Source organism: Homo sapiens, chromosome 2, assembly GCF_000001405.40.
Source record: "Homo sapiens chromosome 2, GRCh38.p14 Primary Assembly".
Classification (NCBI taxonomy): Eukaryota; Metazoa; Chordata; class Mammalia; order Primates; family Hominidae; genus Homo; species Homo sapiens.
In genome coordinates, this window is record NC_000002.12 from 163,578,758 (window position 1) to 163,867,115 (window position 288,358).

At 36.2% G+C, this 288,358-nt stretch overlaps 1 protein-coding gene and 1 long non-coding RNA gene across 4 annotated transcripts, besides 8 other annotated features; both read right to left on the minus strand.

Moving 5' to 3' along the window:
• Nucleotides 14,877-16,491: an enhancer, noted in NCBI's record as "VISTA enhancer hs170". NCBI's record gives its function as "enhancer in: forebrain[5/6]" and the evidence as "EXISTENCE:transgenic organism evidence [ECO:0001131][PMID:17130149]".
• Nucleotides 23,854-157,251, minus strand: FIGN (fidgetin, microtubule severing factor). Of its 3 annotated transcripts, none has more exons than NM_018086.4 (3): nucleotides 157,081-157,251; nucleotides 156,146-156,315; nucleotides 23,854-33,049 (listed from the first exon to the last, which is right to left on the minus strand). In NM_018086.4, exons 2-3 carry the CDS (start codon nucleotides 156,168-156,170, stop codon nucleotides 30,795-30,797), a joined length of 2,280 nt encoding a protein of 759 aa, NP_060556.2. In that variant the 5' UTR covers nucleotides 156,171-156,315; nucleotides 157,081-157,251; the 3' UTR covers nucleotides 23,854-30,794. The 3 variants fall into 3 exon arrangements, with proteins under 3 accessions (NP_060556.2, XP_047300819.1, NP_001308754.1); XM_047444863.1 differs by lacking the exon at nucleotides 157,081-157,251 and adding an exon at nucleotides 33,572-33,827 and having other exon boundaries at nucleotides 156,146-156,275; NM_001321825.2 differs by lacking the exon at nucleotides 156,146-156,315.
• Nucleotides 42,767-43,268: an enhancer, noted in NCBI's record as "NANOG hESC enhancer chr2:164478034-164478535 (GRCh37/hg19 assembly coordinates)". NCBI's record gives its function as "activates a minimal SCP1, AML or CMV promoter by ChIP-STARR-seq in primed H9 embryonic stem cells {active_cell/tissue: H9 hESC(primed)}" and the evidence as "EXISTENCE:reporter gene assay evidence [ECO:0000049][PMID:30033119]".
• Nucleotides 88,922-89,216: a silencer, noted in NCBI's record as "tiled region #10417; K562 Repressive non-DNase unmatched - State 24:Quies". NCBI's record gives its function as "represses a minimal TATA promoter and a strong SV40 promoter by Sharpr-MPRA in K562 cells {active_cell/tissue: K562}" and the evidence as "EXISTENCE:reporter gene assay evidence [ECO:0000049][PMID:27701403]".
• Nucleotides 88,922-89,216: an enhancer, noted in NCBI's record as "tiled region #10417; HepG2 Activating DNase matched - State 5:Enh". NCBI's record gives its function as "activates a minimal TATA promoter and a strong SV40 promoter by Sharpr-MPRA in HepG2 cells {active_cell/tissue: HepG2}" and the evidence as "EXISTENCE:reporter gene assay evidence [ECO:0000049][PMID:27701403]".
• On the minus strand, nucleotides 89,191-155,184 carry LOC107985957 (uncharacterized). The gene is made up of 2 exons (XR_001739759.2): nucleotides 126,546-155,184; nucleotides 89,191-123,824 (listed from the first exon to the last, which is right to left on the minus strand). It is a non-coding gene; the product is annotated as an uncharacterized LOC107985957 (long non-coding RNA).
• Nucleotides 138,740-140,191: an enhancer, noted in NCBI's record as "VISTA enhancer hs640". NCBI's record gives its function as "enhancer in: hindbrain (rhombencephalon)[5/6]" and the evidence as "EXISTENCE:transgenic organism evidence [ECO:0001131][PMID:17130149]".
• Nucleotides 157,858-158,374: an enhancer, noted in NCBI's record as "H3K27ac hESC enhancer chr2:164593125-164593641 (GRCh37/hg19 assembly coordinates)". NCBI's record gives its function as "activates a minimal SCP1, AML or CMV promoter by ChIP-STARR-seq in primed H9 embryonic stem cells {active_cell/tissue: H9 hESC(primed)}" and the evidence as "EXISTENCE:reporter gene assay evidence [ECO:0000049][PMID:30033119]".
• Nucleotides 158,375-158,890: an enhancer, noted in NCBI's record as "H3K27ac hESC enhancer chr2:164593642-164594157 (GRCh37/hg19 assembly coordinates)". NCBI's record gives its function as "activates a minimal SCP1, AML or CMV promoter by ChIP-STARR-seq in primed H9 embryonic stem cells {active_cell/tissue: H9 hESC(primed)}" and the evidence as "EXISTENCE:reporter gene assay evidence [ECO:0000049][PMID:30033119]".
• Nucleotides 192,369-193,568: an enhancer, noted in NCBI's record as "MED14-independent group 3 enhancer chr2:164627636-164628835 (GRCh37/hg19 assembly coordinates)". NCBI's record gives its function as "activates an origin of replication core promoter dependent on BRD2, BRD4, P300/CBP and CDK7 cofactors, and independent of MED14, by STARR-seq in HCT116 cells {active_cell/tissue: HCT116}" and the evidence as "EXISTENCE:reporter gene assay evidence [ECO:0000049][PMID:35650434]".

Consider the following 288,358-nt stretch of genomic DNA (forward strand, 5'->3'; position numbering starts at 1 on the left):
ACTCTGCAATAAAGTAAAATCAGATCTAATACGGTTGACTACTGGGGCCTGAACTCTGGGACTCCATACCGGCAAGCTACCTAGGCTTATCTTGGTCCTTTCCTTATCCTTGCACTAAGTCTTCATTTTATGAGATTGGGCTTTTTGTGTGTTACTTATAGAATTATAATGTGTTTGATATTTATCAAGCATCTATTATGTGTTGGACACGTATAGGCACTAGGGATGGAGAAATGAACAAGATAACACAGTCTATCTTTATGGAAGTTAATATTCTAGTGGGGGAAATAGAAAATAAACACAGTAATAAGTAATATAATTTCAGATAGTAAAGAAAAAGCAATATGATAAAAAATGGTAGGAGTGTCTTACTTCAGATGTGGTTGTCAGAGAACCTTTGATGATATGACATGACATGACATGATAGAATTGAAGGACATAAAAGAATCAGTTGAAGATCTGGGGCATAAACGATCTAAGCAGCAGGAATAAAAAAAACCAAATATTCTAATACAGTAATAAATTTAGAGTGGGCCGGGCGCAGTGGCACACTCCTGTAATCCCAGCACTTTGGGAAGCCGAAGTGGGTGGATCACCTGGAGGTCAGGAGTTCAAGACAAGCCTGGCCAATGTGGTGAAACCCTGTCTCTAATAAAAATACAAAAATTAGCCAGGCATGGTGGCGTGCCTCTGTAATCCCAGCTACTCAGGAGGCTGAGGCAGGAGAATTGCTTGAACCCGGGAGGCGGAAGTTGCAGTGAGCTGAGACCATGCCACTGCACTTCAGCATGGGGGACAGAGCCAGACTCCGTCTTAAAAAAAAAAAAAAAATGTAGAGTGTTTTCTAAAAACAATGAGAAAGCCAGTGAGGGGGTTGGAGTAGCAGCACATTAGGAAATGAGTCTGGAGAGTTAAATAGAATGCCCAAGCAGATATATAGAATGCCAATACAGGGCATTCTAGGGCATAATAAGGTGTTTAGATTTTGCTATTAAGTTTAATGGGATGCTTTTGTGCAGATGGTAATCATGATATGATTTAAATTTTTAGGAGTATTCCTTGGTTCCTTGGTGGTTGATAGAGTATAACAGGCCAAGTGTAGAATCATGGAGTCAAGTTGAGAGGTTACTATAATAGTTTAGGTGAGTTTTAATGACTACTTGGAATGGGTGGAAGTGGTTGAGATAATAGGAAATGGTCTGATTTAGGGCATATTTTAGACTCAAAAGTGACATAACTTGATGATGGGTTGGGTGTGAGGAAAAGAAAAATCAAGAATAATCCTTACATTTTTGGATTGAGCATCTGGGGGCATTGTGATGACATGTATTAAGATGGAGAAGATGAAAGAGGGAGAGGTGTAGGTGAGGAGAGGAATGCAAAACCAAGATTTCTCTTTCAAATATGCTAAAGTTGAGATGTTTAAGTGAACATCCAAGAGGAATGTTGAACAGGCAGTTGCATATAAAAGTCTGACCCTCATGAGCGACATTGGAGCTAGAGACATTGAGTTGGGAGTAATCAATATTATGCTGGCTAGCTTCTGTTTCTTCTCTAGTTCCCCTTTATCTATTCACATGAGTCAACTATGAATTCTCTTACCCTCTGGATTTTTATCAGTTTCTGCCAAAGGGAAGTTCTTGCAGTGGAAAGGAAGGAAGAAGATGATGTATTTATTCCTCTCTATGGTATTTTCATGGGCTGTCTGGTTCCCTCAACCAAATGTCATAGCTCCTACCAAATGGCCCTTTCTGTCCAGCTTTCCCTACTTGCAGTGTACACCCCTCTCCTTATCCTTTCTGCCCTAGGAGTGGTAGCAGATCCCTGATATTTCTTATTCTAGGTATTTCATTATCTCTTATGATTTCCCTACCCCCTGCTCACCCTTTGTAAAAATCTCTTTATTAAACACTCCTTTATTATCCTAATTTTAGTATGCCATCTGTTCCCTGCTGAGAGAGAAAATAAAACTGTGTTTTCCTGGTTCCCTCCCTATAGTCTAATAAGAATAATACAGTGATTGCTATTGGAAGTGGCCCCAGGAACTGACTCTCAAATGAGATTCTGGGATTATTTTCCACATGTTTGAAAAGTAAATTGATAACCCTCTTGCTAGGGAAGTGGAGGGGATGAGGCATGGGCAATGCATGGCATACAGCAGCATTATGCTTACCCAAATTATCACCAGTGGATGGGGCAAGGTATTGAGCAATCAAGTAGCTATGGTACTTATCACTGTGGCAACAATGGTGATTGTAAACATGGTGGCATCAGCTGGCTTATTTTGGTGGCCCTAAAGAATGTATAAAGGAAAAATTAAATATCAAACTGCAATTATACATAGAAAAATCAAGTCACTGGCAGCAATGAAGGAGTCCTTCATCTCCCGAAGTTGGGAAGATATGACTGAGAATCAAGCCCATGGCTGGAATGTAAGAGCTGAAAATTTGATAGCCAATTAAACCTACTAGATCTTTTATACCAAGGCAAAGGAGCTGGTAGAAAGGTGAAAAGAAAAATCTCGTGTGTTGAAATATGTACATTTGGGTAGACAAAAATGAGGCTGAGAACTTCAAATGGGTATATCCCTTGTCCTTGCCTTTCCAGCAGAGGCAGCCTCCCCCCAGTATGTTTTATTTTTTATTTTTATTTTTTATTTTACTTTTTTTTTTTGAGTCAGAGTCTCGCTCTTTCGCCCAGGCTGGAGTGCAGTGGCACAATCTCGGCTCACTGCAACCTCTGCCTCCTGGATTCAAGCAATTCTCCTGCCTCAGCCTCCCGAGTAGCTGGGACTACAGGCACCGCCACCATGCCCGGCTAATTTTTTGTATTTTTAATAGAGATGGGGTTTCACCGTGTTAGTCAGGATGGTCTTGATCTCTTGGCCTCGTGATCCACCCACCTCGGCCTCCCAAAGTGCTGGGATTACAGGCGTGAGCCACCGCGCCCGGCCTCCCCCCAGTATTTAAGGGAACCAGTGTTTTAATGGCTGGGTCTAGGTAGTTGCCTCTCAGACTGGTGCTTGTCCTTTCCTAGGATTAATTTCTACCACCCTTAATAATGGGTATTAGACTCTGATATAATCTAAAAGAGGAGTACAAGGCTGGAAGGAAGAAATCCTATACCATGAAAGACTTGTAGAACCTCATTGATTTCTATTGACAGGAATCTGGAGAGCACACAAGGAAGTAAATTATATGGCTGTTTGACCAAGGAAGAAAACATATGAGGCTGGATTAGGTTGAATTTATTGATAAGGGTTTATTCACTCAGGATTTTGGCTCAAATGTGTTGTCTGGAGCACCTAGGAGTTAAGTCTATTAAGTTGGTTATCTAAAATGTGGACTCTGTCAATAGTGGGGTAAATTCAATGAGTTTGAATAATGTAACTTCCCTGGCACAATATAGAAAAATCAAGTCTTAGGAAAATGGGAATGCTGGAATTGATTTATTATATGCTACTGGTCAGCCAGTCTTTATTTATATCACCCAAAAGGGCCCTGAGGCCACGCCCTTTACCAACACTTTTTAAAATGAATCTGTTGGTAAGGAGGGATACCATTATCCTTGAAAACCAAAGTAATGTTCTATGGTGGCTGTTCTCCAGAGGTGATGGTAGAGCATGGTACAATGGAGTTAGATTTCTTGATGACAATGGAAATAATAGGATGCCAGAGACTCAGAAGTCAAGTAGGGGTGCTTACTCGTTATAGATCAAGTGGGCACAATTACCATAATAAGCCACAACGATGGTTCCCTCCCTATAGTCATCAGGAAGTTTGACCTTCAGAGATCTTTGGCATCAGCTATTCAATCACAAGGTCCTTAAAACAAAATAAAAGGACTGTCCAACAAGGAGCTGTTTGGTCTATATAAGGAGAAAAATCCTAGGAGGTTTGGTGGGCTAAATAGTAACTTGATTTATGGTAGTGGAGATTCACTTATTCTTACTTTGTTCTCAGACCAAAGCCAATTTATAAGAGACCTTAGTTTGAGAAGGCCAGATCTATAAGGAATGACCTGGCAATCAGATCAAAGATACATAGCATGAGCCTTCCTCTACACCTGACTTAGGGTTACGTGTTACTACTTAATAATTATGCACTGGAGCAGTGGGTTTTAAACTTAAGTGTGCATCAGAATCACGCAGATGGCTTTTAGAACACAGATTTCTGGGTCTCACTGATTCAGTAAGTTTGGAGTGGAGACCCCAGAATTGATATTCCTAATAAGTCCTCAGGTGACACTGAAGCTGATGGTTTAGGGACCATAATTTGAGAATCCCTGCACTGGAGAACTACACACTTTATGGGATTATTGGATACAGTCTCTTAAATGATACTAATCCCTGGAGACCTAAAACACCACATAGGTCCAATGGTCAGAGTTGAGACTTACAGATATAAGTAAAATCTTAGTCCAAGTTTATTTCATAAGGTGTTCTGAGGGACTTCAGATCCATTTGTTTATAGGCCAAGAATGTATAGTGAGAATAAAAAAACTTAATAAAGAATTTCCTGATGCAGAGTGGGTTTTATTGCATAATAAGGTCCAAACTACATTTTGGACCCTTTTATTGCCTGCCTTTGCTAAGATACTAAGCTAAAAGTCCAGCAGGATGTGCTACCCCAAATGCTTAAACAATTACAGAGGTGGTATGAATTCCCCGTTTTATTCATTTGCATAGTGGCCTATGCAAAAGTCAGATGGGTCTTTAATAATGAGGATATATTATCAGAAACTTAATCAAGCAATGATATCAATCACATCTGACATTCTCAATATAGTATCTTTAGTGGAGGAAATCAGTATGGTCCCTGACCCCTGTGACTTAACAAACACATTTTCCCTTCCCTCCATTAGTAAAGATGAAAAGAAGCTCTTTCCTTCACATAGCAGGAATATCAATATGCCTTTACTCTCTTGACTTAACCTACCTCAGCTCATCTCCTGTTCATCTTAATATGATCTGGAGAGAACTTTATTGCCTTGATACATCACAGAACATGATGATGGGGCATCTTAAATCAGAAGACAACATCTTAAATGTAAGAGACAAGTGTCCCAAAGGGTTGTAAATAAACCCCATGAAAATGCAGGAACCTGTCACTGGTGAAGTTGCTAGGGGTATAGTGGTCTGGGCCATGTCAGCAGATCCTCCTTAAAGTAAGAGTTGATTTGCTGCACTTTCCAACGCAATGAAAGATGCACAATGTTTGATGTACACGTTTGGATTTTGGAGAAAACATATAACACATTTGGGCATGCTACTTTCATGAACTTAGTGGATAAGCTTAACATTACAAGATTTGAGTGGGTCCCAGAACAAGAAAAAGCTCTATAACTTGGCCTTATGACCTAAAAAAACCAATATTACTGGGTTTTAGAAGTGTCAATGGCAGACTGATACATCCACTCCATTTTCCACTTTGATCTGTAACCCAGAAGGCTAAACTATGCTAACTGATCAACAAGTTCTTTTGCTATTTACATGAAGTTTCTGGAAATTTCCAATAGGAGAATCAGTGTGGACCTATAGAAATTTTGAGTAAAATGCCCTCTTTCACTAACAAACTAGTCTCTGCAGAAAAAGCAACTATTTACTTGCTACCATACCCAGTAGAGAACAAATACCTAACCGTAAATACCCACGGTACTTACTATCCATCCCACTTGCTCATTTTTAACTGATGTTATATAATTTGTGGAACTAGCTGGGTACAGTTGCTCACATCTGTAATACTAATGCTTTTGGAGGCTGAGGCTGGAGGATCACTTAAACCCAGGAGTTTGAAACCCTGGGTTCAATTTTTTTTTAACATTTTAAAAAATTAGCCAGGCATGCTGGTACATGCCTGTAGTCCTAACTACTAAGGAGGCTGGGACAGGAGGATTGCTTGAACCTAGGAGTTCGAGCTATTATCATACTCCTGCACTCCAGCTTGTATGACAGATTGAGACTCTGTGTCTAAAAAATAGTAATAATTATAATTCTGGAACCATAAAATTAGAAGTCTGTAGAACATTTCTGTATAAAATGGAAATGATACCATGCAAGTCTAGAAGACATAAGTAAATTGCAGAAGGAGAGGGCTTAGATTCCTGTTGTAGTGGACTGAACTGCTCTACCACCTTTCCCTCTACTCACACCTATGATGTCATGGGCAGTTCCTTATGACATGTTCCAGCAGGGATCTCAGGTCTAGCTACAGAAGTACAAATGTAGTGACTATGTTTTATGTTATTTAACTCTATCCTCTTATTCCCCTGCTACTTTATATGAACAACACTGGTAATCGCTAATGTTTCAGATTCCATGTGAGAGTATGACCAAGCTGAGCGTATGACCAAATTGAGAACATGCAGTATAATAAATTCCTTAGAGTGGATTGATTTTCAGCAGCTGACAGTATAGCATCTGATGGAACTTCGTGTGCTGTTTTAGTTTCCTCTGCCTGCTGTAACAAATTACCACAAACTGCATGGTTTAAAAACAACTGAAATGGCCCTGTGTGGTGGCTCATGCCTATAATCCCAGCACTTTGGGAGGCTGAAGCAAGTGGATTGCTTGAGCTCAGGAGTTTCAGACCAGCCTGGGAAACATAGTGAAACCTTGTCTCTCCTAACTGGGCGTGGTGAGCCAGGCGTGTTTAAGGTTTAAAGAGTGAGGAGATGTGAAATAGCTTTTACTGGGTTTTTATTTTGTTTTATTTGATTTAGGGAAAAAAAATTGAACAAAAAAATTTAGTAGGATTCTGAGAAAAATATAGGGAGAATAAAACTTCTGCATGCTCAGGGCCTTGCCCAGTACTTGGCACATATTAGGAGATTCATTAATTTATTTGCAAATATTTACCATTCGACTACTGTATGTTGAGCACTATTATAGGCATCACAGACATAGCAAAAAATATTAAAACATAAAAATTAAATCCTTGCCTGCTCTTTGATATGTTAGATCAGGTTTTGGCAGATTTTGTTAAGGGGCGTATAGTACATATATATTGAAGCTTTGTGAGCAAGGTGTTTTTTGTTGTAACTACTCGACTCTGTCATTGCAACACAAAACTAGCCATAGACAATACATTAAAAAATAGCCTAGGCTGTGTTCCAATAAAACCTTACAAAAATAAGTGGCAAGTTGGATTTAGCCCATGGGCCATCGTTTGCCAAACTTTACGTTAGAGGGTCACTGGTGCAATGAAGACAAAAGAGGCACAGAAGAAGATGAGGAGTACTTGAGGGGAGGGCATCATTTTTAAAAGTGATGAACAGGTGAAGTTATGCCAAGAAGGTATCATTTATGCAAAGGCTGGGAGGAGGTGAAGGATCAAGCCATGTAGGTGAGTGTTCCCAGAGGAGAATGCCAGTATAAAGGTTCTTAAATAGGACAGCATCTTGTATGTTTGTAGAATAGCAAGGCAGTTGAGCAGAAGGAGTAAAGGGGGAGTAACAGTAGATGAGATCGGGAATTTAAAAGGGAGGAGGATAATATAAGACCTTGTAGATTACTGTTATGATGCACAGTAAAATGGAGTGTCGTTAGAGGGTTTTGACTAGGGGACTGCCATGATTTGACTTGTTTTAACAGGCTTAATTTGGCTGATGTGTTGAGGGGGACAAGGCTGAATCTTAAAAAGTAATTTTTAAACAAATGGATGAACAAACAACAGATTAATAAGAATGTATGTCACTCAGTTGAATATTTGAGATTGGAAATATAAGTTGGGGAGTCACTAGGAGAGAATGTAGATGCTGGAACAGAATGAAAGGAAAATTTTCACTAGAACCTGAGAGAATAACCAAATGAGGGGTTGAGAGAGAAGGAGGAGCTAGTGAAAAAATGGAAAAGGAGTAATTAGATCTATGTTTTGTAGTTACTGTTTTTCATGTCCTCAGAGGTTCAGTGGATGATGGGATGATTGTATTAATGTTTTTCTACATCTTGCTTCATATGGGTAAACCAACTGAATAATTTAATTAGGAGCACAATGTCTACTTTAGCAGTTCATTCATTCATTAATGTTTATTAGCCATTGACTATTTGCTAGACACTGTGAAAGGCACTGATCTCTTCATTACAATCCAACACATTCTACTGGAAATCAGTCATGACATTGACACATAATATTATTCACCCATCTAAGAGGGATTTTGGAAGATTCTAAGGAAATTAAGAAGTTAATATATTTATGTAACTAGTCAAAATAAAAGGTTAAATAAAATACCACTGGCTTTTTGCATTTCTAAAGTACTTCCTCTGAGTACCATAATCTTTCCAAATATATATATAAATTTTTTTCTTTTGAGACAGAGTCTCGCTCTGTCGCCCAGGCTGGAGTGCAATGGCACAGTCTCGGCTCACTACAACCTCCGCCTCCCAGGTTCACGCCATTCTCCTGCCTCAGCCTCCCAAGTAGCTGGGACTACAGGTGCCCGCCACCACGCCCGGCTAATTTTTTGTATTTTTAGTAGAGATGGGGTTTCACCATGTTAGCCAGGATGGTCTCGATCTCCTGACCTTGTGATCCGCCCACCTTGGCCTCCCAAAGTGCTGGGATTACAGGCGTGAGCCACCGCGCCCGGCCATTCTTTCCAAATATTAACCAAGGAGTTTGTAAGTAAAAGAAACAGTATGACAAAGTCAAAAAGTCAAGAGCAGAGATGAAACAAAAAGTTATACAAGAACTGTTATTAGAGTAGAAGAAATGGAATTCAGGTCACATAATATCTCAGTTTTATTTACCTATTATTCACATTTTCTAGGAAGTATCTTATAGATACACATATAAAAACATATTTTTTGATAAGACATTAAACATGTTTTAGTGCTCCTTGACTTTAAACTTCTAAATATAGCTTTCTTCACTTATTAGCTGTCTAGAAATATGCTGGCCCATGCGACCTTTTACTCTCATTTACTTATACTCTTAAAAAGTCGGTAGTCCCAGGTTTCAAATTTTCTTTTGTAATACACAGTTAAATCTTTGAACTCGAATATTGAATAAACTCTTGAATGACTTTGAGCTCTGGATGCTGAGCTTGGTAACCTTGAACCTCCCATAAATTGGGGAAAACCTCTAAAGCAGCCAAAACAAAGCTCTTGACTTTCTAAATATAACATTTGTTTGACTCCTTGACTTAATTGTGAACTCTTGTTTTTCCTTGACTGGTTTGCCACTATCATTTGAAGTTAACCTTTTCTCTACTTAGTTGAAAATTGTGCTTCAATGGATTAAAAGACAAAATTGCATTCCTTCTAATTAAATCTAAGAAAATCTCTAAGATGTGCCTTGAAAAAACAAAAACACATGTGAATGTTAATTTTCCTAACTTATAATCAAGGATAATGAATCCTCCCTTTAACTATTTGTCCTCCTTTTCAGTCTGACAATAAATTCAGTATGTTATTTAAGTTCTAACTTCAGTTCTTTAGTTTTTATCTCATCAATCTTCATCTTTATTTTTTAGTCTTTAAAACCTATTTTTCATTTTGTGGCATTTAAAACTGAGAAAGTTACACATGCTTTTTGTAACAAAACCAATCAATATAGGATTGTGTAAAACAAAAAATAAAAGCTGGGTGCAGTGGTTCACGCCTATAATCCCAACACTTTGGAAGATTGAAGTGGGAGGATCATTTGAGTCCAGGAGTTTAAAACCAGCCTGGGCAACATAGTGAGACCACGTCTCTATAAAAAATTTGAAAAATTAGCCGGGTGTTGTGGCTTGGGCTTGTGGTCCCAGCTACTCAAGAGGCTGAGGTGGGAGGATTGCTTGGGTCGCAGGAGGTCGAGGCTGCAGCGAGCTGTGATCATGCCACTGCACTCCAGCCTGCAAGACCTGAGAGACAGAGTGAGACTGTCTCAAAAAAGAAAAAAAAAAAGAGAAAAGAAAGCTCTTTTGCACTTCTCTTAATCCCAAATCACTTTATAGAGGTAATTATTATACAATTTGGTAATGGAATGGTTTTCATGTTCTATACAGTTTACTCCATATGCAAACATACACATACTTACATATACTCTTACAAGTTGTGTTTTAAAATTACTATATTATATGCAGCAAAAATAAACACTATTAATAAGTGAATGATGAATTGTTAATGAATGCTAGATAAACATCATATTATATGTCTCATGAGGTACTTGAATATTTTTAAATTATGGCTACAGGCCGGGCACCATGGCTCACGCCTGTAATCCCAGCACTTTGGGAGGCAAGGCCAGCAAATCACAAGGTCAGGAGTTCAAGACCAGCCTGGCCAATATGGTGAAACCCCAACTCTACTACAAATACAAAAATTAGCTGGGCGTGGTGGCGGGCTCCTGTAATCCCAGCTACTTGGGAGGCTGAGGCAGGAGAATCGATTGAACTCAGGAGGTGGAGGTTGCAGTGAGCTGAGGTTGCGCCATTGCACTCCAGCCTGGGCGACAGAGCGAGACTCAGTCTCAAAAAATAAATAAATAAATAAATAAATAAATAAAGGCTACAGTATTGGAAAAAACTTGTTTCCTTCTCCTTTTTGTATTATAGTGCGTAAGTAAAATATCTTTTTAAACTTTTACAAAAATATTTAATAGTCACATAAAAATTTGTTCAGACAAACAGTAACAACTGATAATTTGTATTACTTTTCTTTTTCAAAAAGATTGCTATTAGGTATTTTGTACTTAATAGTTATAAACTATTCAAGTGGGCCGAAAATGTAAATGAAAAAAATACAGCAGTAATAAGAGGAGTACAAATGAAAATTTCCTCAAATCGTGTTAGCATTTTTAACATGTTATTTATTGATTCTCTTTCTAAATAGACCATTCTGACATTACATAATTTTAAGTACAGATCCAGTACATTCTACTGCACCACTTTCTATAAAAGAACATAGAAATAATGTGGGCTCTGTGTTTTTGCCAGCTATGAACGAATTACATCCATTTGGTTTATACCCTACATGTAGTATCTCTTTAGGACTTATTCTATGTATATCAAAACACTAATTTTGAAGCAGTAACCCTGTAAGTGCTGTGGGTTCATAACATACTGGGTGTCTTGAAACCAAATATATATTCAGTTCTCAGCATTATTGGTGTTTCCAATTTCAATAACTATAATATGATCACCTTTGGACATCTATGGCATCTTTCATCCGTGGATCTTAAAGGGCTTTACAAACATTAATTCACACAACATTCTCATGAGGTACAGAAATATCATTAACCCCATATTACAGATGAGGAAACAAGCGCAGAAAGGTTAATAATATGTGCACCACCTTCTACTTGTACAGTGCCTTTGATTCAGGAATTTCTAAGTACACTGGAAGCTTTATGATGCTGGTATAAGAGAATAGAATTAATACAACTTATAGATTAATTCATAGCATACTTTTATCATATAGCATGCAGTTTGTAGAAATTGCCTCCATATTATAGATTGATAATATTCATCTTATATTCAAATAGTTTTCCATTATAATTAGGAATCATGAATGCGAACTTACCCTTAATTTTATATCTAGTTTGAAGATGTGTGTGGATGATTATACTACATATGCAACAGACTATATAAAATTGTGTCTTGTGTTAAAAAAAAAGAAACCTCAAAATTAATCTAACACACGATGACATGGTTCCCAAGTTTGTTGCTCTATGCTTTTTAGGCATCAGTGGTGAGTCATTTATATTAAAAACAGTAAATAAATAATTTAATTTTTACCATGTATTTTTATAGTTTTCATCTTCTTTTTTAATCTTTTCATGTATAAACTAGTTTTAACCCTACAATGTAGAGTTCAGACCTCAAAACTCACAAGTTGCACTACGATTCACTATGGTTACAAAAACAAGGGACTTAGATGTGAGTTACCCAAAGCCAGAGTTTTCTTTATCACTGATTTTTCTTCCTAAAATCATTAGAGCTCAGGTTTTCAGTGCATCTTCATATATCTTTCCCTTTCTCATTCTTTTCACTGTTGGAATTTACTAAGAAATCCTTTAGTATTTCCCTGCTTTTGCTTGCCACCACCTTCTTAGAAAGATTGTTTATGGCTTCTGTGTCCTAAAGAGCTCAAGGTACTGTGCTGTGCACTGGGAATACAGGGGTATACAAGACAGATTGACTTAAAGCAGCTTAGAGTCTGGTGGAGATAGACATTGGACAAGAAATTATAATCGCATTAATTACATGACCATGCAAAATCTCTGTGAAACAAATCTATAAATGGTTAACCCGGAGGCTGACAGCACAATTGTCACTTAAGAGGGAAGAAATGAACTTGTGAGTCTATTATAGTTCCAGTTCAAGGGAAAATAAAATACCTTGATTACTTGATTATTGTTGATAGATTCTGAAACATGGATTGCTGGAGTACAGACCAGCTGGGATGGGGACTTGTACTTATTCATACAGGAAAGGCTTTATGTCTGAGACATAAAGTATCCTGACATACCTCAGAAGTGCCTAAAATTTGCTTTTAAAAAAGCTGGGTGGGATGCTTGCATAAAAATACAGGTAACTGATATATCAGAAAGAAAGCTCATATAAGAGAAAAAAATATTTTTGCTTTTCTTTTCCCTTCACTATGCATGCATACTCATATATATCTCTCCCTGCCAATACCGTTACTTCTGCCGCTGCACACTCTCTTCCTTCATCAGAGCTTTCTGGAAATCTCTGTAAATCTTTATTTCATCTCTTCCTTCTTTAACCTGATCTAGCAATGAGGAACTGGTGCTGAATGTTCTTGGACTTTTTTTTTTTTTTCTTTAAATAATTGGCTTACCTTCATGCCTGAGCAGGGAAAAACTACTAAAGAAGAAAAGAAGTTTCCAAAAATGTGATTGTGAGCACCAATGCAATTTTGCCTCAGGCCAGCACACTTTACCTCAATGGTAAACAAGCATACTTGGGGTGACATGTACGTACACGTATGTTGAACAGAATACTGCTCACAATATATTTTGTTGAGAGGTGGCAAGAATATCACCATTTATGTACCTGAGATTTTTACAGATGGGTACACAGATTTTACATGTTATGCTTAATCTCAACAAATTAAGTCAAAAGCCGTATTTTTTTTTAAAGGATAGCTCCTCAGTATTGGCCTGATATCATCTGTAGGCTGAGCTGTTTCTAATGTGATAGAAGTTAAGCCTTGCGCTCCCTTATGGGATTTTACAAACATGTTAAGTAGGCAAAAGAAAGAAAGATTGATGAATAGGACTAAAGTCATACAGCCAGAGAGAGATGGAAACAGAAACAGATTTAGTTTGCATTGCTATTCTCTATATAAATGGAACTCAATCCCAAAACGTGGTTCAACATGCAGACTTTAAAATCAGACCTGAATTCAAACCCTATTGTAGCTACTCAAACATATTCATCCTAGTGCAATTTATGTCAACTCTGAGCTTCCATTTCTTCATCTTTAAAATAGAGTTAAAATTACTTTATATAGGATCTCAGAAGCTTAAAGTATAAGTGCATGTGATAAATAACCCCCAAGGAAGTTATCTTTACCATTTCCCACTTATATGAAACCAAATAGCAGGTATATAGAAATACCAATCTTATTCCTCTGGTTATACAAGGGGTCTCAAAATGAATAGGATAAATTCCAATTTATAATTCCTAATCCAACTCACCAGAATAAAATGAATGACTGGGTCCTAAATAATCCTTTGTCACCATATTTATTATCAATACATTAGTATATGGGATATTTGTAACTGATTTATATTATTGATTTATTTTATTTTATTTATTTTTTTTGAGATGGAGTCTTGGTCTGTTACCCAGGCTGGAGTGCAGTGGTGCAATCTCGGCTCACTGCAACCTCTGCCTCCCAGGTTCAAGCCATTCTCCTGCCTCAGCCTTCTGAGTAGCTGGAACTACAGGCACGCACCACCACGTCCGGCCAATTTTTGTATTTTTAGTAGAAATGGAGTTTCATCATGTTGGCCAGGCTGGTCTTGAACCCCTGACTTTAGGTGATCCGCCTGCCTCGGCCTCCCAAAGTGTTGGGATTACAGGCATGAGCTACCGTGCCTGGCCTAGATTTATATTATTTATTGATCCAACCTAATGAATCCTGATATTCCATATTTGAATCATCTTATAATATATTTTCATTTTTAGGAAATGTAAATTACTTACCCAAGGTCACACAGCTTGTCCATGGTAAAATGCAGAAAAGTTTAAGTCTTATGACTTCTAATCTAGGGCCTTACCTACCAGATCACACAGCTTTTGAACACACTTAACAGGTTTATCATTCTCTAAGCTTAAGAAAAACCTCACTAATATCATTAGAACATTCCAGGTCTTCTTTTCCATATTCATTTATGTACACGGATCAGCTCATTCTTTTCAAATGCCAGGGATGTATTGCTCACTGGAGGAACTCCGGTACCCAGCGGTCTTTAATGTAAAAGGCAAACCTTTCCACTAATGAGCAGTTTGTCTAGTGTTCTTAACCTTATCAGCAGCTCCTCAAGTGATAAAGGCTTAACTATTATGCACCGAAAGGTGTTTATAATTCTCAATCTTCATGCAGAAAATGGCTCTTTTGTCACTTCTTATAGTCTACTGTTAAACTTAGCATACTGCTTACAAATTACCTTTCCTGTTCGGCAAAGCAGTCAGCTGGAAGTATTGGTGGGCCGGCAGCAGGTGGAGCCTCCTCCTGTCAGGACAAGAATGATACCTGCTGCTTAATAGAAAAAGAACCATCTGCAGTTTAATGATGTAGACCTGTCCCAGGAAATAGACTGGGTTTAAAGACAAGGTAGAGGGAAGAACATTTTTTTCAAAATAAGAAAAATGAGGTTGACTATTAAAGACTGTACAAATAGAACTGAAGGCTAGAGGTTTTACCAACGGAAACATTAGTGCATAGTGACTAAAATGATTTTATTCCTTTGCTACTGGAATTCCCTAAAGTACAGTGGGGCCTATAGAGCCAGCCCACAGCTCATAGGGCCTTTCCTCCATCAGCTTCTGGAATGAAGAATGCAGGAAAACATTGTCTCCATGTTGCTGCAAGAGAAACAATAAAAGCTTGATCAGCTGAATGCTTAAATATGGCTGAATGTTTGATGAGATGAAGATGTAATTTTGTCTATGTTCCCTAAGGATCTGGATTAAATATGACTACAGGGCCTAATCAAATAGCTAGTCACTGAACAACGGTCCCAACTGCATTTTTCATTCTAGGCATGCCTTTCTTTCCCCCCCTCCTCCAAGTACATTACTTATTCACTGGTTTGTCAGCAGTGTGCATTATTAGCGCTTGAGAGATAAAACTTTAAGTGTTGCTCCCAATTAGCACAACAGTGACCACGCACCATGCTCTGTGCTTAATGCCTGCTCTCAGAGAGGAGCTGGTTTTGAAGGTCTGAGGTGGAGGAGAAAAAAAATGAAACAGCTTAAGCATTCATTTTGAGTGGAGAGACAGCTCCTATTAACATTTAACAGCATTTGTGCAACTTGGTGCGGAGGTTATGATGCAAATGAGGAGGAATTAAAAGTGGCCAGGGGTTTGTCATTGATGGATTGCAGTCTGGCGGTGTTCACACTTCTGCCGTGTCCATCAGAAGCGATTACTGTGTAATTAAACCTTATTTCTCTACTCTTCAGTGCATAATTACTTTGTGAATGTAACCATCATCTAAAAAAGCTACCAAAATGCTTTAGCATTTAGTCTAGCAGTCATTTCCCTAGCTTGTGTCAGATATAACCATCAGACAGTGCAAAAGAACTGTCACTTTTAATAAGAGGCAAAAAATTAAATGAAACAGTATGCTTATTACAGGAAAATTAGGCGTTCAAGTGGTAGAGTCCTTTTCTGCTATTTGCATAATTTATTCTTTTTTGTCCCTCACACCAGCAGCTTCAGGCAATTTTCTTCACATTTAAATAGATCGCACATTTAAGGCTACTTAAGGAAAATTATCACTTTGCATATTTTAATTGTTGTAAAGAAAGTGAATAGAAGAGGTCTGCAGCTTGGACTCTTGAGTCGGTCAGATGCTCAACTGTCTGATTCTGGAGCTCCCCACTGCTGCACTAGAGATAACCCTATAGTTCACAGCTATCCACTTGCATTTCATCAGCATGCAAATGCAGCTCCAAGCACTACAATAAATGGATCTTTGATATTTACAAACTAGCCATTAATAACTAAAACATAATTTGTTTGACATAACTTTAGATTCTCTTATCACTGTGCCTTCTTTTTTTTTCTTTTTCAGAGAAAAACCTAAGTCTTTAACGTTTAGAAAAACTGAGACAGTCCACTCAAACTGAGTCATGTTCTACAGGTTCCAGAAATATGATTTGCTACAAAATTATGTCAGTTCCATTATGTTGGCAAGGCAGCCAACATTTCAAGTTCTTTTGTTTAATTTGGACTCACTTTTATTCAAATAAAAAATTCAACAAAAAACTCTTTCCCCCATAAGAATTATAGCAAGCCAATGGTGTTTCAAATGAATGATTCAGTTACCAAGGGAAGCATGTAACATTTCAGTATGCTTGTGTTGTAATTCAAAAAGATGAGAGCAACAGCACAGGGCATTGCAGAGCAACCGCTGTAAATAGGCTAATGCCTGTACAAACTGTTAATTATGAAACTGGTGAAAAGTTAAAAGGAGATTCCAGTGAAAACTTTGATCAAAACATACTCGGCTTATTTATTGTACTTAAGTGGGTTAAAGAATCTCAGTGGTATAATTTGCTTAGTTTTCATTACCAATTAAAAAAAATTCCAAAGAGACAGAAAACTGAAGTCTTCATTTTGACAAGACAGAAATGCTTTAAAGTATATTCAAATGTGAATCCGATTAACTCAGCAACAGTTTTAATTACAAACAATTATATGTTCCCTTTGGCTACTGGTCATTTTCATTTATAATGCCATTGTCCTCCTTAAGTGCAAACTCTAAACACTAATGAATGTCTGAGGGACTACAGTTAGCACACATTTGTAGACACTAAGCAAACATTTGTCTTTAAAAGTAAGTGAAGTAGGACTTAGTTTACAGAAACTATCAGTGTGGGGCAAAGCAACATAAAATAGCACGTTATAGGGACTGACAAAAAGTGAGTATAAGATATGAATTTGTAACTTAGAAAGGAATCTACTCATTTTGACATATTTATTCTTTAAGCTGTGAAATGTAGTACAGCATTATTTAGAAAGGCAGTACAAGGTTTTTCTTCCATCAGAACAATATTTTCTAAATGTATATTTTTGCTTATTATTTTTTACTTAAAATACTTAATGGAAAAAATTGTGTAAATTCTGAAAAAGATAAAAAAAATTGAAAAGATCTTTACAATTTCCCAGAAGCAACATACAGCTGAAGTCATATTTGATTCTAGCATAGTACGTAGAAAGGAAACAAATTATTTCTGGTAGCATTTTTTGCATCACTGACTACTTGGTTAAATCAATTGACTTAAAATTTTCCATTTGGGTTTTCTTCTTTTCCTCTTTTTTGGAGGTGAGTTTTAACTGTGCTGCCTTAACACACACTTAAAAGAGGAATCACACATACCTTTTGACTCTGCTGACCCTTCATGCTCCCTCCAACTCCCATCATTTCTAAAATGAAAACAACCACAACAACTGATCTCTCAAGTTAGCTGAATATATCAGAGAATCAAAGGCAGTAATGCAGATTTCTCAACATAATATCCTGTTTACCTTTACTATGGAATTGCTTTTTTGTTAAGTTGCTTCCTTCTAGGAAATGGAGATAATAATGTACCTAACTCAAGAGGAACATGGTGGGGAATAATTGCAAGTAAAGTTGGCACACGGCTCTGCAGAATATACCTAATACATGTAGACTGTTTTCACTACAGAAAAAGAAAAAAAAAATCAAACAACTATAAAAATTTGACTAAGAGTATCAGTCTGATAGGTCAAACCTGAAGTCCAAAAAATTCTGCCAGCCCATACAGTATATTATGTCGCTCTCGTCTTTTAAAGACAACTATCATAGATTCTGAAAAGTGCCTAACAGTAGTCTCCATGTTTAGTCTCTGTGACACATATATTTGGTCAACTGAGACTTTAGGCAAATGTGGTATCATGGTAAAAAAAAAATACAGCATTTTGAGTCAGTAGAACTGAGTTAAAATTCTTACTTCATTTACTGTCTTTTCCATTTTAGATACATTGCTAAGCTTCAGTTTTCTCCTCTGCAAAATGAACATTTACTTGACAGGGTTGTCGAAAAGATTCATTGAAATAAAGCGCTTAGCACTGTGCCAAGTCCCTAATAAATGTCTGGAAATATTAACTGTTGTTCTTATTACTATAAATATGGCATCGTATATTCACCTTTTTATATATCACATACCTGTGATGATTTAAAATTGACATTTTGCTTCAACATCTTTCCTTAATAAGAATACTTTGAGTTGTGAAAGTTACATGTTTTTAAGTAATGTAAGCTAAAATTCATTACTTCATGGTGTGTGTGTGTGTGTGTGTGTGTGTGTTTAGTTACAGTAGGAAGATCCATATTTACTAATGTATTCTTATAGTATAATCCATATTTTCAAGCATGGAATAGATTTCAAGCATTTATTAGATTCTATTTTTTAATGTTAGTATCATCATAAGACATTGTAGTAATAAGAATATTACCTATTTTTTTTTCTTTTGAGACAGAGTTTCACTCTAGTCACTCAAGTTGGAGTGCAGCAGTGTGATAACTGCTCACTGCAGTCTTGCCTTGCCGGGCTCAGGTGATCTTTTCACCTCAGCCTCCTAAGTAGCTGGGACTACAGGCATGCGCCACCACACCTAGCTAATTTTTGTATGTTTTTGTAGACATGGTATTTCGCCTTGTTGCCCAGGCTGATCTCAAACTCCTTGGCTCAAGGGATCCACTCGCCTCAGTCACCCAAAGTGTTGGGATTACAGGCATGAGCCACAGCACCTTGCCTCCTATGTATTTTTCTTTTCACTGGTTTGTTAATTTTTATTTGACTTTCTGACATCAAAATAATTAGACTTTCATTTACTGAGACTGGATATCTATAAATAATAAAACTTAGCCTTAAAATTTTGGATCCCCAACCGAACACATTTGTTTACTGGATTTACCATTTCAAATACCTTAAAATTTTGTTCAAATATCACTGACATATAACTAAACTCTTTGAAACTCTTTGGAATTCTGTAGGTAGGAGAGAATAGCTTGGAAGATCCCCATCAGAATTGCACTTACCAAAGCATTTGAAAAGGGCATTTAACTTCAGCTACTACTCCTCTTTTACCTGCCCCCACATTGTTGATTGTCACAATAAGCAGTCTCGTCGCATTGGTATTCTGAAGCTATTACACATTTTTATGAGTTTGACTTTAGAGAAAATAAAAATATTGGACCAATTACATAATAAAAATAAAACACCATTTACTCAATGATGAAGTCCATTTAGTTCTGTTTTCTCTGACCTTCCTCACTCTGCCTCCCCCATTTCTTTCAACCTTCTTTAAAGTTCAAAACCGACTAGAACACCAGGAAGAGTAAGTAAAATATAAAATGTCAGGAATGTGATGAATCCACCTCCCAGAATTGGTATCATTGACATATATGTTGGGTCATTTGAGATTTTAGACAGTATAGGGTTGACTCATCCAACATTTTCAAGAATATTCCAACCTAATTGTATGCATTCTATCTTTTAGGAGGCCATTACCTGATCATTTAGTCTTATTTATTAGAGGGGAATTATGTTTTCTAAAAATAAATGAAATGGTACAGATTTAGATTCACCAACTTTACAAACCACAGTAGTAGAGAACAGGTAATTGAAACTGTTCAGCATTGGTCAGGAAAGTAACCAGCACTGGGTGATAATGTAAATCTTACTGTCAAGAAGAGTTTAACCATTCAATTTCAATGGTTAGGAAAGAAAAGTTTGTCATTTTGGCTGTTGACTTGAATATTCCCTACTTAAAATAAAAACTATTCTAGTAAGGTATTGTTTCATTTATAATTCATAATCAGGCTTAATTTTAAGTCAGTTAACTAGCATTCACCAGAATCCTTGCAGACAGAGTAAAAATATGTTAGCTTGTAACAGTTGGTAAAAACGATTTTCTAAGGCTCATGATAACCCCTATGAATGATGTCTTTATTATTTCCTATTTATAGAACTGTGTAGATAAAATGCATTAAATTGAACTAAGAGGATATTTAGTTGCCGAATACGACTTGTATATAGATGAAGTCTTAAAACTTCCTCTTGGCATAATTAGAATTATTTGGCTAGGTATCATGTGAAATGATTATATAATAGTATTTTACTATAATATGAATATACCTATTATTGTAACTTTATTAGCTGTGCTATAGCTTCATAACTATTTTTACTTGCAAATGTTTTGCTAACAATGGACTGAACTTGACAAAAGGGTGAGGGGGAAAAAGAGGCTTTAAAATACGTAGGCATCATCTTTTTAGCACATTGTTGGCTTTTATTCACTTTTATGACACTTAGCAACATTTAGTGAAGATCTTTGTTTCAAATTGAGTTGCACAGCATTCAGAGGCAAACTCAATTGGAAATCCAAAACTTTCTGCTTACTTAAATTGTCTAGGGCTAAGAAGGTATTTCTAACAATGATTTAGAATGATTTAATTAAAATGATGTTTATAGCACTGCTTCCCTTTACTTTCAAGTTTTAGGTGATATTATAGCTAAGTCACTTTTAGCTCACTGAGAGAAGGACCAAGGTGACACAGCCCCAGATATTTTCTTAAATTTCCCACGGAATTGGAGATCTGTTGGAACAAAAACTTTTCCACCCCTCTGCCAGTGGTCCTTAAACCAACAGCTTTGGCTTCATCTGTGAATGTGAGAGAAATGTAAACATATGAATCCTACTCTATCTATTGAATCAAGATCTCTGGGGGTGAGGCCCAGGAAACTTTGTTTTAACAAGCTCTCTAGGTAATTTTTATGCATTGTTGAAAGTTTGAGAACCACTGCCCTAGGCCAAGGAAATAAAAAGGAAACAGACATAAAGTAGGCTAACATCGAATGAGGCTGGAGAGTGAGCATTGTGTAGCTATCTTCTACTATCTCCAGTTATAGCAAACAGCCGTTTGCTTCGTATCCTATAGTGTTCTTAGAGTGTTCTGTAGCATCTCAGTGATGGTTTAAAACTACATAAAGTGTGTTATGTGCATGTTGCGGAGGTCAGGAATTGTAATAAGCAGGTATGCAAAGAGACTAAAAAAAGTCTTTTAAATACGTTTGAAAAAATAGAGTACGAACATTTAATTCTTGGATAATTTCCAATTACTACAATTTAATAGCACTCAATTGAAAATAATATGGTCTTACGATCAGTAAAAATCTATGTTGTAAAACCATATTAATAGGGTGAGACAGAAATGATGAGACTTTTACGCTGCTTGTTTCTGAGAGTATTTGATAAAATAGCAAGCATTATGATAAACACATGTACCATTTTTTCAATATGTTCAAATGATATAAAATATTTAGTTTTATTTGTGCAGAAACTAATAACAGTCATTGTGTAACATGAGGAAGCACTTACTCTGTTCATGTTTTAAACAAGGCAAAGCAGACAATTAGAATACAGAGAGCAAAAAAATAGAAACTGCACTCCATTTAAGACACTACCACTGCAGGCTTAGCAAATTATGTCATTGCTGCTAAATCCAAAATTGTTCCTTTGCCACTGCCTAAACTTCAGAAGTTATTCATAATTAGAAATCAAGATTTCCCTGTGCTCTTACACTTGATTTGGCCTCATCCCACTCAATAATTTTGTGATTTAATTCCTCACTATTAACGTCTAAAACGGTTTTCTTAGAACTAAAGATTACTTTTGTAGTCTTTGTATTACCTTTAAAAGAGCTAATGCATTTGTCCTATTTCTGATTTAAAGTACAAAATGCCTGTGCACCACTTTTCAGATGCAATGTAAACTAAATTCCTAGTTGTCAGATTCCATGTCTCTGAAATGTGGTAGACAGAGACGGAATCATAAAATCTGCTTATATAAACAATATGTTGGGGTTTTAATTTTTATTTTAAAGCATAACATTGTGAATAAGTAAATTCCATAAAATCCTAGTAGAGCAAAAACACCAGTGAAGATCGCAAATGGAGAAGAGGTTAAACCGTATTTCCTCTCCCTGTAAATATTTGAAAGCAGTTAATTTTATAAGTTCGGAATAGTTGCCCTATATCCACAATAAAAACATGTCAGTATTTTATGTGAATTCCTTAGAGTTAAATATACAGGCTGTGCTCATGGCCTGGGGGGCCAGGAATTCCAAACACTGAGGATGCTAGTCATTTTTACCTTTAGCTTGGGGTTTCAGAGAAGGAAGTCTTGAAGTCCCCTCAAAGTAAATAGGAAAAATGGAGATTTCCTTAACAAGGTAACTCCACAAAAGAAATCACACACACACACACACACACACACACACACACACACACACACACACACGAACTAAATCTTTAATTCCTAGATATATGTTTTTACATTTTTGTAAAAATCTAAATAAAATTGCCTTTCTGAATGCAGGAATTTATCAGTCTGTTATGTCGAGTTAAAATTTAAGGCTATTTTAAAAACAATCATCGTGAGCCCAATGTTACTATTATGACCGTCTGAGGCACTTTTAAATTGTAGGTGTCACTCACATTCATACTGAAAACATGGTCTACACCCCTACCAGCATCTTTCCTATGCAAATGACTGCAGATTGAAACACTCATCAATAGGTGCTATAGTCTGCAAATAGTTTCCTTGTCGGCTTGGCAACTGTGTGACTCATGCTGTCCGACAAGTGAAAAGAAAACCGCAGTCAGCAGCTATTCAGCAGCAAATCATTAATTAATTACATTTTAATGAACCTTAAGCGGCTACTGCGGGAGCCTTCAGAAGTTTATCAAAAATGAAGAATTGCCTTGTGTAAATCTTGAGCTGACTGAAAAAATTCAGAGGGCCTGAGGGTAACAGTTCTATGTGATTTCCATATATCTACTAAAACTTCATAGCTTTAGTAATGTTAGTATATTAGCGTTTTATCCTAGGAACAATCCATCCTTGTAATTTCAACACCTGTTTGCCACCTTTCTATCTTTTCCTTCTTTGCCTTATTTTTTGTATTTAATAAATGAAATAACATCTCTCTAAAAAATTACCATTGAAAAAACATCCAGAACTTGAATCTCAGGAGTATAGACTGTACGTAATTTAGTAAATAATGATAGAACTGGTTACCTAGAAATATGCATGTTTTTCTTCCATGGTAATGAGTTTGTCCTCTAAAAGGTATGTCTTAATATTGGTGTTTCTCCACTCATTAGGTTTACGGTTAGCTATCAATAGATTCAGTTTCTGAACTGAGAAAATATTTATGGAGGCCTCTCTATTTTGAGTCTGACCTTCAATTATTCTGCCACCTCATTTTATAAAGCAGTGCTTCTTCACATGGGAGGACAATAGCATCTTCACGAGGGGGAAATCTTAACAGTCCCATGCCAGAGGATTCAGTCATTTGTGAGTTGAGTGTAACTCAGCCTCTAAATCAATGGCAGCTTTGCCAAGTGTTCTACCTTTTCCTTTGGGAACACTGCAAATCAAGTGACAGCTCACACTTCAGCACCGTCTAAAACTGGACCCAGTCAACAGTGCCAAGTTTTCACCAATATCCTAGGGACTGTGTGTTTATTATTTTGCCTTTATAATCCAAAACAAAGATTTAGCTTCTCATTTCTGACACTATTGCTAAGGGTAGGGGAAAAATGAGATAACTCGGGTTCATGATAAAAATCAAACTGCAATTTTTTTAACTCAGAATTTTTTTTTATTTGAGGTATGCTTGTTCTTTTCTTATTCCATGATAGTAGCATAGCCATATACAACAAATTTTACAATAGAGAAAACTTTTCATAAAAATATCTGCCTTGAACCACATTTTTAATTCTTCAATGGTTACTACTGAAACTAGTTATTCTATATGAAAACTTAATTTCCCTGTGGTAGCAAGTATTTATGAAAAGGAATATTCAGTAGGGACAGTTGTTACAATACTGAGCACTGAATTTTTTTTTAATATATTACAGTGCCAACACCCAAGAAAATGAGATGCAATGGATTACAATTGAAACTGCAACAATGAGGACAAAAAGCATTTTCAGATCTCCAAGTTAATTGTACAGCAGCTTCCTACACACATATGATCAACCATATAATGATCCCATCAAAATAAAAAAAATCTAAGCAGAAATGTCTCATTTACATTAATAATGTTCACAAATTATATGAATTCATTTTGCAAGTGATGGATAATTTAAGCTTTCATCATCTAAAGCTTGTCATTTTTTTCCAAGAGAAATGGATTGTTTCATTTTTAATGAGTGCAATAATAACACATTTAGTTTCAGCAGATGTAAAATAATGCACACAAAAAAATGATTTGAAATTTGCAGAACAAATAAGGAAACAGTACTAGAATAACCCAAAGAAACATGTACTATATAGGGCTTTTCTTCTTTCAAGGGGTCAAAATCTGGTCAAATCCAGCGTATTGTTTCAATTTAAGCAAATAAAATCAATATGGTCAGGGAAGCAAAGTGCACAGAAATTTTAATTAGTTAGGTTTCTTTTTCTTTTTTTAAATTTCTGTCTCAGACAAGTACTGTTGGCTGACAAGAAATATGGCATTCCTCACCTAATACAGTAAACAAATAAAACAAAACAAAAACCCTCTCTTAATCACTACTAGACAGCCTCTAGACAATACATTCCTGCAAGGAATTGTAAGTGAAAGGATTGGATGCCACTTTGTTAATGAAACTTAAAGAATAGATTGTCAGGCATACCGGAGTTTCAGATGCATTTCTGAATTCACATCTGTGGGAGTTGTGGATTGTCACAGTTCATTTGCTTTTGTAAAATATCCACAATTTGCTGACAAGCAACTTCAAAAGTCCATTCATCGATTGGGTGGGTGGTGAACCCCTTTCAGCATTTTTTAAAACTAAGTGTTCTTTTGCTACTGTAATATAGAGCTGGTGAAGAAAAAGAACGAATGCTAAAATAAATAGTATAATATAAAACACTTCATACAAAGTAATTCAATGTGCCATTAGTTGTACAATTGCTTCAATAAACAAATACATGTTATAAAGGGAAATCAGAAACAAAATGCTTTCAGTTATGGAACTTGCAAGCACCATGACTCCACGTTTGTTAATTCCTTTGGGAAGTGCCATTTTTAATTTTTGGTTTATTTTCAGTGTTGTGCAGGCCCTTGCAACTGCATTGTTTTTCTTAATTTATATCAGGAGTCACAGAATTAAAATGAAGGCATTTTCAATCACTGAAGACTATAGTTGAAAATAGTTAAGTACCATTATTTCTCTTAAATTTAGGAGCTGAGGGTGTCAGTCAAAATATAAAAATGTTGTTTGAATTTGTTTGTCTTAAGTAGCCAGATTGCCAGTGTAAAATACTTGGGAATGCTAACACATTTCTCAGAGATGGGCACATAGGAATAAAGCTCTATTCTGTATATAATGTCCCAAATGGGACCTCGATGAAGACCTACACAGTGCATAATTTCTTTTAAGTTCTTTTAAGCAGTCTTGTGTTATGAATACAATTAAAAGTCCATCAGTATCCCAAGTACTCGTGCATTATCTACCCTGCCACACTTCACTAATGCGTCTTATCATTTAGGTTGCTAATACTGTTCAGTGTAAAGACAGTCTTTCTGAGGTAGACTGTTCAAGTTCAAGGACAAGTCTTTTTCTTACGAAATGCATGACATTCAAAAAAAGACAACAAATAAATACTACATGTACAATATGTAGCAATGAGGTAGAAATGGTTATAAAGAACAATGTTTGAATATACATCAGATGAAAAAAGAAAAAAAAGAAATGAATATTCTCTAGCAAGTGTATATAATCCACAGTGGAAACTCATACACACACACACCCACATACAAGAGAGAGCGAGAGTTAGAGACAGAGAGAGAGAGAGAGAGAGAGAAGAGAGAGGAAGAGGAGAGGAGAGGGATGGAGAGAAGAATGGTTGGGGAATGGGGGTAAAAGAGAGAGAGATATTAGAGGGAGAGTTTTAAGCCCAGAAATAAACTTTTGCTTTTTTTTTTTTTTTTTTTGTATCATAAGACAACAAGAAGGAATGAATGTGCTCCCAACCTTGGTGTACTACAGAACCATTTTATAAATATTTAACATTCTATAGGACTGATTCATATATTCTCACACAACTCTGTGGCAAGGCTGACCCATGCTGCCGACATTCTACATATCACTGAGACAGGGAGGTGAAATTTTCCTGCTTCCAGTCTAATTGTCTTTGACAATTGCAGTGCCTAGTGCTACACTGCTTGTGTTGTATTTAAAAACAGGGGAAAGAGGAGAGACTTGTTCATTAAAGATGCAGTATCCCTGGTTCACACAAATGCATCTGGCAGGTTCAAAATCGAATGTCAACCAAAGGTCTTAGCAAAGTGTGAGCTTCAGTTCATGTGTTGGTTAGTCACAAGTACAGCTGGTTGTGAATTCTGAAATACTAATAGCTCCAGGTTTGCTAATGTGCTTCATATAAAAATCGGCAGATGATTCAACAACTGAAGGCTTTACGTTTCAAAAGAAAAAAAAACACATTAAAACACTTCAAATTGTAACATGATCATGTGTATCTCTGCACATATGAAGAAAGGAAGTAACAAGTTGCTTCTGAATAATGAAAAGTAGACGTCTGTTTTAAAGTTCAACTAGGTGGTGATGAAAGAACACACACACATACACACATACAAACACACACACTAATTTTATATTTATATATATATATTAGAACTTTACTTTAGTGGCCTCAATAGTTCAACAAGCTGCGTCCCTTTCACTTTGCAAAATACAGATTCAATGATCATGCTACCCAATTCTAAGAAACATGAGAATGTGAGTACAGAAGTCTCTTTCTGCTTGGAGTTGGATACATTTTTAGAGAAAGAAATTCTAAATGTCTCTAAAAACGTATTTTCCAACCCACAAATATATTTAAATTTACAAAGACCTATTATAGGAACTAATTTGGATTTTTTTTTTTTTTGGATGTGTTCTTTTGAAAACTGCATAGCCAAGTACTATGCAACCCATGTAAATTGACCTTGCTATTTTACATAGCATAGCCTCTGGATAGCTTTTATCACTTTCCCAGATGGTGTTTGGCCTATGTATTTTAGTGGAATGGTTTATTTTCTCCTTGATAGGTTTCAAATGCACAAGAAAACATTATACCCGTCTATCTGCATTTGAGTAGAATACAAACTGACTAATAGATAAACATTCTGTGTGAAAGTAAATAGCCTTAAAGTATACTGCCTTCACATTCCATTGATCAGCTCAGTCAGCAAAGTTTTTCATATTGTCACTAATGTTCTAAATATTTGGGAGAGAAGCATGCCAGAAGTGTAGAGTATTTCCATTTGTGTCACATATAAGGTCATTATGAACTACCTCTTGAATTTCTATTGATCCCAATACTGAAGTGGTTTCCTTCACTTCCTTTTTGTCCCTGTTGGAAATGTTGCTGCAGTTGGGAAGAAGGGAATTAGGGGCTGTAAAGTGGAATGGCTCAATCTCTTAGCCAGACAGTGAGGGATTTGGACTGGCTCATTACCTTACCTTCATTAATAGCCTTCTCCAAATTCTTAGCAGTCAAAAAGAGGCCAAGGGTATGAAGCCCCATTACTCAGTTGTACTATCACCGACTGTACACATTCACTTCTGAGGATGTGGTACCCCACCCCCACTCCAAGTTCCAGAATAGATGGTCAGAATAGAGCTCATTATTAAGCTAGTTTATAGAAGAGCTCATAATGCTGCCATGCAGAATCAAAGAATCACAGGAGAGCACTATCTACTCAAAGGTCAGCCATATCTCCTCCAACAGATCTTCATTTCTTCAACATGCCCAATTTCCTAAGAGATCAAATCTTGGATTTTGTGAGGCTAAATGAAAATCACATACGACTTCAGCTTCTGTCTAAATACATGGATTTTTGACCACTTGCATCTCAAATTAATTTTTAAGTCACTCAGAGTTCTAATTTTTAAGTCACTTAAAGCTAAAAGCCAAGATGTATGACTTCAATTTATTTTCAGTTTTATAAATGAGTGTAAAACACAATAGTGCAGTCATATATTTGGCATTAAATCTTACTAGCCACAAAAAAATGTGGGTCAATATTGGATTTTCCAAAGTTGTCTAAATAAGACTGGGTTTGTCAAAACTTGCCAGACGCTTTCAAGTGAACACAGCATGTTGGCGGAAATGAAATATAATGTCTAAAAGTCAGAAAATAGGTCAGCACTGTGCAAAAGTAAACTTGTCAGTGAGATCAATATGAACCTACAAGTTAATGTGGATATTAGAATTTCCTTACAAGGGATGCACAGGGTAGACCCAGAACACGATTGTAGCATTTATTCACTTGCGAAAAGCAGAGGGCGTATTTAAGTATTATTTTTTGTATCCTTAATGAAAGGCACTGCTTTTTAATATGGAATATTTATATTTAAGCACAGCTTTAATTGACAGAATGTCACAGTAAATTAAATTCTGGTTCAATTGCTCAGTTTTTAGCAACATAAAAAATAAAAAAAGGGGAGTAAAGATCAAGCATCATAAAATTTCAGAGATAAGAAATCCCTCATGAGCTTTCTCTATGTTAAGTGTTTCAGAGAATTGGATATTGTGGATAAGATCGGTAAAAATTTTTGTAAGAAAAAAAAAACAGAAAGGCCTTTCTTGGGGCTTCTCATTGCATTTATTTAAATTTTTTTAAAAATGTACATCACTTATTTATTGAATACATAAAATGCCAGTGCTTTGCAACAGTTTTGTTACTGCATCTCTAAACTAAAAAAAGAAAAGGGGAAAAAACCCAGGAAAATACATTCAAAAGGCCAGGCTGTTCTGCTTATGCATGGGCAGTGGCTGTGGAAAGCTACAGCCTGCTCTGTGACAGTTCAGAAGCATTGCCAAACATCAGCCCACTATCAATGAAAGGTTGCACATAAAGCATTAAAGGATACAAAGAACAACTTGACAGAGAGCAGGAGAAAAATAGGAAATTAAGAAAAATGCCACTTATGCCATGGGTAGGGGTGGGGCTGGTAGACTGAGGTGGAAGTAAGCACAAATGCTGATGTCTTTGGAAACTAGATTTACGGTGAAAGATGGAAGAAAACAAAGTAACATGTTTGGCAAGCTACATTGCAGTGTGTGTGTCCACTTCCAATTTTCTACTTTACTTTCCAAGAGAAATGTAACAAAACTGAGGTAGAAATAAAGCAGGAGCACTACAGCCCAGATTTCAAAATGAGAAGCAAAATTGCACTGACAAGAGTGGAGTCAAAAAGAAGGGGAGGAGATGGAGAGGTTCTTTGTGGATATATATATGTGTATGTAAGTTGGTTTGTTGGTTGGTTTTTGTTTTTATTTATTTGTGTATTTGTTTTGGTTGCTATCCTCTGCATTCTATCAAACAGCACGGCAAGTCTATAAGCTAGATTAGTGAATAGAATGACACCATTCCCAGCAGTTTTAAGAGATAACTTGCAAACTACCACCACCATCACCACCACTACCACCTATGCAATAAAAAGGCAGTCATAGTTTTTAGGTACTGTGACTTTCAGGGTCCTAAACAGGTCTTGTGGCTGACAGGTCTAGACACTAACACAAACTGAATAAGTAGCTTTCAATTAACCAGTGTACCTTTTAAGAACATTTTCACTTAATTATCAAGGAGCAATGTACTAAGAACTCTTGCAGTTATTGACATAAAGAATTATTCTGCTCTGGTTAATTCCCCATAATTAGTAAAAGAACTTAAAAAAATCCTTCCATTTCTACTTTAAACTGTAAATATTCAGTTGTATCACACTTCAGTATTTTTCTGGATACATTCAAAGTAATTTTCCTTGCTATTTTCCAATTGTTGAGGTAAACATACATTTTAATATAAAGTAACATTGAAGCCTATCCTATTACTCTCAGCAGTACATAGTGCTTTCAACACATTCCTTTGAGGTACTGTACAAATCACAATCACTTTCCTGAGTTTTTGCAGACAAGAACATTAAAAGAAATGAACTGCAGAAATTAAGGTCCAGATTACCGTTACCCTGTTTTACCTGTTCTTAGCTTAATACTGCAGAACAGACAGGATTGAGGAATACTGTTGCTCTTAAAATGGCAAAAATCTGGTTTTCTGTCATAACACAACTGTTCATCTCTTTAGTCCAATAATGTTTGAAGTTAAAGCTCTTTATATTAGCACATGCCACCAATGTAATTGTGAGGCAAACAAAAAATAAAGCACCACTCCAGGCACTTGACAGCAACTAAATCTCGAGAACAGCAGAATGGAATCAACACACGAGGTTCATGTCCTTCTGAAATCAACACACTTGCACCTTGCTCCTTGGTGAGTGTTGTCTAGCTTGAACAGAACTGAGCATCCACATATGCTTTCTGTCATCTGGGGCTTTCAAATCAGAAGCTCTCATTTGATGCACTTTTCCTCCAAATCTACCCTGACTCTAAAGATGCAACTTAATCGTCATCTTCCCCAGTACCCTTTGCAATTTAAACTCTACTGGAAAGGGGCTCTATTCCCTATGTAGCAGGTTTTATGTGTGTGTGCCAACATTCATTACATTTTTTTTTTCTAAAGAAGTTATCACTGACTGCAACCAAACATTTTGTTCCATTCAACATACATATCAAGCTCCTTTTGAGATATGCTAGGCTGAATCTTGCAGAAAGCATTTTCAAAGTCTTGATATGTAACGGGCCTCAACTGGCTGGGCATAATGGCTGAAAGGTCTGTGGCTGGCATGGCATGGAGGGGGCCCACCACTGCTTCCTGACACAAATGAGCCACATCTAGTCCAGAAAAGCCTTCTGTGCGCTGGACGAGCAGTGCAAACTCCTTGTCATTGAGACAGTAATTGTGCTGTGAGAGCAGTTGTACTATTATCTGGTGCCTCGCTGTGCTGTCAGGAAGTGGGATTAAAAGTCGTTTCATGAAGTACCTCCGAAGGGATTCATCTATTTCTTCTGGTTTACTGGTGGCACAAATTACTACGATTTGGTCCTCAGCCGAAGTTAGTACAGTGTCCAGTTGCATCAGAAATTCGGTTCTCATCCGACTGACTGGACTATGTTCCTCATTCACTTGAGAGGAGAGAAGCATGTCAATGTCACTAACAAAAATCACCGAGGGCTGGCGACACCTGGCCACAAGAAAAGAGGCATGGATAATTTTCTCTGCTTCTCCTAACCACTTGGCGACTAGTCCAGAACCGGCAATTTTGAAAAATGTGGCCCCCAGCTGACTAGCGATGCATCTGCCCAATAATGTTTTGCCTGTCCCCCGAGGTCCAAATAAAAGGATGCTCCGAGGTAAGGCCGTCAGTCCACTGAACGCGTCTGACCTCAACACTGGCCATAAAACCTCCTCTTTAATGACAGCCTTCACCAGGTCGAGACCAGCAATGTCATTCCAGTCCACTGGAGGTCCTTGGGTGATAATCTCATTGGTTACCAGGTCGATGAGGTGCGTGTCAGTATTCTTCAGTTGCTCGTCCACAGAGTGGTTGGATGAGGTAGCTGCACGGAGTCCAGGGCCTTGCATTGGGTGAGAGAGGAGCTGCCTGTGCTCGTCCCCATGCTCACTCATTACTGGCGATGTGTACTTCCCAAAGGATTCACTGGATCTTGATCCCAATGAATTTTTAGCAGTACTGTAGGAAGGAGGGGTCAGAGCCCTACTGGACTGGCTGCTGAATTTCCTTTGCTGTTCAGAGGACATTAGCTGCTTCGTTGGCTTAAATGCTAAGGATGATGTTTCAGCACTTCTGTCAAAGCCATTCCCCCGATTTGTGTTTGAAATGCTGTTGTCGGGCATTCTGTACATAGGACTCTGTGTAGATCTCTGTTGGCCATAGCTGTAATTTCCATAACTGGAGTCCATATCTCCTTGCCCTGCCATGTAGAAAGCTTTCCTTTTGAGAGAACTTGCTGAACTGTTTGTCAGAGCCGACGGTGCAATAGGTGTCAAACCATGGCCCTGGTAGGTGTAGCCAGGAACAGTGGTGGGGGGTAGGGGGGTGGGAGCAGGAATTCCTGAAGGCAGGTACGCTGAAGGCGGAGGCGGTGCCCCCCCAGGGCTGTACCCAGACCCCACAGCAGTCTGAGGAGGATAGCTAGCAGACGGATAGCTGTAACTGGAGAGGTTAGAAGTCCCATTGTAGCCTGGGACCAAGGCTGGTGGCGGAGGAGGTGGTGGTGGGGGCTGTAGTAGCCCAGAGCTATGCAAAGGAGACGGATGAGGTGAAGGAAGTGCAGGTGCTGGCTGGCTACTATAAGTAGAATGCAAATATGATCCGTTGTATCCTGGGGCATATTCCTGAGATGGGAGCCCTGCATGAAGACTGGGTACAGTGTGGCTTCCACAGGTACTACTTGAATAACTAGGTTCTGTCAGGTTGCTGGCTACCCCAGGAGAGCTTCCTATACTCGCAGAGACATCTGCTGGAGGGAGGGCTGAACTGACTCCAGCTTTGCTGGCAGTGATAACATCCGGAACACAGTTCATGGGATAAACAGCTTCTGAATTCAAGGAAGGCTGCCAGGGTTCACTTTCATTTTTCCGACCGTTCACTAGTCCTGATGGTGTGTCCGAATAGTTGCTGAGTACGGGTCGGTCCACAGGACCTTCCAAAATGCCGGAATACTTCTCTGCATATTTTTTTAGTAGGTTGGATGCAGTCAGAGCAGATATGTCATCATTCGCCCAGGCGTACTGATAGGTGCGCTGCAGATGACCTCTGTAGGCTTCAACTTTGTGGGCAGGAGACCGAGTGGTTGAGGTGATGTCAAAGTGCTGTTCTGGCCACTGGGCATGCTCTGGCGTCCACTGCATCTTCAAGCCTAAGAATTTTGGGGGGAAAAGAGTTAATTTACTTAAATAGGCATCAGAACTCTTAAAGCTTTTCCCCCAATTTCTTTTGTTACCTATTATTTTCCATTAATGATATGCATACTTTAAAAGATCTACACTGTTTATAATACCTATTATGATCCCTATAATAAGTACTCTTTAAAATGGACTAAACTTCAGCCCTGTTTAAAAAGCACACTGAGTTTAAAATATAACTCTGTAGTTACCTATATTTTTTGCATTTGTAAGGAATAAGTAAATCTATTTCTGTCAAGCCCATCAGCTTACCTACTATACGCACATACACAATCACATATATATGTACACACACATTCCTGTCAAATTAGAATTCAATCATAGGTTCTTAAAATAAGCAGACATTTTAAATATCTTGCACATGGCAGTATTAACATGTACAATATCTAGCTATTCTGTCTGTTCACATCACAGTTTGTTTTACATTTTAAGCAATATAAAAATGAGACACAGCTGACAGATCACATCTAGGATACCTCTCTTATTTGGTACTGAACACCTAGTTAGCACAGTATAATGCTCCCTGCGCAGAACAATATGACACAGACATAGCAGGTCATTCCATAATCCAACTCTCATCTAAAGTGGTCCACGACAGTTTCAAATCTGCTTCGTGGAGTGCAGCAAAGCAATCTCCCAGGCAGCGCTCCATCGCTTTCATCGCACAAAGCCTACAACTCGGTATGAATTACAACTGGCTCCTTTCTGCCTCTCAGTTCTGTTGTTGAGTCTCTGAAAAAAAAAACAAGCATCACTTGTCTGTCGGTCTTCTAGCGTTCTCCCTCCTTCTCTTATAATCCCTCCTCCCCTTACAGCCTGCAAGGTACTAAGAGGGGAGAATGTGTGTGTGTGTGTGTGTGTGTGTGTATTTATACACATCCTGTCTTATACATCTTCATATATATATATATATATATTATATATGAGAGAGAAAGAGAGAGAGAGAGAGAGAAAGGAAACTGAGGGGAAAGGGAAGATAAGAATGGAGAGAGATTCTGGATTCTAACTCTTTCAATTTCTATAGGAAACCACGTAGGGCATACGCTAGAGGAGTACAAGTAGATAATGAGATGGTCTGGGTAATTCTATCATCTGCTGGGTTACTAAGTGAAGCAAAGTTGACTATGTAGCAAACTACAAAATGAGCATTTTCTCATTTAAGAAAAAAATACTAAGCAGTCAGAATAATTTGAATTTTAAATTGTAAAGAGACTTTAGAAATTACTTTATTTCACAGATTAGGAAACCAGGGCCCAAAGCGATTTATAATGTACCCTCGAGGTCTCACATACAGTTAGTTACAGAAGAGGACTGGTACCCTGTTCTCCTTTTTCCCATTGCTGGCTCATCTCAGTCTAATCTCTGCTTGGTTTAACACTTCCTATTCTGGTACAGCTATATTAAGCATCTCTCCTTCATCTTTTTTGTATTACCCAAAGTGAATTTTGCAAACTGTCTTGTGCCCTCTGGCAGAGATGCCTTGATAAGGAGGAGGCCTGGTCTACATGAAGCATCTGTGGCATCAACCCCCTTCTGAATTACTACAGTCTATTTTGTCAGTTTCTACCCCCTTCTGTGCTCTTCCTCCAAGCTCTGTGGCTCTTCATTGCCTGACTCTGGCTTCTGACATGGCCGGCTCTGACTTACTGCGATAAACTGAACATAACACACAGTTTGGTAACAGAATGGCATGTTGATTCCCTTCTGACTCCCTCTTCCTTGTTTGCAAAACCACTGCACCAGACACTGGAAGTTAATTAGCAGGATGATGCTGTGCTAATTGTGTTAATTTACAAGGTTTTAGTCAAAGAGAATCATGCCAGGGCTGGCACTGCTGTCATGCTTCCGACTTAATGATTAAGAAATACTGAAAACAAGGTGGGAAGGATTGCAGTAATTACACAATAAATGAATAAAGCAACAGGATTCATTTGCAAATATATTTTACTGCAATTGTACTCATTTGCATTTTGATTTTTAAAAAGGATCCATGTAGATATTCATTTGCAAATCACAACTCAGTTAAATTAAGTCTGAATGCTGCACAGTGTAACTTAATCAACCTAAATATATGTATATACATATTAGTAAAAATTCTAAAGACCTCAGTTCTCTTGTACATGCAACAGATTCTTTCTTCAATTTCCCTCAACTACCCCCAAAATTCATATTTATGTTTTAAAACTTTATATATTATTAAATAATCTCATTGAATGGGAAAATAGTATTATAAAATCCTGATGAAATGCAGCTTGCATCATTTCACTCAGAGAAACTCTGAGGATGAGTTCCAGGGAGAACTAAAGTGGTATTCTTAATTATTTCTGCTTTCTCAATCATTACTTTTTAAGGGGGAGGAAAACACACCGCAAAATGGGTGAAATGACCGAAACCACACTTAAAGGGGAAAAGCTGCAATTTTAATGAAGCAGCATTTCAGGAATCATACTTTCATTAAATTCAACTGGAAATTATTAAGAGCAAATCACCAGGAACCAATCGCAAGTAATCAGTATCTAAATGCTTCTAGTGTCGTGGGATTTACTTCAAGCCTTATAAAAAGGAGAGAATATTAATGTGACTGTAATGTAGAACTGTCTAAGAGACCTACAAATTCATTAGTCCTGTAAATTATTTCTAGGGAATTTCTATTATGGTTCTTTTCTTTAAAATATTATCAAAATACAGAGTAGAGAAAATAAGAACACACATATGCTGTGAGTATAAATGTGATTAGTTTGATACAGAAAAACGTGAAAAAAAAAGTCTTAAAGGGCTCAACAAATAATTTAGAAGTACAGGCAATGGAATTTAGCACAACACACACACATACGTACGCACACATAAGTTAAAGGACGGCTTCCTTTCAGTTTGCTGAGCTAAGCCATTGTTAGCATAAGTTAATAAACATACATAACAAATATTATAAAGAAATATACTTTTTAACTCAAATGAAACTGCTTATTTTTTTAAAAAAACACAGGAGGTGGGAACCCCCCACCTGTATTAGCTTAAGTAATGTTTTCTTGTAAATATATTATTCATACAAGAGATGAAAAAATGATTTTAATAAGTTATAATCACTGTAAAAGACAGTAGTATACAGTTTAAATAGAGTGTCCATTTCATAGGGTATTTTTGCATGGTTTAAGTCTAGCAAAACTAAATTTCGTAAGATTTCTTTTTTACCTGAAATTAAGCAAAGATCATATTTATCAAAATTATCTATTTGGAACAATTACTGGATACACCATTGCCTTTTGATTGTCATGCTATTTTTGGATGTGCTTACAAGATAATTGAAAGATTATTTATTGATGCATAGTAAATAACAATAACCTTTGCAGAGCTGCAAAAGGCAAAATTGTATTTTGTTTAAATACAAGGCAATGGACTTGTTCATATCCCCTGAAACGAGAATTTATCCAGTGCTTTAAAATCATTAATGTTATTTAAAAGCATAAGCTAATCTAACCACAAACTAATTCTTGATATTAGCAGGAGCTGAGGAAATCAGTGTTCAGGAGATTGTCTTGGCCTTCGAAGTACAGAGCCTTTTGGTTGGTTCCTTGAATTTTAACACTAACTGGAAATTGGTAACCAAATTTATTTTTTTGTTGTTATTGTTATTGTGTTTATTGGTGGTGCTATTTCTGATATGAAATGGAACAAAACCACAGAGCCAAATGTTTTCTGAACAACAAAAACATCCTGCTTTGTTTGACTGTATTGCAATTATGTGTGAGTCAGAAGCAATACACCTGTGTCACTTAACTTGGCACTCAAATAATGGGTTGAGTTTTAAAAACAGCTTTTATATGGTTTCTCTTCAGAACATGGAGATGGATCTCAGAAACAATACTATTTTAACATTATTAGAAGCATGACTTTAGAACAATAACTCCTACTGTTGTTTGGAAATAGTTTAAATAGGTACAGTAAAAATTCAGAAAACAGTGGAAAGTAAGAAAAATAGTTTTTAAAGATAATTGAAGAATTGTTGCAAAACATCAATTTTTACTTTTGAAAGGATCAGAAAAATCTTAATACAGCTGGCAAATTTCATCATGCAACGTGTTTTTTGAAAATACACAATCTAATAGAAAATTGCTTTTAAGATAATTTAAGTGTTACATAGGAATGACAGGTACTAGAGTAAAACATCTGAGCATTGTTCTTATTTTATTGTTATGGGATGACTCCATGTATATATAAATGAACAAATCCATATTTCCTATATAACTGGATAGTACGGATAACATTTGCCATTCTTACCATTACTGACCATTTGATAACTTAGGTTTAATTACTAACCAGTTACTGCCTTGTTGCTTTACTTTTTCCATTTTGCTCTTTAACTAGTTTCGAAACAAAACAACTATAGCATCCTCTGAAGTTCTGCCACAGCTATAAAATTTTAAACAGTAATATAGAAAAATGAAGGGTATAAAAGCAACTTTCAAAATGAGAGGAAAATTGGAAATAAAAGGTTAGGTCTTCTAGAATCTGTTTTTAGCATATATTCATAGAAATATCAATGTGAGGCACTCACTACCCAACCCACTCCTTATATACGTGTACTATTCAACAGTTCATCAGGTCTAAAATAGTTACTCCCTTTTACAATGTTCCCATAGGGTAATTTTGGCTGCTAGGGGCTCTGCCTTCATTTGTAGGTTTTCTCAGACTTCCTAAGGGCAGGGACCTGAGGCAAACACCTGCAGGCATGGCAGGTTTGCCTGCTCTAAAACAGATGCATAGCACTCACACAGGCCTGCATGACAACATTACTACACCTATTACATTTCTTTGAGCTATTGCACCTCTGAACCTTTCATTATTTTTTAACATTAAAAAAATTAATATAATATTAGCAAGGGTTTCTCTGAAAAACAATCACTACTGGGGTAAATACTGTAAAGTAATTATAATACTTTACAGCCTCTTCTTTCTGATGCAACAGATTTATCATCTCTTGGGTTGGAAATGGCAGAACTAACATACAGAGCATTCAAAATTTCCAGTAGAAAGTAGAAAATTCATTGGCTAAAAATACAGGTCTATGCAGTGAAGAACCTTCTGAAAGAAGGATTGTACACCTCCTGGCACTGCAAACTGGCCCTGTGCAATATCTACTTATTATCATTCTTCAATGGGAGTGATGACCAAATGAAATGTTTGAGGAGACTAATGCAGCCTTGTCTACTCATCCTCATAAGCCAAGAGGCCAACACAGCATTATCTAGTATTACTAGTACTAACTCATTTGATCTGGAAATTTCTTCAGCCCATTCCCCGATCATTCTTGGCTTTAAAATATGGCATAAAATCTACAAGTAACAGAAAGGGAAAAAAGTGAGGAAGAAGCACTGAAATTACGTATCATTTTTACCTAATTTTGTTCCATCTTTAGAGGACCAAAATTAGAAGATTTTATAAGCTGAATGTAACAGAGGGGCTGTCAAATTTTAAATTTAGTCAATAAAAGATGAACTATGTACAAAGCATTGTGGTTCAATGCTAAAAAGGAGGATCCATTTTCTATAAGGTGATGAAACCTTTTCAACTCTCTTTTTCACAATTTCACAGTCTAAATTCTCCAAAATTAGACTCTTTGATTTTAGAGATTAACAGAACTTTAAAATGACCTAACCATTCCAGACATCCTCACTTTTCGATTGATGTTTCACTTATAATGATGTCTTATAGGATTGGATACTATTTTGCATAATATAGTATTTTATTTGGAGCCATTGATAGATTGTTGGGATAGAAAGGGACTGAAGGAACATAAAGAAGGTTCAAGAATTTTGTTTCACGGTGAAAATTCCAGCCTGTAGAATAAGACCACTGGCAGCATTGCTTACATCATCACTTATTTATTCTAATCTTGGTTAAGTTGCTTAAGCACATCATACTCACTCAGCTGTGATATGTGGACAATAATGGTATTATTTCACCTTACTGTATTGCTATTAAGATTACCTGAATAATATTTTGTGAAACTATTTCCCAACTGTGAACTGCTACACAAACATTTCTTAGTATTCTTTTATTTTGAAAAGGCCAGGGGTGCATTAAAGACAAAACAAAACAACACTGGCTAGACAGAAAAAAAGTAAAATCACTCCCAGAATTTATAAGTCAGTTTTCCTTCAACCTCAGGACAGCAACTGTAAATGAAATTTTCCAGTGGGACTGTTGGTTCCAAGAAAGATACAGAAATTCTCTCATTCTGAGCAAAACAAAGAGCATAATCTCTTTAATCAAAAAGGTGTCAACATTTTCAAATGTTTTCAAAGTATTTTATTTATTTTTGATGTTTCCTGTGACTCAACATTTTAGAGATTAAAACTAAGAAATAAAGTACTTAGAGGTTGAAGACTAGTTAAAACTCATTTTAAAACCTGCAGTTTCAAAATAAGATATTCTAATTATATAACAATACTGTCAAATACTTTTTTCTCTTTAAATCATATTTTCACACCTCAAGACTCCAAATTACAATACATTTTGCAGCAGCCTTCTCAACCCATTCCATTGTATTTGCATAAAACAATGCTTTTTTTTTTTTAAACAATTATGAAGGCATTTCTGGCTAAATGGGTCTTAGTAAATATAGTTCAGATACCTCACCCTCTTACAGAGAAATTGCAATCTGACAGCCTGAGGGTAACATATACCCTGCAACTGTGTTTGGTTTGGCCAGCACAGGGCTTTAAAAATCACTCGACTTTATGTTTTAAAAGATCCGTCTCAAAAAAAAAAATCTGTATTTCCATATTTCCCATTTTTCAGACAAGATCTTACAACACTTCATTCGTGCCTGGCAACAGCTGTCCGATTCTGGGGACCAGCTCCCTCCTTGGGGCATATCCTACCCTTTCCACTTTGTCATGGTGCTCCTACCCCCTGACAATGTCAGGTATTTTCATGGTATCTACCAGGTCACACAGGCATTTAAATTTAGGACTCCACTTTAGAGCTTCAACTCCAGTTTCTTAACTTACATACCTTTTCTTGAAATCTAGAAAGTATTCAGCTCTAAAAGTTAAAAACATTTTCCAAATACTTTTTTTTATGATAAGAGAACCTCCCTACCCTCTTACAACACAACACGTGGGAAATAATTGATAACTTTCTTATTGATACAGTGTCATTAGTACAACAGTGTGGAATGATGAATAATGAATGGTATCTTAAAAAACTGGTCTCAGATGCTGTTTCAGTGTTCCCCCTTTTGCTCTAATTTGTCAGATATTATTTTTTGCTATTTTCCTATCCATTTTCACCATTCCTAATGTGCTGTATGTTTGATACCACAAACCAAAGCTTAATTTAACAGTGAGTGAAGCATCTCCTATTAGTTGAATACACGAGCATTAGTACAACTTTTATAAGGTTATTTAAGCTACTCCAAAGTTATGCTTCTTATTTCCTACAGAAAGTTGTTGGGTAGATGGTACGCAGGTAAGCAACAGATCTTGTTGTCTAAATGTCTTTATTTTGGGCTTCATAAAAGCCTGTATTTAATGTTACAGGCACCATGACTTGGACTAGGATGGTATTAATATATACTCTGTGTTTAAACTAAACTTGTAGGTAGCTTATGATCTGAATTGGGTTCTCTACAATGCATTAAATTGTATCCATAGCAAGAAAATATTCACCCAACAAATATGACCAAGTGTAACGGTGACTATTTTTGCCAAAATTTCATGTGGTGGATAAAACTTGATATGCATGGGTCTGATTGGTCATTATTTTTAATATGCAATAAAATGGCTTGCATTTATGAGAATGAATGCATAAGCATTATGCAAAGCAAATTACAGTGATGAAAGAAATATCATTTTTAGACCACTGAGCCTAGATTCACTATATGATCAGGACAGAAACCATATCATTTAAAGCAACCCAGGAAATCATGATCATAATTCAAACAAGTAATTTTTCCCTTAAAATTTCCTATACTTAAAGTATACAAGTGAACATATTATCATGCTCACACACAAATCCACATAGTTTAAAATTATAACTTAGATCTATGATTTCTGTGTGGGGGTAGGGGGTAGGTTTTGTAAATGTTTCTGTGTAAAATTTTTGAATAATAATCTAAAACCAAGTAAAAAAAAGTGTACAAAACTGTGTATATTCTATGGTAAGTTATTCAGAAGGATACATGAGGATGCGTGTACATGCAATTTAAAATATACAAATAATTCACACTCTGAATCTTCCTAAGTGTCAGGTGTCATTAACTATTGTAAGGGAAAGAGTCTGAGGTAAAAGGGCTGATTTTCCCATATTTAAAAACTGTTATTTTGTTTATGCTACCTCTGTGAATTTTAGACAATTTATAATCAGTTTAAATAGCACTTTGTAGTTAACCTTTAAAGTTGTTACTTTGCAGCCTTTCATTTCTTATGCCCTCTCTTTCCTTTTTCCGTATACATTTTTCAATCCATTAAGGCCATCTACCCTTCCCCCCAGATCATCAGGACATACCACGTATGTCCATAGGGACTGCAGTGGCTAATGAATATGTATGTTCTGTGTCACAACAGAGCACTACCCTTGTTCTGCAGTATCAACCCTCTTATGTGTGTAAATAACAGGTGAGCTGTAGCATGCAGGGATAAATGGGGTTAACACAACCTGAGAGCCCCATGCTATATTCATAGCATCCAGCCTGTATGATTGATCCATAAACAGAGTACTAAATGCCAAAAGTATTTTGCATTTTCTGAGTGTTTTGAATCTTTATTTTTTAAAATATTTTGCAGAGATAATAATTATCATCATCCTAAAAGTCTGAGGTTATTCCAGTTGATTCTCAAAATACTGTTTTGCCGTACAAAATATATTTGCATTTTTATTTAAGAAACATCTGGCATGATACCAACCTTGAATTATGACATGGCTAGTATATTTCATCAATCATAATCCTAAAATGGTATACTAACCACTAGGTGCACATATAACTCTGTGTAAATATTTGTGTGTGTGTGTGTGTGTGTGTGTGTGTTCCATTTCAACTATCTAAATGCAAAGCCCAATTTAGTTATATTTAAACTGAACTCTATTCATGTTTTGCCCAACACACCAAGCTGAAAACGGTCAATAAACAAATTAAGAAATCTTCCAAACCCCACAACCTTGCTTAAAATGAAATTTGCATTCATCTACTTCTCTGTGTTCCTCTGGAACCATACTCTAAAAAGACAGTTTACATAAGACAAAATAGATATATAAGTCTGCTTATGTAAGATTGAGCACTGTCTCATATAATTAGACAAAAGAGTAAGAATGTTATTCACATGTTGAGGGTAAAACTGTTCAACCATTCTCCTTAAAAACTTTGCTTTAGGTGACTCTAAAGTATGCAAAGCCCAGACAAAATTTGTTTGGGTTATTTATGCATTTTTCTCTTTTTGGCAATTCGTGCATTAATTTTTAATGCAATAGCAAAATAGTGTCTTGGACTTCGAAAAAAAATTCTATAGTCAGGGCTGGGTGACATAGTGCATTAATTCAGTGTCCTTCACTCCTGGGACCTGTGTATAATTTAGTCCAGCCTGAAGAAAATAACTTTGATATGAAAGTAGTGGAAAAAGCTACATATGAAATGAGTTTTGGTAGGTTACGTGTTGTTTTTTTCCAAATAAGACGTTGTAAGAAGATAAACTGATTTAGAATACAACCAGCACAGCCTAGGATTAAAAGTGAGAAGCTCTTAGCAACAGCAGTAGTTTCCTCACCTCTTCATTTTCCCCACCCTGCCCCCTTCTAGTGAAATAGACCTGGTGAAATAGACCTGAGCACCACGTATAATTGGGATCCTCTGATTTCCAGATAGACTGAACATTGTTAAGGTGCAGTGTGAACGACGGTCCAGTCATTAGCGCGGTTGGCTCTTTCATTTGTAAAAACAAAGAATGCTGCATAATGAGCAGAAACAGGAGAGGATATCAGCATCTTCAAAGGAAGTGGCATTTCCTTTCCTGGAGAGGGTGCCCAACAACCTAACCCATGGGAAACAGGAGGAGAGACTGCAAGTAAAGAAATTGTTTCTTGAGATCCCATCTCTGCACAATTTCATCTACTGTTATGATGCAAAATGCCATTATGTTAAAAAAAAGTTTAGGCTTTGGCTGAATTCAATAAATGGCTGATCCAGTCCTGTGTGTATTAATCACATGAAAAACATACAGATTCCTCTTCTTTTGCTCATGGTTCTCCAATTAATTCCAACTCAATTCTCTTCTGTTGTAAATAAACAGGGCTTACTTTGTCTCTAATATAGCAACTAAAATTAAAGTTGCTCTTTACAAAAATTAGCTGGGTGTGGTGGTTAATGCCTGTAATGCTACTGGGGACGCTGAGGCACAAGAATAGCTTGAACTGGGGAGATGATGGCTGCAGTGAGTTGAGATCATGTCACTGCACTCCAGCCTCGGCGACACGGTAAGACTGTCTCAAAAAAAATTAATAATAATAAAGTTGCTCCCAATATTGTTTTTGGTGGAGTTAAAGGCATAAAGATGTTGTTACTTCCAGATGGTCTAAACTATTGTAAAATTTTATACTTCTTATTGATGATTATGACTATTTTACTGGCCTCTTTAGTAATGGGTAAGTAGCAGTGTTTGCTAATAATTTTAGAAGACGGGGATATTTTTCAGCCACATTTTTATTATTTATTTATTTTATTATTATTATTATTTGAGACAGGGTCTCACTCTGTCACCCAGGCTGGAGCATGGTGGCACGATCTTGGCTCACTACAAACTCCACCTCCCAGGCTCAAGTGATCCTCCAGCTTCAGCCTGCAGAGTAGCTGGGACTACAGGCTCACGCTACCATGCCCAGCTAATTATTGTGTATTTTTTGGTAGAGATGGGGTTTCACCATGTTGCCCAGGCTGGTCTCAAATTGCTGGACTCAAGTGATCCACCCACCTAGGCCTCCCAAAGTGCTGGAATTACAGGCATTAGCCACCGCACTCAGCACAGCCACGTTTTTGAACTACCAGATAATTTAAAAGAAATTTCATTTTAAGTGTGCTAGTTTTACTTGTTTATATTAAAAGAGTAAGTCAAATTCTCCCTGCTACCTCTTTAAATCATGTGCCTCTTCATAGCACACAAATTCCCTAAGCAACACGAAAACCCAACTCTGTCTAAAACCATAAAATAATATAGGTAGGCTACACAAAAATTCAAATCTGGGTACCGATATGTGCATATGTAAGCTTATGACTGCAGTTGTGGAAAGGCTATAGAGAATATAAGGGAAAGAGTGACAGAAGAAAGATTTTTAAAAACTGTTTTTATCCTAAAAATGATCTATGCTTTACTAGCTTTATTATAGATAATCCAAGAAACCAAAGAACATTCTAAATTATTTAACTAACTTATGCACATATTTTTATCAAAACTAAGTATTATTTGAGGTTTTCTTTGGCTACATATTTATTATTTGTGGCTTAAACCAAGTCAAAAACCTTAAAGAAATTCTGCACTTATAAAACTCCATATCTTATTGGTGATCTCAAAATATATGATGAATGCTGATTTCCTTAATTGAATACCCATTTTTGGGAAGGTCTAGGTTTACAGGAAAAGCAAATAATTAATGCACCCCTATTATTACTATAGAATTATGTTTGTGTTTTCTATGCAATACTGTTCTCCTTTTAAAATAGAATAGACAATTAATAGAATTAATGGTGAGTCATAGGTCTAAAAGTAAATTCCTAATTTTTGAACTGACATACCTAGAACCAGTATCCTTTTAAGCAAATCTTTTTAAAAGCACCAGAATGCCTACTAAGAGTACTGTAATTTTGTTTGTACTTTACTTTCAATCTTCTGGCCATTATATGATCACTTAGCTAACTTGTGAAGATTTTTCTGGTGAGGATGTTGTATTGTGCCCTCTGTTTATTTAGTGCTTCTACACCCAGCCATTGTTTTCATATTTTACTTTAGAAATTATTTTATCTAGCTCAATTTCAAATAATATGCTCTAAAAAAATCTATTCAAAAATGTAGCATAAAATATTGGATTGCATCCCTGGCCATAGCTTCCAGAAGCATTAAAATGTTACTAGAGTACCCAAATGACAGCAATGACAGCTTAATCACTTAAAGGCTTTTTACATTAACAGGTTTTTTTTTTCTATTTGAGTACTAATATTCAGGCATGATTTGATATGAGGTTACCTGTTAAATACAGCTAAATAACACACCTTTTAAAAATATCAAAATCAAGTTTGGCATCTAATGAACATTCCCTTATGCTTTCTGAAATATTAGTGCACATTCGTAAAGCTTTGTTTCTTTTATTTTTTCCCACCCAATATATGTATTTTAAAAATTAGTCTGATAATTAGCATGCATGGTGCAATAGCTCCCTGTATTGTTATAATTTTAAGTAGAAGATCCATGGATAAAACAGAATTGAAAGGTGAGCCTATTAATCTAGAGAATAACCTCCACAAACCAAATAGGAATGAATCATTTTTAAGTCTCTACCCATTTATAGCTTTATATTCCTAAGAAGAAGAGAAAGAAAAAAAAAAAAGAGAGACACAAAAGGTGACCTTATTTAGACATATTAGTCAAGGCAGCCTTTGCTGTTTTTAAGCAAACATGATTGTGACTCCACTTTTTCCATCCAGTTTTCCAGTGTGTAAATTGGATGATGACTTGGACAATTCTCTCTTCATTAGTGAGCTGTGGAAAGGAAATACAGAGGTGGCTTTTTCTGTTTTAAACTCTGCAGTGTCTTGTAGCTGGATTCCAAAGCATCAAGGAAAGATTATATATACATACATATATATATATATATATTTTTTTTTTTCCTAGACAAGCTGTCGTAATTGAAATGAAGTCTAATCAGACTCATTACTGTTTTCAGCAATTTGCACCACCAAAGATGCTTATTAGGTAACTGTGTTTAATAAACCACTCTTTAGAAAAATACCAGTAATGAGCTCTTAACAGCCAATCTTTAGCGTGAATGTAATGTGAAAAGTGTTCCTAGCGCTGAATAGATTTTCACATTTAGTAGTGTCATAATTAAGCTCCATGAATTGGTTGCTTTGATGTTAGATTTATTGCAATAATCTCTTTTTTTCTATTTTAAATATACTTGGAAATACAGTTATCTTCTATTAGAGCTGGATTATATTCATTGTACAGCAAATTTTAGGCTAGTGCCAACTTAGTCAAGAGGTTTTTCAACTTAGGACTTGTTAACAAATGGTAACCAAGAATTTTATGACTGATAATTGATATTAGCTATCAAGTCTTTCTTCATCAGTATTCCTATACTTCAGAAAAAAGCCTTGCAGTCATTGGATTATACATGAAAATGTATCCCAGATATAAATATATTCTTATCATTAAGAGGAAAAATGGCATTTCTATCACTAAGCTAAAACATTAAAAAAATGGACATTCTGAAAGAAACAACTAAAGAAATGTCAATTTTTCATAATAGCAGATATAAATAACATTATATTGCTTTATTAGATATTGTTGTTAAAAATGTGAATATCATTTTCCTCCCTGATTGTTCCTTTTTTGCAGCACTATTTACTAAGCTCTTAACATTAAAGGACAATATTGTGGTTATATATTATTTATATGCACTAAGGGTGGTCATGAGAGTTAGCTAGGCTTCTTATTGATAAGGGAGAAAAAAACCCACTGTTATATACCTCTGAGGACAAGAGTTTTTCCATGCAAGATGATGCATGTGCTAAAATAAATATATTATCTATAAATGTATGTTGATTATTCCATTAATAGAATATATCTTGAGGCATATATATATAATGATTACACAGAAGAAATTGAACATTTTTATTGTTTTGGAGGACAACTAAATCAGTCTTATCCGAAGCTCTTCAGCTTGTAGTAATGGAATGAAACCTCTCACATGGTAACATAAATATCTTTTGCTTACTAAAAGCAACCCAAAAGATGACACAATCAGTTTTGAAATGAGACTCTGGTCATTCTGAAATGAATCCATAAAGAGAATCAATAAATGAAAAAGTACAAAAAATAACAAGAGACCAAGAATTTATACCCATTCATGACAAAATGTTAAGAAGGATTCTGTTACTGAATGATTCCTCTTCCAATGCAACCTTTCTTTCTTCTAACCTCACAAGCTTCACGACTCCTAATTGAAGCCAATAAGCCTCCATAACTGTTTTCAGCTTTCTGAATCAATAGGGCCATGAGAACCAAGACTGTCAAATTAATGACTTGTTTCATCTGATTTTTTGGAATGCACTTCTTTGAATTACAAAGTAGAGAAGAAACCAAACTCATTCCCTTGTGAATTGGTATAGCTTTCAGATCAAAATGTCTTCCTGTTTAAGCCTTGAATAAATTTGTATTAAGAATCACAAAAGAAAAAAACAGCGGATAAAACTACTACAAAACCTATATCCTGCATCATTAAGTTACTCACAGCTAGACTATTAAAAAACAAATAAACAAAAAACTAAGAGGGTTCATTGCCTTATGACTTCTTACAACCTTAAACAAATTTATTTATGAATCATGTCAGGTATGAATGTTTTATAAAAGAGAATGTATGCTTTCTATGTTTGCTTTTATTACAAAAGAGACCACAAGATGTCAAATAATAATAATAACAATATAAAAATCATTTTGGTGGGTTTTAAAAATAACTTTCCATAATGATAAATTTAGTTTTAGTTATGAATTTTAGTTAGAAACTAAGTATCTATGTCAGAGGTGTCTGAACTAGAGCAACTTCATCTTGAATAAGGGCTGGGTAAAGTAAGGCTGAGACCTACTGGGCTGCATTCCCAGGAGGTTAGGCATTCTTAGTCACAAGATGAGATAGGAGGTCAGCACAAGATACAGGTCATAAAGACCTGGCTGATAAAACAGGTTGCGGTAAAGAAGCCAGCCAAACCCACTAAAACCGAGATAGTGACGAAAGTGACCTCTGGTCGTCCTCACTGCTCATTCTACGCTAATTATAATACATTAGAATGCTAAGAGACACTCCCACCAGTGCCATGGCAGTTTACAAATGCCTTGCCAACGTCAGGAAATTACCCTATATAGTCTAAAAAGGGGAGGAACCCTCAGTTCCAGAAACTGCCCACCCTTTCCCAGAAAACTCATGAATAATACACCCTTTGTTTAGCATACGATCAAGAAATGACTATAAGTATACTCAATTGAACAGCTTATACTCCTGCTGTGCCTTTGGAGTAGCCATTCTTTTATTCCTTTGCTTTCTTAATAAACTTGCTTCCACTTTACTCTATGGACTCGCCCAGAATTCTTTCTTTCGTGACATCCAAGAACCCTATCTTGGGGTCTGGATCAGAACCCCTTTCTAGTAACACCTAGTTAACAGCTATTTCATCAGGATTTAACCATGGGTTATATAGAGAGTTGGTAGAATTTGCAACTTAATTTGCAGTTTTAATTTCTAACTTGAGAAACACAAGCTAGGGAGGATGGATATATGCATGAAACAGATTCTAGTGCAGAGAACAAACAATGCATAACACATATGATCATATAAATCAAGGGATGGGTCAACTGGGCATAATAAAATGGTAACGGTAATGGGGAGCATGTTAATCAAGTAAGACTTTTGGACGAAGTGGGTTTTTATGCTTGAGCTTTTGGCCCTATCATGCAGACATCCGCCAAAAGATACAGAGAAGTAATATACTCAAGTTTCTTCTCAAAATGAATTAGAGCTTATTAATCCTTCACACTGTGAAGGACCTACAATACCAAGTATCAGCCTTACCATTCTTACCCGTTACCAGTTTCATCACTTGCCATATTCCTGAACTAAAAAAGATTAAGCAAACACCCTTCCACATATTTCCATGAAACAAACAAACAAGCAAACAGACAAGCCAAAGTGAAACCTGAGCATTCAACTTCTTTTCCTAGACCTTCCACTGTTGAAGGCTTACTATCCCCCATTGCTCACCTTTGGCTTTAGCATGTGGGCCAGTGAGTTCCCTTCTTCTCTTCCCTGCTGTCAAGTAGTTTATCAATTATGAGAATATAGGTTACAGAGAAAATATATTGTAAGTCTCAAAATTAGAATACAAAAACACTGCCCTCGACTCTCTGAATCTTGATAGCTTTTACCATCACTAGAAAAAACAAATAGGATCAGTTGGCTACACAGTTTAAAAAATGACAAATGGTGATCACGCTCTAATAAATCCAAATGCCTACTATTATGTGAGAATCTTGCCCATAGTGCTAGGGAATATACATTCTGGCTCTGATGGACTTTGCAATCTATCTTCAGGGGAAATTTAGCACAAAAAACCCACTCAGTTCCAAATCTAATAGAGAGAGGTGGCTATACAGAGGAGCTAATAGTTGAGGTAGATCTTGGACATTGAATAGAACTTCCTCATTTAGAATAGAGAGAGAGGAGGTTTCCTGCCCTTGACAAAAGTTGGTCAAAAGCACGATGAAGCCAAGTATGCATGACAGGTTCTGGAAGCAGAGTGGTTTGATATCGTTAGAAGATAGGACAGAAGTATATGTCTATGCATGGGGGGACCAGATAGAGGTACATACGAAGCTTGAATTCAGATTGCAAAGGGACTTGACTGTTTGGACTTTATCCTACTGCCAACATAAAGTGCTGCTCTGATTTGTTCTTAAGCAATGTATCAATAATAAAGATATACAGGACAAATTCGAGGGGACAAATAAGCAGGGTCTAAACTTAAGCAAGAGGAAGGAAAAAACTCCACAAAAGATTTCAGAGGTAGAGTCAAAAGGATGGGCTAACCAATTATATTTGGAGGAATGAAGGAAAGGAAAGGGGGCATTTAAAGGAAATCACTGGAAAAATTTAAAAAAAAATTGTGACATATCTGTCCATTGGCTAACAAAGAGATTGTGGTGGATACTGCATTTAATCCTCAAAAAGCCCAGGGAGGGATTTTTATTACCCTTTATATATGATGAAGCAGCTTCCCTGAATCTAAGGAACTTTCTTAAGGCCAGCCCAGAGCTAAAGTTGCAACCTGGAACATGTGCCCCCAAATTGCTACAATTTGTCTCTCCTTGGAGAACTACTGGAAGAGTTTTAGCTTGTACAAGCAATGGGTTGGCTGCTGGAAAGATGAAGAGAAGTCCAAGCTTTACAAGGAGGTTTGGGAGTCTTAAGCATATGGGAATCCACTGAAACTATGGTAATGGAAGACAGAGTAGAGAGAAAGTGTGTAGAATGAGATAAGAATAAAACTCTTCGGTTATACAAATTTTAAGGAGTAGGAAATGAGGATTGGAAAGGCATTTACAGAGTACAAAGAGAAAAAATAAAGTAGAGAACACGCTGTTGGAAAAGACAAGTGAGGATTTTCAGACAGAGTGTTTAATTGTAGCACATACATCAGAGAAGTCAAGTATGATTAGGAAAGAAAACAGGCAATGAACAGACTAGAGCTGATTTGTGGGAGAGCAATATCAATGCAAGGTGGGATCAGACGTCATGGTGAGTTGGTGATGGAGGAAAGGGGTTGTGAGAAAGTGAGATGGCAAGCATTAGAGGATTTTCCTCATTGATAACCATCTTAAGAAAGATGGGCTGTAGGTTAAGGAGCAAAGATGGAGCGGGGGATTTTTTTAAAGGATATGGGGGAAAATCTGATCATTATCCATAGTCAGTAAACTACGTCAAATCTAGCAGGCCAAATCCAGTGTGATATCTTCTGTAAATAAAGTTGTATTGGAACACAGCCACACCCATTTGTTTATGTATTATCTATGGTTGCTTTCTAGCTACAAGTAGAGATGAATAGTTGTGGCAGAGACCATATGGCCCACATATCTAGAAATATTTACCGTCTATCCCTTGCCAGGAAGTCTACCAATCCTTGCTCTAGGCTGAGGGGAAAGAAATAGTGGAAAGGGATAAATAAAAGACACAATACTGTATGAATGAGGCATGGGTGAGAATTGATGGAACAGATTCTTCAAGAAAAAACAAAGAGATGGCATCAAGAGGATGTATGTTTCAGACCAACATAGGGTGAAGAAAGGGGCACTTTTTTTTTTTTTTTTTTTTTTTTTTTTTTGACAGGGTCTTGCTCTATCATCCAGTCCAGTGCAGTGGTATAATCTTGGCTCACGGCAACCTCAACCTCCTGGTCTCAGGCAATCCTCTCACCTCAGCCTCCCAAGTAGCCAGGAATACAGACAGGCACATGCTACCCATGCCTAGCAAACTTTTTTATTTTTTGTAGAAACGAGGTGTCATGATATTGCCCAGATTGGTCTCAATCTCCTAGACACAAGCAATCCTCCCACCTCAGCCTCCTAAAGTGCTAGGATTTCAGGCATGAGCCACTGCACCCAGCAGAAAGAGGCACTTCTTTGTTTGAGATGGGTAGGAAGGAGCTAAAGGGCAGGTAGAATCCATTTGTTTTCTGGATCTCCTTTCATTTTTCTGAAGACATGTTTAGGAGTCAGTTAGCACTTCTGTCTTCCTATGAGCCAGTCAGTAGACCTATGTTCATGTCCTATTCCATATGTATTGATTGAGTCCCCAACACCAGGCAGGTGCAAACCCTGGCCAAAAGGAGGGTCAAGGTGAAAGGCAATGCGGAAAGATCAAGGCAAACTCATCACCACCATGAGAAAATCACCACCTGCAAGCCACAGTGGACAACCTTTCTATTGCTATATATGACAAGAAAGAGCCACCCTTGAAACATAGGCCTAACTGACAACTGCATTCCCAGATTTAGCAAGGATTTGTACAAAAAAAAGGGGGGGGGGAATGATGATTGTCAGTCATTACTAAAATATTTAATAAGACTTTCAGTTTTCAGGAAGACATAGCTTTTGAATAAATACATAAATCTATATGGAAAGAAATGACTACTGCCTGAAACAACTTTTTATTATCTCTCCCTCAATTAAAAAAATCCCATTTCATTTAGAACTATTAAAGATTGGAAAATGTATTTACAATATTAAACAGGTTTCGTCTTCATCATACTCCTCTCAGCCCTAAACACAAATACATTGCTATCCTATTATAATCTTCCTATTTCATAACAAAAGAAATGATTAAGTGACTGAGAATTCTTCCTGTGGTATAGCTTTGGGTCTTACTTTTTTCCTTTGAGTTTACGAGTTGAGCTCTTAACGGCAGGAGAGTTATTCTAGGAGGGCAACTATGTGGGAAGCAGAGCTCGAGTTAGGAAAAGGGTGAATTTGCAGTTCATACCCATTTTACAACATTTGAATCCCTGCTGGTTTCACTGGTGTATCAAAAGATCCCATAACGTTTTATTAGCTAATTCTTAAGACTGTTATGGATTTAGTATTCTAAATATTTTCGTATCTATGCCTACTATATATCATGTGATACATAACGTAAGCATGTATTTGCACAAAGAAAGGGAGGGCTTAAGAATTAAAAGCATTTAATGTGTTGATGGATGATGCGAACTTTGTTCTCCAAGTTTATCATCCATTTAAATCTTATTTAGAAATTAGAATGCTAAACTATCCTTGTTTGGGTAGTAAGATACCTGATTCCCTAAGATAAGCTATTTCAGGTTAACGTACCCTACTCTTAGCTTGAGCGTTCTCCTCCAGCTCCCCTCCCACTTCTCTCCTCTTTATCCCTCCCCTTGTCCTCTCCCCTTTCTTCTAGGAACCTGTCTGAGACTTTGGTCCCTTCCCTCCCTTTCCACCATTTTCCGTATCACTTTGTACTTATACTGCATTTTGTTTTTATGTATTTTTACACTGCATTTTATATTCCTACTTCAAATGTACCCCCTACTAGACTAATCTCTTTGAGACCAGGAATCCATATCATTAGAACAGGGAAGGTAATTTATTTTGTTCGCAGCTACATCTCCAGTGATAAGAATATCCACAAAAACTTGGTGCTATATGTATCATGCAGACTCTAACACATACATATGTCTAAATATTTAAGGTAGGCTGGGCGCAGTGACTCACACCTGTAATCCCAGCACTTTGGGAGGCCGAGGTGGGTGGATCACCTGAGGTCAGGTGTTCGAGACCAGCCTGATCAACACGGTGAAACCGCGTCTCTACTAAAAATACAGAACTTAGCCAGGCATAGTGGCGCGTGCCTGTAATCCCAGCTACTTGGGAGGCTAAGGCAGGAGAATCACTTCAACTCAGGAGGCAGAGATTGCAGTGAACTGAGATTGTGCCATTACATTCCAGCCTAGGCAAGAAGAGCGAAACTCCATCTCAAAAAATATATAAAAATAAAAAATATATTTAAGGTATTTAAAAAGTAATAAAGTATTTTAAAAGTTATACACTTGGCAAAAAATGTTTAACAAAATATATTTATCTCCCTATCTTGAGGATTACACCTGGAAAGCGTGGGTTCAAATATCGAATTTCTAACTCCTGGGTCATCAGAGCTCTTCCAGAATGGGAGAGGCTAACCTATTGCCAGTTCTTTTGCTCTCACTCTCTACCATCCCATAGCATAAAGGCTTAACATGTGTGCTTTAGAACAAGATTCCATCTGTTCTCTGCTATCCCCCGACTTTCAACCAGCTGGCACTTGGCTTCACCTTGGTTCTAGGAGTACATACATTGAGGTCACTTTCCAAACCTGCGGGGAGAGACCTGGAGATCCCTGCATGGGCACTGGAAGTAGCCTCAGGGTTATTTGTGCAGGGATTCCAGGTGCATGGAATGTGGGGATAAAAACAACTTCCTTGAAAGTTTGTTCAGAGGATTAAATGAGATAATGTAAGAAAAGCCACAAGCACACTATGTTACTTTCTAGGAACTATGCCAGAAGGAGTTCCTCTTTGGTGTTCTAGGAGAAAGAACTAAAGAGAAATAATGAGAAGTTACAGGCGGGTAGATTTCAGAAGCATAATACAAAATGCTCTCTGATCCTTTCACTACTAATTTATGATTAAAAGATTTAGATTCCTTTCCTAATCCTGACAATAACTTACTGTGTTATTTTTCCTAAAAATAATTTTCCTAGGCCAGGTTGGGTGGCTCATGCCTGTAATCCAAGCACTTAGGGAAGCCAAGACAGGAGGATTGCTGGAGCCCAGAAGTTGGAGACCAGTCTGAGCAACATAGCTACCAAAAAAAAACCTTTTAAAATTCGCCAGGTGTGGTCGTGTGCACCTATGGTCCCAGCTACTGGGGAGGCTGAGATGGGAGGATTGCTTGAGCCTGGGAACTGGAGGCCGCAGTGAGCCATGAGTGGACCACTGCACTCCAGCCTGAGCAACAGAATGAGACCCAATCTCAAAAATAATAAAAAATAAAAATAACATAGTAATAATTTCCCCAAACAATTATAGTTATGAAGTATTAAGTTCTCTATAGTTAGATGTGTATAAGGGGAATAATAACAATAGCTAACTTTTGTTCCACTTTCTACGGGCCAGGAAATGTTCTAAGTGCTTTACATATTTATAATCTTTTATTCCTCAACGTCCTATATTATTTCCATCTTTCAAATAAATAAACTAAAGTAGCAAGAGATTAAGTAACTTGGCCAAGTCACACAGCTAATATGCGTAGGAGCCAGGATTCGAAACCAGGCAGTCTTGCTCTTCCAGCTCAAGCACTTACAGCTTCCTCCACAAACCTGTTTCAGGGATATTGCTGCCTAGAGGATTTCCAGGTTTCTTTCCAACTCACAGAAGCCTTGTCTTTCTAACTAGCATTGACAGAGTCCCAGAATGAACAGAACTAGATTTGGTATTGTACTGACCTTTGGGGATAGAAAATTTTAAATGCGAAATTAAACCGTAAAATTTTCTTCTGACCTCATATACTGTTTCTAGAGACCTCATGTATGGCTGAAGTTCTTGTTTATGACTCCTAAGTCTCAACCTCTGGTTCAGATCTCACTCTAGAGCTCCAGAACCTATCGATTCAATGAATCTATCTATTCAATTGCCTACCTGATGGGCACAAACTGAACATGTACAAAGTGAACTCACCAACTACCCAGGCATTCTAGCTTTTCCCTTTCCACCCTACATTCAATCAATGAGAAAGTCTCAATTTATCTCTTAAACACTAAAATCAAATCCCTCTTCTTCATTCCTTTGCCAATGCTTTAGGTCAGCTTCAACTCTTTTCAGCACAGTCTCTCAGATTTTCATGTGCTTTTCATTCCAATTCTTTTCTGTACGTATGTATGCGTGTGTGTGTGTGTGTGTGTGTGTGTGTGTGTGTTTGGCTCACTTTAAAAAAAGAAAACATAAAAACCAGTTTCCCAGGTTTTAAAATACCAGCATATTGTATTAAAATATGGAAAATACTTAAACATAAATAAAGTGACCATTATCTATTATTATATAGCTATGACTTCTATTCAAGTCATTTTTCATGCCAAGTCTTCATTTTCCCTTGACCACTTTAATATATTTTGAATTTCTGTAGGTATTTCTATTTCATAAATTGAGAGTATATTGTATATGCTACTAACTTTATAGGAGTAACTTAGACTTTCTCATACTTTATATCTTTGTATATGCTGAACCCTTTGCTTCTAATGCTCTTCCTCACTCTACACCATTTTTTATTTCCTGGGCCATCTACACCACAGCCAAACTGCAACACTGGGCTCTCTCATTATACTATGAGGTCCCTGAGGTCGCTTATCTTTTTCCTCTGCTCTTTGTAGTTAGCATTTTTGTGTGTGTATGTGTGTCTACCAAAATCTATGAACTTGTAATAATGATGCTACAGTGCACATTTTGTTCCACAAAATTACCTGTGATAAGTAAACATGAATCCTCTATAGCATAGCATTCATTTATTAGACTGATGAACAGTTACACATACATATGCATTAGAATATTTTTGGAACTTAAGAGGAGTGTTATAACTCTCTTATAATAAATCGCTAGGTAAGAATTCCTCAGCCAAATTTGGCACTTACTCTGTTGTTTGAAAACTGTTTGTTTATGTGTTAGTCTCTTTCACTACTAGGCTGTCTTTTTCATTTTATGTTCCCAGTACCTTGAACTGTATTTTACATAGAGTATGTGCTCAATAAACAAGAAAGAAAATAATTTAAAAAAATCTAGTGACAAACAACCTGCCCTACTAAATTTTCCTCAAACATAGAAAAGTCACTATTTAGCTAAATAATACCTGTTGCTGTTTATAAATTCAGAATGATTGATATTTGCTATTAATACCTACTATGTGTATGCTTAATTTCAAGTGTACTTGATAATTATAATATTAATTGATGTAGCCCTCACAAAATAATAAACAAGACATCATTAGAATATATTAGAAATGCTACTGAATAAGACTCTCATGTAATAAAATCACTACCAAATATCTAAGCTGTATATTTAAATATTATGTTTAAAAGTCTTATATGGGCTGGGTGTAGTGGTTCACACCTGTAATTCCAGTACTTTGGAAGGCCAAGGTAGGAGGATCACTTGAACCTACGAGCTAGAGACCAGTCTGGGCAACATAGTAAGACCTCATCTCTACAAAAATATTTTAAAAATTAGCCAGGTATGGTGGCGCATGCCTGCAGTCTCATTTATTCAAGAGGCTGAAGTGAGAGGATTGCTTGAGCTCAGGAGGTTGAGGCTGCAGTGAGCTGATTGTACTACTGCATTCCTGCCTGGGCGACAGAGTGAGATCCTTTTTCAAAAATAAAATAAAATAAAAACCTTATATGGGTAACCACATATTAGAAACAAACATTGTAAGTAGGATTTAAAATTTGTTATAGATTAAATCACATCATTTGCATCCTATTTGTAAAACTCTATTAACAGAGCGTATACCATGACTGGTCTAAATGATATTTGATATCTAATGGTTAGAGGGCACAGACTGATATTTAAGTAAGGTTGCACCATGGTAACTTTGATGGGTTATTTTATATTGAGGATAACCAGATATGACATTTTTAAGAAAGGTCTAGATCACTAAAGAAAATGAAAAGAATGGCTTAATTGCATCAGAGGGAACTGATCTTTAACATAACTTGGATTAAAAAAAAGATAGATATGTATAAAGAAAGATATATAGATGGATAGCCATAAAGATAGTTTATTTTTGTTTCACCATTTTTGAGAAGAGTCATGCTATAAAGTGTTTTTCAAGAAATCTAAAGAGAGTAGTAGGTACTTCCAAAATCAGTAGTGTAGCATGCTGTTACAATGATGACATAGATTATTCATTGTGGTTGATATGTTAGGATCAGTTCTGGGTTGCTTTAGAATACAGCTTGCCGTTTTACAAGCTTGACTGTTACTGTAGATTTTCTCTTTTGTGTAAGGTGCTTAGTTAGATTAAACTGTTTGCTACAACACTACCTCTCTTTTAAAACTGCATACCCCTTGTTTCTAATGGTGATTTTTTGTTTGTTTGTTTGTTTGAGACGGAGTTTCGCTCTTGTTGCCCAGGCTAGAGTGCAACGGTGCGATCTTGGCTCACCGCAACCTCTGCCTCCTGGGTTCAAGTGATTCTCCTGCCTCAGCCTCCCGAGTAGCTGGTATTACGGGCATGTGCCACCAAGCCCAGCTAATCTTGTATTTTTAGTAGAGACGGGGTTTCTCCATGTTGGTCAGGCTGGTCTCGAACTCCCAACCTCAGGTGATCCGCCTGCCTCAGCCTCCCAAAGTGCTGGGATTACAGGCGTGAGCCACTGCTCCCGACTCTAATGGTGATATTATAATGAAGATGGTATGGATGAGCAACTGCACAATAGCTTGCTTTTGGTAAGTATTTGAATGGGTAATAGAAATTGATGGTAAATATATCCCCTCCATTTTCCCAAACATAACACTAGGGATGTATGTAAGACTTGAATCCAGAGGAAAACTAACTGTAATATTAAATAGAATTTACCAAGTAAAGCATATGTCTGTTCATATATAAATATATAAATAAAATAAGATATTAAGAAAAATAAAACACTCTTAATTATAAAGGAAAAAGAAACACTTTCACTACCAGCCTGGCCAACATGGTGAAACCCCATCTCTATTGAAAATACAAAAAATTAGCCAGGAGTGGTGGCAGGCGCCTGTAGTCCCAGCTAATTGAGAGGCTGAGGCATGAGAATTGCTTGAACCTGGGAGGTAGAGGTTGCAGTGAGCCGAGATCACACCACTACACTCCAGCCTGGGCGACACAGTGAGACACCGTCTCAAACAAACAAACAAAAAACGGAACACAGAGCATCATTTATTCATTCTGTCAGTAAATGTGTATTGAGGGACTATTCACTATTTGCAAATAAAGCAGAGAAAAATTAAAGTGAAAGAAGAAATGCAACAGTAGCAATCTAATTACAAACTCAAAACTAGCAATTGTTAAAACATACTTGGGTTCTCTGGAACTTGAAAAGAGACCATGCATTCTAAATATTCATCTCCTAAAGAGTTTATGTTCTTCTGGGGGTTTAAAAAAATCTTCCCACAAATCTAATTACGACAGTTTTTTACTTTGCCTAATAAATTAAATCATGGCAGCATCTCCTATGCTAGCAAAGGAAATCAAACTGGAGAAAACATACTCAGTGCTGACTTCTGGCATCTAAGATTTAATGGCAACTCATGTCTTCTTAGTGCCTCTCACTTAGAAGAGATAATGCATGTGAAGATAGACAAAATTGTAGGTTCAGTCATATCAAAATGAGATTTATGCCAAAATAGATCTGGGAATGTCAACAATTGCAGAATAAATGACAAGTTTTTGGCTTCTCAAAAAAGAAGAGTGAATTCAGTAATTATTTAACTTTTTTTTTTTTTGCTATTAGAATGTGAAGCACAATCCTTTCTTGCACATGCACATAAGGCTTTAAAATTTTTATTTTTCCTTGAGCAAGCCTTGGAAATAGAGTAAAATGCTATGTAAGTAACTCTACAGACCAATATGTATCCTAGTGTTTTTGGTCTTCTGACATATTTTAGGCAGGATGTGACTTTTGCCATAAAAAAATAAAATTGAAGTGCCACTGACAGAATCTCAAGTAAACAAAGCATCAGCAGAAAGCACGGTGCCTCTGTGTGCTGGGATCTCCAATAGACAGTCATCTGCAAATGGACAACTTTAATTCGATTCCTGGCACCATTGGCTGTGCTGAGAATTCTCCTATCTCTTCACACCAGGGGTTTGCTCTTTTAAGCATTGCTCCCTGAAGGGAAGGAAAAACTAGAGAGAGAGGATTTCCAATGACCCTGCACAGATGAATGAATATGTCAATGGTGAATATTGGTTCAGCTTTGAAACGGAATCCTGCCGTGGTCTTGCTTCTCCAGCCCTTCTACGCTAGTGTGAGAGTCGCCAAAGACTTGTATGAGCAGGAATCTTTAAAAGATCAAGACAGAGAATGAGAAAGTAAAAACACAAGCAGAAAAAAGGCAAAATGCTTTTTAAAAATTAATGGTAATTTAAATGTTTGGGAAATGCAATTCTCCAGGGACAAGTAAGAGAGTATTAACTCTTAGGTTTTAGTGGGGCTTTACATTTAAAACTTGAAGCTCAGAAAGGTAAATTCCAAAACACTAATTGCTCACAGAGTCAATTAGTAATGTGGTGCCCATCTGACAAGTCTTAAAGAACAATTAAATACTGAATTGAGCACTAAGCACTTCAAATCCTCTTATTCTTTTCCTTGCCAGTATTAGAATGAAAGCATACACAGGCACAAGCAAAAGGAAGAAATATCAATTCCATTTGTTTGGAAGATGAACATTTCAGTTACTAATCTTGTAACTGGGTAGATGCAAAAATTCTGCCTGAGTAACTGCAGCACACACATTTATTTTCACATGCTTTATGGTTAGTTTTCATTCAGCTATCAATCAATCAATTACGCTGTGACATGATGTAATTTCCTAATCATACTAATATTCATGCTTTTATCACTACCCAACCTAGAGCACATACATTTCAATGAGACAGAAGTCTAATTATTTAAATATGTTAGAACATATTACATCTCCAAGGCTGTTTCCTTTATGAGTTTTTCTCCTCTAAAAAAAACATCTAATTTAATTGTAAAGAGAAAAGTATATTAAACAGCATTAAACCCCTCCAGTAAGCAAAACTGATATTTTACAGATCTCAGAAAGTATAGAATTTTTATGGATTCTCACTTAAAATTTATGTTGTTTGCTTGTTACTAAGAATAGCAAAATAGAATTTTCGGCACAAAAAATAATTTTACATAAGGTGGACAACAAAAATATATTTAAATTTTTTTCAATGCTCTTTACCTGATAAAAGTTATTATAGTGACTACTAGAAATTGTTCTTTACCTCTCAAGTGTGGTTTTGCATTTTTCCTATGACTGGCCTAATTCTCAGAATTTTTTTACAATTAAAATTTTTCATACTTAAAAAACACAGCACATTTATTTAATCCTTTCAATGTTACCATGACAGGTTCCAGAAAAATGTTTAAATTTTTCAAGTAAGATCACTTCTCTGATGCATAGGTTGCAATATATAATTATAAGCTTTATTGTGCAGATTAAAGGCAATCCATCTTCTGTATAATATAGGTTAAACATGGCAAACAAGTTCATGTTCCCTCAGATTTTTACAGGGGAAAAAAATTCAATCAGGTACCACAATTGTCAATTTCTACAGTGCTCTGAGGCCAATAATCCACTCAAACCACGGTGATAGTGCCTCAGATACATTCTTTACCACAATATATTTGGATATACATTTCCAAAAGAGCCGTGAAAATTCCTTTACTCTCTTCAGTGGGGAATGGACCCAGATACACTGAAACCAAATAGGAAATAGTTACATCATTAACAACAACAACAAAATCTAAAAGGCATTTTTTTAACACGAAATCAATTATTTTTCAAATAATATTAATAAAAGTTGTCTCTTCTAAATTCCCCAAGGAAGACTAAAATTCATTAGATATTCCTTTTGTACCTTTTCCAAGTATTTTATTGCTGTTGGTCTAACATTCTAATATTTTAAGTTTCTGTAAACATAAGTAGATATATACATGAATATTTTATGCATAAAGCAGCTTAGCTTAATATGTCCTTCTTAAAGAATTGTTATTGTTATTATCATCATCTGAGTGCTACCCTTAGTGCTACAGTTATTACCCTCATGAAAAACATTTCATATGAGGCTGGATACCTTCATATACTTGTACATGTGTACAGGAACTGCTTCCTGCAAGAAGTATCATATTACCTTTCCAATCACTTTTAAAATAAAACACTTTTACAGAAAATTTCCAACTGGTTTATAATTAGCACATCATTATAAAATAGTAATTTTTCTAATTATGAAAAAATTAACATGTTTAATCAAGTTAGATACAGAAAATACTGAACTGGAAAATTTCATAACATTAAACTTAAGAACATTTTCATGTTTATGTAACAAAAATAGAAGAATCAGAAGATACAGTTAATTTCTAATCATCTTCACAAAAACCCTCCTTGGTTATTTATATCATAATTTTCTTTGACCAGTACACACTCTCACTCTGCCACCGTATCTCCTTAATATATAGAGTCATGAGTGTGTGTCTACACACTTATTTCTACATTTAGGTTTCCATTTTTTTATTTATACATTTCAGCTCAGGAAACAATCATTTTTAACAATTGATTTTAAATATAATTTACTATTTTAAGAGTCTGTACTTAAAAAGCGATTTGATTCATTTGTCTAGAAGCAGAGTTCCTTATATGAAGAATATCACCCTTTGGTCTTAGAGTTCGTTAATAAATCAAGACCTATTGACTTGAAAAAAAATTCCAACTGTGTTGATCCTAATGCTGGGTCTTTGAACTATATTTAGCTACACAAAAAACAGAGTTACTAAATATACCTGGGCAGAATGGGAGAGTCCTCTTATACTAAAGACAAAAGGCCAAAAGAAAATCCCTCAACAGGTACTTGATCAAATATTTAGAATAACACTGGTACCTATGAATCCTGGCCCTTTGAACCTCAAGTCTCCTAAATAGTGATAAATACCAGAGAGCCCCAAAGAGTCTCTTCCTTGTCCCTTAACAGACTGCTTGGCATCAAGTGCTCAGTGGGCTGGAAACCCACAGCTAGCCAGGGAGGGACAGCACAGACAGAACCATGTTTACTCTGTCAGAGGCAGCTGATTAGGATGACACCAACTCTTAACATTAAACGTGCTACGCTGGGCTTTACCCAGAGGGCTTCCCGATACTTGGGGCATTCACCAATGAAGTTCACAAACTATGGTATATGTTAATAATGGAGAAGAGTAGGCCGCCATAGCTGCTTATGCAATGCATGTTAATGAAGAGCTTTCTTGCTGTGGATTTCCCTCAAATTTCATTTTAAAAAGCTAGAATTGTGCAGTTTAAACTTATATAAAGAAAAGAGAGTGTCCAGAGTAACTTAATCATCATGATTTTTGTATTTGACTTATTTCAGAGTCAGGGAATCCTAAAGGAGAATCTCAGACACCAGTGGAAAATTAAACAGCAAAAGCTCCAATTTCATATCACTGAATCACATAGCTTGAAAGGAATTTGTACGCCATTAGTTTAGCCCCTTCATCTTACAGTTAAGGGGGCTGAAACCCAGAGTTCTTACAGATCAGGAATGGCAGAGCCAGGCTTAGGCCTCCTCTACCAATCTAGGAAACGTTCCATTATACCACTTTGACTGCCTTACACCTTTTCAGAAAATTAAAAATTCACATACTGGAATATAATTATAATGTTAAAGATACTCCTTCAGAGGCAAATGAGTTAGAAATCCGATGCGGAAGAAGAAAATGAGATTGCAATGGCAGCAAATGCCATGGCAAATGCCATGGCAGCAAATGCCCAATGGCAGCAAATACCATGGGCAGTATCCTCAAAACAATCAGATTCAGTGGGTACCAAATATTCTTCTTAGAATTATAATATGACCTGTGTTGGTAACAAATAGGGATGAGCTTAAAATTTTATTTACTGAAAATCTAGTAAAGAAGTCTGAAGTCTTGCATTTATAGAATCTACGCTCTTTAGACCACTCAAGCTCCAAAGATTTCTGACAGAATTCATGTTTATGCATTAGGATGTATTTCACTAATAAAGAATACTGTCAAACTGTCTTATTAATCTCTTATAGCATGATCATACACCAGCCTAACCTGATAGACTCATTTGGTTGTCATTTTATGTGAAATATTCCTTTTCCAATACTATAGGACATTCTGGCTTCAAACTTAGGTCACTTGGGAATGGCTGAGTCATGACTTCCCAGCATGTAAAATACCCATTGAGAGTTTATTTTCTGAAAGTACATTTACTCTCCAGCTGTTACAGTGTAGTTTCACACACTGTAAGCCTAGGCTGATGCTAACCACTAGCACCCTAGTGATTCAACGAAAGTAATGACTGCTTCCCAAAAGCTTTCAGAAATACCTGTAAACCCTGTGGGACAGTGACAACAATGTTAGATATAGAAGTAAGGAAGTCTCCACTCTGCTAATAACTAGTGTGTTCACTTAGCACTCTGATGATCTGCTTCCTCATCTACAAAGAGTTACCTTAGCTTACCCTTAGGTTTTCTTTATATCTAAACAGTTATGCTAAGAAACTTACTCAAGGTATTACAGAAATGGGAAAGTGGGTGAGTGCTTTATGTGCCTTATCTAGGATAACCTAGAACCTATAAAACACTGTGGACTCTCAGAGGAAGGAGTATCTAATAATGTATGGCAGACTCTTCATTATGGATCCTACCAAAACTCCAAGTTTTCAAGGGCAGGTGCTGAAGATAATTCATGTTTGTATCACCAGCAGCTAAGACAGTTCTTGGTCCATGGTAGGTCCTCATTAATTGTATGTTGGATAAAATCAGAAAATAAAATTAAGAGAATAATTTCATGTATAACAGCATCAAAAATAATAAAATGCTGAAGAATAAATCTTAAAAAATTCAGTAAAAAACATATACTCTGAAAACTACAAAATGTTATTGAAAGAAATTAAAGATCAAAATAAATGGAAAAAATATCTCATGCTCCTGGATTGAAAGACTCAATATTGTTAAGATGGCAATAATCTTCAAATTAATGTGTAGATTCAGTGCAATCCCTATCAGAATCCCAAATTACTTATTTGTAGAAATTGATACACTGATTCTAAAATTCATACGAAATTGCCAGGGCCCAAAATAGTAAAAACAATCTTATTTAAAAAAAGCAGGAGGAGTCACAGTTCTCAATTTCAAAACTTACTACAAAGCAACAGTGATCAAGTCAGGGTGATGCTGGCATAAGGACAGACCTATAGATCAATGGAATAGAACTGAGAGTCTAGAAATAAATGCATGTTTATGGGCAACTGATTTTCTACCAGAACATGAAGACTTCAATCGAGCAAAAACAGTCTTTTCAACAAATGGTGATAGGACAAGTAGGTAGCAACATACAAAAGAACGAAGTTGGACTCCACTTTACACAATATACAAATGTACAGGGGTGGTAGCTGATGCTTGTAATCCCAGCATTTTGGGAGGCCAAGGCAGGTGGATAACTTGAGGTCAGGAGTTTGAGACTAGCCTGGCCAACATGGTGAAACCCCATCTCTACTAAATATACAAAAATTAGCTGGGTGTGGCAGCATGCACTTGTAGTTCTAGCTACTCAGGAGGCTGAGACAAGAGAATCGCTTGAACCTGGGAGATGGAGTGGGTAGTGAGCCAAGATCATGCCACTGCACTCTAGCCTGGGCGACAGAGCTAGACTCAGTCTCAAAAAAAAAAAAAAAAATGATTGCCGGGCACAGTGGCTCATGCCTGTCATCCTAGAACTTCGGGAGGCTGAGGCGGGTGGATCACCTGAAGTCAGGAGTTTGAGACTAGCCTGGCCAATATGGTGAAACTCAGAAGCTGGGTGTGGTGGCGTGCACCTGCAACTCTGGCAACCCTGCAGGCTGAGGCAGGACAATCGCTTGAAGCCGGGAGGCAGAGGTTGCAGTGAGCTGAGATCACACCCCTGCACTCCAGGCTGGGCAACAAGAGCGAAACTCTGTCTCAAAAAAAAAAAAAAAAAAAAAAAAAAGTCAGAATGGATCACAAACCTAAACGTGAGACCTAAACCTAAAGGTAGGCGCTTCTCTTAGAAGAAAACACAGGGATTTGGCGAAGAATTCTTAGATATGACCCAAAAGCATGAGCACCAAAAGAAAAATAGATAAATTAGACTTTACTGAAATTAAAAACGTTTTGCTTCAAATGAAAGGTGGAAAGACAACTCACAAGAGAAAATATTTACAAATCATATATCTGATTAAGGACTTGTATTTAGAATATATAAAGATTACTTAAAGCTGAATTTTAAAAAGACAAATACCCCAATTAAACAATTGGCATTAATTTGAATAGACATTTCTCCAAGGAAGACATCTAAATAGCCAATAAGCACATGAAAAGATGCTGGACAACCTTAGTCATCATGAAAATGCAAATCAAAACCACAATGAAATACCATTTCATACTTCCCAGGAGGGCTAGAATCAAAAAGTCAGATAATGACAATTGTTGATGAGGATGTGGCAAAATTAGAACCCTCATACACTGCTGGTGAAAATGTGAAGTGCGGCTACTTTGGTAAACAGTATGTTTTCCAGTACTCAAAGGATTAAAAAGAGTCACCTTATGACCCAGCATTTTCACTCTTACGGATATACCCATGAAAAATGGAAACACATCCACATAAAAACTTGTGTATGAAAGTTCACAGCAGCATTATTCACAATAGCCAAAAATATGGAAGCAACCCAAATATTCATCAACCTAGGAATGGATTAAAAAAAGTCATATCCACTGGAAAATTATTCAGCTTTAAAAAGGAATGAAGTACTGGCACATGTTAAAACCTGAGTGAACTTTGAAAAATTATGCTAAGTGAAAGAAGCCAGACAAAAATACCCACATTATATGATTTGATTAGATGAAATGCCCAGAAAAAGCAAATCTATAGAAATAGGAAACAGATTAGTAGTTTCTTAGGGCTATGGCAGGGGAGGAGGAATGGGGACAATGGGAGATCAGAGCTAAAGGGTACAGTGTTTCTATCTGAGATAAGAAAAATGTTCTAAAGCTGACTATGGTGATGGCTGCATATACCTGTGGCTATACTAGAAACTATTGAACTGTACACTTTAAATAAGTAAATTGTATGGTATGTGAAATATATTTCAATAAAACACTTAAAGAAAAAAATTACATATCAGATGAATAAATAAATCTGAATCTTGTAGAATGATGAAGTAAAATGACATTAGAGACAGATGGAACACTATATGCAAAGGCTTTTCAGGTATGATAGGATATGGCATGTTCAGGAAAAGAAGAGAGGTGTGCCTAGATCATGAAAGCGGAATGTAATAATGGTAGGAAACAAGGTTGAGCTCCCATTCAGGAAAGGCCCTAGCATTGCAACCAAAAAAACCTCACCTTTGGGTAGAATGGGGGAAAAACCTCTATTTGAACCCTAAGTATTAGAATGATAATAATATAAGAATACTTTCACAGTGCCCAGATATGCCAAACAAAGTGGAGTTACTGAAAGCAGCCCAGTAAATTAGATAGGGAGAAAAGAAACAGGTATTATGGCTTCTGGGGAAAATTCTGTGCCTGTCCTAACTCTCACGCCCAGGCCACAGTGATACAGGGCTTAAACTAGTTTCCAGTATTAGAAACCAGCTAAGCCATGGTGAGCAGAGGGGCCCTTTGGATCCTGACAGTGGTTATGTTTGCAGGCAAGGGCTTAAAGAATGATCAATTAAGTACCTTCCATAAAGGAGTATGGCCTACTCTAGCTAGCCTCGCTCACATTAGAGCATTGTTTGCTTGGAATATGAGGTCTGAGTCATACCGAAAAGGCAATGGCATGAACCTGATGCTCCACAACTACTTACAAGAAAGTATATACTGGTCATTTTCCAATGCTTTGTAAATTAGGGGACAAAGGTTCCTTCTACAGATGGAGTCACCCTCCAAACTTTTATTTCACTTCTGCCTGTAAGAATAAATCATTAGTAAATCCAGAACCTGGACTATATTTGCATATTTAAATTGATCACTGTCATGCAGCAAATTCCACTGCAAATTTAGGATGAAAATTATTATTTTTCATCAGTTTTGTTTATGAGTATTAAAATAAATATGTAATGATGCCTTTTGGTAAATGAATGAAAAGTTTTCTGGTTATTTAAATTTACTGTACTGTCAAATCAAGAGCAATTTAAGTTGAATGAATGAATCTGCTCAAAACCCTTCAACTCTATTATAAGATTAACTTGACATAGTGGCACAATATAAAAGAAATGCCTTTGTTCTATTGCATCCCTTTTTTTTTGTTAACTAAAAGTAAATTTACAAATTTACTCAAGAGTTGTAATGTGTTTTAAAGTAACAAACAATTGCTGCCATGTCACTAAGCTCTAAAACAGAGACTCTAAACTATAAAATGTTTTGGGAGTTTATGAATGTCATTGAAAACATATGCTGGGGTAGTAGGTTAAAAAGAAATTAAGGACTCATGCCAACATTTTACTTTTCAAGCTTTGGAGTCACACTTCTTGTATGTCCAAAATTTTGCAGGGACAAATCTCAAGATTTTACCTGATTTTATTATTTTTTTAAAAAAAGACAGCTATATGCTCTTTCAGTGAAATAACAATACAATGAAAGTACTAAGAAAATAAACTTTATCATTGTTCTTTAAGAACTGGCATATAAATGTGCCTCTGAGCCAAATAAACATTTTATTATAAACATTTGGTCAGTTTATGCACCATTCTATTGAAACAGGATAAATAGGGACAATCACCATCTCTGTTGACAATACATTGATCTCACATTAATTTGATTGAAGGTGGCTTGCCAACACATCTCACTTTCTCCATTTGAGAGCACTCAGATAAGAAAAACACAGTGATGTTTAGCAGATAGGCTTGGTGACACAATAGAATGCAACTCATTGAAGAAGTGTAATTATAGTGATTACTTCAGAAAAGAGCAGATACACTGATGGGAAGAAGTAAACACTGCCACAGTTACGGGAGCCCAGTTCCCTTTTGGTATAGATACAGGCTTCCCTGACAACACCAACCTAGCAATAAGACTACAGAAAGCTCTCCAAGTTAACAACATAAAAGCACTAAAGGTTAGAAAATGGCATAAGCCAATTTCCCAAAGTGCTGGAACAAAGGCTCTCTCTGTTTTGGGTGAATTCAATATACCAAAGAGATTAGTTAGAGAAGGCCTCCTTCCAAAATTAAAACAAGGTACATACAAACGTCAGAAAAGTATGCCCCAGTGGAATGTAATTGGCAAATGCTTTTTAAAGCTGTTATTTTGATGGTTCTGAAAAATAAGTCATGTGAGCTGTCCCCTTCTTTCAGGTAACAGTCCCTTGAGATTCATTGTAGCTGCAGGGAGGGTTCCTCTCTGCATTAATTAAGCATATATAATCTAATGGCATCAAAGCACCAAAGAACTTTATCATAAAATGACAAAAGCAGGGGAAAATATCACTTCTCATCAGTCCACTAGATTAGAGATATGGACAGAAAGAAAAACAGAGCTTGAAAAGGCCTTCAGAGCTCACCCTTGACTGTCATTCTGCAGACACAGAGACTCCAGCAGGTCTACCACCTGGCCTCAGATCACACAGCTAGTTAGTGAACAAGCCAGACTAGAACTTTAGGCTTCTGACTCCCAGTTCTGTGTTTTTCTTCCATAACCTGATTATTTTTCAGTAACAAACTTTATAAAACAAGAGGGAAAACTATTCATACAAATGTACAATGTGAAAGTTATAAAATACATCAAAAACATTTGAATCATCTTTTTTGATCGCTGTCAGCTCTCTGCGAGGTTGAAATATTTTTATGTTAGATGTATATGTATGTATGTGTAACTATATATGTAGATATGTAAAGAGAGACAAAGTGAGAAGCAAAGCGAAAGAGATATGTAGAGAGACGGAGAGATAAGAAAGACTGTGAGAGCCTCAGAGACAGAGGATAGGAGACAAGGTGTAATAGATAGATTAATAAGTGCAAAAGGCAAAGAACAAGTGGCTGAGAGAGACAAAGACAGACATACAGACATAGACACCCAGGCACATGCAAGCAGGCAGAAAGAAAGACACAGACAGTGAAACCTTAAATGATTTGCAAGGTCAAAGAGCTACTACTTGTCAGAGTTGCCCCCCAAAAAGCCAGTACTGAAATCCAACCCCAGCCCCACTGCCTGCACCCCCACCCTTCCACAAACCACAAGGAAGGCCCCAAACCATCACAAGCAGAGGAGAATTAAAATACAGTACAATTCTTTAATTTTATTTTGGGTTGCTATTCTTCTGTTTTGGGCCCCCATCCCAACTCCCAGCCTCACCTCAGAACAGTATGATTAGAATGGAATGAATGAAATCTTCTTAACAGAATCAAAGCAATGACTATTGTCTAAATAGTTGAAAGAGTCTCTTTTTAAACGATTAGCCAAGTCCTGCCCTGGGAAATAAAATACAAAGAGAACATATCTTTTTCCTGTCATTAGGGATTTAATGACTTTTAAAACATGGGGTTCTTAACCTGAGATTCATGGAAGCATTTGCCTGTGTCTGTAAACCCCTTGTTATTGTATGTAAAATTTAGAGCATGAGTGCGTTTTTCTAGAAAGATTCTCAGAGGTCTCTGAATCAGGAATATCAGGCCACTGCTTTATAATGTAAATCTGTGAAAGGACTAATGGCAATACATACATTTTTTGGTACATCAAAAATTAACTACCTGAATAATTTGGACAAAATTAATAGCTCAATTTAGAAAACCAATGAAAATCAATCATCAGTGCTCCCATACCGTAAACACTTTTGTTTTGAATGCAAAATATTTTCCCATTCTTTTTACTCCAGTAACTTTTAGCTTGCAATTCTATTTATGAAGAGGATGTAAGAAGACGAATTTCATTTTAAAATTTATAAAATAGTCCAGTTTATAACTAGCTTAATTAACGTCTGGGATGATTTGGTCATAACACCAAATTGGTACACTTTAATTTTTTAAAACAAATCCTATATAAAAACATACTGTATTTAATTCAAGTCTATTCTTAATGAGGTACTCTATTCACCAACACTGGAATATACTATATTTTGAAGCTAGACCAGAGGAAATCATCTCATATGTTAATATGTATTGAGTTTCTTGCATGCAAATTAAAATAGAATTATAAAAAGAATTCTCCTGTACTGTCAAAATACAACACAAGCAGGCCCATGGGACCATGTCAAAGAATTAGAAAACCATTACTGTGGTAGCTAGTTTCCAAATGGCCTCCAATGAGCCATACTCCTCAGATATTTTTTAGTCCCTCCCACAGTGTGTCTGAGTCAGACCCTGTTATTCCCTTTCCCCAGCAGAATTCAGCAGAAGACACACTAAGCCAGTTCCAAACTTTCAGTCCTAACAGCTTCGCCTTTTCTGCTTTTGGGGGTCTGACTTTTAATGTGAAGAAGTCTGCCCACCCTGCTGCAGAGGCCACATGGAGAGGTCACATAGAGAGAAAAGGCCCTGAGACTAAGGCAAGAGAGGCCCAGATGTTCCGTGTCCCAGCTGAGCTCAGCCTTCCAGCTGTCCATCTAGGCACCCAGCATTTGAGGGACCACACTGGACATTCCAACACATAAATCCTGTCATGGCTGCAGCCCCAGCCAACGTCATCTTGAGGAATTGCTCATGTGCACCTAGTCAAGGCAAATAATCATGAGAAATTATGAAATGTTATTGTTTTAAGCTACCAAGTTTTGGGGTATTTTGTTTGTTAAGCAGCAATAGATAACCAGAATTGAAGCCAAGGGTAAAATGGCACGAATAGTGAGTTTACAAGAGGAAATTTAGATGATAAAATGTTAGTAACTGAAGCTTATCCCTGCGGAGCATGGAAGAAAAACATTTATTAAGTGCTAACTAATTTGCCCATCACTTATCTCATTAAACCTCAACATTACACTGACAGAGAGTCTGAGTACCATTATTGCCCAGCGTCACACAGCCAGGAAGTGGAAGAGCCAGACTTGGAAGAAAGATTTGATTTCACAGCCTAGATGCGCTCATCCCATTACATTGGAGACTATGCAGAGGGCAGAAGGGAAGGAGAGAGACTGACACATAGAGAAAGGCTTGAAATTTAATTATTTGTGATGAAAACCTTTCTTAAGCATACCTACACTTAAAAAAAAATAGAATAGATGCAGTATTTCCTAACCTGTTTTAATGACTAATCATCATTATTATTGAATCGATATTGTAATGTGCTATAATATAGTGATACACTCAGGGACCTATAGAGCTTACTAGAGTCTATATTCAATGATCCCAAATGCTACATATATTAATTATAGCATATATATAATATTTAACACATAATATATATACTATACACATAAATATATATAGGCATATTTATTTTTAATTCCTTTTTCTGATTTTTTAAAATTATACTTTAAGTTCTGCGACACATGTGCAGAATGTGCAGGTTTTGTTACATAGGTATACACGTGCCAGGTGGTTTGTTGCACTAATCAGTTTGTCATCTACATTAGGTATTTCTCCTAATGCTATCCCTCCCCAGCCCCCAACCCCCAACAGGCCCCAGTGTGAGATGTTCCCCTCCCTGTGTCCATGTGTTCTCATTGTTCAACTCCCACTTATGAGTGAGAACATCGATGTTTGGTTTTCTGCCTTTTTCTGATTTTTATGTATTTTTTGTTTCTCCCTTGCTGTTAGGCTGTGTCCTATCTCTAAGGAGGCATGGAAAGCTGAACCACCAAACTTATGTGATCTTTGTGAAAACAGAAGATTGCTTCTGAGTGAGATACTACAGGGCTTTCCTGTGAACAATGTTCATGAGATTTAGTACATGTGCCTTCTAACATAAAATTTCATGTTTGAGGTAGCTAAACTGCCAGACAAGTACATTCTAAATGAGAAAGTTGCTGTATAGTTACTGAATTCCCTGCAATATTGTGACTTTGTATAGGAGCTAAAGAAATAGTTTCTGTGTTGAGGACAGCCTGATGATTTTCGAATTGGGCTCAATGAGGACCCAGGGCGCTGCAGAAACACAACAAAAAATGTTGGATAGATACTGCAATTAAGTAACGTTCTGCACATACTAAAGACTTAAAATTGTCCTTTCATTGCTTTTATACATTTTATAGTCTGGGTTTCTGAGTTTGACTCAGTGTGCAAGTAAAAAGTTCTACTGATAGGCCGGGTGCGGTGGCTCACGCCTGTATCCCAGCCCTTTGGGAGGCCAAGGCATGTGGATCACGAGATCAGGAGATTGAGACTATCCTGGCTAACACGGTGAAACCCCGTCTCTACTAAAAATACACAAAATTAGCCAGGCGTGGTGGCACACACCTGTAGTCCCAGCTACTCGGTAGGCTGAGGCAGGAGAATCATTTGAACCTGGGAGGTTGCAGTGAGCCGAGATCAAGCCACTGCACTCCAGCCTGAGCGACACAGTGAGACTCCATCTCAAAAAACAAAACAACACAAAAAAAAGTTCAACTGTTCAAATACATTTGAAAATCAGTAATTTAGGAAATGCATTGCAGTTGAGGAGGAGTTACAGAGCTGTGAGATTGTCTGGCAAAGCTACCTTAAATATTTTGCAAAATTTTATGTTCTATATGCAATAAGACATGTAATGCTTTAAAAAATGAGAGCTAACCTTTATTAAAGCAAATTCATATTGTTGATACTCTGCTGGTGGCCACTGTCTGACTCAAAGAGCTACAATATTGGTAGGGCCTCTAAACTCAGTTCATTCTGTTTAGGAGATAAAAGACTTTTGAAAGCAAGTCATTACATCGTGGGCAAATGTATTTATGTTGTACAACACCGTACCATGTTATTGTTAGCACCAAAGCATTCAGCAGGCTAGGGTTGCCCAAGAAGTTTCTAAATGCCAATTTTAAAGGACATAATTTAAGCAAACCTTATACCTAGTAATAATTGCTTCTTTCAAAGTGAACTTAGGATATTCATTGATCAAAATGTGTACAGCTATCTTAAGGACATCTGCAATTACTGTTGTCATACCTCCAGTTAGGAAGTTCAAATGCTTAAAACTTTGTTAATGACTACTTGGATATGTTTGAATGAAGGTCACCTGCCCCTCTATCCGCAGCTCATATACAGCCTTTTGTACACATAGCTCGGGGTCCTTTACAAAGAACACTAATCAAGAACAAAATAACGTTGTAGCAAATAATCTTGTCACAAATTCCATTACACTGTAAAAGCTAAATAAAAAATAACAGCTTTTCTGCCTGTATTTAAAAATTTAGATCACTTAGTGTCAGGCAATTCACATAAGAGAATTCCATAAGAGAGGAAGATGACAGGACCATATCCATTAACCAACACACACACACACACAAACACACACACACACACACACACACACACTTTCACTAAATAAAAATGTTAAGAATCAATCTAGAAAATTAGTATTCTACTTAGGGATAGGATTTTTCTACATAGTTTTAATATATCCTACCAAAAAAAACTAGATAAACTGACTGCTCTGAAGATACCTATGAGCAAATACATTCACCCAAATTTAGGCAATAATAGAGTATTTCTCATTTAAACATTTATACAGTCTAAATTTTTGCTTAGGTTAACCAGCATATGTTCTGCTAAAGAAGTTTATGTAGTTTTTCTTGTTTAAGAAGAAAAGTGTGAATGATTCCCACTCCTATCTGTTGGGCTTCACAAATACACTTTGAACTTCCATAATCTTATTATAATCCATAATTTATCTAAAATGTCTGTATTTGCTGAATAATTTTCCCTGGTTTCCGTCCAAAAAAACAAAACAGAAAAACCCAAAAACCCTCATTTCTAATCATCATTCCTGATTTTTAGGTAAAACAGTAACAACAACCAGAAGTTGTCACTTAGTGCATGCAGGAAATGACCAATTACTATAGCGTGAGGAATACTGTTTACTCCCATTCTTTCACTCATTCAACATCCTTAAAATTTGCCTAACACATGCAGGACAGTGTAAAAATGATTAAGAGAGAAGATTTGGAGCCAGACTTCCAGAGTTTGAATTTTAGCCCTACTACTTACTAATCATATGACCTCTGGTATTATAATTCACCTCTCTGGACCTCAGTTTTTTCCATCTGTAAAGCAGTACCTACCTCATAGGATTATTGTGAAGATTAAATGAGCTCATCCATGTAATGTGCTTCAAATAATGACTGGCATATAATAGGGACTCAATAAATATCACCTCTTTCTATCATAGTTTAGGCCCTGTGTTAGGTATTAGGAATGCAATAGTAAATAAGAATAGGCACATGCTCCACCCATGCTACACATTCACTCTAGTTCTTGAGTTTATGCACTATATACATTTTATAATATATTAAAATATAAGCTTGCCACTTATATGAAAAGACAACGAAAAGACCTTAAAAATGGGGAAATTTTTGAAATTAAAAAAAGTATTTTGGATAACAAATTGAAGGCAATATTTTGCTCTGTTTAAAGTTTAATACATTGTTGTTTCTGTTAAGGGGAAAGTTATGTGACAATAACATTATCAATTTTCTCCAGAAGCCAATTATGGTTTCAGCTTCTTTTGTGATTTATTGATTACTTTAAGGCATTAGTATTAATATTTTAAAGTACTAATGCTAATGTTTTATATCAGAAAGTCATCTATTTTAAGCATACAATTTTAAAATATTTATGTGATCTTAATCTATTCAGGGTAACCCCATCCCCTCACCAATGAATCTCTATCTATACGATGGAAGTCAGTGCAAACAACAACAACAACAAAATATTTTGTGCAACAGGAATTTATTTTACAGGACTTTTTTTAAAAAACTTTTAATTTTAGGTACAGTTTTAGAGACACTTAAAAATTTTTTTATTTCAAAAATAACAGAAAAGCAATAGGATTTTTTAAAAGATCTATGCCCAGTGTCATCTAAGTAATCCCTGGTTCTGGACTTAAGTTTGCATGAATGTTTTGCTAAACTGGAGCAAAGCGCTAATATGAATATAAGGATAATTTGAAAACTAGAGTAGCCAGGCCTCATTTTGAAGAAGTGAGAATCTGGCTTGACCTATGAATGAATAATCTCGAGGATTTGGAGGAAGATGGAAAATAAGAGCTTCCCCATATAATTTTATTAACTATTATTTTTATTTCCCCCTTTCTATCACTGATTTCATTCCATTTCTAGAACTATCATGGAGCTTGCATTTCGGAATCTTGGACAGATTGCTATGCAATATTTAATATACTATATAATTTTATTTGTATTTGAAAGAAGACATTTTGGAATGATCAAAAGTGCTTGTTAAATTGTAATTGTTTATAGGCAAAGAACCTCATGTTATTTGGCTTTAATTTTGATACAGTACTTGGCACCAACTAAGTGCTTAAGAAAAGATACATTATTGATGAAGATGTTGACATACTAATCAGGTTTTCACTCATTTTCAAGACCATCAATGCTGGACCCTAGATCTATTTGTGTAGGGTAGTTGGAACTCTGATCCCACTTTCATTCCTGGTATTATTAACTGGAGTGTTACTCAGTGTTCTATTTAACTTGTAAGCACCAATAAGATCAGGATGAAATGGATTGGGATGTTTCTGTAAAGACGAAGGGGAGAGGCAAGGAAATAAACATCCATTCAGTGCTAGACTCTAGGCCGAGTTATTTTTCATAGGCCAGATTTAAAAATAACTAAAAGAATAGAACTGGATTGTTTATAACACAAAGAAAGGATAATACTAGAGGTGAAGGATACCTCATTTACATGTGTATGCTCGTATCAAAATATCTCATGTATACCATAAATATATACATACCTATTATGTACCCACAGAAATTAAAAAATTTAAAAAAAGAAGTTGTAAATGTGAAAAAAGAGCAAAATGGTGATTTTATTCCCAAAGGAGGAGCGTACCAGTAGGAGACTGACAAACCATAGAGGGCACTTCAGCCCGGGATGGGAAGTTGAAGCAAGGTCCTTTAATGTAAACCACCTTTTATTGTAAGACTTTAAGCTAAAACATTCCCCGTGTTAAAAATGTGTGTTGGTGTGTGTGCATGCATACATGTGTACATACTCAAGAGACGTTTTATTTTATTTTAAGAAATGGTTTTCAAGCTAGTAAATAAATACAGTATTTCGGGCCATGACCTTCTTTGAAGTTGAAGTAGCCAACACTTGACAAACCGTTTGACTTTTGGAAGCAGTTCATATGCCAAATAGTTCCTCAACATTCATTTTACAAACCTCATATACATTAAGCACCTATCTTTGCCAGCTGTCAGAGTTATAGAGAACAATTTCATAACTTCAAGGACCTCAGAGTCCAATGGGACAAGATCACAAATAATTCTCAAACGATGTGCTATGACTCTAAAGGTTTAACAGAAAAAGATGATTAACAACTATACAGCCCATGACAGGTTTTCAATTGACACTGGAAACAACAATCTACACAGTTCAGAAACATCATATATACCACAGCCCTTCTATGTTCCTAGCCCCACCATCAAATTCTACCAGCAGCTTTTGTCACTAATCATATCCTCTTCACTAAAAAGGTAATCACATTTTTATAATTCATGAGTGATTAATCTGTTTTCATACATCATATTGGAAAATCATGTTATATTCCAGACTCCTGAGGCTGATGCTATCTCTCTCCCACATATATCTTAGTTTCTAAGAGAAAAATATGTGGTTTAAGCTCTGATGATTATAAAGTCTAATATAATGGAACATCCACTACACTACATACATAAACACACACACACGCACACACACACACACACACAGAGAGAGAGAGAGAGAGAGAGAGCTCTACATTTGCAAAGATAAGTCCTACTCTAAACACTCCATGCAGAAAAGACATTTCAGTTCCTGCCAATATTCTGGAGGTACTTACAGCATAAGTGGACTGAGCTAGGGAGTCTTTCATTGCTTCTTCAACACCTTTTGTAACAACTATTTTAGCAATGTCAAGTTACAGCAAGGTTAAGAACACTACTTTGAATTAAACGACTGAGATTAGGAATAAGTAGGTTTCCTTTTACAAATAATCAAATACATAACTAGTGTTAACAACCAAATATAATATCTCCCCAAGACTCTTAAGGTTTAAAATAAATGAATCTTTAAGATCATTACTTAGCTAATTAACACTAACCCCTAGTTGCTGACTCTTACTCTTAGAGACATCTAGAGATAATTTTGGAGCTGCAGACATTTTTCCTGGATGCTAATGAATGATAATCTTATCCTGTTTATTGGGTATCAAGAGTTCTAAATAGCCAGGAGCTTTAAGGGAGGCATTGTGACATGTCACTCTAAATTGAGTGAGATTAGAAATGAAACTTTTATGGTCATAACGAAACAGTGAGAAAAATAGGAAGGTATCCTATAAGAGCATAAAACTTGAACAGCTGAAGTTGTGCTCAGAACGTCTAGGTTCTGGAACTAATTCGGCTCCTTTGTTGAGCTGACCAAGGCAGGCCACACTCCTGGAGGGGCTCATCAAACCAAACTTCTGTTGTATGCCATGCCTGAGAAGATTAGATTGCCTCCACCTCCCCAATCAGAAAAACTGGGACACTAGATGTGGCATAAAAGCTTGGGTTAGAAATCTATTGAGGAGTCAGAAGCTAAGCTACTAAATGATTTAAATTGCTTCTAACGGGCATTATTTTCCACTGTTTCATCAATAAGGAAGCAGGCACAGGGGCCTCTGTACTATTTCAGAGGGTGGGAATGCTTTCTGGAGTTAGATTGTCAAGAGCTGCTTTTTAAAATAGCAATACTCTTATCAGAGTAAAACTTGCCTGCTGAGTCAAAAGGAAACTTGGCTTCATCTACCTTTAGAGCCCAGGAAAAATTTAAAATGTAAAGATGCCTGGCATGTTTCCAGCTGTTGGCTACTACAGATACTTTTAAATATCCACTCTTTATTGTTCTGAATGTATATGGAAAACAGATACATATTGTAAATGGAAAACAGAAAGAAGGCCATCTTTATAAGGCCAACAGACTGAAAGCAAACAATAAGAAACCTGTATTTTTCTTTTGTCCTCTGAAGAATGTGACGTTACTGTAGACTCTCCTCCAAGAGAAAAAAAAAAAAAAACAGAAATGGTTGCCAAGGTCTATCTCATTCCTTATGTTAATGAAGGGAAGGACCAAAAAGAAATAATATTTCCAATAAAGACACTGAATCTAGTACTAATTTGATGTCAAGTCCCCACAGATTTTTGTTCAGTTCAATTTGAAGCCATCACAGAACTTTGTTTTAGGAAGCCTCCTCGCTCTCAGCAAATTCAATTAGTAGGGATGATACAATAGGTTCTCTAATGGTACATGACTAGCCTGAAAACCTACGCATTGATGAATTCCAATGAAAAAATCTGGCATACATACCATGCATAGAATGTGTCAGAAGAGGCATATCCTCACATAATGTTGGGGGTGTGTCAAACATCAGAATGTCAGAGGGAGTCTGTGTGTGTGTGTGTGTGTGTGTGTGTGTGTGCATGCACATGAGTATGTTTGGGTAGAGTTTTCCCCAAGTTGTCTGAGTGAAGCTGAAAATTCAAGAGGAATTCTACAGAAGACTCATGTAATTAAAAGAAGCCTAAATGTAACCAGCAACGAGTTCTTCCACTTGGCCAGAGTGTGGTGGTAGGAGGGAGGCAGGATTCCTCATTACACATTTTAGTAGGTCATGCTAAATAGTGTAGAATATAAAAGGAATTATTCATACTTCAATAAAAAGATTTTGCAAATCTGTAATAGATGGTATAGTGCACAATGTATTCAATTTGAGATTCTGAAAATTTTAGATATATATGGTAATTTTGTGATTTGGAAGCTTAAGAATGAAGTGCAAATTGTAGTTAGAGCTCACTTTCCCAGGTTTAATATAAACTTACAAGCTGGGAGCAACGTAACAACACTATTTGCCTATTCCAGGGTTTTCCAGAGAGGCAGGGAACTAGGTAGAAACTACTAAAGGAAAAGAGGGAAGAAAAACTAGAAAACCATCAGCATTAGGACTATTTCATTCTTTTAATAGAAATAATGCCACAACTCTGTTTTTTGGGAGGAATAAGTTGTTGTCTGCGGAATAGATATTACTGGGGTAGTCTTAGGGAGAACATTGCTAGTGGTAGGCAAGTTATTCTTCAAAAAGTAGGGAAACTCTTTACACATCTCACAGGCCTGTCTGTGGGATGTCCAACTCTGTACAGAGGAATTGAGTGCTGGGACCCAGGCTGTGACAACCCAACACATCTGGCCTCCGGGGCACATGGGCAAATCTGGCTGATAACATCCAGTTATCAGCGAATCTTCTTAAGAAACAGCTCTCTCTCTCTCTCTCTCTCTCTCTCTCTCTCTCTCTCTCTCTCGGTCTTAGTCTGTTTGTGTTGGTATAAAGGAATACCTGAAACTAGGTCATTCATTTATAAAGAAAAAGGTTTATTTGACTCACAATTCTGCCAGCTGTACAAGAAGCATGGCACCAGCATCTGCTTCTACTGAGGGCGTCAGGCTGCTTCCACTCATGGTGGGAGGCAAGGGGAGCAGGCATCTGACATGGCAAGAAAGAGAGGGAGCTAGAGAGAGCAAAGGAGATGCCTGGCTTTTTTCAACAAGCAGTTCTCATGGGAACTAAGAGTGAGCACTCACTCTCTCCGGCAAGAATGACACCAAGCCATTCAGGAGGGATCTGCCTGCACAATCCAAACACCTTTCACTAGGATTTACCTCCAACATTGGGGATCAAATTTCAACATGCGATTAGGCAGGGCCAAACAAACCATATCCAAACCACAGTGCTTGTCTTCAGATACCATTAGTGAGAACAGAATGAAGCAACACTTACTAGGAGTATCAGTTCTTTCACCCCTAAATTCCATTATGCTGTGAGTGTTCTTGAACCTTCATCCAACAACTCCTTGTGCCCCACGTAATTGTTTCACAGCCAGAAAGGAGTCAGAACAGCCACATCATCTATACCCACAAAGGAATCTTGCTCTGTTCATCTAACCTTCGAAGTTCATAAATTTCTTCTTTTCTTACTAAATGGTCAGATGTTCTATAGTAATTACAAAAAAAAATTCTAAAAAAAGAAAGAATGATAAATAAGTTCAGAAGATTTACTTAAAAGCCCAAGTTAATTTGTGTCTTTGGAAACAAATTGAAAAACAAGATGATGAAAATCACAATAGTGCAAACCGAGAAGAAATATTTTCTGGAAGAGCCTCTGGAAGAAATTTGAAAGGCACACTGTTCTATTATCATTGCTACTATTTGTTTAATAATTGAGATGAGCTAATATATTCCTCTCAACTGCCAACCTAAACTACTAGAACAATCTGTCCTAAGGAATACCAAATGCATTCTTTAAATGAATCACCAAGGGCAGTGCCATGGTGATCAAACCAGATATTCTTCTGAAGGTGTGATTCAGATACTCATGGGCAGATAGAGCCCTCGAAGGGCTTGGAAATGTATCCAGATTATCCCTAGATATTGAATGAAACCCTAAGTCCCATCAAATGAAACACCATTTTGGGGGGTTAGTCCCAGAGAATCATATCAAGTGGTCTGAAATATTTTGGTCAATTTATGAAGGGATAGACATCAACTGGCTTCTAAAAAGTGAAAGAATAGGCTAACTTTTAAAAAAGTATTTCTTACCAGGGTAATTAGATTATGATTATTTGTTGGGAAACACAAATCAGATGCAACTTTTTTCTTCTTCCCCTGAAGTGGTAGAGATTGTCACCAAAACATGTGGCATGTGCATAGTAAAGAGGCCAGGTGTGGTGGCTTATGCCTGTAATCTCAGCACTTTGGGAGGCTGAGTCCAGAGGATCACTTGAGGCCAGGAGTTCAAGACCAGCCTGGCCAACATAGTGAAACCTCATCTCTACTGAAATAAAAAAATTAGCTAGGCATGGTGGCACAAGCCTGTAATCCCAGTACCTGGGTGGCTGAGGCATGAGAAGAGCTTGAACCCGGGAGGCAGAGGCTGCAATGAGTCAAGATTGCATCACTGCACTCCAGCCTGGGTGACAGAGCAAGACTCTATCTCAAAAAAATAAAAAAAAACAAAAAATAAAAAAAATTAAGGGAAAAAATGACTTATCACAGTCTGATCTTATTGAATAAAAGAAATCAACTCCCTCTTAAGAGATTTGTTATTCTGGGGCCTCTGCATAGCCTAAATATTTCTGTAGTGCTCTATTATTCTGCAAACTTTCATAATAATATTCAATGCTGCATAATGTAATTTAGATGTGAAAGAATTGATGCACCTTGTAAGAGCTCCTTTACTTCCTTCTCATTGATGGTATCTGATCTAATAGGTGGAGAAATGTGCTGAATTGTCACAGCATACATTTCAGTGAGGAAAAAAATCACTACAGCATAGAAATATTTATGGAAGTGCTGACAACATATCAATTAATAATACCTGCAACATACAAAGAGAAAATATTCTATCTTTTACAATTTGAGATAGCCAAGTCAAGACTTAATTTCATACAACCTCCATGTTGCAACACAGCAAATAATTCCACCTCTGGTGGACTATTCAGACTTGACTGAGATTTTGTTAACAGCCCAAGACTGAAAAAGAGCAACAAACTATATATACATATACATATATATATATATACACATATACATATATATGTATACACATATACATATATATGTATACACATATACATATATATGTATACACATATACATATATATGTATACACATATACATATATATGTATATAGATATACATATATATACATATACATATATATGTATACATATATACATATATATATGTATACATATATATATATATATATATATTTTTTTTTTTTTTTTTTTTTTTTTTGAGATGGAGTCTCTGTTGCCCAGGCTGGAGTCCAGTGGCATGATCTTGGCTCACTGCAAACTCCTCCTCCCAGGTTCAAGTGATTCTCCTGCCTCAGCCTCCCAAGTAGCTGGTATTACAGGCGCCCGCCACCACGCCCAGCTAATTTTTGCATTTTTAGTAGAGACAGGGTTTCACCATGTTGGCCAAGCTGGTCTTGAACTCTCGACCTCAGGTGATCCACCTGCTTCAGCCTCCCAAAGTGCTGGAATTACAGGCGTGAGCCACCGCGCCTGGCTAGATTTTTTTAAAACTATGATTACATATTAACTTTAAAATGATTATTTATTTATTATTATTATTATTATTTTTTGAGACAGAGTCTCACTCTGTCACTCAGGATGGAGTGCAGTGATGTGATCTCGGCTCACTGCAACCTCTGCCTACTGGGTTCAAGCGATTCTTCCATCTCAGCCTCCCCAGCAGCTGGAACTACAGGCATGCACCATCACGCCTAATTTTATTTTTGTAGATGGAGTTTCGCTCTCATCACCCAGGCTGGAGTACAATGGTGTGATCTCTGCTCACTGCAACCACTGTCTCCCAGGTTCAAATGATTCTCCTGCCTCAGCCTCCCAAGTAGCTGGGATTAGAAGCACCCGCCACCTTGCCTGGCTAATTTTTGTAGTTTTAGTAGAGATGTCATTTCACCATTGATAAGGTTTGGGTGTGTCCCCACCCAAATGTCAACTTGAATTGTATCTTTCAGAATTCCCATGTGTTGTGGGAGAGACCCAGGGGGAGGTAACTGAATTATGGGAGCCAATCTTTCCCATGCTATTCCCGTGTTAGTGAATAAGTCTCACAAGATCTGATGGGTTTATCAGGGGTTTCTGCTTTTTCTTCTTCCTCATTTTTCTCTTGCTGCCACCATGTAAGAAGTGCCTTTCGCCTCCTGCCATGATTCTGAGGCCTCCCCAGCCATGTGGAACTGTAAGTCCAACTAAACCTCTTTTTCTTCCCAGTCTTGAGTATGTCTTTATCAGCAGCATGAAAACAGACTAACACAGTAAATTAGTACCAGTAGAGTGAGACATTGCTTAAAAGATACCTGAAAATGTGGAAGTGACTTTGGAACTTGGTAACAGGCAGAGGTTGGAAGAGTTTGGAAGGCTTAGAAGACAGGAAAATGTGGGAAAGTTTGGAATTTCTTAGAGACTTGTTGAATGGCTTTGCCCAAAATGGTGATATCAATATTGACAATAAGGTCCAGGCTGAGGTGGTCTCAGAAGGAGATGAGGAACTTGTTGGGAACTGGAGTAAAGGTGAATCTTGTTATGTTTTAGGAAAGAGACTGGTGGCATTTTGTGCCTGCCCTAGAGATCTGTGGAATTTTGAACTTGAGAGATGATTTACCGTATCTGGTGGAAGAAATTACTAAGCAGCAAAGCATTCAGAAGGTGACTTGGCTGCTGTTAAAAGAATTCCATTTCAAAAGGGAAACAGCATAAAAGTTCAGAAAATTTGCAGCCTGGCGATGCAGCAGCAAAGAAAAACTCATCTTTTGAGGAGAAATTCAAGCTGCAGAAATTTGCATAAGTAGCTAGGAGCCTAATGTTAATCCCCAAGACCACGGGGAAAATGTCTCCAGGCCATGTCAGAGACCTTCAGAGCAGCCCCTCCCATCACAGGCCCAGAGGCTGAAGAGGAAGAGGTGGTTCTGGGGGCCGGGCCCAGGGTCCCAGTGCTGGGTGCAGCCTAGGGACTTGGTGCCTGCCCTGTGTCCCAGCTGCTCCAGCCAGGGGTGGAATGATATGGTTTGGCTGTGTCCCCACACAAATCTCAACTTGAATTTTATCTCCCAGAATTCCCCCTGTTGTCAGAGGGACCTGAATCGGGGGAGGTAACTGAATCATGGGGGCTGGTCTTTGCTGTGCTATTATTGTGATAGTGAATTAAGTCTCATGAGATCTGATGGATTTATCAGGGATTTCTGCTTTTGCTTCTTCCTCATTTTTCTCTTGCTGCCACCACATAAGAAGTGACTTTCACCTCCTGCCATGCTTCTGAGGGCTCCCCAGCCATGTGGAACTGTAAGTCCAATTAAACCTCTTTTTCTTCCCAGTCTTGGTATGTCTTTGTCAGCAGCTTGAAAACGAACTAATACAACGATGTTGGCCAGGCTGTTCACTGGCTAATTTTTTTTGGTATTTTTTGGTAGAGATGGGGTTTCACCATGTTGGCCAGCCTGGTCTCAAACTCCTGACCTCAGATGATCCACCTGCCTTGACCTCCCAAAGTGCTGGGATTACAGGCGTGATCGACCGCACCTGGCCTAAAAAATAATGTTGGTTTTTTTTTTTTGAAGACTAAGTATATTGTTGAAGAATAAGTTAGCAAGCTCTGGAAGAACCGTTCTGAATTGTAGATGTCAGGTTGTTTTTGTTTGTTTGTTTGTTTGTTTTTTGAGACGGAGTTTTGCTCTTGTTGCCCAGGCTGGAATGCAATGGCATGATCTCAGCTCACCGCAACCTCTGCCTCCCGGGTTCAAGGGATTCTCCTGCCTCAGTCTCCCAAGTAGCTAGGAATACAGGTGCCCACCGCCACACCTGGCTAATTTTGTATTTTTAGTAGAGACGGGGTTTCTCCGTGTTAGTCAGGCTGGTCTCAAACTCCCAACCTCAGGTGATCTGCAGTTATTTTAAAAAGGATAGTCTGCCGGGCACGGTGGCTCACACCTGTAATCCCAGTACTTTGGGAGGCTGAGGTGGGCAGATCACCTGAGGTCAGGAATTCGAGACCAGCCTGACCAACATGGAGAAACCCCATCTCTACTAAAAATACAAAATTAGTTGGGTGTGGTGGCACATGCCTGTAATCCCAGCTACTCAGGAGGCTGAGGCAGGAGAATTGCTTGAACCCGGGAGGCGGAGGTTGCAGTGAGCTGAGATCATGCCATTGCACTCCAGCCTGGGAAACAAGAACGAAACTCCATCTCCAAAAGAAAAGAAAAGAAAAAAAAAAGATAGTTTACTCTTTGGCCAGTAAACAAAATGACGACTTACGAGTTTTAACAAAGATAGTTTAAAGACTAAACACAACTTGGTGAACCCCAGTACTACTATTGATTAGTTTTCTGTCTTTGGGCAGTTAGTGGCTCTATACTCATCCTGAAAATGGGTGTAATTGTAGGTATGTGTGTGTCTATGGTAAGGGATAGGCTGGAGGCTGGATGTGATCAGGACTGAGGATGTAGATGAGGCAAGTGGGTCTTATAAAGGAATGGATCCCCAGGAGTCTGTATTAAGTAGACTTGAAGTCCCTCCTACCCCCCTTTAAAAAGTAAAAAGAACAATGACAGTTGAAGATCGTTCTGTTGTTAATCGTTCCTTTCTTTATAGTGTCTCCTTCAGCTGGCTTCCAAAGCTGCTTCATCTATGATCCTCTTCTCCAGTTATACAGATGCTGAATACTTTTGTACATTTCCATAGACTTACATACCTGAAAGGTTATCTAAGATTCTTATTGTTTATTAAATTCTAGTATATATATTTTATGGTTTACTTAAAATTTTACTGATACAAAACTCTAGCCAGCCAGCCATTAGTTCTTTCCCCGTCTATTTATTAATCATAGGTATTTTTCCAGAACAGTCTTAATTCTACTGATTTTATTTATAAGGGCAGCCAGTAGTAAAGCATCATTTCTTTTCCTGTTCTCCTATATTTAAACCAGCTCTAAATCTACTCGTAGGCCAGAGATTCAACTCAGGTTCATGAAACAGCGCTGCCCTAGCAAAAATCTACTAAACCTATCTTTAATCTTCAGGAAAGTTTAACTGTTACTCCAGATTTAAAAATTAAGCTATGTGAGTCAACACTCTAGCCACAAAAATGCAACAAGCAACAGATTTCCTTCAAATGAATTTGCTATTTCGTAGTTAGTTCAACAAACCAATAACGTGGGTTCTAACATTGCGTCACACCAGTACTATGGTCTGTTGATATTTACATGAAGATACCCTGGAAGTAAATTGTAAACAACTCCCCAATCTAAGCTGACTGTCTCCTGTGTGGAAACTGTTTCCCCAATGGGCTGGTGAAATGAACTATAGTTTTGTATAGTAATTCAGAAGATAATTGATTATTTGCCAAGAGTCTGTTTGTGAGTTGCCACTTATTATTATTTTTTTATCCACTCCAGGGACACATTTTCAATTTCACAGTCTTTTGCACATTGTGGACAGTGCTGTTTAATTTCTTAAAGGAAAGTGCACATTCTCTTTCTATTGTCGTTAGACTAGTGGCTCTCAAAGAGCAGGCAGGGACTATATATCCAGGGAGTAAATGCCTAGGCTCACATTTGCATGCTCACTCCATCCATAGCCTTGCGGCTTAAGAGGGAATTAAGGAAGAGCCATTCTTCATGTAAGAAAGGACACCTTTGTGTCTCACAATCTTAGATGTTCTGAGGGATAGTAAACATTCTTGAAGATATTACTCTTTAATTGTTTATGGATTATTCCTATTTTACTGTTAAAACATGAGTTTTTAGCAGAGTTAGGGAAAATTTTGTCAGGAAACAGTTGTTTTCCTCCTACAGACTAACATTCCTGCAGGCAATGCAGCAAATTAACCAATATAAATGTTTCCTTCAAAACACAGAAATCTTTTATCTATTTAGGGACAGATCACACAATATAACATGCTGAACTATTTCTATTAAGCCCAAAGATGACAAAAAAATTGAAAAGAATAAATCCATTATAAAGAATTCATATCTGCTGCTTTGTGAGCAATCTATAATACACCGTATTGTGCAAACTATAGGAGATGATGACCTAACAATACAGAATGTAGAGAGGGCTTTTGACAACAGAAAATCATAAGAGAGTATCATTTAATGGAGAGTGAAAAAAAATGATCCTGGATTCTTTTTCCCCCTTTATTTGTTGTATCACTTTGTAAAACCTCTCTATGCCTTGCTCTCTTCATCAGAAAAATGAGACCTATGGTTTTATTTTTACAAAGTGCTTTAGGATTTAGGAGAACCCAGAATGTATTATATGATGAAAGCCACCATGGTGCATGTCACATGACTATGGCAGAAAAGGAACCAAAAGCAAAACATGAATCAGCAATGAACACTCATTTTGTTTGTTTAAAACCCCAGGATGTGCAAATATATGTCAGAGCTGAAGTTGACCCTCTTCCTTTACAATCACATATTACTCTATCAGATTCTGGTTTTGAAACCTGAGTTTGGTAGAAAGAATATGGATGCAGGAAGGAGTAAAGGACAGGAGTAAGAGGGTTTCTCTCAAGCAAACCCCAAGTCACTAGGGGTGTCACCAACAGCTTCACTAACAATCCCCTAAAGGACCAGAGACAGAGGGCATTATTAGCCTTGCTTCTTCGCCTTCCTCAAGCATTCCTTTATTCCCCCAAAGGATTATACATTGACAGGGCAAATCAACAAAGCAGAAGCTGTCTCCTCCAACTGTCCAAAGTTATATGGGTTTTTAGAACCATAGGAGAGTCAGAATTGGGAATAATACGGACCATTACATTGAGGGGTAGGTCAAGATGATATATTAGAAGCTAGGAGTTCTAGGCTCCAATGCTTATTCCAATATTAATTTACTGCATTACTTTCAACAAACCAAACTCTCTGGACCTCTATTTTCTCAACTGACACTGAGGGCAAGGAAGGTAGAGAATTAGTTTAAATGATCTCCTTTTAAGACCTAGAATTCTGTTATTCTTTGAGTACATGGTTAATGACCCAGTGGAACCCAAGAACCATGTCTTGTGGATAAAAATATCAAGGTAATTTTCTAATCCAACTCTGGTATCAGGATGACAGAAATGAGGACACAAAGCCTCAAAGAAGTACCATAATCACACAGCTAGTGGCAAAATCAGAATTTGACTTTGGGGTTTGAACATAAATTTGGATATACCCCAGAAGATTTCCTGTAAATTTTCTGACTTGAGAAGTCTAAAACCAAATTCACTAAAAAAAAAAAAATTGAGACTCATGCACAATGGCTATATATTTATGTGTGTGTATGTGTATATATATATATGTATAAAAATGTACAAAATATAATCAATGTATACCGTATTTATCAAATGAATGCTATTCCCATCTGAGCCTGTTTTCCTTTCTGTATTCTCTATTTTTGGTTAGTGTCACCCCAGAGGCATAGTTTCCAGAAATAGAAGGCCTGTTATCAGTCCCTCTCATTCATCCCACTCTGAACCACTCTGCATTCACACAGACTCACCAATACAACTGATTTCATCTCTGACTTCTTTCGCCATTCTACATTCTTTCTTTATCCCCAACATGTTTGTATCATTTAGGTCTTCATCTATTGCTTCACCTGTTCTCTCCTAACTGGCCTAACTGGTTTCCTTTCTTCTGAATCCCTTTTCCATACTATCCCCACAAAAAAAAAAAAAAAACTTTTCTAAAATAAAAATGTAAACATATCTTTGACCTGCTTGAAATCTGTCAACATTCATTAGTTTACCCACAGGAGGAAGTCTAAGCTTCCTAGTGGGAAAAATTAAACCCCTTCTGTCCAAGGCCTGCATTTCCAGCTCCATTCCCTCCATTCCCACTTAACATCCCATGTTTCTGTAAGAACAAATGTTTGCAGTTATTCCTCAAGTACTGCATACCACTGTGCCTTGGCATATGCTAGTATCTCAGTCTGGAAGTCCCTAATCCTTTCCCATTGTTTACTTGAAAAATCTTATTCGTCTTTTAAAACCCAAATAATTCATTCCTCTACTGGGCTTCATCCAACTCTACATTCCCCTTGGGATTAATCATATCCTGTTCTAGGCAGCTTCTGTACTTTGGACAGGGTTCCACTGCTGCGTTCTTCACACTGTGCTGTAACTGTTTATTTGTATGCCTTCCTCCCTCACAAGACTCTGAAACCTTGAGGGCAGGAACTGCATCTTCATCATCTCTGCATCCCTAGCGCAGAGCCTGGAATATAGATATGTGTGTACGTCTTTGAATAAGTAAATAAACAAGCAAACATTCATTCACTCAACACCTGTTTTATTCAATGTCTCACAGAGTTCAAGGAAAGAGAACACCCCTACCTCCAACCCCCCCCCCCAAAAAACCCTCCACAAGTAACAAACAAGAAAAATATCTGATAGGGATATGAGCTACCTGGATACTTAAATTGGTATAATAGAATGGAGAATGACTGGGTGTCTATAGTGGTTCACATTAGCAGAAAAGTCATCTTCCAACCCATGAATGACAAAGACTGTCTCACATTGGGACCCAAACAAATAGTATTTAAAGACACCATGGGGCTAAAGGAAAGCACCTAGGGAGAGCATGTAGATTAAAAAAGAAGGGTCAAGCCCTGGGAGCCCCTATAACATAAAGTTCAAACTGAAGAAGAACCAGTAAAGGATACCAAGAAGAAAACCAGGAGACTGTGATCACCCAAACTAAGAGAAGAAACTATTTGAAGAAGGAGACAGTGGTCAACTTTGTTGGACCCTGGTAGAAGCTCAAATAAGATAAAATATTCAATTTGCCACATGCAGGACAGTGAGTGGTGAGCTGGATAAAGGCTTTAGGAGTTGAGATAGGAATGAAAGCCTGATTTGAATTGAATTCCATCTCTTCATAAGAAATCATGAAAGTATATTACATGGTAATAAAACACATTTTCCCCCTCTCTGTCCAGTTAAAGCAAAGTTTTAAATAGGTAAAACTTATAAGAGATGTAGTAGGCCAGGCGCAGTGGCTCACGCCTGTAATCCCAGCACTTTGGGAGGCTGAGGCGGGCAGATCACGAGGTCAGGAGATTGAGACCATCCTGGCTAACACGGTGAAACCCCGTCTCTACTAAAAAATACAAAAAATTAGCCGGGCGTGGTGGCGGGCGCCTGTAGTCCCAGCTACTCGGGAGGCTGAGGTGGGAGAATGGCGTGAACCCGGGAGGCGGAGCTTGCAGTGAGCAGAGATCGTGCCACTGCACTCCAGCCTGGGTGACAGAGTGAGACTCCATCTCAAAAGAAAAAAAAGAAAAAAGACATTTAGTATAGATTTCAGGAAGAATTTCTTAGCATAATTAAGAAAAAAAGGAATATATATATATATATATATACACTATAAATTCTTATTATATAAAGGAAAGATATTCATCCTGCTGTAAGTATTAATTTGATAACTCCTTTTACTCATTTATATTTTCTCAACTGAAAAAAAGTTGGCCCCCCAAAATATGGAGTGCATTTCTTAAAAATCTACATAACTAATAACAACTAAACAAACACTACTTCAGCGTTTTGTTTTGTTTAAGAAAGGGTCTCACTCAGTCGCCCAGGCTGGTGTGCAGTGGCCCAATTACAACTCACTGCAGCCTTCAACCTCTCAGGCTCAAGTGATCCTCCTGGCTCATCCTCCTGAGTAGCTGGGACTACAGGCGCATGCCACCATGCCCAGCTAATATTTGCATTTTGTATTTGTTGAGACAGGGTCTTCCTATGTTGCCCAGGCTTACTTCAGCTTCCAGAAACCAATAAATAAGAATGCATTTCTATCCTTTACATCTTACATATAAATAAGAAATACGTATTTGACTTCATACATATTGTCTGAATAAACCTCTAATTTTTATATTTGTGGATTAGAAAGGAAACCATTTAAAAATCTGTAGATTAAAGATAAGATGAAATGGCACAGTCTATAATCAAACTTTCAGTCACAGCAAAGCTGAATAAAACAATTTCTTTTTACAAATTCTACGTCTTCAGTTGCTCTTGTGGCTTTCTTCCAAAGAGATGACAAAGAGTTCACAAGTCATAATCTGCCAAACAAACTCCCAAAGAAATGAAACTTAATATACGTCAAGATGTTAGCCTCTATTTCCCTAGTGACAATAAAATTCTTTATTCTCTTCTAATTGCTGAGGACTTCTATGATTAAAAATGATTATCCTTAGAACATGGGTAAGTAGGATTTAATAGAAAAGTTAACTTAAATTCTCGATCGTAACCTACTAATGGTTACAGAAGCATTGATGCCCACTCTTCCAAGGACCAAAAGATATTTAAACATTTTTACATCAATGAAGTATCTAAATAAAAAACAAGAATTAATATTACAAGATTTATGTTTTTTATTATATAGAAAAAGATGTGCAAGAAGGTAATTCTGATGGACAGCAAGCTCAGCTTTAGCAAAACTAGAGTGATCTGCTTGGGTACATCACAATAACTATAATGATATTAGAATAAATGTGATCCTTTTTAAATTTTAGCTGCCACAAAGCATTATGTCAAATACTAAAGTGATGCTGTGTTAATACTACAGCACACAATGTGGCTGGCAACTTTGAGTTAGAATAATAGAGTGAGAGAGGTTTTTTAAATGAGTGTTGGTCACTTAGAAGTAAAAAAACAAACCCCCCACAACAAAGAAACAAGTACCTTAACAGTGCAAAATAGCTACCCACTGGAGTTAGTGGTAAGTATATAGTGCAATGAAGTCATCAACTAAACAGCATGTAGTGCTATATGAACATAGATTTCTGAGTCCAGATCTGTCTATGTTTATTTAAACAGCCTCACATTCAAATTCTAATTATTCTACATGTCATCTTTTCCAGTGTTTAGCTTATCGATAGCTTACTTATAAAAGTCTGCTTTTTAAAAAATTTTAGTTGACAAATAAAAATTATGTATATTTATGCAGTATGACATCATGTCTTGGTCGATGTATATATTGTAGAAAGATTTAATCAGGCTAGTTAACATACTTGTCACCTCACCAACTTATTAAAAGTCTAGCTTTTAAATTCATCCACAATGTATATTTATTTTGTAATGAATGAAGTATTCTCAGCAATTTAATATCTTCCTCAAAATACATTAAACACCTGATCTAAAGCAGTTCTTTTGATATATATGCACAATACATAAAACAAATTTGGCAAAGAGAAAAAAAGACATTAGCCTTTACGACAAGACTGTTGTCTGTATTTCTGTTTATTTTTGGAGAGTCCTTTTTAAAGAATACTGTTGGTTTGTTTTAGGAGCATAATTAGCTCATCAATAATATTTAACCAACCATAGCATCAAGATCAGTCTGGAACTGGAACTACTATATAACACGGTGATTCCCATTATCTATCCAGCTGGCGTGACTTGGCAAACAGTATTTTACAAGATATTGCACCAGCTTGTGATCGCCCAGAGATGCAATGTGCCCACTTTCTATGAGTGCTGAAGGTGTGGCATGTAACCTCTGTTAGCTGCCATCATCCATTTGCTACACTCTCTCAATTGGCAAATATTCCATGTGTAGCACAGTTGAGGAGGTTTTATAAATACAAGGCAGCAAAAACAAAAAGCATAGATAAAAAGGAATCAACCTCTGTGGCATACTAACCATTTAGGGAAGTTGAAGAGATCATGCAGAAGAATCTAAACATGCAGAAAAGGGACTCACGATCATGGAAATACATCTTAAGCATTTGGGGTGGGAGGTATGTATATTCTGAACTCAGAGCTCTACACAGTGATATCTTGGGACAAACTACGCTATCCTTTGCCTCCTGATTTAATAAAAAATTGGTAGATTTACAGTCATTTACAGAGCTACCCCTCACTGGTCTGTGATCAGTCAACATATTAATAACTGAAAGATAACTCACAAAATTACCCATGTAGTTTAAAAAATTGATTACCCATAAACATTTTCCAGAAAGTAACCAAAAATCAAAATTTCACTTTTCTAGGTTTTCTTGCAGTTTTTTGTAACTAGAGAGGATTTTTACTATAAGCCAAACACCCATAAAAATGTGTTAAGTCCTATAAAACATCAAATAATTACAGCTTCTGATTCACATTAAAAAGCAGGGGCTGATATCAAGTCACAAAATAGGTGAGTATTAACATGACAAGGATATGAAACATGCATGTAATAATTCTGAAGTTTTCATCATGACTTATCTCAGATAAATTTAGTATAATCTCTTCATAACTCTGTGAGTCATTGGCCAACTCATTACTATAATATAATCAATATATTATTGAGATGGAAATATCCTGGCAATATGGCAAGGCTCTAGAAATGCCAGTTTCTAAATTGATGTCAAAGTATTACACATGTGTCATAAACGGCTAACAAAGGGATGCCAAATCATCCCTGTTGCTGAGATAATTGTTTTACTTTGAAGTTTCTCAAGATCTATTGTGTTAGTTCCCAGGTCAGAGCTATCTGCCTCTCCTCTGTCCATTTTTTCCCCTCATTCTTCAATCACAATGTAGAATTAGAAAACTATTTGACAATTAGATAACAAGTTATTTCAATGGCTCTAAAAAAAAAAAAAAACTACTTCGTTGATTTTGTTAAAAGAAGAATCCTTGATTTCCTTGCTAAGATTTACTGAGGAAACTGGGTATATTGTGTAACTCTATGATATAAGCTTCAGAAAGCTAGGAGACTAAAGGATGAGGTTGGGGCACATGTTTATAGGATGAAGTGCCCCTATTAAGAATCTATGAGAAAGGCTTTCATGCCTTAGTTACATTTTCTGTCTCCTCCAATTAGACTCCTCCAATGCTACTGAAGGGCTTTAGTACAGTGCTCTGCACACAATAGGTGCTTCACAGATATTTGCAGAATGATTTATTGAGGAGGAATCCATAGATGATCTCACAGAAATTCAAGGAAAAATCTACTATGTGAAAAACAAAGTGCCGATTCCATGCTTCAATTCCATGATTCTGGCAGCCAGCATAACAAAACAGCCACAACAATAACAAGAAAAAAAAGCCACGATGATGTTTAGAAGTTAACTTTAAACTCTTCTGTTGTTCATAGAGTCATATGTATATTTTCTCTCCTGGGTGCAGAGTCCTTAGTTCAGTGTCTTTTGAGAAAACTGTAAAGACACACATGCACACTCTGACTTACTCTCTCTTATTTTGCACATTTATTTGAATGAGATGTATTTTACCTTAATTTCTTTAAATGGCCATTTCTGTAACTTTCCAAAGAGGAAAGAGATATAGTGAAGTGCAATAGGGGACCAAAAAGTTACATTTTACATTATTGATGTATCTTTAATGCCAGTGCATATCTCGTTAGACTTTCTGATCAGAAAATGTAAGTATGTGTGTGAGGATAGGAACTGAGCAGCTTACGACAGAAAAATATTATTCAAAATAAAAAGACATCCCTTATTTAGAAGGGATGCCAGTAGGAAGCTTTTAAAATTAACTTGCCCTAAATGTGGAGCCTTGGAATTGGATCTGCAAAGTGTAAATAAACACCTACCTTGAGATGTGGGATTCATTTGAGGATTTCTTCAAATGGAAACATACTTGCGAGACACTGGGTCCCTGAGGGAAGAAAGCTATAGAAACAGGTTTCATTTTTACTGTTTCCTGTAGTAAGTTGAATCTGACAGCTGATTCTCTTCTGGACAAGGCAAAATTTTTAAGCCAAGAATATAAACATAGTCAATTTTTCTGTTTTTGTTTTATCCTAGATGGTGCCTTATTCCAAGATTTCAGTGTACAATGCTCAAGTTCAGTGAACTTTCCAAGATTACTATGCATTTCCCAAGGAGAAGAGACATACAAAAATTACTCTGCCAATTACATATGCTAGTTTCATTAATACCTTCATTTAATTGACTGGGATTTATGAAAGATCTAGTAATGAAGCCATACTGTGCCATAACTTATCCCACCTTGCAAGAAGAAAACGGAAGCTCAGATGGATTAAAACTATATGCTCTCTGGGGCAGGGACGGGGTCTGTTTTGTTCTTCAGTGTATTTTCATGGCCCTACACAGTGTAGTGTGGTGGTAATAGAGCACAGCCATTTGGAGCTCAGTGTCTGGAGTCAGACAGACCTGGCTTGGGGCAGAAGCCTCAGGTGAGGAAACAGGTTAGGCTTTAAAAATAAAGACTTAAAGGTGAACATGTATTACAGGTAATATCTCAGTTTCCTCACCTCTTAAAATGATATGAATATCTAATAAAGTGTTGGATAATGAAATAATACATGTAATGTGATCAAATAGTGTCTGTTACATAGCTAACATTTATTAATAAAATTCTCATCATTATCCTTATCTGGCACTTGGCATCATTATAAAATGAATGGCTGAATGCAGCTATTATACACAAAATCAGAACCCTGGTTTTCTCACTTCTCTCTCAGTACTCACCTCCCTTACATGATACTATACATGTAATTGGAAGTTACCTGAAAAGATTGATGAATTTAGTTTTACTAACTCCAATTTAGTATCTCTTGCAGGCAGGTGGGAGGGAGGAGCTTTCCATACTTATGTTTTGTGCCAGCTGAATGTGCGTGTGTGCGTGCGTGTGTGTTTTACAGTTTTTGTTGTGTTTTGTTTTACACAAATGAATTACGCTTTTCTAATGTAGAGATCTGCTTCTGAGCTAATGCCCTATTTCATGACTTCGTCACTATTTGCAGCTTTCTAGAAATGCTATTGCTGGGATTCCCAGCCTGAAGAGTTTTATATAGAGAAAAACATGGACAAAGATAATTCTGGTCTAAAGCTGTTTTCAGTCTTGCACTGCCAATTATATTAACTGTCTTCAAGAAGACACACTGAAATTAAAATGGCAAATTTAACTCAGACTTACAGTAATGTAGGCAATCATTTAATTTCACAAAACTGAAATGATTTGGGGGCTGTGGTGAAAATATTTTGAAGGATACCATAAAGTGGAAGCAAATTTAATTTTTTATATAAGCAAATCTTGAAGTAGGAGTGAGGAATTCTATAGGCAACTAAATCTTTGAAAATAATAATGCAGTTTTTGGATTTCTTTAGTGCCTTCTTCCTCCAAAGAATTGCATGATCATCACATGTATGGTTGCTCTTTACAACATTCTTGACAAAAAAAAAATAGTAAGAGTTCAATGACTTTTTTTCCCACAGAAAAGGTGAGGCATTGAGTATTTAAATGGCTTTCTGAGAAGAAGTATGGTTAGCTCATAGGTGGAACTTGAACCTTTGATTAGAATCTACTAGCTCTGACAAATTTAAAGTAACATCTAAATATGACCCTTTAGGAATACTTCTAAAACCTGTTCACATTTAAGTCTTTATCTATGAAAGTATTTAGATGAAATCTTAGAAAATTATGTAATGTACAGACAATGGATTTTTTCCATGCCACATTTGAGTTAACATAGTTTCTTCTTATTGATCCAAAAGATTTGAAGTAATATTAACAGAAGTGGATGTAATAGGGCCTGGATAAACTCTAATTTCCCCCTTTTCTTGTCACTTCTTCCATGTCCCTTGTTTTTAATTGCTCTGTTTAATCAAGAGAGTATATTGTTTTTGTTCTTGTTTTGCAAGATCTGACACACAGATCATGTCTGTAACAACCTGGAATACGTGACATCACACACATAGGAAAAAACTGTGGCCCTAACTACTCAGAATCTAGAATTTCTTATCACAGACTAGTGATTCTTAAAGTGTAGTCCCTGGACCAGCAGCAACAGCATCACTGGGGAAACTGTTAGAAATGCAAATTCAGAGCCCTAGAGATCTACTGAATCAGAAATTCTGGGTTGTAGCCCAACAATCTGTACTTTAACAAGTCTTCTGGGTGACTCTAATGCATGCAAAGCTTGAGAATCGCTGACCCAGACTCAGAGCTTCTTGATCCAGATATCTGCATGTGCGCATGCCCAGCCCTTGTGTTTCTAGCATAATTCTTTTTCTACTTGCCAAGTCCCTTTACTTGAATGTCTTTTCTTTTCTTTCTTTCTTTTTTTTTTTTTTTTTTTTTTTGTACAAGCATGTCAGCCTCTTCTTTTCAATTGTATGGAAACACTGCACTTTTATGTGGGAGGACAGAAGATGAGTAGGATTCATCATATATAATATATATACATCATATATAATATATATATAATTTTAAAATATTCACTTAAGGCTCCTTTTACCAAAATGCCTCAGTGGCACAGGAATCTTGTACCGCAAAGCAAATACCTGGGAGAGCTGGAGGGAGGGGTGGGGTGTTTTGTACAAAATGAAAGGGTATCAACAAGCATGGCCTACAAGATCATTGTGACTTCAGTATTTAGAAATGTAGTTGTCAATTTATTTTTAATTATTTTAATCCTCAATGCCAGTGTGGAATCAAATTGCCATTTACAATAATAGAAGACTTAAGTCTGAATCCGTAAATAAGGCATGCTGTGGAGTACACATATGAATTCCTTTTTTTGCTTAAATTCATTACATAATGTTTCTGAAACTTGAGTAATCTATAAATTCATTTTCAAAGGAAAAATTATTTTGAAACTAATACTAGTTACAGACCCAGTGCCTAGATGGAAAAACAATGTTTTAAAAAATTAGAGTTCTTCTATAAAAAGTGTTTTTAATTGGAAATTTCTCTATCAAAGAAAACTTTTATGTTTATTCGTACAAAATGTATTTTAATTCACTAAAATGAAAATATATAATTAAAACATCTCATGGATTCCTGGAATATATATATATATATATATATATATATATATATATATATATATATATAACTAGAGTCTGTGCACCCGAATCTGAGAAACATAGTTTTATACTAATCTAAACCATACCTCTGAATTCTAAAAAGCATCTAAAGTAAAAGTGAAATGTGTGACCAAGAATATTAAAATAATAAATGTCATTTTGTAACAACTATCAGAAAACTTGAAAAGTATTTCAGTTCATATTTTGAAGCTGATAAATATCAGCTCTGTGGTTAAGTTTGTCTTAAAACTCAAATACCCAATTTTATTTACACAGATAGCCAAAGTCATCTGTTAGCCTGAAACATATCTGAACAGTACCTGAAGTCATCCTTTTGAGAGCCCTTTACCTGTACTATCCAAGATATGTACCTCATCACAATTTAGAGGATATTCAGAAATGGAAATTCCATAGTTTATAATACAAAAAAGAATTAGCACTCAAAATATGTATGCAAGGAAATATTAATAAAGGCAGTAACTGATAACATGTACATACCCAAGGGATAATATATTTCAATGAAAGGAGGGAGGGATAGCTTTCAAACTCTCACAGTGTCACCCACTCTGCTTATGTGCTAAACTTTGTTGACAGCAACAATATCCTTGTTGACTCTTGCACGTGTACTTTAAGCCAAACAATCTGTCTCAAGAAGGATGTGAACCATCAAGTTTGCAGAATGGGCATGGCTCTGCCAGATTTTATCTATCTGAAAGATGATATGGCTTATTCCCTGCATGGAATAGGAAATAAAAGGTGTAAAATAGGAAGCTCTACTGTTTCAAAGTTTCATTTGGGTTTCTGTGGATTCCTAAGCAAGACATGCAAATAGGTAAACATAACTACCCATAACATCCAAGCAAATATGAACAATTTTATCCCAAATACCTTAACCCCACTGACTTCTCAATTAGCACAGAATTCAGGGCTGCAATGGTGTAAATGGTCTGTCTACATTTGTTCTGTCCAATATAGCAGCCACTGGCCACATGTGTCTAGTGAGTACTTGAAATGTGGCTACTGCAAATTAGGAACTGAATCTTTTATTTTATTAATTTAAACAAATTTAAATAGCCACATGAGGCTAGTGGCTACTATGCTGGACAGCAGAGAAGCTAATCTTTTTTAAAACATGATTTCCTACATTTTCCTTTACTTTTATTAGGCTATTCTGATATTAAAATAACTTCTTATTTAAAAAAGGATTCTTTCAAATTAAATTCTCTTTTTTTATTCAAAATCATTTTCTTTTGTTTTGTGTTCTACTCAGTGACATACTTGTGAAAGCCTTTTGAAACAATTTTCAGAAAGCCTGACACTGTTGTCTTTGTTGAGCTAGGTAACTTTAAGTCACTTAGACATTTTAACCTTTCCTATCTTTTACTTTCCCTGCTCTTTTCCATATTCCTCAACTTTCTAGATATGTGAAGCCAAAATAAGATGCAATATATACTGAATAACGCAATGGGGTTGTGTGGAAGAGGAGGAAGGAGAGTGACCTTTTAAGAATAGTTTTAAATTTTGAGAAAAGCTGAAAAGATAGTAGAGTTGCTATATATCCTACACCCAATTCCCTCTATTTTTAACATCTTACATTACTTCAATATGGTGCATTAGCACAACCAATGAACCAATACCAATACACTATTGTCAACTAAAGTTAATATTTTATTCGAATTTCCTTAGTTGTTACCCAGTATTCCTTTTCTGTCCCAGAATCATCTCATCCAGAATACCACAGTGCTTTAAGTTGACATGTCTTTTTTTTTCTTTTTTCTTTTGTGAGATGCAGTCTCGCTCTGTCACCCAGGCTGGAGTGCAGTGGTGCGATCTTGGCTCACTGCAACCTCCACCTCCCACGTTCAACTGATTCTCCCGCCTCAGCCTCCCGAGTAGCTGGGATTACAGGTGCCTGCCATCACGCCCAGCTAATTTTTGTATTTTTAGTAGAGACGGGTTTTCAACATGTTGGCCAGGCTGATCTCAAACTCCTGACCTCAAGTGATCTGCCCACCTTGGCCATCCAAAGTGCTGGGATTATAGGTGTGAGCCACCACGCCTGACCAACATGTCATCTTAAGCTCCTCTAAACTATGAGAGCTTTCCAGACTTTCTTGTTAACTTGCTTTTAATTAGAACTATTGGGGTTGAGCAAATTTACAATTGAGTCACTAATACTTGAGGAAATAAGAATAAAAATAATTTTAAGATAAAACAGATGATATTTCACCAAAATCCTGGTAAGCATTCCATGACAGAGACCTTTACAAATAACACCAGTCACTCTGGGCCATGGAAGATATCCTTGGGATAGTCTTCTAGATGCAAGTAACTCATGGGTAACTACCTATGAGGTGTTAGCCATTCCCTAGTAAGAATCAACCCAACAATAATACAACCTCAGTTTTATGTCCAGTTCATTGAAGAAATCATGTGAGATTTGAGATACCTTTTACTTTCCTCCTACTACCCCACTCACACACATATACAATAAGTGGTCTATGATTTTATCATTAATGAAAATTAAATTTATCTGGAGTAATTTATTCTTCAAAAACTAGTCTTTGGCTACTTAGTAATTTGAGTTACTCTATACCAGTGCAATGGCAATTGAATAATTGTGTTACTGCATTCTTATACGTTGAAGTTGATCATTATAAATATTAAGTATCTCTGATCCTTGTTGGATCTACAAATCAGTTACTGGCTCTTAAAGTCTGGGAGTTATAATGAATCTTAGAATGCACACTATTTGAGGCTGGGCGTGGCGACTCACACCTGTAATCCCAGCACTTTGGGAGGCCGAGGCGGGCAGATCACGAGGTCAGGAGATCAAGACCATCGTGGGTAACATGGTGAAACCCCGTCTCTGCTAAAAAAAATACAAAAAATTAGCCAGGCATGGTGGCGGGCGCCTGTATTCCCAGTTACTTGGGAGGCTGAGGCAGGAGAATGGTGTGAACCTGGGAGGCAGAGCTTGCAGTGAGCAGAGATCACGCCACTGCACTGCAGCCTGGGCGACACTGCGAGACTCCGTCTCAAAAAAAAAAAAATGTACACTATTTGAGCTAACTGTGGATCCTACTTTTTAAAGTATACCAGCTTTAGTCAAGCATTGCCTTCCTAATCCTGGTCTAACTTTCCATCTTCTTTCTATAATAGTTGGATTTCTTAAGCCAACATTTCCTTGTTATTGAGTGTTTATATGAGAAGCAGGGAGGTTTAAAGGTTCAATTTTCCTTGGTTCCTTGCTTTCATTGCACATGATTTAAGATACTATTTTTCCACTCTTCTTAAAATGGCTCCATGTCTTTAAAAATATGCTAATTGTCCTCTATAATCTGTTTCAGTTTCTACATCTAGTGAAAGTTCTAACTTATCTTAAAAAAAATCAACTTATATATTACAAACTGTGAATAGTAGAACTTAAGAACTGGAATCAACTTCCACATTGTCTGGTACATGCACTTTCTTTGATAAGTGAGAAATATGAAACTCAATACTTACCAAATGTCATGAAGTTTGTTAGCAGAAGAGTCAATTCCAGAATCTAGCTACTGTAAGTCTAGGACATAAAGCGTGGAATGATTGCACTACGCACTGCCTCTTCATTTCATCTAAAGCATGTTTACTCAAAGGGAACTAGTCCCTAAAGTTCCAAGAACATTTTTCTAAAATGGTGTGATCTTTTAGATACAACAGGGACTATGTAGGCATACAAAGACAGTATTGGGTGTACACATTAAAATTAACAGTTTATCTCCAAAATTAAGCCTTCAGAGTCTCCTTTAACATAACATATCATCTGGCTCCTTTTGTCCTCTACCCAGTCTTTCCAGACCATTTCTCTTCTACCTTCTTCTGGAATACATCCCCTTTTATGATTCTTGCTATCATGGTATACATCTTCTTGTGGCACCGCAAACCAAGCACAAAATCTTACTTCCTCACTACAGCCAACTACCTCTGGACTCCTTTTCTGAGACAGCCTCAATTCTCTGTAGCAGTAGGTTAGCAAGTCATGGGAGAACAGCCAAGGGATCAGGCTGACACCACGACAAGCCCCATCTCATCTGCCATCACCCCCTCACCTGGAAGCCTGTGAATTGATTTGCTCTTCTAGAATTAGTGCTTCCATCCTTTTGTTCATGCTGCTTGCTCATTCTTCTTTTTACCTTCCGTCCTATAATTTGGCAGCTACCTACATATTCTTCAGAGGTCAGATAAACCATCGCCTCTCTGTGCTTCCCCCCAATCTTCCCCCTCCCCAGAGCTTCATGCAGCCTCTTTGGGGCTCCCGGAGTCCACTGTATATAACTCTATTATAGTACTTGTTATATAGTAAAATTATACCTACATATATGTTCCCTTTTCATTAGATTCTGAGCTCCCTAACAGAAAGAAAAAAAAAATGCCTTATTAGTTCTGGTATCCTTATCAGCCTGTCTAGCAGAGAATAAGCTATAATAGTAACATATTATTTGAACATATGGCATGTGCCAGACACTATGCTAAGGTACTAATAGGAATTATATATTCCTCACAATGACCTTAAGCAATAGTGCTGTTATTACGATCACTTCACAGAAAATTGAAATGCAGAGAAGTTAAGTAACTTGCCCATGTTCACATATCAATTAAATTTTAGAATTCAAATACAAGTCGAAATCTAGGGCCATTTTCTTAAGTGTTTTATTGCTTTTCTGAGGAGGGGTCAATAAATAGTTGTTGAATGAACAAATACCTGAATGTGAGTGAATGAATGGAAAGAATCCTATACTAAAGCAAATAATACTAAGGATTTGAAACGCTTCATTAAACTGCTTGCTTAATGCATAGGCTGGAATGGTCCTTGGAGTTCATGTAGCCCCTTTACAGAGGAAGAAATAGGTTCCAAATGACACCACAACTTTTCTCTCTACTTTTGACAATATTGTATATATATTTATCTTTTTAAAAATGTGACTCCTGGTGGCCATGAACAGTGGCTCATAATTATAATCCCAGCACTATGAGAGGCTGAGGCAGGAGGATCCCTTGAGTCCAGATGTTCAAGATCAGCCTGGGCAGCATAATGAGACCCCATCTCTTAAAAAGATAAAAGTGACTCCTTAAGACAGAAATACATACAAGGCAAAGGAACACATGATGACTGCACGCCTGGCACGATTTTGAAGCACGATGAAGGGCAAATATGTTTTCAAATATCTTTGTGTCTGTGTATGTGTAAAACTTTAAGAAAGAGTGTGGACATTCACTGGGAAGTTCATCAAAGTAAGTTTCCAAGGGACAAATCATGCATTTGAATACTTTTCCAGGGAAAACGATGGAATCGCTTTTCCTACTGGCTTATGAAGAACTCTGTGGAGAATGCTAGAATGACTGCTGTGAATAAAAGGGCCTGAAAACAATCCAGAAACACTCTTTTTTCTTCAAAAGACAATTCTCACTAGTCCAGCCAGGAAATGTGGCTTCGAATAAGGAAGGCAAGTGTGAGTTGGCTCACACCGGATTGGACATATCCCAAGTGTATTTCTCATGAAGTTGCAGTTTGGCCTTGCTTTCAGGGGCTGATGTGCTAAGAGACCAAGACTGCGAATACTCAGAGACCTCAGGACAAAAATTCTGGCAGACACCAAATTATTTAATCTACTTTCTTTTCCTGTTGCAATCTTTTGTTAAAACAAACAAACAAACAAACAAAACAAAACAAAACAGAGGTTAAAATGAAAATAACGTGAGTTTATTCTAATGGGAAAGGAATTTGAGGATATAAAAATCCCATTTGTTTCATTCTCTAACAAAAGAGCATTTCATAAACTGAGTACAAATTCAACTTCATATTTTGGGATATGATATTTGATTCTAGTGAGTTTTAATTACTATTAGCAGGAGCATAAAATAACAGTCTATAGCCGCAGGCAATCCAGTAATCCAACACAACAAGTATTTATTAAGCTTTGTCTATGCTGGAGGAGATATAAAAGGAGGAGTACGTGGCAAAAGTCATGCACTTCAAGGAACAGACATGCAATCTTGTTATGGAGAAAAGACACATCCAGAAAATAATTACAGAACAGGACAGTTTAAAATGGTTTAAATATAATCAAATAAATTACCTTTACAGTCATGGCTTATAAGGAGAGACTTTGAGGCAGAAGTAGGATGAGACCTGCATTGAATGATTGCTTTTATAGGTGAAAGTGAGAATTTTTTAAAAAGGCATTCTTGTTACAGTAACAATGTGAACAGAAACAGAAATATGAAATAGCATTCATTCAAGTGTTCATTCAACAAATATTTGCTGAACACCTGTACGTATAGGGCCTTGTGTCAAGTGCTAGCATGACATTTCTTCTTACTTTTCAGAGAAAGTGAAGAGACTATGCTAGCAGGAACAAAGGGCACATTTTAGCTATATGACTTTGGATGAGTCACTTAACCTCTTTGAGCCTTAGTTTCCTCCCTTGTGAAATGAGAGGATTAGCCACCAGGGGTTGTCAAAGTTTCTTCTTCTTCTTTTTTTCTTTTAGCAGTGAAACTCTTTTCTGTTCTAATGAAATCTTAAGCACAACCCAAATATATTAAGAAACCAGACTGGATTTGGTCTGGCTAAAGGGAGACATATGGGTTGGAGGAAAAGATAGCCTGGATATGCCTTTTGTTGAACATCTTTCTCCCTTTTCCTCCCCAGCCCATGCCTCAAAGCCCCCAGGATTACAAGTGAAATAGTTTTTAAAAGAATTCACCTTCCTGAATCCTCAATTCTCTTCTACTCGTAAAGTGTTGCAATAGGAAATATAAGATATCAGAAGATTAGTTTTGTAAATAGAGTTTGATTACAAAAATCCTGAATTTTAGGATGCTAAAACAGTATAGGTTCTTAAGTGAAATGACAAAATTGTTGTTTCAAAGATTGTTGTTCGAAAGTGTCTGGTAACACCATTTAAGAGGGACTAGAAGAAGAAAACTAGATATTAAGCTATAAAGGCCTGGGCTAGGCTAGCATTACTGGGGATAGGAAGGGTCAAACCAATACAGCAGAGGGAGAATCTGCAGAACTTGGTAAGATTAAACGGAGAGAAAGGAGACAAAGAAGGAGTCAAAAATAGCATTCCAATTTGTAAATCCAATATGGTACTACAGATAGATATGGGAAGTAGATCTCAAACTAGGTGCACATTGGAATTGCCTGGGGAGCTTTAAAAAATACTGATAACTGGTTCTCACCCCCTGGAGACTCTGAATTAATTGGTTAGGGGTGCAGCCTGGGCAGTGAGATTTTTAAAGCTCCCCAGGTAATTCTAATGTGCGGCCAAGGTTGAGAACCACTGAAATAGAAGGGCAGGGAGTAATGGCAGGCCTAGAGAACATGTTTTAATGAACTATCTTCTGATGCTTTTATGGTCTAGCTAATTTTTTATTAAGGTTGTTTTTTTTCATACTCTGCTTAATATTAAACACCAATCATGTTACTACAAAGTTATACATAATATGATTTTTCCTGTATCATCCTGTCAACATATCTCTATGGGATTTGCAAAGAAAACAATCTCTGTGTTTTTCCAATGTTGAAAATCAATGATAAAATCTCCACTAATGAGAAATGTGTGTTTTTAAGTTTATGTGTAAATGCTATACTTCAAGAGTTTTTCTTTATCATAGATCATTATTACAGGATCATTATGATGTTTGTCCAAAAATTATCTTTACACACACACACACACACTTTAGAGACTTGTAAACAATATATTATTCAGTCATTCCTATCTTGAAATACTATTTAGTCTCTATAAAGGTACTACAAAAAGTCAAGAGAAGTTCAGCCTTTACTCTGCCTAAACATAGCAAAAGCAAGCTAGATGAAATTTTAAGTCACAGCAGTCCCTAATATTTGCATAGCCTTTTTGCATTTTTAAAATCCTCTACAAATATTATCAAGCTGGATTCTAACAATAGTTCTATTATTTGATCATAACAGATAGTCTAATTTTGTATTCCTGGATGAGGAAATGGAGACCCAGAAGTCAGGTAACACGTCCAAGTCCCAAGGATAGAATTTAACCCATTAGGTCTCAGGTCTTTTCTTCCCTAGCTTGGTTGTCTACATTCTCTTTCAAGCACACAATCTAGTTTTCAGGTACATGTCCCCACTTTAGGCTTTCAGAGGGAGAGGTAGATGTTTATCACTCAAAGTGATCACTTTCTCCTCTATGAACCACAGGGCTTTATCAGTAAAATCTAGTTAAAAACATTCTTTTCTACTTTTATTAGAGCTATGAAAATGCGTATTTTCATTATTGAACTGTCAGTTTCCTTTTTTTCTTCTTCTTTCTGAGACGGAATCTTGCTCTTGTTGCCCAGGCTGGAGTGCACTGGCGTGATCTCGGCTCACTGCAACCTCCGCCTCCCAGGTTCAAGCAATTCTCCTGCCTCAGCCTCCCGAGTAGCTGGGATTAAGGCGGGAGCCACCATGCCTGGCTATTTTTTTTTTTTTTTTTTTGTATTTTTAGTAGAGACAAGGTTTTACCATGTTGGCCAGGCTGGTCTCGAGCTACTGACCTCGTGATTCACCCGCTTCAGCCTCCCAAAGTGCTGGGATTATAGGCGTGAGCTACCGCACCCAGTGAACTGTAACTTTCTTTAAGGTTGGGTCCATGATGACTAGAAGAGTCATATTTCCTATTCCATAAACACCTAACAGTTTCATTTACTTAGCTAGGTATGGGACTATACTCTCTCATTGCTATCTTCTTTTTTACAATTAGACTTTGAATTCAGAATCAGAAATATTTTTCAAATTAATCTGTACTCCTTGTTCTACCCTTTTGTGATGAGTTGGCAACAGCTCTTCAGATAAAGAAAAACTGTGAAAATATCTTCCTTGGGGTCTTTCTTCCTATTTCCAAAACAACTTTCCAAGTTACTTTAATAATCTCTCAGACAGAAGTTTTTCAGATCAATCACTTTTTCTGACATCTTCTAGATAAATACATGTTTGGCCGTGTTCCCCTTAGGGCATAGGCAGTCCAAGACAAAAACCATGACTTCAAAAGTGACATGATCTGTGTAGCATTCAGAGGAACTACTACCTCCCTTGGTAGAGGCTCATGATTTTAGATTAAGGTTATGTTAGCATTCACAGCCACCACAGCTCATCAATCAGAAGGCTGAGCCAGACTTCTTCTAGGTCAATATTAACGATCTTGCAGTATCGTTATCTGAAGTAAGTGGAAGAATACTTTAATTTGTAAATCTAAGCTCATCAAATAGTTTTTCCTAAGACATGCAATACAGTGTTACTGGAGGAATAACTAGGAAGCCAAACCCAGGTGTGCTCGCCAGTAAACTGACTTTCATTATGGATATTGAAAGAGAACTTCACTTTCTCAGCAATGGGTTTCTAGAACTGCATTAAAGACATGTGGCATAAACTACTAAGTGAACATATCATGAAAACATCTGAAGACAACAATAAATTTTTAAAGGCAGATTTATAGAAAAAAACACATGTAAAATCTATCAAAGGCACAAAACTATTTGGGACAGTCATCAAATTTGGACTTCGTCAATTTCGCAGTAAGCCTTATAACAGTTTCTCAATCAGTATATCCAAGGAGATTATTGAAATAGTACAAAAGCAATGACTGAGAAATGGTGTCATAACATTTTTTTAAATAATGAGAATTCTAACAAGTTATCTTTGAAGTTTAGAATAGATTGCTACAATTAGAAAAAGATGGGTATCCATCATCCCACCCTGTCATATTCTGACATAAATAAAAGGAGGATGAATTTTAAATTACCTCTACTCATGACAGTTTTATCCTAGACAAAGTTCTCGCCACAAAACAGAGGGTGAAGGACTTCTAGTAGAGCTATAATTGCCATAATGTTGATTAAATGTACACTTAATGTGGCGAAAAGCTTTTCTGTGGCATGGCAGAGTCTTTCTAGTGCTATTTAAAAACTCTTCAAGTACAATCTTCTAAAAGTGGTACTTTGATGAGCAGTGCAACAACATACCTGAAGTTTCATTGCTATATAAAGCAGAGTTGGGAACGGTAAAGAAGTGAGAAGTGTGGGCGAAACTGCCTTATGTAGATTATCACATTACACATATAGTCCTAGTTAGGAACACACAAGCACACTAGTTTTATTTTATACTTACAATTTGGTTTTGAGACCAAATATTATCAATTTTATTGAATCAATTCTAACAGTATCTCATTTACTAGGCCTGGCTCCCAGTGACATTTAGCTATTTTCCCAAATCATATACCTGTGTTTATGTATGTATGTGTATATATATATATACACATACACACACACACACACACATATATATATATTCTTTTTAAAGTGATAAGTGTTGCCAAAATTAAAGATGATCAGAAGAAAGTGCTATTAGACAGAAAGCACTTTCCAAGCAGGAGGCCAAGTGTGCTTTGAAGGGCAGAAGACGTATGTATTTGTAAAGAGTGTTATTATTTAAAATAATCAGTCATTACTTAATATTAACACATTTTATATTATGATGTATGTGTGAGATTGTGTACACACACACACACACACACACATACATGCACAGCTACATGCTTCCAGAGACATCTCTTTTGGTATTATCAAAATGATAAAGTTCATATCATGATTCTCAGAGGCATTTGGAAGAGTTAGAGGAGAAAAGAAACAGAATGGTATTCAAAGCCATAAAACTGTGTCAGGGGATCACTAACTTCTTCTCCTGTGCCCTCCAAGACCACCCTAGATTTTTCTAGATATAATATTGAAGGAATTGTGTCTAAACTTTTTAAATGGGTACTAGCAGTAGCCAGCAAGACAAACAAAACCTTTCTCCAGAGCAGTGGAGAAGAAATGGTAACAGAAAGCTCAACCACTAGGCTTTGAGTGCTAGTTTAGAGAGCAGAACACACTGTCAATTGACACTTGCCTTTGACAATTTGAACAGAGTCGGGTCACCTGACCTCAGGCCTCATACACAGCTTAGTAAACTGCATTGCTCCCCAAAGAATAATTTATCTTTCCCTTTTCAGAGTACTAGACTTCACTCCAAAATGAGGTAACTGAGACTGGTCAACTGACTTCACATGAAAGAATTACTCTTGAGGAAGACAGTCAAGAATAGAGAATTTAGTCACAGAGGCAATTAGTTTACATTTTATTCTACTTGCCATTTGATTAAGTACACGTTTACCTAGGGAACAAGATGTTTTGCATGGCAACTAACAATGCAAACTTAAATTTTAAAGTATATATTTTTTATCCTAATGCTAATTCATTTTTCATAATCTGTTTTTAGTAAAATTCCTGTTTTTCAAAGTAGAAATAAAAATGAACAGTAACATGCAAAGTTAAATCAAGAATGAATGTCCTCACATATCTTGGGTCACAAAGACCAACATTCCTAAACAAAGGACCACAAAAAGGCATCATCCCTGACAGTTAAGCCAGGAGTTAGTATACAGATGCTTTACAAAGTGAGGTATTAACTCTCAGTAAAAACTGTATTACACGTCAACTATACGTCACAAAATAAATGTTCAGTAAATCTCTAAGGATTTATTTTACTAGTCTCCATTGACAAAACTTGCCAGAAAATACCAAAGCACACAATTCACCTCACAAAGAAGATACATGTATATATACGGCATTCACTCTTTACTGAAGTGAAGAATTTTAAAACTAATGTCTTTATGGCAATGCCTGCTTATAAAAGATACTCTGTGTAAAAGAGCCAGGAGATCCATCACCAGTGAAATGAGTATCCAATGAGACCTATCGTGTGCTCAGAATGTGGGAACTCAGGAATTGAAGACATGGTCCTAGGTCTGACAATCACATTATAAAATAGCAAACAAAATGAAGACATAATCTAATTGAGAGCTATATTGAATGTTACAGATAAAGTGGTGGAAAAGATTAGAAGTGAAGGAGATCAGCAGTCTAAAACAGTTACATGTAAGATCATAAAATGATCCTTAATATTGGCACTAGAAAATGACAGACTGGAATGAATAGACAAAGGCAAAAATCGAGAAATGTGTGTACAGTATATCTATGTGAAAGTTAAAAAGAAATCGCTGTTTAGATGGAAGATGAGACCAGGTTATCATAGTTTTAGAAGAGGAGTTTAAACTTCATGCAGTGAATGTTGGGAGCTACAGAAGGCTTGTGAGTAAGAGGGAGACAACATGAACACATTGTTTGTGGACTACCCAGCCCAGATAATTCAAAGTTGGTCGCAAGAGGGAGAACCTAAAGCCAAAGTTAACAACTCTGGATTCCTCTTTTATTCAACAAAATTGGATAGTAAATATCAGATAGTTTTTGGTCATGTTTTCGGTAAAGGACAAGCAGAGTATAACAATTATTTGTAAAGCAAATAGCACATCGGATAATATACAACAATGAGGCTGGGTGCAGTGGCTCATGCCTGTAATCCCACCACTTTGCAAAGCCAAAGCCAGCAGATCCCTTGAGCCCAGGAGTTCAAGACCAGCCAGTTCAAAACCCTATCTCTTGAAAAAATACAAAATTAGCAGGTGTGGTGGCACACACCTGTAGTCCTAGCTAGTTGGTAGGTTGAGGTGGGTGCAACACTTAAGCCTAGGAGATCGAGGCTGCAGTGAGCCATGATTGTACCACTGCACTCCAGCCTGGATGATGGATTGAGACCTTATCTCAAAAACAAAAATGAACACACACACACACACACACACAGAAACACACACAGAGAGAGAGTGAGATTATGAGAGGCTGGAGCAAAATCATAGCTCTGGCATCAAGTCTTTCAGATAACATGTTAGACACAGAGCTCTATACTGCAAGTTTGAAAGTGATGCTCATCTGGTTTCATAGGTACCACATATATTTGTTGATCTATATCACATATATGTCTTGATCCATATGTGGTTTAACTTTCAATGTAAGTTCTCAATATTTTATCTATACCTACTGAAATGCTTGATTGACTATCAGGCATGCCTTAGACAATCAGAAAATAAAATTTTAATTTTAACAAAGTAAATATATGCCTAACAAAGAAAAGGATCAAACAATACCATAAAATGGAAATTATCAACCTTTTATTTAAAAACAGTAGAGAATTTCAATCGAGTAGTGTTCAAGTATTGAGTCAATCTGAATTACACAGAGCCTTGACCAATATTTATTGCTACATGTTTTAGAAGCAATTTCCATTTTGATGGGTTGCTTCAAAAGTGGTATTCTGAAGCAGTTAGGCAACATAAAAATATAGGATCAAGATTATGTCTGTCAGATGAAAAATACAGCATTTATGCAGCATTATATAATCCATTCGCTGGTTTATGAGCCCAAGGTCCCCATGGGAGTGTCGCAAACCCACATAATAGCTACAGGGTTATATTTTGCATTTGAGACTCCAAATGAGCAGCAAATACTCTCTAAAACCACAAGTGTAACTAGAATACTTGTACTTGGTACCATAAAGTAAGTGCAAAATTGTAAATAATTTCAATCTAGCAGCTAAAGATGTCCTTGTTTTGGGTGATGCCAACATTAAAATATGTGCACTTTTCTTCCAGTTATGTCAGTCCCCCTCAATTGTTAAGATACATACAACATAAATCAGATGGTCAAATTGGGCCTATGAAAGAACAGTTACCAATGATTCAATGTCAAGGAAGCCTACTACAGTGTTCCCCAAGGATGAGGCCAGTATTTCTTAAACACTCGAGCTAACTGCCTTCAATAAAGAAAAACACATGATACTTAATTTCAAACAGGACATGACACCAGGGATAGCTGGTGTGGCTAACTCAGGAATGGACATAATTGTAGTTCAAAACAATAGGTTATATCTTCAATATAAATTTAAAAATCAAATAAAGTATCGGTATACATTTATACATTTATGGGGAAATAACACAATGGACTAGCAATCTCCAGCAGCAGAAACAAATGTGTCAAAAAGCCGTAGAGCTGGGTGAGAATCAAAAACTAATGCTGTTTTGGGATAGAACCATTTGTAAAAAGCAATCTAATCTAGATAAATACACACAATATATAAGATGTAATAAAGCAGTTATATAATGCATTGGCATTTAGTATGATTATTAACAATACCAGTCTAGTCTAGGCAACAGTACAGAACACATTTAAAAATATATAAAACAGGATATATGTAAATATTAAAGAAGTCTGAATTATGTAATCTAGAGAAGTAAAAGTTGAAAGGTGGCTCAAGTATATATAAATATATAAAAGATTATTTTATGTGTATTTAATTGTGGCACATTTTAAAGAGATGGAAAAGAATACAGTGTTGCTAAGATAGAGATATACCAAAAATGTAATTTTGTAATTTTAAAGTCATTGGAATTTGTGTGTGTGTGTTGGGGTGGGGGGCATTCTTACCTAACAGGCCTTCTCATGATTTTTTAAACTATAAAACATTTTTTAAACTATAGATTTAGTCCACACCAACACTGCAGATTTTACCAGACAGTATGAGGAACTGACTTCCGACTTAACATTTTTCAATATGCTGTTGGGTAAATTATCAACCCAAATAGTCTTTCAGTCTTTTGCTTAGAGTGAGGATCATGGGACTCAAAAATAAACTTTTTCCCAAAGGAAATGGACCGTTGGCCACTGACCACAGAATTAAGAACACTGTGCACTTTGTTTTTAATATAAGACTAAATTTATCTTTCAAATTGATGGGGTTTCTAGAGGTCACAAACTGACAGCCTATGTACAAAACACAGACTGCACACTGTTTGTAAAATCTTTGATTAGTTGCCTAATTTAAAAAATTGATACAATTACATTAAAATGGGGTATCTGCTGTATCTTGAAAAGAAAATAAAGAAAAGAAAATATGGCAACCCTCTGCCTTTATTTTCACAAGTCAACAATCTGCTGATGCTTCATGGTGACAAACGAGGAACAATCTTGCTACCTGTCCTCCTTCACTCATTTTTAACCAATCTAGTTCCAGGAGGCACCTGAGTTTGCCATCCCTGGTTTATAAGGATGGACATTTTCATACTCTGCTACTTGATGTGACCTATTTTAAACAGTGACTTTAGTATGCCTAGACTATCTTACAACATGTTAATTAATCCAAGAGAAACTAACACCAGTAAGTCAGAGAGTGGCATCCTTCCATGAGTGGTTATGCACTTCAATTCAGCCAGATTTAATTTGGTTAACAAATATTTCATGTTACCTACACTAAAATGGATTAGTGGCAATCAACTTTCTCTTTTCAGGAATTGAGGCAAAAATTAACCCTTCTGAGCATTAAAAACAAACAGAAAGCAGAGTGGAAGTTGTGGAATAAAGAGGAAAATATGTGCTATAACCAGGGCCAGAGGAATTTGCAATTAGAATAAAGAACAAAATGTTCTGTCCAAAGAAAAGACAAATCCAAATCTTTTTAAGTTTCTTCCCAAGGATTCTCTCCAAGAAGTGAAGACCCAGAAGCAAGTTCATCTTTAAAAATTTTAAATGCTCAATCAAATCTATCTTAAACATTTGTTTTGTTATGCCTAGGGAAAAGATTATTTTTCTAACATTACTGTCTTAGCAAACAATGATAAGCTTCACAAAAATAAAATGTTCCATTTTGCTTTATTACTGAAAGCTATGAACAAAATTATTAAAATTAAAATATGAATTGAAATATTTTATAGTCCTAAACTTGTTTAAGTAAAAGGATTTTGTATTGTCATTTATTTGGATAAAATATTATACATAGGAACATGATTCAGTAAGAAGCAGGCATAGGGCCAGTCTTTCTAGAAGCATCCAGGAGATTAACTGGAAGTACCAGTAGGAGGTGTTGGTCCCTTTCATAGTTAAAATTATTTTATAGCTAGGCTCCTAAGTAAGGTGTTAAAAACAAGCTCAACAATATATAACAATATGATATTAATGTATTTTCTTCTAAGGAGCTAGAAACATTTCATATGCTTCAAACATAATCTATTTTTATGCATGGCAAAGATGCTAATAATGTTTCTTCAATTAAATGAAACAGTCCAAATTGAAAGCTATGAGAGTATTAGGAAAAGATGTTTAAAAAGTTGTCAATCTATTATAGATTTCTTTCTACTGAAGATTATGATTCCCGAAAGGGTTTGAATGTCTATTCCTGAAAGGTAATAGAGGAGACAGACTTCTATTAATGTTAAGTCCTCTGACATTCAGTCAGTGAAAATAAAAGGAGAAAGCATTAACTTTTAACAGTGGAGATGTTAAAAAGAAAAAAACAAACGAGCAAATTCTAAATAGCTGTGTGGAGCAAGGTGACTCAGCCTAGTTTAACAGAGAACGAAAATGTAATCAAATGAAACCTACGACCTCTGTACCAGAGAGAGTGAGGGAGACAAGAAGGCAAACACAATTTAAGAATCTGCGAAGAAAAAGTAAAAGAAGTCACATATGTGTGCAACATTCTGCTCAACCTTGATGCAATAGGTGGTCCCTAAAAGAACTGCAGGTCTAAAGAGAGTCAGGCAAGCGCCTTGGTACTTCCTTTAACCGCAACTTCAGCATCTTCCCATGACCCATTTTCACCTAAGGAAACTGAAGGCAACTCCAGGCAGCAGGGCAGAGTGAACCAGAGCTATGTGAACTGGTCACCAACCACCTGAAACCACACCTCTAATTTCCAAGTGAAAGCAAATCCCCTTGACTTTTGCCTCAACCTCTAAGCAGATTCCACAACTGGCATAGGCCCTTTATCTAGTCAAGAGTGGGATGTAGGTGTGTGTGTACCTGTGGTGTGTGTGTGTATCTGTGTGTGTGTATTCAGTGGAGTAAGGGATAGCTAAAACGACCAGAGGAGTGAGGAGCAAGGGGTTGGATCCTGAGGAGGAACTGCAAGAGTGAGAAGGATTAAGACAAGAAAAAGGACAGAGACTGGGTCCCATTCTCTCACTTTCTCCAGTGCCTAGCATAGGGCTTTGCACAATATAAAGACTCATGAGTGAATCAGCAAAAAAGCATATCTGTTGAAATTATATGTTCACTTTACAAAGCATTACAAAATGTGAATTATCAGGGAAGGACTCCTTTTCCCTCATGATGATCACAATTTAAAGGAACCAAAATTAGAGTAGTTACATCAATAAAGAAACCTACAGATAACATACACACACACACTTACGCACAAACACACACAATAATCATTTGGGTTAGAAAAGAGAACTGAAAAAGAACACATATGTGCTAGGGAATACTAGTAAAAACAAAACATATTACTTCATAACTGGGAGAAACTCATTCTTGCCAGTGGGATTTTTCTTCTTTTCTAAATATATTAAATATCATATTGGAATATATCTGAGGTGATACGAAACATATGTGTTAGATGGTATTATAAACCAGAAGGATTAAATACCACATCAAACAAACTGAGCCACATTACTCTGTATTTCCTTTCCTTAGCTGTTCCGGAACTTTAGAAATAATACAGGTAACACAGGACCTGTACTTCTCAGCCTTTCTTTTGAGAGCTGTAAACAAGTCTTTCTCTCTTTTCAGCTTGTTCAAGGGAAGAGCTGGAGCATCCAGCAGCTCTCTGCCACCATCTCATGCCTAGACGGGGCTGCATGTTTTATTTCTATCAATATTCTGTAGGTCTAGGTTTGGTGGAGCTTTTTATTCTGATAGTGGAAGGAACTACGTCATATTCCAAGCAAAGATGCATGCTCACCAGAGACAACAGCCATTCAAAATGTTTGTTTTGCCCCCACCAACTTGGGATAGAATTTTTTACAAATGACAAGGGAGAATAAATGCTTAAATCAATGTTTCTCATGGTATGCTCTATGGAACACTGGATTATACAGTTAAATCAGTTTGGGAAATGTGTACTATAACCTCCTCTTCAATATTCATAATACCTATTAGCATTCTAGGGGCTCTAAGAGGTCCTATTGTAAAGAAACCCAATTAACCATAACCCTAACTTACTTGACAATGGAATCCTCTCTTTTACAGGATGGGGCAAGCAAGAAGGAGGGTGTGAGGGATGCAGGGAACTGCCTTCTCATGACATTTTTAGTAAAACACAGAACCAGATCTTAGAACTGGATGAAAACATAGAAAGTGTCAATCCAGTCTCTTACTTTACATATGAAGAAACTGAGGTCCAGGAAAGTAAAGTCACTGGGACAAGATCATATAGCCATTATCTACATTAAGAGCAAAAATATTGGCCATGTCCTTTAATGGCTGTGCTCAATCATTTTACTACTTCACCAAACAAAGAAAATGTCAGGTTAGATACTCCCCCAATCCTACCCTGTAAATTCTCTACCTCCATCATCTTACAGTCCTTCTTTTCCTTTCTAAAAATTGTGTTAGAGATGGGGATCTCGCTATGTTGCTTAAGTTGGACTTCAACTTTTGGGCCCAAGCAATCCTCCTGCCTCGGCCACCTGAGTAGCTAGGACGACAGGTGTTCATCACCACACCCAGCTGTTCTGACCTCTCTATTTCATAGGCTAGCCCTTTCTCCCAGGCCCCAGACTGCACTTTCCGCCCCCCTCCTTTGAGATCTCATTGTCTCACATATCCCTTGCTGTTTTGAGCTCGGTGTCTCTGTCTCTTCTGACATTAACTGTCAATTTTCAGAATGTCCAAACTTTATCTTTCTTCATCTCAAACTATCACCACAGTCACTCTTTTCCTTAAATTCCTTAGAAGGTGTCTATATTTGACATCTCAACTTCCTCAACTTTCATTTGCTCCTCAATCATTAAATTCTGATTTCATTCTTCCCTACTTGCCTACAAAATTTTCCCACTACTTAATCCCCCACCCAGCAATGTTCCAGGCACATGGAACTTGTGATTTGTTATTGCCTCTTGACTACCTAATGCCCATCTGCATCTCTAGCTCATGTAAAATGCACTTCCTCCCTTCCTCTCCCCACCTTCTCTTATTAGTGATGCCCTCGGCATCATGCCTCTGCTCAAATATCACCTTTCCTAAGAAAATCATCCTTGATTCCTTAGAGCTTGTCATTTCTTCAGTCAACATGCAAAATATCTTACACACACACACACACATATTTTAACTCATGTAACCATAAAATTTGTTGTCCAAATCAGCACACATCTGAAAATGAAAGACTATTAGTAATTACGTTAGAACAACAGGTATGAACTGTGACCATCCTGGGCAAACTAAGATGTATATTCCCAGTAATTATAGCACTTAGTAGTTCACACTGTGCTTTACTTGTTCACAAGTCTGTTGTCTACCCAACAGACTGTAAGTTCCTCAAAGACAAAGACATTTTCCCACCCAGCAAAATGCTTAGCACATCTTGGATTCTTAAAAAATAGCACGGCCAGGCACATTGGCTCACGCCTGTAATTCCAGCACTTTGGGAGGCCAAGGTGGGTGGATCACTTGAGGTCAGGAGTTCGAGACCAGCCTGGCCAATATGGTGAAACCCCAGGGTCTCTACTAAATATACAAAAATTAGCCGGGCATGGTGGCATGTGCCCATAATCCCAGCTACTTGTGAGGTTGAGGCAAGAGAATCTCTTGAACCTGGGAAGTGGAGGTTGCGGTGAGCCAAGATCATGCCACTGCACTCCAGGATGGGCAAGAGAGCAAGACTCCATCTCAAAAAAACAAAACAAAACAAAAAAAACAGTGTTTTTGGATGAAGAAGCTGAATAAAGACATGAAAAGAAACAGTGATCTAAAAAGAAGAAGACTGTTAATGGTAACAATAGTTTCCTAGGTAGGAAAAAATTCTTAATAAGAGCAGATGTTAGGTGGTATAACACAATCATATATTTCAACAAAACTAGGAGTAAATCTGGTGAGGTGCTTCTGAACCTCAGAGTGTTTCCTGGTACCCCATGAAACAGACTAGAAAAAAGTAAATGACTTAGAAATTAGCAACCTATTCTACCTGTTTTCCCACCTCACAATCGTTTACTTATCACTTAAGGCCCAACTTTAATGTCACTTTCTTGGATGAAATATCGCTGCAAGTATCCAGGAGTTATTTGCCTCCTCTTTCATATTCTCAGAGCACTTTGTGGAGATTCAACATTAATTTTGAGAGAGTGCCAGGAAAGTTCACATACACTGTGTCACTTATTCCTTCTTATAATCCTGTGAGATAGTGTTATGATCCTCATTTTGTTTTATTGTTTTTGTGTTGTCTTGTTTTGTTTTGTTTTGTTTTTTTAAGAAAAAGTCTAGCTCTGTTGCCCAGGCTGGAGTCCTGTGGTCCAGTCTCAGCTCACTGCAGCCTCAATCTCCCTGGCTACATCAATCTTCCCATCTCAGCCTCCCAAGTAGCTAGGACTACATTTGCACACCACCGTGTCTGGCTAATTTTTTTTTTTTTTTTTTAAGAGACAAGGTCTCACTATGTTGCCCAGGCTGGTCTCGAACTCCTGGGCTCAAGCAATCCCCACACCTTGGTTCCCTAAAGTGCTAATATTCCAGGTATGAGCCACAGCGCCCAGCCATGATCCCCATTTTGGAGACTAGGATATAGATACAGAGGATTAACAGAATTTAAGCGCTTATTAAAGGGCTATGCTTTCCCTGACACAGCACTAAGCACATTGTGTCATAATTTTTTTTCTTTTCTTTTCTTTCTTTTTTTTTTTTTTTTGAGACGGGTTCTCACTATTGTACAGGCTGGAGTACAGTGGCAGGATTTTGACTCACTGCAACTTCTGCCTCCCGGGTTCAAGCGATTCACCTGCCCCAGCCTCCCGAGTAGCTGGGATTACAAGCATGAACCACCACACCCAGCTAATTTTTGTGTTTTTAGTAGAGACAGGGTTTCGCCAAGTTGGCCAGGCTGGTCTTGAACTCTTGGCCTCAAGTGATTCCTCCGCCTTGGCCTCCTGAAGTGCTGGAATTGCAGGCATGAGCCACCACACCCAGCCTCTGTGTCATGATTACTTATGTGTCCATCTCCCCCAACCCGGAGTCACACCACAGTGGTCCTCTCAGAGGCAAGTCAGGATGTGAAATGTATTAAATGAGGGTGAAGGAAGGTGTGCTGCCTCCTTCCTAAAACATAAACACCCAAACACTCCTCTTCAACACTATACCTCATCCCTGCTTTCTGCAGCCCAACTTTCTTCAAGTCCAGGTTGGCAGAGACAGAAGGAAAGGGAGAGGCACTAGGAGGTCAAGAGCCTTTGAAATCCCGCAGCTTTGGGTCTAGAGGGTAGTTCCACAACACACCAGTTGGTCATGGGACCATATGCAAGTAATTTTCTCTGAGCCTGGTTTTCTCGTGTATAAAATAGAGATAATAAGAGTTATACCTTGAGGTTGTATACTATAACAACATATACTATATACCATAGGTAAAGCACATAAAATTGCACTGAGCAATCATATGTGCTTATTGTTGTTATTACAGGTATTTTTCCTTATCCCTCCCTCCAATCTCTCTATCTTCATTGTCACTTCTATTTCCCTATCATCCTCTTGAGAAGAGATAAAGAAAAAGGGAGATAGATGGAAAAGGGCACTCCCTTCCTGCTCACAGTGCACCACCGCCATGGAGTATGCCTCAGAGAGCATGAGCTTTGGAATGAGAAAGATGTGCTTTTGAATTCTGCCTCTCCTGTTTCTAGCTGTGAAACTGTAAGCAGCTTATTTAACCTCCTGGAGGCTCATTTTCAAGTTCTATAAAAGGGATCTGTTCATTCCTCCAACATATACGGGTTTTGGTTAGAATTAATGTTATTCTCTGCCTCTCCTCATCTTCCCTGGGAGGTTCTCTAACAGCCCATCCTGAACACTTTCAATAAATTATTGAAAGAAAATGGAATTGCGAGAGGATAGCAAACTAGGGAAAGAAGAAAGATAGAAGACCTAGATGGCCTGTGGTCATTACCTGCCCCTTTGCTCCCTCCTCCTCCTTCCCCCTCCCTGGCGCCACTCCTAGTCTCCCAATGCTACACTTTTAGAATGCCAGCCCCAAGACAGGGAGGCCCTGAAGCTGAGACAATGCAGGTCTTATTTCCAAGATTCCCCCCACCCTACAAAACAAGGATGAAGGGAGTGGAAGTCTCCCGCCCTGTCACCAGAGCTACAGAGTAGAACACCACCTTCCCTGCTTGCTAATTGTTAATTTGAATCTCTGAATACATCTAATTAATGAAAGATGGTAAAGTCACTTAATGCCACAATTCAGATAAATAAGGAAACAGAACTTTTGTAGACTGGTCAGGAAAATTAAGCACAACGCAAACTATTCCTTCTGTGGGATCCTGCATTCTACCTTTCAATCGCTTGCCAAGGAACTTTTGAAACATGCAGAATTCTCACACCAGAGCCTGCCAGTAATATGTCATGAAAATCATTTCAGATGTTTTAAGTTCCCGTCAGTAAGAAAGACGTTTCTTAAAAGGGAGGCTTGAAAATAAAGTTTTCTTGTTTTAACAGAGAAGAAACAAAATACATGGAAAAGAAATTTGGTTGGTTTTTGTCTCTCTAGGCAAGGCAGTCTCATGTTGACAAAGTAATGGAGAGTTTCACTGGCACCCTGGGGAGAGGAAAACCCTCCCCTTGCCTCTAGAAAGGAATGTACCTAAACTTACCACAAGGAACCCTACAGGAATAAATGAGGGAAAGCACACTCTACACAGAACCCAACAATAGCTATGCAACAGGAACTTTCTAAATCTAAGAGCTTTGTGAGCTTAAATTTCACAAAGCCTAAATCAAGAAAGAAGTTTTTAGTTGTTAGAACAGAGAAAGGCAGGTATGAAGAAATGGTTTTATCAGATGTTTTTAGTTCTATAAAATTAAGATAATTTTTTTAAAACCATGGTAGCTTTCAAAAAGCACAAAAAGCAAAACTGCCATTTTATACTGATTTTTCTTAAAAAGTGACATGTCAACGATTTACATGTTCAAAACCACACAGCTACCTAATTACCCTCTGGAAGTATGTTAGGTCAACATTAAAAATTGTCAAGCCATATAAAATATTACAATTTTAGGTTAGTGTATTTTCAAATGTAGAGCATTCCAAGTTCTACATGTTCACATGAATGTACTTTCTTACCTTGTTTTACATTTAGAACATCTTTCCAAAAAAATGATAAAAAATAATGACGCAAAAATTCACTGTTACTTTCTAATGGTACAGTTTCCCTGAGAACAAAGGTTTAAAAAATTCCTATTCAGGGAGAAACTTAAGGTTCAATTAAAGTTTTATACTAGCTTAAGAAAGGAATCTTAATAGAATCTGTAGTGAATTTTTGAATAGAAGAGCTATTGCCAAACAGCTGTACAGAAATTTTTTTGGTAAATCAGATAATTTTAGTATACTAGAGGGACCTGATATTCAGGAGGCTGAATGAAAAAATAGTTTATAAATTGAATGAACCATTTGTAATATAACCATGCTCTGATATCTACTTAAAGTTTGGTTTATTTATACTGCATTTCTAAGCTTGTGAGGTGAGTTTACCTGCACTTAGGAACATGTTATTTTTGTGTTACCCTATGACTGACTGTATGAAATTATGATTGGAAGAAGAGATACAGAAAATTGGAAAGGAAAGAAGGAGGAGGAGAAGGAAGGAGAAGAAGAAGAACCCCTCCTGAAACAGATTCTAAAATACAGAAAAGCCATCATGCCTTGTGTTCGCATTTTGCACCAGTTATGCACCTAGTAAACTATTGACATTGTGATTAGTTATAACGCTGGAGGAACATTTTTTGTTCTTTTTGAAACAGAATAAATTGAGAAAATAATTTCACCACAGTGACATAAGGAAGGCACTTCCTTATGTAACTGACAAAAAAGTGAGGCTGTTCAAATCATTTGGAAGGCTGTTAAGGGTACAGATGTGGAAGCATGTGAATAATGAGGTCTTTGAGCAGTTTCACTTGAAGAAGAGAAAGAAGGAAGGGGACACTGGGGCAGGGCTCTGAAATATAGTTTCATAGGATAACAAGAAGCAGGATTTGTCGCAGAATGGCGACAGTGAGAACTCAGAAGGGTCTGGAAGCTCTAGTTTCAGAACACATCAGCCTGGATGAGAGAAGATGAAATCCAGAATTCAGAGGCTAGGTTGCAGCAATGTCATAATAGGCTATGTTGTGGGAGTGGTGACTAGCAGATTTATAGAGAATGCAAAAAGGGGAGAGTTCAGTCAAGGTTACAAGCAATGGAGGCCATTGGAAGAGGGAAATGGAACACTGTGGTATGTGAAGATGTTCCATTTGAGGATAAGAAATGCCTCTGAATCTGGGATGGCATTTTGTGAAAGCAGAGAGAAGTCTAGTGTCTAAAACTACTGATGGCTTTTCCTCTGATAGCTCTATCTTCTCACTGAAACAGGGCCCAGGGCCCAAAACAACACACAGCCATGATAATCAATTAACAAGGGCTCTAAAACAGTGCCCTGTACTCTCCAAGTGCTTAATAGACATATATCAAGTCTAATCAATTCATATTTCTGGAACACACTAGATGTACAACTCTTCACTGGGTGCTTTATTTAGACACTTTCTTGATGCTTTCTTATAGTACAATTACTAAGGAAATATATCTCTATATAAAGATACACATGCATTTAAGGGAAAAAAATTTGCATTTCTTATCTCCCTAATAAATTGCAAGGTCCATGTAATGGTTAAAAAAAATATCTATTGAGTCAGTAGCTCAGGGCTCAAGTCCTCTGCAACTTCTTAATTGTTTGACCTGGGCAATTTCCTTAATCTCAGTTTTGTCTTCTGTAATATGTGAATTACAGCACTGAGTCTGCTTACCTCTTGGAATTGTGAGAAGCAAGGAAAGTAATGGATATAAAGGTATTTCATAAATTGCAAGCAGCTACCCAAAGGTAAGATTACGTATTATCATCTTTACCATAGTTGTGTACCCTACAGTTAGTCAATAAATATGTGCTGATTCAAAGCATAATCTGGACACAGGAGGGCCCAAACACACACTGCAACTACCAAAGATGAATGCCTGGTGCAACCAGAGGCTGAGTGTAAAGATACTGACAAATCAGTAGAACCTGCGGATGGTTCCCTGGAAACCAAAGTGCTGCAAGAGAAGCCACTGTAGATATTAGAAGCTTTAGCCGACAAAGCTCCCAGCAGAGTATACAGTGGCATGAGGGGAGGCCCCTTTGGGACTGACTCACTGAGGAAGCAAGGCATCCAGACGAAGAATATCTGCTTTATTGGTGCTTTTTGCTTCTCACTAGAGTAGCTGAACGCTAATCAGCATTTCCCTGCCTTAATTATTGTTACAAATGTCCCCATTTTTATTAAGATTTCTTACCAGTCGAGTCAGCTCTGGTTTCTCTTCCCTTCATGACTTTAACTTTAACATGACACTTGAATCTGATTTCCTCACAATTCAGTATTTGATCAAAGAGCTAGCACCTTCTGGTGTAAGTACTATCAATATAAGTAGAAAAACTGTAATTTTGGAAACTGAGTCATCCAGATTTTGCAACCTCGCCCCCAGCTCTGTGATTTGTACCATCAGTGCTGGGAAAGTAGCACTTGTTAAAATTTCTAAAAATAGAACCAGTGCTGTCCTCCCAGCCATGAATATCTACCAACACAAATTGAATAAGCCTGGTCCAAATGAAGCTTTCAAATACCCATTCTCAGTTTTCACATATGTAATCAGCAGAGACAGATCTACCATGAAGCGTAATGAAGCTGATCCTCACTAAATACTGGCCCCTTCCAATGCCTGTACCTAGTTTTGCATTTTTAATTTTGTACTATTGTTCTCATTAAAACACGGCCCCCATGTTGTGCAAGCTTCAGGCTCCACAAAACCAGGATCTGCAGCTGATAAGATATAAAGAACTACAGATTACACATCATTCTGTTCAGACACACTGTTCAGTGTCACCTTCACATACAAAAGGACAAAGTCTGTAAGAGAGGTAAATTTCCAAAGCACCACATAACCATTATCAGGGTCACATTTCATATCACCACCATTTATAACATTGTGAATCTGTCTATTGCTTTCTACTCCTAGCACCTTGCATGTAGTGGTACCATTCCTGATGTTTCCATTTCTCAAAGAAAGTTATGGTTGTAGCTCCAAACCAAAGGCTACTCTGAAAGAAAAAAGAAAAAAGAAGAAAAAAGTCCCTGTAACGTACTTGTCAGAAACAAAGCAATTATGAACATCATATGATTAAAAAGAAAAGAAAAAGGAGTCATTTAAATAATGAACTCTAACTTGACTATTTAGCGATTCACTATTTAGCAATTTGCTATTTTTATTACATTTTAAATCAATCCATCTAACACAGAAGTTCTTTCCACCCCGAATAGTACTGTTTCATTGCTGTAAACCTATATTTCATGACAAGACAATATCTTTCTATAATAAAATGGTAATAAAAAGAGTACCAATTATCCCAGTATTTTCTCAAAATAGGTAGACTTTCTTTCATGCCTTAATTTTATGTTTTCCTTTGCCCCATACTAAAAGCTCGGCATAATTATCCCTGAACAGGTTGAGCAAGGTCTCCGCAAAATCTGCTCAGGGTGATTATTTAGCTTTTTTTTTTTTTTTGGTATTTGCAGAATTTAGCTGAGACTGTTACAAGCGGTTTATCAAAATAAATGCTTGATTGGCTTTAGCAGTTTTTTTGTAATTGAAAAAATAAAGAAAAAAGAGTTTTCTAATAAATGGAGGGAGAGAGAGGTTAAATACTTTAATTACTAACTTGCAAAAAGATTTCCATTTGAATATGGAAACAATGTAAAGGGGTCCCTAATTTTTGTGGGACTGGAATCACTCCAGAGGATTTAATGATACTGCTGGGCAACTGAAACTGTGCAACTGAATAATGTGATTTCTAAGCATATTTCCTTAAAATTTAAGTGCTAGGGAACATTTAAAAATGGTTACTTTAAAAGGAAGGTTGAACATGCAAATTTGTAGGGGAGAGGAATTAAAACAGTGATTTCTTTCAATGATACATTTTTCATTTTCTATTTTAAAACGAAAACCAGTTACTTTTGAGTCAACAGGCATGTGACAGAAAGTGCTACATAGAAAGAATTTTCCCATCAAGGACTGCTGGATGTTAACTGAAGAGCTCAGGTAAATATGTCTTCTCCTTTTAAAGCATACTTGACATTTCTGACCTTTGAACTCTGATTTTCACTATTTGTAGGGCTCCTTACTGAGGCCTTAAGATGTAAAGGTCTTCTTGAGCTCAAATGACCCTCATTGCTTCCTGGCTCTACTCATATATGGGCACTGTGTTATGGGAAAGCCATGTTAACTTGATTTCAAGGACTCAGCCACTCCAGCTACACATCGTAACCCCAAAATGGAGATTTCATAAACAAAAGAATCTCCATCCTTCTAAATATCAGTTAATTCCACCTAATCAGATATATTATCAGCACTAATCCTAACACATAGATTACCAGCATTACAAAACAGCCATTACTAATTAGCCCTCATTCCTAATACCGCTAGCCCAGGAAAGCCTATCCACATTACTATATTAAAAGAGAGTCTATTCTGAATTGCTGTTTTGTTTGGAAAAGGGGGAAAAAAAAGTCTGTGTTCCATTCCAGCTGGCAGAGTTTTCCTAAATTAGATTAACTTTTAATTTAAATTAAAAATTTTTAAAGCTTTACACAAAGAGACAGTAATTGCCCATTTGAAACATCCAAAAAAGGTGATTGAAGGGTACAGTAATATGCTTACATGAATAATAAATAATACTTAGCATTTAGATAGAGCTTTCCCCTCATCAAATCACTTCTTTATAAGCATTAACTAATTCATACATTATCCTAGCAAGTAAAATTAAATGATGAAATGTTTCTCTACTTTGAAGTTGGGTAAACTGAGGCATAAAGTGGCAATTCTGTGGTGATGATGACACGTCAGTTTCAGAACATGGAGCGTAATTGTCAGGCATTTCCTTGTGGGCTGTGTGTGTGTGACATTAAGCTAAATCTGAAATTCATTTTTCCCACAGGCACTGCGTGGGCTTTGGTGATGTTACATAGGCCAATTTTTATTCCCATCTCTGTCAATGGCTATGAGGTATTGGACAAAATACTTAGTATCTTTTTGCCTTAATATTCCAATCTGTCAAATGGGAATAACCCACAGACTGTCTCTCTCTTTCTCTCTCTCTCTCTCTCTCTCTCTCTCTCTCACACACACACACACACACACACACACACACACAGTGCTTAGTAAATGCTCAACAAATAGCGGTTACTATTCACCGTTAGTAAGAAGTTCCTAAGACAACTACTAACAGTAAGCTAATGGGATATTTCAAATACTCTGACAGGAAATGGAGCCATAACCCCAACTAAGTGTTCAAATGGAATAAAATACTCCAAATCTCCTGGAAAAATATTAATGGCACATCTTCCAAGGCAATGCTTAATAGTTCACATTATATGCAACTAATGTACCTCCAGTGAGTACACAAGAGGTCCATCCAATTTTAGCATTAAAATATCCTCACAGATTTAAGATATTGATTTTACTTTTCTCATCCATTGGTGACATAATGACTTAAGAATTATGGTGAATTCTGTGACAACTTTATAACACTTCTAAATGGATGTATGTTTTTATTCTAATCATAAGAGACACCACATACATCAAAAACATCTATAGTACATACGTGTAAAGAAACATGTGTTTAATACACATGTGAATTTGAGAAACTTTTGGAAAAAGTCCAACATTCCTCAGAGGTCTGCAGCCCACAGTGTGGGGACCACTCTCCTAGAGGGTAAGAAATAACATACTGTTCAACACTCTTCGTTGCACAGCTGATACCCACCAGAAAAGCTGAGTAGCACAATCAGTTTCCATGTTCTTAAAAATTTTCAGATGGAACTTCATAGTTCCATAGTTTCTCATAGTGTTTTGGAGCTGAAAGAGAATTTAGAAATCTTTGGATGGAAGTCATCCATTTTAAGATGAAAAACACTGAGACCCAGAGAGGTTGTGTTTTTACCTGCTTAATTTCAAGACAATGGCAGAACTAAATTCTTAAAATTTTAGTTACAGGTCACTTTATATAAAAAATACATAAGTTGACAACATGTGAGACTTCCAAAAAACATCTAAAGAAAAGAGTACTATGTAAACTCTATTTTATATTGTTTATTTTTTGTCTTTTTTTTTTTGACAATCCTAATAGATGTGATGCAAGATTACTCCCCACAACTCTCAAGCAGCTCTCACAATCTTTTATTATAATGGTTTTACTTTTCTTTCCTTTAATTTTTGAATGATTTTCTATTAACATAGTGACAAGATAGGCACACTGTATACATGTTTGTTTTTTAACATAACTGGTTTAATATAAAAACCAGTTAAGGAATGCCAACTACTACAGAAAAACTAAAAACAACGTCCATTTTAATCACTTACAAATGACTGCATTTTTAAGCTGCTGGAAATTTAATATATGTCCATTTCTCTTCATCTGGAAAACTTACATGTTGCAAGAAAACCTTGCTGAAACCTTATTTTGGTCTTTGTGGAACATAATCTCAACATCTCAGACAGCCTGAAGCATCCTGAACTACATTTTCAGCTTCCTCTGGGGCTCTGTGAAGCTCTATTCGTATTGCATATTACATATAGGTTACTTTTAATGCTCTTCTAAAGCTTGTTAAATGCTACGCAAATTTACACTTTATGGCTCTAATGTTTAACTTATCTATCAGTAAATTTGAACCACAAATCATCTAGTTTTCCATGTTGTTTATTTCCAACTATTATTATTTCTAAATGGGTTCTATTTTAGAGAACTATATTTTAATTAACAGCAGTTACAAATTATTTACCTGAAAAGAAATACCTTGAACCTTTGCCCAAGACATCCAAAAAGGTAAAACCAAGTATGTAAAGATGGCGGCTTAATAGTTTTACTTAAACTGTGACACTATTAATAAGCACACACAATCCACTCAAATATTGTATATTAAATGTGACTTCTTCTTACTGGGAATTTTAATAATATTAATATATCATAAAATAAACCTAATCATGATGATTCAAACAGGTGCCTGTAAATGTCTGTATTTATTTCAGATTTAGACTGAGCTAATTTTTCTTTTTGTAAAATGAAACTAAAGTATACTGATTAAAATACACAATTCATATCTTTGCATATCATCCAAACAAATCACATGTAGACTGCATATGCTTTTGGTTTGATATAATTCTGTCCTGAGCTGCATGCACCCTAAAACCCAATCTTTGAGGAACAGCAACACTGAAATATTAGTTGTGCATCACACAGGAAATCTTGTTGGCTGAAATTCTGACAAAATTTTATTTTCAAACACAAGGTTTTATTAAGTTTTTCTTTTCTAGAGCAATAATCTCATTTAAAACAAACAAAAAAAATTATGCCAGTATGACCAAAGGTATAAACAAACGATGAAAACTTTCATATTCCTGAATGTCACGGCCATTGCAGCATCAGTTACATCTGGAAGGAGAAAAACTTAACATTTCTTTTCTGTCTTCATTGCCTAACATCAATAAAATTGTACAAGAGTTATATAATTATTCTTAATTTCTATTGAGGAATAAAATTTCAATCCTCTTTTATTTCAAAACATTCAGGAAGAAAACAACCAAGCTTACCATGTTTATCTGTCAAAACAACACTCCTCTGGCCAACATGGTGAAACCCCGTCTCTACCAAAAATACAAAAAAATTAGCTGGGTATGGTGGCATGTGCCTGTAATCCCAGCTACTCGGGAGGCTGAGGCATGAGAATCGTTTGAATCCAGGAGGTGGAGGTTGCACCTTGCAGTGGGTCAAGATCGCGCCACTGCACTCCACCCTAGCGACAGAATGAGACTCTGTCTCAAAAAAAAAAACAAAAAAAGAAAAAACACTCCTCAATAGTATGATCCTCATTTTATTCTCTAGTGGGTAAACTCTGCCTGATATCAGGTTATTTCAAAGAGTGTAGTGACAAAACAGAAACAAAGAAGATTAAAAATGCAGAAGAGATGGAATTTGGAATTTAAGTGTTTTTAGTAAAGTAAAATAATCTTTGTGAAATTATACAACCAAAACTAAGTCCATATCAAGCAACATTTGAAAAATATCAACAGTATTTAATCATTATTGTAAATCTCATTAAAATGAGATTTCCAAGAATGCAGGCCTTTTATTTTACCCTAATTTTCAAACAACTTGGCAGTGATCTATTTATGGAAATGGCTTTGTTAAGGAGATAAAAAAGTGAAACTATCTGTGAAAAGAGGTGAAGAGTGGGCATTTTTTCTTTTCCTGTAAATCTTATAATAAATAAAAATATCTGTAGTTAGGAAAAATACATATTTAACAGAGATACTACTGGTCTTGATATAACCAGAAATTTCTAAATACTTCCAAATATACTATTTCAGTCATTTGTTTCAAATAAAAATTTATATTTAAGATTGTTTACATAACTATTTTTAAGCCACATTGTGATATCAAATCCTATTTGTCTTTATGTTACAATAGCACAAATTTCTCAACATTTTAAAAGAAGTTTCTGTGAAGAGATAATTTCATCATTGGGAATTCTCAAAAAAAATTAATTTGATGTCATCAGGATAACTGAATCTTGGCCACCTCACATATTGTTATTTTGATAGAATAGTTAGAAAATTAAAGGGGGAAAACACCAAAGAAAACATACTTGTTATATAGACACCTGCACACTACGCTGTGTTTATTGTTCCTACTATCAATAAGAATGATGTCTGTGATAGCTGACCCTAACCAGTGCCTTAATTAACTAGTATTAAATGTAATTAAGACTGTTCCAATTAAATTTTAATTTTTAAAAATTAAGTACAAACTCAGTCATTCAATAAAATGTTGTAGTCCTTTGGTGTGTTTCTAGGCGCAGAATATAGCAATTTACTATTGACAAGCACTAACGGAGGAGGTCATTTCACAAGTATAATGTGGACAAAGGTGAACCGGGCAACTGATGAAATCTGTGGCCAAGGCGAAATAGCAATCTCTAAGCCAAATGGTAATAAAGTTACTGAAATGAAGCAATGTAGTTTCTAAACTGAACTGTCATAAAAGAGGATATGGGCTTCCAACTGGCATGTCAGTAGTAATTAAAATATTGTTTCTGTCTTTTAAAAAGTTTCAAATGCTTATAATAGTCTTATCGATTTTTATTCAAACAGCTAAAAGTGAGGTTAGGAGAATCCTGCTAGATGGGGGCAGGAGTGGACGGTGCTGAGGTTTGGAGGGAGGAAAGGCAAAATCTGTAAGGGGAGAAAAAGAAAAACAAGGTAGACACAGGAGTCTAGAATTGCTTCCACAAACAAAATACTATACTACCCCAAGTAAGGAAGTTAAAGGAATTCAGAAGTTACATATGATATTAATGCTTAAGAAGTAATGGTTGCATATAGACTATTGTTCATTGTTCACAACGATATAGAAAGTTTCTGTGAGATAAGATGACAAAAGTAAAGTTCTCAAAATAGATTCTTCCTGAAGAGTCTAAGGTACCGTAAATACGGCAATGGGTGTCCTTATGCATACCAGAGTGTAAGTCTTCATACATTCTGATGCCATAATGAGGACTCAGATGGCTTCCTTAGAAAGCCAAGTTTCCACGTGCATCACATAACTTTGACCTTGGCAAACACAGAGAAGGAATACATCACCTTGCAGTAAGGAGTTGTGCAGCCCAAATTCAAACCCAGACACTCCTTGGGCAATCCAGACACTCTTTTTGAGGTGGAAGCCTTTCTAAAAAGTAATATTTAGCTATAGAACAGCCTCCATGCCAGTTTTTTATGTAATCCACTTTACAACTAGCTAATTACATGGGATCATCTTTCACTTAATTGAAACTACATGCACATTATTAAGTAAATAAATGATTTGTCTAAGCTGAAATATAAAGTACAAAAGAGTTCATCTGGAGAGATCACAAATGAAATCATCAGCGACCTACAGCCCAGGCCAGATAATCAAGCAGACCTTAGTTTCAGTATGCTGGAGAAAGACCAAAGGTTTGGAAATATCTAGACTTTTTTTCTTCTCCTTTGAAAGGTAATCCTACCTTATAAACTACAGCATTCCCCATCCCACTCAAGAAGCGATTTACTATGTGTTCAAGGATCTATCTGAACAGGACTTTGCAGACCTCAGATTCCATTACCCGAGAAGCCCCTTCTTCCCAGTATCTGCCCAGCCCCTATAACAAGGTAAAATAAACATAAAACACATACTTCGGGAATGAAAGTTGGGTTTTCTTTTCATATTTATGAGAAAAAAATAGAATGGTGTTTTAAAATGGGCAGGTCAATCAATTTATTTTTACTCTCACTCTTGAAAGCTCTAGGATAAAAAGGAATACACTAGCCAGATGTAAACTGTTATTTATTTTCTCATTGCCTTACAAATGTTAACATATCCTATCATATGACAACCCATAAGGAAAATAATAATACAAATATTAATTGAATAAGAAATGTTCAATTAAAACTAATAAACAATTGACTGAGGTTGTTTCTGTACTGTGAAGCAAATGGCAAATATTTATAAAATCTCTCCTGAAGTTTTGTGCCTTCTACACAAATGTTAAAAATTCTGTGTCAAAGTAGTGCTATCAATTAGTGTTCTAGTACTGGTCATTAGTGTTCCAGCAAATAAAATACCCTCGATGCAGAAAGGAATTGTGTCAATGAGCTACTTCCTTTATTTAGGGATAAGGGTAGTCATCCATTCACTCTCTAAAACTGAGAAATTTCAGCCTGGAGGTCTATGATCCTTAGAAAAAAATACAAAGTAAGATTTAGCAAGGATACAAGCTACACTTTCGTGGAAATTATGAAGATTAGGCAACTGCTAGTCTATCCTTGGTTCATTTTGCTTTTTATTTTGGTTAGGCTAAATGCCCTTCCTCCACAGCAAATAAATCTTTAAGAAGCTGAAAATCACAGGCAATTAATGCATTGGCCAACAAGAGAGTCTTCTCAAATTATAGTTTTGGATGGGCCAAATGGCAGGTGGAAATGTGTTTGCAAAAAGCAAAGTAAAGCAAAATGCAGGCAGACTTGCACTGCTGGAAGACAGAATTGAGTTCAGTTCTGTGCAAGACTTTGTGCTGCCTGACTATGACATAATAGTGCTAGCTAAATGAAAGGTTTTTATTTAGTGCCAATTTTAACAAAACCCACTCTTTAACTTATGACACAATAGGGATTTGGAGGCCTTCCTCATCACCTTAGAAGGAGTTAAACTAGAAACCAGCATGAGATGAAGGTACTACTTTATCTAGTAGAGTTCCTACCCTCACTCCAGGTAATAACTTACTTGTTGGTAAAATAAAGACCTATGGCATTAGCTAAAGAGACACAATTACAAGATTACACAGAGTCAGTGTTCACCTGTACACAATGGCTTGTCTGACTGCAAAGAACCATTCATTTAAAATCTTTTCAATTAATATAAACTTTTTATTACTTCACTAAAACTAAAATCTACATGCACACATGCACTCACACACACATAGACACACAACATAAGAAAAAAAGCATTCATTTTTAACCACAGAGCTGCAATAAAATCAAATCTCCTTTTTACTCCAAAGGCATTCCCTGTATTAGAAGACGCTTGCAGCTTCTCAAAGCAAGTCCAGTTACCATAACAAATGTACATTTTACCAGCCTTGGAATTCTAATTGTGTTTAATACAGTTTCATGTTGCATCAAAGTACAAAATCAATACCATTTGTCCAGCATACAGGAAAAATGGAATCTATAAATGGCTCTTATTGAGTAATTAAACACCTATTATTGTCATGGGTAGTGAAACAATGAATATGATAAGATAAATTTTTGCAAGAAAATACTGCAGTGATTAATACCTCCCTACGTATTAAATAAAAATGACTGCCTTTTGTGCAGTACTGCTGGCAGAAGAACAGGGACGCGAGAAGTAGTTGCCAGTGCCACAATAACAGGCTAACCTTGAACTGAACTCCTTTCCTCAAGAAATTAAATGCTGTAGCAGGACTTTAAATCCCCCCACTTAGAGCTCATTTGTGCGCCATGTAACCTGCAGTTCCTGAAGAGAACTCATTATCTTCAAAAGGAGAATCACTTTATAATTTCTTTATGAATGTGTATATTGTTTCTACAAAAAAAAAAAAAAAACTATTTCAGTGTCCAAAAAGGATAAGAATATTAACAGTGTAAGCAAGGCAAAGAGACTTGTACCAATCAGATACTATTTCTACTTCCAGGAATTCAAGTGCAGAATGCAATCTGTTACGGAAAACTGAACGTTAGATTAAGAATGAGGTTAGAGGAAATGCATATTTAGAAAAAGATATTAATCTGTTAGACTGATGCTAACGCTCCTGGTTATTCTGTTGCTAGAGTCTTGTATCTTTCTGGATATCTCCCCCTGCCCCTCCCTCGCTCTCTGGAATAAGCATGAAAGCTGTCATTCCACAGCCCCCACCCTCTGAACACACACGTACACACACTCCCCACCTACCACCCTCCACATGGTTCCTCCATTGCTTTGCCTTTTTTTAAACATAAGAATGATGCACCAGGAACAACTACAAAGTACAAAAGATGAATCTATGGATGTGACACTTGTAAAGGGTAACCCTATTTCACAAGTGAGATGGGACAAAAAAGAAAGAAAAAAGGCCACTGAAGCAATAACTGCTCACTGAATTACCATTAAATTGTAAGATTTACAATCCAATGTACAGTAAGTGCATATCTAATGGAGTTTGTCCTCTAAAAGAATATAAAGTGAATCTTTGCAGCATGAGATGTGTGTAGGTGATGTATGTTTCTTTTAATCTATTTTTTAATTAGAAACAAAAAAGTTAAAAAACAAAAAAAGGACACACTGTAGAAACACCAGCAAAACCCTGAGGCAAACTTAAAAGCTTACTTAATTTGAAATGCACTTTATATCAATTACTCTCATTTTCTATCAAACTGAATTCATTCTTCCAAGTACAAAATGTAAGACATATAATCAAATACATATAGAAAGATAACAAGTGCTATTTTAAAGGCAACATTAATACACGAACACCTAAACTTTTTGAATTGTTTGTTAAAATAAAAACCGCTGAGTTCAAATGCTTGGTTATATGTTGTGAGGTTTTTTTTAAGGCAAAATAAAACAGTAATATTTTTCCATTTAATAAAGGCAAATAAATTTTCATGTTGCCAACATGGAAAGAATTCAAATACAATGTTAATGTAATCAAACATCAATCACATTATAGCAATTTTTATTTTTATTAACACAAACAACCTCCAAAAGAAATGGACTATTATGCAGCAGAATTATTTAAAATACTCTAATTGATTATTTAATAACCATTAAAAGCAAAAGCTATTATAGTAATCATTTCTTGTAGTGCTTTCTAAAGTAAACGTTGGTGAAATAGTGCCCATTTTCACCTCATGACAGACAAACACCTAATAAACGTATCTGGTCAGAGATTCAGTCACATGAATAATATTTTAGCAAAAACTCTGAGGATGAGGAAAAGTAGCTTAAGTAATATTTATTAGAAGATTTGTTTATTTTGTTTATGTAAATAGGCATCTTATTTAAGTGATATTACAGAAGTCATTGTCCTTAAATTCAGTAAAATATAAAACTGTTACACCAATTTTGCAAATCTCTGTTTTGTTCTTCTCACCTCTCTCCCACAGGATCTGAATTTTATTTTAAGGGATTAACAAGTAGCACATATGATCAGCAATGATAGCCTTGTTCTTTTAAACCTTAGTGAATCAAGTTCGGTAAAGGTGAAGTAGTGGAATTATCAGTACAAGTGGCTATGTCATCAGAGTCTTCAGAAAGGTGCTGTAAAGAAATGCCTAAATAAACAGCAGTATAAAGGATTTTATATATGAGACATACACACACAGATGTCTCTTTCACACACCACACACACACACACACACACAGAGCCTGCCTCTGGTTATTAAAAATATAAAACAGAGGCACTACTGTATATAAACCAAAAGACATTTACTACTGCATGTAAACCAAAAGGCATTTGTAATCCCCCTTCACATCAGTTTTAACTTTGATTCTAGTTTAAATGATGTACCATTTTCTTCTCCTCCTTGCCAAGATATTTGAAAGATTATCCCAAAAATCAATTGGTTAAAGCCCCTCTCTGTGCTACAGTGAGCCGGAGAATTTCCAGCATCTGATGAGGACCAGTGGACCACCTGATACTTTTTCAGCAGGGTGATAAAATTAAAGGATGGTTTTGATTTGCTTGAAGGATTACTTCCCTTCCTTAATTGTTTAAAGTGCACAGTATTAACACAAAGAGGGGGGAAAAAAGAAAATTAAGAAGGTGACTGTAGAGCCTGAGCTAATTGCAAGCTGATTAGATTGTGCCATGCAAGAGCTCTCCCTCCGTTACATACCATCACAAGCTCTGGTCTTTTCCACCCTGCTGCTGCAGCAAACAAGCTGATTTGCTAACAAAGTGGTCAGCTCGGGCACTTGCACAGCGGCTCACGGGGTCCACAGACGGCTGCTCTCCATGCAGAGAATCTCAAGCTCCATTTTCCAATCTGATTACACGGCTCCTTGTTCCAGGAGCCTTAAACCTTCATGGCAGTTTACCAACATTTTCATCACTTTTTTCTTTTACAAAGCAAAAGAACTGATAAGCTCTCAGGTACCCAGGATTTCATAGTCAATGGCTGGCCAGCAGCCAGCATTCCCTCACCACATAACTGTTTTGGGCCACACTGCATAAAGCAGACAGGATTTACCAGACTGCACAGAACTATTAGAATTTTGCCATGTGTACAAGTAAGCAGCATGTTTCTGTCCTTACAGATGTTGACTATTGTGTCTAATCACATCTAGGAAGCACAGAAACCTAGTAAGTGTCCTGCGTCACCTCCCCCCAAAAAAGAGGCAATGCAAAGCAAACCAATGAGCATATGTCCATGAATTCCACTATTACCCTAACTAACCTGTTCAGGAATTCTGCCTCGTAAATGCAAAGTACTAATTACTGTTTTTAAAACTCCTGGTCTGATTACCTAGACCAATTACCTGGATTACCAAGAAACTGATCCTAGCTACTTTCCATTAAAATCTAAAATATTGTGAGCCACTAAAAATAACTGATTAGCATCTTCCAACTTTGGCAATCCTCTAGAACTTACAAAAAGCAAACCAAAAGATGTAGAAGTGAAGCTCAAAATTTATCTCACCTAAAGCAGCTTCTTGAAAATTAATCTTATACCCATTAATTCCCAGAAATCATGTCAGGCAGTTAGCATGAGTTTCAACCTAATACATTCACATTCAAAAGTTTAAAACAATGACCACTATAGCATTCCAAATTAAACATTTATGCATACACTCTTTCTCCTATGTAATATTTTTCAAATTCATTTTTATTTATAGCCGATGGGCCTAAAATGTGAATTTAACACTCACATAATGCGAATGTCCATTCATTGTGTGCTTCCTTTCAACCAAACAACAATAAACAAACAAAAAATAACACACCCTCCTTCATCCATGACCAGTAACTTTCTAATAAAGATAAAGAAAAGGAAAATAGCTTATACTGTCTGTGGCTATGCCTGGTTCATTTGTGCATCATGTTGATCTACCATAAAGGATTTGGGGAGGGGAGAGGAGAAGGAGAGGAGTCTGCAGTTATGGGAAAAATGTACAACTCGGCTCACACAATGCCTCAGTACTCGAGCTCACCAGTGCGCTGACCCTCTGTATCTTGGAGTCATTAGCTAGAGTCCCAGCCCTGCCTCCAGGAGGGGGGATTTGAACTCACACACCAATGTGGGGAGATTCGGGATTTTGAGCATGCCAGCCAGAAGGGTCATTCCTCCTTGCTGATGAGGAGGACGCCTGTCCCCTGGGGAAGGAAAAACTAGATGAGTGACTGTCGCAAGATTCAGGCAATGGACATGCTGCTGACTCAGGAATGGACTCTGACAGCCACCCTGCTTCACTCCAGCCGCTCTGAGTGGGAGCGGTTTCAGGGCAGCAGCATTGACAGGTACATGCAAAAGTTAGGGGAGAATGAATGGAAGACAGAGGAAAGAGGGAATGAATGAGCAAATGAAACAGCAACTCCTTTTCCAGACATACACATACAAGAAATAAACATTTTCCTTTTATACAAGTTGATACTGCCCAACAAATAAAAGATATGGTTGTGGATATGCATTAGAACACCCACAGCATTTCTGAAAGGACTTTAAAAGAGGACACTCATTTTAAAAACTGATAGGCTAAGGCTGGGTATGAATCTATATCCACAACACTGCAAAAACCTATAAACTCAAAGAAAGTATACACATACGCCCATATATGTATTTGCATGTGGGTGGTATTCTGCATAAATGACTGTCAACTTAAAATGCCATTCTCTAATTTATATGCAAATTCTACCTCTGGTAAAATAAAAACATATTTTAAGCAGCTTATAGTGCCAACACATTATTCCCATGAATGATTCCTAGTAAACTATTTATGCCAACTGTGGGGCTTTTTTATGATTTATTGGATGGTGAACGAAACCACTTAAACTATAGTTGTCTGTATGAATCAGTAATTTTCATGTTTCTAATTAAAATGTAAACAGCGTAATGAAGACATCAAGTTTTTAGGCAAATGTCTCTTCCAGTGCCACTTGGGGTATGGTAATTACTGGAGCAGATCTATGGATGCTTCTGAATCTTCCACAAGTCCAGATTAAAAGCATTACTGCTAAACCTGGCTTTTTACACAAGGGAATTGTGTACTTTAACCCATTCCCAGTTTGCTTACATATGCACATTGGCACTACCTTTAAAAACTGGTCGTTAAAAAAAATCAAAATGGAAAATAACAAAGGATGTAATTTATATTTAAAATGTTGATTATAAAACATTTACTAGCAATCAAAACACTGGAAATAGATCCACTCCAGTTGGATTCCCTACCATTAGCTTTTAGGAAAAAAAGAAAAGAAAAACAGCAACCAAATTATGTCTACCTTAAATTTATAGAGCCAGCATCTGGGTTGAAGGGTGAGTGGATAAACTGGTTCCAGATTCAAAGATAATGTTCATTTCTAAGATTTCTTTTGTTTGAATAACAGTTTAAAGTAAAATAAGTGTATAATTTAAACATAGTAAAATATATAAAAAGTAATCATATATAATCCATGGAATAAAATCTTGTCATTTTCCCCTATCATATTCAAAAATTAAAAGTGCCTTTGATATAAAACTATAATCTGTTTTCATTTTTATTTCAGCATTTATTTCTCTCTGGAATTCGTCAAAATTTATCCTAAAGCAAGTGACCTCTTACACATGCTGAAGAAATACAGCACCTCTTCTGCTTACAACTGTTAATTGAACTTCCCTCTGAAGCCTGTTTTTCCAAGTTATCCAGTACATTGCTTTACATATTTACTACCCAGCACTTGAATATATTTTTTATTACAATTTTGCACCACTTGCCTTCTCCAAACACCCCTTAGAACTATGTAATAATGTAGCTACCCTTGGAGTGAGTAGTTAACAGCTGAAGTCTGCAGTGATATGAAAAGTCTAAAATGCATGATAAAAAGAGGATTCTCCTACCCTTATTTCTACCTCCGCCCCTGGACTCAAAGTCCAAAGACTGACTGATATGGCCAATTTTCATATTATTTTTACAAGAATGCTAGGCATGTTGCTAAGGTTAACTACGGAATTGAGAATGGTTAAGAAATGTGAATGTGTGTGGGGGTGAGTGGGGCAGAGAAAGAGAGCAATTTTTGCACTGTTATGTTTTATTACCAAAGTAATGCAAACAAATAAATGTATATCCACCATCCTAGGGTCAGGGGAAGCATTTAACCTAAAAGCGTTTTCTACTACTCTTCCACTTGAAAACATATAAGCTTTTTCTTTTTCTGATGTGGGCATAGAGTCATAGTATTTTGGGGTGATGGAGGGGTGGGACATTTGAGAGAGGTGTATTTTGGTAATTTTTTTAAAAAAATTTAACACCTCTGAGGGCTTTCAGAGGGAAAAAAAGCTGATTAAACAAGACCAAGTGTTTTTTGTCGGCTTAAGGGTGATATCATAGTTGTGTTCAATATCAGAAGTGTTGCAAGTACAGGCATCATTTCTATTCGCTTTGTGCCAGAAAGGTAAACACTGGATTGCATTGTGGATTAAAACAATAAGAAATCCCTTTCCTCTCAGGCTTTCAAGGCCGTGTTAATCGGGTGTAATTTTTAATGAACACTGGCTGCTTGGTACTTATTCAAGACATTTCATTAGAAGGTTATTCATTTAAAAATCAACGTTTCAACCATATCAAGCTGTAACCTTTCTTGAAATGTAAATGAATGGTTTAAATGAGAAGATTAATAAAAAAGGGATGTTCCAATTCCAAGCATGGCATGCTATGTATTTTTAAATTTGTCTATGCCAGATGCTGTCAGTCAGAACAAAAAACTGTCCAAGCAGACAATCTGTGCATCTGAATGTTGATCATGTTGGAAAGTACAGGGGGGAGGGGGGAGAGTGTGTCAAGGATTCATGGTCCTTCATCTTTGCAGTAGAGCAAACACGTCTCTCAGTATAGCGACAGACAGCTGCTTCCACTTTCTAATGTGCCCTAACTTAGATCACTGAAAGAATTGTCAGCACTCAGAGAAACACACAAAGATAACACAGCCAGCTGCCATGGAGGGGAAAAACAGCACAGCTCAGAAGAAATGGGATTTGTTCCATTTGCATGATGCTGCCTCCCCTGGGCCCCTTTCTTTCAAATCCAAAGCACAAAAGACAACACTTAACATATTTGCTTAAAGATGACAACCTCATGTTGATTTCATTTGGATGTAACAGTGTCAGGATTACAGATATAAGAATATATTATATCTGTAACAGAGACTGACAAATGTACCCATCAGTGGAACTGTCTGATTCATCTGCTTATACAGCCATTTTACCATCCCAAGGGTGCCATCTAAGTAGTAACTTTAGAAGACTGAAGGTCTAATTTTATTACACCACATTTCAACCTACTAAACAATATTATTTCTAAAATAGATCATTTTTATTGGAAGTCTCCCTGATGAAAAATCCAGTAGACACCAGAGAATTTATGAACTGTATGGGTCCTTTGAACTCAATATACTGCCCATTTTAAACAACTTTTCTTGCTGTATGGCAAAATCCCCATATCAAATAAGTGAAAGTTAGAAAGCAAGAGAGAGATTGTATGTTTCGAGTGCCTAAGTATATTGATATAATAAACAGATTATATATATATAAGACAGAGAGAGTGAGAGAGAGAGAGAGAGAGAGACATATTACAGATTATATGGATAACTATAAAATCAGGCCTTACCTGGTCCATTTGAATAAATTCTTTGTAACAGCTTACTTCTGTCTATTTCATTATAGGTCTACCCTCAATACAACATCCATACTTCAACAGCAGCTATATGAATAATCATTGCCTGTCAATATCTTTTGTACATATACTCAATCTAATTTCCTGTTAAGGTGTTTTTTAGGCAGAAGATACGACAAGAGAATAATCTAAAGATGCATTGGCTAGCCACTAGTCATTGTAATATGTACAATGAAGAAAACCACGATTCCGATCTGAAGCCTACATACTTTTACAAATCTTTATTCTGTCTGACTTTATGGATTTTAAGTTTATTTCTTAAGTGAATAAAAAGATTTAGGATGATGTGATTGAATTGATTTATTTACATCTACATTACTTTGATTTACGTGACTGGAATTATGGCGGTAAGAAGGGAGACACAAGGAGAAGGCAGAGAGGAAGCAATCACTTTCTTCACATAAGCAATACATACACAGACATAGGCACACAGACACAAACACACAAGTAAATGTCTGGGCACACTCAGCCCCACAGCCCAACCAACTGACTTCCCATAACAAAATGTTGGCTCCCTGTGTGCCTGCGTTGTCCAAAGGAACGCTCTAGTGCTTGTTGCTATTTACTGGCAACAGTATAATGCACTCATTTGGTCTTGTTTTCTAAAATAGAGTTAACTGCTATATGTAAAATTTCTGCACAGCAGATGGTTACCAATCATTATTTTCCATTTGTTTAGTTTCTAGTAAGAAGAAGAAAACCTGTGGGGTAGTGATGCAAAGAAAAACTAGCAGCCTGCATGATAACCCAACCAGTGCCAGAATATGCATTTTTTAAAGAAAAACGAAGAATCACTTTGATCACGTAGCATATCAAGACTAAAATTTTGAGGGATGGGGGAAGTTATTCATCCCAGTCTCATCCATAAAGCAAAATGCCATTTGAACAATTTATTTTTTAGTATAAAATCCTCTAAAATTTAGCCTCTATATGTTTTTAAGTGATCAAAGTTTCTAGAAGCAACTTATTATCACCATTAATGTTTGTCATCACCCAAGCTGAAATCATTTTTTTTAAACCTCTAAGTAGCCCAGTTGTCCAACAGAAAATGGGAAATAGGAGCCATTTGTGGACAAATGCACATGCACAGAAAATTAAGCTGTAAATATCTGGACCGGGTTATTACTGGAATCTGGAAACATCTGGGGCTACAGAATAAGCCAAGCCCCGTTTCCACAATGTCCAGGTAATTGCTTAAATGATTTATACCTTACTGTTTCTATTAAAAATGTCTTTAAAGAGAAACATTTGTAGGCTTGGTTCTGCAATAAAAATTGGTATCTGATTTCACTTGTACAAAATCTTGTGAAAGATGCTACATTTCTTCAAGGACATATGCATGACTAAACTAAACCCTGGACAAAGACAAGGCTAAAAGAAGGCATGGCCGACCACTGAATGAAAACAATTGTATCATGATAGCAAATTTTAAATGGTTTATTTGTGATTAGTTTCTATTCTAATCAAAAGAGTCCATTAGAAAACATTCTTTTCATGCATTTGGGACAAATATATTCAAGCCATTTTAGGGTAAACTTGTACCTCATCCATTTTCAATTTTAGTTTTAATTAATTTCTCATAAATCTTATTTACTGACACTTCAACTGAATATCAAACCAAACTTAACCCCTAAGGGACAAATAAGTGCCACCTCCAAGACAGACTTGCACCACTTAGTTAAGAATCTGGAAAGGTATTTAAATAGGTTCACTTAGATGGTGTCTGTATGGAGCTACTAACTGGTCCATTCAGAATGAAAGAGCTTTCAACACTGTCATTTGTTGCAAAGACAGGTTGCTCTACTAAATAAACACACACACACACACGTGTGCACGCATGCATGTACCTATGTAGTTGTATTGGCCTGAAATAATTTTATCTTTTAATTCAGATCATAGGCCAAAAGGACAAATATAGTTTCATATTTTTCAAGAATTGCTGTGTCTAGATCTAGCCAAAAATTCTATTACTGACAGCTGTCAACTATGCATATAGGGTCAAAATAAATAAATAAGTAAATAAAAAGAAAGGGAAGGAAGGAGGAAGCAGTAAAAGAAGGCAGACAACAAAATAAACCATTAACCACTGACTTTTAACCATGGTTCATACTTTGTGGCCACCAACTTACATGATTACCCTTTTGAGAAGGATCACCCAATTTTCTTCTACCAGAAGGGTAAAGGAAAATGGGTGCATTTTACATGTAAATAATTCTCATGAATATTTTTATTAATTTAAAACCCCACAGCTTCCTGATTATAAACCAAGTAGAATTTTAAGCCTCTTTTAAATATTCCCTGGATTTAAGTTGGTTGTTGGCAAGCTACCACTATAAGGTTTTACAATTTGTGGCCTTTACTCTCAATCTGATGGCTTTTAATCTATATTTTAACAATTTTAACTCACTTGAAGCACATTGAATGGTTTCTAGAAAACCAGAAGTGTCTATTTAACAAAGGAACTAAACACACGGGTCTTCACTGTTGAAGTCACACTGCAAAAATGCTTTTGCTACTTTTAACATATTGTTTCACAATCTTTATTATTCTACCTTCAATGTACTGTCCTTTACTATTAGAGCTCTTTGCTGAAGATGCAGTGTTTTTATACAATTAACTAAGCAACATTTGTCCATTATAGCTCACTAAATGGCACATCTTTGTAATGATTCAGGTTCAACAATCAGCACTACAGATACTTTCTTCTGCGTAGAGTGTATGACATCAACCTAGATTTCAATATGAAGTGGTAAGATAGCATCTAGAACTTTTCAGCTCTCAAGAGCCCAAATTGGAAGAAAACGAGTGAGCTTTCAGTAAAGGTTATAGGTTTTCTTAGTAAAATTGTGTTTTTAAAAGAATGACAATAGAGTCTTTGTTTTTTTCTGGGTTATTTAACGAAATAATGTGAGCAAATGCTTTTCTCTGGTACATCTTTAGGTTTAAAAACACAAATATGAAATATAAATCTTGTCAAATACTGTTGCCTAACTCATTATAATTTAACATTTGATCAAATTGAATTTGCCTTAGAAATACTGTAATGCTATTTATTGTAACATTCACGGCAGATTTGAGAAAGTAGCTGACCCTTCCACGAGCACACAAACCCAACTGGTAAAGCTATTGAACACCTAAAAGAGCTATTGGGTGAAATCCCAGCTAAATTGTTTACTGCCCAGTATTCAGTACAAAATAAATTAATAGACACTATTTAGTTAGATAAAGGTCCCAATTAAAATATTAACCAAAGACATTCACGAATTAAGTTATCGTATCAACTGTAGATCAACTAGTTTGCATCTCACATTTTACCACCCCAGTATCATCATGTTTCCAAGGAAATCTGTCTTGAATACTGATAGTGCACATATTTGCAAACTGCCTATTTATCAGAGAAAGGACAAAATAGAAAGAAATGCCTTAGGAGGTACTTATTTCCCACGTTCAACCAAAGGCAGAATGACCAACTGTCAATCAACTCTATATTGGTAAGAAGTCAATCTGGAAGTCTCAGAGTCTAATATTTTATGATTTCTGTACCCTCAAATTTTTCTGTCTGCAAACACATGAGAAAAAAATATTTCATGGAGAATAGTGATTTAAAGCTATTTGTTACACCTATAATCAAAGTAGTCTATAGATTTATGTTTTATAAGATTTTAAAGATAGCATAATGTTTTTTATAAAAGAGTTTAAAGGCTCTCCTATCTAGAGATACAAAAATAGAATTAATGACTGTAAGCTCCTTTTTAAGTATATAATTATAAAACTATTTTTCAGGGTTATAAAGTCTTTCTTTGGTAATAACATTATATAAAGAATATAGAAATTTCAATTTTTTAATGAAATATACAATTTTCATAGATCCATTCTTTAAATATTTAAAAATCATCTTTTAATTTTTTAAAATAAGATTAATAAAATATTAACTGGCCGGGCATGGTGGCTCACGCCTGTAATCCCAGCACATTGAGAGGCAGAGGCGGGCGGATCATGAGGTCAGGAGATCGAGACCATCCCGGCTAACACGGTGAAACCCTGTCTCTCCTAAAAAATACAAAAAAATTAGCCGAGCGTGGTGGTGGCAGACGCCTGTAGTCCCAGCTGCTGGGGAGGCTGAGGCAGGAGAATGGCGTGAACCCGGGAGGTGGAGCTTGCAGTGAGCCGAGATCGCGCCACTACACTCCAGCCTGGGTGACAGAGCAAGACTCCGTCTCAAAAATAATAATAATAATAAAATAATAAAATAAAATAAAATATTAACCAAGTGATAGTTTCCTATGCTTTTATCAATTCAATTCACCAAACATTTATTGAATTCCTATTATAGGTCTTATGCTATACACACATGTTGAGGAGATAAAAAATAAAAATGAATTAGATGTGTGTGCTCTCAAGCAATTTACAGCTTCATAATAGAGAAACACAAATGCCTAGCAATCTATAGTAGGAGAAAGATGATGGTAAGTGATCTAAAGGAGACATTTCAAATGTTCTAAGGGACAATTAAGTAGACGTCGAAATCAATCCTAATTAGGGTGCCTCAAAGAAGGCTTCATGGATGATGCAACAACTGACCTGGATACCAAAGTCCTAGTAGGATTTCAACAAGCGAAGAAGAACATGCCAGGAAGCAAAAAGAAGGTGGACAAAGACTAGTTGCTGATAAAGTACAGGAAAAAAGTATTGCTTTCAGTTTGATAAAAGTCCACCTTTCATACTAAATATTTTAAGGATTTGAGGTTTCTAACTCCACTGCTTAAGTTAATCTGATTGCCACTCTATTGAAATCTCTTACAAGAGAAAAGCATTAGCTAACTAATACCCATCAACTCTTAAGATATTAGAATTGCTGACACTTTTGCATGCAACCAATTAGTAAGCATATTTAATGAATGCTTATCATCTCTTCTGATGGGCTTAACAAAGTAATAAATGGTCCTTGAGCTTTCTACATTGTTTCCAAGATAATTTTTGGAGCTTTCTTAAGAGAAACAAAAATATTTTGCATCTTTTAGACGACTAGCAAGGTCCAAGTTACTTGAGTTCACTGGTCCATGACAAAGCAGTCATGGAGTATACAAAACTGCAAGAAATCTTAGTCATCATCGGATCACCTCAATCATCTCTTCTTTTATAAAAAAGTAAACTAAAAACTAAGGCTCAGTGAGGTTGAATGGCTTACCCAAGGTAACAAAATGATCTTCGACTGTGGGCTTCTGCTGACACTGTCCTTCATCATCGTTACTTTCCTGAGATGTTCTTGCAAGACTGACAGAAATGTTTTCAAAAGTCTAGATAGGTTGTTGAACTTCAGCCGGATGATGAGCTATCTGTACATGTCATTAGTATATTCAGTTCTGAATAGATATCTTCATTTTTCTAACTTCAAACCAGGAAGAATGACATTTTTTTAAAAGGTAAAAATTTTAAGATCTCTTGATATATATAAATGTTTGGTTTACATTAGAATCATCTGAGGAGTTTAAAATCTCATCTAACTGATCTGGTGTAGGGCTTAGGCAAAAGTTTTTTTATTATTTATTTATTTATTTTGCTTGTTTGGGGCTTTAGTTTGGTCAGGAAGTTATAGCAAGCATTTACTGAGTTGATACAAAATTTAACATCAAATTTTTCTAAAACCAATTCAAAGTATTCAATGATTTCAACTTCCATAATGGCAGTAAACACATTAGTTTCCAAAAGAAGCCTTAAAGGACATATACCTCCATCTTCAATGGATTTTATTCTGTCACTTCATTTGTGGCCTAAAAACTTGAGTATGTTAAGAGAGAATAAAAGAGTCTGAGAATAAGTTGAACCATCTTTAAAGGCATATATATATGTTTTCACACTTTTTAAAATTATGGGGACGAAAAGATACGGAGAATATAATTTGTTAAAATAGTGCTACATGCTATTTACTGATTATTAGTCAATGATTCTTAATAACTGATAAGGTTTTTTTTACATAATTAATATTAGGGTTTAATTTACAAAATTGCCAATATCATTCTGTGTAACAACCACATGAAAACAGTCTTTAATGTTAGCTTTGCCTCAATGACTTTCTCGAACTTGTGCCTCCTTCCCCTATTCCTACATGTTGTCCATGACAACAAATGCTGCTTTACTCTTCCCTAATATAAACCCTAATATTATCCTCTTAATTAATTCAAACTACTTCTCATGATCTAAGTATCATATTCCAGTGGCTGAAATGAAATTTGATTTTCCAGATGATCAAGTAATAACCAGTCTTGCAGACAAATATCAAAAATTTTTTAAAAAGAAAGAAAAGAAAAGAAAAAAACAGCTCTTCAAAACGGTACACAGCTAGGTAGGTAGGAAGATGGCTTAGACAGCAAGGTTCTTGGTGAGTATGCCAATAGCAAAATAGCAGAAAACATTTTCCCCTTAGCCCTAAGCAAAGGACACCAACAAGCTGTTAGAAAATAAAGACAATTTTTTTAAAAATTATGTATTTAAGTATACATGTGCATTCCAATCATATATCAGCAACACCTCCCATCTTAGTGACTGTGGCATTTTGCTGTAGTAGGGTAAAATTTCAAGGAACTACCATTACATGGTGGTAAAATTGTAGATTTTTTACCCATGATTATGAACAAACCTATATTATATGTTGTACTGTCCTTACTAGATATCTTTAAAAATAAATAGTACAAAATAGTTTACCTATAAGTTCTTTTTACTTTATGCTAAAACAAAATAAAACAAGACAAAAATTAAAAAAGTAAACAAAAAAGGCATTATTGCACTGTATATGCTCATTTAGAGGCTTATTAAAGAACAAAACATAATAAAGAGCTTTCAATTTTTTTTGTAATACTTTAACTGCCAAAAATTTTATTGATGGAGATTTCACACCCATGTTTTTAAAAAATTACCAAAAGAATTTTGCTTATGTGTAATTTTTTTCACTTTCTAAAGAGATACCAGCTCCAACTGGACATTCATTTCTGAATAAAATTCTACTATCTTACCATCCATGAGTAAATTGATATCGATGATTGGTTGATTAGTACTCTTAGAATTATAGGAAACATATTTTTCCAATTAGGTAACACTTATTGTATTCATAGTATGTTTAAAATCTTCCCACAGAAAGAAAAAGCACTGTTCATATAGGCATGTAAAATTCCAAAGCTGGTAATATTTTTTCCTTCCAGTTTGTCAGACAAGGATACAGGCCATTCAGGGTCCCAATGTCTACATTTGGGTCCTATCAGTATTTCCCTCCCAAAAACGTTGCTTAATCTTCTGAATAATGCAAATGAAAATCTCTCTTTAAAAGAGAACTTTGTACTGACTCTACTGGCATAGGATACCACGATAAGGGCAGGGGGGATAAGACCCACATCTTTTGTAAGTTGGGCCTAAAATTGACTCCAGATTTGCGAGTCATGAACAGAAAGTCAGTTTTAATATAGATGTGCTTTAGAAAGTAAAAATGGTGATTATTCTTAACAAGTTACATATTGGGAATTATTCTTCAAAAATGACTCATAAAATATCTTTTTAAGTACTTAAAGTCATGAATATGTTCTACTCTTTTACCTCTGCTTGAATGTAATTTTTCATTTTCCAGGAAAGGATACATTTTCTAACTAACCCCGTTAACCTAAATACTCATAAAGGAATACCAAAAGTGTCCCTGACATCAATACCTTCACAAAGAAATATATCTATGCACATGCACAAGAACATATTCCATTTAGATAATCAAAACTGTAATTTTTATCTAAAAGATTCCCTTAGATCCATGTAATTCCTAGCAGTAAAATTTATCAAAAGCACTTAGTTTGCAAACAATGAGACTGCCATTATCTATAGCCTTATTTCTTCATCCATATACTTTAATTGAAAAGTACAAACTATTAAGCATAAAAGAATAATAGTACTGTTTATTTCATAGTATTTGTTTGATCTGAAAATGGGGATTGTAATGAAAATGCCTTCAATCTTAAGGGAACCTTTTTTATCCTACTCAGAATAATTATCTTGTAAGATTAAAATCACTGAATCATACCGAATTAAGATTTATAATTTAGCATCATTGAGGTATATTATTTAAAAGAAAGAGTTTACAATCTTCAATTTGAAATTGAAAGGGAAAAGAAATGAACAGATGAAAAATAAAAAAGCTCTTTTTGGCACAACAATATACTATATTGCCACTTATTTACCCAGATTCCTAGTTTAATCATTTTTAAAGCAAAACATTTAATATGAAAATACAAGATTCCAAGTATAGGAGTAAAGCAGGAAAAGATGAGTCCCCGTTGAAATTATACTACAGAATATGGAGATAGAACACAGAACATTAGAAAATGTGAATTGTGGCTAACTACCTACTAAAATATTTCAAGTTTGCAATGGCTTAGTTAAAAAAAAAAAAAATATTCCTAAACTGTGGGGTAAATTTTTACTTAAATGGGACACTGTTATAATAGTTATTTCCCAGCTTTCTTTCATTAAAGTGCCTATCAGTGTGGAGAGCAATGCCTTGTTATTACACAGGGCAAAGATTTTTCTTCTTAGAAAGTCTCATATGTAGCATTTCTCCCGACAAAGTCTAACAAGGCATTCAAAATAAGTTCAATTTTTTTCTTCCTCAAAAATATCTTTAAAGCCCCCCACTTTCACCCCAGTCTTGGATTACATAAAAGAATAGTTACTTTTTCCAAGCTCTTTGATATTTCCCTTCCTGGCAGAGTCATCTGATGTGAGAAATATCTTTTGAAAATAAATGGTGCAACTTCAAGTGCACTCAGATCCATACTTGCTGGACATTCCATCATATCTCAGTTTTGATTTGAAAAAGCCACTTGACTTCAAAATTCAGTTTTAGGTATCGCAATATGAAGTTTGATCTCATTGAGAAGTACTTTGGGAAGCAACGATGTAAATGTTTTGTCCACCTATCAGCACAGAACGTTGGTAAAGGAGTCATATGACTCTAATTTTCAGGGAGAGGGAGGTTATTGCAATACAAATTGAGAAGCTAAGTCCAGGATTTGAATACAGCATACTGCAACATTAGTGTTACCGCATGAAATGGTTACTTTTCCTCTTTAACACAGCTGTCACATGTTTATATAGCTAAAATACCACTTTCTAATGTCCACGTATCAATACTGACACTATTATAACAAGGTTATTTGGGGGTCTGCCCCCCCCTTCCTGTCACTCAATGAGCATACTTTCGTTTTTTTAATGGTCAGCATTTTGTATCAGATAATGTAGGATTTCTACATAAAAATACTCATTTTTCTTGTGCCTTAACCGAGGAGGGATAGTGGCAGTACTTGGCAACAGAGAACCTCCTAAGCTCTTACTACTACAATTATTCTGGGCCTGGGATAAGTATTGAAGTATGTAACTGCATGCAAACCATTAAACACACACACACACACACACACACACACACACACACACACAAAGTTCCTTTTAAGAATACTTGAGCAAAAAGTCACATGATATATAGGAGATATATGAGACACAGGGCAAGATGAGACAAAAGCAAATATTTCAATCCCCAGTTCAGATATAGAAAGAGCAGGAGATACTTAATGGTTCATTTCCCATCAGTTTTCTTACTCAACTCTCATTAGTATCTTTTTCGGCAGAGGCAGATGGAATCATTGTGGAATAGTCAGTCTCCAATAGGAAACCTAGTGACTTCTACAAAGGTGGCCCCAGATAAAAGTCTGTAGGTGGTGAAGGCAGGGCTGGCTTCATTGCCCCATCATTTGTTCAGGCACACAGGCCCCCACCCCACCACACAATACAGGGCCCTGCATTTTGTTTAATGCTGTGTGTTGCTGTCTTCAAATTAATTTTTGAACAAGATGCCTCACATTTTAATTTTGCGCTGGGTCTCAGAAATTATGTAGCTGGTCCTAGGTGAAGGTAAAAATGTCTCTTAATGGTGAGGATAGTAAGTCAAAAGATAAGCAAAAAGTTTAGAACGACATACAGAAACCCACGGCTTCACATTGCACTACCTTTAAAATTTTATCTGAGATGTTACTATTTCCAAGAATAATATTTCATCATGAACTAATGCATGAAAGTAGAGTTTACCCATTCTCAGATGAGTTTACTCTCATAAATAGTTGACATTTAATTATCAGTTGTTTAAAAAGCATCCAGTTGACATAAGGCAAACAGTTGAATTGGGAAAAACAAAATAGGTATATACATACACACATATATATTTCATATATCTACATACACATATGAAATATATATGAAATATATATATAGCTAAAGGGAGTTAAATGCAGTTTCTGTTCTCATGCCAGGAATATATCCATAAGCAAAATGGAATAAGTATGTAAAATACCAGCAGAAATTAAAACATAGCAAAGAAAGAGAGTAAAGGTATTTTCAACATAATGAAATGGGGTAAAAGAAAACATTTTATAGGTATTTTACATTTCATATTCTATAGTATAAAAAACTTTACTGTATATTATATATCCTTAATAACTGTTTGGTTAAAAGCTCCTCTTCCTATGAAAATGAGAACAGAAACCTAGTAAGAAGCAAATTTTCCAAAATTATAAAACATACTTTCTAAAAAACATTTCCCAACACAAAAATACCAATACTTAAGCTGAGCTATAGGGTAAAAAACGTTTAACCTTGGGCCTTCATATAATAAATCATGCATTCTACTTTCAAGATGTAACAGTTTCAAAAATGATTGGAAGCAGTGATACTATAAATGCTTTGTGAAAGTCATGAGAGCTAAAATATGAGCAAACATATCCATTTATACATATATTTAACATAAATACATCTAAATTGAAATTCTCCTTTGGATTTACTGCTTCTGATACACCCTGAAACAACAGCCCACCATATGCAATGTTAAGCAAAGTGTCAATATTCAAATAACAAGACAACAAGCAGATTTGTTGCATAAAATATGTAAATATTATTAACAGAAAGTGCCATATGATATCTCATGTTTTGATGGTTTCTGATCACCTATCTTTTCTGCCTCCTCAGTATCTTAGCTAAGACTACTGTTGTCAACAGGTACTTACGGATGTGCTGTATTGAGGCAGCGCTTCTGAGCAGGCACCTGTGGTGCTGCCCTAAGGAAACTTAGCATACCCCTTGCTTTTGATTTGCTTCGAACTTCAATGTACCATTTATTTTGAGTATATTCTTTCATACTCCTTATTCCTGCTATTTTACTTTTTAAAATAAACATTTCTGAAAGAAAATTGCCATTTAAATGATAACATCAAAAATATCAAAAAGATTAGTAATCAGCAATCATACCAAAGCAGCTATGCTTAAAATTTCTGCCAGAAGTTAAATGAAAAAGTTAATGCTAAAAATTCAAGTTTAGGAAAAAAAGAAGAAAATGACAAAATCCAACCATGGAAAGCACTTGCTAAACTGGCCATTTATTTGCAGTGTGTCAAAAAAATTCTTTCATTTTCAATAAACAATAATATAGGTACAATCTCTCTCTCTTGCTCCGTGTTTGTGTGTGTGTGTGTGTGTGTGTGTGTGTGTGTGAATTGAAAGGCAGAATTTTGGGACTTGTAAGCTTCTAAGTGGTACCCCCAAATAATTTCTAAGTTCAGTTGATTTCAATAAAACACTAGCTCTTGTATATCTCAAAAGAAAGACACATACATTTATTTTTTATTGAGAGTTAAAATTTATAGCTTTTTCTGAACCATTTGTTTATTCTAGTTTATCAATGACTCAAGAAAAACAGCAGATATGCTGATTAATCAAGTTCTATCGATCAGTAGCATATGTCAATATTTCACACAAACATCTGCAGAATAGTTTCTTCCAATCAAAAATTTATAAATCAATTTAAATTCCTGGTAATTAAATTTATTTGCTCTTCAACAATGAACACAGTACTTTATAAAGAGTAGTATGTGAAATCTGCACTCAAGAATATATTGATCAAAGGTAAAATAGCACCTTTCTATTTCTATTAAACCAAGGTTCTAAGAACTAGAAAGTTCAAACCTTAAAAGCCTGCAATTGTTTCAAATACATCTAGTAATTCTGTTGATTTTGGGCCACTAAAAGTGATTACTTAATTAGGCAATCATTCAAGGCATCCAAACACTCACACAGACAAAAACAGGGAAGTATTAGCATGGCTGTCTTCACCTTGACATGAACATTCTGAAAAACAGTGCAGACTCTCAAACTTTGTGGATCTGTCCCTATGAATGTCCTGAGTAAGATACTAAATTCTAAAAGGTGACAACCAGAAGCTCAGGAAAAAATAATTAACCTATAATGAAATTACCCATTTATCTTTTCAGGTGGTTTATATCTTAAACTATCTTAGAAATGCAAAGTAATAATACAGATGGTCTCTATAGATTCTTGGAAATACTACCTATTTTCTTCTCTCTGGTTACACTCTTATATTATCATCTAAAAGTAATTAATGAAATTTCTGCACTCTTGTATATCTATCAGAAGTAACTACCTACAAAAAGGTTTTCAAAGTTCCTGCCTAACATGAATAAAAACAAAAACAAAAAATATTTTCTATTTATGGGAAGGAAAAAAATATCAGCCCTGGAAACTCAGCTACAGGAGTCTTAAATATAACTAAAGAATAAAACCCCCTATTTTCACTCAGAAGATATCAGATACTGTTTTAAGAATCTTACTGATGAAATACAGCCAGGAGAAAGAAAAATACTCTATTTTCAGAAAAAAAAAAAAGATGTTTCTTGAAATAATTCCAAAGAGACCCTATAAACTGTGTTTTTAGGAGAAGAGAAAAGCAAATCAACTCACACATACAGCTTCCAAACAGAAGTCTTACCCTCTTCCAGGAAAACAACAATGAGACTTTATTACCCTGCTATGATTCTTTCATTTCAGACATGATTAATTAGCAAGTATTACACTTCTCAAAACTCCCACCCTACTCTTCCCTGCTTATTTGATGATAGACCCACATGAAATAACAAGTTGCCTCCAGCAGTGTAAGACAAGTATCCAAAAACTCTATTTTAAAGAAGAAACACTTCTTTCCTATCTTTGCCTCCCAAAATGAAGCAGGCTGCTTCTAACTGCTTTCACAATTTTGTTTCAACTTGGTCATTTTCCTAACAATACCTTTTCAATTTTAAATAATGCATACAACATATTCATTATTCAAGAACACATAGCATGTTTAATCTGATACCTCTATTTTTAAGCTGAAATTCCAAAGGACTTATGTGTCCATGCAGTTTATATTGATAACCATAAACATGCACAATTAATAAACAATAGAGACGATGTGTACAAGCATGTTTTGGGACATGGTTTTTGTAGAAATAATGTTTCTTTTCCAAATAAAAGCTAATTTGTCACAAATATAATGAAGATAAGAAACAAGCATGAAGGAGTAAAAGAGAGGAAGAACAGAAGAGGATAACTAAAATTTGAATGAAAAACTCTTGACTCTCTACATATTCTTCCAAAATAATCTTTCAAAATAATTTTCCTTTTGAACAATCTGTGTTCAAAACGTCCATTCCATGTGCACCAAGAAGCCAGCCATCACTAAATATATTATAAATGTATATTCTAACAATCATCAATTTATAAAGTCTGGGATTTCCCCTTCAACCTTTCAACTGTTACGTCCAGAAAACTTCACACATAGTGAAATCCTAATAAATAGATCTTGTTGGTTCCAGGAAACATTTTTAAAAATCTATACTGGTCAAAATATCCTTGCTTTTTTTCTGTTGTATTAAATTTAGGATCAAAAACATCAAAGCAGCTTCCACCTCGGACCTAACTTTTAGAGGATCAATGTGACAAGGCAGTCCCTGATAGATGTTTCTCTTGATAAACGACTTGTTCAAAAGAGACATTGTAGCTTTCATTTCCTGACCACAACACACTTTTAATTTGCAACAGCAGAGCTGCCAGAGTGTGAGCACTTGCCCACTTTCTAGTCTTTTAGGTTTGTAGCTCTGGTTCCTTTAGGCCGCACATTTGAGACAAACAAAATCTAAAAATAATCAGAGTAAAGAATTAGAAAACAAGAGCCAGTAACGCCACTTTATACATATACACAAGTGTCTACTTTATATATATGTATGTAAACTTTCACCCCTAGAATTCTAATATATGATAACAAGGCTCCTAAGTTAACATCATTTGCACATCGGACATTTAAACATAGGGAAATGAATTATGTGACTATTATTTAATAGTAAGCAGAGACTTAAGAGGGGGGCAATTTACACACTCAAATCTGCTGTTAAATGTCATGAATTATATAATTGCCTATGCCAGTATGTTTTTCATGAATTATTGCAATGATTATTATTAGTACTACCTAGAAATCACATTTAAGTATCAATACGGTGAACAGTCAAACCATCCAATTTCTGCTCTCAGCACATTGTCCGAGCTCCGATTTAAAATTTATAAATGTAATATCCTCCTCATCACAGGCAGCAGCCCAATCTGCTCTGAATATATATTACAGCTTTAACATCACAGAGGGAAATCGCCCATCTGGCAATCCCATTCGCTCCAACAGCTCCGGGGGAAAAAAAGCTGTGCTCTCTCCTCCTTAAAACATTTCTCAGGGCAAATTATGTGCATCTAAAATAAACAGTCTTCTTATTGATCGCTTCAAAGTCAACAAGTTCCAAATGCAAAATTCAATCAAATCTTTCCTATCGTGTAAGTGTGGTGTGTATTTAGCTCAATAGTCACCAGAGTCCAACCAGACGTGTATGTCGCGCAACGGGTCTTGTAGTTCCTCTCTTCGTATTCACATTTGTGTTAGGAGAGAGCAGTGACCACGGCCACACTACAGACCCCTGGCAGCTTTGCCCCACTGTTATTTCTTTTTTCATATTCTCTCTTTCCTTCTTTCTCTCTTTTCAGGAGGAATTAACGGTCATGGGGTAAACATAGCAACAACCAAAAAAAAAAAAAAAAAAAACAGTCTAAAGTGGACATATCCTTTGGTTATGCAAAATACTTTAACATCTTTTTGTTGTTGTTGTTCCCTCTGTCTTAATTGAATATTACAAAGTGTACACAGGGCACTGCCACAAGAGCTATTGAAAATCCCCTCTCACTCCATTTAACTGACTTTTTTTTTTTGTAAAGAAAGGAAAGAGCGATTTCAAACGAAGTCAATTTCAGTGCCTGATTATTTAATTCTGTCACAAGTTAAAAGTAAAAAGCGCTGACAGGCAGACGAGTGAATGGAAAGGGGGAAGAAAAACCTATCCCTACTCTTTAAAAGACATCAAGGACTTTGGACAATCAAAATATAATTTTTATTTTCATGTAAAAGACACCTCTTCACTTACCCGCCCCCCCCAAAAAAAAACCACACTCAGAAGAACTGATTACTCCACAAAGTGCAAACATCAAGAGCAGATAGTCAAACTGCATTAATAGATTGAGAAAAATAAAATTTTCATCCAGTCCTGTTCCTGTGTGTGTACATATATATAGATACACTTTCATTAGTTAGTAATCTTTCCCAACACTCCTGCCCTCTCCCCTTTGCCCAGCCTCCCTCCTTCAAAAAAAAAAAAAAAAAAAACCCACACTGAGTTTAACTAATTTACATACTATTTGACTTCAGCAGTTATATATATATAGTGCATTACTAGTAACGTGCAACTTCTGGATGACAGCTAAAACCGATAAAAGTGGATTCAAGTAATATATTAATCAAAACTGCAATATACAAACAAGTGATAGCAAAAGAAAAAAAAGCATGGTGACATTAAACATATATTTTTTAAAAAAAGGAATTCTATATCATGAGCAACTGCTTGCCAGGCAGTCTTCAATGGTTTTATCATGCTATTTCATTTGTCTTTCCTATTTAGATGCAAAGGAAGTAAATTCCAAAACTGACATACCATAAACACTGGTGCTACTGATCATTTCTTGCTGGCAGCACAAAAAGCTGAATTGGATTTCTCACAAGCAGGAATTCCAAAGGTTGCTTTTCATTAAAGCCACTTTTCCTCTCAGCTATCAAATGTCACTGCCTTGAAACGTGGGCCCTTTCGTCAGGTATTCATTTAACCTACATGCATATAATTAAGGGGGAAAGCAACATCAACAAAAAGGGGATCTCAGATCACAGGAGAAGAAAGAAAGGAAAAAAAGCACATGACCAGGAATGCAAGTCCATGTCAATTTCACTCACTCCCATTGAAACTAACAAGAGCTCCGGGGAGGACGGTAATAGGATCAGTGGATTGTATATACCATTAAATTATACATCTTTCTCTCCCGTTCCTTGCCAACAATACGCCCACCACGCTGTACCCCCTCCTAGATGATGTGCTTACATTTTTCTGCAACCGATCTTCTGACATTTTCTCGTTCCCCCAGCCACGAGATTGTAATTTAACCTCAACTTTTTGTGTGTGTGCAAGATTCTTATTTACACTTCTTATTTACTTAGAAGTTAGTTCCCGAAGAAAGTCTAGCCCCACCCTATGGCTCCGCTTTCTTATTTTTTTATTTTTGAAGTAAAAAGATAGTAATAAGTAAGCCCAATATAGCGAAAAGCGAGATTCTTGCAATCGCGAACTCTTAATCCCATACTATTGTTACAATGATTAAGCAGCAAAAATATGCATTATAATGTTTCAGGGCTACTTTGAACAGAGAAATTAGACAGCAGGTTGGCGTACAGAATAGAAACGAGTGGAAATTGAATTTAATGTTTACGGCACAACTGAAGATCTCTTTTAATTACAGGTCTTGGATGTATTTATATTCTTTAAAAATAAAACAAAAACAAATTTAAACAGATGGTAGAAAACTACGAAGCTCCTCTTACCTGAACGCGCGGAGAGAGAACCCGATAGGTTAGCGTAGCATCGATCCGATGTGTTTGCTGATGAATGGAAGCTAGGGTTAAGTGAAGGTGCCTATGATTTGAAATCATTCCAAGTTTTTGAAGGGAAGACGGACTGCAGCCTCTGCCATGTTGGAATTTCAAACCCAAAACAGCTGCTTGGAAGGAGCCAGCATGCCAGAGGCTGGGCGCAGGCGCAGAGCGCCGCAGAGCCAAATTCAAATCACTTTCACACTAAGAGCCAAAGATCAGTTTTCAAAGGAGAGAGGGAGAAAGAGACGGAGGCTGCCGTGAGGGAGAGAAGACGGGAGGCAGTGGCGAGAGGCGGGCAGTGGAGAGAGACGGGCAGCGGGAGGACCAGGAGGGAGAGGGAGAGGCGCACGGAGCCCGCGGAGCTGGAGGGGGAGAAAGGGAGGCGGGAGGCGAGCCGGCGAGCGAGCTAGAGACGCGCCAGAGATTCATGGGCAGGGAGGGCTCAATGGCCGCGCCGCGCCGGCCGGCCGGCCGCTCGGGTCATGTTACACGGCCGGGGCCGCGGCGGCCGCCCAGCCTCGCCGATGCGCTCACGCGGCCCGGAGGGGGCCCCGAGGTCATGATTACGCGCGCGGGGACTCGCAGCTCTCCCTGCACGCACTCTCTGGCGGCCCAGCCTGGGGAAAGGGGAGCAGCGCCGTAGGGGGAAGGGGGCTTTCTTTCCCACGCGTGACCAGCCGGCCCCTGCGCTCCCCGGCCTGCGTTGGAGGGCCCGGGACAGAGCCGCGCTGCTCCCCGGCCCGCGGGCTCTTCCCTGCCGGTTCCCGGCCCTCTCGACAGCTGCGGCCCGTCCGCCCTTCCCCACCCCCTCTGCGCACGGGACGGGATCTGGTCTCGAGAGCCTGGACCTCACCGGCACCCTCCCCGGGGCCCCCAGCACCAGCCAGAAAACGACTTGATCTGCTTAGAAGAGGCAACTTCGGGGAGAAAATTCGCGTTCGCCCAGTTCCCCTCCCCCGCCTCCCTGTGAATAAATAAAATCCTAAGTGTCTAGGTGTGCGGTCCCCTCTCGCGCTCCCTGGCTCCCCTCCCTACCTCCCCCAGGCGGCTCGGGCTGGAGAAAGCAGCGCCCGGGGGGCCCTGGTGTCGGCGGCTGGTGCGCAGGCATAGACGTTAGGCTTCTGCCTTCCCAACCCCCCTCTATGGAGTAATCTGGGGACCCAGGAGTGGGAAGAGAGTAGGGGCTTTGTGGTGCTGGGAGCCGAGGAAGAATGAAATGTGCAGTTGAGTGTGTTGCTCGCATCCCAGGGAGCAATGCAGTGCTGATTGTCTGTTGCTGAGATAGCCTTTTGTTCGGAACATAAGGTTTAAGAAACACACACACGTTTTCTGGGGTCTCTTGTTAGATGTAAATGTGCGGCATCCAGACGCTTACTATGCAGTGTAAGCTCAGTTGGTTTACTAATCACCCCGCCCCACCCGCAAACAATCAGGATCATTTGAATGGGAACCTCATTCAGACTTCTAGGCTGAGAGTATTGCCTTCAACCTATTTCATTCTAGACTAGCCAACCATCCAACTGAGATAATAAAGCAAACAATAACATTTGATCATGATGTCTACGAGATAATGTGCCCGGCAAAGTTCTTTAGGAATTGTAATGAGAAAGAGAGTGAATTGGGTCATAATTTCTCTTCGTTTTCATTAAATATGACTTTAATAGATAAATGGTGAGTTTATACTTTGGCCTGGTAGACATCCAGTCTTCTATATTTCAACGAAGCTAAGAATGAAAGAGGCAAATTATATATTCCACCAGGAGCCCATCAAGCTGAAAATGTTACCTTTGAAGGTTGGAACCGAAAATGCACTTGCTGAGGACTGACCCTCCTCATAAGGGTGTTCACATTTCCCCCAGCTTCTCTGTTGTAGATTTGATAGCCTAAATTGCAGCTCTCCAGATGCTGAAATGCAGCTCTTTAAAAATGCCAAATATATACTTTGAAATTAATTCCATTCACCTTTTATGATGTTCTTACCTTTGAATGGATGCCTTTAGCTAACACACTGAGAAATAAAAATTATTTCAGTTAAATCTAGGCAGATGACAGAATTTAAAAGACAAAAAAAGAGTGATTCGAGATCCTAAGAAATATTTCTAAGCAATGAGATTTCTATTTGGAATGGATTTGACCTTTCTGTGAATTTTTTAAAAAAGGAGTCTTCGAAATAAAACAGAAGAACTTTATTCTGATGTAACAGAGAACACTGAAACCTCTTTAGTTATATTTTACAAGATGGCTTTGAAAATGATATTACGAAAAGTTGTTCATTGGATTTTACCACAAAGAAATAAGTGTAGGGAAATATCTGTGGGTCACTGTTGGATTGAGTACAGATGAATTAAAAAAAAAAAAAAAAACTGTGAAGCGCTCATAATCGCAGTTATTGCCCATTTGGGGAATGACGACCAAAAGTCCTCTGGACACACAGCAGATGCTCTGTGCAATTCGGGCAAAACTGCTCTGTTCTTGTTTGTTAAAAAAGTTCAGAGCTCATCAACCTTTAACATTAAATCCTAGCGTTGAATTTACAGTTCCTTGTGTAAATTCAAATAGTGAATAAAATATATAATACAGTGCCCACTGAATATAAAAACAATGTATTTTGATGACAGACTTAAAGCCATTCATCTGTAATATCTAAAATAAAACAACCCCTGCTCTTTAAAAAGAGGAGGAAAAAGTGTGGTCAGCAAGAGTTTATTAATAGATAATAACTGTACCTTTCCAATTCCCTTATAGATTCATTTGAAATACACATTATAAAAAAATCATTCAACATGCAAATAAATATAATTAACTTTGGAATCAAATAATTGGAAAACTGTTCAAAAGAGCACTGGATAGAGGTACAGAGTTTCTAAATTGTTCAAAATTACATATACTCTGGGAATAAAAGACACTTACATAATAGAATATACATTATGGGACTTCCATAATAATAAGATACACAGGAGAGTTCGTCATTGCACTATTTCTCCCTTTTTTTTTAAGTATAGGTAAAAGTTGCTTTTCTCCAATTATTTTAAGCAAAGGAAAATAAAACTTGACTTTCTTTTCCACAGAGATTCATGGCATTGTTTGCGATGTTCAGTTTTTGTTGTTTTAATAAAACTATCTTTAATTATGTGGTATGATTAAAAAGCACTTTAACAGTCATCATATTCTGTATGCATTTATCTTCAAAACTTTTAATCAAAAGAAATGTTTCTGGCTGTAGCTGACATCCATCTCTATAATATCTTTTGAAACTTCTTGATATAACATGAGAATTAAATATTGAGTGTTTAAAGGAAGTTGATTGGCTAGTCAGGGAAACAGTTATTTCAGAAAATAATAAATTTGACTAATTTTTCCCACTCTATTAGCAATATCATTTCTCTTTCTATTTTACTTTTTAAATGCACAGACATTATAATGCATAACATTTTGACTAATATGTGAAATTCTAATACACAGTATACTCAAACTTGTGCTTTTTAAGAAAATCAGAAGAAAAATCAACATAACTCTTCTTCAGGAGTGTGTGTGTGTATGCCTTCCTTTCAAGATAATTCAGAGGGGAATTCTACTTTTTTCTGCTTTTTCTTCTCAAAATAATGTAAGCAACAACAACAAAAGTGAAGGTTAAGGGAATAAGCAAAGTGATACTGAATGTGATTTTGCAAATGACCATAGACTTGTCTGCACTGGACTAAGGAAAATATGAGCTAGGCTGGACACAGAGATGTGCTTTACCTAAGTGATGGGAGAGGAAAGGAAAGGAAAAAAAATCAGTGGAGGCAGAAGGTAGACAGCGGGTAGAAAAGATGAGGGAGATGTAGGTCACAAGATGCTTTAAGGAAAGAAGTTTGGAGGGCTATCATGTATAGTTTTTCATAAAATGCTAAACGCAATTCAATTTAATTTTTCAAATATTGTTTTTTAGTTTTGAACTTAAATGTTAAATATTTTAATAAAACATTAAACTAATAATATATTCTTCCAAACTCCTGGGTTTCAAAACACATTCTAGAACTTAGTAGCTGTTTATGAAACTAGACTTTTTCTTTCATATTACTCACAAAAATCTGAGGTAGTTCTTACAATAATGCAAATTAGTGACAAGATAATTTTTTAATGCTTCCATAAAATTGCAGTATAAGGGTCATGATTTTCACTTCAATAAAGTTACTAAGAAGTCCTTATGTACCACCCTTTCCCCTAAAAAAAAAAAAAGAAAAAAAGAAAGAAAAAAAACCACAAAAGCTAGTGAAGATCATGACCTCATTGAGTAAAATTACTCAATTTGCTCAGAATGACACTCAAATGCAGGTACTGTCAAAGGATATTAGTGTGGTTCATACATCTCCTCAGTGATCTAGCTCTACAGTAGAGACAAACTGGAAAATCCTGTGATGGGTTCACTTAAGATGTTTTGCTTTCTTCTATTAACCTGAGTATTACATTTTTAAATTCACATATATTTATAGTGTGTGTATATTTGCTGGAACTTTTGCCTGATTTTGCATGGTTCTCAATTTCATTTAGAAAGTATTCAATGCTTAATATAATTAAAAGTACTACACTACAAATTGCAGAGGATTTGAAGAAAAGTGACCTTAACATTTTATGGATGAAGCCAGATAAATATAGCCCAAAGTGAATGATAGAAAGTGCAGTTATAAAGGAGTTCTGTCTAGAGGAAATTGTGAGTTCTTTTGTGAAGGACAGGACAGTTTTTCTAGACTTTGTCACAGCAATCTATTCTTTTTTTTTTTTTTAATTTTTATTTGTTGCAGAGAACAGATATCACTCTGTTGCCCAAGGTGGTTTCAAACTTCTAGACCGCAGTGATCCTCCTGATTTGGCCTCCCAAAGTGCTGGGATTGCAGAAGTGAGCCCCCACACTTGGCCTTCTCATAGCAATTGTTATGCACCAATAAAACAGACCACTTATAGTTTGCATAAACTGTGCTGTTTTTCCTCTCTATGCCTTGCTTGACAGTGTGCCCCCTGCCTGAATTGACTTTTCCTCTCCGCTTCTGTGGGCGAACTCCCTTAAGACACTCAGCACTTAGCTCCTCCAACCCACACCCCAACCTTCCTAGAGGCACTTAAGTATCTTTCCCCTGTTTGGACTCTATTTCTCTTTCTCTCTTTGTACCCTCACATCATTTTAAGGGTGTTCATGTCTTTCACTCCTGCATTAGATTTTGAGCTTCTTGAGGGCAGGCAATTATCTTCCATCTTTGTTTTTCCTCCATGCCTAAATTAATTGGGATAATTCAACATACATGCTTACTGGGGAAATTAATGAATTGACAAGTAGAGGAAATAGATATGAGCAAAGACAAATTGAAAGGAAACTGTAGAAGTATTTGCCCAAAATAGCATATAATCTAGTTTGGTTGACCCTTTGCTTTCCACAGGCACAGAATGGGAAATAAGGATGGAAATGAGAATTGGGGATGTATTGCAGAGGAACTTCACTGAGTCCCAGCCTGAGAGGTTTTCATTTCAGTAGGCAGTTAACAGAAAGTGCTGGAAGGTTTGTAAGAAAGCGATTTATGTGGGCTGAACCCTGCTTTAAGAAGATAGAGCTAAAAGACCTGAAAATGGGGAGACCAGGAGGGAAGTTATTGCAATGGTCTAGCATTTTCTAGTCCCCCAAACTGTGAGTCCTTCTTGTAGGTTTGGTGATATGCTTCCTTGCCTTTTTTATAGATGATCTGTTTGTATTGATTGCTCAATTCTGCACGTTCATTTTGTAATATTACAAAATGTCAGTGTGTTTAAAGGCATTCATTTAATGTCAAAGATATAAAAAGGGACAATACGTTGAAATTGAATTTTTTCCCTCTACCTGAACATGGTCTTTCTACTCACGCTGCCTCTCTCTCCCCACTACCACCCCCACTTTACAATTAGTTCCACTCAGACCGTGCTTTCAAGCTTAGAAGATATTTCATTTTCAAGAGAAGTAATGCCTGAAGATAAAGAAAGTTCCTCCCTGGAGTATGTTTGAACAAGCAAAATAAGCAAAGTGAATTTGGTTTTTATAAACTGAATAAAAATATAGATGCACATTTCCTTCATTTAAAGTATATTAAAGTATTAAAGTTTCCTAAACAGGGCTTTTAATTCATTTAAAACAGCATTAGGTTAGGTGGGCTGTTGGTGCTTTGAATTAATGTGCAAGCTGTTAATCTCCGTAGACCTGGATTTAAAATTAGACAAAGCAATAATTAGTTTGGCACCATCATTTCACTACCCAGAGGGTAATAATGTAGGTCATAAAATACTACAGCCTGGCACAAGTTTTTTTCTTTCTTTCTTTCTTTTTTTTTTTTTTTTTTTTTTTACAAACAAGGATCTAGTAATAGGTAGTGTGAAAAAAACCATATATATATGTGTGTGTTTGTGTGTGTGTGTATACATATATAAAGTGATTGCCACTGGGAAGTACAATGGCTTAGCTTTTCATATATGTTCCACTATTCCTAAAGAGACCTAAATTCATAAATTCTTATCAGGTTTTCCCTGTTTAAGGTGAGTCTTTTCCTTTCTAAGAGATACAAAGAAATCTTCACGGTTTCTCCTCTCAGTAGCTGTTTTCTTCTCCTGTAATATTTTCTCATACGACATTTATACATTGAGTCATAGAATTAAGATTATAATTTGTACCATGCTCTTTTTTTTTTTTTTTGCTATAGTTATTCTCCCTACCAGTTTGCCATTTTGTTAAATTATAAGCATGGTGTACTGTAAATATTTTTTAACATGTAAAAGTGTTGCATTCAAGTAAGTGCTTACCATACGTATTTTGATTTGTTTTCATGGCAAACGACTACTGGCAATATCAATAATTCAAGAATAGAAACAATGAAAATACAGATGAATTGCATTTGGATACTTCTTCCTGTCAATCATCCTTGCCAGATTCCTATTTGAACATTCTGAAAATGAGGAAGACATCAGGTCTAGCCTTAAGTATGAGTAATAGTTTTCTATTTCCTTACACTGCTCACCCCAACTGAGCTTTTAAAGCACAGGTATCTTGGGTGTCTCTATATAGCTTAATATTTCAAGTATGGAAATAATATTTTAATATTGAATTGAAAATGTATTTCATACAATATGCATGTGCAGACTTTCCATTTTACATAAAGCAATATGCAAGCACCTGTTTGTATCTATGGAGAGTGTTCAATGTATCAGATGAGTACATTCACAAATCATTTAAGTTGAGCTTTTCAAGTGATGTGAGCCACTGATGCAAACTTGCTAATGATAATTATAGAACTGATGCTGATTTAGTCATTTCAAAAAAGCCACGGAGGCATAATTAGTGTCTGAATGGCCTCAATATTGCATTATTAGGAGGCTAGGGTGAAACTTGAAATGAGAACATCAAGGCTGATAACAGAAAAGAAAACATGAAATACATACATAATTCATTCTGAGATATTATAAAGGTTTATAACTAGAAACAATAATTTGCAGAAAGCATCTCATGTACTGGAGCCAACTGCAATCATTTGGTCAACCTGTTAAAGATCAAATAGTATATTCTTAGCTATTCTCAGTGGTGTCTTTGTAATAAAGTAGCAGCAAACAGACACTGTTTGCTTCTGGTCACTTTTAAAGAATGTTCAGTTTATCAGTAGGGACTTTAATCTCAACCTTAATAGAGTACAAAAGCAGCCTTGTACCTGTGCTTCTCTCCTTAAGGCCACAAGCCATGCGGGTTTTTTTATTATTATTATTTAAAACAAGAAAAATAAAATTCTCCTTTTGAGAACACTAAATACTGTGTTTTTTTCCAAGAAAGTAATATCCATTCACTTTCTCTTTTTTGATGCTTTTCTTCTCTCCTTCTTGCTGATACATAGATGCTCCACCACAGTTCACAGCCATCACAGGAGTGAAGACATCCACAATATATTTGAAGGATCCCCTGCCTTGGACCCCTGCCAGGTCTACCATTATCAAGTGACCTGATGTTGGTTGACTTGAGCCTTATAACTGAAAAGTTCTCCTTTTTTGTACTCTTTCCTATTAGTTGGCAACAGATAGGAATAATGACTCTCAACCTAAATTAAACAAACAAATAGATTGCAGTGTTAGGCGTCCATCCTCATTAGCATAGGTTTACAGGTAATCAGAAAAAGGCATATTTAAGTACAATCTGTCTGCTATCTAACATGCCCTGCTGAACAGAAAACCAAATACTATATGTAGTCAGTTATAAGTAGGAGCTAAACATGGGGAACTCATGGACATAAATATGGCAATAATAGATGCAGGGGACTATAAGAGGAGGAGGACGGGAAAGGGGCAAGGTTGAAAAACTAAATGTTAGGGACTATGCTCACTACCTGGGTGACAGCATCATTTGTATCCCAAACCTCAGCATCATGAAATATAACCATGTAACAAACCTGCACATGTAGCTCCTGAATCTAAAATGAAAGTTGAAATTATGAAATAAATAAATAAAAATAAGTGCCCTGCTTCGAGTGTGTTTATTATTATCATTTCCAAAAGTGACAAGGTCTGGGCTGTATCACCTCTGAGAAATCTGGCTGCACTTTCTAAATATTATCTTTTTTTTTTTTCCATGTGGAGTCATACGCACAGGTGTCATACTCACAACAATCAGATTTCCAACTATCTGGGTAAAGAGAGGTGAAGAGAGCCTCAGGTATTGAGAAAGGCAGTTATACAGGTACAGAAAAATAAATCCCTAGATCCACACAGAATTACCAAGTGGATCAACTGTGTTTTAGGAGTCCATACTATATTGTGATCTCCCAAGTATCACAGCCAATTAATTTTTAAAAACCAAGTTAATTTATTTACTACTGTTTCTCCACCTCCCCAAAACAACTGGTAAACACCAAATGTTAATTATGTCCTTTGTAAACCAAGAGGCAGTGACTTGCAGTCCCATAGTGAGACTGGTGGAAACACCAGAAGGTTGGATTTGTTTTGTTTCATTTTGTATTTTCTGGTCAGAAGATATGACAAGAAGTAACACAATTCTTTTTCATTTCCATACTCATAAATGCAGTAGCCAAATTCGTGGCTTTCATTAAGGATGCTTTTGGTTGCAAGTAAGAGAAGGAGAAACTAACAGTAGCTCAAGAACTAAGGGGTTTATTTATCTCTCAATAAAAATATAAGGGTAGGGAAGTTCCTGGGTTTCTTTTCTACTATCTTGAATATTTTGGTGATTTTTACTCCACATTATGGGTGCAACAGCTTCAAACATCACATGAGACAAGACTACATCCAATGGAAGAAGAGGAGTGTTGTCTTGCTCTATGTCTCTTTTTTTGTAAGGGAAACCATTATCCAGAAGCCATCAGGGGATTTATTCTCACCCTTGTTGGGTCACATTTTTAAACTGTGATGGCAAGGGGAGTGAGACCACCAAGACTGGCCTGATGAATACTGGGAAAGGGATCACCTATTAGTAAGCACACAAATATATTTGACGAAAGAAGGGACAGAGGTGGTGGAAGTGGTAGTGGTGGAGTTTGCAGAATGGCTGTGTAGAATCATTATTATGCATAATACCAGGAATTCCATTTTTGCCATGGTTGTTGTGAATGTTACCCTCTGGAATTGTTGCACCACACCATGAAAATGATTGTACCATTCGACTTGCATCTGAGTAACAAATAGAGCCTATCAGAATACTCATAATACTTTTTAGCCCACTGTCTAGCTCTGAGCTTTTTTAATAATCTAATTTATATCTTAATTTTGAGAACCTACTTTGCATGTTTCTGTGGCTCATAGCATAGCTATGAGCCCATCATTTCAGAAGCAATCAGGACCTTGGGATGTGGAAACTATTACTCTCAAAATTGATTAAAGTGTTTAAATGCTTCCAATTTAAGCAAATCATAGAGACTCTGGCCACATATAATAGTAAAATAAATATTTCAACATAAACTTTCAAAAAATTAAAATAATAAATCATTTGAACTGGCATATATGGTAGACACAATAATGAATGACTAAATGAATGAATGGAGTTAAGTCTACCTGAAGAAGAAACAGCTAAAGAGGAAAAAGCAAGGTATTTCCTGATACTCCAGCTAGCCATTTTTAGCTCCTTGGAGATAAGAAATAATATTTTAAAATGCAGCAGAAAGGATATGGTATAGGCAATGTTGCACCAGAAAAGAACTGAAATATTGGGCCATGTTACCAGGCTCAGTTATTGATTCTGGAAATTTTAAATAAAGACTTAACTTTACCTGTGATGATACTGAACTTAAACTTATAAAATGTCACATCACTGTATTGATAAGACAGTGATAAAAAATTATGGCAGCTTTCACTTCAAATCATTTTTATAGGGCCATTGCCAATGTTTACCTTCTAGAAGGAAAGGACGAAGAGGAGGAGGTACGGGAGGAGAGTCATATAAATCATGAATAATTTAAAATGTATGTATAGAAACATGGCTTCAACTTTAATAAACATCTACCTATAAATATTGTTTTAAAAATAGAAATCATTCTTTTAATTACCATAACTATACTGCTTAAAGCTACACAGTTGCACAGCATGCTCATGTCAGCCCTTGTTTAATGAAGGCTATTTGTACCTCTTCTGACAGAGCAATAACTTTCTTTCCTTATTCTCCCTTCCATCTATCACAGAAGCATCCTTGATGTTTGCCATAGTTAAACATGCATTATATCTACTCTTGTCATTATAATATTGTCTATATTGTTGGCTATGTGTCACAATGAATAGAGTATCTGAGGACAAAAAAATATAAACACCAACTTTAGCTCTCCAGCAGCTGTTAGTAGTCAAAACAGAAACCTAGATAGTTCAAGGTCCTCTCAGTTTTTTTTTTTTTTAGTTCTCAGTCTTCTTTGGAGACACATTCAGTTAATTTTGGAATCTCCTCTTACCATTCTTTTCTTTTGATGGGTACTCTAGATCCTGTTTTTGACAAGAAGGCTTGTGGTTCACAGCCATATTCTGTCTTCACTGAGGTGTAACTCACTTGGCTCAGGCATGGCGCTTGAACTTCTGTCTCAGATACATGTGCAGTAGGTATCCATGGTCCTACCATGTGGGTCTTCAGCTTGTATGATCCAAAATGCATCCAGTCAGCGTGTCCCGTGGATACGAATGCATGTTTATCCTAGTCCAATGAAATTCTTTCAGCCTTTCTGCATCCCTCTTAGGAGCTTCATAATCTTTTGGATATTTTTCCACACCATGCTCGGTGTCTGACCTCAGAGAATCTGTCATCAGATCTAATCCTGAAGGCATCTTACTAACTCATTGTTTCTATTCCCAAGTGGCATTATAATTAACACAGGCTTCTTTAAAAAGAGAGGATGGGGAAGAGGGCAACCCATACTTATGGCTAAGCCTTATTCTTCCCCTCTCCTTTGTGTCCAAGTCTCTCCTTCCACCACTGTCTCCTATTTGTTTTCATAACTCCAATCTGAATGAGATTTTTTTCTTTTCTTTAAAAAAACCATAAACTTAAGGGGTACAGTTGCAGTTATGTTACATGGATATATTACATAGTTGTAAAGTCTGGGCTTTAGGTGTAACAATCACTCAAATAGTGTACATTGTACCCATTAAGTCATTTTTTCAGCCCTCACTCACCTCCCAACCCTCCCAGCCTTCTGAGTCTCCAATATCTATTATTCCACAGTCTACATCCATCTGTACACATTATTTAACTCCTACTGATATGTGAGAACATGTGGTATGTGACTGTTTCTGAGTTGTTTCACTTTTCTCTGTATTCCAAAAATCATCTTTTACTTTATCCTTTATTCTTTCCAACAGCGTTATTTTTGGTATAAACTGTGCTTTACATCCTTAGGGCTTTTAATTTTTCATTTTCAAACAATTTTCTCTCTATATCCTTTGTACTTCTTTTCTTGTTTTTTAAAGTTATTTGTCTTTATGAATAGAACTCAAAGTTGAGATTTTGACTCTTTTTCCTTAGCCATTTAAATCCTCCCCTGGAAGATGATTCCATATGGACTGATATGGTCACGGTAATAGATGCACAGAAAATGCAGGGGATGTCCAGGGAAAGAAATATCAGTTAATATCTCAAAATATGATTCTATTAACCTACCATAATAGCCCATGGGATTGAAAAAAATCTTTAGAGAGAAACATATCAAATCCTAAAAGAACCAAGTACTAATTGCTCTCACACATTTTGCCTGCATAATATTTAGAACCAATTGTTGAAAGATAGTTCAGTTAAAGAGCAGTATTGAACATAACAACAAACATCTCCATTATGATTTTTCCATTTTCTGCTGATTATTTAGGTGTTTGTATTTGCAACATCCTAAAAGTAATCTTTATGGATGAGAAACTAAAATTTGTTGTGGGTCATCCATTGAGTGCGCTTTTTACCTAATTTATTTCACACAATTTTGAGGAAAAACTTATCATCTCAATTTTCAGGTAAGGAAACTGAGTCTCAAAGAGGATAGATAGCTTGCAGTAAGGACAGAAATCTAGTAAGTTGTAGAGGTAGGAATTCTACCCAGTTCTATCTTGCTGCAAAGTCCTTGCACTTCTTATTATGCAGTGCACCTGCCCCTCTCACTTCTAGTGGTCCTTTTGCTTTACTGAGCTTCACTCTAGTATGTTCATACCTAGAATTAGTGTGATGATGGTGAGGAAATTGCTCAATACTTTTCAGACCTGTCCAGGCAAAATTTCCCATCCTAATCAGATCTGAAGTTACTCACTCATCCTGTAAAGCCAAGCTGAAACATGGTGGTGCAATAGAGTTCCTGTTTATTGTTCAGTTTAACTGGTAGATCTTGACTACCTTTTTAAAAAAATGTCAACCTTTTATTAAGTTGATGAGGGTGAGGGAACACAAAGACCAAAGGTCTATTATTTAATATTTTATTCTTGGTTTGGGCTATGATTCAAAATATGTAATTTTTTTTATTTTTTATTTTTAGTTAATTTTTGTTTGTTTGTTTTTTGAGATAGGACCTCCCTCTGTCACCCAGGCTGGAGTGCAGTGGCGTTATCTCGGCTCACTGCAGGCTTGACCCAGGCTCATGTGATCCACTCACCTCAGCCTCCCAAGTAGCTGGGACTACAGGCACACACCCCTATGCCTGGCTAATTTTCGTATTTTATTTTGGTAGAGACTGGGCTTTGCCATGTTGCCCTGGCTGGTCTCAAACTCCTGGGCTCAAGTGATCCACCAGCCTCAGCCACCCAAATTTTGAGTATTAGGTTTTCACTTTTGTTTCTTTGGTTAAACTAAAAATGATAACCTTGAGGGGGACTTAGACTTCTTTCATAGATGGTTTTTCTGTTCCTTCTTCTACTTTCTTTTCCCTTTTCTCCCTAAAACTGACATTCTCTTAAACCATAGTCATCCTGTTCAAAAAATAACAATATGCAATGTGGAATTAATTCAGGGTGAGGTTAAAATTGAAGCAGAATTACATATGTATATATAATGTATTCAAATATAATATACATATTCAAAGATTGTTTATAAGATATTTGGTAACTTTAATATGCTTTATAAAAATGGAAATTACTCTTTCTCCATCAAAATGAAGTGGAATTATAGAACTTAATCCTTGCAGATAAATAATAACATTGGAAGGGATGTTTACATTTTTTAAGGCAACATCTCCCAAAGTGTGGTCTCGACCCTATATTTTAGATTAATCTGGAGAGGTTACAGGATCCTTTTCCAGACCAAATGAATCAGAATCTTTGAGGAGAATACTGGAATCTACTTTTAACATGACCTGTGATGATTCTTTATCAGACTTAAGTTTGACTGCTTCTCCCCTGTGGCATACATAGGTCTAGACCACCTCACCCTCAAGTGAGAATCACACTTACCAAATTCCAAGTAGCTTGAATCCATTTATACTTGGGGTATCCTCCTTCCTTCCTTCCTTCCTTCCTTCCTTCCTTCCTTCCTTCCTTCCTTCCTTCCTTCCTTCTTTCCTGTATGGATATATGAATTGATACCTATATAGATGTGAGAGACAGAGAGAGAGAGAGAGAGAAAGAAAGAAAGGGAAAAGAAAAGAAAAGAAAAGAAGTGAGAGAATCCATTATCTGAAAGCAAGTAAAACAATCATAATCTCTCCTTCCTGAAGCTTGATGTTCTCTTGCCCTAAGTTGAATACAGATGTATCCTCCATAGTCTTACACCCAGCAACACTTTTAGTCATAGCTAAGCCTGTCTTTCTTTATGGAGACCTTCCTTGTCTTGATGGCTCTTCTTTTAATCTCTTACTTTTCTCTCATGATCTTTTTGTCCCTCTTTTAATAAATAGCTACAGGGTATACAGAACTATAACATGCATCTGGCCATCATGAAGAGACCTACTGATTTCAACATTTTATCTTTTATCAGGGCATTTCATAATTGGTTTTGAAACTCTGTTTTCTCATTATTATCTGCTTTGATATCTACACCCTTTAATCTGCCCTCATCCATAGCTAGTTATGGATTCCACGGCTGCTGGAGATGGAGATCACCTATGTGATGATCTTTGGACCTCTCAGAGTGTAACCCCTTTTTACTCCAACACACACAGATGCATATATAATTCTGAAAAAAATATCAGTGGTCCTCCAAGTGTCAAGGAAACAGCTTAGAAATTACCCCATGAAATCTTCACAAATCACCAAATACAAAGGCGTTGTCTTTTTTATGACTTGTGCTCCCCTACATTGCCATAAAACACTGTATATTAGTATATTTCCTAGTTTCTATCTTACCTCACCCTTCAAACACCTTGAGGACCGAAATGATTTTTTTTAATTACATCATTGGATTCCAAAACAATTCCTGACCCACAGTAGATACTCATTAAATCTCTTGAATAAAAGATTAAAATAAAGTAATTAAAGATTAAAAATAAAGCAAATTTATATTGCTATAGTTACAACTATTATTCCTTGAGGATGAGGACTTACTTATGAATATTATAGGTGTTCAATACATTTTTGATGAATGAATTGTAAACCAATAAATAAACAATATTTTCAGCAAGGTAACTAAATTTAGTTTACCATGAGGACCATCATATTCTATTAGACATATCAACTTTATTAAAAATATAAGTTTATACACATTCACATCTCTATATATTCTCATAATGCTTTATTATGAAACATCTTACACTTAATTTCCTTCTTTTTAAGCTTAGAAGAAAGAACATATTCTATGTATAAATGGCCGCCTACTAAATACTATTCACTAGGATTTTACTACAATGTGGATTTTGGTTTCTAATGTGTCTGTACACAGAGCTATGTTTATGTAGGTTTTTGATCTTGTTTCTTTTTAGAGACGGAGTCTCGCTATATTGCCCAAGATGTAGCGCAGTGGCTATTCACAGGCATGAACGTCACACTCTATAGGCTTGTACTCCTGGGTTCAAGCAATCTTTCTGCCTCTGTCTCTCAACTAACTGGGACTAAAGTTGCATACCACCACACCTGGTCATGTAGTTTTTCATAACATATTTGTATATACATAAGTGTATATACTTACCCATGAAAAATAAATATATATACAGCCATATTGTTTTCCAGAATGTATGTGTTTTTATAAATAGGTGAAAGAGAGAAAAAATTATGTCTTTTTCAGGAACAAATATAAGCAAATAGACATATTTCTTCATTAATATCAAAATGAAGTTTTTTCTAGAATTATTATGCAATTAGCTATAAGAATTAATGTTGTAGGATCATTATTAACATATTTATATTGTCAATTTTTTTCACCTTTTTCTTTTCCTTGTCTTCTAATTTCTTCTTTGGTTTTTCTTCTTTAACCTTACCTTAGCCTCTCTTCTTACTACTCTTACTCTTGAAACAACTCAAATATAAGCATAAAAAGCCTATTGTGAAGGAAAAATGACTGAATCATGTGTCTCCAGTGAGGCAACATGTAAACAGCTCTAGTCAAAAGATGCTTGCTAGGATTCAGAGGAGAACATGTGTTTACCATATCTTCTTTGTTATATTCTGAGCCAGATGAGTCAATAGAGGTACCATATCTACATCTACAGAAAATGCAATCCTGTCTCAACAGTTGAAACTTCTTGTTTGTCTGAGCCACATGCTACTGGAGATTTGATTGATCACAAGTAAATAAAGGTATGAAGCTTCCTAACATTGGAAAATGCATTTGGGAATTTCCACCTAACATTCACTTCCTCCATGGCAGATGCCTGTCTTTGAGCTTAGGTTAAAATGCCAGGATTTTATTCTAGAGGATCGTACCTTAATTCCTCTTCGTAACCAATAAACAGAAATGCGTCAAGGGTTTCAGCCAGTAACAGCAGTTTCTTCTCTGTATTTGCTACCCTATGTCAACATGTCAACTAACGTGATCTCCCCTAATGATCTCCCCTAATGGAATAGATGCAAGGTATGATTTGGTACGTTTTGACTTAGACGGATCTGCTCACTGTAGAAAAAGAAAAGCTGCTTGCTTTATTTTGCAGGTTATTACTCTAAGGCTTGGAATGCTTGGCATCTGTGTGCTCCTTAAATTGTCTTATTACCTTGTGAATGGGCACCACGCCATGCTAGCAGATGGTCATATGGAATGCCAGAAACCTGGGCTGTGTATCATTTTTGAGTATTAGTGCCTAGAAATCAATGACATTTTAAATGCAGCTATTGGGCTTGAATCATACCTGGAGAGAACATTAATACACTTCGGGGCTTGTCAAATAATAGACAGTACTCCAGTATACTGAAGGTGAAGATACTTTGAGAAGGATGAATATAGATCCTGTATCTCTTACTCTCTTGATCTTTCTATCACAGTCAGGATGTAGTATTTTATTACTGGGATTTTTTTTTTTCTAAGAAACACATAGGGTTCTGTCTCAGGTGGCAAGACACAAGAGAAATGGTATGGGTTTTGGTGACCACGCATAAATTACTTAACCTCTCTGAACTTGTTTCATCATGTATATGATGTAAATTGAAGTAATAAATTATATAATGTTAGGTATTTGTTTATGTATCTCACAGAGTTATTGTGCAAATGAAATGTGACACTGGCTAAGAAAGTGTTCTGTGAATTGTACTGTACTATTTAAATGATAGTTGTGAGCCTTTCTTTTTTCTTTGACCTTTCAGGAGTCGAGTTAACTTTTGTATCACTAATTGCAGTTCTGAGGAAGAGAACGTCAAGATTAAGTTTGGGCATCAGAAGTTCTTGCCACTAAGCTGCTCACAAGAGGTTAATAATGAGTTCTACCGCATCAAAATTATTTGTTTCCTATAATGGAAAAGGAAAAATCTTCATGCTATCTCCACTGGGCAGAAAGCAGGAGGGCAATTTGTACACCACATCTATACTACCCAAGAGAAGAGGAGAGTGAAGAAATTTTTTGGTGAATTTAGGCATTATAGACAGCTGATCTAGACTACTTCAGTTCCAAAGTGAAATTCTGTGTATAAATTATTCAGAACGACTCCCTATCCAGATCAGTGCCAGTTGAACATATATATGCTCATCCCTTTGCTTCATATTGGTTTCAGCCTTTTAGGCCCAGGAGATTTCTGACATTGTTCCATTTTACTTAGACTCAAATAAGGTTAAAAACCAAATACATGAAAAATAAAAAGAAGTCTGAAAGTATTTTTACTTTTTTGTTTAATGTAATGTGTTCTGTGGATTAACATAGATGGGAATGGTACAACTTGGATCATAGATGCTAATAGAAAGCATGAAACAATTGCCTCTACCAGGCTCTACTATCTAAAGTTGAGAGAATTTGACCCTGGATTCTCAGCTCTATTTCAGAAAATGCTTTGGTGATTACTCTAGACTAGATTTGTCCCCTTCCTTTTCTGCCAACAAGCCTGTTTTATGTACATTGAGTGAGTGGGAAGAGATGAAAAATACAATGAAAGGCCTCCTCCACAAAGCTCTGTGAGTATGTCATAATATAAAAAGCTGATTTCTTCTTATTAGTGTAGCTTATCTCAGTGTAGTCCAAAACGTGACAAATGACACTGAGAAACTGGCACATACTTGAGTATTTTTTTTTTAAATAAACCTCCTAACACGTCAGAATCTTACATTGCTCATTGTTTTTCTTTCCAAGATTTTTCTCATTTTTATTTTATATAGTAGTTTAAAACTATGTTGATTTGTTTCAGCTTTAGAAATGCTCATATCCTGAGGCAAGTAGGAGTTGGGGAAAAAATCCATATGTAAGCCCACCCTTTTTTTAAAACAATAAAAAAAGTAAATTTTAAGTTGATAAACTACCACTGGCTAATCTAAAACTAGGAAATCCAAATGGTGATTATGTTCCAATGAAATTATTTCTGAAATTCATTATCTTTCTTTAAAAAATGTTTCAACAATATTTTTAGAAAAATATTCATTAGGGTAATAGGTCGAATTTCATATTAAAACAGTACAGCTCCCCTTTTAGATAACTAATTAGGCTGAAGAATAAAAATGATATTAATTATTGAAATAATGTTAACTTCTTAAGTTTAGGGAAATTTTAAATATGCTTAAAGTGAAACAACACTGATTAATGTTTTTGAAGTATTATTATGATGGGAATAAAAGTCAATTAGATTAAAGCCATACTAGTAAGGGTGGTATAAATGAAAGTGACATCAGGTATCAATTTACTGTCTGGCTTGACATATGAGTTGTCTTTTTACCACTAAGAGTCCTCTCAGGGAAGCACAACAACAACAAAGTGATTTAAAAGGGTTTAAATATGCCCAATTCTCTCATACAATCTGAGCAATGAGCTTTTTATGTGTCAGAATACTTATGAAATGCTAGAAAACTGCAGATCTACTGGAAGAAAAAAAATCATCTGTTTCTTTCTGTAAGCCTCTTGCCCTCCCATTTAGCTGTTTTGACATGAACTACGTATTGACATAATCATTACCAATATCTTTCTAACTGCTCTAATAACAAATTCTTGTTTTTTAAAAATGTCTCCACTGGTGGGTTAGTGCTGGTGATTAGAATAGCATAAATGAATCTAGACTTAGTAATAGTATACTATAATTTCATTGTAAATATTGAGTCTTATATTTCCATATAGAAGATGAGACTGTCTGTACTGTTCTAAGCAGTAGATGAACTCCTGACACTTCTTTATCAACCCGTGACTAGTAATTTCATACTATTCCAAAATGAATCATTTTTAAGAAGTCTCTTTTTGTTAGTATAACACAGGACACAGTATTCCTGCGTCATATGTATATATGCAGGCTGGAATGAAAATATTAGCAAATGATGTTTGCAGAGTGTTTTAGGGCTTGCAAAACTTGTTCATCTACCCTATTCTAACTTAAGGTTCAAGGGAGATAGGTGATTTGTCTAAGATCCCACAGCTCATGGTATAGAGTGGATTTGATGTCTGTGACCTCAAATTCTAGGCTGATTCAAATGCTAAACCATTTCCCCCCAGAGTGTTCAAAGGTATGGCCTTTGGGGATAGTTGATCTGGGTTTGAATCTCAACCCTTGAATTAACCTTGGACAAATTATTAAATATCTTAGTCCCTGTCAACTGGAAAAAATGCTCCTTAACACCTTTTGAGTTGTGAGGATTAAATAAAGCAATGCTGATATTGCTCCTAACACAGGACCTGGCACATTGTGATCAATCAATAAATATTGATTATTTCTTACGTGTACATTCTTGTGCCCATTTATGTTTACTAGTAGTCATTTGTGTATTTGTGCGTTTTGACTTTCCTCAAGTCTTAACTTGTTCCTCAAGTTTCCCAAGGGAAATGACTTACAATTTTTTGTATTCTCTGTAGAGGATAGAAAAATGCTCTTAGAATGAATGTGGAAGTGAATGATACTAGAAAAAGCTTTAGGGATCAATGCTGAAATGAACGAAACCAAAATGTTTCAATATGGCACTTAATGAAACTATTGAAGGTAATTGGAGCCCGTTATTATGTATCTATTCTAGAGAACATGAATATCTAAAAATCTGATATTTTTCACTTATAGTTCAATTAGCAGTAATGCCTTCTGAGTTATGATGCCAATACTTTAAGTTAGTTTATTCAATGATGCAGAAACTCCCTGACTTCACATGTAATCATTTTGGTGTTTGCATATCTAGGTTTTTCATATGTTTTAGCAGTTCCCTCAGGCAAACATTTGTATTTACCATTTGAACTACAATATTAATATGTAAATGAGTTTACCAAATAGCCAAAGTTCTCGTTATTGACCTTTAGAATATTGTTACATATCTAGTCATTAGCATATAATCAACAACAATGTATACAAATCTTGGACTTGCTTTTTTGAAAGACTTTATGTCATATAGGAAGTAAGCAACAACAACAACAAAAAACTTTCTGTAAGCATATAAAGCCATCCCACCTGGAGGTGGAAGAGAAAATCAACACAGTAAGGATGTGTATGTAGCAAATACACAAATAGGACAAGTGGTGTAAAATGCTAAGTCCACTTGGTTGAATTGCAATACATGCATAGCATGTTTGGGGCAGTTATTGCATTTATCTTCTTTTTTGCTAAATAGGAGAGTATAGTCATTATCTCTTAAGAGTTTATCAATCTCATTGCTTCTTCTGCACCTCAGGTCACATTCCGTTGCTGTGGGGAGGGTTGTGATGTCATAGAGAATCATCACCTCAGCTGAGGTACAAACAGCAGGAGCTGGCCCACTCGTAGGCAACCAAGAGCTTCTTTGCAGACAAATGTTCTTGGCCATAACAACACTAAGAATATGGCAATAAATGGCTATGATCTTCTCAAACTTTCTCTTACTGCTCTTTTTTTTTTTTTGCAAAAAGAAAAAAATGAGATTAGTACAAAGTTATTAAGTAAAATACAATGGCTCTGATGTAAGTCTAACTCTCCAGGAGGCCAGCCTCCTGGTTGCCTCCAGAATCACCAGGCATCATTCCAAAATCTGAACACTAAAATCAACAGATCGTGAAGGAGGCCAGTTTGAGTAAGATTCATCCGAGTAGGAAGCACCAGTTTTAGGGTCCTGACTGAGGTCCAGACCAGGCTAGCTTCCAGGACCTTGCCGGTGGGCAAGAGAGTGCCCTGAAACCCTCTGACTGGGACTTCAGAGCCAGCACTCTTTTACCCACTGATAAAATAGGGAACTCCAGGGCATACTAGTATACCTCAAACCATATTCATTTATCTGAGGGAGTGTTAGACTTCTAGAGGATTAATCTCTTGGTTGTCTCCTAACCAAAAGAGTCCCTGATTTACCACACCTTGGGAAACATTGTGCACATGGACAGTTCTTCATGTTCTACAGGTGAAGATTTCTTACACAGACGCATATACAGATACACAGATATACAAATAAACGTATAATTTAAAAAACACTGGTTTTAGCTTAGTTATATAATTTACTGAGAACATGTGCTCTGTGCGAGATCCTAGGGTGACTGCAAAAGAGGAATATGACACAAGGCTTGCCTTCAACTAGATTATATATAATCAATGACAGGATCAGAGATTTCCAGAAGTAGGATCATCTAGTCCAACTCTCTCATTTTATAGATGAAGAGACCGAGGCTTAGAAAGGCTGAATATCATACAAAGTACTAGCATATGTAAGCCCCAGTCTCTAATAATTGTAACAATAACTTCGATGACTTGGATAACGACCACTACCACAGTTTCTCTAATCTTTACTACATGCAAACCCACTGCCAAGTGACTTGCATGCATTATCTCATTTAATGACCCACTGAGGCCGGTTATCAAGATCCCAATTTTATGAGTAAGTACCTTGTCTGAGGTCACACAGCTAGCAAATGGCACAGTCGAATTCAAATTCAGTGCTGACTGACTGGACATTCTATGGAAACCAGGGAGATTTCTACACATATTGTGCCTTTCCTTACATGCTTGTGATAAAAGAAACAAAAGTGAGAGTCAGTGTATAACAAAATGTTAAGTAAAATATAATCAAGTGCCAAAGCAAAGGTAGAAATAAGGATGTTATGAGTGGTCAGAAAGAGGACAGGTCTGGCTTGTGCCTGCAGAAAGGGAATGTGAGCAATGTTGCAGAGGGAGTACTGAGCATGGTGAAGGGGGAGAGGTGTGAGGAGCTAAGGCTTCCTGAAAGAGGAGTGCAGCTGGAGGGCAAGAATGCAGGGATTAATGAGGGTCTTTAGCATAGTCAAGATGAGACACCACTTTTTATAGTTACTGTAACGACTTCAGATTTGCTGTCTTTTTAAAATTGAGGCACAAATCTTTTCAACTGGCAGTCTAACTTCTCTTAATTTATATATTAATTCAGTAATTCAGAGAAGCAAGACACTACGAAACGTTCATCTAGAATGTAGTACCTCTTATGGTCTCTCTCCTAGGCTCTGCCTACACAGACTGCTTTGGATGGACATTTCTGCATTTGCTTTTGAGAACTATGTAATTATGCATTGATCTTGGGAGGGAATTTTAAAAAGCAAGTGTGGTATTTAGGCAGCTTTGGAAGAGGAAAAAAAGCAAAGAAATATAATTATACACTGTGCGTGTTGGCTTACACCTATAATCCAGCACTTTGAAAGTCTGAGTTGGGGGGATTGTCAGGAGTTCAAGACCAGCCTGGGCAACATAGTGAGACCTCATCTCTTCCAAAAATTAAAAAAAAAAAGAAATTAGCCAGGCATGGTGGTGCACTCCTGCAGTCTCACCTACTCAGGAGGCTAAAGAGGGAGGAGGATTGCTTGAGCCCAGGAGTTCAAGGCTGCAAGGAGCTATGATCTCACCACTGCACTCCAGCCTGGGTGACAGAGCCAGACCATGTCAAAAAATTTTAAAGAAAGAAAAACAAGAAAAAACAGGAAAAGTAACTGTGAGGGAGAATTAAGTTTAATTTTTCCATTCATCTTAGAAGTTTGTGCCTGTGTAACTTCCCTACCATACCCACTGTAGAGGAAACACTAACAGTATTGGAAATAAATATTAGCATTGTTTTGCTCGAATTAAAACAAAACAACAAAAAAACCTCATAATCTCTGAAAAAATTGAGCACATTTGCTGTATTGAATAGGAAACCCAAATATACAGCTCTTTAGCATCAGCTTAAAATAATACCTTAAGCAGGGAAGGCTTCCTTGTCTCTTCTTAAGCTATCTGACTAGTTTGAGCACTTGTGTGGTCAATAAAATCATAACACTGAGAAAACTGTTTTCTGAAGCTTGTGTTATTTTTACAACTGTTGGAAGTGGTGAGCTGTAATGACTCTTGTTGTTACCTTAATGGGCATTACTATGTATTTCAGCAAGTCAACTACTTCTGGTTTATCCCGTTGGTCCTGTTACTGTTCACCTGAAGGCAACATAAACTCAAAATAAGGTAGAGTGACTTGGCTCTCGAATTCCTTCCAAGAATCAAAAGAGGAGGTTTGGGGTTGCCTTTAGAACAGAAGCTAACCTTGCAATTGACTACTTGACCATCCAATTATATGTAATATGGCTCCAGTTTCAGCATTAAATTGCATATTTAGTGGTACATACATGACAGAAGGCTCATTTAGTTAATATCTATGTTTTTTTTGTCTTAAAAGGCATTTTCTTTCTTCAGAGAAGGAGCCCTTATTAAGTGGAGGAAGGTGATTTGATGCTCTTCACTGTCAGGATGTTCAAATGATGAAAACATTATCTTTGATATGCTCCGCTGGAAACGTCTTGTATGTGGAGGAGAGACGCATATCCCTGGAGAAAGTTGTCCTGTATTATAGAGCAGGTACACAAGGCAGGGATGAAGGCACTTCAGCGAAAATCTCCTTTTAGTCCCACATTAATATGCTTGGACTTTAGCCTGATGCTTCTCAAACAGGATAGATATTGCCCCTTGCTTAGATGCTGCTACTGACAGGCCACAGGCTAGAGGGTGATTCTTGCTGGACTCTGCAGTTTTCCTGCTTTCCTTGTTTGACAGAATCCAATTCTCCTGACCTTCAGGACATGGAGCAGAACTCATTGCTTCCACCTGGCCTACCCAAGTAAGTAAAGTTATGCTCCTAGAATACCGCTGCCATGGTTAGTTTAATTTTAATTTATTGCAGAGATGGTTTTATGCATATGACTTTATAACTGTGCACGCACCCTGAGACCTCTGAAGGTCAAATAAATAATAAATGCTCATTAAGAGCTTGATGGTTGTGCTGAAATTGGCCAACAAAGGTGTCATTGGTGATACTTTTATGTGGACAAATAGCATCTAAGTCAAGTAGGATCTAGTATTAAACTATTATAGTATTTGGCTTTACAGCCTCAGGAAATTATGTGCCAGCCATGCCTATTCAATCTTTAAAATAATGGTACAGTTTAAAACTAGGAATTACTTGCTGTTTAATCTACTTTCCTTTTAAACCATTGGATTTTTTTCTGGCTTGTTCTTTGGTGTTTGCGTGTGTGTGTGTGCACGCATGTGTGTTTACACTGGGGAAGGGAAGTGGAAGTGGAAAGGGGGGAGAGAAAGAATATTAAGTTGTCACATTTTCAAATGTCTCCGCCAGCTTTCAGAGGTTGCAGAAGGAAACCCTGATTTTTACCTATGCATGAGGTATGGAAAGAGCTTTCAAGGTGACCCCAGGATGCAGCTGTAGAATTCTTGCAATGAAAATCCTGGCATCCAGATGTTTTGTGTTCACGCCACCATCTCTGACATGTTGTCCCTTTCTCCATATCCCTCTGGCTATTGGGGCTAGGTATATCTCCCTTTCTGGGGACCTAGCTTTGCAGCAAGGAGAAAGCATTTAGTGTGCCCAATGCCTCCTACCTGAAAAATGCTGAATAACTGCCCCTTTGAATATGAATAAAATTTAATTTTCTGAAAGAAAAAAGCATAAAAATCTGTCAATTTTGATGAATAGCACTCATATAATCTTATTAGACAGCATAACCTAAGAACGAGGTAGGAAATATTACTTCACAAACTTCAGTGCTATTCTATGTTCTAAGTCTGTTCTCCTTTCCATTGACTTATTAGATATATTTATGACCTAATTACATACATACATTCTATTTCTTATTCTCAACATATTTATAACTATGAAAGGAAATATAAATTTGGAGTTTATCCTGTTTGTTTAATTGGCTTAAAAGTAATCATAATCTTTTGGGAATCTTAGTTTTCCTAGAAAATAGAAACAGATCCTAGCTATCGATTTTAATACCTTGGAATTATTCTTAGCTGAGAAAGGTAACAACCACAGATTATTTTATTCTCTATTTCTTAGACGCATAAGGCTTACCTTCCTATTTTAAGAAATTTGTTCATGTCAAAAACTAAATTCAAAGGGAGACATTCTGACATTTGAAAACTCCCTCTAATTCCTAAATTAAATCCTTGGTTTTCATTCTACTTCAGAGCCAGTTTTGAATTGAGTCTGCAATGGCAGAGAAAATAAAGTGTGAAAAAGACATGGAAAAACAAGAGGGCACACCCCGAAAGTTGTTTATCTTCCTCCTCCTTCCCCTGAATTTCTTCCCAGTGAATTGGGTACGTCCCTTCCACATATTGTTGGCATAAGTTTTGATCCATCCAAAATTCTCTTCTTATTTTTGGTGCCTTTGAGTTTTCCTCGATGTGGATAAATTTAATTCACTTTTCTATGTACCCCAAAGACCACCATTACCCTGATTTGCATTATTGACTTTCCTTATAAATCCTACAGGCTAAACACACACACAAAAAGAAGAGGAATTATTTTAGTCTTGTCACTTCTATCTGGCCCTTCTTCCTTTAAACTAGCTGGAACAATGCATAATATAATATGCATAATAATCAGCATATAATTGCTAAAAAAGTGATCTTTTATCCAAATTTCAGCCACATTTTGAGGTATTGTTTTAGACTCATTGGATTACCAATATCTAGACAAGCACATCCAGGCTGAGCAAATGCAAAGTCAAAAATAAATACAAACCACCATTCACTGAGAGTATTCAGAGTGCCAGGCATTCTGCCTGTTTTTTTTTTTACACGCATTACCTCATTTACTCCTCATGATTACTACATGAGAGAAGTATTGGTATTCACCCAGTTGACAGACTAGGAAACTGAGACTCACAGAGTAGCCAGCCTAGGGTGGGTAGAGAGCTTGAGATTTACCCCAATTCTGTCTGACACAAAGTGTGTGCTCTAAACCGCAGAGCTTCAACATGTGTAAATCACGTTAATTTCTAAATAGTGAAAAGGGATGATATATATTAACAGCAAGAAACATTTTTTTTTTCTTCCAAAGGAAAATGAGGGTAAAAAACTGCAATGTTAAAGGGATAGGGAACTGTATATTTCTGCCAGGCAATCCCTCTCCTGTGAATTTAGATCCAATCCACTATCAATATTTTCTGGCAATATTTCTTTCCTTTTACCGCTACATCATTCATAATGTTCAGTGTTTCCAGAACTACAACATGCCAATCCTTACCATGCTTTCTCAGCACTATCTGTATTTTAAATTACTGGAACTGTTGCAGCCAATCACATTAGAAGACAGGACACTGTTATGAATTCCAGGCAAAATGTGAAGGGGGTAAAAACCCCGAGCACTCCACATAACCATTTCCCAGATGTTTGTTAGACTTGTGTATTTTCTCTAACTCACATGCAAACAGAGAGACCCTGAAAAAATCTGCCTTTTTCTTTTTGTATTGACTAAGTTCTAGTAAAAAAATGTTTTCTTGACAAAAAAATACTATTGAGTGGTTGCAGTTCAATCTCTAATATATTTATTTGTAGCTTCTCTGAAATGTGTACCCTTTTGTGTAGGAATTTTGACTTGATTGCTTTTTTTAAGCAACATGGCTCTGTACTGCTTCTTAGACCCAGAGACTTTAAAAATACCCTAAAATGAAGCAAGAGAAAAACTTCAAGGAAAGCATTTGGCATTAAAAAGTAAAATGGGAGTAGGAAATATTCTCCTTTAGAAGAGCTTAGATTTATTTAGGATTCCTAATGCAACTTCCTATAGATGGATATTCCTTTAAAAGGATTCAAATTCCTTTCTGAGTATTAATTTCCTCATTTATAAGTTGTGATAATATTCCTTCCATGCTTATGTTATGAGCTACTGATGGCAAATGGCTGAGAAAATCACTTTAAAGTTAGAAAATTCTAAATATACTATAACAATGTAAAATAAATTATATAAATAGGTATAAGAGATTCTCCATATGCAAGTGAGGTATTGCTGCTGCAATTGGCCTTTTGGACATTCTGGGTTTTGGACAGAGAATCCACAAACAAAATTTTAAAAAAGGGAGAGGTGGAGGGGTTGCCAAGGAACACACTGAACATATATGCAATCATTCAATGTTTTTGACAATGAGATAAGTGTTATATCGGGGAGACTGTTTAACTACCATAATTTTTGACGTCAGAATAGTCAAATATTTTCCTGAATCTTTAATAGGGTCTAGCACAGTGTCTGGAATATCAAAAGTGTTCAATAAATATCTACTAATTTGACAAATTCTCTCTCTTTTAGTGATTATCTTTTTTGAGAAAGGGAATGAAACATGCTTTCTGGAGCCTACAGTTAGTAAGCTGCCAACACAGAGCCACATGTTTAGAGTCAGACAGGCTTGGGCTTGATTGAGCTGTGTGACTGGGGTTAAGGGACAAAATGTCTTTGATACTCACTTTCCTCACCGGTAAAATGGGAAGAAGTGATAACTATATTACAGTGTTTTTATATTAATTAAATTGGATAAAGCACTTAAACTGTTTAGTGCAGTTGAGGCACATAACAATTGCCCACTAAAATGTAGCTACTATGATTCCTGGTAGTTGTAGTTTTCTTAGGGGTATTTCCTCAGCAGTTTAACATATTGAGATTACTCTTTTAACAAAACAGATGTTTTACTATATGAAATCTGTAGCTACATGTTTATATTATTTATGTGTCATATTAATTGAAAATGTTTATTGGATCCATTCTCATTTTCACCCAAATTATTTGGCTGTCAAATAAATAGATATTTTATATCTGTCTATCTATCCATCTATCTCTCTGTCTACTTTTTTCTCTTTCTTCATTCTTTCTCTCTTTCCTTTCCTTCTACCTTCCATTCTCCTTTCTTCCTTTTTCTTCCTTTCTCTCCTGTCCACAAATAGAAGAAAGTGTCCCTTGAGAATTAACATTATTAAATGTTCTATTATTATAATGTTCTTGTTTGGCCACTGCCTGAAAATATTGAGTGCTCTCACTAAATAAGCTGTTGGACAATTTTCAAAGTAATTATTGTAGAGTCTAGACTTTCCTATTTCCTCCCACCCCCCACATCCCTGTAACCATCTATATTTTTCCCAGTACATTTGTGGCACAACAGGTGGCTATTATTTTTTACTTTACTGCGTCTCTACTGGTAAAGATTTCATTGCTGCTGTGACAACAGTTGGAGGGGGTCATCACCTTATGAACTATCACCTGGATATCTGCTTAGTCTCAGGTAACAACCTGGGAGTAAGGTAATGAACAACTTCGTTATCCTTTTTTCTCCCCAAACGTGAGAAGAAAAGAGAATAAAATGTATTGTATTCTTTTCATTTCCTAGGGCTGCTGTAACACAGTATCACAAACTGGGTGGCTTAAAACAACTGTAATTCATTGTCTCACAGTTCTGGAGGCCATAAGTCCCAAATCAATGTCAACGGGGCGGTACTACAACTTGGAGGGGAGAATCCAGCCCTGCTCTTGGTAGCTTCTGGTGATCATGGCAATTTTTGGTGTTCCTCGACTTGTAAATGCATCATTCCATCTCTGTCTCTGTTGCCACATGGCTGTCTTCTTCCTGTGTGTGTCTTCTGCTCTTTATAAGAACAACATTACATTGGATTAAAGGTCCACCCTACTCCAGTATGACCTCATCTTAACTACATCTGCCAAGTTCTTATTTACAAATAAAGTCACATTCTGAGGTATTGGGGGTTAGGACTGCAGCATATTTATGGGAGGATGCAATTCAACCCATAATGTGTATATGAGAATGTTTGTTCCAAATAGAATAATTTTTCTTGTAATTCTAGCCAAAGTCAGAATCAATCTGACAGAGTTGTTATGTACAGGTAAGGAAGAGGGAATTACAGAATCACTCAGCCAACAGACATTTTTTGAGCACTTAATGTGTGCTACTATGTAGAATGTTCTTTAAGTATCAGATAATCTATCTTCACAGAGTTCACAATTGAATTAAAGGATTTAGGATATTTTATATCTATCTATCTATCTATCTATCATCTATCTATCTATCTATCTATCTATCTATCTATCTATCTATCTATCTATCTACAAGTAGAGAAACATTTTCTCACCTCAAAACAGAATCAACAACCCAGAAGTAAACAAAAATATCTTTGGTCAGCCCAAAGTGAAGTTTCATAATCTACATACTAAATACATGTAGTTGCCTTGTAGAAAAGTAGTTCAATACTAGTCTACTGACTCCTACGTAACACAAATTCTAACAGTTGCAGTCATTTGATTTTCAGTCTACCACAGATTATGCAGGCATACTGAGAGCAGTGAGAATGACAACTGAAAACCTGACAACAAAAAAAGGGAGGTGAAGGAAAAAATAAGAAGAGAAATAAAAACTTGTTGCTTTCTTGGATGACTGAGTAGAGATAATCCTGTCTGCTTCATCACATTCTGTGAACTTGATGCATTAGAGGACAGCATCTAATCATTGATATTCAATGTAATTGTCCCAAGGTATTAAGAAATATTTGATTCTGATCGATATATTCTATTCATTAAAGCAGACAGACTTACAACACATTTTAGGTTTTGCTCCAAAATTAGTTAAAAACATTAAAGGATAAAACACAAACTATTTACAAAACTCAATAATCTGCAATGATACATGAACATTTTGGTTAGACGTATAAATGAGTAGCATATACATGTTTAGGATTCCAATGCAGAGGAGGGGGATAAAACTCTGGGTTGGAACAGTCATAGATAAAGTAAAAACACTAATATCCAACCTTGCTTCTCCTTAGCACTTAGAAACAAAACTGACTGTGACTATGCTTCATAATTATGTAAATCTAGTGAAATACGCTCCAGCACCCTTCCCATCCCCAGTTGTCCACATGGCAAGCCCAGTTATAGCTGATTCTGTGGACTTAAGAGCCTAGAATGGATCGAGAGCTGACCAGGCAGTTCAACTTTCCTCTTGGTCACATTGCAGAATTTCTAAGAGAGGCATTATAAACACAGATGCCTTCAGGCATCTAACAAGTAATATAAATGAGTCAGCTATGCCAGGTATAAGGTATTATTTGGAGACAATTTGGGACAGAATATGCTCCCTAAAAGCATTATCATTCATATTTTCTTTATCATCTGCTCTTATTGAATCATCTAGTGTGAAACTGAATTCAAATCTAGAGCTCCAGTTCGTAGCCTTGGTTTCTAGCATCAACCCATCCAGCTCCAGACCCAAAAGGGGTTTGGCTTTTTCTGACTTTTGCCTGCTATCATTCTCTTTGATCTATCTTCACCCAGTGGGCTAGGTGTTCTGGAAGTGAGAAGTGAAAGAATATCCACTTGTACAATGCTTTGCAAAAGATGCTTTTAGGAACATTAATCCTGTGAGATATACCGGAAAAATAGAACATGGCGATCAAATAATTTTGGGAAACAATACATTCTATACACCTCTCAAATGTTCACAATACACTCACAATCCACATTCACGTATTACAGGTAGAGAAGTCCTTCAGTAAAGAAAATGGTTTAACTCAATATATTGTTTGATTCAATATTCATCACACTTAGTTGGTTACTAGACTCTCCACTTGCTTTAAAATTACATCACAAAGAACTTATGTTTCATGGAACGTGCTCTGGGAAATGCTAAGTTAGAGACATTACCTCTTATGGAACCCTATGCTAAACTATACAAGTAAGAAAGGTAGAATTAACTCTTAAACATGCAAAGAGTTTACATAACTTTTTATGTGTTGAAAGTGTACTACTTGGTTGCTCTTGAGTTCCCATACAGCAAGAGAATGTCCACCAACAACGTCCCACTTTGTCCCTTCAATAAATGCTGGGGGAAAAGCTTTGTTCCCTTTCTCTATCCAATTATTCACTCCTTCTCCAGAAGGAAGAGTAACTTTTCTGATTTGGCCGTATCTTAGTTAAGTTGGGTCAGCTTACACTGATGCCCACATCTGGAAACAGGCTATACTGTCTTTCTCTCTTTTGGAACACTTGCTGTAACAAACAGAGTATCTCTGTCCTTTTCCTTCTTCCATGTTGGATATTTAGTAGGGCAGGGCTTGATTTTGGCAGAAGGGAAATTCTACCTCTTCTCTAGTTCAGCTTTATTAGGCAGCTCCCTATATTAAGCAATACAGCCGACCTGCACCTTGCCCCATGTGATTGAATTCTTCGTGTGCATTCTTGATCGGCCACTGCTTAGAAGTAAAGAGAGGCCAGTGGTAGGATTCAGGCAGCAACTGCACTTACAGCCTTTAAAATGGTGCACAAAAAAACAGTCAACTCTGCTAACGCATTGCCCAGGAGCATCAGACAACCATGTGAGCATCAGAGCCTCTGTGTGTACTGTTGACCATTCTGGACAAAGAGAGAGGAGAGACACAGAAAATGACATTTATCAAGGAGACCACCTTATTTCTTTAGTCTTTTTTTTTTTTTTTGAAAAATATGACCTTCAAAAATCAGTTTATAAAAGGTCCTTTGCATCTCAGACTATAATTTTTTGAGGAAATGATGTAACAGGTTGCTGTTTCTAATCTTGAGAATATTTGGTTTGGGATATATTTCAAATGTTGATGTTAGTCTGATATGAAAATGCCTGTTAGTGCTCAAAATCCAGGACAAAGGTTATTTCCACCAAGCTCAATAGAAAGTAATAAATAATTCTGAAATATTGTTTTAAAATAGGAATATGAAATATTATAACTCGTCAAGCCTTCAAGTCTATGTTGGCTTATTATTGCCAACCCAGCAGGTGAAACAAAGGCTCGTGCCTGTGGCTGAGCATCCAGCTGTCTGGATAGGTCCACTCCTACTCACCAAGCCTTGTTCTCAAGAGCTTCAGCCCATTCTCTCAAAAACTTTTATTCTATGCTGATGCAACTTAATTATACTAATTCTCTCTGCTTCATGATTATGCTAATAAAGAGTCTCTGTCTTGTCCACCGTATTTGCAATATCTAGAACTGTGATAAAAAATGCATTTCTGATAATACAATGAGATTATATGGAAGCACTACTAAAGCTAATCTAGCTATGAGGCAAGGCCATCATTAATCTGAATTCATAGGACACAGGGTGAGGGTTTATTTCTATAAAAATAATCGTGTCTTGGGGTTCAATCTAGAGTGCAAAGAAAATATAGGCTGTTGGCACCTGCCTCACTACTTCGCAAATGATCTTGTAGAAGTGAAATGCAGAACTCTTTATTGTGCACTTTGTAGTGCATTTATTTTTATTTTTTTTTTCCATTGTGAACATTTTATCGTTTGTCCTTGCAGCATTTTTAAATACCATCCCTATATTCTTTCCCTTGGCAAATTGACAAAAGAAAAAAATGTATATTTCAGCTGTAGTATCCTATAGCCACTTCTTGCATTCATAAATAAAACCATTATCTTAAGTTATGTAGTCTAATAGCAACTGCAGCACACGTGGTTGTTACAGCAAATGACATTTATAAATGTAGATTATCTTTTTTCTTTGAGTTTTTATTAAAGCAGCTGACACAAAATCAGAGTAACTGAGTCAGTTTGTTTTGTCAGAAAAAAAGGAAATATAATAAAAGTCTGAGTGTATAATCATTTTTAAAATTCTTTGTTCATAGTGGAAGTTTACTTTTTCCACTTGTCTATCCCCAAGTCTATAATGTCACTTCCAGAGAGAAGCAGGAGTCACGTGTTTTGGAAGGATCAGCACCTTCACTGCATACCTTTATCACCTGCTAAGATGCTTTATTGACTCAAAATGTGATAAGGCAGCAATGTTTTTTAAACCTTCTATTAAAATAAAACATTACATTATAAAAGCGAAGAACAGCATCTTTTGACTGTCTCATTTCAAAAGGTATGTTGCTAAGGATTGTCCCACTTAACCAGTGTGCACCAAGGTTTATGCCCTTTCAGTGCCCTGATACTCCAAGCTCGGGAAGTTTCAGTTTCAATCCTAGCATTGGCAGACAAATTGGGGATCATAAACCCTGGTATACAACAATGGTTTTCTAGATCAGTAGGAGACACCGAAGACAAGAAACAGAGAAAGAGGAGAGGGGTGGATTCACCTTTTTGTAATCCACAGGCCTTTCTGATGCCCTTACAGGATTTTTGAGTGCATTTCTGCCAGTATCAGCAATGGTGAAGTTCACCTTCACTAAAATCTAATTCCAGCACTAACTGGCAGGCCAGCACTAGTGAAAATAACATTCCGGTTTCCTCCATGACCTCAGTCCCGACATGATAACGGGAGCCCTCAACAACTCATTTCTGGCTTGGAATTCTTGATGGTTTATTTAGTTTGACTGACTGTCGGAGATTGCCATTATGAATACAGTTGCTAGGGAAGGCCTGTGGTAGTGCTGTTTGGCTTTTAAAGGGGTCAGGATTTTGTAAGATCTCAAATAACACTTATGGCTTAATGTCTGCAAACAATGCAGCATTTAACATTTACTATGCATGAAGAGGATCATAGTTCATCATTTATTATTCAAAAATTATGTAAAATATTTTTATGATGGAATATGAAGAATGTGTTCCAAATATTCATGTATATAAACAACACATAACAAATTTACCTTAAAACATCAATATGTAATCAAAGAGGTATTTAAAGTTCTGTGACATGGAGCCAAATTTAAACATTTCAAAATTCAGACATTTAATCGCATATTTTTCAAGCAGATTAAACTGAGGTCTGGTTCTCTTCAATAAAGCGAACATTTATTTCTTTATCCCAGGAGAGTTACATTTTTAATGGTAGAAAAAGGCTTGGTGCTTGGTTTGTCAGAATTTAAACATACAAATCTCTCAATTAAAAATTTAATTGCCTGCTCTATCTTCTCATTTTACATGTTCAACAAAATGTTTCGGTTTCTTATAAAACAAGGTGATTATGAACATTGGTTTCCGGAGCCTATTAACAATTTCCACTATAGTCCAAATAAAGATGGTGTGAGCAGCATGGCTAATATGATTTGTTTTCTTCATTGTAATTTGAATCTTGAAACTTTTCTCAACTAGGAGAGTAGATTTCAATAGAATATGAGAGCCAAATAATTTGGGTGAAAATGAGAATGGATCCAATAAAAATTTTCAATTAATATGATACATAAATAATACAAACATGTAGCTACACATTTCATATAGTAAGACATCTGTTTTGTTAAAAGAGTAACCTCAGTGTGTTAAACTACGGCAAATTTGAGAGGGAACCGACAAATGACGATCAAGAGCCTTAAATCCGTTTATAGACTTGATCCATTTGTTTTGGAAATGAATCATTTCCACATATTTTAATTGTGCATGGTAACTAATAGTACATCCTGAAAAAGTGATATATTCTTCATAATATTTAACCTTATTGTAACTCACATTAAATCTTTCTAGGAAGGGGTAACAATCTAGCTTCATATAAAAATTACAAAGATCATGAGTTAATGAAATAAATCTCTCCCCCATCTCTTTTCGTCTGCCTTTTCTCCTTTGCACCTGCTTGTTATCTTCATTTTGTATTGTCCTTATTGCTTACTTCTCTTAGAACTGTATATTTTACCACATTTATGTGCTTAATAAATATGTATTAAATACCAATTACATACAAGCATATTGTTGGATGCTACAAAAAAGTTCTTCTCTTATTAAAATTTTTTACTTTCTCAAAATAGCAAAGAGGTAGATCCAGCACTGGAAATCAGATCTTTGAACTCTATTAGCCCTTAATATGAGGTAATTTTATTTTATAAACAAGATTAAAACTTCCACTTAAATGGAATATTTCATGTTTTGACTTAAGAGTCTTGTTTGCTCTCACATTTATAAGGTTTGAATTATTGGCTGCCATTGACTTTAATTAAACTCATTATGGACTCACATGTCTGGCACTTGTTAGAGAGGGAAAAAAAATTTTAAAGTAAGCCCAGTGACTTAATACAAGCTCTCTCAGCAAACAGCCTTAATAAGCCATGCTGGGCCTCAACTCAGCTAGCAATGTGCTACTTGACCCTGGTCAATGTTTTTTATGCTAAAAGAAATGTGTGTTCATCTTCCTTATTCTTCAGTAAAGGATATACTCTGTTCAAGTGAATGCCTTCGGTGACTTGGTTTGAATGGATGTGCGGGCAAAATAATTTTCTTATTATTTCCTTTGTGTGGGATGGGCTCTTGACTAAGGTAAGGAGTGAGAAACAGTACTAGCTAATTGGGTCCTTGTTATTCCATATCACTATCTAAACATTCAGTTAGGAAAGGAAAATATCAGCCATACAGATGCTCTGATGGCAGTGTGCCACACACCCCATGTCTGGAGTCATACAGATGGCTAACTGAATATTTTGGATTCACATGGGTGTTCTGCGTTGTGTAGACAATGTTACTGGGACACTTAAAAGAAAATACCCCATGTTCAAAATCTTTAATGATCTAAGTTGTGGATCTTAGTTATTTTTTTAATTAAAAAATGTATTTAGGTATTTCTTGATTTGTTATTCTAGGTTCATCACTTCACAAATGGTAAAACAGAGACCTGAACAAAGCGAAAGAATTACCCAAGGGCTCTGACTAGGAAGTGAGAAAAAGTGATCTCAAACTCAGATGACTTGCAAGTAAGGATCTTTTTACCATACCTTACTACGTCTATGAATACTTCAAGCATCAGAATACCTGTTTGCTTAGTGTGACACTGACTAAATACTCCAGGAATTCCCAGCCCTTCCCATTTGCCATGGTGGACCAGAGAGAAGAGAAAGCAACACGCAATTGTATTAGGTTGGTACAAAATTGTGGTTTTTGCCTTTAAAAGTAATGGAAAAAGTTGCTATTACTTTTGCACCAACCAAATACGTCTCTTTATAGTTTTTAAAACTCGTTTACTTGAGGAAATCTCATTCATTTGTTTATTCCTGCATATTTATTCAACAACTTGTTTCTAAGACTTTTTCCACCAGTGTCCTGCTCTTCTATCTCCATTAGATATCCAATCGTGTTCCTTATTCCCTCCCATCTCATTTATCAAATCTCAGATCCCGTAATTCTGGTTTGTTCTACGAAGCATAAATGATGTCTTTAATTTTCTCCAAGCCTAAAGAAAAGAATGAGAAATACGATGAGTTCAGAGCCTGGTGTAGAACTACATGTATAGGATAAGATATTTAATGATCATTAGTTCCATGAGTTTCCTGGCTGCAAACTCTGATTATCCTCTCCTCCCCGCAGAAATCAAAAGGGTAATATGTTTACTTTAGAGATTCAGTGGGGAACATAGGGTCATAAATTTGCATTGAGTCTTATGGTGGTTGGGGGAAAGCAGCAGTTAGGAATGACAGTAATGGAGAATCAATAGTTCTTAAAGCAAAAGAAAAAGAGGGGTGTGTGTGTGTGTGTGTGTGTGTGTGTGTGTGTGTGTTGGGGAGGAAGGGCAAATGAACCTAAAGGTAGGAAAATTATATATGTATTTTGTTGTTGTTGTTGTTTTTGAGATGGAGTTTTCCTCTCGTTGCCCAGGCTGGAGTGCAATGGCATGACCTTGGCTCACTGTGAACTCTGCCTCCCGGGTTCAAGCAATTCTCCTGCCTCAGCCTCCTGACTAGTTGGAATTACAGGCACCTGCCACCAGGTCCAGCTATTTATTTTATTTTATTTTATTTTATTTTATTTTATTTTATTTTATTTTATTTTATTTTATTTTATTTTATTTTTGGTATTTTTAGTAGAGACAGGGTTTCACCATGTTGGCCAGGCTGGACTTGAACTCCTGACCACAGGTGATCCACCCGTCTCGGCCTCCCAAAGTGCTGGGATTACAGGCGTGAGCCACCGTGCCCAGCCAGAAAGCTATACTAGTGGTGACTGAGGACAGAATAATGGCAAAGGAGGTGGTAAGAAGTGTCTTCACCAAAAGATCAGTACACCAGCCTACAGAAGACCCCATAGTATCTTGGAACTAAGAGAAATTCTATTCTTACTGCCTGTGGGAGGCATACATTATCAAAGTCTCAACTTGGAATTTTGAATGCATTTTGCCATAGAATATTGTAAGTTGTTAAACTCGTCAGTGTTATTTACATAATACATCAAGTAAATGATAGATTACTAAAGCATTGATTCTTTGGGAATATGTGTTTTAAATTCTTAGTAGGGAATAACAAATTGGCTTTTGGAACACAAGCTATTCCTAAGTAGGAGAGGGCCTTCCTTAGATTGTAGTGTCATGTCTAATTGTAGTGTGTAGACATCTTGAATCGCTATTCAATTAACACAAACACCATGGTGTAAAAGATCAGCAGGGATTTAATCATTAAGGAAAAGTTGATATTTAACATGGTACTAGACTTCGATCAAAATTGAACTTTGTTTCTTTAGTATGAAAGAGGGTAAACAGAAAGTAACATTTATTAAATGCCTACCGTTTTTAGGCTTTATGCTAAATGCTTACAGCTTAATTATCTTGGCTAATTCTCATAACAGTCAAGAGAAGTGGGCATTATTTTCTCCATTTACAGGTGAGAGAACTGAGTCTCAGTAAGATTTAGAAATTTACCAGGATGGGCAACATGTCAAAACCCCATCTCTATGAAACAAACAAACAAACAAACAAAAACACACACACACACACACACACACACACACAAAATTAGTCAGGCATAGTGCTGTGTGACTGTAGTCTCAGCTACTCGGGAGACTGAGGTGGGAGGATCGCTGGAGACTGACAGGTCGAGGCTGCAGTGAGCCATGATTGCACCACTGCACACTAGCCAGGGAAACAAAGCAAGACCCTGGCTCAAAAAAAAAAAAAAATTCAAAAAATTGCAATGATTGAAGTGAGGATTCATTCCTAAATTTTATTTGTTCGTTTACTTGTTTGAACTCCACTATATAGAGTGATTTAACAACTTGTTTATTATTGCAGCCCCTTCCTTCCTGGGTCTTTCTCTTCACCAACTCTATCACAAAGGAATCAAATTGGCTTTTTCCAGTTTCCCAAAGTCAATGGCCAATTAGATCATCATAAAGTGAACCTGATTTGCTCTTAAGTTTATCAGATTTAACCAAAGATTTAAAACAAAGTTATTAAGAAATGTTTAGATTAGCATAGTATGTTGCAGCCAAAATTCATAAGAAAAGTGAAAAATAAAATATCTAGGTGTTTCAAAATATCTAAATTTTTTGCATTTTGTTTTAATATTTGTTGACATTTGACATAATCTGTACATACTACTCCACTAAGAGCAAAATAAGAAGTATCACATGGGTAAAATTAGACATTTCATTTTATGGAAGGATTTTATAGCTGTCTAATATTCCTCATTTAAATGAGAAAACTTGTCATACTATACACTTCTTGCCATTGTCAGATATCAAATAACTGCCCAAAGCCATACTAGCCACTGTAGTCTGGACTATGATAAATCTATGCAGTTGTAATAAAGTGTAATTAATGTTAAACTTGAATTGAATTTATTTTCATATAATCTATATCAATGATCTTTGGGGGTAAGATGTATAGTATTTGAATACTTACTTTGAGCACTGGGTACTCAATAGGGCAGAGAAAAGGTATTTATTCCACCCTTAAACAGCATTTCTATGCTTGTGCCAGTTGTCATTTTTATCGCACAAAATTTTAGTATTAGGAATGAGATGTAACTTTTGTCATTATTTTATCTGTCATATGATAAATTTCAAATGTTCTTAACTTCAAACCCTGTTGGAAACTCTCAGTAAACTATAGCAAAAGCCATTTACCTGGGTGTTTTTTAAAGGGAAAAGAAAGAGAAGTTCAACAGCATATTCGACTAAAAAGTTTAATAACACCATGATCTAATAGGAAACCAACAGGTTACACTGGGCCAACGACATATTTGAAAGTACAAGTAAGAAAAATGAGTCAGGCCTAGATAATGTGCAGTAGCAGATCTCTTGGACAACTACACTTGGATTACCATGCTTCAGTGTTCATGACTAAAGCCTTCAGTTCCAAATTGTGTAATCCCACACCATATTTTCCTAGCCCTCTCCATTTTTCTGGACATGGAATATATCATTTCTGACCCTTCCCCAGAGCCCCCTCCAATAACTCCTCCTTTTCATCACAATTAATGTCCACAATTAATGTCCACATCAGAAGTTTTAAGATTTCAAGTTTTAGGTCAGAAAGAAGAATTATTTCAGCTAAAGAATTTTTAAAAAGTTTCTTTCTAGAGAGATGCTCCAGAGGCACCATCTAAAATCAAGCAACTGGAAATGCAATCTTAGATGCATCATTAGAACAAATATAGCTCCTATCATTTTATGGATGAATCAGACTTCCCCCTCTCACTAATCTAATCAAAAAGCATCTTTTTTTGTGTGTGTGGCCTCCCACACATTTGCCATCTAGTGTGAAAATGAGTCAACTGGAGAATGCATTTAGTGTGCTCTTTTGAAGGAAATGTTCTTGCCTACGAGAAGAACTAAGCAACAAGAAAAATAGTCTTTATTCACTCATCATATTTAATATTTTAGGTCCAGTAGGTCCTCTGATATATGTCAATTTCTCTCTTCTTTGACAGCCTTCTTATTTGCAAAGTGTTATGTACTTTGTATTCATTCAGCAACACGTTCATTGTTCATACCTTTCCACCAGAGAATTCTAATATTTATGCAGTGTTTTTCATCATTTCAATTTGTAAAAGTTCCTAGCTGAATTAAGAATATATCAAGTTATGAATCTTTTGAGGCCTAGAAAACAGATAGGAGATGCTGTTTCTCTTTCTGCTATTCTTTGTTTGTCAAATCACTTTAATGTTGACCATGAGGCCTCTGTGACTTTGTTTATCTTTTCCACCTGTACTATCCCCTTTTTGTAACAAAGGAGATAGGATGTGTCACCATATTGTAAGTGTCATTCCTGAAAATAATGACTTATTGGTACATCTGACAATGATGTTACAAGGCTTCATACAGCAGCCAATTCAATTTAAACTAAACTGATTTCTCTAGATGTCACCTCTCCATGTAAGGAACCCAGTTATTTTAGTAGAAAACTTTAATAACAAACAAACAGATACAACAGAGAAGAAAATGGAACGATGAGGTCACAAATATGTATATATTGTTGCTCTCAAATATATTCTTTAGAGATTAATTTGCCTTTTATTTAAAAAGTTTCAAAGTGGGGCCAGTCGCAGTGGCTCATGCTTATATTCCTAACACTTTTGGAGGCCGAGGTGGGTGGATCGCTTGAGCCCAGGAGTTCAAGACCAGCCTGGGCAACATGGCAAAATCCCATCTTTACAAAAATTACAAACGTTAGCTGGGAGTGGTGGCGTGTGCCTATAGTCCCAGCTACTTGGGAGGCTGAGGTGGGAGGATTGCTTGAACCCAGGAGGCAGAGGTTGCAGTGAGGTGTGATCATGCCACTGCACTCCAGCCTGGGTGACAGAGTAAGTACTCTGTCTCAAAAAAAAAAAAGTTTCAAAGGGTGGTAATCTTTGAAATCCTCTGATATTTTATTTTATTTATTTTTTTTTTTTTAAGGTAGAAATGGGGTCTCACATGTTGCCTAGGCTAGAGTGCAGCGGCTCAATCACAGCTCACTGCAGCCTTGACTTACCAGCCTCAAGTGGTCCTCCTGCCTCAGCCTCTTCAGTAGCTAGGACTACAGACATGCCACCATGACTAGCTAATTAAAACAATTTTTTTTTTTTTTGGTAGAGATAGGGCCTCACCATGTTGCCCAGGTTGGTCTCAAATTCCTGTGCTCAAGCAATCCTCCTGCTTTGGCCTCCCAAAGTGCTGGGATTATAGGCATGAGCCACCACACTTGGCTTGATATGTTCTTTTTATGATAATTTAAACCCTTGGATTTAATTTAGGGATTCTGGGATTGATTCTAAAATTCTTTATAAGTGCCTGAATATCCATGTCCTCAAAAATGTAAGTAAATTTTTAAATTTTAATTTTGACAAATTCTTCATTACTTGTAGACTATCATTTATTATTTACGGTTGGGATTGTATTTACTAAAGAATACCATTTATTTTTGTTTCTCATTCATACAACTTGGCCAGGGGCAGATGCAATCTTACCTTTTTTTTTTTTCCAGTGTACATGCTTCTTTATTCAATGACATATCAAAATATCTGGTCTGTAGTAAGTATACATAGAAAAGACTCCCATAGCCTTGCTCTTCCAACCCTAGTCAAATATTCATGTCAAAATTTGACATCTCTGTCAAGTCTAAAGAAGGAAGAAACCAACATGTATTGAGAATTTACTCCATATTGGGTCTTTCCCATTCAATGTCTTATTTAATCTTCACATGCTAACGTGTGGATATTATTTTCTCAGTTTTGGAAATGAGACTCAGATAGGTTAAGAAACTTACTCAAGTCATCCCTCCTAACATTTTCAGAGCCAAATTTGCCCATCTTTCCTTTCTCCAAGTATTGGCTACCATAACACACCATATTCATTTCCAAATGATTTCTTGCGTTCTGAATCATGAAGACATATGGTGTGAATATACAAATACTTATGCTATAATACTTAATTTTTTGTTAATTAATCTCCTCTTTCTCACTGTCAAAGTTAGGCAATCTCAGACTTTCTAATACTTAATGTTAGACTTGCCTTTTAGAATACTGTGATTTTAGCACCTCAGACTGCTGAAAATACTGTTCAACAGTCATTTCACGTTGAACTGGGTAGGTGCTTGGGATATCACTTCAAAGTATGGAATGTGGAATCATAGCATCAAAAAGGCCCTTAGGAATCTAACGACCTTTTGGGATCTCCAACTCCCAAATCTTGGTTTATCAGTGGGATCAGAGTGATCTCTTTAAAACTGCTTAGGTTATGTCACTCTTACTCAAAAGCCAACCAAAGCATCCCATCTCCCTCAGAGGCGAATCCAATGTGCATACAAGGTTCTAGAAATCCCTGCCTTACCTGCTCCCTTGCAACCATTGCCACATTGGCCTTCTTGATGTTTCTTGAACAAGGCAGACACATTCCAAGCAGTGCCCTTCGAATCGCCTATTTTCTTTGCTTAGAGCATTCTTTCCTACACTGGTAGGGCTTACTTTCTCATCTCTTTCAGGTATTTACTTAAATGTGATCACTGATATAAGGCCTTTCCTCACTGCATTACTTAAAATTGCAAACTCTCGCCCCTCACGTGCCATGGATCTTAGTTGCTTCCTCTCCCTTCATTTGCACTCAATACACTCAGTATCCTGTATATTTATTTGCTTATTTTTCTACCTCCCCCTAGTAAAACATAAGCTCCATGAAGAGCTGAAAATTTTATCTCTTTTGTACTAAGGTCTCCGCAGCACTTGGAACAGTGCCTGGCACATGGTTAGTAGCCAGCAGGTATTTGCTAAATGAATGTAAATTCCAAGACATCTTACTCATAAAGAATGCCACACTGAGTTTAATGAAAGGTCTTAGGAAATTTTCTTAAATGGAATATTCCAAGCTTGCTAGTGTGAAAAGGCAAAGACAAATTTAATCTGAGTCATCTCTGTATTGGCAAGTGAACTTTTTCCAAATAAGCCACTTGAGCAAAACTCAGTGTTATTCTAAAATAAAAGATGCTGGCAAAAAACTAAAAATAGAACTACCATATGATCCAGCAATCCCACTTATGGGGATACATCCAAAGGAAATGAAATCAGTATGTTCATTGCAGCATTATTCACAATAGTGAAGTCAATAAATGAAACAACTTAAGTGTTCATCAACAGATGAATGAATATAGAAATTTTGACTATATATATGCACGTGTGTGTATGTGTGTGTGTATATACATACATAAAATGTATAAACAATGAAATATTATTAAGTCTTAGAAAAGAAGGAAATTCTCCCACTTGGGACTACATGGATGAAATTAGAAGATATTAAGCTAAGTGAAACATGCTAAGCACAGAAAGACAAATATCACATGATACCACTTATTGTGGAATATTAAAAAAAAAGTCAGACCTAGAAAAACAGAGAGTAAAATGGTGGTGGCCAGGGGCTGAAGGGTGGGGGAAATAGGGAGCTGTTGGTCAAAGGGTACAAACATTCAGTTATGAGATGAATAAGTTCTAGAGATCTAATGTAAAACATGGTGACTATAGTTAATAATAATATATTGTATATGTGAAATTTGCTATGAGAGGTGATGGATACGTTAATTATCTTGATGGTGGGAATCATTTCACAATGCAAACTTGTGTCAAAACACTACATTATACCTTAATATAGATACAATATTTTTATTTATCAATCATACATCGATAAAGCTGAAAAAACTTTTTAAAAGATATTAGTACATAGATCTGATATATTCTGTTCCATGCATGAGGAGAGGGTGACTACTGTTGTCACATATATAAATTCCATATAATCCCTTCAAGTCTTTGCAGCTTTCTTTGGTTGATATTTCTTCTATCTAATAACACTCTGAGGGTAAAACAAAATTTAAAAGCGTCTATGAAGTAAACTTGGACCAATCGTCTTTTACTTCTTCTTAGTATGGCTGACAAGTTCTGCATAATGAACCTCTTTCATTCAACCTTCTCCTGATTTCATCACCGTATACTGGAAAGGGTGGTTTTGGCACTATGGATTGGATTTGGAGTGAGGTGGGAAGAAATGAGATAGTTTTGATTAAAAGTGAAATAATACGACTTATTCTTTGTCCTCATGTGAGATATGTGACTCCACAACTACTAGACTTTCTTTTGTGAAGAAATGCACAGAAATAAATTCTGTCTATGTGTCTCTTGAAAAGTAAGGTCTATATATATGTTTCTTACAGTTTTTGCTGCAGAGTAACCACTAATTTCTATTATATTACTGAGGAATAGGATTGTGGCAAAGGGATGGGAGTAGCTGTTGAAAGGTTTTTACTTTTTACTTCGAACTGTGCAATAAAAAATGTTAAAGTAACATAAGCTCAATTTTTTGTTCATAAAAAGCTAATTTGGAAAAAATCCATATGTTCCGTTAAAGCATATTCTGTACATGTGAGTAACAGTGCTGCGGCCTTGACTTCGCTCAATAAATATTTGCTTGATTGAGTAAACAAATGCATGAATGACTTTTTAATTCCTACAAATTATAAAGGAAAGGAACAAAAATGAAACTGTTTCATGGAATTCTGAAAAAGATTACAGTAGCTGAAAACAAAGAACGTGGCCTAGGTAAAGTGTCCCAGAGATCAGAGAAAGCCTGGACTCCTTCCAAAGTCAGACCAGGAATGCCAAAACACCTGCAGGGCAAGAACAGGTCAGAGTTTAGGCTTGAAGCCAAGAGGCTCTAGGCAGGAGCAGAGCCTCAGTTGGGCAGTGGCCACAGGCAAGACCCTGGGGCTTACAGGTAAAGTTGGAAGACCTAAGCCGGGTAGGGGCCAACAATCAAGCCTCACATGTAAAAACTGGTGGCAGAATAAAGGAAAAGTGTGAAATTCCTGGATTCAAGATCTGATTATATTTAATCACTTTGGTAATTTTGAGATGAGGTATACCAAAGAATCCCTTTGTGATATTTTGGGGAATGTGTAAACTTTTAGGAAAATGTACTTTGTTGTTACTTCCAGTGTAGACTTTCTCTGCCTCAGTTAAAATCAACAAATATTTAGCCATCTGCCATATAAACATCTTTGTATTCACTGTCTTCCATTGATATAATATTACTTTTCTAGGCAACATTTCCTCATCAAAATCAGGGTGTAGACGATGTGAGACAGCAGAGAGTCCCTTTACCTCCTGACAGTAACATACAGTAAGCTGTGCTCACAGCTTTTCATGAGGTTGTGGAAGTTCCAAAATGCCACTGAGAGCATTGCTCTTCTCTCTCATAGGATTGACTATGAACTTCACCTTTGATTGGACGTGTAAATACCTGGGCAATCCATAAGATAATGCTAGAGATTTTTGCTGCATAGTAGCATGAAGCTCTAGCTGCTGATGCCCTGTTAGTGTTGGTGTGTATTAGTGTGCATATGAGCGTGTATTTGTGGTAGGAATGTGGTAAGACTAATCAAGAAAACTTTCAGTTCAAACATTTGTCTTGTGGCCAATTATAGTGCAAGAAAAGGCAAAGGAATGGAATTGTTCAAACGTGTAGAATTCTAGAATGATAAGAGAAATCTACCAATTAAACTAGTATTATCTCTAGAAGGTTACCTTAGCAGGTAGAGTTTCTTGGTCAGGCAGGAAGATACGGGGATGTTTCTTTAGTTTCTCCATGCCTGTAATGCTCTGTAGATCCTGTGTCATTTATGCTGTGTCTTAGGAAAGATGTTTCAGATAGTTATATAAATGGGTTTACTTGTTTGTGTGATATATGAAGAAGCCTTTTGGGAATCCGAGCAGGATTTGTTCCTAAAGCAAGACTCCTATATCCTAGAATCTCCATTTTCAACTTTGCAACTGTTTTCTACAAACTAGTTCATTCCTTGTATGTTCTAACTTCCTCACATAGACAGAACTAAGGGTCTCGCAAATGCTCAGAATCCAATGGCATCATATATAACTTGGACTAGATGATGGTACATTTAGGTGGATTTGTACAAATGGAATGCTTAGACTTAAAGGATGAGAATTAATGGATTGATAACACTTACTGAGAAGATCTTATGGTACACCATGATGGCTTTTGGCAGATTTTCAGATACCATAAAGCAGAGTGAGAGCAAATATATTTCACATCAAATCAGAAACGTCTCAAATCAGAGAGTCTAATATAATATATTTGAATTTATAAGGTTACATAATACCATACATAGAAAATACAGGGACATTAAAACACCTCACAAATACAACTATATGTATTTATCGAAGATATATACCTATCCAAGAATTTATATCAAATAAATTTGAGTGGGTGCCTGTAGGAAAGAGTGTGAATGGGAATCCCTAGATAAATGAACATTAATACAATAAACTAAACCAAAAGAATGGCATTGTAGGGTTTAATGAAGAATATAAACATCAAAACTTTTGCACATGTGTTCCCAAGGGAAAAGAGATAGAAAAAGAAAAATAAATGAATTTACTAGTACTTAATATTAACCCCAAAAAGATGTCCCCTCTCATCATTCATTTTCTACATCATACTGGGAATTATAACTAATATAAGACAAAAATGTAGTATAAAAATAAATTGATTGGGAAGGAAGATTTAAAACTGTGTTTGTTCACAGACAACATGATTTCTATGTAGAAACTGAATATTCCTTCTTATTTCTTTTATCATTGTTGTCATTCATTTCACGTACATATAAGCATACATAAGTATGTGTATATATATGCGTAATTTAATATATATTTTCTATTATTATTTATCTTGGATCAATAATGGGAAAAGTAAAATTCTAATTTTATATTTAAAAAATCTAGCTAAATCACTTTGGGGTTTTAGTTGTTTGTAGCTTGGGCTATCAGTGTGTGTGGCTGCCAAAAAATGCTATCTCTTGCTACATGAAAGGAAGCATAATGACCAGAAGAGGAGAGATGGTAGGATACTCTACTCATAAATCACACCCTGGTAATAATCATCAGTCTGGTTGCCAAAGTTTAAGGATGTTGACGGTACTTCTTCAATGAAGAAAACCATGTCACAGGAGGAAGCACAATATAACCAAAAAGACTATGAATCAATCCACAACTCAGGTGGACCAAAAAAAGTACTTTCTTTTTTTTTTTTGTTAATTTTTAATTTATGTGGGAACATAGTAGGTATATATATTTATAGGGTGCATGAGATATTTTGATCCAGGCACACAATGCATATTAATCACATCAGGGTAAATCAGGTACCTATCACCTCAAGCATTTATCCTTTCATTGTGTTACAAACAATCCAATTATATTCTTTTAGTTATTTTAAAAGATACAATAAATTATTGTTGACTGTAGTCACCCCATTGTGCTATCAAATACTAGATCTTATTCATTCTATCTAACTACATTTTTGTACCCATTAACCATCTCCACCCCCTGCACTATCCTTCTGGTAACCATTGTTCTACTGTCTATCTCCAGTACTTTCTTAATCACCTGTAATAACATAATTTCTGCCTTTTAGCCTCTGCTCTATTGAGTTTATGAAAAAAGAATGCAGCCCAACTAAGGATGCTGCCTCCTCCTCAAGTTATCATTCAATTCTGGAATCTTGGGCATTGCCTTTGTATCGAGGATGAGGGGCTGCAGTTTTCAGTCATCAATCCCACAGGTAAATGATGACACAATCATTGTATACATGTGCCCTTTCGGCTGGGCTACACTCCATGGGGTAAGGAAACTGTGGGTGAAGCTAATCCTGGGCTTAACTCCCTGATGAACCACTCAAATATCTCTGCTTGGCATTTGGCTGTCTCACATTCAGTCTTAGTAGGAAGTGGAGTAGAGGTCCCCTCTACTCTTGGAAGCCATGAAGTTGTTGCTCTCTCTTTCTTCTTCTCCCCCAGGGTCTGGGAAATATTTTCTTACTATGGGGAAAATCTTTTTTCCCTTGTATTCTTCAATACCTTAACTTAAATTCCTCTGAAGCCTTAGACTTTTGAAAAACAAAGCCACAATGATTTCTAAGTTCTATTTTGCCATATCCCTTTCACAAATTGATACAAATATTTCCTTGAATGAGAAAGGGAAAGATAAGAAATATAAGCCAAAACAAAGCAAAAATGACAAAACCAAAAAAAAAAAAAAAAAAAGAGATTGTATTTTCCAGCCAGATAGGAAAGAACTTTTTAATCACAAACCTATTCAATTATATAGTGGACTGCCATGGGTATGAATTTTCATCAGCAGGTATGTTTCCCAGGATTCATTTTAGTGATGTTGTAGAGTTGTTTTAAGTATTAGATGGGAGATTGAATGAGATGACCTCAGTGTTCCTTCTCCATGCAAGAGCCTGGGAAATGATAATCCCACATTCTACCTCTTTAAGTGTTAAAATGGTGGAACATGATAACTGAGAGGTTATAAAGTAACCAATAAAAGAAGGAAATATTTACATTCAAAATATGAAAGGTGACAGGAAAGCCTGGCACATGGTAGGTGATCAATAGATTAAGATTTATTATTTTTTTAAAAAACAATTTATCTCATTGAAAAAAATAAAATCATGTATTATCATAAATACAGGTAAGTACAAAGCATGACCTCCCAAACCATAGCCTATTTTTAGGACAATGAAATTTGATGACTCCTCAACTATCCATGTCAGGTTGTAAGCTGGAAAATGAAAACCTACTACCTCTTAAAATAAAAATAAAATTTCTATCACAAATATCTTGACACATAAACTATATTAACTTTTTTTGCTTTCTTTTCATTTTTAGGTGATATCCTTCAAAATAACCACAAATATTTTTCTCCAGATTCTTTAAATAATACATATGTGCCTATGATTCAATGCACTTTGTAAAAATAAAAAGTATACAATTGATAGCTATAATTTTTCAGTGACTACAAATTTAAGATCACCCCTGAATATGAATCTGATCTAGTTTTTCTGTTCCACCCCACTCTGCAAGGAGTGTTACTTGCCATACAGAAAAAGTAAGCCAGCAAGCAAGCATGCTTGATGCTCTAACAAAAAATTTGTAAATGGCCTAATGCTTCATTTTTGAATATTATATTTGTTGCTGTTGATAGGACCCAGAGGGCAAAAGGAAAATAACTGAGGTGGTGATTAAATGTCCAGCTATCATCTGCCATATTTTCCAAAACTGGTAGATAATGATGGGTGTGATGCTTCTTTTTTTTTTTCTTTTTTTTTTTTGTTTGAGACGAAGTCTTGCTCTTGTCGCCCAGGCTGGAGTGCAAAGGCGCAATCTCAGCTCACTGCAAGCTCTGCCTCCCAGGTTCAAGCAATTCTCCTGCCTCAGTCTCCCGAGTAGCTGGGATTACAGGCACCCGCCACCACGCCCGGCTAATTTTTGTATTTTTGTAGAGACGGGGTTCTGCTATGTTGGCCAGGCTGGTCTTGAACTCCTGACCTCAGGTGATCCGCCCACCTTGGCCTCCCTTAGTTTTGGGATTACAGGTCTGAGGCACAGCACCTGGCCTGTGATGGTTACTTTTATGTGTCAGCTTGACTGTGCCATGGGATGGCTATATATTTGGTCAAACATGATTCTGAATGTTTATGTGAGGGTGTGTTTCGATGAGATAAACTCAGGTGAGTAGACTGAGTACAGCAGATTACCCTCCCTAATGTGGGTGGGCCTCATCCAATCAGTTGAAGGCTTGAATAGAACAAAAAAGCTGAGCCTCTCCGGAGGAAGACTGAATTCTTTTGTGACCACCTTCAAACTAGGACATTGTTTTTTTCTGCCTTTGGACTCAACCTGAAACACAGCACTTCTTAGGTCTTGAGCCTGTCAGCCTTTGGACTAGAGCCACACCAACAGCTCTCCTGGTGCGTAAGCCTGTGGACTCTGAATGGATTTATACCATCACCATCCAGGGTCTCTAGTTTACTGACTGCAGTTCTTGAGACTTGTCAGTATCCATAACCTCACAAACTAATCCCTTATAATAAACTTCTTCTGTCTATGCATACTTTCTGTTGGGTCTGTTTCTCTGCAGAACCCTGACTAATACAGGGAATGGGTCCCTAGGAGTCTGAACATTGCTTTATATTCTCTGAATAAGCTGATCATTAACTAGCTTTGTTACCCAAAGAGGTAAGCTACTGTATTTTCTCTTCAATCTTTTGTGTATGGTTTTACTTGCCGCTAAAAGAGTGATGATTTTCTCCACTGAGTTCCTGTTAGAGTGGCACTAGTCTTAAGTGTGACTAGAAATGGCATTGCAGGGCATATCCAGTGTTCCTAACTTTGCCTTGCTAAGCTACTTTGAATTAAGCTGTGTAAGAAAAATGAAATTAAAAAGATTTTTGAAATATCTTTTGATTGAGAAATAAGAAATTGAGAAATATGAAAACCAACCTCGTAACTACTTTCTGTCATTTTTCCTCCCAAAATCTGTTCAGTGAAAACTTATGTCCTTTTCTGTTTGCTAGGCTTTTTTTTTTTTTTTTTTTTTTTTGAGATGGAGTCTTGCTCTCTCACCCAGGCTGGAGTGCAGTGGTGTGATCTCAGCTCACTGCAACTTCCACTTCCCGCGTTCAAGAGATTCTCCTGCCTCAGCCTCCTGGGTAGCTGAGATTACAGGCATGTGCCACCACGCCCGGCTAATTTTTGTATTTTTAGTAGAGATGGGGTTTCACTATATTGGTGAGGCTGGTCTTGAACTCCTGACCTCGTGATCCACCCACCTCAGCCTCCCAAAGTGCTGGCATTACAGGTGTGAGCCACTCACCCGGCCCAACTGAGATAGGCTTTTCTTATAGGTCTTTTGCATCCAGAGAGTTCTTGTGAGGCAGAAAAGCTAAGGGATGTGAGTGAAATGTGCTTTGAATAACTTTATCCTGATGACAAAGGGAATACAAGATGAAGCATTACCTTTTTAAAAAGTCACTTTCCTAAATTCGTTTATTTATTCATTCATCTAACAAATATAGATTGAGCACCTACTATGTGAAAGGCATTATTCTTAGCACGAGGGACACAACAGTGAAGAAAAAATGGCAATAATGTCTGCCCTGTGGAGCTTACATTATGGTGGGGCAAAAATGACAATAAAAAAAATCAGTTAGTTAAATATACGGTATTGAGATACAACCATCTTTACAATTGGAACATTTTCCCTTAAATTTAGCCTTGTTAGTTATTATGTATAATTTTAGCATAGCTGTTTATTACAAGCTTTCTTTTTCTTTCTGTTCTTAAATAATCTTGCCACTCAATTCTATTCCATCCTATTTAAATTCGCAGGAATCCATTGACTTCTCAGAGAGTTAGGTCCCATAATAGGTGCTATGAGATTTATGAAAAAACCAAGAAAGTGATATGTTCTCTGCCTTCAGAGAACTTTCAATCAATGGGAAGTTAGGCTTTGCAGAATAGCATGTACACCAGACAAAATATTCTGAAGTAATATGAGCTCGGAGGAGCTTGAAAGGATGAACACAAATGCCTACCATGTAAAGGAAGTTGCCATCAGAGTTTACATTGATCAGCCTTAAAGTTCTAGAATGAAAGATTCTGGAATAAAGAAAGGAGACTATATCAAGACGTAAGTAAAAGAAACAACAAAAGGTGTGAATGACTATTGTATATTGGGGAGGAGGGAGAAATCTAACTAGTAATTTATAGTGCATTATCAGGGTAAGCCTGGACTAAGGAGAAATTGAACTTCTGAGAGTTTTGAATTCAAGCTGAACATGTTGAGTTTGACTCAACATATTTCCAAGAACTTATTTTGACAAAACCCTTGGGGCTCCTCTAATTGTGTGTGTGTTCGCAGTGGTGTAAGTGGAAAAGACAACTTACACACAGACTCAAAGGGCTTTTTCTATTCTCTCACTCAACAACAATCAACACAGAAGATGTCTGTGGCCAAATGTGTGGGGGTTCCTCCCCACACACCAAGCAAGCAATCAGTTCTGCAGTGGACACCAGCTGGTATCCTCCAATTCAATTAAACTCTGAGGCTATCTACCTGAAGATCTAGCATCAGAAACCACAGGTAGAGGGCCAGTTCCACAAGACTGGCCCCTCCTTCCTATGCATCGCAAGTCTGGGCCTCCAGAACTTCTTACCAAATGGCTACAAGTTGGGATTCTCATAATCCCCTCTTTCGAGTTCGATTAATTTGCTACATAGGCTCGTAGAACTCAGGGAAACCCTTACTTAGGTCTACCCATTTATTACCAAGATTATTTTAAAGGATATAAATAAACAGCCAGGTGAAGAGATACATAGGGCCACATTTGGAAGTATTCCTAGCACAGGAGCTTCTGTGCCCAAGGAGCTGGGATATGCCACTCTCCTGACACGTGGATAAATTATTGTTCACCTTCCAGTAGCCTCCACATGTTCAGCTATCCAGAGGCTCTCCAAACCCTCTTGAATTTTTATGGAGGCTTCATTACGAGGCATGATTGGTGAAATAATTGGTTACTGGTGATAAATGTAACTTTAGTCCCTCTACCCTCCCTAGATGTTGGGTCATGGGGCTGAGTCCCAAGCCTCTAATCCTGCCTTGGTCATTCAGGTGACAAGCCCCCATCCCGATGCCACCTAGGGGCTGCCAGCTGTCAGTCAATCATGATCATACACAAAGACATTGCCATGGAGGTTCTAAGGATTTTAGGAGTTATATGCCAGGAAATAGAGTGATAGACCAACTATATATTTCAAAATATCACAAATGGGGAGTAAGTTGAAGGGTTTTATTAAATGTTTGTCAAGGAAAGAAAATTAGCATAAAAAATTGCCTTAGAATTGGACTTCAGTTTCAAGTGAGAAAATTGATATTTATGAATTAATATGCCTTTCCCACATCCTCCAGCCAAATTTTGAATTCAAGATCTTAATAGTAGTTCAATGGAATTGACCCAAGGGAGCAGCCTAAGGGCTCAAAGAGAATAACTCAAGGAATATGGTCTGCTCAACCAAATTTACCTTGAATTCAGCAAGCATTTGTTGAGCACCTCTTCTATACTTATATTTCACTGAGTGCTATGAGATAAAAAAGATAAAATGTAACAATTGGCTCTTGCTTCATTCATTATTCAACATATATTTACCGAGCAACTTCTATGTGCTAAAGACTACTATTCTATTAGGCCTTGAAAGTATCTTGTGATGTTTGCTTAATAAGTATCCTTTGCAGATAATCATACTCTGACTTCCCATCCCTATTTCAGAATTTTAGGTACCATATGAAACAGAATCAGATTTTGCCATTTATATTTAGGTTGAACAAATAACATCAGAAACCAGTGCTTCTGCCAATGAAGCCAAAATAAACTTAGCTCCACTACAAATCATACCTGAGGGTCTTGCTTTGGAGAGTGATACGTCTCTGCCTTTTTCCTGAGAGGCTACTTTTCTGGCATCTCACCACTGTTTACTTTAAGTTTATTCATTGTGGACACAGAGACAGTTAAATGAATTTCACAATTCTTCTAAAAGCTGAAAAGATGTCAAATCTTAGCTTTTAAGTATAATGTTTTCCATAAGAAATAAGGGATGTAAAGGACCTCTTCAAGGAGAACTCAAACCACTGCTCGACGAAATAAAAGAGGACACAAACAAATGGAAGAACATTCCATGCTCATGGATAGGAGGAATCAATATCATGAAAATGGCCATACTGCCCAAGGTAATTTATAGATTCAATGCCATCCCCATCAAGCTACCAATGACTTTCTTCACAGAATTGGAAAAAACTACTTTAAAGTTCATATGGAACCAAAAAAGAGCCCACATTGCCAGGATAATCCTAAGTCAAAAGAACAAAGCTGGAGGCATCACACTACCTGACTTCAAACTATACTACAAGGCTACAGTAACCAAAACAGCATGCTACTGGTACCAAAACAGAGATATAGACCAATGAAACAGAACAGAGCCCTCAGAAATAATACCACACATCTGCAACCATCTGATCTTTGACAAACCTGACAAAAACAAGAAATGGGGAAAGGATTCCCTATTTAATAAATGGTGCTGGAAAAACTGGCTAGCCATATGTAGAAAGCTGAAACTGGACCCCTTCCTTACACCTTATACAAAAATTAATTCAAGATGGATTAAAGACCTAAATGTTAGACCTAAAACCATAAAAACCCTAGAAGAAAACCTAGGCAATACCATTCAGGACATAGGCATGGGCAAGGACTTCATGACTAAAATACCAAAAGCAATGGCAACAAAAGCCAAAATAGACAAATGGGATCTAATTAAACTAAAGAGCTTCTGCACAGCAAAAGAAACTACCATCAGAGTGAACAGGCAACCTACAGAATGGGAGAAAATTTTTGCAATCTACCCATCTGACAAAGAGCTCATATCCAGAATCTACAAAGAACTTAAACAAATTTACAAGAAAAAAATCAAACAACCCCATCAAAAAGTGGATGAAGGATATGAACAAACACTTCTCCAAAGAAGACATTTATGCCGCCAAAAGACACATGAAAAAATGCTCATCATCACTGGCCATCAGAGAAATGCAAATCAAAACCACAATGAGATACCATCTCACACCAGTTAGAATGCGATCATTAAAAAGTCAGGAAACCACAGGTGCTGGAGAGGATGTGGAGAAATAGGAACACTTTTACACTGTTGGTGGGACTGTAAACTAGTTCAACCATTGTGGAAGTCAGTGTGGAGATTCCTCAAGGATCTAGGACTAGAAATACCATTTGACCCAGCCATCCCATTACTGGGTATATACCCAAAGGATTATAAATCATGCTGCTATAAAGGCACATGCACATGTATGTTTATTGCAGCACTGTTCACAATAGCAAAGACTTGGAACCAACCCAAATATCTATCAATGACAGACTGGATTAAGAAAATGTGGCACATATATACCACGGAATACTATGCAGCCATAAAAAAGGATGAGTTCATGTCCTTTGTAGGGACATGGATGAAGCTGGAAACCATCATTCTGAGCAAACTATCGCAAGGACAGAAAACCAAACACCGCATGTTCTCACTCATAGGTGGGAACTGAACAATGAGAACACTTGGACACAGGGTGGGGAACATCACACACTGGGGCCAGTCGTGGGGTTGGGGGAAGGAGGAGGTATAGCATTAGGAGATATACCTAATGTAAATGACAAGTTAATGGGTGCAGCTCATCAACATGGCACATGTATACACATGTAACAAACCTGCATGTTGTGTACATGTACCCTAGAACTTAAAGTATAAAAAAAGAGAAAAGAAATGTCGTCTTATGTATGTCAAAATTGTAATGAATATACAACCAAAGGAACAAAAGAAAGCGTTGAGAGAATAGTAGAAGACTTACAAATGCTAATTGTGAAGGTGAAAGGTAGTGGAATTGGAGAAGGAATAAGATGAATTTGACTGGTAGATTTTCTCTATACATACTGAATATATGCTGAATTAAAATTTAATCAATGTCTACTACACTTACCGTCTACTAGATCTTGTGTTAGGTACTTTCTTATATATTATCTTTTTAAATTCTTCCAGGAAACTTGTGAAGTAATTTAGTACTATATTTATTTTGTAGTTGCAGAGAAATACACATTTAAAAAGTTAACTGAGTCACACAACTAGTTACTGGCAGTAGTTTGGTGGTAAGAACACAGCTGTCCTGTCACAATGACTGTAGAATGAAAATTTTAAGAAAGTAAAGATAAACCTGAGATTTCAGTATACTTCATTATAATAAGGAAGGAATTCACAGCTGCACAAACTGTCTGAACACATTGTTTTACTGTTACCATGTATTTTAATTGAAGCTATACTGCATTAATTGAAAATTGATTCTGTGAAAACCATACGATTGATCTGTATCATCCTAAACCTAAGTGAAAAGCCAAATAGAGAGGAATTAGCTATGTAAAATATTTATGTTGTCATAAAGAGCATTTAACATATCTGGCCCGGTAATCTGTTCAGTTAGAGGCGGTCAAAGTATTTGCTAATGATTGACTTTGTATCAGGTAAAATAATATGGCAAGTCTCCTACTACAAAAAAAAAAAAAAATCTTGAGGCAACAGTAATTCAGTGTTTTCTTGGACTTCCTATTATTGATTGTGCAACAGTGAAAATACCTTTCTTTGCCATTCTCAGGCAGTTGAGGTAAAGGTAAAAGAATTTTAAGGCTAAAACTGACTACCCAGGGCAATAGCTGCTTAGCCAAATAATTTATAGGGAACATGTAATGGTTTCCAGGAGTGACATGCGTCATCTTCCCACATGAAACTATGTAGAATGTAATTTTACAGCTGGGTAAATTCTCAAGGCAGGACACAAAGATCTGGCTGTGGGATGCCCATTAATGTCAGAAGGAGTCCAGGGGCTCTATTCCTCATGCCCCTCTTATAGAATGCACCAGTGTCAGCCTGCTGTGAGAGGAGTCTATTCGTTTTCTGGAAATTCTGAAGGCCAATGTTAACCAATATCATGTTGTGGATGTTTATATGACTTTACATTGATTCTTAGGATTGTCTGTGGATAATCACAATGTGAAAATGAGGAAGTCATGCATTTTCATTTAAATTTTTAAATTTAAATTTTAGATTTTTGTGGGTACATAGTAGTTGTATATATTTTGGGTGTAGTTGTATATATTTTTGGGGTACATCATACATTTTCACCCAATATAATTCTAGACTTTTTTTATTATGAAAAGGCCACTGTCAACAAATGTAATATTATGTGAAATAGAAGTCATATAATAGAAAATCTTTGCAAATCAAGAAAAAATATTGCAATGTGGTGATTTGTAATTATAATACTTACAAAATCATGATCAATGTGGTTTCAGTCCTATAACAGCATTATATTAATAGTTAAGAAAGCAAAGTCCATGTGATAATGGATAATCCCAGTATCTCAAGTCTTTACTTCTATCTCTTCCACACGAGGAAAGTGGCACATAAGTACTTGCAATATTTGTTAAAATGCCTGGTTTTCTTTTCTTAAAATTTATTATCCTTACATTCTTAAGCAAGTTCTAAACTGCTGCTCTCTAAATGTTCCCCACCTACTCTTGAATATTTTGTGTCGCATTTACTTTCTTTCCATTCTCCTTCAAAAAGTCTTAGAAACAGCCTGGTGAGGCTAAATCTGCATTGGAGAGACGTGTTGAGCAGGTAACTGAGGAGGCTGTGCCATGATCCTCTTCATAAGAAGGTAAACACAATGTAGTTATTGACTCAGAATCAATAGCGTATAATATCAGATTTTAAGAAGCACCTTTTGGATATCCATTCATTTACTTACTTCTACAATATGTACTTTTTTATTATTTTATCATTATAATTTAAGTTGTAGGGTACATGTCCAACAATATGTACTTTTTAAAGTGCCCACCAAGTACAATGGATGACAGAGGATAAAAAAAAAAATAATATACGAGATACAGTTTCAGCCATCACAGAGGAGTTAAACATCTAGATGATAGAAATGTTCTATATTTCTCTGTAACATTCATTAGTATACTGTGTTATAGTAGCCACTAGCCACATGTAGTTATTGAGCACCTGAAATGTGGCCAGTGTAACTGAATAATTTAGTTTCAAATAAAGTTTAATTTTAGTTAATTTACATTTACATTTGAATAGTCACAAATTTAAATTTGAATAGCTACCATATTGGGCAGAGCAAATTTGAAAAATCCAAAAAGTTCAGCTTGTGATGTTAAGTACCAAGAATTTCAAAATGGAGTTAATGCTATGAGATGAGTGCAAACAATATTCTTTAAGGCTCAGTGAGGTGAAATATCTCCACTGAGAAAAATTTAAAACGAATATTTAATGTAGATTTGAAAGATGTAGGCAGTGTCATTGACGTAGAACAATTAATTTTATGGAGAAGTTTAAGGGAAACACCTGCTACATATCAGATATTTTAGACACATGCTTTTATTTAATTCCCATAGCTGGGAAATGTTGTCACCACTGAATAATTGATGGATTTGGAGCTGCAATGTTAATGACCATACCCAGGTTCACCTGGCTAGTAAATGGAGACTAGGTTTGAACTCAGGTCTTCCTAACTCCAGATCTCAGGTGTGTTCTACTTTGCTAGGCTGAAGAGGGAGTGAGAAGAGAATCAAATGTGATTTAAGGGTACAAAACAGGATAACATGAAGGGTGGTGGTGCCATGACCAGAAGTGGCTTAGTCAGGCAGAGAGTTAGTTTGGAGTCACTAAAGGGATATATAAACTAGTTAGAGGGGAAGAGAACAATGAAGATTTGAGATTTGGAAGGCAACTGCCAGTTCTGATAATTTTCATTGGAGTGGTGTTTGGGTCTTCAAAGGAGAGAATGTATCCACAAGGTAAGGGGCTTACAATAAAATTCTGGGAAATATGTCCCTTTTTCAGGCCTAGAAAGGGAAGAAGAGCCAATAAAAGCATCAGTGAAGTGGTTAGAGATTTAGGAAGAATTCTATCAAGGTGGTGGTCACTAGTGTCAAATACTACACAAAGAACAAAGATGGTGATGAGGAAATCATTAGTTTCCTGATGGGAAGCTTAGTGACCTTGAAGAGAGACAGAACATGACGACTTAGGAACCCTCAACTTTCTTTAAAATTTGTACTTTCCAAAGGCCTTCTCAATGTTTCTGGGCCTTTGCTCTCATACATACCAGCTGTTTTTTCAAAATTCTTAGACAAGTTCTGAGTCCTTTAAAAAGAAAACCTTGCAGTTTTCACGAGGTTGTATAACTATTTTCCTCCTTATCTCTAAAACCCAGTTCTCTGCCTGGGACTTAGCATCCCTTAATAAACATTAGTAGGATGCATAATGAGACTAGAGAATTGGATATTTTTTCATGCCTATTTTAGTATTTTGGTTATTTTCATTAATATTAGATTATTCATTAATTATTGAACTCCTAGGCACTAAGTATTATTGGTAATACAAAGCAAATCTAACAATGTGAGATCTTATCCTGTTCCCAAAGAATTTGTAGTCTATGTGGAGGAGAGGATGAGACAAATGCACCCAAGATTGTTAAGTACTACATTGCATGAAACACAGCACTGAGAGCCATTCAGCATGCAGTGGCCAGCCAAACTAGTTTTTTAAGACATTGAGCAACTTTCCCCCATAGTGAACTTTCCTGGCACCTGTCCTCTTTCTTGGGAGCCCAGGAAATCCCCATATTCCAGCAATTGAATGAGTAAGGGCTGGCAAACAAGGGCCTGTAGAACCCTGTCCTTGCAGTAGAGCCAGTGTTCATTCTTGATTGTATGGGTTTCCTGCCATCTCAATTGCTGAATATTTTGAATATCACCCTTGGAAGTGCATATTATAAAGACTATATTATAAAGATTATCTGAATAAAGTCTTAGAAAATCAGGTAAAACAAATGACTCAGGAAGTAGGGGTCATGTTAATTTCTTTCGGTAAAAGTGATTATTAATTGTAGATTAATCACATATTAATAACAGATAGCTAAGTGCACCTAAATTTGATATTGTAATATTTGGAGTATAGCATGCAACTGCTCAGTACACAATGGATTGCTAGTCTAGCCCTGACTTTGCTGTTGTTGGGGCTCAGAAACCAATACCCCAAAATATGATGCTTTGTATATGCCAAACTGAAGAAGAGGCCTCAAGGTCTCTATGCTGTCCCCTCTGCCCCATCACCATCTCTCCTTAAGCACAGGTAAAATTGTTCTCTTGAGTTCCCTTATCTGTCTAAAGTTCAGACTTCCCAAAGAAGAAAACAATTATCTCTGGTTTCTTCCCTGAGTTTTCATTGATTGAACCCATATCTTAGGAAGGAAGACAGAAGTGTATCAACACACCTGGAGAGACTTTTGTCATAAACCGTTAACCGCTCTATGGGCCCAACATAGACTTTTGCTCCAGACCACTGACGTCCCTTAAACATCATTTATGATTCCCCTAAAATCATCCACACATCCCCATCTCCTCTTCCTCTAAGAAGTAGGGTATGAGGGTCTCTGTACCGCACTGGAAACTGCGTAATGACTCTTTTTCTCCCCATGCACTTGGTAGTAATACGTTTGCAAAGCCTTTTCTCTTACTAATCTGCCTCAGTGTGAGTCGATTATGCAGTTAACCTTCAGAGGGTGAAGGGGAAGTTCCTTTGGCCGCAACACTCTTAATTAGCTTTATGCCCTTGGTTAAGTCACTTTACCTCCTAGGTTTATTTTATTTGTTTGTGAAATAAATTGCCTGAAAAATTATTTCAGTTAGAATGATTTTGGCTGCAGGTATCAGATGCATTTTATTCAACTGGCGCAGGAACTAATGGCTCATAGCATACAAAAAGAAGTCTACTGGCAAGGCACTCTTCAGGCAGGATAAATGAAGACCCTGGCTCCATCTCTTCAAAATTCTCTTGGCTCTACCCTCTCTAGGTGTGGACTTCATTCTCAATGCTAGTGGAATAAGTGGGACATTGCTTTCTTGCTTTCTTGTGTCTTGTTCTTTTTTTTCTTTTTCTTTTTTTTTTTTTTTTTTTTTTGAGACGGAGTCTCGCTGTGTCGCCCAGGCTGGAGTGCAGTGTGCCATGTCGGCTCACTGCAAGCTCCACCTCCCGGGTTCACGCCATTCTCCTGTCTCAGCCTCCCGAGTAGCTGGGACTACAGGCACCCGCCACCACGCCCGGCTAATTTTTTGTATTTTTAGTAGAGACGGGGTTTCACTGTGTTAGCCAGGATGATCTCGATCTTCTGACCTCGTGATCCACCCGCCACGGCTTCCCAAAGTGCTGGGATTACAGGCGTGAGCCACCGCGCCCGGCCTCTTATGTCTTTTTTAAGAATGAAGAGTACCCCTAATAGTGCTAATGGTTCCAGGGTTCATGAGAGTAACTTCCATATGAACTAAATTGCATTGTTCTGATTTTTGTTTCATCAACAACCTGCGGAGTGCTGAGAAGAGTCCCTGGTAGATAGAGCATTTGATGTGGCTGCTACTGAGGGGGTCTGGTGCACATCGGGAGAAATTCAGCTGTTAGAATTCCAGACAGGTAGACCTGTTGGCACGCACTGCAAAATAAGTAAGCTGTTCTCAGCCAGTCACACTGGCCCACTGTATTCCCAAAGAAGGACAAATTCAGAGAAGATTAGTGAAGGTGTTAAGGAAGTGAGGAAAAGAAATCAGCTGACTAGCCAATACTGTTTCCTTAGTTTCTTTCCCCTGGACATTGTGATTGTACTTGTTGGTTTGTGTCCTGACTACTGCCTGATTTATTTCTGACCTTAACCTGTGTCTTATCATCTTAGATTTATGGAAAAGTTATCTCATTAACTAAAATACTGACTTTCCAATCAAGCTTCAGATCCTCAATTATTATCTGCAGCTGGTAATGAATGCATATGCCAGCTCAGGCTTAAATGAGCTCCTCTCATCCCTGCCGGATGAATTCAGTGGCAAGCACAAAGCAGTTGCTCAGTAAAGGCTTCTTGAGCTGATACTCTCTCTCCCACCAGAATATGTCTACATCCTCTATCAGATGTGCACCCTTGTGAGTGTGCCCTATTCAGCTTGTTACAGACACATGGATATTTGAACAGTTTTTCACAGGATATATTTCAGTTTCAGAACAAATGTTTTACTATGCAGTAATTGAAGGTTCTTTCCGTTTTTTATTATTGTCCTGAAAATCTGATTATTGACTATTGACTTCACTATAGACCACAAATTTATAGTTGAAAAAAGAATTATTATATTGTAAAGTAAGGGAAAAAGGACTTCTAAACTATCCTGGAAAGAGCCAGCCTCATATGGCCCTTGGATGGCTTTCAAATCTTGAAATATTTTTCCTCATTTTCTCCCTTGTTTTGGATTGAGGGTTTTGTTTGTTTGTTTTGTTATAATTCCATATATGTCTTGTGCTGGCTTATTAGCTATATTTCTTTTTTTTTTTAAAGATTGCTTTAGTGTATGTAGTATGCATCTTTAACTTATCACAATTTACCCTCAATTAATATGATACTGCAATTTCTCTCTTCCAAGGCTTTGTGCTATTGTCATACATTTTATTCCCACATATGTTATAAAAGCAAGAGTATATTGTTATTCATTTTGCTTTTAACAGTGAATTACTTTTTGTAATTTAAAAGTTAAGAAACAATCTCTTTCTTATTTACCTACATATTAACACTGTTTTTGTGCTTTCTATTTCTTAGTGCTTATCCAGATTTTCACCTGCTATCATTTTGACTCTGCCTAAGGGACTTTCTTCAATATTCCTGGTAACGCAGACTTAGTCATAATGAATTTTCTTGGTGTTCACTGTCAGAGAAAATTCCTTATTTCACCCTTATTCTTGAAAAGTATTTTCATGGTATATGGAATTCTACACTGAAATGTGTCTTTTATTTTTTCCGTTCTTCAAATATACTCATTTGCTGTCTTCTGGATTGAATTGTTTTTAACAAGAAATCTGCTGTCATTCTTATTTTTGTTCCTTTGTATATAATTTGTCTTTTTTTTTTGGTGGCTTTTCAGAATTTTATTTTTATTGCTTGTTATAAACCATTTAATTGTGATATGTGTCAGTATAGTTTTGCTCCTGGTTCTTGTGCTTCAGATTTGTAGAGCTTTGAGAGTCTGTAGGTCTGTACATTTTCTCAAAATTGAAAAATTTTGGCCGTTACATTGTCAAATATTTTTTCTGTCCTCCCCTTTTGGTGACTCCAGTTATATTTATGTCCCATGGCTCACTGCTGTTCTATTGTTTCCCAGTATTTTATATCTGTTGGTCATATTGAATAGTTTCTTTTTTGCGTGTTCATTTACTAATCTTTTCTCCTGCATTGTCTAATCTGTTGTTAATTATATCCAGTTAAATTTTTGCCAGGTATTGCATTTTTTGTCTCTAGAAATTTTGCCTTTTTGATACCATTAACATCTCTACTTAACATTCTCACTCTTTATTATCTTGAATACATGGAATATAGTTATAATAACTGTTCTAATGTCCTTATATACTAAATGTATCATCTGTATCATTTCTGGGTGTGTGCCTTTTGAGTGATTTTTCTCCTTACCATGAGTTGTATTTTCCTGTTTTTTGTTTTGTTTTGTTTTCTTTCATGTCAGGTCAGTTTTGATTGGATGACAGACATGAATTTTATCTTGTTGGGAGCTAGATATATTTTTATTGCTATAAATAATTGAGCTTTGCTCAGTACTTCAGTAAGTTACTTGGAAGCATCTTGATTCTGTTAAGGCTTACTTTTGAATTTTGCTAGGTGGGATCAGAGCTGCCTTTAGTCCAGGGCTAATTTTTCCCCAGTACCACGGCTATGCCTTTTTATGTACCCCACTTATGAATTATGAGGCTTTTGCATTTTCTTCACGGGAATATGAACTAATTTCAGTCCTATATTAATTCCAAGGATTTTCCCCTCTGCTACTTTTGCTTAGTTTCATTCCCTATGTTGGGCAGTTTCTTCACATGCCTGGGCTGATCAGTACTCAATTGAAGGCTGAAGGAGGACCCTCTGCATCTCTCTCTCTCTCTCTCTCTCTCTCTCTCTCTCTCTCTCTCTCTCGCTCTTGGTCTTTCCTTTCTGGTATTCTGCCCTGTGAACTCTAGCCTCTTTGGATTTCCGTCTCCTCCATTCTGGATACTACTGGGCATCATCTGGCTCTCCTCTCCCTGTGCCGCAGCCTGCAAACTCTGTCAAGGCAGTGAGCTAGAGCAATCACAGGGTTCACCTTGATTCCTGTCTCTTGGTGATCACTTTTCTGTGCTGCCTGATATCCAATGTCCAAAACTGTTGTTACCAAACAACATCATACAATATACCCAGGTAACAAACCTACACATGTACCCTCAAGTCTAAAATAAAAATGAAAAAAAAAATCCCCAAACCAAAATCTATTTTTTCATATACATTGTTGGATTATTATTATTTTTTCAGTTGGAGGGTAAATCTGGTGCCTGTTACTCATCTTGGGAGAAGCATAAATTGTTGAATTGTTTCTTGATATGTAAGGTCTGGTCATAAACAGCTATTTGTTTCCATTGAAAAATCTAAATCCCAGTCCCCTTTTATTCTGATAAGTGCTTCGGAATAATTTTTAAATATAAACTTGCCAAAACAGTTAGTACTTTCCATTTGCTATTTCAAGCCTTCATGGCTCTATTCTTTTCCTCTGTATATGCTTTTTTCCTTGTTAATCGACACCAGCTAATCACACTTGGCTTTCCAGTTTAAAGCTATCTTGCTCCTTTGTGTATGTATGTGTTTTGGCTCAAGTGCTTTTTAACCACTTTCACCTCCTGCAAGTTCCTCAACAAAGCCCCACAGGCAAAGTGTTTTCATACTTTATACCTACTACTTCCAAATGGCGCTTGTCATCAGGTCATTCTTTCTTCCCACAAGATCATTTCTCTGTAAGTGTAGGTACACTCTTCTAGGAATTGTAATTTGCACATTACAATGCATTGAAACAATCCAGGACTCCTTTTCTGATTCCCTATTCAGAATTTCACTGGATCTGAGTGTGCTGTTAAGTGGGCCCTGCTATATTATGTAGCAAGTGACAAAATATCTTTAAACATCTTGTCAGATTAATAAGCTTTTGTGGGGCAAACCCTCTTCATTATAAAGTCAGGCTTCTCTATCACAGACTAAGATTTCTTAGCATTTTCCCTCTGATCTGAGAAGAAATAGTTCGATAAAAGTGGCACATAATGCCACTTTTGACAAAATACATACTGCCTGTGCAATAATATTGTCCTATGTGGATCTGACTTGAGTAATCCCATTCCTTTCTATATTTCTGTCTCTTTAAAACTTGCTCTCCATACCCCCCATTTGTCAGTTAAATTGGGTTAGGAACTCGTGCAGACTCTTCTCTAGCTGGAGTAAGAAAAAAATATTTTGTTAAGATGTTAGGCAGTACTAAATATAGTTATCATTATTGTGGCCTTTATATATACATTATAATTTTGTCACAAGCTCCATGTAATATCTAGAAATTCCCTTAAAATAAAAACTAGTGAGTGTGTTATGAAATTACAGCCAGGACAGATGGCCAGATCCTGTCATTGGAAATAAAAGTAATGTTATAAGTGTATAACTCCATTGGGGAAATTGAGTACCATAATAAAGTAGACTTCCACTTTCTGCAATGAAATTCAATGACTGTTGAGGAGTTTAGGGTTTAGAAAATTGAAAAATGAAACCTTTGGTTTTTTGCCGCTGTTTGATGATGTGTAGCAAGTCCCTTTATGGACTGAGGCTAACATCCAAATAGTAACAAGCTTGCAGTGAATAGAGCCCACAGAGGATAAGCTACTAAATCCTGCAATAAAAGCTGTGTGATTTACAGTAAATTCCAGAGGGCTGACAGCACCACAGCTGAGGGCATAAACACTTCTTTCATGGCTGAAGCTTCAGTCAGCTCTGTCTGCTGTGAAGTACAATCGAGCAGCGAGGCATGCTGCTTACCAGCAATGACTTTGATAAATAACTAGGAAGTCCCACTGTTGGCTTAAAACTAGAAGTTGTTCAGTTGCAATTCTGCATTTGTCCTGCTTTAATGGGTATGGAAGTGGCTTTAGCTGTAATCTGTCAGTGATTGATTAGGCCTTGCTGAATCCCCTCTGCACTCCGTTTTCAGCTCCCTGCTTTCCACAGTTAAAACAAAATTGGTACATATGTGACTGCCCTCTTATGAGGAAAGTAAACACTTTTAATTCTGCTCAAGTGAGTATGAATTAAATGGCCCCAACTGATAAATTGGTGACAGAACAACAAATCTTAACAGCCAAGAAATGGTATGCTACACGCAAAGACATTTGGGATCATATGTAGTTTTCATTTGCTGCTGGCAGAGTGGGTTGTAGTTAAAAGTTCCAATCACAGTCATTTATTTTATGCACACACAAAAAAGCCAAGGAGGAAGTAGGCCACTGTTCTAATCATAGAAGTATTGAGTTATCAGGCTTAATCCCAGACCCACTCATAATCACTCTGCCTGTCTAAATTAGGCGTGCTATTAAACAAGTGCATGAATTCCACAACACAGAAGAGAGAATATTGGAGCAGTGCTTGTAGCTATAATTAGGGCAGAGGTATTTACACATTTATTTTAGGAGGTTAATTTCCCATCACACCTGGCTGAAATATAATATGTGTGGGCCTACCAGATGAGAAGGGTGTTTTTTGTTGTTGTTTCAAATAACACTTTGAATCAATTGGTTAATTTTACACTTGAGCAAAGGTGCATAAAAGTGATTATAATTAAATTCAGAAATAATTCACATCATTTAATATTAGTAGGAAAAAACAAATCTCAATTTATACCAGTGTAAATCTCAGGTGCCACGGCCAAACTTCAAACTGAAACAATGTGGCCCACCATGAGATGCACAAAGTAAATGGAAGGGCAAACACCAATCAAAAAACAGACTGTGCAATACTTTCCAGGAGGTATGGAAAAGTAATACAAGTGGAAATTATTTATTTTAATTCCATGAGCTACAGGATCCTTGCAAAAATGGGCGTTTCATGGAGGAGACAGCAAGAGGAGGAAGAGGAAAGGAGGAAGATGTTTCTCTGTATCATTCATTTCACAGATTTATAAGCAATTGATCAACAGTTGCATTAGAAAGTGGCATTGCTCATGGCAACCCAGTGACTTTCCATGTGCAGTAGCGCTAGGGAAGAACTCAGCAGCTCGATAGAGTCATATTGCTAAAAACCAGAATGAACTGCATTTGTAGATGCAAATTTATATCTCTAGTATGTTATTACTTGAACAATAGTGAGTCATGTCTAATAATAACTATAACAAGCCAGACGTACTGCAATAATGTAGCTTCCACCTTCACCAGATCCAGCAGGAGAAAAAATGGTTTGGAAATCAGGCTGCCCATCTATATATGTCATTTTATCTGTTCCTCAAGAACTGCTGAGGGCAGGAAACTTGCATTTTGACACAGGCACATCAATGCTTACATAAAGTGAACAACAGCTGAAAACGTATTTTTTCCCTTTAACAGTTCACCTTGCATGAAGAGGAGCTTTGACTTTGTGGGGAAGTTCATGCCCTTTACTTTAGATTATTTATGGTTTCTTACTTCACTGGGTGATAATCAACATAAGGCATATTTCTCATGTTTGGAGCTCACACTCTTCAATGCAGTATGTGGGAAGATAACATCAGACAAGAACACTTTCCTTGTTTCCTTTTCCTGGCTGCAGTATATGACTTGATTTTAATTTAGCCATTTCAATCTTTTTAACCAATTAAGCCTGATTCTTCATTCCAGAAACTGTCTGCTCCCTGTTGCATGCACTGAATAGTTCCAAAAGAATTATAAGGACAAATTATGGTTGCCATGAACTTCTCTTGCCATGTCAGAGAACTGAGAAATAAAGCGTGACAGAGGATAACATCAGATTAGCTTGAACATGCTGGAGAAATGATTGGTGTAAGTTTTTCCCTAGATGTAGAAAGCACTATGCTTCAGCATCTAGTGAGATTTGCATACCTGAGGAACTGCAGTTCAAATAGCACAGTGTGCGGTAAATCAGGAATAACTAGTTAAGAAATTCAGTTGGTAGCTATTTTCCTCATCCTTTTTTATACTTACAATTTCATCCCCGTTGATCTGAACTGCTGTTAGTAGGTACTGATATAATCAAAAGCTTAGGTCACATTTGCATATTATCCTGTTAAACATTGGTCTACTTCTTTAAGGTAAGTGTACTTATTTCTTTAAAAGGCGCAAAGCTCTTTTCTTTTCCCATTTAAAATGATAGTACAATTATTGGTTATTTATATCAGACTACATTCGAATATTTTCCACCAGTCTTTATGTATATTTACTGGGTAGCATACTATCTTGATGTTTTGCTCAGTCTGTAAAAGAGGGTTGTTTCTGGCTCAAGGTTCTTGTCTCTAAAAGAGAATGCACAAGTAGAGATGAATGCAATGCAAACATTTTGTCCTATTTGCTAGTTCAGCAAGAAATAATCTCTAATTCTAATATTTGCATTTTTCTTTTTCTTTTTTCTCTTCTTTTTGTCCCTTCTGATACCACCTCTTTTCTTCCTCTTCCTTTTCCTCCTCCTCCTTATTTTCAATGGTTTTAAGTATCTCAGAAAGGACAAAGGCTTGATAGAAATCTTGTCTTTTCTCCTGATTCAAGACAATCAGAATCTTACGGAAAACTGCCAAGTGCTATAGCCAGTGAGCAGATACTGTCCGGTATAATTCCAAGCTCCACATTTTACCTCAAAGTGATCAGGTGGCAAAATTGGGAATATGGAAACTGAAGAAAATTCTGGATATACCTAATTAGGCCATCTAAAAAACTCATGCATTCAGACAAATGTAATTTATGTTTTTTAATTGTAACACAAGTAATTTTTCTTAAATTTACAGCCATTTTAACACACATAAGCATAGTCACAAATATAATTTTTCTTAATATTCCTTCAAGAAATTGCACATTGAGTGAACAAGTTTTTTTTTTTTAATTTCATCTGTGGAAGAAGAAAGTGATGCAAAAGTGAATATATTGACAGATAGCAATGCCCAACAATATTACTTATAAAGAATGTTGTAGTCAATGGCAAGATAATGGTGTTTTGGTTTGAAGTCTGTCACTAAGATTTAAAAACATTTAATTCTGGGCATCTCTAGACCTTTGGTTTCTTATCTGTGAAATGAATAAGGTGTAAATTATGAGATACATAAGATCTTCCTCACTTAAAAATTCTATGACTTCCTTGTTTGTAATTAGTAGTTTAGAAGCACATATAGTTTTGTAACATAGAAACTTTAAAATTTAAGACACTGCAATTTTAATTTTTGATCTAGAATTAGAGAAGGGTATCTGGTACTGAAAGAAAGCTTCAAGTCTCCCCTGAGATCCTTCTCCAGACACTTGATGAGCCTCATAAATGCCTCAGAACTCGACTGCTTTCATTTCTCTTGTGGCTTCTGTAGCATTAAATACTCAGCTTTGTCTCACTGGGCTTAGAGAACTCTCTTAGGCCATGAAAAGGCAAAAGTTTCAAGGACCCATGATATCCTATATGACATCTTAGTATGTTTCACTTCACTCTAGGAAAAATGCAAGTTAAGCAACTGGAAATTTTGGGTTGGTGTGGCTGAAAAGTAATAACTCTCAGCACCTCAAATTATAGATGCTGAACAGTGCACAGAAATATATACCAAATGAGTGAAATAGAACATAGCATATTTAATTTACATCCATCCAAACCTTGAGTCTGTTAGCTACCAACAGTAGTAGGTGGTAGGAAGATATCACCAATACATGGAATGATAGAACATAATTTTAATATCATATAACAATTAAAAACATTTTTTTAAAAAAATAGATGACTATGACCCAATCCTGAAAAGTACTGGTGATAACTGCCACATTGTTTAATTGATTTTACTTTTCAAAAGTTAATTCCTTTACTTTTTATTATTAGTCATGTATTGCAGCATTAAAATTACATAAAGGTGAGGATAACACATGATCTTTATATGTCATCTTATTAAAATGAAGCTATTTTTAATACTTTTAAGAGGCCTATCAGAAAACACAATTTATATCCTCAAAGTACATTTTGTCAGTTTCAAGTATAATTTTTGCATTCATATTCTTTTATGAATTTTAATGGAGACACTTAAATTGTAATTATTCCTCTCAGCTCAAATGCAGGTAACAAATGGAATTCAATCAGTGTTTGCGCATAATGACCATCATTAAGAGAGAAATAATAATGACATTCTCTCTGCATTAAACTTGCAGACTCTTTACACAATGATCTGAATCCCATTATTGATCTCCATGGAGATATGCAATTGTCACCTATTCTGCATAATATCTGAATGTTAAATACATTTGTTTGGAACAAATATTTTAATGAATACAGTCAGTTCCACTTAATTAACTATCTGATAACTGAATATTTTTACTTAGTAATTCAACTTGGAACATCAAAATTGTTCTATTTTTTATTCAAATGCACTTGAGATTAGTCAGAGATATTCATTTGAATGTTCATAAAATGTATGTGGAGTTTAAAATTCCCCTTGGCTTTCTTTAAAGTACATCCATTAGAGGGACAGTGGAGAGGTATTTTTCATCTGTTTGAAATAATTTTTCCCCTCACTGTTGTTTAAAATAACCCCTTAGAAGCTGCCTTGTAAAATGTGTTTTCTGACCAAAATCCTTCTGCCATCTAACTTCTTTTTATCATAGGATTGCTCATAAGAATGCCACTATTCACATTAATATACATATATACATTTTTAATATGGGCATTTGGTTTAGGGGAAAATGTGAATACATTTTTAATATAGGCATTTGGTTTAGGGAAAAATGTGAATAAAATATTGAATTCAATTATGCAGAAGCATCTAGGAAAGCCATAATTGGTGAACATCTGACCTATTGTCCTTCAAGAAAAAGAAACCAAGGTAATCTTTGTAATAATAGTACTAATAAATACTACAGATGATGATTAGATTAATTTTGCCATGGGAGAAGTAACACAGGCCAGCATTGACACTGTGTCTTTAGGTACTGTTATGTCAATCAATTCCACAAATATTTGCTGAGCGTCCACCCCAAGTCCAGCATTGCACTTGGCAGTGATGAAACCATAATGAGATACCAGGCCTGGCCTCAAGAAGCTCACCATCTAGATGAGAAGTTATATACTCATGCAACAAGTTTTGACACAGGTGACAAATGCTAATGATTTGAAAAAAGTGCCATAGGAGCATAATTGTGGGAGTGAATAATCAGACCAAGAGAGATCATGCAGTTTTCAGAGAGATGGCAAATTTGAGCTGTGTCTTAAAAGATCAACAGAATTTTTTCAGGCTCAAAATATGGGTAAAAGCCTTCAGAATAAAGGAATTTGCATGAAAAAAATCTCAGAGTTGCATGAACAAAACATGAGATGTGGATCTTTTTGAGGACAGAAAGTGTCGGTTCAGTTCAGAGTCTGGGTTGCATAGTAAGCAGTGTGGGGCAATGAGACGACAAAGGTTACTCTGATAACTACAACTTATTAAGCATTTTCTAGGTGCTAGCAGCTTGGGGTACAACTCATGTTCTTGCTATAATCCCATACTGTATCATTTAGATAGATATTATACAAAAGTTGTATTTAGAGATCAGAGAATTGCCTCACGTCAGTTAGCCAATATGTGGTGGAACTGGAATTTTAGGCCAGAGTGGAGTTGAAATGAGATTGGAAGACCCTTGAATTTCTTGCTAAGGAAATTGGAGAAACATTGAAGGATTTTCTGAAAGAGAATGGCATGATCAGATGAATAATTTAGAAAAAGTTTGGGTCATAATGTAGGAGGCAAATTAGAAGCAAGGAGATTTGAGGAAAATCTGCAATTATGAGGCTGTTTCACTAATTCAGGTGAATTCCTAAGTATTAATAGTAGCGTGACAATGAGAACAGAAAGAGAACACATTCAGCTGATTTCTTGGGGTAAGAGCACTAGGATTTGGTTGCAGTTTGGGCAACTGAGTAGAAAAAAATGTTGCTAGGGGAGAAAAGAAGAATTCTATCTTCTATATCACAGGAGATGAAGTAAGGTTATACTAAAACGGTATTAGTTCCACAGATTGAAACTACGTTAATTAAAAAATACTTCAGTTTTATTTCTGGTAGGTCCTAGAACAATCCAGCAAGAGTATAGTTTTCCTTCATATTAGCTTCCATTCAGTGTCCTTTCTTTCTGGTTTCCCATTGCTCCTCAGTATCTAGACCACTCGTGTGAAAGGAAGCAATCTGTTTAATTCATACATATATACTAGTGACTCAAAATGTTCTTCCAATGCTACTAAGAGGTAAGAAGATTGCTTCATGGAAGGCAATACTCAAAGCAAAGATTTTTAAAAACTCACTTTTATATTAATTTCTTGAATGTCAAGAGTTCTCCAGATTCTTGGGATATAAAAATCTTTAGACACTGGATATTTTGCATCTGGGGCAGACTTGAATCCTTGCCAGCCAGAATGTTGACTGCTAGGCAGGATAATTTTGTCCTCCTTCAAAGATGTCCATGACTTAATCTCTGGATGCTGTGAATATGTTATGTTTAATGGCAAAAAGAACTTTGCAGATGGAATTGAGGTTATGGACCTGAAAATGGGAAGATTATTCTGAATTGTCTGGGTGGAACTAATGTAATAACATGAGTCCTTAAAAGTGGAGAGGAAGGCAGGACAGTCAGTCAGACAGGGGCAGTGGCAAAATAGGCAGGAGAGATTCAAAATATGAGTGGGATTTAACCCGCTGTTGCCAGCTTTGCATAGTGGGGAAGATGACTGGAGCCAAAGAATGAATGACCTCAATAAGCTGGCAACTGCCTTTATCCGACAGGAAATGGGGACCTTGGTCCTACAGCTGCGAGGAACTACTTTCTGCCAACTACGTGAATGAGCAAGGAAACAGATTCTCCCCTTCTCCATCTGACCTACAGACCTGCAACATCATGACCTTTAGTTAAGTGGATAAGCTTGTGGTAGTTTTTTATTGTAATAATAGAAAATGAATACAAATGGGAATAAAAATAATGTTTACCTTATAAAGATATAGAGAGTATTACATACAGTCATGCGTCACTTAATGTCAGGCATACGCTCTGAGAAATGTGTCCTTAGGTTATGATATGGTTTGGATCTGTGTCCTCGCTCAAATCTCATGTTGAAATGTAATCTCCAATGTTGGAGGAAGGGCCTGGCAGGAGGTGATTAGATCATGAGCCGGATTTTTTATGAATGGTTTAGTACCATCCCCTTGGTACTCTCCTTGCAATAGTGAGTGAGTTCTTGAGAGATCTGATCATTTAAAAATGTGTGGCACCCCAAATACCCTCTTGCTCCTCCTCTGGCCATGTGATGCGCCTGCTACTCTTTTGCCTTCTGTCATGACTTTAAGTTTCCTAAGCCCTCCCCAGAAGCTGGGCAGCTGCCAGCAGCATGTTTCTTATAGAGCTTGTAGAACTGTGAGCCAATTAAACCTCTTTCTCTATAAATTGCCCAGTCTCAGGTATTTCTTTAAAGCAATGTGAGAATGAACTAATACAGGAGATTTCACCCTTGTGTGAACATAATAGAGTGTACTTATAGAAACCCAGATGGTATAGCCCACTACACACCTGGGCTATATGGTATAGCCTATTGCTCGTAGGCTACAAACCTGTACAACATGTTATGTACCGAGTACTGTAGGCAGTTGTAACACAATGACAAGTATTTGTGTATCTAAACATATCCAAATGTAAAAAAGTATAGTAAAAATATGGTGTTATAATCTCATGGGACGACATTGTATATGTGGTCCATTACTGAGGGAAACCTCGTAATGCAGTGCATGACTGTATGATAACATATGTACTTTGATGCTTAGAAAACACTAAAAACAATTAGCTATAACTTTTGTCATTACAGGGCTGATTTTAAATTTAGTCCTTGGTCTGCAGAAGATATTTCTATTCTACCAAGAGTGTCCTGGAGTATGCCAGTCCTCCTTTGTGTCCATGGCCTACTGCCATCAGTTTCAGAAAGATAGCTATGAACCCCAGCCTAATTTTAAGGCAGACTTCCAAGTCTTTATATCTTTTTGGGATTTACCTTCCCTATGACTAATACTGGGAACGCAATGAAGTCTAATTCCTTAAAGAAAAGGCACAAATTCTGCTCCTTACCACTCCTTCTCCCAATAAAATGCAACATCCTCAGAGATACCTAATATAACTCATGTCATTAAAGAGAACACTTCACACCTTAGCCAAAGAACATCTAAATTCAGATCAATGATTCGCTCATCATTTCTCCCAAGGAAAAATGGGGTTAACGTTTGCTTTATACTCTGACAAAAAAGGTCTAATTCTGGTGTTCAGCGGAGAGAGGCCATGTGATTCCTCCCATGTTATTTTGCTGCCCAGGCTTTATTCCTCTTACTGAAGCAATTACATCACATTTTTGCTTTGTAGAAGCCATCTGTGGTTGATGCGATTGGTGCCCAGGACATGACTGCTTGCATATTACCATTTCAATGCAGGATGGCTCAACTTCTAACTGCCAGCATCTATGTCTCTTCCTGAGGAGCTTCCTCTGGTCTCTAGAGTTTCTTCTGTCTGTACATTGGTCAGGGTGGAAGTGCTGAAGAATTAATTTCCTCAGGAATTTGTCTCAATCAATGACTGATAAGAAATGGAGCATAAACTTTCAAGTTCTCTTAGGTGAGATCATCAGTTTCCCCAGTAAAATTAGGTTCTAGTTAACAATAGTGGCAACTTGCTAGATTAGTTGCCACTTACTGACTGCCTTCCCTTCCTGTCTACTTTCTTCACTCGCCCATTGGTGTTTCCTTAGATTCCCTTCCAAATTCGCTATTTGCATTTGAATCTCTGTCTCAGGATTAGCTTCTGGAGGAAACTCTAAAAAGATGCCAACCTTTCTTCACTTTTGGAAAATGTGCTTTGGTTGAAGATGACTGCATTTATGGGTCCAAGGATGGAGCATGTAACACACGTAAGACTATCTGTGTATTCTATTTTCCGTCCTCACCTGAACTCTGCCCTGTGATCGCTTTAAAGATAAGAAAATGACCTTGTCAGAGCCAGTGGTTACAGACATGAATCTGTACTCCAGTGAATAAATATTTTGAAGTAGTGCTGTGTTCTAGATTCTTAAGAAATATTGGATTGAAAACAAAATGATGTATGTAGCACTTCTTCTGCAGTCTTGCTATCCAGGAGAGAGATAATGATTAAACAATTTCAAATAAAATATATAATTAGAATTGTGATAAGTACCCTTTCCGAAAAAGAGTACATTGTTATTTTTAAATGAGTGTATCTTTCAGCCTTTAGCAGTCTATTAAGACACTAAAAACTCAGAAGTTTTAGGTATGGTAATTCATCTGGTTAATATATTATTACTATAATAATAAAAAAAGGATCTAGTACCAACATAATTTTCCACCATAGTTCTCATTTCTGACTGTGCAGACTAAGAAATACAGATCACAAAATATAATAGTCACATCTAGTGGTAAAGTTGACTATCAGTTATGTGAATATCCATCTGCTAAAAATTTCATTGTTAAGGCCAGGCACGGTGGCTCACACCTGTAATCCCAGCACTTTGGGTGGCCGAGGCGGGCGGATCACGAGGTCAGGAGATCGAGACCATCTTGGCTAACACGATGAAACCCCGTCTCTACTAAAAATACAAAAAATTAGCCAGGTGTGGTGGCAGGCGCCTGTAGTCCCAGCTACTCGGGAGGCTGAGGCAGGAGAATGGCGTGAACCCAGGAGGCGGAGCTTGTAGTGAGCCGAGATTGCACCACTGCACTCCAGCCTGGGTGACAGAGCAAGACTCTGTCTCAAAAAAAATAAAATAAAATAAAAAATAAAAAATTTCATCGTCAGCCCATGCTAAGCATTGGTTATACCTGTCACAAAACATAGGAAATGATGATGGAAACAGTTTTATTGAATATACTTTTAATCAATAATGAATAATTGATTAAATAAGTGAAAATTATGAAAACTGAAGAGAAAAAGTGACCATGTCATCCTGTAGACACTGCTTTTAAAAAAAAAAAATAAGGTGTACACATTGTCAGGTGACTATTCTATGTTTAAGGAAGGCAGACTTTATCATTTCAGAGAAAAGGTCCCAAGCCCAAAGCCTCTAAGGGGGAGGTAATTCAGTCTGGTTGGGAAACACTCTCAAGAATAAAATTCTGACTTTATCTACAACACAAGTGGTTCCAGTAAGCAATAAACAGAGGGAACAATTGAAGATACCAGTGAAGTTGCCTAGCGGAGTAGCTCCAAAGAACTCAGATTTTAAAAGCACATATAGAATAAGTGGAAGTTAAGACAGAGAATGAATATGAAAGAGTGGCACAAAACTGCCAGAGTAGAGTCTAGGAGATTAAAGCCCAGAATAACTTCAAATTGTTAAAAATATTAAGAATAGCAAAACAGTTCTTTTTAAAAGTTGGTTTGGAATAAGCAAAACAAGAAACATGAATGTATGTATTCATATATCTTTTACAATGTATCAGGCAGCTTTTGCTAGGTGATGCTGCATAACAAATAATATGGTCCCCCCTCTCCCTTTTCCCAAAACATTTTATGTTGGTTGTGGATTGACTGGGGTTCTATGCCACTCCATATGTCTTGTCTTTGTTATCCCAGGGTCCAGGGTAAGGGAGCAGCTGCTATCCTAGTCTCCTTGCACAGCCAAAAAAAAAAAAAAAAAAAAAACCACAAAAAAGCAAAACAAAACAAAAACATAAAACAAACAACATGCCGAATTACACTAGGATTCACCACAAGCAGAGCTCGAGACAAATGCTTTCATGCAGGGAAATTATTTGATATCCATATCAATCCAAAATTTGAAATAAGAAATTTGGTAGCTAATCTCTACTCACATTTCCACACACTGTAATGGCTGCTAATGCCAAAATTCTTACAAATGCATATCACTTTTTCTTTCCAATACCTAAATGTTGCAGTTTCCTATCCTGATTAGTCAGTTTACTAACTGACCAACTTTTGTCTTGCGTCTGTGATTTTGTGCAGCATTTTACAAAAGTCTATGTCAGAAATACCTTCTGCCATAAATAATGACATGACAATGAACAACAACCAGTATTAAAACGTTTTTAAAACAGAACTTGTTATATATAAAGAGGTAATTAAAAGGGTACATGAAAAGGTAAGTATTTACATTTTGATATTTAGTATGTAAAATTATAGAGTTTCTTATTTGTTATTGTTTGTTTTTGTTTGTTTGTTGAGATGGGATCTTGCTTTGTTGCCCAGGCTGGAGTGCAGTGGCATGATCATAGCTCACTGCAGCCTCAAACTCCTGGGATCTTACCATCTTCCTGTCTTAGCCTACCAAGTACCTGGGACTTCAGGCATGTGTCCCCACACTCGGCCAATTAAAAACTTTTTTTTTTTTTTTCGGTAGAGATGGGGTTTCCCGTATGTTGACCAGGCTGCTCTTGCAATCTGCCTGCCTTAGTCTCCCAAAGTGCTGGGATTATAGACATGAACCACCATGCCTGGCCCCTAAAATTATAGTTTTAACATTGTTTAGATTCTTTCTTTCACCTTTAATCCTTCTCATGTTGCCTCACAGCCTATGATACTACATTATCAATGTGAGACCTGATGACACTCTTTGAGAAATTTCCTTTCCTGTTGCATTCTCATTCTTTCTCTCTCTCTCTCTCTCTCTCTCTCTCTCTCTGTCTGTCTGTCTAATGTCTTCTGGGTTCCTTCTAACTTCTCTGGAAACTGGCTACATGAATAGGCAACTATTTATCAGGAGCAAGTACATGCCACCAAGACCTGAACATTCCTGAATGCTTACTTATTGCTCAGGAGAAATGGGTAAATTCCCAAACCATGTTCTCAGCAGGCCAAGGCATTAGATTTGCTTAAAGTTCATATCTATAGGTCTCTGAAGATGTTGTTTCATGCTGTCTTCTGTCTGGTATTTTGAAGAAAAAAATCTAAGTCTCCTGGAAACCTAAACTTCATCAGAATATCTTAGTGTTAGTCACATTTGCTAAATATTACTTGGCTCCCAGAAAGGTGAACAGTCCACGAACTGAATTCCTTCAATTCAGGAATATTTTGTTGATTGTATCTTTGTATATTTGTTCCATAACAGGTGTTCTGTTATCTTTTTAAAAAATGCTTGTATTTGTTTGATCTGCTTTGTGTATCCTACCATCTACTTTGTTTCTGATTGTTTAGATTCTTTTTTTTTTTTTTTTTTTTGCATTTCAGATAAACATGGGTTCAGGTTTCTGCTGGGTTTATTGTTTGTTATTACTTCTGATGTCCTTTGAAATCCTTACATTTTGACATTAGTCCCCTTTTCCTTTTAATGCATTTTCTTACCATCTCATATCCTATATATTATTTTGTAGAGTCCATATATTTTTTAAATCCTTCAAAGTGAAAAGTAGTTTCTGCTTACAATAACGTTCAATTTCAATGATGAATGATTAGAAATGACCCCAAATGAATACTATTCTATATTTTTATTGAAATATAAAACCCATACTTAATATTTTAATAAAAATTATTAAATATGTCCTTTATGTCTATCTTTAGCTTATTATATTGCTGTATTTACTTGGAAATTTTTTATTAGCCTCATACCTCCCCTCCCCTCCCCTCCCTTCTGCTTCCCTTCTGTCTTTCCTTTCCCATCTCATTCTTTAACCCAGGCTGAAGTGCAGTGGTGCAATCATGACTCAATGCAGGCTCGACTTCTTGGGCTCAAGCAATCCTCCCACCTTAGACTCCCAAGTAACTGGGACTACAGGTGTGCACCACTATGCCCAGCTAATTTTTTCCAAACAATTTTTAATTTTTAGTAGAGACGGAGTCTTTCTATATTGTCCAGGCTGGTCTCAAACTCCTGGGCTCTAGCTATCCACTTGTCTCTGCCTCTTAAAGTGCTGGGATTATAGGTGTGAGCCATTGTGCCTTTTTTTGTTTTTGTTTTTTAAACTTTTCCTCTGTTCCTGTCATTGAATATACATATATGCATGTATTATTATTATTTACTCAACAACTTAGTGAATCTTGTTTTTCTGCTGTCTTTAATTAACGGTGTGATCCTCCTCCTCCTTTACTGCTCTTGTATTTTAACCTGAAAGTATATTTATTCATTGAGTAACCTGAAGAAATTTCGACAATTCTGGAATAACACAAAATTAAAGTTTGAGAAATTTGTTTTAGTTTGATTATCTCTTAGAAAGCATATAGTAGAATATTGATTTAAAAATACATTTGACAAATCTCTACTTTTTGAGTGGTTATGTCATTTACAATTAATGTAATTATTGATATATTGGTTTAAATTTATTTTCTTACCATTTGTTTCCTACTTCCCCCAATTGTTTTTATTCCTTATCCCTCCTTGCCTGCCTTCTTTTGGAGTAGTATGTTTTATGATTCCATTTTTTATTTCTATTATTGGCTGGTTGTCTATGCCATTTGGACTTTGTAGGTGGTTTCTCTAGAGTTTAACTCATCACAGTCTACATTCAAGCAATATTATTGAATGTATACTGTAAGAATTTTATAGTTGTATTATTCAATATCTGCCTCCCGTCTTTTGTACTACTATCCTACATTTTACTTCTTCAAATGTTAGAATCCTCAATATGCACTGTTACTATTATCCTTTAAATATCAGGTAACTTTGAAGAAATTAAAAATTGAGATAAATTCTGTTTACCCACATATTTACCATTTCTAAGTTCTTTTCTGATATCATCATATTTCTGCTTAAATAATTCCTTTTAACATTTCCTATAGAACAGTTCATTTGGCAATGAATCTATCAGCTTTTGTTTTCCTGGAAAAAAAACTCTTTTATTTTTCCTTCATTGTTGAGAGATGTTTTTATTGAGCCTAGAATTCTGGGTTGGCATATTTTTTTCATTTGACACTTTATATTTAAAGTGCCATTCCATTGTCTTCTTTCCTGTATGTTTTCTATTAAGAAGTACGCTATAATTCTTATTTTTGTTATTTATGTAATGTGCATTATTTTCCTCTGGCTGCCTTTAAGATTTTCTCTTTATCAATGATTTTCATCATGTTGATCATAACATACATTAGTGTGGGTCTATCTATCTATCTGTCTATCTATCTATCTATCTATCTGTCATCATCCATTTATTTATTTTTCTTGGGGTTGGTTGAGAATCTTATATCTGTAGGCTTATAGTATTTGTCAAATTTGAAAAAAAACTTTAGCTATTTCCTGAAAGTTTGAGCTCCATCTCTGTCCTCTGTTCTTGAGAGGTCCAATTATATATATGCTAGACTCCTTGATATTATCACAAAACTTGTTAATGCTTTATTTTTGGCTATGTTTTTGTGCTTTTTAATTTTAATTTTTCCATTTTTAAGAACAGGGTTTCACTATGTTGCCCAGGCAGGTCTCAAACCTGAGCTCATGCTATCCTCCTGTCTCTGCCTCCCTAAGAGCGAGCTGGGATTACAGGCATGAGCCACCACTTCCAGCTACATTTTTAGTGCTTTTTTTAAAAAAATAGTTTTATTTCTATGTCTTCCAATTCACTGACCTTTTCTTTTCTAGTATCTAACCTACTCTGAAACCCATTCAGTGTATTTTTCTTTTTAATTTAATTTTTCTATTTTTTTTTAATTATTATTATACTTTAAGTTTTAGGGTACATGTGCACATTGTGCAGGTTAGTTACATATGTATACATGTGCCATGCTGGTGTGCTGCACCCACTAACTCCTCATCTAGCATTAGGTATATCTCCCAATGCTATCCCTCCCCCCTCCCCCCACCCCACAACAGTCCCCAGAGTGGGATGTTCCCCTTCCTGTGTCCATGTGTTCTCATTGTTCAATTCCCACCTATGAGTGAGAATATGCGGTGTTTGGTTTTTGGTTCTTGCGATAGTTTACTGAGAATGATGATTTCCAGTTTCATCCATGTCCCTACAAAGGACGTGAACTCATCATTTTTTATGGCTGCATAGTATTCCATGGTGTATATGTGCCACATTTTCTTAATCCAGTCTATCACTGTTGGACATTTGGGTTGGTTCCAAGTCTTTGCTATTGTGAATAATGCCGCAATAAACATAGGTGTGCATGTGTCTTTATAGCAGCATGATTTATAGTCCTTTGGGTATATATCCAGTAATGGGATGGCTGGGTCAAATGGTATTTCTAGTTCTAGATCCCTGAGGAATCGCCACACTGACTTCCACAATGGTTGAACTAGTTTACAGTCCCACCAACAGTGTAAAAGTGTTCCTATTTCTCCACATCCTCTCCAGAACCTGTTGTTTCCTGACTTTTTAATGATTGCCATTCTAACTGGTGTGAGATGATATCTCATTGTGGTTTTCATTTGCATTTCTCTGATGGCCAGTGATGGTGAGCATTTTTTCATGTGTTTTTTGGCTACATAAATGTCTTCTTTTGAGAAGTGTCTGTTCATGTCCTTCACCCACTTTTTGATGGGGTTGTTTGTTTTTTTCTTGTAAATTTGTTGGAGTTCATTGTAGATTCTGGATATTAGCCCTTTGTCAGATGAGTAAGTTGCGAAAATTTTCTCCCATTTTGTAGGTTGCCTGATCACTCTGGTGGTAGTTTCTTTTGCTGTGCAGAAGCTCTTTAGTTTAATGAGATCCCATTTGTCAATTTTTGCTTTTGTTGCCATTGCTTTTGGTGTTTTAGACATGAAGTCCTTGCCCATGCCTATGTCCTGAATGGTAATGCCTAGGTTTTCTTCTAGGGTTTTTATGGTTTTAGGTCTAACGTTTAAGTCTTTAATCCATCTTGAATTGATTTTTATATAAGGTGTAAGGAAGGGATCCAGTTTCAGCTTTCTACATATGGCTAGCCAGTTTTCCCAGCACCATTTACTAAAAAGGGAATCCTTTCCCCATTGCTTGTTTTTGTCAGGTTTGTCAAAGATCAGATAGTTGTAGCTATACGGCGTTATTTCTGAGGGCTCTGTTCTGTTCCATTGATCTATATCTCTGTTTTGATACCAGTACCATGCTGTTTTGGTTACTGTAGCCTTGCAGTATAGTTTGAAGTCAGGTAGTGTGATGCCTCCAGCTTGTGTTTCGCTATGTTGCCCAGGCAGGTCTCAAACCTGAGCTCATGCTATCCTCCTGTCTCTGCCTCCCTAAGAGCGAGCTGGGATTACAGGCACGAGCCACCACTCCTGGCTACTTTTTTAGTGCTTTTTAAAAAAAATAGTTATATTTCTATGTCTTCCAATTCACTGACCTTTTCTTTTCTAGTATCTAAGCTACTCTGAAACCCATTCAGTGTATTTTTCACTTCAGATACTGATTTTTTTCTATCTAGAGGTTGCATATACTTTCCATTTTCCTTCTCAGTATGTTTATGTTGGTTTTCATGCCTTTGAGCATATTTGTAAGCTGTGTAAGAGCTATTTTCTACTATGGTCTCTTAATTCCATCATGGCTATTATTTGGGATCCATTTGTAGTTTTTTTTTCTCCTAGTCATATTTTTCTGCTTCTTTGTATACCTAGTAATTTTGGTTTCTATGCTAAAAATGATAAAGTTTACATTGTCATGCACTGTATCTTAAGAGTGTTGTCTTTTGTTCTGGCATACAGATAAGTAACTCTTGATTAAATCTTTGTCCCTTTGAAGTTTACTTTTAAGCTTTGTTACGGCAGGTTTAGAAGAGCTTTTTGTAGAGAGCTTATTTAGCTCTACTACTTAAATGTGATCTTTCTGAAAACTACAATTTGCCTTTTGTTTTGTTTTCTTTTCAGTTTGCATTTTGTATTTTAAGATTTTTCTGCTCTGGCTGTTTGGAACAAAATAATTCCTACATATGTTTGAACTCTGGAAATTGTTCATCCTACTACTTTTTACCGGTTTTCATTGGTCTTTTCCCAGACTCAGGAAATTTTTTTTCCCCAAAAATTGATAGGTCAACTAAAGCCTCAGGGAGATTTTCCTGCAGTTCCCCCAGGTTTTTTTTCTGTTTATTTCCTAATGCTTTACTACTCTTCCCTATAAAATTTCAATGTCTTGAGCTCCCTGAACTCAGGCTACTATCTTCCCAACTTCCTGCCCTTTCACTTTTCAGGCTTTATTTCAGTTTATTTCAGTTTTTTCCCCCTGTGCTATAGCATGAAAACTGGCTCCAGGAAGTAAGCTGGGGCAATCATAAAGATTGTCTAATTTGTTTTCCTTCTTTAAGGAATCTCAACCCTGTGCTGCCTATTGCTTTCTGTCTAGAAGTTATATACCTATATCTATCTATTTATCTATCTATATATTTTCTAGTTTTCTAGTTATTTGTGGGATGGAGAAAGTGGAAGTGTGTGTTTATTCTCTATGTTTGTTACAACTTCTGTTCAGCAGTAATCCATGGAGTTTTTCTGTGTGTTCTAATCATATTCTGGATGTATCATGTGACTCTACCTAATCTTTTTCCCGAAATTTTTACCTTTGTTTTTATCATGGTGAACTCTTCCCACTAGCAAGAAGTCCCTTCATTCCTAGATGGCATCTCTACTTTGGAGTGAACTGATAAAAGGTACTATTAGAGAAAATAAAAATCAAGCAAACATGAAGTTCATGGACATTTGTTTGATGGGACATATATCTCATCTCATTATTTTTTACAACACCTGTGTATACCATCACTAGGCACACAACCAGGCACTGCATAAAGCAACGAAGCTCTAGGTCCATACTGCAAAAGGTGCTTCCAGTACATTTATGTCCTTCTTTCCTGCATATCTCCTTACCTCTAATATTTGTCCTCTGATCTCTCACCTGGTCAAATGAATAGATTTCTTCTAGCCTAGTATTAAACCTTTGAAATGATGTAGCGTCACAAGTGTCACAGTCCTTGTTTGTCCTAGGGCCATTTTGTGCCTCCACCCTTCCTTTTGCCAAGAAAACACATTTTAGTTAATATGAACAATTTCCCAGAATCTACTTTAGTAACTTGCATTTAAAGTACATTGCTCTTTTGTGGAACTGAGGTTGTGTCTGTTTCTAGTATAGTCCTACCAGTTGGTACAACAGTATGTTATGTGCCAAAATTTTAGGTAGTCTTTGAAATTGGGTTTGCCCTCTTTACTAATATCAGAGCTAAAATTAATGGAAATTGTGTTTTTATTTCTGAGAAGTTTGCTAATTTTCTAGGAGAAATGTTACAGAGTTACTTTTGAAGATATTAAAATGACTTGCAAATGAGCTTACTAAACACCTACTCCTTAACTTCAATGGAAACTGAAAAATGTCAGAAAACTAAATAAGAGCAAAGGTTATTTTTGTTTTAAAAATTCCTGACAAAATGTTAGTAAAGAGAAAAAGTACACTGACATTACTAAGAAAAGTTCTAGTAGAGTTGATCAAATATATTTTTATAGATGATTAGACCAATGTAAGAATTCTTACAAGAAAGAATGGCTTTAAAAATGTAATTTGGGCTATCCTCATAAATTTTCTTTAAAAAGTTTATTAAATTAGAAAGCCAAGCAAATATTAAAAGTGTAACACATCTAGATCAAATTTAGCAAGTCTTATGATATTCCCATGGAAAAAAAAGAAAAATATGGATTTAAAATAACATATAAAGACTCATAGCGGTTTGAATGACTGTACTCAAAATTTAATGACTAAAGAGTAAATGTCAACATAGAGGAAGATAAAAAATGACATATTATAGCATTCTGTACAGGGCTTTGGTGTGTCAGTGAATTATATGAGAACATATGTAGCATATTTATTGTATTTCTAGATTTTAAAAAGTTGAATATAATGGTAAATATTTTTTCATGTCAGAATCATGGTCTATAAAAATCTTGGGAACCTGGAACAACAGACTGCAAAATACAACATTCAGCAATGGAAGTGCCAGATGTGGCTACATAGCAACACACCTAATTAATGGTGTTATAGATGACTATTAGTTCAATATTAGATAATAGTGTGAATGTTCAAAAACTTATTGTAGTTATAGATACCACTGTTTTGATAGATGTATAGCATTAACAACACACAGTCTCTGAGTGTGTGTCAACTGATAGTATTGCTTTGTTTTATGAAGGCATGAAGTGTTCTAGAGTAGTGTAGACGTTTGAAGGATTTGGCAATGAGAGATCTGGCCAATCAAGAACAGCACAGAATGAGCAAAAAGATGAGTGGATGGAAATCTTACAAGCAACAGCTAATTAAGTAAAGAAGAAGAAGAGAAAAACTGATCATCGAAAACCTGGCAAGGAGAAGACCCATATATCTTCAAATTCTTAAAGAACTATTACATAGATGGGCACTCTATGTAGATCAAGATAACAGAACTGATAATATCAAAGAGAAGTTAGACATCAAGTCTTAGGGAAAAGCTTATAATCTTATAAACTGAGAGCTTAAAAGTTTACAAACTGAGATGCTCAATAAGAGTGAATCCTGGTTCTTTCTTGTTTATTCGTGTAACCTCCTGAGCACTGGGGAATGGTGAGCTTCTAAAGTTTCTCACTCCTATAGATAATTCAGGAATTTTAAAGTTGTATCAGATGAACTATGAGATTCCTTCAACTAAGATATCCTTTTAGTGAATCTAAACTCAAAACATTTCTTCCTGCAAGACATCTCCTCACGTGGCCTTTACATACTGCTCTTGTACTTAATATGATCCACACAAGAGTGTGACTCTTGAAATCTCATCCATTTTCTTCTACCTATATTTTGCTCATTTTTCAAATCCAAACTCTAAATCTTCTTCCTTTATAAAGCATTCCTTTACTACTTGAGCCGCTACTGAATTCTCTTAGTCTGCCACTCTTACTGGGTGTAGCACTCCACTACTAATGACTTTCATTAGCTATGCCTGTTTTCTGTGATATTTAGCTCCACAGCAATTATCACCATCCGACATACTATAGATTTTAGATATTTATTTTGCTTATTATACAGCCACACTATAATTATTTATTTATTTTAATTTTTGTGGGTATATAGTGGGTGTATATATTTATGGGGTACATGAGATGTTTTGATACAGCCACGCAATGTGAAACAGGCACATTGTGGAGAATGGGGTAACCATCCTTCTATTCTTTCTGTCCATGAACTCAATTGTTTTGATTTTTAAAACTCACAAATAAGTGAGAATATGCAATGTTTGTCTTTCTGTGTCTGGCTTATTTCACTTAACATAATGATCTCTGGTTCCATCCATGTTGTTGCAAATGAATGGATCTCAATATTTTTTATGGCTGAGTAATACCCCATTGTGTATATATATACCCCATTTTCTTTATCTATTTATTTATCTGTTGATGGACACTTAGGTTGCTTCCAAATCTTAGCTATTGTGAACAGTGCTGCAACAAACAGGATTGCAAATACCTGTTCAATATACTGATTTCCTTTCTTTTGGGTATGTACCCAACAGTATGATTGTTGGATCATATGGTAGCTCAATTTTTAGTTTTTGTGGAAACTCCAAACTGTTCTCCATAGTGGTTGTACTAATTTACATTTCCACCAACAGCATACAAGAGTTCGCTTTTCTCCACATCCTTGTCAGCATTTGTTATTGACTGTCTTTTGGATGTAAGCCATTTTAACTGGGGTGAGATGGTATCACATTGTAGTTCTGCTTTGCAATTCTCTGATGGTCAGTGATGTTGAGCACATTTTCATATGCCTCTTTGGCATTTGTATGTCTTCTTTTGAGAAATGTCTATTCAAATCTTTTACCCATTTATTGATCAGATTACTCTGTTTTTTCCTATAGAGTTGTTTGAACTCTTTATGTATTCTGGTTATTAATTAATCCTATGTCAGATGGACAGTTTGTCAATATTTTCTCCCATTCTGTGGGTTATCTCTTTATTTTGTTGATGGTATCCTTTGCTGTGCAGAAGCTTTTTAATTCAATGTGATCCCATTTGTTTATTTTTACTTTGATTGTGGGGTTATTGCTCAAGAAATCTTTGCCAAGACCAAAGTCCTGTAGATTTTCCCCAATGTTTTCTTGTAGTAGTTTTATAGTCTGAGGTCTTATATTTAAGTCTTTAATCCATTTTTTTTTGCTTTTTTTTATATATGGCAAGAGACAGGAGTCTAATTTCATTCTTCTGCCTATGAATATCCAGTTTTCCCAGCACCATTTATTGGAGAGACTGCCTTTTCCCCAGTGTATGTTCCTGGCACTTTTGTCAAAAATGAGTCCACTCTAAGTGTGTAGATTTGTTTCTGGGTTCTCTATTCTGTTTCAATGGTCTGTGTGTCTGTTTTTATGCCAGCATCACACTGTCATGGTTACAATAGCTCTGTAGTATAACTTGAAGTAAAGTAATGTGATTCCTCTAGTTTTGTTCTTTTTGCTTATTAGCTTTGGGTCTTTTGTGGTTCCATATGCATTTTAAGATTGTTTTTTCTATATCTGTGAAGAATGTCATTGGTATTTTGATAAAGATTGCATTGAATCTGTAGATTGCTTTTGATAGTATGGACATTTTAACAATATTGATTCTTCCAATCCAGAAACATGGAATATTTTTTCATTTTTTGGTGTCCTATTTCTTTCATCAGTGTTTTTTAGTTTTCATTGTAGAAATCTTTCACTTCTTTGGTTAAGTTATTTCCCAGGTATTTAATTTTTTTGTGTGGCTATTGTAAATGGGATTACTTTTTAAATTTTCCTTTTCACTTTGTTCACTGTTGCATGTGGAAATGCTACTGATTTTTGTATGTTGATTTTGTGTCCTGCAACTTTACTGAATTTGTTAATCAGTTCTAACAGTTTTCTTGTGGAGTCTTTAGGGTTTTCCAAATATAAGATCATATCATCCGCAAACAAGGAAAATTTGGCTTCTTCTTTCCAATTTGGATGCCTTTTATTTCGTTCTCTTGTCTGATTGCTCTAGCTAAGACTTCCAGTACTATGTTGACTAATACTGGTGACAGTTGTCATCCTTGTCATGTTCCAGATCTTAAAGGGAAGGCTTTCAGTTTTTCCCCATTCAGTATTATATTAGCTGTGGATCTGTCATATATTAATTTTATTATGTTGAGGTACATTCCTTCTATATACAGTTTTCTGAGGGCTTTTGTTATGCAGGGATGTTGAATTTTATCAAATGCTTTTCAGCATCAATTTAAATGATCTTATGGTTTTTTTCCTTTATTCTGCTGATACAATGTATCACGTTGGTTTGCATATGTTGAACCTTCTTGCATCCCAGGGATAAATCCCACTTGGTCCTGATGAATGATCTTTCAAATGTATTGTTTAATTCAGTTTGCTTATATTTTGTTGAAGATTTTTACATCAATATTTATCAGAAATATTGGCCTGTAGTTTTCTTTTTTTGACTGTCTTTGTATGGTTTCGATATCAGGGTAGTCCTAGCCTTGTAGAAAGAGTTTGGAAATACTCCCTCTTCTTCTATTTTCTGGAGTAGTTTGAGTAGGATTGGTATTAGTTATTTAAATATTTGGTAGAATTCAGGAGAGAAGCCATTTGGCCCTGAGCTTTTCTTTACTGGGAGATTTTTTATTATGGCTTCAATCTCATTACTTATTATTGGTCTTTTCGTTGGTCTTTTCAGGTTTTGGATTTCTTCCTGGTTCATTCTTGGTAGGTTGTATGATATGTGTCTAGGAATTTGTCCATTTCTTCTAGGTTTTCCAATTTATTGGCATATAGTTGCTCATGGTAGCTACTAATGAGCCTTTGACTTTCTACAGTATCAGTTTGTAATGTCTCCGTTTTCATTTATGATTTTATTTTATTCTTTCTTTCTTTCTTTTTTTTTAGAAGAAGTGTCACTCTGTTGCCAGGCTGGAGTGCAGTGGTGCAACCTCAGCTAACTGCAACCTATACCTCCCGGATTCAAGCAATTCTCCTGCCTCAGCCTCCTGAGTAGCTGGGACTACAGGCACACGCCACCATGCCCAGCTAATTTTTGTATTTTTAGTAGAGACAGGGTTTCACCATGTTGGCTAGGATGACCTTGATCTCTTGTCCTCATGATCCGCCCCCCTCAGCCTCCCAAAGTGCTGGGATTACAGGTGTGAGTCACCGCGCCCAGCCATGTTTATTTTCTTCTACTAATTTTGGGTTTCGTTTGCTCTTGCTTTTCTTATTCTTTAAGATGCATCACTAGACTGTTCATTTGAGGCTTTTCCTCTATTTTGATATTGGCGCTTATCATTATAAACTTCCCTGTTAGTACTGCTTTTCCTGTATTCCATAAATTTTGGAATCTTTTGTTTCTATTATCATTTGTTTCTAGAAATTTTTCAATTTCCTTCTTAATTTTTTCATTGATCCACTGGTTATTCAAGAACATATTTATTAATTTCCACATGTTTGTATAGTTTGCATAACTATACAAATAGTTTTATTCCATTGTGGTCACAGAAGATGCTTGATAATATTTCAATTTTTTGAATGTTTCAAGACTTGGTTTGTGATCTAACATATGGTCTATCATTGAGAATGATTCATGTGCTGAGGACAAGAATGTGTATTCTGTTGCTCTTGGATGAAATGTTCTATAAATATCTATTAGACCCATTTGTTTTATAGTGCAGATTAAATCTATTTATTTTGTTGTTGTTGATTTTCTGTCTGGAAGATCTATCCAATGCTAAAAGTGGGGTACTGAAGTCTCCAACTATTATTGTATTGGGGCCTATCTCTCTCTATAGCTCTAATAATATTTCTTTTATATATCTGGGTGCTCCACTGTTGGATGCACGTATATTTAAAATTGTTATATCTTCCTGCTGAATTGACTGCTTTTTCATTGTATAGTGACATTGTTTGTGTCTTATAATTTTTGTCTTGAAATCCATTCTGTCCACTATAAATATAGCTACTCTTGTTCTTTTTTGGTTTCCATTGGCATGGAATATCTTTTTCCATCCCTTTATTTTCAGCCTATATGTGTCTTTATAGGTGAAGTGCATTTCCTGTAGGCAACAGATCAATGAGTCCTGTTTATTCATCCATTCAGCCAGGCTATGTCTTTTGATAAGATAGTTTAGTCTATTTACATTCAATGTTATTACTGATAAGTAAGGACTGACTACTGCCATTTTGTTATTCGTTTTCTGGTCTTCTCTTCCTTCCTTCTTTCCTTCCTGTCTTCCTCTAGTGAAGGTGGAAGGTGGAAATCATATCATCATATCATCATAAATCATATCATCTCTCATGATATGATTTAGTTTCTTGATTTTATTTTTTTGATATCCATTGTATATTTTTTGATTTGAGGCTACCATGAGGCTTGAGAGTACTACCTTATAATCCAATGCTATAATTTGTTAATAACACAATGCTATTTGCATAATCAAATGAGCAAGCAAAAGGAAAACTAATAAAAAGTTTTTGCCTCAAATTTGTCCCCCTGCTTTTGATATTGTTGTTGTTTCTATTTATATTTTATTGTACTGACTATGTCTTGAAAAGTTGTTGTAGTTATTATTTTTGATTGGTTCATTGTTTAGTTTTTCTACTTAGGATACGAGTTGTTTACACATTACAGTTACAGTGTTATAATATTCTGTGTTTTTCTGTGTGTCTACTGTTACCAGTGAGTTTTCTACCTTTAGGTGACTACTTATTGGTCATTAATGTCCTTTTCTTTCTGATTGAAATACTGCGTTTAGAATTTCTTATATGATAGGTCTGGTATTGATAAAATCCCTCAGCTTTTCTTTGTCTGAGAAAGTATTTCTCCTTCATGTTTGAAGACTATACAGATATACTGTTCTAGGGTAAAAGACTAGAAGACTAACAGATATACTGTTCTAGGGTAAAAGTTTTTTTTTCCCTTTTTTCCTCTTCAGCAATATAAATAGGTCATGCCACTCTCTGCCAGCCTACAAAGTTTCCACTGAAAAGTCTTCTGCCAGACATATTGTCACTCCACTGTATGTTATTTGTTTGCTTTCTCTTGATGATTTTAGGACCTTTGGGGGTTTGATTATTAAATTATTTGAGGTAGTCTTCTTTCAGTTAAATCTGTTCAGTGTTCTGTAATCCTGTTGTACTTGGACATAGGTATCTTTCTCTAAGTTTGGGAAGTCTCTGTTATTATCACTTTAAATAAACTTTCTATTTCTATCTCTTTCTTTACATTCTCTTTAAGGTCAGTAGCTCTTAAATTTTCCCTTTTGAGGCTATTTCCTAGATCTTGTAGGCATGATTTATTGTTTTGCATTCTTTTGTCTCCTCTGACTGTGTATTTTCTGTGTATGTGTGTGTGTGTTTGTGTCTGCATATTTTCAAATAGCCTGTCTTCAAGCTCACTAATTCTTTCTTCTGCTTGACCCATTCTATTAAAAGACTCTAAGGCATTTTTCAGTATGCCAACTGCATTTATCAGCTCCAGAATTTCTGCTTGATTCTTTTTAACAATTCCAATCTATTGATTAGAGTTATGAATTCCTTCTCTGTGTTATTTTGAATTTAAGCTTCCTCAACACAGCTATTTTGAATTCTCAGTCTGAGAGGCCACACATCTCTGTTACTTCAGGATTAGTCCCTGTTGCCTTATTTATTTTCTTTGGTGAGGTCATGTTTTCCTGGATAGTGTTGATGCTTATAGATGTCCTTCACTGTCTGTTCATTGAAGAGTTAGGTATTTATTGAAGTCTTCACTGTCTGGGCTTATTTGTAGCCATCCTTCTTGGGAAGGCTTTCCAGATATTTGAAAGGACTTAGGTGTATTGATTTAAGCTCTATCTGCTGTAGAGCACACCTGAAGCCCAATAATGTCGTGCTTGCAAACTCCTAAAGGTACTGCCTTGATGATCTTGGAAAAGATCCAAGAGAATTCTCTGGATTACTAGGCAGACACTCTTGTTCTCTTCTCTTACTTTCTCCCAGACATACAGAGTCTCTTTCTCTGTCTCTGTTCTGATCCACCTAAATTTGGGGTGGATTGACACAAGTCCCCCTGCAGCCACCACCACTATGACTAGGCTGGGTCAGATCTGAAGCCAGCACAGCACTAAGTCTTGCCCAAGGCCTTCTGTAACCACTTCCTGGCTGCTGTCAATGTTTCCTCAAGGCCCCAACTCTCTACCATCAGCAGGTAGCAAAGCCAGTTAGGCTTATTTCTTTCCTTCAGAGTAGTGAGGTCTCCCAGGTCCCATGTGGGTCCAGAAGTACCATCCAAGGGTCAGGAACTAGAGTAAAAAACCAAAAAAGTTTACCCAATATTCTACTGTATTTTGGCTGAATTCACAAACAAACTACAAGATACAGTCCTTCTCACTCTTTTTCCCCTTTCCAAGGACAGAGGAGTCTCACCCTGTATCTTCCATGACCCCAGGCCACAAGAAGTACATCTAGACTACCATGGATGTTACCTTAAGGCCCAGGGTCTCTTAAGTCAGCTTCCAGTGAATGCTGCCTAGCCTGGTACTTACCCTTTAGGAAGGTGGACTCCCTTCTGGCCCAGGACAGGTCCAAAAATGCCATCAAAGAGTCACATCCTGGAATCAGGGACACTCAAGAGCCTGCTTATTGCTCTGTATTAGTTCGTTTTCACACTGCTGATAAAGACATACCTGAGACTGGGCAATTTACAAAAGAAAGAGGTTTATTGGAATTACAGTTACGCGTGCCTGGAGAGGCCTCACAAGCACAGTGGATGGTGAAAGTCACACCTCACATGGAGGCAGACAAGAGAAGAGAGCTTGTGAAGGGAACTCCTCTTTTTAAAACCATCAGATCTCATAAGACTTATTCACTATCACAAGAACAGCACAGGAAAGACTTACCCTATGATTCAATAACCTTCCACCAGGTCCCTCCCACAACATGTGGGAATTCAAGATGAGATTTGGGTGAGGACGCAGTCAAACCATATCTTTCTGCACCTGGCCCCTCTCAAATCTGATGTCCTCACATTTCAGAACAAATCATGCCTTCCCAACTGTCCCCCAAAGTCTTAATTCATTTCAGCATTAACTCAAAAGTCCACAGCTCAAAGTCTCACCTGAGACAAGGCAAGTCCCTTTCACCTATGAGCCTGTAAAATCAAAAGAAAGTTAGTTACTTCCTAGATACAATGGGGCTACTGGCATTGGGTAAATACAGACATTCCAAAAGGGAGAAATTGGCCAAAGCAAAGGGGTTACATGCCCCATGCAAGTCCAAAGTCCAGCATGGCAGTCATATCTTAAAGTTCCAAAATGATCTCTTTGACTCCATGTCTCACATCCAGGTTATGCTGATGCAAGAGATGGGCTCCCATGGCCTTGGGCAGTGGCTTTGCAGGTTAAAGGCTCCCTCCTGGCTACTTTCACGGGCTGGTGTTGAGTGTCTGAGGCTTTTCCAGGTGCACAGTGTAAACTGCAGGTGCATCCACCATTGTGGGGTCTGGAGGATGATGGCCCTCTTCTCACAGCTCCACTAGGTGGTGCCCCAGTAGGGACTCTCTGTGGGGCCTCAGACCACACGTTTCCCTTCTGCACTGCCCTAGCAGAGGTTCCCCATGAGGGACCCACCCCTTCAGCAAACATCTGCCTGGGCATCCAGATGTTTCCATAAATCTCTGAAATCTAGGCAGAGGTTCTGAAACCTCAATTCTTGACTTCTGTGCATCCTCAGGCTCAATACCACATGGAAGCTGCGAAGGTTCAGGGTTTCCACCCTCTGAAGCAACAGCCAGAGCTGTACTTTGGCCCCTTTTAGTCATGGCTGTAGCAGCTGGAATGCACGGCACCAAGTCTCCAGGCTGCACACAGCAGAGGGATCCTGGGCTGGGCCCATGAAAACCATTTTTTTCCTCCTAAACCTCCAGGCCTGTGATGGGAGGGGCTGCCACAAAGGTCTCTGACATGGCCTGGAGACATTTTCCCCATCGTCTTGGTGATTAACATTCAGCTCCTCATTACTTATGCAAATTTCTGCAGCCAGCTTGAATTTCTCCTCAGAAAATGGATTTTCTTTTCTATTGCATTACCAGGCTGCAAATTTTCCAAACTTTTGTGCTCTGTTTCCCTTTTAAAACTGAATGCCTTAAACAGCACCCAAGTCACCTCTTGAATGCTTTGCTGCTTAAAAATTTATTCCACCAGATACCCTAAGTCATCTCTCTCAAGTTCATAGTTCCACAAAACTCTAGGGCAGGGGCAAAATGCCACCAGTCTCTTTGCTAAAATATAACAAGAGTCACCTTTCCTCTAGTTCCTTACAAGTTCCTCATCTCCATCTGAGACCACTTCAGCCTGGATTTCATTGTCCACAACACTATCTACATTTTGGTCAAAGCCATTCAACAAGTCTCTAGAGGTTCCAATCTTTCCCACATTTTCCTGTCTTCTTATGAGCCCTCCAAACTGTTCCAACCCCTGCCTGTTACCCAGTTCCAAACTCACTTCCACATTTTCAGGTATCTTTACAGCAGTGCCCCACTCTACTGGTACAATTTACTATATTAGTCTGTTTTCACACTACTGATAAAGACATACCTGATGCTGGGCAATTTACAAAACAAAGAGGTTTATAGGACTTACAGTTCCACATGGCTGGGAAGGTCTCACAATCATGGTGGAAAGTAAAAGTCACGTCTCATATGGCGGCAGACAAGAGAAGAGAACTTGTGCAGGGAAATTCCCCTTTTTAAAACCATCATTATCTCATGAGACTTATTCACTATCACAAGAACAGCATGGGAAAGATTTGTCCCCATGATTCAATTACCTCCCACTGTGTCCCTCCCACAACATATGTGAATTCAAGATGAGATTTGGATGGGGTCACAGCCAAACCATATCAGTGCTTCCATCCCACTGTGGCTGTGCTGGTAGCTAAAGTGCAAGACAAAGTCCTGTTTACTTTTCCCTCTGCTTTTCTCAAGAAGGAAGAGTTTTGTCCTGTAGCCACTACAGCTGGTAATGTTCTGAGTCTCACCTGTAGCCAGCAAGTCTCAGAGACTCACCCAAGGCCCTTGATGTAGTACTTGGGTATTGCTGCTGGTTATTCAGGAATCAAGGGATTTCAGTTAGCAGGTGATAAATGCTGCCAGGACTGGGTCCTTTCCTTCAAGGCAATGTGTTCCCTTCTAGCATAAGGTGTGTCTAGAAATGTTGTCCTGGAGGTAGGTCCTGGAAGGGGGGACCTTACAATTCTGACCAGTGCTCCATCCTGCTTTGGCTGAGTTGGTATTCTAGATGCAACACAAAGTAATCCCTACTCTTCCCTCTCCTCTCCTCAAGCAGAAGGAAGGGGTCTCTTTTGGACCCATGACCTGTGCAGGCTGGGGTTAGTGGAAGGGTGATGCCAGCCCTCCTTTGGCTGCCCTAGCTGGTGTCTCAGTAGGTCGCATGCCCCCAAAGTCCACCATTTCTGGGCCTAGTTCAGCATTAGGGCTTGACTAAGAGTTGCATTTCTTATGGCCTACACTGTCTTTCAAGTTTACTTGGAGACACAGAATGCTGTAGCCTTCAGTGGCAGGGCTTGCGGGCACTCACGTTCTGACCTATGGGATCAGTGATTGCCCTCTGGCTAGGACTGGTTTAAATTATCCCTCCATGGGCTTGCATCAGCTGAGTTTGATCTGGTTTTCCTTCCTGCTATAACAGGCCAGCACTGAGTTCACTGCCTCACAATTGCTGTGCTCTCCCTCCCTAATGCCCGGAGATACTCTGCACATCATGCCTCTGCTGGGAGTGGGCAGGGGGTTTGACAGGGGTGGTAGATGCCATTGGTGATTCAGGACTGTTTTTTCTATCTCTTCAGAGTATTTTCCAGTGATATGAAGTTAAAATCAGGTATACCAGTGCTCACCTGATTTTTGGTTCCCATGAAGGTGTTTTTCTGTGTAGATAGTTGTTAACTTGGTGTCCTTGTGGGATGGATGACTGGTGGAGCTTTCTCCTCCCCCATGTTGCTCCACCTCCCTCCATGTTAGAATATAAGCCATGCAAAAGCAGGTACCTTAGTTTCCTGGGTGGCTTGAAAGAAGAGAAAGCTGTTTTCTCAGAGTTCTGCAGGCCAGAAATCCAGAATCAAGGTGTGGTACAGTTGGTTTTCTCTGGAGGCTCTGAGGAAGAATTGGTTCCATGACTCTGTCATAGCTTCTGCTTGCTGCTGACAGTTTTTGGCATTCTTTGGTTTGGGGCTTTGCCTTTGTCTTCATGTGGCTTTCTTGTATCTGTGTCTTTGTGTCATCTCTTCTGTCTCTTAAAAGGACATTCTTAAGAAAGCCATAAATAATTGTATTTAGGGCTCACCCTAATCCAGGATGATCTCATCTTGAAGTCCTTGCGGTATTTACATCTTCAAAGACCCTTATTACAAGTAAGTTACACACTTATTCAGGGTGGACTTACCTTTCACAGGTTACAATTCAACTCACTACTGAAGGTAGAATTTTCCTGTTGTTTTCACTGCTGCATCCCGAGCACCTGGACCAGAGCCTAGAATGTAGTAAATTCTCAGCAAATATTTGTTGAATGGAGGCACTGATGGCCTAAAACATGCCAGACACTGAACTAGGCACTGAGAGCATTGCAATTTAACTATTCCCTATTCCCTAAGTATAATCGATCTTTTCTTCTCAACTCACATGTAAGTTCTTTGAGAGCAAAAATTCTGTCATGATGTTTGTATATTTTGGATTTCTTTCTTTCTTTTTTTTTTTTTTTTTTTTTTTTTTTGAGATTGAGTCTCGCTCTGTCACCCAGGCTACAGTGCAGTGGCGCGATCTCGGCTCACTGCAAGCTCCGCCTCCCGGGTTCGTGCCATTCTCCCGCCTCAGCCTCTGGAGTAGCTGGGACTACAGGCGACAGCCACCACGCCTGGCTAATTTTGTTTTTGTAGTTTTAGTAGAGATGGGGTTTCACCGTGTTAGCCAGGATGGTCTCAATCTCCTGACCTCGTGATCCGCCCGCCTCGGCCTCCCAAAGTGCTGGGATTACAGGCATGAGCCACCGCACCCGGCCATATTTTGGATTTCTTAAATCAATTTTGTGTATATAGCTGGTGATACACAAATAATAGATATATGAATGGGTAAGAGATTCGTTTGGGATCACTGTTGATTTGGTTTATCTTGCCTCGCAAGCAACCTGTTCATCCTTCCTTCCCTGCTTGGTTTCTTCTTTTTGGAAGATTCACTCTTTCCAAAAGAGGATGGCATTTTTATGTCCCAGAAAACTATTTTTTATTCGAGAGCATATTACAAAATCTTATATATAAATGCTATTATCTTTAACTGTATTCTATTCATGCTTTCTGCTATTTATATGCCAAAAACTTGTAATAATTTGAATGGGCAAAATCAAAAATTAGAAAAAAAGAAGATAGGTCAGAGCCTTTTACAAATGATTTATTCCTTTTTCCCCATAAATGTTTGATTAAAATGCCAAAGACCTTAATTTGTCTATTTTAATTCACATCAAAAAAGCATTCCCCAAATTGCCTATTTCCTGTGTGATCTCCGTAAATCAGGAAAAGTATTCAGGTCTTCCACTGTGAATGTTACATAGAATTGATAGAACAACCTCTTTTTTGTTATGTGGTACTCAACTCACTCACCATTTAGTTACTTAATTAAACAATAAATTTAGAGTCAAGGAATATGTTTAGAATGAAGATTCACTCACATATTTTCAGAACAAAATTTAACAACCCACATGCTCCTGAACAAAATCTCACTGGTGAAAAAGAGGTAGGAAATGGTTTATAGAATTTGATGTCTGCTGTCTTATGTTCATTTTTTTGCTTTTTAAGTTATTTTATGCCTGGAATATGCAATTAAAGGATTTTTTTTGACCTTTATATACATTATAAATATTAGAAAACATATATAAAAATATACATTATAGTCCTTCTCTCTACACCACTAGCAACCACTCCCACTCACTTACTTAAACTAGAACATCATATACGACATTTTCAGATGAAAACCTTAGGTCCAGGAGACTTAACTCTTTTGCTAGTGCCTAAACACACACACACACACACACACGCACACACACACTCTGACACACATGCTAAGTTACTGATTTAATAGCAGAAAAATTGCATCTTTATACAGAAGTGAAATTATGTAAAAATGGACTATCCAATTCTACAATGGCAACTATCATATATGAAATGGCTCTATCATATACTAAACACTCAGTATTCAAAAACAAAACAACTAAGGAGTTTACTCAATTGAAAAAGATCTGTGAGAAAAAAAAGAACCTATTATAGACTGACTGATTGGTTACCAGGGTCACAGGCCTGAGTTGTAGCAAAGTCTTATAGCTTCAAGAATGGCATCCAGCTGCTTTCTTCGGTATGGGTGTCATTATTTTTAGCAAAAGAAACCTTTTCACCCTTGGTCACGTCAAAGCACAAAGAATTCCATAAATCAGTGCCAGGCTTGTTTTTAGTCCTAAATACCTGACCATATATATATTTAGGTCATGTAAATTTTATTGCCTTGTGTTCAGAGTAAGAATTTAGAAGATTCAAGTGGACTTTTAAAATGCAAAAAAACAAAAACAAACAAAAAACACTCTTTTCTGCTTTTCTCTGTCCTAAAATTTCTTTTAGTTTAGGCAATGAAATTAGACTAGTCAGTTTAATTCTTATTGCTAGTCAGTTTCTCCTCTTAGATTCCAGGGAACAAGCCCAAGCTACAAAATTTCTACTGAAAACACTGTAAGAAGTGCTTAAAACCAGACTCTAAAAAGCATATAAAAAGAAACTTTATCACAAGCTTTATAAATTTAAAAAAGACTAATTATGTTTTCCTTAATTCTGAAAGCATGTCCTTTTGTCATTGAGAAATATTTGAAATTCCTCAATAATCTTGGGTTCACAAATGGAAACATTTGGTTGTATTTGGTTCACGAGCTTACAGGAGCCTGTCTGCTTTTAGTTCTGTGTAATTAGAATGTACAGATTTGACATCAAATGTGCTATACTGTAGGTACAACAAAAAGAACTCAAAACAAATGTGCAAAAGGTTGGATGCAATTTAGACCATAATGTTCTAGAAGTAGAGTGAGAAAAAATTAACAAGCCATGTGAAATTCCTTGCATCTATAAAACAGATAAACACACTAACCAGCATTTAGGACTTGGCAATGATCTCATTCTGACCAATACAGAAGGCCTGGTTAAGAGAATCAGATCCCAAACTTCACATTAATGGTAATTATTTACCCTGTTCCCAGATCAGTTTAGCTGGATGATTTCCAATTTGCATGTGACTATGTCCTGTCTAGTCATACAAAATTCATACTAAATTGATGAGCTATGAATTAATTGGTGAACAAAACTGACTGAACTGACCAAACCATTTAGATATATATTAAAAGAATGTAAGAAACTAACAAATAAACATACAAGGAAAAAATACTGAAAACTTTCTAAATAAGTAGCTCATGTTTCAACCTTTCTCTAACCTCAAAGTTATTAATTATGTGGGCAAAATAAAGATTTATTTTCTCAATCAACATAGCTGTTCATGGCTGATACCCCTCTAACAATACACAGATTAACAAAAGAAAAATATACAAATTAATTTAATATAAGTTTAACTTGATGAGATTCCTTTAGAAAGGAAGAGGCAAGGAAACAGAGGAACTGGTGTATTTTTATGCTAATTTTGATGAAGAAATAGATAGTTATGAAGAAATATGAGAGGAGGACAAAAGTGATATGATCAAATGATAATAAACTAAGGGAAATTTAGCAAGGCCTGTTTGTTCAGATTCTTTGTAATATCTTTGTATATGATAAAGATGTTCACTACTTAACTAAGATAATGAAAGAAGAGATTAATGTGTGGATTACCGGGACCAACAAAATAAGCATTGCCCAATGTAGAGGACTCACTAGAAAAGGAAACTAGGCATTACAAAGAAGCAAGTGGAACAGAGAGTAAAAAGTAAATTCTCCTAATTATTTTGGTTATTTTGTGATATATGTCTGACAATTTGATTGCAGAGTTACATTCTCTTTCATAAGTAAAAATGAATGTGTAATTATTTTACATCGATTTAACTTATTATAAAATTTAAGAACTAAAACAAAAACAAATAAACAAAAGAAAACAACAAAAAATATGTTCACTTCTTACCAATATAGTAAGGGTGCCTCTGGAATGAAAGTTTTTTTTTCCTTTTTTTTTCTGAGACAGATTCTCACTCTGTCACCCATGCTGGAGTGTAGTGGTGCTATCTCGGCTCACTGCATCCTCCGCCTCCTGGGTTCAAGCAATTCTTCTGCCTCAGCCTTCCGAGTAGCTGGGACTACAGGCACATGCCACCATGCCAGGCTAATTTTTGTATTTTTAGTAGAGATGGGGTTTCACCATATTGGTCAGGCTTGTCTCGAACCCCTGACCTTGTGATCCACCCACCTCGGCCTCCCAAAGTGCTGGGATTACAGGTGTGAGCCACCGCACCCGACCACCTTCAGGGAAGAAGGCTGAAGAGAATGTGAGAGTGATCCTCCTGGTTCTGCTGTCTTCTCCTATGCCAAGGTGCCTTATTTTGGGGTAACTTGTCCTGAACCCCATCAGTTACATGTACAAATTATAGCTTTTTGCATAAAGCCCTAGAGACCTAATTTTTTACAAGACCCAATGTAAAAAATTATGTTATATGCAGATAAAAGAATGACAAAGAAAGGAGAAGAAAGGAAAAATTTTAGTTTAAAAATATTTCTGAACTATTGAATGGTTTATTAACTCTCATTGTAGTAAAAGCTACAATATTTGAGACTATCCTCCAAGGCAGGTTTCTTAAACAAAGTCCATTTTTTTACTAAAGGATTGAGAATTTAGCTTTGGAATTGAGAGGACAATTTGAGAAAAATGTTTTCTGGTGATATTTCAGGAGAAAATATGGGTCAGAAAAATGTGGGAACTGATATTCACAGTGAAAATTATCAACACTTCAATCTAGCACCCACATGTTATTTTTCTCAGATACCCATGTGTGTTCTTTTGAAAACTCTCCATTTCATGAACAAAGTAAGAGTTGTGTTTATATTTCAATGCTTTATTCCTGCTTTTATGTGTTAAATGTATATGACATCATGGCTGGGTGTGTCACTATTCCAATACTTAATGACTGCCTGTGATAACTGTGAGAATTTCATTCTTATGGAAGCCACATTGCCATCACTTTCCTAATACAGATGAGCCACATGTAAGCAGGAGGGCATTTTCTATAAAACTTCAGTATTAGATATTTATATACTGAGAAAGACAGAGAAAGGCAAATAAGTGGATTCTTAATTTTAACTTTAAAACCTAATACATTAGACCAGTTATCCTCAGGTAACTATATGTGTAAGTGGACATAGGATTTGAAAATGAAAAATAGACAAAAGTAAATCAACAAAAGATTGTAAACACGGAAGAAGAAAGTATTTTGGAGCATCAGAGCAGTCATGGGAGGCAGTGCAGGCACCACACAAAGAGGACTTATGCCTCATATAGTATCAGAAGCTCAATGAAGGCTAAAGTACAAATTTAAACAAAGTTAATTCAACTGGAATCTACCTTCTTTCTGGGCTTTTCCTCTTCAATTCTGGTCTCTTTTAACAAATTGCTTTTTGGAGCTGAACTGAGCCTATGTCATTATTCTCAACACACATGGTTATGGTGCTCTTCCAGGGTCCAATAATTATGTCTAAGGGGATATATGGGAAAATGTCCCAAGTTCTGGAAGCTACAGTTCTGCTGAAGAAGTTTAACTGAAATCCTGCCTAAGATGTATTGAAAAGTAATTTCACCAGTGGAAGCAGAAAACTGCATCTGTATTAATTAGACCAGGCTGATCTGAGGCAAGATATTCTCAGTACTAACTGATATAAACAACTTAAACATGCTGGCAGAATGACTTCAGATGGGAAAGAAAACTCCAAAAGATGAATTTTTAAAAGTTTAACACTTGATTGGGATGAATCGAATTGTTCTGTATCTTTTTTGCTTTATTATTGAGATGGTTTTTAAAGCAATAACATCTAGTATTTCTCTCTGATTATAAGAACATTAATAATCATTTTAATACCTTACAATGAAAATAGAGAAAATCGAAAAGCAAAAAACTAACCACCCCACCCAAAAATTTATAACTTCAATATCTAGAGAAAAACACCCTTAGTATTTTCATGTTCAGCCTTCTTTCAAATACGATGTATTTCTATACTTTAAGAAATTATTTGGGAAGTCTTATAACACGCTTTTTTACTTAATATATTTTGAACATTTTTCCATATCTTTAACTGTTCTTATAAAATGTGATTTTAAAATAACCACATGCATTTACTCCTGTGAACCCAACAATTTATTTACTCAATCCATCATTGATGGGAGTTTTGGTTGTTCCATTGTTCCTTTTTTGCAATCGTAAATAACATTCTTACTTAAAACTATTTACGTACATGTTAGGTTAAAATCAGATTTCTGATTTCAGGTGTGTGTAATTTTAAAGGCCTTTAAAAGGGGGCTAGTTGTTTTCCAGAAATCTTGAATGAACTTAAGTCTACACTAGAATGGTGTATACCTGTCTGTTTCTCCAACCTGATGGAAACATTGGATAATACCCTATAAATATTTTTTTAAAGAAGTTTTGCTCATTTGGTAGGGAAATATGGCATTGTATACCTGTTTTAAATTGCATTCCTTTTATTAGTAGAACAGTTTGAATATTTAAAAAATGTATTGATTAATCATTTGCATTTTTTCTTTGCAAGTTCGTATTTATTTGCCTAATTTCCTAATGAAATTTTTGCTTTCTTCTTTGTTTACTTGCCTGAGATTTTGTCATACAATTGAAAATACATTTTCTTATTATTTTTATGTTTCTCTTACTTCTGCTTGTGGTATTTTTTGATGTTTGCAAGTTCATGTGTATATGTGTTAATGTAGTCAAAACTATCAATGTTTTCCTTTATTTCTTCCTCTTCCTTTATACCTAGAAAGTTTTTTTCACCCAGTTCATCAAAAGATGAATAATTATTCATCCATATTTTACTCTAAAGCCTAATGGTTTTTAATATTTAATGCTCTTATCCGTCATGAATTTATTTTGACATGTGGTAGGAAGTACAGATCTAACTTTAATCCCAACTTTTTTTTTTCCAAATAATTAACCTATTCTTGAAGCATAATTTACTGAATAATCAGCCCATTCCCTTCAGATCTTAAATGTCACTTCTTATCAGGTACTATAATATTAATTACATATATACATATATGTATTAAAATCTATTCTTATACTACTGCTACATTGCTATAATTATTATGATGTCATATATTTTCATATCCAGCAGTGAAAGTCCTTTCTTTTTCTAATCCTTAAAAAATTTCTGAATTAGTTTTCCTATTTGAGTTTTCAGGTATATTTTAGAATCACTCTGTCAAGTTAAAAAAGAATTGAGTTGTAATCAATTTCTAAAATCGATATAGAGGTTGTGGTAGGCAGAATAATAACCACCCAAAGATGTTCATGTCCTAATCCCTAGAACCTGTGAATTTGTTACCTTACATGGTAACAGGGATTTTTCTGCTGTGATTAAATTAAATATCCTGAATCTTTTCCTGGATTATCTGGGTGAGCCAAATGTTACAGCAATTGTCACTTGCTTCTTTATAAGGAAAGCAAATGGAAAAAGCAAGTGAAGGAATTCTCCTCTGGAGCCTCAAGAAAGAAAGCAGCCCACTAACACCTTGATTTTTGTGACACATTTTGAAACTCTGCTCTCCAGAACTCTAAGAGAATACATTTGTGTTGCTTTCAACCACAAAATTCACAGTAATCTGTTACAGCAAACATAGAAAACAAATATAAAGGTAACTGACATTATTGCAATGCTGTTTTCTTTCAAGAATATGCCACAGCTTTGATTTATATCTTCTTTTATGTCCTCAAGTCAAGGTTTTGTTTGTTTGCTTGTGTTTTGAGATAAAGTCTTTCTATGTCTTCCAGGCTGGAGTTCAATGGCATGATCTTGGCTCACTGTAACCTCCACTCCCCTGGTTCAAGCAATTCTCCTGTCTCAGCTTCCTGAGCAGCCACCATGCCCAGCTAATTTTCGAATTTTTAGTAGAGACACTGTTTCACCATGTTGGCCAGGCTGGTCTCGAACTCCTGACCTCAAGTGATCTGCCCACCTTGGCCTCCCAAAGTCCTGGGATTACAAACATGAGTTACCTTGCCCGGCCTTGCTTTTAACATGAATGTTCTGTATTTCTTGTGAAGTTAGCTCTTAATAATTTAGGCACAATAGGTGCTATTCTTAATGAGGTGTCTTATCTTAAGTGGTCTTTATGGTACAAAGGAAAGTCATTGCTACCTTTATTAGTCTGTTTCTATTCCTCAACTGATTTATCTTTGTTTTATTTGCATATCTTGATTTTCTGTTTTTCTTTTTAAAATTCCTGTTTTTTCTGTGTACAGTGGCACATACCTATAGTCCCAGCTACTTGGGAGGCTGAGGCAGGAGGATCACTTGAGACTAGGAGTTCAAGGCTGTCATGTTCCATGATTGTACCTCTGAATAGCCACTATGTTCTAACTTGGGCAACAGAGCAAGACCCTGTCTCGTAAAACAAAGAAACAAACAAAAATTCTTGTTTTTATTTGTATTAATTCCTGTTTTCCTTAGGTTTGTTTCATTGTGTTTATTCTTGAGTTGAATGCCCATGATTTCCTCATTTAGTATTGAAAATAATGGGTGTTATGATTTTCTTCTCACTGCTTTTGCCATGTCTTGTGTTTTGACCTGTAATTTCTTCAAAAGTTATTTTTAAGTATTCCTTAGTAAATAATTTTGACACTTACTGAAGGCTTATTTAGATGAAATTTCTTTTTGTAGGTGTTGCTTAAAATCTATTTTACTTTTTTTTAATTGTGTTTTGTTTAAAGGGGTATATATAATTTTAAATTTTTGAAAATGATTGAGGGTTGACCTGTGATCTAATACTTTATCCATTTGTATACATATTCAATGGGCCCTTGAGTAGATGATAATATTTCTAGTTTGAACAATATCAATTAAATTCACTATAGTAAACATGCCCTAGAGTATTTCTGATTTCTTTTTGTACCTATCTGTTGGTATATATTTGCCTCTCCTTTTTTTTCACTGTCCAACCTTGTAAGGAATGTTGTATATGTAAACAAGAGTATAACTGGACTTGTTTTTGAACAAATTTAATCATTTTTGAAGGTTAAAAAAATGAATTGAAGGAGTTACAGATGAACTTGACCAGATGTATTTGAGAGATATTTTAGAAGGCAGAATTGACATGACCTGATGACTCAAATGAGAAGAACATCATTATATAGAGTAGGCAAACAGAAATTTTGCAGGAATCTTAATGAACCTGTTTGAAGTGCCTGTATAACATGCAGATTAAGCATATCTAGTAGGCATTAGGTAAAAAGATTTAAAAGATTTTGAGCTCCAGCATGTGATAAAAGCTACAGCTTTATTGACAAAAAGGCAGAATTTTTCCTTTTAATTGAAATTGGAGTAAACATGCTTGCCATTTGAGAAGTGGAAGCAGTAGATTGAAGATAAAAAGAAAAGAGGGATTAATTAATAGAGGATAATCCTGGATCATGAGAAGGACAGCGGATCAAAAACAGAGGTAGAAGTCTTTGTCTCTGAGAGGAGAAGCTACTTTTTCAGAATGGAAGAGGATTAGCATGAAAATAATTTTTTTTTAGGAGACCAAAAGAAGAAAAATAGAGGTGGCTTATTCTTGATTATTTGTTCAAGTCCTAAAAGTTATGGTGGGATCTCTGCTGATTATTGCTGCTTACACACTGTGAAAGAAAAACTCAGACTCTATCTGGTCATTTGAGATATCTGGGGTGTACATTGGTGGCTTGCTCTCCCTTGCCTGATGTCTTTCATTATCACAGGTGATAGTTTTGTGCTAATTTCCTGGTTCTTGGGTGTGGTGTGGGGAGGTCTCTACGAAGCTTCTATTTTGTGAAAGCAGAAGAAGCAATGGCAGTTGATGAGGGACAGAGGTGGAGTGCTGTTAAGATAGTGATCTTTTGTAATAAAATTAAAGAGAGAGAGAGAGAGAGGGACAGTTTGGAGACGGGACAGGAGTTTCTGAGCACCCTCTAGCTAGGTCAGCATGGCTTGGAGGGCCAGGATTGTAATATTATCTCCACAAATATGCAGAAGTTGGGACAGGAGCATGCACATCAGATCAGTGACTTTATTTATGTGGTCACCTGTAGAGAAAGTATGGCAGCACTTTCCCCAACAGATGAATGGATAAAGAAAATGTGGTGTATATGCACAATGGATTACTATTCAGCCTTCAAAAAGAGGGGAATCTTGTCATTTCCAACAACATGGGTGAACCTAGAGGATGTTAAGTGAAACAATTCAGGCCAAGAAGAAGACAAATACCACATGAACTCACTTAAATGTGGAATCTAAAAAAGTCAAACTCATGGAAGTGTGAGCAGAATGGTGGTTACCAGGGACAGGGAGTGGGGAGAGATTGGGAAGATGTGGGTCAAAGGATAAAAAATTTCAGTTATATAGGAGGAAAAAATTTCAGGTGATCCATTGTACAACATGATGCTTGATAACTATGTATTGTATACCTGAAACAATGTATTATATGCTTGAAAATTGTTAAGAGATTAGATTTTTAAGGGTCCTTACCACATGCACAAAAAGTATGTGGTAATGCTTATGTTTATAAGCTTGCTTTTGCCTTTCTGTCATGTATATATATTTTAAAACATCATGTTGTACATAAAAAATATACACCATGTTTACTTGTCAATTATAAACATAATAAAAAGAAAATAACCTACATAAGTACTCCTGACACACACATCATTCCACAGTACATTCCCTTCAAAAGCAGTTACTATTCTGATATCTACCATTATGAAAGACTAGTGTGTGTGTGACTTATTTTACTTAACATTATGTTGTAGAATTTATCTTTATTGCATGTAGCAACAGGCCAGTCTTACCTATTGCTGTAGATTGTATTCATATATCCAGTACCTAATTTGTACTTTTTGGCTTTTACAAATAGTGTTCCCATGAACATCATTGGGTTGTATATACATACATTTTTGGGGATAAACATGTATATCTGGAACTAGAATTTTTGAGTGATAGGACACACGTATGTTCAGTGTATATGTGACCAGTTTTCTAAAGGGCATGGGAATAGTACTACATGAGAGTTCCCATTCTTTCACATCCTCAGCAACATATATTTTAGACATTCTGATAAGTGTGTAGTGGTGTCTCGTTGTGATTACATTTCCCACATCGGTCACATTGTTATCCCCTATTGTGTTGTACTGGTTCAAGCATTTGCTCATTTGCCTATGAATTTTGTCTTTTCACTGATTTTTAGCTGTTTAAAAAGTATATTTTGGAGTGTTTATGTCTTGTCACTTATGTGTTTCTATAAATGTCTTTTCTCAGTCCATGGCTTGCTTTTTCCCTCATTTTAATGGTGTCTTTTAAATAACACAAATTCTTAATATATATTGCAATTTATTAATATTTTTCTTTTATTGTTGGTGCTCTTGGGTCTTGTTAAGAAATTCTTGTTTACATCAAGGCTATGAAATATTTTCCTCTGTTTTCTTCTAAAGGTTTTATATTCCACTTTTAGATCTATAATTCATCATGAATTTATTTTTGAGCATAGTGTGGGGTGGGTGTTAATATATATATTTTTCTTTTGACCCAGGTCCATTTCTTGAAAAGACCACCCTTTCCCCCATTGCACTGCAATGTAATCTTTGTCATGATTCAAATCATTCTAAGTGTGACTCTGCTTCTGAATCTATGTTTTCTTTCTTTGGTGTATTAGTCTATTAGAACATCACTGTGATTACTGTGGCTTTTGATAAGTCTGAAAAGTCCTCCAGCTTCACTTTCCTTATTCAAGATTATCTTTCCTATTTTTGGCCCTTTGCATTTCCAGTATACGTTGTTAGAAAAGTCAAATGCCAACTGAAGGAAAAAAACTATTTGCATTTTTACTACACTTTTATTGAATATATTAGTCAATCTGGGGAGAATTAACATGTATATAGTATGGGGTTTTCTAATCCATGAATATGGTATATCTTTCCTTGTTTTATTTATTTCAGTAATGTTTTATAGATTATTGTGTAGACACTGCAAATTTTTGAGATATTCCTTTTTTTGGATTTACTATTATAGATTGTATTTATTTACAATTTAATTGTCTGATTATTTGTTGTGGTATTAGAAAATGCAATTTTTTATATTGATTTTTTAATCCATAAGGCTGGCTAAATTTCTTATTAACTCTAATGGTTTTTCATTGGATTTGGTTATGAATATTCTAGATATAAAATCATGTTATCCTAAAAATGGAGTTTGGGGTTTCCCCCAAAGTTTATGTATTTTCCTTACTTGTAATTCTTAATTTCATTGGTTAACACTACCAGCAGAATGTTGTATAGAAGTGGTGATAAGGCATTCTTATGTCAATTTGAATCTCAGGAGGAAAGATTTCTATATTCCACCATTAAATATAAATGTGCTGAAATATTTTGTGGATACTTTATGAGAAACTTTCCTTTTATTTTTAGTTTACTAAGTGTTATTGTGGAAAGATACATTAATAAAAGGTATTTTCTAATTCTAATGAGTTAATTATATGAGTTTTCATCTTTATTCTGTTACTGGTGGTTAATTACAATTGAATTTAAATATTAGACCAACTCTACATTCCTAAAATAGTCACACTGACTTGTGTGTATTATCCTTTTTATATATTGCTGCATTAAGGTGCTAATATCTAGTATAAGATTTTTCATCTATGTTTTTTGAGAGATTTCCTGTAGTTTTTCTTCCTTGAATGTCTTTGTCAAGTTTTTAATGTAAACATTTTGATAAACTCATAAAAATGTTGGAAAGCTTGTCCTTTTTCTCCTGAACTCTGGATGTTTATATGAAACTAGTGTTTTTTATTTTCGCTCTAGAAATTTTTTTAGAAGGTGAAAGATTTGAAATTACAAATTCTATTTCTTCCTGTGTTGTTTATGTTAGGTTGTGTTTTACTAGGAATTAAGCCATTTCATTAATGGTATAAAATTGTTCATAAAACCTAATTTTGAATTTTTAATACTTGTGAGCTCTACAGTGATAGTTTTAGTTCCTACTGTTAGCATTTTTTTAATCCATTCTGTTAGAAATTTCCTAATTTTTATTAGTTTTTTTTAAAAAACCTACTTTTAATTTTGTTGATTTTGCATATTGAATGCTTGTTTTTTAATTTTATTAGTCTCTGTATTAATCTTTATACTTATTTTGGGTTTAACTTGTTGTTTGCTTGTTTTTTAAATTTATATTTCCCAAGATGGACATTTCAATTGTGAAGTTTTAGCCTTTTGTCTCATATACATTTAAGACTATAATTCTCTCTAAGCACTGTTTTAGTTGCATTCCAAAAATTTTGATAGATACTATGTATATTAACATTCAGGTCTCAATATTTCTAATTCTTGTGATCTTTCAGTTTTTTGGCCCATAGCTTATTTCTAAATGATTTATGTGTAGTGTGTGTGTTTGGGGGGGGGGGTGGTGTGTGCGCATGGGGAGGTGGGAGTGTTTCTTGTTACCTTTTCTACTTTGTTTTGATGCCTAACTTAATTCCACTGTTGTCAAAACACCCTATGAACACATTCAGTTTTTAAAAAATTGATATTGAAGCTTGCTTTAATATCTCAGCATATATGGTCATTTGATAAAAATACATCTTTTCTAATGTTGTTTGCAATGTTCTATACATAAAAATTAGAACAACAATTTATATGGTTTTGTTTAGATCCTCTATATCCTTTTTGATTATTGTTCTGTTTTTTTCTGCTTATTAAAAGCAAGAAGTTAAAGGCCCCCATTGGGATTATAAATTTGCCTCTTGCTTTTTAGTTACATATTTTAACTCATACTGGTCAGGCAAACATACATAATTTTTATATCATCTGGCATATTGACTCTTACTATAGTATATTGCTCTTGGTTATAGCTATGCTTCTTACCTATTTTGTCTGCTATTCATATAGCAACACTAGCTTTATTTTGGATAGTGCTTGTGTGGTGCTCCTTTGTCCATCCTTTTTCTTTCAAAATTTCTGTGTAGACACATAGACCAATGGAAAAGAATGGAGAACCTGGAAATAAAGCTGCACACCTACAGCCATATGATCTTTAAGAAAGTTGATAAAGTAAGCAATAGAGAAAGGATTCTCTATTCAATCTGGTTCAGGGAAGGGATAGCTGGCTAGCCATGTGCAGAAGAATGAAACTGGACCCCTATCTTTTACCCTACACAAAATTTAACCCAAGATGGAGTAAAGACTTAAATGTAAGACCTCAAACTATAAGAATCTTAGAAGAAAACCCAGGAAATACCATTCTGGACATTGCCTTTGGGAAATAATTTATGAATAAGCCCTCAAAAGCAACTGCAACAAAAACAAAAATTGACAAGTGGGACCTAATTAAACTAAACAGCTTCTGCAAAACAAAATAAACTATCGACAGAGTAAACAGACAATCTACAGAATGGGAGAAAATATTCATAAATTATTCATCTGAAAAAGTCTAATATGTAGAATCTATAAGGAACTTAAACAATCTAACAAACAAAAACCAAACAACCCATTTAAAAGGTAGGCAAAACATATGAACAGATACTTCTCAAAGGAAGACACAGAAGTGCCCAACAAACATATAAAAAATGCTCTATATCACTAAATATCAGAGAAATGCAAATCAAAACCACACCTCACGCCAGTCAGAATGGCTATCAGGAAAAATTCATAAAACAACAGATGCCGGCAAGGCTGTGGAGAAGATGGAACACTTACATGTTAGTGGGAATATAAATTAGTTTAGCCACTGTGGAAAGCAGTTTGAAGATTTCTCAAAGAATTTAAAACAGAACTACCATCGACTTAGCAATCCCATTACTGGGTATACATCCAAAGGAAAAGAAATTGTTGTACCAAAAAGACACATGGACCTGTATGTTTACTGCAGTGCTGTTCATAATAACCAAGACATGGAATCAACCTTGATGCCTATCAATGGTGGATTGGATAAACGAAATGTGGTACATATACACCATGGAATTCTATGCAGCCATAACAAAGCATAAAATTATGTCTTTTGTAGTGGTATGGATACAGCTGGAGGTCATCATTCTGGGCAAATTAACACAGAAACAGAACACCAAGTACTGCATATTCTCACTTATAAGTGGGAGCTAAGCTCTGGGTACACATGGACATAAAGATGGAAACAATAGACACTGGGGACTACTAGAGTGGGGCAAGAGCGAAAGGAGAAAGGGATTAGAAACTGCCTGTCAGCTACTATGCTCTCTACTAGGCGGTGGGATCATTTATACCCCAAACCTCAGTGTCACACAATAAACTCATGTAACAAACCTGCACACTTAACCCCTGAATCTAAAATAAAAGTTAAAATTATTAAAAATAATTCTGTGTTCACATATTATTTAAAATGTGTTTAAGTGGCATATATATTGATTTTATTGATTTTTTTAAACATACCTATCTTAGTTGTTTAATTGGAGTATTGTAATGTTTTACATTTAATATAAGCACTAGTATATTTTTGATATACTGCTGAATTCAATTTGCTGATTTTTAAGTTATATCCATAATTTTAGATTGTAATTTTCTTTTACTGTAATGACTTGCTCAGGATTTTTCTGGTCTCATAAAATGCAATGGGATGCTCCCTTCTCTTCTATATTCTAGAAAAGTTTGTGTAGAATTAACATTTCCTTCTAACATATTTGGTAGAATTTTCTAGTAATGCCATTAGTGCCTGGAGTTTTCTTTCTTGGAAGATTTTAACTATGATTAATGTCACTTATCAATAGAAATCTATGCAGTTTATCTGTTTATTTTTATATAAGCTTTGGGATTTTGTATCTTTCAGGCAATTGGTTCATCTCACTTATGTTGTTGAATTTTGGGGCATACAATTTTTCATAATAGGCTCTTATTATCCTACTCATGGCTGAAAAGTCTTTAATGATACTCTCTCTTTCATTGCTGATACTGGTAAGTCTGCCTACTTTTGTGTGTGTGCTGTTTCGACTAGTGGTTTATAAATTTTTAAAATTTTTTTCAAATAACTAGGTTTGGTTTTCTTGATTTTTCTTTAATTCTTCTTATCAATTTACTTGATTTTTACTGTACTTTTATTTTTTTTCTGCTCACTTTGGGTTTTAGTTGTTCCTCTTTTTCTGATTGCTTCAGATGAAAGCTTAGAAAATTGATTTGAGATATTTCTTCTCTATTATATGCATTTATTGATATAATTTCTTTTAAGCTCTGTTCCAGCTACATCCCACAATTTTGCTATATTGTTTCATTTTCCTTCAATTCAAAATATTTTCTAATTTCTTCAACGATTTCCTCTTTCACCCATATATTATTTGGAATTGTATTTTTTATTTTCAAAATATTCAGGTATTTTCCAGATATCATTCTGTTATTGATTTCTTGTTTGATTCCCTTAGGGTGAAAACAATGTCATCATCTTAGTCTTTTTAAAATTGTTACAGTTTGTATTATGTCCAGAAAATGGTCCAGCTTGTGAAAGCTCCAATTGTGCTTAGAAAGAATATATACTTTGTTATTTTCATGTGAAGTGTCCCATAAATATCAATGGGATCAAGCTGGTTGATAATATTGCTCAGGACTTCTGAATCCTTATTGATTTTATGTCTACTTGTTGTATTGATTACTTAGGAATGTTGAAGTATCCAATTATAAATGTGAATTTTCTATTTCTGCTTATTTTCTCTTAGTTTTGTTTCATATATTTTTAAGCTCTTATTAATAATTGTACATGCAAAATTAGCATTAATAAGATTATTGATGAATGGAACATTTTTATCATTATATACTTTCCTTCTTTATCTTAATAATGTTCCACATTCTAAGATCTTATGGCTTTGTTATTGCTGAGCAGTGGTAAAAGTTTTGAGACTCCACTTTGAGTCCTCTGATGCCACCCCAGCTATCAGGTCAACAAATGTCAACAAAGAGATGACATAGATGTTAGAATTATTAGACAAGGAATTTAAAACAACCAAGATAAAAAAAATTTTCAGTGAGCAGTTATAAACTTGCTTGAAACAAACAAACAATAAATAGAAAGTTTCAGCAAATAAATAGAAGATTATAAAGAACCAAGCAAATTTTTGAACTGAAAGTACGCAAAATCGAAAATAAAAGCCTTAGGGAATGGGTTCAACAACACAATAGACAAAAAATAAGAACGAATCATTCAACTTGAAGATAGAACAATAGAAATTATCTGAACAATGTAAAGAAAATAGACTGAAGAAAATAAGCAGAGTCGTAGTGACCCGTGGGACTGTAATAAGTGATCTAACATTTGTGTCATCAAAGTTTCGGAAGGAAAGAAAAAAGAAGGTGGTCCTCTGAGTTTGTTCAACGAAATAACGGCAGAAAAATTTCCAAATCAGGCAAAAAAAAAAAAAAAAAAAAAAAAACTAGAAATTTAAGAAGCTCAATGACAAATAGGACGAACCTAAAGTAATTTACGCTAAAACACCTCATTGTCAACCTTCAGAAAACTAAAGACAAGGAGAAAATATATAAAGCAGCCAGAGAGAGATAAATGACACATTATCCATAGTGGAAAACAGTAGATTTCTTATTAGAAATCATGGAGGCCAAAAGGAAGTGGCACAGTATTAAAAGGCAGTAAAAGAAAACAAGTGTCAAACTAAAATTCCACATCTAATGAAAATATTTTTCAGTCATGTAGTAAATCAAGACATTCTCAGATGAAGAAAAAATTAATTTGTTGCAAGGAGACCTACCTTAAAAAAATGCCTAAAGGAAGTTCCCTAAATGGAAAGAAAATTATAAAAGAAGAAAGGAACGAACATAATTTAAAAAAAATGAGTAAATGCAATAAACTGTCCTATTTTTTCTTAAATTTTTAAAGTTATATTTTGATTATTGAAGATAAAATTTTAAGTGTCTGGCTTTCAATATCTGTAGAGAAAATATTTAGGACAACTATACTAATTTAGGACAACTATACTAATATTATAAATGGGAGAGAGAGATAGGTTTCTAAACTTCACTCCAACTGGTAAATTGCTGATGCCAGTAGACTTTGATAAGTAATATCTGTGTAATGTAATGCCTAAAATGATCACTAAAAAGATACACAAAATAGTACACTCAAAACATCCTATATTAATCAAATGGAATTCTAAAAATGTTCAAGTAACTTGTAGAGAGGCAAGAATAAGAAAATTGATATGAAAAAGAGAAAGAACAAACAGAAAACCAAAAGTAAATGGCAGATTTAAGTTTCTACATTCTCATCTTGTTACTGGAAAGGGGCCCCAGTCCAGACCCCAAAAGAAGACTCTTGGAACTTGTGCAAGAAATAATTTGGGTTGAGTTCATGGAGTAAAATGAAAGCAAGTTTATTAAGAAAGTAAATGAATAAAGAATGGTTACTTCACAGGCAGAGCAGCAGCATGAGCTGCTGGTTGGCCACTTTTATGGTTATTTCTTGATTACATGCTAAATAACAGGTGGATTATTCATGAGTTTTCTGGGAAAGGGGTGGACAATTCCCGGAACTGACGGTTCCTCCTCTTTTTAGACCATATGGGGTAACTTCCTGATGTTGCCATGGCATTGTTAAACTGGCATGGCACTAGTGGAAGTGTCTTTTAGCATGCTAATGCATTATAATTAGCATATAATGAGCAGTGAGAGTGACCAGAGGTCACTCTCATTGCCATCTTGGTTTGGTGGACTTTCGCCAGCTTCTGTACTGCAGCCTGTTTTATCAGCAAGGTATTTATGACCTGTATCTCTTGCTGACCTCTATCTCTTCCTGTGACTTAGAATGCCTAACCTCCTGGGAATGCAGCCCAGTAGGTTTTAACCTCATTCTACCTAGCCCCTGTTCAAGATGGAATTGCTCTGGTTCAAATGCCTCTGACAATCTCATTATTGTAAATGGTCTAAATACACCAATTAAAAGACCTTTATGAAACAGTGGATAAGAAAACATGATACAACTCTATTCTGCATACAAGAAATTCACTTAAAAATATGTATTTTTAGAAGAGCAAAAATGTAAACTTCGAATCAAAGATTATTATTAGAGGAACATTCCGTAATTATAAAAGTGTCTATACAGCAAGAAGACGTAATAATTCTGAATGTATATGTGCCATATCAACAGCAGTTTCAAAATCCATGAAGCCTAAACTGATAAAACTTAAATGAAAAATACATAAATCCACCATTAGAGCTGGAAACTTCAATACCCCTTTTTCAACAATTGACATAAAAACTAGACTAAAGGCCGGGCGCAGTGGCTCCCGCCTGTAATGCCAGCACTTTGGGAGGCCGAGGTGGGCGGATCAAGAGGTCAGGAGATCGAGACATCCTGGCTAACACGGTGACACCCCGTCTCTACTAAAAATACAAAAAATTAGCCGGGCGTTGTGGCGGGAGGCTGTAGTCCCAGCTACTCGGGAGGCTGAGGCAGGAGAATGGCGTGAACCCGGGAGGCGGAGCTTGCAGTGAACCGAGATCGCACCACTGCACTCCAGCCTGGGCGACAGAGCGAGACTCCGTCTCCAAAAAAAAAAAAAAGAAAAAAAAATATTGGCAAGGCTATAGAAAAAACTCAACAGTATCATCAACCAACAGAAACAAATAAAATTTTGTTGACTATTCCCCTAAACAGCAGAATACACATGTTTTACAGACTCTCATAGAACATATATCAAGGTAGTTCATATCGTGGGCCATAAAACAAACCTCAACAAATATACAAGAATTGAAAACATACAGACTGTGTCGTCTGACCACAAAGAAATCAAAATAGAAATCAGTAACAACAACGACAATCAAAAAGTTTTCCTAACATTTGAAAAACAGATCATATGTTTCTAAATAATCCATGAATCAAAGAGAAAGTCTGGGGACACTTTAAAAAACACAGTAAACTAAATGTAAACAAAAACATAACATTTCAAAATTTGTAACATGTAGCTAAAGCAGTGCTGGAAAGAAAATTTGTAGCATTTAATACTTACATTAGAAAAGAGGAAAAAGAGCCTGGCAACATGGCAAAACCCCACCTCTACTAAAAATAAAAAAAAATTACCTGGGCAGCCTGGGTGACAGAGTGAGATCCTGCCTTAAAAGAAAAGAGGAAAAGTATCAAGTAGATAATATAAGCTACTGTCTCAAGAATCTAAAAACAGGGGAGCAACCTAAACCCAAAATAAGTGAAGGAAGAAAATAATAAAGAGAAGTCAATGATATTGAAAAGAGAAAATGATAGAGAAAAGAATTAAAAACAAAAGGCTAGTTTTTGAAACAACCGATAAAAATGATAAAATATAGAGAAGACATTAATTACCATACAGTATAAAATATTGAGATAACAAAATAATTATAAGATAATAAGAATTATAAGAGAATCAAATAATTATAAAGGAATACTACAAACAATTCTCTATATATAAGTTGGACACCTTAGAGGAAATAAATATAATAATAATAAAGGAGATTTCCTTGAAAACTACACATTACCACAACTCTTTCAATATGAAATAGATAATTTGAATAGTCTTATAAAACCCTACTGCCTATAATTTTGAAGGAATTGAAATTATAATTAAAAACGTTCCAAAAAATCCAGACCCAGATACCTTCACTAAAAAGTTATACCAAAAGCTAAAGGAAGAATTTACACCAATTTTACATAAGCTCTTCCAGAAAATGAAGGAGGAGAGAACACATCCCAGTTCATTCTATGAAGTCACTTTCTCAAACCAAACAAAATCAGTATAAAAAAGAAAACTACACAACAAAATCCTTCATGTATAGAGATACATAAATTCTTTACAAGCCATTAGCAAAAAGAATTAAGCAATATATAAAAATATTTATACACTATGACTCGAATAGTAAAAACAATTCTGAAGAAGAATAAAATGGGAGAAATCTCTTAGCCCAATTTCAATCATTTGTAGATATTATAATAATCAAGACTGTGTGTTATTAAGTTACAAAAAGTAATGAAACAGAATTGAGATCTTAGAAACAGCACCATACAATATGGCCAAATTATCTGAACATAAGTGTAAAAGCAATTTAGTGGAGGAAGAGTAACATTTTCAACACACAGCACTGAAGCAATTGAATAAACATAGGCAAAATAAGAAAAAAGAAAACTTAACCTAAATGTCATACCTTATGGAAAAGTTAACTCAAAGTTGATCATAGATTTAAATATTTAAATAATTTAGCTTTGAATTTTAAATAATTTAAAAGCTTTCATAAGTTTATAATTTATTTTACGTTTTATTTTGAAAGAAATATTAGCTGGATATAGAATTACAGATTGGTAGTCATTTTCTTTCAGTATTTTAAACGTGTTTTTCAAGTGTGATTCATCTTCAGCTGTGTCATTTGAGAAGCCATGATAAAAATGCTCCTTTCAAGGTAAATGTGCTCTTTTCCCCTTTAAGTACTTTTAAGATTGCATGCTCTTTCGTTTTCATTAGGTTTTGAATGTTTTTACTAGGTATGATTTACTTTTTGTTCACTCTGCTAGGGTTTTGTTGTTCTTGAAGCTGTGACTTATTTCATTAGTTTTGGAAAATTCTTGGCCAATATTTTAAAATACTACTTTAGCCACAATCTCTCTTTTCTTTCTTTCTGAAATACCAGTTACACATATGTATGTATTTTTGCTACATCTTTTATGTACTTTTCTGCATATTTAATTTTCTTTTATATTCATGTCATAGTCCTTGTATTTTCTACTGTTATTCGCAACCTGACTAATCCTCTTTTTATGTCTCCAATCTGGGTTTATACCCATCTACTGAGTCTTGCATTTCAGTTCTTCTCTTTTTAAGTTCTAGATTTTACTTGATATTTTGTTATAGATTCTATTTCTCAGGTGAAAATTTTCACTTTATCATTTAAAAACATACCAATAACAGTTATTTAAACATTAATCTCAGGCAATTCCTACATCTTGGTTGCCTGTGTGTGTGTTGCTATCATTTTTTGTTATTGTGGTTTTGGTTTTGGATTTAAAAAATCGAGTCCTTTTCCATTGTGTGGCAGGTAATTTTTGAATAGCTGCTGGATATTGTGTATTAAACATTGTAGAAACTCTAGAAGATGTTATTTATGTTCCTTCAGAGAATCACCTAGAGTAGGATAGATGTGGTGGGAAATTAGAGTAGCATAGATCACCACAAGCCAATCAGAGACTGAGCTGATTTATGATGGGGGTTTCAGTCCTTGATACTTTGTTATAGATTCTATTTCTCAGGGGAAAATTGGGGTGGTTTACCTAGGGTTTATCCCCACTCCTAAGATTTTCCATTCAGGGTTCCTAACTTAGAGTCTTAATTACTTACCAGAATCCCTATCCTCTGCATGTCCTTAACTCCAGTTTATTTTTTTTATTTTCAGTACTATGAAACAACAAAAAATCTACATTTTTAAATTATACTTTAAGTTCTAGGGTACATGTGCACAACGTGCAGGTTTGATACATAGGTATACATGTGTCATGTTGGTTTGCTGTACCCATCAACTCATCATTTACATTAGGTATTTCTTCTAATGCTATCCCTCCCCCAGACCCCCACCACATGACAGGCCCCGGTGTGTGATGTTCCCCTCCCTGTGTGCAAGTGTTCTCATTGTTCAATTCCCACCTATGAGTGAGAACATGTGGTGTTTGCTTTTCTGTTCTTGTGATAGTTTGCTGAGAGTGATGGTTTCTAGCTTCAAAAGCCAAAATAGACAAATGGGATCTAATTAAACTAAAGAGCTTCTGCATGGCAAAAGAAACTACCATCAGAGTGAGCAGGCAACCTACAGAATGGGAGAAAAATTTTGCAATTTACCCATCTGACAAAGGGCTAATATCCAGAATCTACAAAGAACTCAAACAAATTTACAAGAAAAAAACAAACAACCCCATCAAAAAGTGGACAAAGGATATGAACAGACATTTCTCAAAAGAAGACATTTATGCAGCCAAAAGACACATGAAAAAATGCTCATCATCACTGGTCATCAGAGAAATGCAAATCAAAACCACAATGAGATACCATCTCATGCCAGTTAGAATGGCGATCATTAAAAAGTCAGGAAACAACAGGTGCTGGAGAGGATGTGGAGAAATAGGAATGCTTTTACACTGTTGGTGGGGTATAAATTAGTTGAACCATTGTGGAAGACAGTGTGGCAATTCCTCAAGGATCTAGAACTAGAAATACCATTTGACCCAGCAATCCCATTACTGGGTATATACCCAAAGGATTATAAATCATGCTAGTATAAAGACACATGCACATGTATGTTTATTGTGGCACTATCCACAATAACAAAGACTTGGAACCAACCCAAACGTATATCAATGATAGACTGGATTAAGAAAATGTGGCACATATACAACATGGAAATTCTACATTTTTAAAAGATGCTTTCTGCTTGGCTTCTTAGCCTTTTGAGCTGTGAAACTTAGGAATTTGGCAAACTTCTTACTATGTAAATAATTGCCAGAAGTTAGGTTAATGTCTCTGAACTTCACTTTTCTTACAGATCTTGGTTCCTCATGTCTTGACTGCTTTGGGTTTTGTGAACTCTAATTTTTGTCTTTCCAGCTTCATGACATTATTTTCAGCCCTAGTGGCTTCTTTCCCTCTTAGAAGTAAACTTCTTTTGTGGATTCTTAGCGTCTCATTCTACTCCTTTCAAGAATCAGTATATGCCCCAAGAGGAAGAGAGGTATACAGATTATAGGAGTCATCTCAGTTAACATTACTTATTTATGATATTTTGGCCTTTCAAATATTGGCTGCCTTGGAAACTCTGAAATATCTGAATTCTATTTTTTTATCTTTATGGGAACATGAGTCTGCTAAAACTATTTCATCAAAACTTGAAGCAGAAGTTAGGCACATTTTCTTTGGGCAATCTACCTGCCTATAGCCAAATATTGAGTCATTAAGAGCTAGGATGTGTCTGATTTTGATGTTGCAAATCCTTTAGTTAATAAGTATTCATTAGATACTTACTGAATGCTCAGCACTGTGATGTTATAGACTCTGTAGCTAATAGAATATAATTTCAAATATAGTTCCCAAATTTAGAATGTTACATGTAGCAGGAAATACAAAACAGGAAGAAAGTTGGAGATTAAATATTAGAACTATGAAGCATTACCTGCCAATTGAAAAGGGAAAAGTGAGGTTTTTCAAAGACTAATTTTCTCAGCCATCACCTTAAACATGATCCAAATTAGCATCATTATTAGTCAAAAAGTCTAAAATTATGTGACTCCTCATATGATGTATAGGTGACAGCATTACCTATAAAATTTGTTTGCCAAAAACATTTAAGAATAATTTAATCAAACTTTTTGAGTTATTTTCCTTTTACAGAAAATTCAAGGTGTAGATAAACTTTAAATTATAGCATGAGGTACCAGTCAGACAGATTCATGTTGTGGGATATTATTAAGAATTCATGGTTGAGTATCTTCAAAAAGATTTTAAAAAGTGAGCGGATGTTTCTGACCAAAGAGTGGGAAAAAGACCTAAAGACGGAAAGAGGCATAGCAATCAACCCCTAAATGCAAAACATGATGTTAATTGGATTCTCTGGTTCAATAAAGCCAGCTATCTAAATGCTATTTGGGACAACTGTGCAAATTTTAATACAGACTCTATTTTAGATTATAGAATCATTTACTATTATTATTATTATTATTATTATTATTATTATTATTATTATTATTATTGAGACAGAGTCTCATTCTGTCACCCAGGCTGGAGTGTAGTGGTGCAATCTTGGCTCACTGCAACCTCTGCCTCCTGGGCTTGAGCAAGCCTCCAGAGTAGCTGGGACTACAGACACGCATCACCACGCCCGGCCCAGCTCATTTTTTTTTGTTTTTTAATTAGAGATGGGATTTCACCATGTTGGCCAGGCTGGTCTGGAACTCCTGACCTCAGGTGATCCACCCACCTCAGCCTCCCAAAGTGCTGGGATTACAGGCATGAGCTACCGCACCAACCTATAGAATCATTTTTAATTTTCATAGGTATGGCAATGGTGTTAGGACCATGTAGCAAAATACCTTTACTTTTAGGAAATGTATGCTGATGCACTTAGTGATGAAGTATCATTATCTCCACAGCTTATTTGGAAATAGTTTAGCAAAAAATTAAAGACAAGAAAATATGTCAATTGTTGAATTTGGTGTTATATGTATTCAGTTGCATATGTGGGTAGTTTCTAAACTATTAATTCCAATTTTCTCTATGTTTAAAAATTATAAGAAAAAGTTGGAACATACTTTAATGTTGTATACTGACCAGTTAATTAAAGGGAGCTGGCAATGTGAGCTGAACTCCTCAGTGAAGACTTCATTGAGGATTTGGGGGCATGGGTTGGACTTTCAAAACTAGGTCAAAGTTAGATAGATGAAATAAAAGAGAAAGGTCATGCCTGAAGGGGAAGAAATATAAACAAGAGCCAAGAGATTAAGATAAAAATGACATGTCACTTTCACTTGCCTCACTTCACGGTTACTCCTGGGAGCTCTTTCCTAAGGGTGGTAAAGCTGACTCTCTGAACAGAATCGTACATAAAGATGTATGATTATGTTATAGTAGTACCAGTTTTCCCTAAACAAGAGGCTCCATGTTCAGTGGGAAAATTTTGGAGGAGTTTGTTTAAATGTCTTACTTTAAGTACTATGAGTCATTACACTCTTTGTCAGTTCTTTCATCAAAGTTTCCATTTTAAGGATCACTGCACTACTCCATTCAGAAGTGTGTTTCTTATTTGTAGAGTGACATAAGAAAAATACATTGCCTATATGATCATTATTGTTTTGTGATGCCCTGCAAATATTTAAGCATCAGAATGCTACTAATTGGTTCATATAATCAAAGCCTCCAGTTATTACCTCAGGGTCTGCTGTCGTACTAAAATAAATTTCGTAGTGAAACTTATGTTGCTCAATCATGTTACAAATAATCATAATGATGGCTCTGTACTTAGTTTCTTACCTTCTGAATAATAGCATCACCTAGCACTTACACTATGTTTGGTTTTCCATTTTCAAAGTGCTTTGCAATGAGTGACTAGCTGAGCTCTTTTACCCATGAAATTTATTTCTTGATGACAGAAAGAACCACTACCTGGCATCTAGCTATGCCCACTATTGCTACCATAGAGCAAAGAGAAAATCAGTGCTGTGGACTGAGTAAGAGGTTAGAGATAAGGATATTTGTGTCCTGTTTTTGACTTTGCACTTGACTTCTGCATATCCTGGTTTCAGGCAGGCAATTGCTTACTGTAAATTTCACCATCTATACTAAAAAGATAGAATACACATGGAAAAGATGAGAAGCTCATCTCTACCACAAACAGGATGCCCTGAATTTGTAGTAGGACTCTGTTTCCCAATAACATGATCAACAGAGGAATATACGGAGACTACCCCTTTGTGATGTGGGATTTTCTATTAAAAGAATACCTAAATTCTGAGATTATATGATGAATGAAGCCATTCTCACTATATTTACTTTCTATAGTTTCCCTCTCTTTATAAGTCAACACTTGCAGAAAAAAAAAAACCCACCAGGTTAGAGCCAGTTAGTAGTGTTGTGTAAACTATGTACTCTTTCTAGATGTCACGGTCATTGTGGCAAATTTCAATAAGTATAAACAGGAATTAATGAGAATTTATAGTGAAATACATGATAAAATACCTGGTGATACAACTGAAAGTCTCCCTCATCTAATTTTTAGGAGTTTTTTTTTCCTGTTTTTAGTGCAAGTGGTAGATTAAATTACACACAGATATCTATTAATAAAGAAGAAATAAAGACAATGTAGAAGAATGATAGATGATGATTATAATAATAAAAATAATTCAGAGAAAGACAAATTTGTTTATCTGGATATCTGGTTTGATGTGCAGATTAAAATCTATTTAATTTCTTATGGCAGATGTTACTATAGTTACTAGGTTGTTGCAAAAGTAATTGTGGTTTTACAATTTTAATGACAAAAATCACAGTTACTTTCACATCAGCCTAACAGAACTTTTGTCTTCAAGGGAATGCTTATATGTGAATCTCTCTGTCTCTATCTCTTATGCAGTAAAATCTCATACAGATATTTGGATTGGACATGTTCTACTGCAGAATCATAGATGACTAATATTAAGCAGGGTAATGTTTACTTCATTTCCCATAAAAATGAACGTGATACTTTTTCTAAATTAGTGGAAGATGGTATAATCCTGATTTAAGGAATTCTTTTTTTTTATTTTTTATTTTTTTATTATTATACTTTAAGTTTTAGGGTACATGTGCACATTGTGCAGGTTAGTTACATACGTATACATGTGCCATACTGGTGTGCTGCACCCACCAACTCGTCATCTAGCACGGAATTCTTAAGAAAAATGTGGAATGATTTGTAGAACCAAAAAAGAAATCGTTCTGTGATTTCATGTTGGTGAGAAAACACGATCATATACACCCACAGAAGGTGGCTTCTGCCCTTTTACTCTCCTCATTCAACAGAGAGAGGTTATTCGTACTACAACAAGGGACACTGAATTCACACTGAAGTCCCAGCTGGGAGAATGATTTAAGGAGGGCCTGGAAGGCCAGTTGGTGAAATTATTAGCTTTCCAGAGAGGTACCTCCATACCTTAGTTCTTGCTATATTTGCTTCTGCTCTGAGGTGGTAGATTATGTAAAACAGAATATTCCAATTACAGCTGAAAAATCTGGAAAGGGAGCCAAATGTTTTTATTTATCTAAATAATTGATACATTTGTAACCGAGTGTATATGATTAATTTAGCCCCAAAGTAGCAAGAGTATTGAACTGGTATTTAGGCCAGACAAGGGAAAGAAAAGATCAGCTCCTTCCCTTATTCCCTTTGGTGGTTTTGTGGTTATTTAGGACATGGCTATTTTGCTCAGATCAATGATATTTCAGAGAATTATTACTATTTCTTCCCCTCTATATTCTATCAAACATTTGGGTCCAATGTTAAGAAGAGTGCTAATCATCCCTCTTCTTGAAAATGAAAATGACAGGTTCGTTCTTCGTATCTTCTGCAATATTTGTAAAAACTAGGAAATTGTACCCACTTTACAATTCCAGAAAACAAAGATTATTGACATGCTCTTCCCCACAATTCAATGGTGGAAGTTGAAATTAGGCCATGGTTTCTGAATTTTTCTTATCACTATCTGATAATTTTCTTAAGAAGTATTAATAAAATACTACATAGTTGTGCTCATTTGTGTCAGAAGTGGTTTGATTTCATTGTACATAATAAAGAAAAAAACTCTGTTAGCAATGACAATAAATCCAGTACAACATAAGACAACTTCATTTGGTATAATAATGCTTTTCATTCCAGCTTTTCTTGATTTTTCTTATTCTATAAATTTTGGCGGTACCTCTTTAAGCAGAAAGTCTTAAGCCCAAATAAATCGATGCACGTTTATTAAGTAAAAGTGATTGATATGGCTATTCTTCCATAAAATTATTTCATAAGCATCAAGGTTATACTGCTGAAACTATTTTGAAAGCAAACAAAACACATAAGTACATCAACTCAACCTTGTCATGGTCTTTCTCTGTACTTCAGCAGCTCCTAAATACTGGGTATTTCCTTCAATGGCTAAAGCCAGGTTTCAGTTTCACTTCAGTGGACCATGACCACCAATCAGTGCACCATCTTAACAATCACACTGAACTTGAACAGTTCAAGTTCATAAACAATGTGCCATAGGGGTGTGGCTGGGGTGATCATCAAACAGTTTAAGCACAGGAGTTTGATCTTGTGGCCCTGAAATAAATTGCTTCTAACACTCAACAAGCAACATTTAATATTTACTAAAACCCCAACATTCTTCCCAGAGGTTGCAAAGGACATTAACTCGGAGCCTGTTGTGGCCAAGGTCTAAGAAAGGCATACAACTTTAAAGGCAGAAGAAATCAAACCTGATGATTTATAGTTAGGTGCTATTCTTGGACCATCTACATTCAAACTGGTAAGAAGGACATGCAGCAACAAAGTGGGATGAAAAAGAATGCAGCCTATATTTTAAGACCACCAATCTTGTGTTCATCAGTGCATTCATGAAAAAATGAGGAAAGAAAAGTAGCAATGTCATCTCCTTTAACTTAGTACAAAGTTTTCAATTAGAAAATGGAGTAAGTTTTGATCAAGTTTTTCTAAGCAACACACCCTAGTAGAGCCTTGATAATTGGGAATAGAAAGGACTCATAAAGAATTTTAATTTTAAGTAAAAATCCACAATAACTATCATTTAACTATACTGAATTTATAAATATTTTACATGTTGGTCTGGAGATATATGTATCTATATCAAAATTGTGGTAATGTAGGCAATTTTTATTTTCTTTTTTTCCTACTTTTTAGAGGGTTTATAATATAGATTCAGAGAGATATAATTGAATCCCAGCCTTGCCCCTTAGTAGCTGTGTAACTTACGTAAAAAGTGAAATTATATATCAGTTTTCTCTTTTATAATATGTTAAATAATTATAATGGCTACCTCATAAGGTTGTTGTGAGAACTAATACAATAACATAACATTCCAGAATATACAAGTCTTTAAATACATGTTATTATTGCTATAGCTTTTATCATATTTTCTATAATAAGCATGCATTCATTTTATAAAACAGAAACCCCGATAAGAATTATCATTATTATTAACCCCTTCAGAAAACCCATGTGAGCATTCATTTTTGCTTTTTCTTGTTTTCTTAATTGAAAATGTCAACGGTATTTGTTTCATAGTAACTTCTGTAATGAGCCATCAGTATGACAAATGCACAATCAATTCTTTGTCTTTTTCACTTAGGTGGTTTTTTAGTCACACTTTACATTGTTGTTATTCTGTATATACCTATTAATACTTAAAAATTAATCTATATTACATTAGAATACATTCTTTTAAGTATACATAGCTCAAATCTTTACTAATTAGGCTAAAAAATGCCTAAATATAGTAGAAGAAAATGAAGATATATCCCATAATTTAAATACAATTTAGGAATAATTTCCATTTGATCAGTTTTTCAGGTTTATATATAAAACTTTCCCACCAAACAGGCTGCTGCCATACGTGTTTAAACAAAATCACCATTTGGCTGAAGCTTGCTACACAAGAAAAGCCCATTTCACAGTCTACTCACACCTGACTTCATGGCACTTCACCAAGGAAGGGAAAAACAGTTTAGACATTCACAATAAGAACCAACTTGAACCTTATTTAACTTCCAAACCTTCTAAATTTCTTTAAGGCTCAAATAATTCCCACAAAGCCTTGCCTCACTTCCTCCCTGTGCTTACCACCTGCCCTCTGGGAAATCAAACCACCTACTTACTGGAAGAAACAAACACCACTTACATGTTCCCATACAATTTAGGGTTTCCCACATTTTAGGAAAACTTAAAGAGAGAAATGAGATTTTCTCTTAAAAATAGCAACTCTACCAACAATGCCTACATGAGATAAATTAGAACATATATTTCATATTCATTTTCCATATTCTAAACTTTAAATGTCTATAAGCAAAATAAAGCATGAAGTATAATGACACAGTTATGAAGCTGATTTTTTAATACATGGCTTGAGACATTGTATTTTATTTACCACTTACCACTTTTAAGAAAAAATATATAGCTACTAACATATTAACAAAAGTCATGTTAATGAAAAGCCATTAAAATCTAATTGGAAGCTGATCATTCAGTGGCTATGTTTTACCTTCAGTGCTCTTTGGAAAAGAATGTTGAACAGATAGATACTCTCTAAACAGTAATGCTATACTTACACCTTTTTTTGTGGAGTACTTTCATTTTGTTTTATTCCCATAACTGCAGAATTCTATGCTTATTGCTAAATAAAGCAAATTTACACAGAGGTAGAATATATTTAAATATAAACCTTCAACAATTTTGAAGGAGGGAAATGGTGAAATAAATGATTATATCATATCCAAATACCTACGTTAAAAATGAGAGGATTAGGAGTGTTTAGGAAGTTTGGAATCAGTAGTTCATCGTAATCCAAATCTCCATGCTTGCTCTCTGATCAGAAATGAAACTGACTGATGACAGGAGAAACTCCAGCAGAACGGCTATTTGGAAAGGAAATTCGCATCTATATTGATGCAGGGCTTAACCTTAAAACTACAAGATCAACCATTGATGACTGCAGTGTTGTCTGCATAAGAATTGGTTTAGCCATGAAATTTATATTTGCCCTTGGAAATATTTTTGCCTTATATGGGTTCATTCCCAAAAGTTTCTGTGTAATTGGATCAATAGGCATAGTCATGTCTCAGAGGACATAATTACAGGAAACAAATGAAGTAGTCAAGCATTAATATGGTAGAGTAAATAAAGAAAAATAATAATGTAATCATTTTTTCTTCATTAGTATGTCTAACCTGAAAAATAAATGGATTTATGCATACCTAAATTAAAAACACACGTATATATCTTGGCTGGGTGCAGTGGCTCGCCCTGTAATCCCAGCACTTTGGGAGGCTGAGGCGGGTGGATCACCTGAGGTCAGAAGTTCGAGACCAGCTTGGCCAACATGGAGAAACCCCGTCTCTACTAAAAATAAAAAAATTATCTGGGTGTGCTGGTACACATCTGTAATCCCAGCTACTTGTGAGGCTAAGGCATGAGAATCACTTGAACCTGGGAGGCAGAGGTTGCAGTAAGCCAAGATCCTATCACTGCACTACAGCCTGGGCAACAGAACAAGACTCTGTCTCAAAAACGAATGCACGAACAAACAAACAAAAACATATATATCTCATAGGTGACTCATAGTAAGTGAGTCATATAGATAAGTGACAGCTATCAGTCACTTCTAACAGTACTTATATACATCCTTTCAGTGAAATTATAGAGGGTTACTAAATTTCCAAGTATTTTGTGGAACTAGCTGTAGAGATTTGTAACTCAAATGATCCAGGATTTCTCCAATTACACAGCTCTTTTATTTTACCTCAAATATTCAAGTTTAATATATGAAAACATAATAGTGACTGCTTCCTACAAGGTGTCATGTAGTGACTCTTTGCAAAAATATTGTTTCCATTTTTAAAATTCAACTTTTAATTCAACTATAATATATATATAGAAATGCACATAAGTAATAAATATATTGCTGGATGAGTTTTTTCTTAATAAGGTAACTGCATCTATACAATCAAGACTCACACCAAGAAAAAAATCATTACCTGTGTCCAGGGGCACCAGTCGCTACCACCCTTCAGTGTCAATACTATCCTGGCTTCTAATACCATACATCATTTATGCCTGATTTTGAAATTTATATACTGTATATAAATCATACTGTATGTACTTTTAGTGTTCTTGCTCTTTTTATTTGACATTGAATTTGTGAGATTCAATCATTTTTGTTGTTATATGGTGTCCCATTGTTTGAACATACTGTAATTTATTTATCCATTCTACTGCTGTATCTTTGGGTTGTTGCCCCTTTGCTTCTATTATGAATAGTGCCGCCATGAACATTCTTGACATACATGTTGGTGCATATATCCATAGAGAGAAATTAGTTGACCATAGGTGATGCATATGTTCAGCACTAGTAGACATTTCCAAATTGCTGTCCAAAAGTGCTGTGCCAATTTATACTTCCAGAAGAGTATGAGAATTCTACTTGCTTTGCATCTTTATTAACCCGTCATGTTAGGGTTATTCTGGGGTGTGTGGTAGTAATCCATTTTAGTTGTAATTGACTAATGAGGTGAAGCACATTGTCGTGTTTGGTAGCATTTTAGTTTTTCTCTTTTGATCAGTGCCTAATCAGCAAGTTTTTCCATTTTTAACTGGGTTTCTACTTTCTTATTGACTTATAGAAGTTCTTTATGTATTCTGTATACAAATGCATTGTGAGATACACTTATGTCTATCTCTCTCTCTCTCTCCTAACCACTGTGTCTCTCTCTCTCTTTCTCAATCTGAAGTATTTTCCTACTCTTGGATTTGCCTTTTTACTCTTTTAATTTTTCCTATTGATTAAAAATAAACCTTTAATTGTAATATAATTAGATTTAACAATTTTTAATTTATGGTTCATGCATTTGCTGTCCTGTTTACATTCTTCCATCTAAGGAGATTTTTTTTTTAAACTTTTCACATTAGATCTACAAAATAGTTGGAATACTTCAGTATGAAGTAGGTGAAGACTCACTTTTTTCCATATGCACATCTAATTGATCCATCATCATTTCCTAAAAAATATAACCTTTTATGCCCTGCACTGCCATGCTACTTTTGTAATCAATGCTACTTATGTAAATCAATTCGCCATATAGGAGGTCTGTTTCTATACTTTCTGTTTTGTTTTATTGATTTTTTTTGTCTATCTTTTTCAGCAATACTAACTGTTTTAATTACTCTAGCTTGCAATGTATCTTTATAACTGGTAGTGAACATCCCCTAACATTGTACTCCTTCTTCTAGTTTGTCTTGAATATTCTTGGAATTTTCATATATATTTTTGAATTGACTTTTTATGAAAACAAAAGCCTTCTGAAATTTTGATTGCAATTATATTAAATAAATAGATCAATTAGGGAAAACTGACATTTTTACAAAACTGAATCTAGTAGCACTCCAATTCACGAAGATGGTATTTTCTATTATTATCTTTTAACCTTCAATTGTACTCAATAATGTTTTCTATGTTTCAATGTCGCATTTGTATATGCCTTTTAAGAAATTTATTCCTAGAATTTTTATGTTTTGAATGCTATTATACATAGTATCATTTTATACATTTAATTTTTAATTACTTGTTGCTAGTATGTATAAATACAATTGATTTTGTATATTGAGTTTTTATGCAATGGCATTGATAAATTAACTTGGGAGTACTAATAAGTTCTTTTTTGCATTTTCCCCATTAACATGTGTGTCATATGTAGTTAATAAAAGCTTTATTTTTCCCTTTCTAATTTTTACATTAAAATTGTTTTTCTTGCCTTATTGTATTAGTCAGGATTTCTGATACAATGCTGAATTGAAGTGATAATAATAGGTTCCTATATTTGTTTATAATCTCAGGGGAAGACTTTTCAGTCATTTACATTTCAATGTGATATTTGTTAAATGTTTATTAAAGAGTCCCATTTTTAACATAAACTTACCTTGTATAAACTACACTGAAATTATATACTTTAGTAATCTTCCCTTCTCTTTGCTTCATCTCTATGAGCCAACACTCAGCATTGGTTCTTTAACATTTGTCTCTATAATGCAGATCTTTGACAAAGTAAAATAATATTTTAATAGGGAAGCCTGTTGTAGAAATTAGTTACTTACAGTAGAGAAAGAGAAATTCTCAACTTAGCTGATGATTATTCATCTCAAAAAAATATAAAGACTCAAACACACACAAACACACTCTTGCCATCATCACCATTATTTGTTCGTTAAAAGCTTTTGTTGTGGAAAATTTTGAATAAACCTAAAGAAATGAGTATAATGAATACATTTTATTCATTTTATTCATAATTAATGTCAGTAACTAATCTTATTTCACCTATATGTACCAATAAGTTGTCTTCAAGCAAATCTCAGACTGCATTTTGAAATCTAAAATCTAAACTTCAGTATATGTCACTCAGAAATTAGGGCTTCAAAAATAATCACAGTAGCATCTTCACACTCTAAAAATGTTACATTATTAATGTCATCTAATATACAATCAGTATTTAATTTTCCCTAAATGCTATGAGTAGGTTTTTTGACTGACTTGTTTGAATCATGATAAAAAATTGCATTTGGTTTATTTATTTCTTAAGTTTGTTTTAATTATTTCTTAATTCTTAAGTTTGTTTTAATTGTTTCTTAATTTGTTTTACATTTGTTTAGGAGAGAGTCAAACTATCCTTGTTTGCAGATGACATGATCCTATATCTAGAAAATCCCGTCTCAGCCCCAAAGCTTCCTAAGCTGACAAACAACTTCAGCAAAGTCTCAGGATACAAAATCAATGTGCAAAAATTACTAGCATTCCTGTACACCCAGAATTAAGCTGATAGCTCAATGAGGAAGAAACTCCCATTCCTAACTGACAGAAAAAAGAATAAAATGCTTAGGAGTACAGGTAAATAGGAAGGTAAAAAATCTCTAGAAGGAGAACTACAAACGACTGCTCAAAGAAATCAGAGATGACACAATCATATAGAAAAACATTTCATGCTCATTGATAGGAAGAATCGATATTGTTAAAATGGCCATACCACCCACAGCAATTTATAGATTGAATGCTATTCCTATTAAACTACAATTGGCATTCTTCACAGAACTAGAAAAAACTATTTTAAAATTTGTATGAAACCAAAAAAGAGCCTGAATAGCCAACACAATCCTAAGCAAAAAGAGCAAACCTGGAGGCATCAAACTACCCAGCTTCAAACTATACTACAGGGCTACAGTAACCAAAACAGCATGGTACTGGTACAAAAACAGACACATAGACAAATGGAACAGAATAGAGAACCCAGAAATGAGACCACACACTTACTATTATTTGATCTTTGACAAAGCTGACAAAAACAAGCAATGGGAAAAGGATTCCCTATTCAATAAATGGTGCA

What these genes read in the sequence shown, in the direction of transcription:
- FIGN (XM_047444863.1), bottom strand. Translation starts at nt 33,674, where the DNA reads ATGAGAGTTGGATTATGGAATGACCTGCTATGTCTGTGTCATATTGTT. An exon ending in TTCAGTACCAAATAAGAGAG is followed by an intron (nt 33,050 to 33,571) that starts GTATCCTAGATG and finishes CAAAATTCTTAG; the next exon opens with GCTTGAAGATGCAGTGGACG.